This window comes from Plecotus auritus, assembly GCF_963455305.1.
Source record: "Plecotus auritus genome assembly, chromosome: 6".
Taxonomy (NCBI): domain Eukaryota; kingdom Metazoa; phylum Chordata; class Mammalia; order Chiroptera; family Vespertilionidae; genus Plecotus; species Plecotus auritus.
Genome location: NC_137773.1, coordinates 165358534 through 165646891, shown reverse-complemented (window position 1 = coordinate 165646891; position 288358 = coordinate 165358534). Strand labels below are relative to the sequence as shown.

General features: G+C 44.1%; 5 protein-coding genes and 2 pseudogenes across 11 annotated transcripts in view; 3 read left to right on the top strand and 4 right to left on the bottom strand.

Annotated features, from left to right (window-relative positions):
* CNOT10 (CCR4-NOT transcription complex subunit 10) overlaps window positions 1-85045 on the bottom strand; it is a 109506-nt gene extending 24461 nt beyond the window's left edge. The window contains exons 1-11 of one of the 4 annotated variants that reach the window (XM_080675696.1): window positions 84520-85045; window positions 25861-26310; window positions 14035-14129; window positions 12385-12546; window positions 11147-11297; window positions 8411-8553; window positions 7070-7156; window positions 6441-6524; window positions 4702-4819; window positions 2558-2707; window positions 1336-1538 (exon numbers count right to left, since the gene is read on the bottom strand). In XM_080675696.1, the coding sequence (XP_080531822.1) occupies window positions 1336-1538; window positions 2558-2707; window positions 4702-4819; window positions 6441-6524; window positions 7070-7156; window positions 8411-8553; window positions 11147-11297; window positions 12385-12546; window positions 14035-14129; window positions 25861-25882 (1215 nt within the window). In that variant the 5' untranslated portion in view covers window positions 25883-26310; window positions 84520-85045. Of the gene's footprint in view, window positions 1-1335; window positions 1539-2557; window positions 2708-4701; window positions 4820-6440; window positions 6525-7069; window positions 7157-8410; window positions 8554-11146; window positions 11298-12384; window positions 12547-14034; window positions 14130-20779; window positions 20928-25860; window positions 26311-84519 lie in introns of those variants that run through there. The other 3 variants (XM_080675697.1, XM_080675694.1, XM_080675695.1) reach the window with 3 other exon arrangements.
* Window positions 69515-69865, top strand: LOC308250634 (dynein light chain roadblock-type 1-like; annotated as a pseudogene). Its single transcript has one exon. The product of its transcript is annotated as a dynein light chain roadblock-type 1-like (transcript).
* On the top strand, window positions 85026-117513 carry DYNC1LI1 (dynein cytoplasmic 1 light intermediate chain 1). Its single transcript, XM_080675698.1, has 13 exons — window positions 85026-85417; window positions 85621-85694; window positions 97594-97710; window positions 98423-98653; window positions 102628-102797; window positions 105493-105586; window positions 109276-109411; window positions 109912-110023; window positions 111377-111436; window positions 111832-111876; window positions 113790-113910; window positions 114555-114710; window positions 116581-117513. The coding sequence occupies exons 1-13, from the start codon at window positions 85272-85274 to the stop codon at window positions 116691-116693; spliced, it is 1575 nt and encodes a 524-aa protein (XP_080531824.1). The 5' UTR covers window positions 85026-85271; the 3' UTR covers window positions 116694-117513.
* A 6845-nt stretch (window positions 117514-124358) lies between these two features.
* CMTM6 (CKLF like MARVEL transmembrane domain containing 6) lies at window positions 124359-165108 on the top strand. Its single transcript, XM_080672519.1, has 5 exons — window positions 124359-124562; window positions 135859-136035; window positions 140360-140458; window positions 143149-143245; window positions 164312-165108. The coding sequence occupies exons 1-5, from the start codon at window positions 124425-124427 to the stop codon at window positions 164449-164451; spliced, it is 651 nt and encodes a 216-aa protein (XP_080528645.1). The 5' UTR covers window positions 124359-124424; the 3' UTR covers window positions 164452-165108.
* LOC308251183 (large ribosomal subunit protein eL42-like) lies at window positions 135076-135401 on the bottom strand (annotated as a pseudogene). The gene has a single exon. The product of its transcript is annotated as a large ribosomal subunit protein eL42-like (transcript).
* CMTM7 (CKLF like MARVEL transmembrane domain containing 7) lies at window positions 161862-208812 on the bottom strand. Of its 2 annotated transcripts, XM_080672520.1 has the most exons (5): window positions 208610-208807; window positions 171281-171454; window positions 167243-167341; window positions 164523-164604; window positions 161862-162489 (listed from the first exon to the last, which is right to left on the bottom strand). In XM_080672520.1, exons 1-5 carry the CDS (start codon window positions 208766-208768, stop codon window positions 162476-162478), a joined length of 528 nt encoding a protein of 175 aa, XP_080528646.1. In that variant the 5' UTR covers window positions 208769-208807; the 3' UTR covers window positions 161862-162475. The 2 variants fall into 2 exon arrangements, with proteins under 2 accessions (XP_080528646.1, XP_080528647.1); XM_080672521.1 differs by lacking the exon at window positions 167243-167341 and having other exon boundaries at window positions 161864-162489; window positions 208610-208812.
* Window positions 208813-217335: 8523 nt separating this feature from the next.
* CMTM8 (CKLF like MARVEL transmembrane domain containing 8) lies at window positions 217336-284989 on the bottom strand. The gene is made up of 4 exons (XM_080673250.1): window positions 284551-284989; window positions 220185-220358; window positions 219538-219654; window positions 217336-217793 (listed from the first exon to the last, which is right to left on the bottom strand). The coding sequence occupies exons 1-4, from the start codon at window positions 284695-284697 to the stop codon at window positions 217710-217712; spliced, it is 522 nt and encodes a 173-aa protein (XP_080529376.1). The 5' UTR covers window positions 284698-284989; the 3' UTR covers window positions 217336-217709.
* Window positions 284990-288358: the final 3369 nt, after the last annotated feature.

The following is a 288358-nucleotide window of genomic DNA, read 5'->3' as shown; positions in this document are numbered from 1 at the left end:
CAATCCACAGAATGAAGACAATTCTAAAAATACTATTTCTAAAAATATGTAATTTGAAAAGAAAACATTAAACCTTAATATGTGTCTCTACTCCCAGGAAGATGTAATGCCCTGGCTTCCATTAACTGTACTACAAGAGAATGGCTTAAATTCATAAATGGACTCAACAAAACAGCAATTTCTAGAGAGCCTTTCATTTTAAAAAAGTATAAATTCTGCCTAGAATTGTCAGTTAATTTAACAATTATCCACTAAGAAAATTGTCATGTAAAGGGAAAAGTAAGATGGAATAAACCAATGATGCAAATTTGCAGATGTTTTTCAGGAAGCGTTGTTTCAGAGGAGGAAAGCCCAACTATCTTCCTTCAGCCATGGCAGGCATGCCAGGCAACATTTCATGCCACCCTCTCCAATCTCCACAGACCCAAGAGCACAGCAAGGGTGGGGGGTGGTTAGGAATGGGGTGATACAGACATCTGGTAATTCTGATACAACCTGCCTTCCCCCCTCCCACTGACCACTCCTCACTTGAGATACAAAGGCTTCACTCAGTGCCTTATGGAGATAATGTAGGCATGGACACCGATGTTAACGGGCCTATTTCTCTTAGACACTGTGGATAAATGTGTGTCAGAGGGAAGAGTCTGGTAATTGTGATCTCTGAACCAATTACTGAATCAAAATAAAGCCTCGGGCCCAGCCGGTGTGGTTCAGTGGTTGAGTGTCAACCTATGAACCAGGAGGTCACGGTTTGATTCTGGTAGGGGCACGTGCCCGGGTTGCAGGCTCGATCCCGAGTGTGGAGCCTGCAGAAGACAGCTGATCAATGATTCTCTCTCATCATGTATGTTTCTATCTCTCTCTCCCTCTCTGAAATCAATAAAAATATATTAAAAATAAATAAATACTAGTAAAAATAAAGCCCCGGGCAGTGTAATGCAGTCCTCTCCACACTCACTAGGTTATCAACAGGCCTTCTCTAATCGCCTGGCGCACACACCTGATGTGAGATGACATGGCCCCTGCCTAGCAGTTAGCTGACCACTGTTCCAACAGGTAGGACCTTGTTGGCTTCAACTCTTTAATGTGAATGCTGATACCTGTTGCCATACTTACCAAGAACCATGTTAACAAATGAATTTCTGAACCTAAAATTTTTTGTCCAGCTATTAAAGAAGAGAAGACTCTAAATTCCCTGAGAGTTAAAAAGGGGATGAAGTCTTGTAGGTTCCCAAGTATTTTTTGCTTTCCATGTAACAGTATATGGGGGAGAGGGGTGCGGGGGGGAGATGGGTGGAGAGTGAGGGTTCAAAAAGGTACCCAGGCAGCACTCACCCCCTTATTGGCAGCGATGCAGCATTCAGCCAGCCGTAGCCAGAGGCGGGGATTGGCATGATAGACCTGAACAGCTTCGATTAGGCACTCGAAGGCAGCAAGAGGCCTTCCGATGTGAAGAAGCTGAATTCCACAGTTATACAGCAACTCATACCTCTTGTTGGTCAGCAATGTACACATGGGTCTTCCTGAAAATTTTTTGCCTAATGATAAAAATTAGGTGGGAATCAATCATTAGACTTAAAAGAAGTTATTTAGTGGAAAACATTCATTCCACTAAGTACTTAAACACTACCTTGTTTAATACCACTGACCCCAATGTGAAGTTAATAGCATTCACCAATGATGATCTCCAGCCCCAACCCACAAGTACTGGCCAGAGTCATCTCCGTTGTCTGTGTTGCCAACAAATGAGAAGCAACCCAGGCCACACATGCTCCAGGAAGGCAAAGAAGAGAGAGGACCCACTCTCCTTTGAATCTTACACATTTTAGAGTCTGTAAAGATTCCACTCTTTTTACTTTAAGTTTGATTAATTAAATTATTGTCATGTACTTTTGATTAACCGGAAGTATTCAGCTAATGTTACAGTGTTACAGGATTTTACTGTGGCAATAAAAGTTAATGTGCTATACCTATGATAACTATCATTCACTCACTCATTCAGAGTTTCACAATCCATAATAAGACTATTAATGATTTTGGATACATTTTTCATCAATTAAATAGTTTTAAAAAATACAAAGCTAAATGATTGCTTGACTTTAAGCATTTAAAATCAATAATCTATATAATATGAATATTAAAGGAATAAATTTCAAGAATTGCTTAAAGATTGCCAGGTGCTGCCAACAGTACCACATGTGAAACGCTGAAAAGAAGCTATAACATTAGTTTGGCACAATCAAGAAATCTTCGAAAATTACTTTGTTTGTTAACATTACCCATATGGGATTACTGATTTTCAAATCTATGAAAAAAAAAAGGGAATTAAAAATACTGAGTTTTAAATCTATGAAAAAAGGGGAATTAAAATGTCTTTGATAATTACACTTAACTCCTTGCTATTCAAATATCTACTAAAAATCCCCACAGTCAAACTTGTTGGGCAGGATCAGTGATAACTGTAGATGCATACGGCATGCATTATGACCAGATGCTCTTTGAACTCAGGCTTTCCTCATGTAGTAAAATGTAAAATGTCCCCAAGCAAAGGGCATACCTGGATCAGTGCTGCCTGCACTGAGCTGTGCACAGACATTGTCATTCTCCTGTAGAGCTTTTTTAAAGTAGAAAATTCCCAAATTGTGCTTGCTCATGGCAAAATGGATGCAACCAAGGTTATTCCAGAACATACATCGCAAGCATTCACCTGAGAAAAACACAAATAAGTTTGTCCACAAATTTTACTGTAGATGTACATCATACAAGAATTTGGCTTATCTAACATGAGTTAATTCTATATGCAATTCCACATAGTCCCTATAGAACTGTTTATAAGGCATTTGAAATTTAGGAAAAATCTGAAAACTTCGTAAGCTCCCTTTCCTCTTTTTTTTTTTTAATCCTCACCTAAGGATATGTTTTTATTGATATGTAGAGAGAGAAGAAGAGGGAGAGAGAGAAACATCGATCAGTTGCCTCCCATACGCACCCTGACCTGGGATTGAAACTGCAACCTAGGTATATGCCCTGATCAGGAATCTTTTGGTGTACTGACGACACTCTAACCAACTGAGCCACCCAGTGAGGGCAAACTCCCTTATCTTTTTTTTTTCTTTTCCTAGTAAATGTTTATCTTTCTTTCTTTCTTTCTTTTTCTTTCTTTCTTTCTTTCTTTCTTTCTTTTTTTTAAACAATATACAAAATAAATCTATTACCAGATTCCCTGTCCTTTTATTTGTTTTTTTTAAATATATTTTAATTGATTTTTTTTTTACAGAGAGGAAGGGTGAGGGATAGAGAGTTAGAAAAATCGATGAGAGAGGAACATCGATCAGCTGCCTCCTGCACACTCCCCACCGGGGATGTGCCCGCAACCAAGGTACATGCCCTTGACCAGGATCAAACCTGGGACCCTTGAGTCTGCAGGCCGACGCTCTATCCACTGAGCCAAACTGGTCAGGGCTGTTTATGTTTTTATTCATAAAAAGTTTCATATTTTATGTGGTCAAATTTAGGAAGCTTTCCTAAGTGCTATGGTTCTTGGATTTTGCGTAATGTTTAATCAAGGCTCCCCCACCACAATATTAATATATTCCTCCAAGTTTCCTGTTGCTGCTTTTGTGATTTTACTTTCACATTTTAATCCTTCATCTCTCTGGACTGTATTTTGGTGTAATGGAAGCAATCCAAGCTTTAGTTTCCTTTTTCTAAATGGCTTCCCAAACATTCTAAAACGGTTTACTGGTAGTCCATCTTTTGCTCAATGACATAAAATGCCTGACTAGATCGACAAAATTAATAATCAGGATAGTCAATGCTTAATACTAAAAACTAAATGTTGGCTTTTGAATTATTTTAAAATTAAGCAATGACTGTATTTTAAAAAGAGGAAAACTATACTTAGGAAAAAATATAGTAGAAAATACACTAATATGTTTAAATGAGGTTGCTTCTAGGTAGTGGTATTGTGAACAATTTTTAAAATATATATATTTTATTGATTTTAGAGAGGAAGGAAGAGGGAGAGAGAGAGAGAGAAACATCAATGATGAGAGAGAACCATTGAGTGGCTGCCTCCTGCACACCTCCCACTGGGGATTGAGTCCGCAACCCAGGCATGTACCCTTGGCCAGAATCGAACCTGGGATCCTTCAGTCCGCAGGCCGACATTCTATCCATTGAGCCAAACTAGCTAGGGCATGAACAATTTTTTTAAAATTCTATTCCCAAATCTCCTCTAATAAGCATATTTTATCAGCAACAAATAAATAAAATTTATATATGGGAAGCAAATGAACAGTTTTAAAATTAATAGATATAAAAAATAAATATATAAAATATACAACTATTATATAAAATATTTCCTATTAAATGATGGTAACTGTTGACTAGTCAACAACATGCCCTGCTCCCGACTCCATTTTAGAGATTGCCAATATCAATTCTGAAATCTGTGCCAAGACAATCCTAAGCAAATTTTCTCAAAGCATATTATCTGCTTAGTCTGAGAGATCATTTCAGTGATTGGGTGTTAATGGGCCCCTGAGAGGAAGCCATGACAATAAAAACATCAAAAATTAAAATTTAGCAGAATTAGAAATGGGTACTGGGGCGGGGAGGGGGGTGTGGGGTGGTAGAGAGAAGAAACAAAGGGTAGAAGAGCCAGGAAGAAAATACAAAGATTTTACCATTTTCTTTTACCTGTTTTCAAGAATCCTGGATGTTCAGCAATGTTTGAACTATTTAATAGCTTCACAGCTTTTCGATAATTGCCTCTTAAGTACTCAAAATTGCTTTTAAGAAACAGAGAGGGTGCAGACTGTAAAGAAAACATCAGTTACTTATAATTTGGTTTTAGCTGCTCAATGAGATCATAATCACACTGTTGTGCTGGCCTGTGTGCAAGGGCATAAATGAATCAGTTAAGCCATGGTCACCAAAACAAGGCTCTCTCCTCAAGTGCTCCCTGACTCAGGGTAACTATTTCTTGCATTACAATGATTTATTTTTCTGTTTGCTTTTCCCTATGACTATGATATCTTTTAAGGCAGGGATCATGCTTTTATTTATTTTTTATTTATTTTATTTTTTTATATATATAGGGCGTAGTATCACAGGAAGGTCACAGTATCCTGCCACCCGTGAGGAGTAAGCCCAAGTTGCTGTTGGATGTGTTCATCACAAAGGAGCCATTCTTCAGGTGCTCTGCTCTCTCCACATCCATGCTTTTATTTTTTAATCTCAAAAAAAAGGTTTCAGAATGACTGGCTGGCTACATAGGCCTTACCCCTCCTCTTAGGTCTAGGCTACAGTTGTTCTCAAAAATCACTTGAGTACTGACCCAGTGGCTAACGTGAATCCTGCTTGGGATTTTCTAAGTTCAATTTTCCTGAACTATTCCTACTACAAACCATATCTTGTCATGATTTAATACTTTTTTAAAAAATTTATTTTTATTGATTTTGGAGAGGAAGGGAGAAGGAGGGAGACATAGAAACATCAGTGATGAGAGAGAATAATTGATCGGCTGCCTCCTGCATGTCCCCTGCTGGGGACTGAGCCTGTAACCCTGGCATGTGCCCTGACTGGGAATTGAACCATGACCTCCTGGTTCGTATGTCGATGCTCAACCACTGAGCGACTCTGGCCAGGCATGATTTTATACTTTTAATTAATATCCTAAAAGCCTCAAGATTTTTCACTTCTGTCCTTCCCACTACCATCTTAAAAATTATTTCTCAGTGTGGGGCTGGGGTAAAGGGGGTGGAAGGAAGGAGTAATTATATCTCAAATACTAGCACTAGTAAAACTGAAGGTATTGTCAGGCCAAAGATCATTTGGAAGGGGCAGGTTTGGGCTACAACTTGACTGTTAATCTTGAATTAAAGTTTTCAGTATAATCTAAAAAAATCCTAGTGTCTAATAACAATGCATGTTTATGTGAATTATGATAAACAACTCACAGAATACTGGTTAGCTATTTAAAATGGTGGTTTGGCCCTAGCCAGTTTGGCTCAATGGATATAGCGTCAGACTGGGGACTTGAAGGGTTCCAGGTTCGATTCCGGTCAAGGGCACATGCCTGGGTTGCGGGCTTGATCCCCAGTGTGGGACGTGTAGGAGGCAGCCAATCAATGATTCTCTCTCATCATTGATGTTTCCATCTCTCCCTCTCCTTCTCTGAAATCAATAAAAAAATATATATATATATAGAAAAATGGTGGTTTGAAGGCTACATACCAAGGAGAAATGCTTGTGATAATTTTAAGTCAGAAACATATTGCATTAAATTGTAGTAGACACAGTATGATCACTACTTCATAGTTCACTATCAGACTAAGATAAATTATTTAAAACTGACAAATAACAAATTGAACAAATAAGAAAATTTTAGGACATAAGAGATATGAATTGAAAAAAAAAGTCAAGAAGAAACTTACATTTCCAGCTGTGTTCATGACGGACTTGATCTCCCTTTTGCATGCTTTCAGAGACTTCATTTGGATATAAGCTCTTACTTTATACTGTCAGAGGGAAAATGCTAGCATGTAAGAACTATGGTATATTTACACATAGTGAAGCAGTTCTGCTTTCTCATTAAGGAAATGAAACCCAATCTGTTTACAACATGGGTATGCCAGCAAAAGCAAGTTAAAAATTATCATAAATAATCTATTTTTACTGTATTCATGGAATACACTCTAAAAAACTAGAAACACGGTAGAATAAAATTTATACTTAAGTTCCAAACAAAAATCCTGATTCTTATCTGTACGTGGCTAATTAACAATGAATTTTTAAATGAATGTGATCTCATCATCTAATACATTCCCAGACCATTTTTTTCTCTCAATTTTCTATAGAGTAAATAAAAGAAATGATATTGCATTATCATCTTAAGCAAAGTATACTTAGAAGGATTAAATGGCTTCTAAACTACAATACCTCGAAGATAAGTAAACATACATGTCTTAAATGATTTACTGCCTTCAATGATCCATCACATTCTTCATTATTCATAACCACAAGTAAATACACGTGATGTATAACCTCTCTTAAGTTACATTACCTGATGTATCTTTGATTTTGCAGCTTCTATTAGAGCTCCACTTTCGGCTTTATGGTTAGAACCGTCTTTGTTGGTGTTATTACCAGTCTAGAGGATGATGAACAAAGTTTATCAAAATGAAATATTTCTGCCCACTATTTAAATCACAGATTCCAAGGGAGCGAATCTCAATCACCTAGAGAATGTTTCAAATTTCAGAATCCTAGGTCCCAGTCCCACAGACTGAGGTTTACTAGTGTGAAGTGAGTGACAGGAAGCACCTATGAGAAGCTCACTGTGGAGCACAATGACAGACTAGGTTTAAAACGCACAGGTCCTACGTGGGCAAAACTCAGGTTAGCTTTCTACAACCCAGACACAATCACGTAATTCCCTTCTTAAAAACTTGCTCTGTCATAAACGCTGCCAACCTCATGCCTTCAATTCCTAGTAAAGTATTCAAAATCCTTCACAGTCTGACCCATATTCGAGTGGCCAATGTCCCCTGCTGCTGATCTCCATTACATTTCTCAGGCACTACTTCCCATTTCAGATGACTGGAACTCCCCCAACACACCTTCTCACACCTTTTGTGCTGTTTTTTTCTTTCTGCCAGGATGGTTTTCCTGCTTCATCCTTCCTTTTCTGATTTGCCAAACTATTACATCTTTCTTTTTTTTTTTTTAAATATATTTTATTGATTTTTTACAGAGAGGAAGGGAGAGGAATAGAGAATTAGAAACATCGATGAGAGAGAAACATCGATCAGCTGCCTCTTGCACACCCCCGCCTGGGGATGTGCCCGCAACCAAGGTACATGCCCTTGACCGGAATCGAACCCGGGACCTTTCAGTCCGCAGGCCGACGCTCTATCCACTGAGCCAAACCGGTTTCGGCAAACTATTACATCTTTCAAGGCCCACATCAAACACCCAAACTTCTCTGAAACACTCCCTAACCTCCATCCTCCCAGTCGCTGAGCAGATTTGCTCAGTATTTTCCTCCCACAGACTTGAGTTCCTTGAAAATCAAGAATTGCATTGGTTTTCATTGCTGTCACCTTAGTACCAAGCAGAGCACAGAAGCATCTGTTGAACTGAATTATTCTTCACCAACTATTACAAGTATTGCACATGGAAATAGTTTACTACCGTTTATGAATAATGCTAACATTATTTAACTGAACTCTTATACAGACATGTTTAAGACCTACTCTCTAAGCAACTTTCATATATGAAATACAGTGGTATTAACTAGTCATCATGCTGTACAGTGAAATAATATTTCAGTAAAGCTATTATAATAATAACTAAAATGTTCATTATTATTTAAATTTTAGTCTGATCACTTTAAGACACTCACCTCGTTCTTTCCATTTTTGTTATTGTTACCCTGTGAAATCATCTTTTCTAGGACAGCAAGAAGATGCAAAGCTTTCTCAGCTTGGTAAGTTAATATATACAGGTCTACAAGTAGAAAACACACTGCTTGGGCAAATTTTTCTTCTGGGGGGGGGCGGGAAAATAAAACAAAAAGGAAAATTACAATCGAAAGTGAAGCAAACATCTCAGACCTTCCCCCACCCCTCCAAGCTCTAAAGAGCAAAGCCTAAGTCCTTACTTAAATGAATTTCATCACCTAGAGCCATGGTGGAAACAACTTGCAATGCCAACAATGCTGTTCTATTAGGCATCTCATTTCATTCCAATTGGCATCTCCCCACCTCTCATTTCAGGAAGTCAGTCTAGTGCAGGGGTGGGCAAACTTTTTGATTCGAGGGCCACAATGGGTTCTTAAATTGGACCGGAGGGCCAGAACAAAAGCATGATGGAGTGTTTGTGTGAACTAATATAAATTCAAAGTAAAGGAGCGGAGGGGAGAGCAAGAGAACCGGATAGAACAGCCGGATCTGGCTCGCGGGCCGTAGTTTGCATACGGCTGGTCTAGTGACTGAACATCCTTTGGCAAAATATCTACCAAACACCAGCACATGAAATGAGGATTTTACTTTATGTGGAAGGGTATCTCAATTCCAGTTCCTGTCTGGCTACTTACTAGTTATGTGGCCTTTACACACCATTGAACTAATTTTTAGACTCAGCTGGCTGACCTGCAAAATGGGGAGAACACTTTACCTGCCTAAAGGCAGGGGGTGGACCAGGGGACCAGGTGATCTCCTGAAGTTCCTTCTAACTCTAAAAAGATCTTTGACTCTGGTAAATATATTTCCTTTCAAGGTACAGAGATGGGAAAAAGAAATAATTTGATTGCAGACACAAAAGAACCAAAGTGTGGATTGGAGTATATCAGAAAATTGCAACAGCCAAGAGGAAAATATAAAGACAAGAACATCAAAGGAAGAACCCAAGGAAGAAAGGAAGGGTGACCCAGCATGATATAACACTATTTCCTTTCCTGTCAAAGAGAAGATAAAAGGAAAAATAAGGATGAAAAGAAGGCTGCTATAATCAAGAACAGAAAATTTCAGAAGTCCTTAAAAGCCTCCTAGCAAGTCTTCCTGATTCCCTTCTTGCTCTTATATAGTAGCCAGAGTGGTTTCCATTTAAAACTAAAATCAGTGTAGTTAATATGCAAAGGTGGCATCTCCAAGGGCTTCCCTCCAACTTAAACAAAGTCCCGACCTAGGTTACAATAATTTACCTGTTCTGTCCCTGGCTACTTCTGAGTTCATTTCCTACCATTTTCCCCACCTAGCCCCAGTCACAGTGGCATTCCAGCTGTTCCTCTCGAAAAACAATATCCCCAGTCAAGCTCTAGTCTGTACCCAATTTTAGCTTTTCTTCATAGCATTTAGCTATCTCACAATATATTTCGTGTGCAGCGCTCTCTCCCATTAGAATGTAAGCTTAATAAGGGTAAAGACATTTTCTCTTTCATTCACTGCATCAATCTTTAGGTCCCAGTGTCTGGCCCATAGTATATGCTCAATAAATAGATGTTAAATGAGGAATCCAAGTAGTAAAATTAAAAAAATAATAATTTTCAAAGAAGAAGATAAATACATTTGAGTACTAATTGGTTGCTAGATTCTGCTCAACCCTAGCAGATTAACAGGATTTCAGGAACTGTTCTGGAAATTCTAAAAACCAGCTTTATTGGGGGGAAGGGGGGGGGGGCCAAAACCACATCCATGCCATCCTTGAAGTATAATTCTGACTTCTAGCTTTTCAGAAGAAAAGGACTGGTCACCCGTTACATAATGCTTCACCACTGAGGCCTCTCGGGGGCAGTCTGTCCAGCCACCACATCCGCAGGATTGGGGGGAAGATGAGAAGCGCCATGAAAATGCTCCCCTGGAGCCATAGTAAACAGCTGTTCAACCAGCTGTCAGCAAAAGGGGGCTCTGCAACTCTCCCCAAAGTATCATGGGGGAGCCATCACACTCCACCACAGGTCCTGAGGGGACCACATCAGCAATCAGGTGTTTATGAAGCAGGAATCTGCATTAGTGTTTTGAGTTTAAAAGAAAATAACCATGGAGCAAAAGACAAAAATGTGAATCACAACTGAATGTGCTTGTGGGTGGACACCAACAGCCCTCTCTAACAACCATTTCCTGGGTCCAGCTTTGCTGCTTTATTTGCGCCCTTTTTTTCCCTTTGCCCTTACCTTTGTTCCTACTCTTGAGGCTAGTAATTGTAAGCTAGTTAAGATAACAAAAAAGCTAACACAGTTCTCTACTATCTACTCTACTTCAGTTAGGCAGTAGACAAAATAAATTACTACAAAGTCCCCTAACATTACAAAACACGCCTTCCTTAATACACCACTTAGGTAAGAAAGGGTCAGGTCCACAACCAAAGAAAACCCCCTCAAATCAGCAATTCTTTCACATTAGAAACAGCAATGCTAACAGTTATCTTAAAGAATTGGGTTGGGAGAATGCTAAAAGAAAACCTGGATTCATATGAAAGTGACATAATTTTTATCTTTTCTAACCATTAAGAAAACCGGATACAGCTTTATTTCTTTCTTACTGACATGTAATTCTCCGATTTAGGTTATCTGGGTACAAACACCAGAGACCTTTGCAAGTATGAGAAGATATGGAAATTACTGACTTGAAAGATAACATACCAAAAGGTTCTATAAACTGATAAAGTTTTTCACCAACTGATATGGCTTCTGTATACTGCCGCAAATGATAAAGAATGACTGCTTGATTGTAATACAACATGCTGTTTTCAACATCATCTAATCCATCCATTTCTTCAACAGCTGAGTGGACCTATAAAACAATCCACAGGGTTTATGCTAAAACAACAGTAAGAAAATAAAGCACAAAAGTGAAAGAAATCTACATGAATAATCAAGAACACAGGCCAATGTTTATTTTGAATTTTTCCACATTTTCAACAGGCTCTCTAGATTTCAATTACTCTCACACTAAAAAGTATTTCATTCATAATAAAATTCTGTTTAGTAAACTGTTTTGATGGGACTTATTTAGTACCTAGCACAAGGCAAGGTTATTCTCCTCCTTGCCACTGTGAAGATATATCTTTAATGTTCAACTGCCAGCATGGTTTCTGGGTTGGATTTCCACCTTGTAGACTCATGGGAAGTGGGCCAACCTCAAAACGGCCTTTCCCATGAGCATGTTACGCAGTATGTACACAGAAACTTGGTTCCATTTTGTAAAAACAAAAGTAAAATTTAAACATGAACAAACAATAGCTAACTACTTAACTATGTGCCAGGCCTGCTACATTGAACCTTTTTACAGAGAACACCTCATTTAATCCTCACCATACCTCGAGAACATAGATAATATTGCCATTTCTATCTTATAAATAAGGAAACCAGCACAAAAAGCTTAATTATCTTGCCCAAGGCCATAAAGCTAGTATGTATACTTTCTGATTTTCCTATGATGTTCAGGTTTTGTTTCCTCAGTAAAAAGGATAGATTTTTTTGAAGTAATGAACAAAATGCACTTTGTCACACATGGTAGTGAAAACAGACTTCCAAGGGCTTTATTAGAACCCTAACGTCAACATCTGGTACCAAAAGAAAAAATTACACCACTTTGCATTTTCAAGATAGACCCTCTGTCTACCCAAAGCACATTCAAATTTGGTATATTAACCTATTTTATTCAAGTAAGAAAACCCAATAGAAAACAAAATCAGATTACGTAACTTTCATTTCTTGGAATAATAGTTTCATACAAGTAAAATTAATACCAATGAATGTTTCAGATATATTAGAAATTGTGTTATGAATATCAGACAATAAGTCACATTAATTTTCCTTAACTCTTTTTATCCTAAAATTTAGAGAGCATAATAGCTAAATTCATTTGTGTACATTACCTGATTCTTCAGCTGGTTAAGTGTTTGTCTCAAACTATCTGTTGTTGTTTGGTTACTTTTAAAAAACTCAGCTACCGCTGTATTTAAAATTATTTTATAATCATCTTTGTTTATATCTTGTAGGCAGGCAAGGTGTTGAAGACAGGCATCATAATTTCCAGCCTAAAACAAAAATGAAAACACACATTCACAAAATTACATACCAGCTTTAAGACCTATATGATCATTTCCAAATATATTCCACACATCTTTATTTTAAAACTCTTTAAAAAGATATAATTCCCCAAAATATACTAGTTAAAATCATTAGATAAAACGTTTATGTCAATTAAGAAACTGTGTGCCCTAGCTGGTTTGGATCAGTGGACAGAGCGTCAGCCTGCAGACCAAAGTGTCCCGGGTTTGATTCCAGTCAAGGGTAGGCTTGGATGCAGGCTCCTCCTCGGCCGGGCCCTGTCTGGGACTTGTGCAGGAGGCAACCAATCGATGTGTTTCTCTCACATTGATGTTTCTCTCTATCTTTCCCTCTCTCTTCCACTCTCCCTAAAAATCAATGGAAAAATAGTCTTGGGTGAGGGTTAATAAAAAAAACCCCACAAACTGTGATATGTCAATCACATCTCAGTAAAATTGAAAAAAAAAAAAGAAAAAGAAATGGTGGCTATATATTTCCTAAGAATCAAACTCTAACACTAGTAAGTGTGCATCATTTCTATAAGACATATACATATAAATATATATATAAACTATAGCTATATATGTAATAATCACATCTATATATATAAAAGCCTAAGTAACCGTCTGACCGGTAGCTATGACGTGCAATGACCACCAGGGGACAGATGCTCAATGCAGGAGCTGCCAAGCTGCGGTGACTTGGCAGCTGTGGTTCTCGGGTGACGCACCTGGAACCAGAGAGGAGGGAGCCTGATTCTGGGGTGTGTCACCTGAGAACCGCCCTCTCGCAATCCAGAACCCGTTGGGGGATGTCACAGAGCCGGTTTCAGCCCAATCCCTGCAGGCCAGGCTGAGGGACCCCACTGATGCATGACGGGCCTCTAGTATAACATATATATTAGTATATATTGGTACATATTGCTAGCAGGGTATAATAGCCAAAGCTAGCCAAGAGAAGTAATGTGATTACTCCACATTTTAATTCCTAGTTAATATACTCTGAATACTTATGTCTCAAGTTCTTCTGCTTACATGTATGCAACTTGATAATCAAATGTAAGATGTGTTTTTTTTTCATATTGTTTAAAAATGTCAGAATAGTTAGTGTTTTGACAAACTTTTGGGATTCCATTTTAAAGTACATTCAAGAAAAAAATTGAAGAGACTAGTGAAATGAAAAGGCTGACCCACATACTTACAAGTATAAATTTAAAAGACTTAAAAACAATAGTGTGAGAGTTAAAATGTATTTATGAAAGCACAAAGACTTGGGAATGGCTCAAATTACTCCTGATCCTTTTATCATAGTTAAACTCTAAAATGTCTTTATTTTAAAACTAAACCTACTCTCGAAACTTAACTCTTTAATTAGTACACACACACACACACAGTATAAATTTAAAAATCCAATGTGAAACGATTCATACTTGAGAGATCCTAAAAGTGGAGCCGATTAAGGGAAACATTTCTTACCGTGAAAGCTTGGAAAGCATTGGTGGACAGCTCCTTCTCTTGATCAGTGATCCCAGAGGACTGACCTGTCGCTTCATGCTTCTCGGCTCCCTGATCTGCAAATATACAGTTTTACACTTCTTTAGAAATAACAGTTGTGCAGTGATGTGTCCCTAGTTTTCTTAATAGTCTTCTTCCTAATGAAGTTGCCAAAGTTAGAGCTCTCTCAACTACAATGACTAATTAGTGTAGAGTAAGAAGCCACTCCTCTAAAAACTTAAGAAAAAGTTTCCTTTAGCCATGGCCAAATTCAATGAAAGCCCACCATGGTTTATATAAGGACTAGAGGCCTGGAGCTTGACATTCGTGCACTGGGGTTGGGGTCCCTCAGTCCGGCCTGTGCCCTCTCGCAGTCCAGGACTCCGTGGGGGATGTCTGACTGCCAGCTTAGGCCCACTCCCTTAGCACTGCTGTGGAGGCGGTAGAGGCTCCTGCCACTGCTGCTGCGCTCGCCAGCCGTGAGCCTGGCTTCTGGCTGAGCAGCGCTCCCCCTGTGGGAGCACACTGACCACCAGGAGGCAGCTTCTGCGTTGAGCGCCTGCCCTCTGGTGGTCAGTGCGCATCATAGCGACTGGTTGTTCTGCTATTCGGTCGATTTGCATATTAGGGTTTTGTTATATAGGATTACAGCTCTGCTCATCAGGACATTAGGGCTTAGAATGTTTGCTCTTTTATTTTATTTATTTTTAAAAAATATATTTTATTATTGATTTTTACAGAAAGGAAGGGAGAGGGATAGAGAATTAGAAACATCAATGAGAGAGAAACATCGATCAGCTGCCTCCTGCACAACCCCCACTGGGGATCAAGCCTGCAACCAAGGTACATACTCCTGACCAGAATTGAACCCAGGACCCTTCAGTCCATGGGCCAATGCTCTATCCACTGAGCCAAACCCGTCAGGGCTGTTGTGCTCTTTTAAAGATATTAGTTCTGTTCCTCTAGCAATATACCAAAAGCAGGCCCTAGAGACCCAAGGAGATTATAAATACACTAGAGGCCCAGTGCACAAAATTCGTGCACAGGTAGGATCCCTAGTGGCTGTTGGCTGTGGCCTTTCTTCCCCCGGCTGCCTGCCGCCGCTGTTGGGCCACCGCCGGCCGGGGCCTCCCTTCCCGTAGTTGGCTGGCTGGCCCCGCCCCCTGGTCAAACTCCTGGTCGAATGGACAATTTGCATATTAGGCTTTTATTATATAGGATGTACAATGCCTTTAAGAAATTCATAATGCAGTTGGAATACAGTAATAACCTTTAACAATGAGAAATCTACATTGATAACTCAGAGGTAATTTCCAGGCAAAGAATGCTTTCATAAACTTAGAAATCCCAAAGTCAAAATTAACACATTTAAAAAGCTTCCTTAACATGAGTTAAGTGCCCACATACATTCTAAGATTAATGATTCTTGCTCCACAATTTATTATTTTAAAAAACTGGCTGGGTAGCTCAGCTGGTTAGAGCATCGTCCTGATACGCCAAGGGTATGGGTTCGATCCCTGGTCAGGGCACATACAAGAATCAACCAATGAGTGCATAAATAAGTACCCAAATCAATGTTTCTCTCTTTCTCTTCCTCTCTCTTTCTCTAGTCAATAATTAAAAAAAGAAAGAAGTGATACTTCTGTTACTTAAAGTTAACAGATAAATTGGCATTTCATTTCACCATTAGCATACAAAGAAACAGAAAGAAAGTCAAAGGGGGATAAGTGGTGATGGAAGGAGACTTTATTTGGGTTGGTAAATGTACAATACAATACAATACACAGATGATGTATTGTAGAACTGTATACCTGAAACCTGTATAATTTTATTAACCAATGTCACTCCAATAAATTAAGAAATTAAATTAAATTTGTAAATAAGAACTGAGTCCTAATAGGGAGGAAGAAGAACTAGTAGTTTAATGGAGAAAGTTTACCAGTTTAGAATAAGGACAGTGTTAAAACAGCTTTTCCTTTAGAAAGCCAACATGCTTGACTGCAAGACTACTGTTTACACAGTACATCTGTTTTACAAAACTTTCAGGTGCACAGGAACAGTAAGAACCAATTACTTTAAAATGTGTAAAAATGGAACACAGAATTTCAGGACCCCAGAAAGCAAAGTATGAGTTTAGAGTGAAGCAGAACTCTCAACTTCATGTACATTTATTATCTATCTATCTAACAATCTATCTATCAAAAGGCTAAGTGTCCGTCCTTCCCTCTGACCAGTAGCTATGATGCGCACTGACCACCAGGGGGCAGACGCTCAATGCAGGAGCTGCCATGACACGCACTGGACATTTAAAAATAAACGGCACCACAGACCTGGCGCCCACAAACCAACACTCGGCTTCCCCCAAGTGGGACACAGGCCCTGCCACCACCCCGGAGTGACACCCCACCAAATTGCAGCCAACGCTGCCAAGACCCCATGGTGAAAAATGCGGCCCACAGCCCAGCCCAGCATGGAATCAGTCGCTGTGAGCACCGGGTAATGACATCATGTAGCAACGCCCAGCTTCCTCTCCCTAGCGACTAGCCTCCTTGGAGTTTCTTCAGCCCGAGAACCCAACTTGCTTTATAGCCAGGTGCAAACATTTTACAGTTCAACCAAATATCTGTGAAGCACTTTCCCGTGCCTCATCTTATTTGATCCTCACAGAAGTCCTGGAGTAGGTAGATAGGAGACTCAGTAGAATCCTATTTTCTTTTCATTAGCAAGACAACGAGATTTAGAAAATTTAGAAACTTGACCCGAATGAAAAGAAATGGTGGAACTTGAAAATTACTTCAGGTTTTCTCACTGCGCAGAATAGTCAAACACTGCTACAGTTAAATATTTTACCCTTTTTTCTCCCTGCATGATCTACAATAATAATCTGTTCTGTGTTGATATTTACTGCTGTGTTGCTGACAATTACCTGAAAGAGAAGTTGGGGTGCTTCACTGGGCTGGAAAAAGTTTAGCTAAATCAGAAAGCAGGTCTAATTAAGCAAGTTTATCTATCTATCTATCTATCTATATATATATAAAAGGCTAAGTTGACTCGCGCATGTGCAATACATATAAAGCTCTCGCTAGCACCAATCGCACACATGTGTTTCGATCTGTCATTGTTGATCGTGAATTTGGTTAACACTTCTGTTATAGAGAAAGGGTAAATAGTGATATTAAAATATTTCTTCTAATTAATTTCCTTTCAATGTGCACAAATCCGTGCACCGGGACACTAGTCAAATTATAACAATGAACACAAATACTTAAAAAAAAGTTTGGAAACCTAAACTGTTTTAAAAAATGTATCTTCCCTCATCATTAGAAAGTAAACTAAATTTAAGACAAATGACAAAAATTCTTGATCTGCCATCAAGTTATCTCCATAGCTTCTTCTAAAATACTTATATCCTCTCTGGACTAGATGACATTCTTTAATGGGACTTCTGGGCTCAACTGTCAAAGAGTGATGTGTAAATACAGGGCAGAGGGAAATACACACAACTCACCAAGGCGTTGAGGAATTTAAGCTTCTATCTACTTTCCCCCAAAGGCAGATTGGCTCAGGTGGCCACTGCTGCTATCATTATCCTCTAGGAGCTGTAAAAGTCTCCAAAAAATTTTCCAGGAAAGGAGAGAAGCCAACTTTAAGATAGATAAATAAATAAATAAGCTAGACTCGAAGGCTGACAAGAGACTCCGAAATTCTCATTTCTACAGACATTTCAAAGAACTGAGCTCAATAACAGCCTTTTATATGTTAACCAACCATCATTTTACCTACATTCTTTTACATTACGATATACGTCAACGGGATTACTATTTTTATTTTCCTTGTTATCTCTCTCTACTTTTCAAGTTTTCTGCAAGAAGTGGGTATTATTTGTATACCCTTTTTTAAAATGTTTTTAAAACATTCATTTTTTGTTAACTGATTTCTTACCCGTAAGAGTCTGCACGTAATCCCACAATGTGTCTTTATTTGTCCAAAAGTAGTCTCCATTGCCAATTGAAACGGTATATGACCGTTCATCCATAAGCTTGACTTTCCTTCTACTGTGGCCTAATGCACACGGCTGACCTTCCAGGCGTACAGAGCTCTTTGGCGCACAAACCTTGACATTCTTTAAGCCAAAGGGCTTCATTTTAAACCAAACAATTGCCTGTAGGTTTGAACTAAATACAAAAGAAACACACTGCTTTTTCAAAACTGAAAAAAGTCAGTTAACTGAAAGCATAGACACATTCCATTAAAAGAATGCTAATTCAAATATGATTGGAGGAAGATCTTCCATACAAGCTAGCTACACTTTTCAAATTTTAACTCCAATGACATTCAAGGAAAAAATTTTGTTCCAAAGAAAAAAAGGATTGCTGAGGCCTAAGGAAATCTGCAACACTCACAACAAGTGTTGCTGCCTCTGTGAAGGAAGATTTTAAATAAGACATTTTAAACAAAAATAATTCAAGTTCACCGAAGTCACCATCTAGCTAAGGCTCACACGCCTCGCGTGTGGTTTTCTATTACTTGAACTAGTACAGCTGACTTATAATGCTGATTTCTATACGACTCAGAGAAATAACATGTGACCAGTAGTGCTATAGACTTCAGCACCCTGCCCAGCACTGCAGAAATAAACAGAATATCAAGAATCAAGAATACAGCAGCATGCCTTGGGGAAGACAGGCAAAGCAGAACACTACCACTGCCAATGGGTATTTTTATTTTCATATCTGAGAGTAGTTTTATGCATAGAAGAAAGATTTCCTCTAGTTTTCAATCCCATGACCGATGCTCTAACCACTTAGCTACACCAGCCAGGGCTCTTTTTTAAAATATTGAGATATAATTGACATATTAACGTTATATTACTTTCAGATATATAACATGATGTTTTTGTGTATATCCCACAGATTTCTTCTAATTGCAAATGGAAGATGTTCCTATCACCATCTTAACAAATTGATCAAATTTAGCATCTAATAGTGAACAAACTGACAATATGTACTTTATAAAAAGTATATAGCTTCACCTACAGAGTATCTTACAAATATATTAACCCCAAATCTAATTAAGCCTGTTAAAATAACTTTTAGTTTACAGAAAATACACAATAAGGAACTAAAGGATGCCAGGAAGAAACAATCAGAAAAATCCAGAATGCAGGATGTTCTACAAGGCAACCAATTTAGTCTCTTAAAAAAAAAAATCAGTCATGAAAAAAAAAAAAAAGGAATTAAGAGACATACCATATATGAATCTTAACTGGTTCTTAATTTGAAAGCCACAGTTTAAAGTTTTATGGAACAGTTTTGGTTCAACTGGGAAAGTCTGACATATTCAAATATTAATTTTCTGAAGTATAATGGTATTATAGTTATGTAGGTAAATGTCCTTATTTTACGAAATGCCTGGTGAAATATTTAGAGATGAAGTGTCATGATGTCTGTAACTTCTTCAGAAATGACTCTGTAGCTAGAGATAAAGGAAATAAATACAGCAAAATGTAACAATTGATGAACTAGGTGGTGGTTATATGGGTATTCATTTTATTTTTTCAATATTCTGGATGTTTGTAATAAAAAGTTAAAAAAATACCAAATGAGCACTGATTTTTGTAAGTATGTATGGTGACACATGTTAATAGACATACTATGGTGATCATTTTGCAGTATATACAAATATCAAATCATTACGTTGTACACCTGAAACTAACCTATCAATTATATCAGTTAAAAACAAAACAAAACACCAACCTATACTGAATGCTTACTGCATTTTTCAAGGAAAAGAGAATATCTAACTGTAAAGTTGTGTGACTCTATCAGGGATTTTTTTTTCAAGTCAATGTGAACTTGGGTAGGCACAGAAAAAGTCTGGAAGAACACACAAACTCATATTGGTTATCTGGAGAGTGGGGAGACAGAGGACTTTATATATATTTTTATTGATTTCAGAGAGGAAGGGAGAGGGAGAAAGAGATAGGAACATCAATGATGAGAGAGAATCATTGATCAGCTGCCCCCCGCATGCCATCCTGGGGATCGAGCCCACAACTCAGGCATATGCTCTTGACTGGAATCGAACCCGGGACCCTTCAGTCCACAGGCTGACGCTCTATCCACTGAGCCAAACCGGCTAGGGCTGGACTTCATATTTTTTTTTACCTTATACACTTACTAATAAAAAGTTTTTGGTGTTTTAAATAAAATAAAAAATACCCTTGGCTTAAAGTTTTTCCATTTTTAGTCAGTCTGGCTCACAATTTCAAAAGCCCCCTTTAAGTATTCATCTCCTGGTTTCGTATTATTCACCTGGTCCTGTCTTTCCCTTGTTCATATCATCATCAACCTTTCCCCATTAAGCCTACTACTGCCATCCTCATAGTCCAAATTCTCAGATAAATTCAAATCTAGGATTTTGTTTTCTAACTCCAGCCACATTCTCCTTTCAAATAACTATCAAAAGTAAAGTAAAAATTGATATTGGTTTTAGCCTTTGCTGGTGTCGCTCAGTGGCTGAGCGTCGATCTGTGAACCAGGAGGTCATGGTTCTATTCCCCGTCATGGCACACGCCCATTGATCCCATTGAGGTTGCAAGCTCGATCCCCAGTAGGGGGTGTATAGGAGTCAATCCATAGCTGTTTCTCTCTATCTCTCAAATTAAAAAAAAAAAATTAAAAATGATATTAGTTTTATACCGCCTTTATATATTACATAGGGACACAAACCTTGTGAACCTTCCACTGCCCTTCAATCTCTGGCTTTGGTTGACGCCCCATCTATCCTCGGACACTCCTCCCTTTACAATTTGGTTGAAATATAACTCGGGGTGTGAGACTGCTGGCTGATCAGTCACTGAGAGGCCACTCAACCTAGAAAGACAGGTAAATTTGTTCCCAGGGGGTGAGTCTTGACCAACTGGAAACAAAAACAGAAGGAAGCTAGACAGATAAATTATCCCTTTTTTCTTTCTCATGTGCAGTTTCTCCTGGAAAACCTTTAAAAAAAAAACCCCACATGCAAGTGACCGACTAGGTCTCTTCCCAGCTCCAGGTGAAACAGCGGCCAGGGATGGAATGTACTACATCTCCCTCTGCCTTACTTCCTTCTCTCCATCCCTTTCACTACCCTGGACTTGCACTTTCCAAACAAAACGTTAGCTGCTTAATTGGGTTCTGCTTCCCAGAAGATGTGGGCTAAAATACACACCTTATCTTCCGTTGATCCTCACAAGCTACAACCCTGTGATGTAATTAAAAAGCTACTAGGAATAAATTAAGAACTATTAGCATCCCTATTTTATAAATGAAGAAACTGAGGCTCAACTAAGAACCTTTCCTGTAGAGCAAGGCTTTCTGCTTACGTACCATACCAATTAGTCACAAATTCTGCCAATTTTACTCCCTAATAAACACTTCCCATATCTGCCTCTCCTCACCATCCTACCACTAACCCAAATAGTAGTCAGCATTTTAAAAAACCAGGGTCTGAGATGATCTCACTTAAACCGTTACCAACTCTGTGCAGTAGATGTCATTTTTATTCTACACACAGGAAAACTGAGACATCAAAAAGGTTTCTTAAAATTTACCCAGGTCTCACAAATACCAAGTGGTACCACTCGAATGAACCCAGGCTGTCTGATTTCAAACCCTATGCTCCTGACTCGTCATCGATTGTCACCTGGCTTAGTTAAACCATAAATCAGATCACATCATGCCCTAGCTGAAATCTCCCAATGGTTTCCCATTAGTTAGAAGGAATTCAATTTTTTTTCAAGGCCTGACGTAAGCCATCCCCTGCCACACCTCTGACTTCATCTCTTGCCATGCTTCCTTTGCTCACTATGCTATAATCCGCATCGAGTGCCCCCCATCTGCCAGCCATTGCTTTCAGGCGTCCTCAAACTACGGCCCGCCGGGTGCCGCTGCCTGTCCTGCTTAGCAGCCGACTCGTCCCGGGCCCACAGTGCGCATAGGAATTTGTTCATAGTTTTTTTTTTTAAACTATAGTCCGGCCCTCCAACGGTCTGAGGGACAGTGAACTGGCCCCCTGTTTAAAAAGTTTGAGGACCCCTGCTTTAGGTGCTGGTGAACGAGCACAGCTAACACAGACAAAGCCTCTTTCCCCAAGAGGTCTTTGAACACAATTCCCCATTTGTTTCTCCCTCTACCTGGATCATCCTTTCCCCTTCTGGCTGGCTCTTTCTCTTTAGGGTCTCTGTTCAAAGGTGATCTCTAAGGGAGCCCTTCCTTCTCTAACCAATCTATTCAAAGTAGAGTCTTGCTCTCAGTTATCCTCCATCCTCTTACTCATTTTTCTTTTCTTCACAATATTTATCACAACTTAAAGTTATAATTATTTATTTTGTTTAAGTGAATATGTCTTTCTTACTACCTTATAAGCTCCACGAGAACAAAGACTTTGCAGTGCCTCCCAGAGCAGGCCATTGGTGAGAATTGAATAATATCATATTAACTGGTCTTAGATCGTCTCTAGCCAGTCTTGGAATCTACCCTATACCACAGCCAGTGTGATCTGGTCACTTACCTTCTTAAATCTCTCTAGATCCTATGGGCTTCTTTTCTTACCAGAGATGAAGAGCGTATCAACTAGATTTCTGAATGACGAGCGTGTTCACCAGACAGAGAAGAGAAAGCAGGGCGTTACCGCTCAGAAGCTCAAAAGAACACAATGCTTTCCAAGAGAGTAATTTCAGATGTGAAGAGCTAGATTTGCTGATATAAAAACATCCACTAAAAACAGTTTGTGAAGAGCCTTACAAATGACATCACTAGTGAGGTTTCGATGCACACAAAAAATGGTACTGTCTTAGCAAGTTTATAGGTAGAGGAGTGGTATGATCCAATTAGTGTTTTAGAAATAAAATGAAAAGGCAGCCCTGGCTGGTGTTGTTAAGTGGTTAGAGCATCGGCCCCAATATGGAAGGATCTTGGGTTTGATTCCCGGTCAAGGGCATGTAACTGGTTTTGGGTTCGCTCCTTGCTCCCAGACAGGGTGCATGCAGGAGGCAATGATGTGTCTCTCTCACATCGAAGTTTCTCTCTCTCTTTCCCCCTCCCTCCGATCCCTTCCACTCTCTCTGAAAAGAAATGTTGTTGAGGATTGACTACAACAACACAAAATTTTTAATGAAAAGATGGCAGTGAGAAGAACAGACTAGATAGGAAGAAACAAACATCAGTCAAGAGGTTTCTTAATGTGAAACAGATCACATAAAGAGATAAAGGCCAGAATCTCAGAAGCTGAAACGGGGGTGGAGAGGAGGAACAGAGATATTCAAGCGAGCCACACTAAACACTCATTTACTTAATATAAATCCAACCTCATTATCAAGGTAGGAAGTTTCCTACATCACGGCCTACAAACTTAAACCAATCAAAGCAACAACTCCCTAATCATTTAGAAACTTATCCCCTTTTTTTAAAATAATATATTTTTATTGGTTTCAGAGAGGAAGGGAGAGGGAGAGATAGAAACATCAATGAGAGTCCTTGATCAGCTGCCTCCAGCACACTCCCTACCAGGGACCTAGCCCACAACCCAGGCATGTGCCCTTGACCGGAATTGAACCTGGGACCCTTCAGTCCACAGGCTGACACTCTATCCACTGAGCCAAACCGGCTAGGACAGGAACTTATTCTTCAATTATACATATTATATATAAAAAGCCAAGGGCCATCATGACCGAAACAACCGGATGGACAACCGAACACAGGCTGCGTGGGGTGACAAGGCTGGCAGGGGGCTTAGTGAGGGACCACCAGACGACTGAACAGCAGGCTGTATGGGGAGACCAGGTCAGCAGGAGGGTTAGTGAAGGATGACCAAACAACTGAACAGCAGGCTCTATGGGGCAATCAGGCCAGTGGGGGGGGGGGGGGGGGAGGAGGGGTAGTTGGGGGCGACCAGGCCTGTGGCGGGGGGGGGGACGGACAGTTGGGGGCAACCAGGCCAGTGGGGGGGTGGCAGTTAGGGGCAACCATGCTGGCAGAGGGGGGTAGTTGGGGGCGACCAGGCCGGCAGGGGGGGAAGTAAGGGGTGACCAGGCCGGTGGGGGGGGGGCAGTAAGGGGCAACCAGGCCAGTGGGGGGGAGCAGTTGGGGGAGACCAGGCCGGCAGAGGGGGGCAGTTGGGGGTGACCAGACCAGCAGGGGGGGGCAGTTAGGGGTGATCAGGCAGGCAGGCGAGCAGTTAGGAGCCAGTGGTCCCAGATTGTGAGAGGGATCCTGGATTGGAGAGGGTACAGGCTGGGCTGAGGGGAGTCCCCCCCCCCCCCGCACGGATTTAGTGCACTGGGCCTCTAGTACATATTATATATCTCTTCACAGATGGAAGTGCCATTATAACTGGTCTATCTTTAGCAGACTAAATAATAGGTTCTCCTCAAAAGCAGGGACTATGCCATATCCATTTCTTCAATAGCTAAGGCAGCACCTGGCACTCATGAAAGAATGAATGAACAAGTAGAAGAATGCTTTATGACTGAGATTGGACTTGAAAAGTAGATGAGCTTTAGGCCTAAAATGGTCATTCCAGGAAGTGCTATGGTATGGGTTATTAGGTATGGTAAACCTGGGAAACAGAGACACTGTCCTAAATTAAGAAGACAGATGTTGGGCCCCTTGGTCCAGCCGTGGACAGGTTATGCTGTTCCCTGCCTGAAACATTCTCCCCATCCACACATCGCTATTTCCTATGGCTCACTCCTTCATTTCATTCAGCTGTCTGCTCAACTATCACCTCATCAGACGCTTTCCCTGAACCAGCCTACTTAAAATTCGATAGTACACTCTATTATCCTCACTTTCTAAACCTTTTCTCTGTTGTTATTTTAGTAGATTACCGAAGAGATCCTCTAACGGTTTTATTTACTTGTACCTGTCTGAGGATGGACTCACTTTATTTCAAATTAAGTATATCTGTCAATTATTAAGATCAGGACCTACTAAAACCTACAGCACATTGAGATTTTCTTTTCCTTTAAAAATTAATTTCACGGGGAAGTCTAAGTGCTGACCCACCTCTAACTCCTCTCACTTAAGTTCCTTCCAACAAAACCTGGATGCCACAGAGATCACTAAGTTCTTACTGGAATCATAGGTCGCCACACCGTCTCAGAGGTAGGCAGGGAAGAATTTTATATTCCTTAATGGAGAATATTCTAGGAATGGGGCAATATTTCAACAAAATCGAGATTAAAGTAAGCACAAGGAACTAAGGGAAAACAGGTTCTAAATGCAAGATGTTCGCACAGACCAGAGTGGCACACTATAATTTCAAGTGTACTTAAATTTAAGTGCCTTAAACACAGTTCATTACATAGGACGTCGCTGACCAGAGGCAGACTGATGCGGCCAAAAGAACGCCCAGGTGAGTCTTAGCTGAGCCAGGGGGTCATTGAGGCAGCTGTGTGTTCCGGGAAGAATTTCCCTGCTCTGCCTTCACACTGGGAAGTCGAAAAGTATATGAAACAGCTATATAAATTTAGGCTTTTTTAGCAGAGATATTCTGGAGGAGCGGGGGGCGGCGGGGGGGCGCAAAGGCAGTCAGTAGTGACTTCAAGCTGTACTTGGGTGAAAAAACTATTGGACCTGGAGCCCAAAGACTCACGTGAGCGAGGGCTGTGGGAAGGGAGGGGGGAGAGAAATGCACGCCCCAATTAAAGTCGCCCTTGAGTTCTAACCCACTATTCCCCACTGGGGGCCCCGCGGCCTCAGCGCGCAAGGTCTGCACCCCCCCGCGTGTCCCGCCGTCTCAGCGCGCAGGGCGCGGGCGCCTCACCTGCAGGCTTGTCTGCAGCCATCTTCCCGCCTCGGCTCGGGGTCTTCCCTGCAGGTGGCGTGGCCTCGACTCCAGCTGCCCGCCGGCCGCAATCCTGCAACTCTGAGGGTGACTCTGTGCCCACCTCGGCTCTGGGCGCCTGAGTTCCGGCCTGGACGGGAGGGTAGACCGCGGGCTGAGGAAGTGACGAAGGCTAGTTCGCGTCGTCTAGCAACAGCAGCGGCATCTCCGCCCTGGCGGCTACACTGCATCCTGCCATGTACAGCCTCCGCCCGGCGGAGTCCCGGCCACGCTACTTCCGGGGGCGTTGGCGGCGTGGGAACTGCGGTGGCCCCGCCCCGCGCTGGCGCCCCACCTCCTGCGGCGTCTGTGCGCGCGCGCGCGTGCCTCGGAGCGTGTGCTGGGGAGGCTGGACAGGGTCTGCGCGCGAGTGGCTTCCTTTTGCTCATCCTGGTTAAAATACGTAAGGGTCAGAGCTCTTGTCCTTCGTTTTACATAAAATCACTATAACCGTACCTGACTTTATGTGCTAAGCATTGAACCCTGCACTTGACCTTACTTGCTCATTGATTTCCCACGACTCTGTAAAGAAAGCACTATTGTGGTTTCCGTTTAAACAAAACATTTTATTTTAGAAAAGTTTTAGACTTACAGAAAAGTTGCAAAGATGGCACATAGAATTCCTGTATACACCTCACCTAGAGTGCCCTGTTGTGGACATCTTAATTATTAAGTTACTATGGTACATCCATCACACCCAAGAAAACACCTTGATTGGTACATTACTATTAACTAAATCCAACACTTTTTTTAGGTTTTGCCATTTTTCCTTTTCTGTTCCAGGAATGGGATACCTAGCACATTACATTTATTTGTCATGTCTTCTTAGGCTATTCTTTTTTAATACTTTGTCTCAACTTTTTAATTGAGGTGTAATTGACATACAACATTATATCAGTTCCAGGAGTACAACATAATGCTTTGATATTTATTGCAAAATGATCACCACAATAAGTCCAGTTAACATCTGTCACCATACATAGTTGTAAATAATTTTTTCTTGTAATGAGAAAAAAATTTTAATATATTTTTATTGATTTCAGAGAGGAAGGGAGAGGGAGAGAAACATCAATGATGAGAAAGAATCATTGATCAGCTGCCTCCTGCATGCCCCACACTGGGGATGGAGCTTGCAACCTGGGCATATGCCCTGACCAGGAATCCAACTGTGACTTTCTGGTTCATAGGTTGATGCTCAACCACTGAGCCATGCCAGCCAGGCTAGAAAACTTTTTAATGAGAACTTTTTCTGTTGTTGTTAATCCTCACAGGGATTTTTTTCCCATTGATTTTTAGAGAGAGTGGAAGGGAGGGGGAGAGACAGAGAGAGAAACATTGATTGGTTTCCTCCCACAGGCATGTGCCCTTGATCAGAAGTGAACCCGTGACCCTCCAGTGGGTAGGCCAGCACTCTATCCACTGAACCAAAATGGCTAGGGCTTATTATGAGAACTTTTAGCAACTTTTTCTCTTAGCAACTTTCAAATATGCAGTAGAGTATTATTAACTATAGTCACCATGCTGTACATTATCTCCCATGACTTATTTATTAACTGAAGGTTTATACCTTTTGATCTCCTTCACCCAAGTTTGCTCCTTCACCTCCCACCCCCACTTCTGGCAACCACTAACCTGTTCTCTGTTTTTATGAGCTCTTTTTTTAAAATTATTTTTTAAAGATTCCACATATAAGTGAGATCATATAGTATTTGTCTTTCTCTGCCTGACATACTTCACTTAGCATAATACTCTCAAGGTCTGTCCATGTTGTCGCAAAGACATCACCTTTGTCCCTCGTCCCCTTCCTGCTTTGGATATGGTCAGGCAAGGGCATGATGCTCAGAGCTTGGGCCCATCAAGGGAAGACAAAAAGAATTCCAGGGATGTCAAACTGCAACCTGACATTGTTAAGTCACTGATCCAACAATGGAACCCCCTGCCTGCAGATTTCTCATCAGTGAGATAATTAATGCCTATATTATTTGCGACTTCAGGACCTTTGGCAGTGCAGTATCTCTTCACATGGTGTGCCACTGTTGTCACAAGAAACCCATTCTGCAGGTTTTAATTCTGGCACTTTCTAGATCTTGCCAGAAGATGTCCCAAAGGCAGGTTTTTAGATGAAGTTCGCAAATACAGAGGGAATGACAAGTACACCACCACAACAATCATCTGACAGACAGTGATTGTGAAATGCTATGGGTTGTGAGAAGCCTTGCCAATTTCGGAGATGAAAGAAAGATTGTGTTTTAAAATCAGTGAAATGTGGTGAATCTTTCCTAGAAGCCTTTCACCAAAATTTCCCCTTAGTTCTCATTGTGGAATTAGTTGCCTGCCCACCACTGGGAAGTTACTGGCAAAAACAATGAAGTCATTTCCAATTTTCATTTTACAAACATGGCTGCAGAGCTCACTCTTGAACATGCGTACAGTTAAATGAGTTTCTTTAGAATAATGTTGTACCCATATTTTTGGGGGGTGAATTTAATTATGAAACTTTCCAAAATACTCAAAAGTAAAAAGCATAACAAACTCCATGTGTCCATCCCCTTGTTTCATTTTACCATATACTAGTACTTCTTTCATCTATCCTTTCCTCCTCGTTATGTTTTTTTTAAAAAATATATATATATATTTTATTGATGTTTTACAGAGAGGAAGGGAGAGGGAGAGAGAGTTAGAAACATCGACGAGAGAGAAACATCGATCAGCTGCCTCCTGCACACTCCCTACTGGGGATGTGCCCGCAACCAAGGTACATGCCCTTAACCGGAATCGAACCTGGGACCCTTCAGTCCGCAGGTCGACACTCTACCCACTGAGCCAAACCAGTTAGGGCTTCCTTGTTATGTTTTGCTATTGGAGTGTTTTAAAGCAAATCCCAGACATCATATAATTCACCTCTAAACACTTCAGTATGCAACTCAAGAAGAAAAATCCAAATATTTTCTTGCTTGACCACAATGCCATGCATGATCACATCTAACAAAATTAAAAATATTTCTTTAATATGCAATTACCAAGCCATACTCAAATTTCCTCTATTATATGATTTTTTGTAATTTCTGTTAAGATCATTTTGATTGTTATGTCTCGTGTATTTCTTATAAGCCTTTTAACTCTCACATTTCTCTTAATCTAAAACAGCCCCCTCCCCTTTTATTATTTCTTTCATTGACTTGATGAAATTAGGATCCAATATAAGATCCCTCCTTTGAGATCTGGTATGTTTCCTTGTGGATTGCATCCTTTATGCTCCCTATTTCCTGTGGACCACAGGTCAGCTCTAAAGGCTTGATTATGTTATGATTCAAACATTTTTTTCCCCTGAGAATCCTTCCTAGGAGGTGCTTTCTTCCTTGGTGTACTTTTTGCATCTGCATCAGAAGGTACATAGTGTTGGTTGTCTCACTTTTTGTGACATTAGGACTGATCCTTGCCTCCAGATAGTGACAGCCTGATTTTTATACATTTCCTATCAGCCTTTCTCCTAGTGGTTTTAGAAGCATTAATGACCACTGCCCGAATCACTAATAATTGAAATAATTTTCTAATTTGGACACTTTTGCATTTGTTAACTAGAATCAGGGCTGAGTGCCTTCTTACATTTTACACTTTAGGCACCCACTCACCTTTACCTTACTCCCGGCCCGAGGCAGAATTCTTCTGTACTGAAGATCTTTCCCTTTTCCATAGGGATATTTGGTTACACTGAAATTCAGTTTACTCCAGAAAGGCAGGATGAATGTTTAGTTCTTTCCCTATGATTACCAATTTTCAGAGGAATAAGTTTGATGTTCCAGAAACCTGCAGGATTATTTCCTTTCTGAAAAATTATCTGAATGCATGGCTTTTTATATATTCAACTAGAGGCCCGATGCACAAATTGGTGCACCAATAGGGTCCCTCGGCCTGGCCTGCGGGATCGGGCCTAAACCGGCTCTCGGATATCCTCCAAGGGGTCCTGGTTGCGAGAGGGTGCAGGCCAGGCCCAGGGACCCCACCGGTGCATGATCGGGGCGGGGAGGGATGCGGGAGGTTGACTAGCAGGGGAGGGAGCGCGGGGGTGGGGGGGTTCCAGGGCTTGTCTGACCTGTCTTGCTCAGTCCCGATCAGCAAGACCCCAGCAGCAAGCTAATCTACTGGTCAGTGCATCTGCCCCCTGGTGGTCAGTACACATCATAGCGACTGGTCAGCCAGTTAACTGTCTGCCCCCTGGTGGTCAGTGCACATCATAGCGAGCGTTTGAGTGGTCTTAGCATATCATTAGCATATTACGCTTTGATTGGTTGAACAGCCCACTGGTCAACCAGACACTTAGCATATTAGGCTTTTAATATATAGGATGTTTTAGCCAATTGCAGTTCTTCATCTTTTTGAAATTAAAATTATTCCATGTGTGTCTTTAGGAGCACACAATCCTAATGATTGTTATTATAATTTTACCATGCTGTTAATCCCTTAATTTAGCTGTTGTTGTTGTTGATGTGTTTGAGATATATTCTCATGTTCACCAGTTTCTTTGCTCATCCTCCCTTCTTTTTTAAAAAATAGCTATATTGAGACAGAATTAATGTACCATACAATTCACCCATTTAAAGTGTACAGTTTGGTGAGTTTTAGTATATTCACAAAGTTGTGCAACCATCACCACTAACTCCAGAACATTTTCATCACACCCAATAGAAACCCTGTACCCATTAGCAATCATTTCCCATTCCTCCTAACTCCCAGCCCCTGGCAATCACTAATCTGCTTTCTGTCTCAAAGTGACCATTTGAGGATCTGTTTATTCTGGATATCTTATATAAAGAGAATCATCATAAAATGTGTACCTTTTGTGATTGGCTTTTTTTCACTTAGCATAGCATCTTCAAGGTTCATCCATGTTGTAGCATGTCATAGATGTCTTTCAGATTGTTCATGGCAAACATATCTATAATAATAAAAGTGTAATATGCAAATCGACCAAATGGCTGAACAGTGGAATGACCGTCTTGACGTCCTTCCGGACCACCTTCGGGATGAAGCCGGAGCTGCAAGGGCTGAGGCAGCCGCCAGGGCTGCGAAAGCCTACTCTTGCACGCATTTTGTGCATAGGGCCTCTACTAGTAATATAATAGATTTTTAAAAATTTATCATTATTGTTGAAAGTATTACAGATGACCCCCTTTTTTCCCTCCATTGACCTGCTCCACCCCACACCTGTCCCCCACCTGGGGCCTTCACCATACTATTGTCTATGTCCATGGATTATGCATATATGCAAATAAATTCTTTAGTTAATCTCTCCCCATCCACTCACCCCCCCCCCCATTCCTGTAACCTCGATGAACTGGTTATTAGTTCTAATGTTTTTCCAGTTAATCCCTTAGGATTGTGGATACTCCAGGTAATTAAAAGGCGTTCTCTCTTATGGTGATTTTTCTTTCCAGAACCTGCTGTCTCTCATTCCAGTCCAGCCTTCTTTGGGAAATCCCAGTTTATTAGGCAGGTCTGTACCTGTAAATCCAACTGTGAATTGTTTCAAGTTCTTTTTGTGTTTAGGGCTTCTGGGCCATTGCAAATTAAGAGGTGAAGTTAAGCAACTGTTTTAAATGTCCCTGCATTATCAATGATAGTTAAGAAGTTCTTTGAACGTATTCCAACTGAGAGGAGGCTGGTCTGCCCAAGGCACATGGGAATTTTCTAGGAGCCTCATTTTCTCACCGACTGCATGTCAGCTGTATTGATGAATGTCTTAGTTGGCTCCAACTGAAGGAAAGCCAAGCCCAATTACCCCACTGGGTAAATCAAACAGGTGTTACATACCTAGGGGAACCAGAAGGAAATGAGCAGAGTCAGAAAACAGCATAATGATCAGCAGCATTTTTTTTGGATGGAGTAAAATGCTAGCTTCAGTACCGAAAAAATCTCACACAGGGTCGTGTGTGCTAGTGGTGGGGGTGAGTTGTAGATGGAAATATCTCCGTAAAATTGGGTCACATTGGGCCTTTAGGAAGCTCAACTCTTCCTCCTAGGCCCAGCCCTCTGTGTGTCTATGTCAGCCAGGACATAAGCTGGGCCAGTGATCCTCATCAAACCTGGGGTTAAACAATATGCAACAGTACTATCGGGCACCATTCAAGTACCCTCAGCATGAACAGTCTTCATTCATCACCCTCTCTGATGTCAGGTAAATCCAGCCTGGTCCAAAACATTCCTGAACTCAGAGCTGGGGACCGAGAACAAGGCTCAGTGCCCTGGAGCCTCTGGATCATCCAACAGATCCTTAGACCAGACGAACAGTTTAGCTGCATGTATCTAGTGTCAAAACATAGAATCATCTTTCACCATCCATATTTAGGAAATGCCTCTCACGACCTCTGCCGGTTTCCATTGCTACCACCTGTCCCAAGACCTCATCATACTAAGCTTCAAAAGTGGCCTCAGAAATGCCCTTCACGGTCCCTGGTTCTATACCATTCTCACACATGTGGCTTGCACTACCGATGTATTGGACAGCGTCAATTTAGACCTCTGTGACTTTGCTTGTATTACACCTCTAACTTGAAAACAGAAATTTACCATTGACCAGTAGGTGGCACCCTGTCACAAATTATACTATATTGAGGGTAGGCTCATTATGACAGCTTTCTTTGTTTGAGATTGCCCCATCCACACAGGAAAACGCCCATCTCATGTGTCTCCTCCTCAGGCCAGCCTGTCTAGTCGCAGAACTTTGCCAACAGGGAGTATGCCTTCCACCTTTGCCCTTCCATTTATCAATAAGACGGAAGGGAGAACAATGGGATCACAAATCCTTTTCCTTAAGTGGTCCAAGAAGGTCCAGGCCACACTATTTATAGCAGTAATGCAAATGGAAATAAACCGAGATACCTTCTCCTGTGGATTTGATTGTTCTGGCGCCTTGCTACTGTTGAACATCCTGTGGTGATTGCAGCCATCCTATATAATAAAAGGCTAATATGCAAATAGACCAAACGGCGGAACGACCAGTCGCTATGATGTGCACTGACCACCAGGGGGCAGACGCTCAGTGCAGGAGCTGCCCTCTGGTGGTCAGTGCATTCCCACAGCGGGGAGCGCCGCTCAGCCAGAAGCCAGACTCATGGCTGGTGAGGGCAGTGGCGGTGGTGGGATCCTCTCCTGCTTGCATGGCAGTGCTAAGGATGTCCGAGGGCTCCCGGACTGCAAGAGGGCACAGGCTGGGCTGAGGGACTGCCTGCCCGCCGAGTGCATGGATTTCGTGCACCGGGCCTCTAGTATTTCATAAAACTGGATGCAGGTGGACCTTGCTCTATTGCAGCAAACACTGGAAGGTCCTAGCCAACTCTCCCTTCATCTGGTCCCAGTGCACTTGCAAACTGACAAGGCTTGCTATCTGATTTCCTGTCATGGCATTTGGCTTATTTCATGTTCCTACTATTCTTTTTTTTTTTTTTTTTTAATATATTTTATTGATTTTTTTACAGAGAGGAAGGGAGAGGGATAGAGAGTTAGAAACATCGATGAGAGAGAAACATCGATCAGCTGCCTCCTGCACATGCCCCACTGGGGATATGCCCGCAACCAAGGTACATGCCCTTGACCGGAATCGAACCTGGGACCTTTCAGTCCGCAGGCTGATGCTCTATCCACTGAGCCAAACCAGTTAGGGCTCATGTTCCTACTATTCTTGATTCAAAGCATATTTTTTTCTTTATTGCAATATGTGTCAAAGCCTCTGTACTCTACGGGACACTCTGTGAAGGTTGTTGCCCCTGGCAGAATATTATAAGATGTAGAGGATTTTAAAGTAGGGAAAGGGGGATTGACAGTCAGGTTAGTTAGTAAGACACAGCAGCCCTGCTAACTCGTGAGGAAATCCCCTGCTGGTTTGCAGTCTGCTTAGTTCTTTTAAGGAAAAACAGAAAGTGAGAAACTGGCAAGGTGTGAAGAGAGACTTAGTGTTAACCTACTTTGGGCTTGTGGGATTAAAAATAAGGATTTCTTTCCCTTTGACTACCACATATTCTCCTAACAACAGATTGCAGTGGTCATGCTTATGGGATAGATTATAATTGCCATGATCTGAAAGGGAGGATTTATTTGTGTCCTCTACATATATGAAATGGTTGAACAAAAACAACAATAACAGCAACAAAACAATTCTTGCCAACAGGGAGTATGCCTTCCACCTTTGCCCTTTCATTTATCAATAAGACGGAAGGGAGAACAATAGGATCACAAACCTCAGGTTTATCTGTAGATAGCAATTTGTACACACAGTGCAGAAACAACGTAAGGATCTTGCTTTATTCAGAATTTGGCAAATAAAACGGCAGTGACTGAGGTTAACTATGTGAAGTCACTGGGCAAACTAGACTGTCACCTGGACCCAGCATAAGAAGGAAGCTAGCTGGTTGATGATATCAGGAAATGAAAAGCCACAGATCAGTGGGAGGAGGCACAGTCCATGTGGAATAAAGGAACAGAGTGATGAAAGGAGAACATGAGAAGCAAGTGTCCTGAGCCTCACACATGACTGTCCTTCTTAAAGACAAATATATTATGACTGCTATTTTCATCTAGGCCTTCTTTTCTTTATCTGTGAAATAAGAAGGTTCAACTACAGAATGTAGGGGAAAATATGCAAGACACTGAAATGGAGCAAAATGATAACTAGGTGCCTGCAATAGGAAAACAGGCAGAAATTCCAAACACTATCCAAACACTCCTGGGTTATCTGATTCTATGGAGTATCTGTGCCTTTCATTGTCTTGGAGCTCTTTTGTAAGTGTATAGATTGTAGACAACCGATAGCAAAACATTATTCTTGTCCAAAGACATGCAAATACATTTTGATATGTGGAAATGCAATTGAATTCCCTCTCTCCCTGTGTTCTTCTAAATTTGTCATGTGTCATCTGTGTCCGCTTGGGGCTGTCTGTTGACAGAGTAGCTATGATTACCACACTGGGGTAATCTCAACTAAGACCGCATTGCAAGAAATGATGGTGGAGAGAGATTTGGGGTGGGCAGCCTTGAGAGAAAATATACATATGGGAGAAGGAGTTCTGAAGGGGATCTTCACAAATCTGAAATAAATCTTATTCTTTTTTTTTTTTACTGTGATAACCTTAAAAATAAAAAGCCAAAGTGAAAGGCAACAGATCTTTATTTGCCATCAAAGAATAGCTATTTGGGAAGCACTGATTCAGGCAGAAACCCAAATAGAGTTCTAATGATTATGAGGTGCAGGCAAGGAGTATTTATGAAAAAGGGAAGGGAAATAATTCCAGGAGTAGAAGGAAGGAATTTCTATAGGTGCAAATGAGCTAAGTTGTTCTTTAGCTACACATGGCGATGCTAATGATAAAGAATGTCCCTAATTTTCAGTCCTCATCGCCAGGATGTTGGCTTTCTTGTTAGCTTTACAAATAGTTGTTTAGTTTTTTGCCCAGTTCAAACATTCCAATGGTTTGAGTGGTAAGATGTACAACGTAATTCCTCTGGGATGGCAGCTCTGACTCCATTTTGAAATGGCTCTGTTTATATCATTTTTCACAACTGTGTATCTTTGAGCTAATTCTATGAAGAATATTTGTAGAAACTGGGTATCTTAACCCAATTCCCCTGACATGAGAACTTACCATTAAAGCTTATGGGTAAGTCTTTTATTTGGGAATGTGACTCCAGGAGACATGAGTGAAAACAGGGATGGAGGAAAAGGATGCATCATCAAGTTGATATCACTAAGAGTGACTGGTTGTTCAGTCCTCTGAAAAGCCGTATGAAATTCATATCCAAATTGTCCAACCAGGGGGAGCATTTGAGATCTTGCTCCCTGGTTTATGTTGTCAGATTTTCCAACTTGGGAATGAAAGAGAAAAACATTTATCTCCCAGGTCCTGTTCCCTATTAATCAAAGGTTGCTCCCTGGGGCATTAGCTTCCCTCACTGTAAGTGCTGAACTGGTTCAGAGAAGCCAGGGCAGGACATAAAAAGCTTGGTGAGGTACTTGTTGAAGTCTGTGTGCAAGTGGTCACTACAGCAGGGCTTAAGAAAAAGGCAAGACCACGATAGTAGTGTGTGAATAAATGCTTAGCAACCAGCTTTTAAAGATAGGAAAGCAGCTCTGATTTGTAACATTGGCCAATATCCATGGTATAAATACTCCCACCAGGGCCAACTTCAAGCCTCCAATGTGATGTCATTGAAGACAGAGTTGGGAAGAGATGAGCACAATGAGCTGTTAGGAACCAGCTCCAGGACACCTCTGGAAAAGGATTTGAAGTAGTGCCCAAGCCTGGCATGATACCCTATTATTCAGATTCTTATAGTTGCAACTCAAATTAGCTTAAGATTTTAAAGCATTTTAAGCAAAGAGGAAATGTATTGGCTCACATGATTAAAAGAGGCAGAGGAGGAACTGACCAGATAGTTGCTCAAAAAATGTAGGTGAGCATCTGTTTTCATCATTCGCCTCTGTCTTCTTCCTACTGGCTTCATTCCCAGGCAGTCTCTTCCCCCATAGTAGCAAAATCAACTTCAAGTTTACATATCAACTATCTTTTCAAATCTCTAGTGCATTTTTGTATGGAGGTTCCCCCCTCCTTGTCTACGTATTTCATAGATCTGCCATTGAAAAGGTCTAGAAACAATGATAAAATAAACCCAGTAAAAATGAGCACCATTAGCATCCAGAGTATGGTTTTCAAAGTCCATTTCCCACTGGAAAAATAAAGGCTCTTTGGGGAAATGGTTGCTTCCAAATTTGGAATAAAAAAAAAGTGTACAAGATAAGCCCAGAACATCCTGTCATATGAACTAGCAAGGAAGCTATCCAAGAACCTGATGTCTAAAGTATTCAGAAACCAAGGTGAAGGGGTTGCACTGGTCAAATGTGAGACAATGTGAACATTAAAAAAATGCAATGGGCCTTGGCCAATTTTGCTCATTGGTAAGAGCGTCAGCCCGTGGACCGAAGCAGGCTTGCTCCCTGCCCCTGGTGGGGGCAAGTGAGGGAGACAGCCCATCAAATGTGTCTCTTTCACATTGATGTTTCTCTCTCTCTCTCTTTCCCCTCTTCCTTCCTTCCTTTCACTCTCTCTGAAAATTAATGGGAAAAAATCTCCTCAGGTGAGGATTAAAAAAAATTCAATGAATAAAAAAAATTTAAATCCATGAGTCTATAGTGGTGCTCAAAAAATTTTTAGTGACCATTTCAGGATGTGAGTGAACAAGCTCAGTTGGAAAGCTTAAAAATAAAGGTAAAGAATCAGCTATGTATGCTGCCTTCCTGGTCCCTCTACTTGGTGCTGTCCCTCTATGTAGCCAAATAGTACATGCAGAGAACTGTTCTTTATAGATGTACTAGAGGCCTGGTGCACAACATTTGTGCACCGGGGGAGGGTCCCTCAGTCTGGCCTGCGCCCTCTCGCAGTCTGGGACCCTTTGGGGGATGTCCGAATGCTGGCTTAGGTGTACTCCCCACAGGGTCCTTAGTACTGCTACAGAGGTGGGAGCGTCTCCCACCACCACTGCGCTCGCTAGCCGTGAGCCTGGCTTCTAGCTGAGTAGCGCTCACCCTGTGGGAGCGCACTGACCACCAGGGGGCAGCTCCTGCATTTAGTGTCTGCCCCCTGGTGGTCAGTGTGCGCCACAGTGACCGGTCATTTCGTGTTTAGTCGATTTGCATATTAGGTTTTTTTTTTTTTAATATATTTTATTGATATTTCACAGAAAGGAAGGGAGAGGGATAGAAAGCTAGAAACATCAATGAGAGAGAAACATCGATCAGCTGCCTCCTGCACACCTCCCACTGAGGATGTGCCCGCAGCCAAGGTACATGCCCTTGACCGGAATCGAACCCGGGACCTTTCAGTCCACAGGCCAACGCTCTATCCATTGAGCCAAACCGGTTTCGGCTAGGGTTTTATTATATAGGATTCCAGATAATACATGAAGAAATGACCAAGTTAGAATATCACTATATTGTAACTCCTAAGGATATATTATTGGTCAAAACTTGATCCTACGAGAGACAACCAGTCATTATGTGCCTACTAATGGGAAAACACAATATAATCCATGAGGTAGCCTTACCAAAAGAAAACCAAACCCAAAGCAGATTAAACCTCTAGATCTAACTACAGGAAATACAGAGGGCAGAGGAACATGTTAAATACACCATGAGGAATGCAGTCAGCAAAATGGAGCCAGCACTACTAGAACTTTATTATTTATTTATTTATTTTTTATTATTTTTTTAAAATAATTTTTTATTTTTTTTTAAATAAATCTTTATTCAGATTATTACAATTGTTTCTCCTTTTTCCCCCCATAGCTCCCCTCCACCCCTTTCCCACCCCACCTTCTGCCCTTACCTCCCCCCCACTGTCCTCATCTATAGGTGTATGATTTTTGTCCATTCTCTTCATGAACCCCCCATACCCCTTTCCCCCTGAGAATTATCAGTCCACTCCCTTTCTATGCCCCTGATTCTATTATATTCACCAGATTATTCTGCTCCTCAGGTTTTTAATTCACTTGATTTTTAGGTTCGCTTGTTGATAGATATGTATTTGTTGTTCATAATTTTTATCTTTACTTTTTTCTTCTTCCTCTTCTTTAAGAATACCTTTCAGCATTTCATATAATACTGGTTTGGTGGTGATGAACTCCTTCAGCTTTTTCTTATCTGTGAAGCTCTTTATCTGCCCTTCAATTCTGAATGATAGCTTTGCTGGGTAGAGTAATCTTGGTTGTAGGTTCTTGCTATTCATCACATTGAAAATTTCTTGCCACTCCCGTCTGGCCTGCATAGTTTCTGTTGAGAAGTCAGCTGACAGTCGTATGGGTGCTCCCTTGTAGGTAATTAACTGTTTTTCTCTTGCTGCTTTTAATATTCTCTCTTTGTCTTTTGCTCTTGGCATTTTAATTATGATGTGTCTTGGTGTGGTCCTCTTTGGATTCCTTTTGTTTGGGGTTCTGTGTGCTTCCTGGACTTGTAAGTCTCTTTCTTTCACCAGGTGGGGGAAGTTTTCGGTCATTATTTCTTCAAATAGGTTTTCAGTATCTTGCTCTCTCTCTTCTTCTGGCACCCCCATAATTCTGATGTTGGTACGCTTGAAGTTGTCCCAGAGTCTTCTTACATTATCTTCAACTTTTTGGATTTTTTTTTTTTTGCTTTTTGCTTTTTCGGTTGAGTGTTTTTTGCTTCTTTGTATTTCAATTCTTTGACTTGATTCTTGTGTTCCTCTATTCTGTTTCTGGGTCTCTGTATAATATTTTTTATTTCAGTCAGTGTATGTTTAATTTCTAGTTGGTCCTTTTTCATATCTTCGAGGGTCTCGTTATATTTATCGGCCTTTTCTAGGATATTATTAAAAAGTCTTATAACGGTGGTTTTGAATTCTATATCCAGTCATTTGTTTTCCTCCATTTCTTTCGTTTGTGATCTGATTCTTTGACCCCGCATTTTCACTGATTCCCTGAGTTGGTAAGGTAGATATTTGTGCTAGGTTTCCAATATGGCCCAGTGGGTCTGCTTCCCCAGTTAACCTGAGGTGGACACTCTTGGTGCACCCCTTTGTGGACTGTGTGTACAGCCTTGTTGTAATTAAGTCTTTATTGTTGTTGGTATCACTGGGAAGAATTGACCTCCGGGTCAGTTGGCTGTAAGGATCAGCTGTGTCTATGCTGGGAGAAGCCCGGTGCTGGAGACAGCCCTATAAGATTAGACTTGCCAAATTGCAATAGCCTCTGTGCTCAGCTTGGATGGGGTGGAGCCTCAGTCTTGGCTTCCTGTCAGCCCCGCCCCTGCGCGCACGTGCGCTTTCAGTCCTCTGCCTTCCCCAGCTCGAGTCTCCGCCTGAGAGTCCAGACTCCCCCCACAAGAGCGTGGGTCCCCAGGGGCTCGCCTGGAACTGGGGTTCACTGCAGTCAGAACTGGGGCTCAGTGCAGTCAGAATCCTCTGACTCCCCTCCACTAGGGAAAGCCTGTGGCAACCCCCGCAGCCTTTGTGCGCACCGGCGCGCGCGTGTGCACTTTCAGTCCTCCGCCTTCCCCGGCTCCCGAGTCTCCGCCCGAGAGTCCAGACTCCCCCCACAAGAGCGTGGGTCCCCAGGGGCTCGCCTGGAACCGGGGTTCACTGCAGTCAGAACTGGGGCTCAGTGAAGTCAGGATCCTCTGACTCCCTTCCACTAGGGAAAGCCTATGGCAACCTCCGCAGCCTTTGTGCGCACTGGCCCGCGTGCGCCTTCAGACTTCTGCCTTTCCCAGCTCGAGTCTCCGCCCGAGAGTCCAGACTCCCCCCGTAAGAGCGTGGGTCCCCAGGGGTTCGCCCGGAACTGGGGTTCAGTGCAGTCAGAACTGGGTTTCAGTGCGGTCGGAGGCTTCCTTCCCTCTTCCGCCAGAGGAAGTCAGCCAGGCTCTCAGCCGCCCTTCCTCTCTGCGCGCACAAAGCCCCTTTGCCGTACCTCCAATTCTCTGTGAGCTTTTCTCCTTCCTTCTAGTTGTAGAATTTTCACTCAGCCTGCTTTCCTGTGGTTCTGGATGGTGTCCGTTCTGTCTTTTAGTTGTAGTTTTGAAATTGTTGTGCGAGGCAGCAGTTTAGGTGTTTACCTATGCCGCCATCTTGGTTTCTCCCTTATTTATTTTTATTGATTTCAGAGAAGAAGGAACAGGGATCATTGATCGGCTGTCTCCTGCAAGCCCTCTACTGGGGGTCGAGCCCACAACCCTGGCATGTGCCCTGACCAGGTATCAAACCGTGCATGACCTCCTGGTTCATAGGTCAATGATCAACCGCTGAGCTGCACCTGACCATGCTGGAAATGTTTTTATTTTTTGTTAATCCTCACCCAAGGATATTTTTCCATTGATCTTTTAGAGAGAGTGGGAGAGAGAGGAAAAGATAGAGAGAAGCATCGATGTGAGAGAAACACATTGATTGGTTGCCTCCTGCATGCGCCTGACCAGGGCCCAGAAGGATCCTGAAACCAAGGTATGTGCCCTTGACTGGAATCTAACCCAGGATCCTTTGGTCCACAGGCTGATGCTCTATCCACTGAGCCAAACCGGCTAGGGCTAATAGAACTTTATGTAACACTGGAAATATACTATATTTACACTGTCCAGCTATTAGTCAATATGTTGTGCAGCCAGATTTGAACTTTTCTTTCTCTAAAGCTGTCATAAGAAGCTCTCCATGAGGCCATGGGTGTGGGTTGATGGAGGGACTGCAATGCAGCAGGATTGGGTGTCATAGGAGGAGTAGGTGCCGAACAGGTCTGAGCCATCTGCGTATACACCTTGTTTATGCCTTCTAGACCTGCTCCAATCTGATCTCTAACCTACCACTACCATTTGATGGCAGATTGCTGTTGCACATGCCTGACTTCATGGGTTGACCTGTCAGAGAGCACCCAGTTCTTTCAGTTACTTAAGTTTCCATAGTTAAGCATTCATCTCTATTGGGCCTTAGGAGCAAACCAGAAACTTTCTTGAAAGGAGAATGGTTAAACGCAGAAGAGGATATGGCTTTGCTCCCAAAACATACCTATTTATGCTATGATTTTCCTATTGGGGCTCATCAGAGTCTTTGTCTGGTACTTTTATTTACCAAAGAACACTCAAATTCTATGCTGAGTCAAAAGACCCACGTGGCCTGACTGCTGTAACTCAGTGGTTGAGTGTCCACCTATGAACCAGGATGTCATGGTTCAATTCCTGGCCAGGGCACATGCCTGGGTTGTGGGCTCGATCCCCAGTGTGGGGCATACAGAAGGCAGCCAATCAATGATTCTCTCTCATCACTGAAGTTTCTATCTCTCTCTCCCTCTCCCTTCCTCTCTGAAATTATATATATACCAGAGGCCCATTGCAGGAAGATTCCTGCAAGAATAGAGCTTCCTGCGGCCTTCTCCACCGCCCCGCCTGCTTCCCGCCCTTCTCCGCTGCCCCACCTGCTTCCCTCCTGTCTCAGCAGCCCCACTTGCTTCTCACAGCTTTACTCCCTTCTGCAGCGCTTGGCTTACTTCTATGCTGTCTTCAGTCTTCACTCTGCACCTGGACATGCAAATTAACCACCATCTCAGTTGGGTTAATTTGCATACTCGCTCCTGATTGGCTGGTGGGCGTGGCTTATGGGCGTAGTGGAGGTACAGTCAATTTGCATGTTTCTCTTTTATTAGATAGGCTATATATATATATATATATATATATATATCCCCAAGTGGCAGGGTGGCATGTACCTCAGCTTAGATTTGCTGCAGAGTGTTTTGTGTTCTTTTAAGTTAATTACAAATGTTTAGTCAATTACTACTGACATACAATATTATATTAGTTTTAGGTGTACAACATAGTAATCAGACATTTATATAACTTATGAAGTGCTCATCTCAATAAGTCTAATACCCATCTGACACCATAAGTAGTTATTATAATACTAGAGGCCCGATGCACGAAATTTTTGCAAGAGTAGGCCTTCCTTCCCCCAGCTGCCGGCACTGGCTTCCCTCTGGCTCACGAGACCTGGGCTTCCCTTGCAGCCCTGGCTTCGTCTGGAAGGTTGTCCGGAAGGACATCCGATCTAATTAGCCTATTACACTTTTATTATTATAGACTAGAAGCCCAGCGTGCAAAATTGCGCAGCCCCGCCCACCTGCGCCAGTCTTTGGTCGTTACAGCGTTAGGGTCACTGGGTTTTTATAATATAGATTATACTGCATTGTGTTTTATTATTCTGGGACCACACTCAACACTGGTTTCTTTACAGCAAGTGGGTTGGAGCTATGCACTCAATATGGTATAATTTTGCCTTCAAAATCCAAAGAAGCTAAAACTATAAAACTTGTAAGAAAATACAGGCATAAATCTTTATGAGCTTGAATTAGGCAATGATTTGGCACAGCAACCAAAGAAAAAACAGATAAGTTGGAAATCATCAAAACAAAGAACTTTTGTGTATCAAAAGACACTCAATAACAAAAGACAACCAAAAGATATCCAAATGGTCAATAAGCACATGAAAAAATACTCAACATCACTAATCATCAGAGAGATGAAAATCAAAACCATAATGAGATACCACTTCACACCCACTAGGATGTCAATAATAAAAAGGGATGGACAATAGCAAACATTGGTGAGGATGTGAAGAAATTAAAATATACATCGCTGGTAGAAATGTAAAGTGGTATAGCCACTTTCAAAAGCAGTTTGGCAGTTCCTCAAAAGCGTAAACATAGTTACCATATGAGCCAGCAGTTCCACTCCTAGAAATACACCCACGAGAACTGAAAACATATGTTACCCCAAATACTTATACATAAATGCTCACAGCAGCATTGTTCATAATACCCAAAAAATGTCAACAACCTAAATGTTTGTCAATTGATGAATGGATAAACAAAATGTGGTACAGTAGGTCCTTGGGTTACGTCGGAGATCCGTTCCTATGGCGCGATGTAACCCAATTTTCACCATAAGTCGGAACCCGCCTACATAAGCACCTATGTCACTCACATGGAGCACATGCACAGCGGTAATGAAGTGAAACAATAAAAAAAATTTAAAAGAAAGATAACAATTCCTGACCTTTACTTGTGGTAAATAAATAATAAAAAACATAAAGCACATATGTACATACATCGAAATGACAGAACTTTTTTTTATATAAATAAATGGGAGATGGTGACGTAACCACGAAATGACGTACGTCAAGTCTGACGTAACCCAAGGACTGCCTGTATATCCATATAGTGTAATGCCATTAGGCCATAAAAAAGAAGACAATATCAAGACTCACGAATAGGCAAATCCATTGATACAGAAAGTAGATTAGTTGTTGCCAGGGGCTGGGGGGAGTGGAAATGTCGAGTGACTGCTAACGGTATAGAGGTTTCTTTTAGGGGAGATGAAAATATCCTGGAGTCAGATAGTGGCGATGGTTGCACAACTGTGAATATACTAAAACCCACTCAATTGTACTTCACTCTTCTTCAATCTGAAAAGAGTTCTTCAGTCTTTCATGGCATTTTGACACCTTTGAAGAATATAGGTCAATTATGTTGTCAAGTGTCCTCTATTTGAGTTATTTGATGTTTTTTCTTGATCAGATTCAGATTAAGCATTTGGGGGCAGAAATGATACAGCTATCTCAATACATCATTTTAGGAAGCACCTGATGTCAGTTTTCCTAATGTCTGTTGGTCCCAATATTGGTGATGTTAACTGGGATCATTTAATAAAGTTGGTGTCTGCAGGTCTTGCCACTGTCAAGTGACTGTTCTCCCCTTTACAATAAATATGTAATTTGTGGGGACTGATACTATATAAATAACTTATTCCTCACTAATTTTCACTCACTAGTTTTAGCATCCTTTCATGATTTTCTCAATCCTCTATGGTTTAAAATAACTTGTTCCTACTCAGACTAGAAGCTGTTTAAATATATTATTGTCTTACTCCTAAGTTAATACCAATTTCTCTACAAAAAGTTTTTTTTTAAAAGTCCTGATACTCCCGTGGAAACCGGTTTGGCTCAGTGGATAGAGAGTCGGCCTGCGGACTGAAGGGTCCCAGGTTCGATTCCGGTCAAGGGCATGTACCTTGGTTGCGGGCACATCCCCAGTAGGGGGTGTGCAGGAGGCAGCTGATCGATGTTTCTCTCTCATCGATGTTTCTAGCTCTCTATCCCTCTCCCTTCCTCTCTGTAAAATATCAATAAAATATATTAAAAAAAAAAAAAGTCCTGATACTCTGAATATGTATCTTCTGATCACAAGAGAGGCATTTAGGCTGAGAAAGAGTTTGACACAAAGAATTAAAAAACAGCAGGGTGCATTCTCCTTTCTGTTCTCTTGTTTTCTTTTTTTTTTTTTTTAATATATTTTTATTGATTTCAGAGAGGAAGGGAAAGGGAGAGAGAAACATCAGTGATGAGAGAGAATCATGGATCAGCTGCCTCCTGCACGCCCCACACTAGGGATCAAGCCTGCAACCTGGACATGTGCCCTTGACCAGAATCGAACCCGGGATCCTTCAGTCCACAGGCCGACGCTCTATCCACTGAGCCAGACCAGCTAGGGCTGTTCTCTTGTTTTCAAATGCAAGCTCTGTGTCTAGACATAGAAATAAACACACAATTGTTCAGTGTAATTATATGTATTGTTTATGGGGCTGAATAAGTCTGGTGGGGGAGGATAGACTAATGAAGAGGTTAACGCTATTTCTTCCTCCCCACTCAGGCATAGATTGGAAGAAGTACAGCTTTGGAAACACAAAATAATGTTTATTAAGCCTATCATTTGATTTCCGTTTCTTGTCCTGGTGATGGTGGGTGCAGATCTGTGGTGAAGCTAGTGGCTCAGGAGACATCCTGGAAATAAAATGCTGCAGGAGCAAGCTATTGGGGCTCCATTGATTGAGGCTCTCTGCATCAGTTCTCCCTGGCTATTTATGCCCTTACCTTCAGCTTTTCAAGCCTGTTTCCTCATCTGAAAAAATGGGAAGGGGGTGATAATAATAATATCCAACTAATTGTTTAACAGATTAAATGAGTTAATACATGTGAAGCACTTGATATGGGCTTGGCACCTAGTAAGAACTCTGTAATGTTGGTTATTATCATTATTATCAGGCAGTTTTAACTGGGCTAAGGTATATGCAATGACAATTTTTTATTTATTTTTATTTTTAAAAATAATTTTTTCCAATTATCGTTGACATACAATATTATATTAGTTTCAGCTATACAACTCAGTGATTAGACATTAATATAACTTACAAAATAATCACCCTGATAAGTCTACTACCTATCTGACACCATACAGTTACTGCAATATTACTAACTATATCCCCTATGCTGTACTTTACATCCCCATGACTATTCTGTAACTACCAATCTGTACTTTCTAATCCCTTTACCTTTTTCACCCATCCCCCAACTCTCCTCCCATCTGGCAACCGTCAAAATGTTTTCTGTATCTGTGAGTCTGTTTCTATTCTGCTTATTTATTTAGTTTTTTAGATTCCACATATAAGTGAAATCATATGGCATTTGTCTTTCTCTGTCTGGTTTATTTCACTCAGCACAATACCCTCTAGGTCCATCCATGTTGTTGCAGATGGCAGGATTTCATTTTTTTTTAATGGCTGTGTCATTTCATTGTATACATCCATTCATCTATTGATGGTCACTTAGGTTGCTTTCATATCTTGACTACTGTGAATAATGCTGCAATGAACATAGGCATGTATATGACTTTTCAGTTTAATGTTTTGGGCTTCTTCAGAGAAATACCCAGCAATGGAATTGCTGGGCCCTTCTTTGTCTCTTGTTATAGCCTTTGTTTCATTTTTTTAAAAAATATTTTTATTGATTTCAGAGAGGGCCAAAACCGGTTTGGCTCAGTGGATAGAGCGTCAGCCTGCGGACTGAAAGGTCCCAGGTTCGATTCTGGTCAGGGGCACGTACCTTGGTTGCGGGCACATCCCCAGTGGGAGGTGTGCAGGAGGCAGCTGATCGATGTTTCTCTCTCATCGATGTTTCTAACTCTCTGTCCCTCTCCCTTCCTCTCTGTAAAAAATCAATAAAAAATATATTAAAAAAAAAAAAGATTTCAGAGAGGAAGGGAGAGGGGGAGAGAGAGATAGAAACATCAATGATGAGGATCATTGATCGGCTGCCTCCTGCATGCCCCACACTGGGGATCAAGCCCACAACCAGGCATGTGCCCTGACCAGGAATAGAACTGTGACCTCCTGGTCCATAGGTGGATGCTCAACCACTGAGCAACACCGGCCGGGCCCAAGCACTTGTTTAAATACAGCATGAACTCAGGACTCTTCACCAAAAGCCTATTATGTAGGTTGTATCAGGATCTCTGTTTTGCAGATGAGATATGTCTCAGGGACAAAGAGGTCACAACTAGTAAGGGTGGAACTGATTCAAACTCAGGCAAGTTCATGCTTTTCGTCTGCAGGCTGTTTTTTAATATCCAGAAATACAAGAAGGGTAGAACACAACATCACTAAAGACTTAGATCATCACAGACCGTCATCAGGCACTTAGGTCTTGGATTATGGAGAAAGGAACTCACTACAGGGGTTTGTCACCCTGGGAATTCACTCCTGCTTTGTGGAGCTTGTTTAAACTGGAGCCTCTGTGCAGGTATAACACATCATTGCTCTCTCTGTGAAGACTGTACCTATGGGGGTGGGGTGGGGAACAGGCTTCCGGGGCTTTCTAAAAAAAAAATAAAAGCTTTAAAAATCCATAGCTCTGAGTATATTCTCACAGATGGAAACAAGCTCACCTCAATTTGCTAAATCTGGCAGCCCTAGGCATTGGCCATTCAGCTCTTCTGCCCCATGTTTCCTTCTCTTGACCCAATTTTTCTTCCAGCAGTTGCTGCAAAACCCTGCCGTGAGCAAGTGTAATCTGACAATACCTATTCTGTTCAGATAGCCAGATTTTTTAATAAAAAAAGTAAAATCCTATAAAATTCTAACCATGAATTTTTGCTTTAAAATTGGGACCAGTTCTGCATTCTGCTGAGGATTTAAGGGAAGAGCCTAATTTAAATTTAGAGCCATTATTTTAAATGCATCCCTTCTTGATTAAGGCTGCCTGCTTTGGAATCACAGCTCCACCACTAATTAGCTGTGTTATTTTGTGCAAGTTACATGATCTCTCTGGGCTTCAATTCCCCCATCTAATAAAACCAGGGTAGTACCCATCTAATAAAATCAGAGTAGTAATACTACTTAATTCATGGGATCATAGTGAGGCTTAAATGAAATAATACTTTAAAACAGAACAGTGTCTGGAATGCGGTCAATAATAAATGTTCCTTACTTTTCCTAATCCTGTATTTCCAATTAGCTGTGCGTAAATCATGTTTTGGTGTATTTTAATTACACCCGAGAGGCCATACTAAATGATAAGGCCTTACTAAAAGATAAATTTTTTTTAATATATTTTATTGATATTTTACAGAGAGGAAGGGAGAGGGATAGAGAGCTAGAAACATCGATGAGAGAGAAACATCGATCAGCTGTCTCCTGCACACCTCCCACTGGGGATGTGCCCGCAACCAAGGTACATGCCCTTGACTGGAATCGAACCCGGGACCCTCCTGTCCGCAGGCCGACGCTCTATCCACTGAGCCAAACCGGTTTCGGCAAAGATAAATTTTTTTGGCATGCAAATAAATGACCCCTTACTCGATCTATTTAATTATAACAGCCTTTTTCCACAATGTTTTCAAGGGAAGTATGACAGCCCCCCTCACTAGGTGGCGCCAGAGTTGGCTTCCCTAGGGGGAAACTAGGGCCTTAGAGAGCATTCCAACCAGTCTGGCTCACCAGCTGCCAGATAGCTTCATAGGTGTGGTCAATTTGGCTTGCAAGGAATTCACAACATGTTTTAAAAAATTTTTTTGCCAACATTAAAAAATCAGAAGATTTCATATAAAAGTCAGATATCCAGCCAGTCAATAAGTCGGAAGATCTGTCAACCCCAGGCCTGCAGTGGTGCCTCTAGAATACTGGGCTGGTGTCCCAGAGTCTAACAATGCCTCCAACTGCCCCCCAGACAACCTGCCTCTCTCACTTGTTCCTCCCTGGCTCCTCTGGGCATTTGAGTTTATAACTCCCAATTCTTCCAATCCCTCCCTTTTCAGATGTGGAGGCTGAGGTCCTAAAGAGAAGTTGAGGGCTGGACCTACAATCTCAACACTCAGGCCAAGGTCCTTTTTACACCTATTGTTGTTTCTTTTACTTTGTGTGTTGGTTTTTTTTGTTGTTTTTTTTTTATAAATTTATTTTCTTATTCATTTAATTTGCTCTTCTTTTCACTTTTCACAATATTATACATTCAGACCCTCCAAATTACATATTTTGAGGAATTTTCAGTTTATAACTCCATTAATATTTTTGTATATATTTTATTGATTTTTTACAGAGAGGAAGGGAGAGGGATAGAGTTAGAAACATCAATGAGAGAGAAACATCAATCAGCTACCTCTTGCACACCTCCTACTGGGGATGTGCCCGCAACCAAGGTACATGCCCTTGACCGGAATCGAACCTGGGACCTTTCAGTCCGCAGGCTGACGCTCTATCCACTGAGCCAAACCGGTTTCGGCATTTCTTTTACTTTGGTTGTTTGCAGAGAAGGAATGAAGTGGAACAGCAAGAAAGAGACATAATGGGAGAACTGAAATTTGGGGGGATTTGAGGCACCATTTAGATGACTAAAATGAGATGTGGGGAAAAGTTGAGGTCAGAGGATTTTTTTTTCTTTTCTTTGTGGGAAATAACTTCTTTTTGGGGGGGCGGGAGAAGTGATAGAGGTTCAGTGCAAAAGATGCAAACAATATGGAAAATACAAAGAAGAAAAAAAAAAAAAGAAAATACAAAGAAGAGGGTAAGTGTGGTGATTGCAGAGGTGGGGATGGAGGTGGAAGAGAGTATAGGAGGGATAAATGGTGATGGGGGAAAAAAGAGGGTAAAGATTACCCAGAATTTCACTTTCATTTACAAGTTCCATTAATATTTTGGTGTCTATCCTTCCAGCCCTCTCTGTGTATTTATAGAAACACTTAATATAGGCACTGTATGGGCCAAGGAATACCTGAGAGTGTGGGGTTTTGGGATTCCACATAATTTTCATCAGCTCCTCTCCAACTAATTCTTTTTTTTCCCCCAAATCATTCTTTAATATGCCAATTGAGGGTTTTTCAATTATATTGAAGTGCTTAAGCAAATGCAATGGCAAGCCTTTTTGCTCACCCCACCTCCCTTCCAATCAGATTGTTATTTAGCCCACCTCTATAGAAATTCTGGAGCTGCCAGCGTGCATGTTTGAAAATTTCCTAATTGAGAACATACAAGTTGTTCTGTAAAATGACTTTTCTAGTAATAGTACTCCTGGGATATCTGTCCCTAGTTTATAAATACAGACTTAAAAAAAAAAATCTCACCTTCAAGAACATCTTTAGTATTCTCAAGACAAGCTAATAGGTCTCCTATTTTTTTTAATGTTTACTTATTAAATTGGGGTGACAGTGGTCAACATGAACATATAGGTTTCAGGGCTAGTAGGTCTATTACACAGACTTTGCTCCATCTGATTAATGACTGGAAAGATGGGGACCAACTAATTGGAACCCAGAGTGCACATTTCAAAGTCCGTGTGATTGCTCAGGGTAGGCATTACAGGAACAATTAGTTTCTTAATGATCGTATTAGTCAGCGTTTGCTGTAATAATGTTTCATAGCAAATAACCCCCAAATGTCAGTGATTTATAACAACAGACATCTATTTTCCTCTCACTGGTCTGTGCACTGCATGTAGGTTGGCCAGGCTTGCCTTGGCCTTAGATGTTGGTCTGCTCCTCTTGTTTCTCCTTCCAGGAGTCAGGCTAAGTGGGCATTCTCTCCTCATGGCAAGTGGCAGAAATGCAGGAGATCAAGACAAATTTCACAAATTCATGTAAAACCTGCAGTCAGACATGGCATATGTTATACCCACCTGCATTCTATACACTAAGGCCTACATGAATGAGGTGGGGAAGTGTGTACTCTATCCACAGCAAAGCATGTCAAGGGTAGGGAAGGAAGAAATAATTGTGAATAAAAAATACTGTCTACCACTGGGATCAAGCAGGATGAAGGATAAAATGAAACTGAGACTGAAACCTACTGTTGAGCCTTATAAATGCAATTTAAACCCACAGTGCTTAGGAACCACAGCAGCTTCGTCTAATGCAGTGGTGGGCAAACTCATTAGTCAACAGAGCCAAATATCAACAGTACAACGATTGAAATTTCTTTTGAGAGACAAATTTTTTAAACTTAAACTATATAGGTAGGTACATTATTATTAACTTAATTAGGGTACTCCTAAGCTGGCCTTTGCTAAAAACTCAAGGAGCCAAAGAGCCACATGTGGCTTGCGAGCCGCAGTTTGCCGACCACTGGTCTAATGGATCCCTTAATGAAAGACCTTTTGTCAACAAAGATCCTAATGAAGCTTCCTCTTTGATTGTACTCACTCTGCCTTTATATTTAATACTAGAGGCCCACCGTGCGAAATCGTGTGACACTCAGACTTGGCGCGCTGCGGGACCCAGCGTCAAGTACCTGCCCACCCGCACGCACCTTGCAGCACACGCAGCCCTGCCCACCTTGAAGACAGTTGTGGACGGAGATAAGAATAGTTTCCTGCCCTAATCTTTCCTTCTCAGGAGCACTTAAATTGACCTTCACTGGAAGATGAGAATTGAACAGAGCAACACTTACTTGTTCCCATGAAGAAAGTATATGACATTCAGCAGGTGCCTTTTGGCGTTTGGTCGTTACGGCGTGATGGTGTCATGGCCATGGAGTTTTTATAATAGAGATGCTTTGTGCATATATATATATATAGCGATACTACATTAGTATACTGCATATATACATATACATATATACTAGAGGCCCGGTGCATGAAATTCGTACACTGGGCGGGGGGGGGGGGGGAGTGTCCCTCAGCCCAGCCTGCACCCTTTCCAATCTGGGATTCTTGGGGGACATCCCTCTCACAATCCGAGACTGCTGGCTCCCAACTGCTCACCTGCCTGCCTGCCTGCCTGATTGCCCCTAACCGCTCCTGCCTGCCAGCCTGATCATCCCCTAATCACTCCCCTGCCAGCCTGATTGACACCTAACTGCTCCCCTGCCAGCCCAATTGCCCCCAACTGTCTTCCCCTGCCAGCCTGATCACCCCCAACTGCCCTCCACTGCTGGCCTGGTCCCCCACAACTGCCCTCCCCTGCAGGCCTGGTTGCCCCTAACTGCCCTTCCCCTGCCAGCCCAGTCGCCCCTAACTGCCCACCCCTGCAGGCCTGGTTCCCCCCAACTGCCCTCCCCTGCAGGCCCGGTTGCCCCTAACTGCCCTCCCCTGCTGGCCTGGTCACCCCCAACTGCCCTCCCCTGCTGGCCTGATCACCCACAACTGCCCTCCCCTGCCAGCCATCTTGTGGCGGCCACCTTGTGACCACATGGGGGCAGCCATCCTGTGTGAGTGTGTGATGGTCAATTTGCATATTACCTCTTTATTATATAGGCTATCCTATGTAATAAAAGCCTAATATGCTAAGTGTCCAGTTGTCCGGTTGTCTGTTCAACCAATCAAAGCATAATATGCTAATGATATGCTAAGACCACTCAACCTCTCGCTATGACGTGCACTGACCACCAGGGGGCAGTCGACTAGTTGACCAGTCGCTATGACGTGCACTAACCACCAGGGGGCAGATGCTTCAACCAGTAGGTTAGCTTGCTGCTGGGGTCCAGCCAATAGGAGATGGGCCCTACATGCCCTGGAGCCTTCCCATGGTCCCTCCCCGGCTGGCCAACCTCCCGCGTCCCTCCCCGGCTCGGCCTATGCCCTCTCGCAATCTGAGAACATATAAATATTATGTTTTCTATGCTCTTTAGGGTTATGGAGACCTCATTTGGGTATTTTAAAAAAAGATTAAACTGGCCTATCCATTTTTGAGTGTTGAGAAAACTCTTATTTTCTTTCCTTTCTCTGCCAAAGTCCCACCAATCAGCAAAAATAAATTTCCCTGTGAATAAAATAAAGGAGTACTGCTGCCAGGCAACTAAGAAAGTGCTATTTTTGTTTTTTGGAAGGTGTTGCATCTTGCTCCACTGTTTCCATGGAGAATCCCAATTGTCAAGATTAATCAAATGCTGGAAAATTGAAATTTATCCAAAGAGACTAGCTTAGTTAGCAATTATCTATGCTAAGTGACAACTAGAAGAAATATTTAGATGAAACCTCTTAGCACGAATCAAGCATTATCCTCTGGCATCAACTGACTCAAGTTAACACTTTCATGTGCGCCAACTTGCTTTTCTAAAGTTATTACAATGATATGTCATTAAAATCACAAATTACGTGTATGTCATTTCCAGTATAAATCAGCACTGAATGTTTAGAATGCATTTGAACTGCATCAGAATACTGTAAGCATTATGTAAGGAATGGTTGTAAACAAAGTTGTCTCTATTTTGTTAGCATCATAATGTGTCAATTTTTGAAGTTCTCCCCAATAAATTAATAAGAGAGACTATCCAAGACAATTCAGAAAAAGTAAAAAAAACTCCTACAACTCAACAGCATAAACAAACAACCAGATTAAAATATGGTCAAAGGACTCGGATAGACATTTCTATAAACAAGATATACAAATGGCCAATAAGCACATAAAAAGATGTTCGACATCACTAATCATTAGGGAAAGGCAAATCAAAACTACAATGACACACCACTTACACCCATGATGACGGCAATAAAACAATCAGTAAATAGTAAGTGGTGAGGAAGTGGAGAAACTGGAATCCTTATGCATTGTTGGTGAGAATGAAAAATGGTAAAGCTGTTGTGGAAAACAGTATGGTGGTTCCTCAAAAAAAAAAAATCAATCATAGAAATAGCACATGAACCAGAAATCCCACTTCTGTATATATCCAAAAGAATTGAAAACATGCATTTGAACAAATATTTGTACACCCATGCTCATAGCATGATTATTCACAATAGCCAAAAGGTGAAACAACCCAAATGTCCATCAATGGATGAATAAACAAAATATGTGATATAGAAACCAAGATGGCGGCATAGGTAAGCACCTAAACTGCTGCCTCGCACAACAATTTCAAAACTACAACTAAAAGACAGAACGGACACCATCCAGAACCACAGGAAAGCTGGCTGAGTGAAAATTCTACAACTAGAAGGAAAGACAAAAGCTCACAGAGAATTGGAGGTACGGCAAAGGGTCTTTGTGCGTGCAGAGAGGAAAGGCGGCTGAGAGCCTGGCTGACTTTCTCTGGCGGAAGGGGGAAGGAAGCCCCCGACCGCACTGAACCTCAGTTCTGACTGCACTGAACCCCAGTTCCGGGCGAGCCTCTGGGGACCCACGCTCTTACGGGGGGAGTCTGGACTCTCGGGCGGAGACTCGGGAGCCGGGGAAGGCAGAGGTCTGAAGGAGCACGCGTGCCAGTGCGTACAAAGGCTGCGGATGTTGCCACAGGCTTTCCCTAGTGGAAGGGAGTCAGAGGCTCCTGACTGCACTGGGCCCCAATTCTGACTGCACTGAACCCCGGTTCCAGGCGAGCCCCTGGAGACCCACGCTCTTGTGGGGGGAGTCTGGACTCTCGGGCGGAGACTCAGGAGCCGGGGAAGGCAGAGGTCTGAAGGTGTGCGTGTGCCAGTGCGCACAAAGGCAGCGGAGGTTGCCACAGGCTTTCCCTAGTGGAAGGGAGTCAGAGGCTCCTGACTGCACTGGGCCCCAATTCTGACTGCACTGAACCCCGGTTCCAGGCGAGCCCCTGGAGACCCACGCTCTTGTGGGGGGAGTCTGGACTCTCGGGCAGAGACTCAGGAGCCGGGGAAGGCAGAGGTCTGAAGGTGTGCGTGTGCCAGTGCGCACAAAGGCAGCGGAGGTTGCCACAGGCTTTCCCTAGTGGAAGGGAGTCAGAGGCTCCTGACTGCACTGGGCCCCAATTCTGACTGCACTGAACCCCGGTTCCAGGCGAGCCCCTGGAGACCCACGCTCTTGTGGGGGGAGTCTGGACTCTCGGGCGGAGACTCAGGAGCTGGGGAAGGCAGAGGTCTACGAGTGCGCGCAAGGGCAAGGCTGACGGGAAGCCAAGACTGTCTGCTCCGCCCTGAGACTCCACCCTATCCAAGCTGAGCACAGAGGCTATTGCAATTTGGCAAGCCTAATCCTATAAGGCTGTCTCCAGCACCGAACTTCTCCCAGCATAGACACAGCTGATCCTTACAGCCAACTGGCCTGGAGGTCAATTCCTCCCAGTGATACCAACAACAATCAAGATTTAACTACAACAAGGCTGTACACACAGTCCACAAAGGGGTGCACCAAGAGTGTCCACCTCAGGTTAACTGGGGAGGCCGACCCACTGGGCCATATAGGAAACCTAGCACACAAATTTACCCTACCAACTCAGGAAAGCAGTGAAAATGCAGCGTCAAAGAAACAGATCACAAACGAAAGAAATGGAGGAAAACAAATGACTGGATATAGAATTCAAAACCACGGTTATAAGGCTTTTCAAGAATATCCTAGAAAAGGCCAATAAATGTAACGAGACCCTCGAAGATATGAAAAAGGACCAACTAGAAATTAAACATACACTGACTGAAATAAAAAATATTATACAGAGACCCAAAAACAGACTAGAGGAACACAAGAATCAAGTCAAAGAATTGAAATACAAAGAAGCAAAAAGCACTCAACCGAAAAAGCAAAAAGCAAAAAAAAAAAATCCAAAAAGTTGAAGATAGTGTAAGAAGACTCTGGAACAAGTTCAAGCGTACCAACATCAGAATTATGGGGGTGCCAGAAGAAGAGAGAGAGCAAGATACTGAAAACCTATTTGAAGAAATAATGACTGAAAACTTCCCCCACCTGGTGAAAGAAATAGACTTACAAGTCCAGGAAGCACACAGAACCCCCAAACAAAAGGAATCCAAAGAGGACCACACCAAGACACATCATAATTAAAATGCCAAGAGCAAAAGACAAAGAGAGAATATTAAAAGCAGCAAGAGAAAAACAGTTAATTACCTACAAGGGAGCACCCATACGACTGTCAGCTGATTTCTCAACAGAAACTATGCAGGCCAGACGGGAGTGGCAAGAAATTTTCAATGTGATGAATAGCAAGAACCTACAACCAAGATTACTCTACGCAGCAAAGCTATCATTCAGAATTGAAGGACAGATAAAGAGCTTCACAGATAAGAAAAAGCTAAAGGAGTTCATCACCACCAAACCAGTATTATATGAAATGCTGAAAGGTATCCTTAAAGAAGAGGAAGAAGAAAAAGGTAAAGATAAAAATTATGAACAACAAATACATATCTATCAACAAGTGAACCTAAAAATCAAGTGAATTAAAAACCTGAGGAACAGAATAATCTGGTGAATATAATAGAATCAGGGGCATAGAAAGGGAGTGGACTGATAATTCTCAGGGGGAATGGGGTATAGGGGGGTTCAGGAAGAGACTGGACAAAAATCATACACCTATGGATGAGGACAGTGTGGGGGGAGGTAAGGGCAGAAGGTGGGATGGGAACTGGGTGGAGGGGAGCTATGGGGGGATAAAGGAGAAACAATTGTAATAATCTGAATAAAGATTTATTTAAAAAAATATGTGATATACATATCATGAAATAGTATTCAGCCTTAAACAGGAAGGAAATGCAGACACGTGGTACAGAAGGGATGGACCTTGAGGACATTATACTTAGTGAAATAAGCCAGACACAAAAGAACCTGAATATAATTTTAAAAATCCTAAATGCTGCTGCTGTGCTATTGTAATATTTATTACAATCATGGTGTTTGTTTTTGCTTTTTTCCCCTTCTTCAGGAAGGAAATGCTGCAGACTTTTCTCTCTTATTAAAGAAGTGATGTTTAGAAGGTGAGGTCTGATAATTATCTAAACTGTTTTAAAAATTGGGGAGAGTTATATTTACAGGGATACAAAATTTAATATACCTACTAGAAATACACAGGAAATGATTTTTTAAAAAAGGGAATCCAAGAAGTGTGTGTAAAGATTATTGTTTCTGAGACATGAAAAGGAGTAGTGGTCTAGCACCAGCCCAAGCAGCTGATTATGAACCATCTGTGCTTTAGGGAGGAAGTTGCAAGAATTGAACTTCCCACTGCAGGCAGCCCTCCTCACTGCTGGGGAGCCACAAGAAAGGGGAATCTACATCAATGTCAGGGTCCTTCTAATGGGAATCAGTGAGGGCCAATCACTGACAGCAGGCAACACAAAACATACTGACCATTCAGGAAGAACAAACCCATGGGGACAACACCCAGCACAATAGCCTAGAGCAGAAGGTGAAAAATTGTATGTTGAGAAGGATCTGGTAATGAGGAAAAAAGGAAAGACTCAGCACTTGACTAAGGTGAGACTAGAAGGGCCCAGCTATTGATCATTTTCTATAACACTTCTACTACGTGTGATAGACCAGGTTCTGCTCTAAAAAGACAAACCCAGAAAATTGAGACCGAGTCCTAGGTTGTCTCAAAATATATGCACTATCAAGTCATTGGAGCAATTTTATAGAAGACCCCATAGGGACTCAAATGTCTTTCCTAGACAATTATTCCACCTCTTGGACTAACAGTGTTTTGGTGGTAATAGTGACTTAGTTGTTGACACAACTTTCTGAGAATCAGTTTAACCAACTTGTGTTCCTAAGATCGAGTTGGGTTGAGTGAGGGGATGGGAGTTTTGAAGGGCAAAGAGGAGAAGGCAGAGCAAGAGGCGGCCAGGAAATGAGGAGGATGGAAAGTGCTGAGAGGGAGGTGTGAGAATAGGACCAGGAGGGAAGTTAGGAAGAAAAGGCCTATTTCGTAGCCATTTGGTTAGCCTTTTATCAGTGTTCCAAATCCTTCCAGTAATTTCCCTTTTGTGTAAGGTCTCTCACTCAGGTTCTCTTTGTTTAAAATATATTTTTATTGATTTCAGAGAGGAAGGGAGAGGGAGAGAGAGAAATAGAACCATCAATGATGAGAGAGAATCCTTGATCGGCTGCCTCCTGCATACCCACACTGGGGATTGAGCCCGCAAGCGAGCATGTGCCTGGACCGGGAATTGAACCGTGGCCCCTTGGTTCATAGGTCGACACTCAACCACTGCGCCATGCTTGCTGGGCATGGTTCTCTTGCTTATAACCTAAAGAATCACAGTAGTGCCGAAACCGGTTTGGCTCAGTGGATTGAGCGTCGGCCTGCGGACTGAAGGGTCCCGGGTTCGATTCCGGTCAAGGGCATGTACTTTGGTTGCGGGCACATCCCCAGTGGGAGGTGTGCAGGAGGCAGCTGATCAATGTTTCTCTCTCATCGATGTTTCTAGCTCTCTATCCCTCTCCCTTCCTCTCTGTAAAAAAATCAATAAAATATATTTAAAAAAAAAAAAGAATCACAGTAGTACAGTTACTTGGTTTTCTTTTGTCTACATGCAGAGTAAAAAAAAAAAAAAAGATCTGGGAACAGATCGCTAATTCAGAAGAGGGTAAATTCAGGGCTTCTGAGCTTGGTGAGAAAAAGCCTACCTGGACAGCTCTCTTTGCGTCAATGAAGAGGTAGGAGCTAACAAAGCATCTCTCAACTGGTTAATTTATACTTTCATCCTATGTCAGAGGCTGAATTAGTTTCTCCTCTTAGAAAGTTGGTGTCTGGCTTTCAGCCTCAAAACTATACACTTCAATCTGCAATCCCCCTCTCGGTTGGCATTTTTCCTTTTGTTATATGTAGATGCATTTTTCCACATTTTTTCCTATATGTTCATGCAACAATCCTGAAAATAGAGCAATTCAACGGCATAAAGACAGCTGTACTTCCTAATAAAAATATCCTCTGAAGGAAAAGAATCTTCCTTGTGAGTGAAATTTTTACTCCAAAATTGTTCAGTTTTTCAATTGTAGTGAAGGAAATGAGCTCAACAGAAAAACCAAAATAGACACACATGACTCCAGATGAATCTAAAGACAATCCTCTGATCTGAGTTACCAGGCAACTCTCTCTCCAAGGATGCTGCCATTTAAATTTTATAGAATAATCAGGCACGTGATTTTGTGACTCAAGAGTCTGTGGGATAATAATGAATTCATCTTTTAATATTTAAAAAAATTATAAGCAGAAACTTCTCTCTTGCTTGGTTCATGTTTGCTGTTTTTTTCTTTCACAGTTTCTTTGTTGTGTGCCTTCAAAGCAAATAGTTTTTCATGTGTTTGGGATTTTTTTTTTTTATCCTTCTGAAAGTGGGGATGGATGAAAAACCATGCAAGGTGCTGATTTTTAGCTGCTTCAGATTCTGACCCTCTGGTTATTAAGATATTTTATCCACAAGAAGCTCAAGAAAAAAAAAAAAAAACTCCACTTAAACATCATCTAAAATAGTAGTTATGGTAAATTCATCCTTATGCCTAGAAGCAAGGTCACTGTACATAGGTAGATAAATAATTACTGGATAAAGAGCTGGACAAAGAAACAGAGCACATACAAGACTGTTTTCATCAATATTTGAAAAAGAAAATCCCTACAGAAGCACAATTGTCTGTTTGGGTACTTGGGTATGAAATCACACACAAGAGTTTTAGAAAAAATGCATGCTAATTTTCCTTTTTTTTTTTTTCCTTTTTCTGGTCTGTACCATGATGTGTTACTCTTCATTCACTTGCTGATTGGTGAAAGCCTAATTTGTGCAAGGGTCTCTTCCACACATGAGTGGAAGAGTCCATAGTCCCATCCTTCAAGGCATTTACCCTCTTGAGATGGACAGAGACATGTCAACAACTCTTGACCAATGATATTGGAGTGAAAATAGTAGGATCTGCTGTCTGTGCCATTACAAGTGGCTCACTACTTAAGGCTTTTTGAAGTTGTTAAATGTTATATATAGTGTGAGCTTCTTGTATTTTTGTTGTTGTTAATCCTCACCCGAGGATATTTTTCCACTGATTTTTAGGGAGAGTGGAAGAGAGAGGGAAAGACAGAGAGAAACATCGATGTGAGAGAAACACATTGATTGGTTGCCTCCTGCACGTGCCCCAACCAGGCCCGGGCTGGGAAAGAGCCTGCAACCAAAGTACGTGCCCTTGACTGGAGTCGAACCCAGGACCCTTTGGTCCACAGGCTGACACTTTATCCACTGAGCCAAACCAGCTAGGGCTGAGCTTGTATTTTTTGTTTGTTTTTTAAATATATTTTTATTGATTTCAGAGACGAAAGGAGAGGGAGAGAGAGATAGCAACATCAATGATGAGAGAGAATCACTGATTGCTGCTTCCTGCATGCCCCCCACTGGGGTCCGAGCCCAAAACTCAGGCATGTGCCCTGAACGGGAATCAAACCATGTTTCATAGGTCAATGTTCAACCACTGAGCCACACTGGCTGGGCTCCCTTGCCTTTTGATGGGAGAAATATGCAGCATAGATTACACTCTAGAGCTGCTCTGTGGGACCAGGCTGAAGCTGCCCTCTGTGGGACTTTAATTTTAAGTACCAACTTGACTGAGACACAGGGTGCTCAGATATTTGGTGAGACATTATTCTGTGTATATCTGCAAGGGTATTTCCAGATGAGTTAGCACTTGAATAGGTAGACTGAGTAAAGCAGATGGTCCTCCCCATTGTGGGTGGGCATCATCCAATCTGTTGAGGGCTTCTTGTTCTTAGGCCTTTGGACGTTGACTAGAACTCATACTATCTGTTCTCCAGCTTCTCAGACTTGGACTAGAACTACATCATTGACTTTTCTGGGTCTTCAGCTTGTAGAAAGCAGATCATGGGACTTCTCAGCCTTTGTAATCATGTGAGCCAATTCCCTTAATATATTTCTTTATATATATTTATCTGCCTTTGGTTCTGTTTCTCTGGAGAACCCTCATATAGCATCCTTGCTTGGTTTCCTCTCCTTTCCTGTTCTGCTTCACCCACTTCTTTTTTTTTTAAATATATTTTTATTCATTTCAGAGAGGGAGAGGGAGCGAGAGATAGAAACATCAATGATGAGAGAGAATCATTGATCGGCTGCTTCCTGCACACCCCCAACTGGGGATCGAGCTCACAAACCAGGCATGTGCCCTTGACCAGAATCGAACCTGGGACCCTTCAGCCCAAAGTCCAATGCTCTATCCACTGAACAAAACCAGCCAGGAGTGCTTGGTCCACTTTCTACTTTCCTAGGAACATTTCCTTAATAAATCACTTCTGCATGAATATGCATCTCAGAATAGGCTTGTAGGGCACCTGACCCTCTAGGGAAATTCCCCAAAGCTTCACCTCTCCAAGGCCACCCTGGCCCCTCCCACAGGATGTCTCATATCTCCCTGTGAAATAATGCCTGGCCCAGCAGGGATCCTTAGAACCTGTTCCTGTGCTACAATCAACATTTGCTCTGAATGGTCAGCACCTGGGCCATGACAGTTGTTAAATATTTTGAATATCGTCCTAACCGGTTTGGCTCAGTGGATAGAGCATCGGCCTGCGGACTGAAGGGTCCCAGGTTCGATTCTGGTCAAGGGCATGTACCTTGGCTGCAAGCACACCCCCAGTAGGGGTTGTGCAGGAGGCAGCTGATCGGTGTTTCTCTCTCATCGATGTTTCTAACTCTCTATCCCTCTCCCTTTCTCTCTGTAAAAAATCAATAAAATATATTTTTAGCCGAAACCGGTTTGGCTCAGTGGATAGAGCGTCGGCCTGCAGACTGAAAGGTCCCAGGTTCGATTCCGGTCAAGGGCATGTACCTTGGTTGTGGGCATGTCCCCAGTAGGGGGTGTGCAAGAGGCAGCTGATCGATGTTTCTCTCTCATCGATGTTTCTAACTCTCTATCCCTCTCCCTTCCTCTCTGTAAAAAATCAATAAAATATATTAAAAAAAAAAAATTTAAAAATATATTTTTAAAAAAATATTTTGAATATCAACCCTGAACCTATTTAAGTGTGAGGGCTAATCTTAGCTAATAAAAGAGTAATATGCAAATTGACCATCACTCCAACACACAAGATGGCTGCCCCCATGTGGTCAAAGATCCTACCCCCATGTGAACACAAGATGGCTGCCACAAGATGGCCAGCAGGGGAGAGCAGTTGGGAAGGACCAGGCCTACAAGGGAGGGCAGTTGTGGGTGATCAGGCCAGCAGGGGAGGGCAGTTGGGAGGAACCAGGCCTGCAAGGGAGGGCAGTTGGGGGTGATCAAGCATGCAGGGAGGGCAGTTAGGGGTGACCAGGCTGGTAGAGGAGGGAAGTTGAGGGCGACCAGACCTGCAGGGAAGGGCAGTTGGGGGTGACCAAGCCTGCAGGGGAGGGCAGTTAGGGGCAAACAGGCTGGCAGGGGAGCAGTTAGGCATCAATCAGGCTGGCAGGGGAGTGGTTAGGGGGTGATCAGGCTGGCAGGCAGAAGCGGTTAGGGGCAATCAGGAAGGCAGGCAGGTGAGCAGTTGGGAGCTAGCAGTCCTGGATTGTGAGAGGGCAGTTGGACATCCCTCGAGGGGTCCCAGATTGGAGAGGGTGCAGGTTGGGCTGAGGGACACCCCCCTGTGCACGAATTTTGTGCACCAGGCCTCTAGTCCTATGCAATAAACGACTGGTTGCTATGACACACACTGACCACTAGGGGGCAGACGTCTCAACGCAGGAGCTGCCCCCTGGTGGTTAGTGTGCTCCCACAGGGGGGGCACCACTCAGCCAGAAGCCCTGAGCCTGGCTCACGGCTGGTGAGCACAGCGGTGGTGGAGGGAGCCTCTCCCGCCTCCAAGGCAGTCAGACATCCCCCGAGGGCTCCCGGACTGTGAGAGGGCGCAGGCTGGGCTGAGGGACCCCCCTCTAGTATAATATAAAAACTAACTAGAGTGTCTACCCCATTCACAAAATTTCCCAGTGTCTGGGAAGACTAAAATATATAGGGGCAGGTCCCTCTTAGTCATTTGTGAGTCACATGAACCTACCACTCTGGTCATGGTTGTTTGGACTAAGGATGGGCACCTCACCTAAGCTGGGCCAATCAGGTTCTCTCCCCAGAAATTTGAAACTTAAACAGAGAGACAGAGCGGTTGGGACTTGTTGGCTTGAGTCACACCATAATGGCATCATCATTGCCCTAAGGGGAAGGTCCATGAACACCTGGTCCTGCCCTATCCAGGGCTTGGATGTTTAACTCTTTCAATAGTTGCATTTCAATAAATTTCCATTTTTGCCTATATTTGCTAGAGCAGCTTTCTGTTTTGTTTTGTTTTTTTGTAACCAGAAGACTTAACTAATATCATATATTAACATCTGGAATAAGCATTACTTGTCTTTTTCACAAGCTTAGTACAGATTAGGCACTCAGTGAATGTTTGGTGCCTCAATAAATAGCTCTCTGCCAAAACCGGTTTGGCTCGGTGGATAGAGCGTCGGCCAGCGGACTGAAGGGTCCCGGGTTCGATTCCGGTCAAGGGCATGTACATTGGTTGCGGGCACATCCCCAGTGGGAGGTGTGCAGGAGGCAGCTGATCGATGTTTCTCTCTCACCGATGTTTCTAGCTCTCTATCCCTCTTCCTTCCTCTCTGTAAAATATCAATAAAATATATTTTAAAAAATAAATAAATAAATAAATAGCTCTCTGCAGGAAACAGAAAAGTACCTTGAATATATACATATATGATTTGGATACATATACAGGCTTGAAAATGGGGAGATGAAGGCAATAGAGTGATTGAATTAAAAGTGTCTGCCTTTTGAAAACCAAAAAAACAACTGGCCTGTGTTTCTCAAAAGTGTTATGTTCATGAAAGATTTTAAAAAGAAGAAAAGTTGAGTAATTGCTGCTGATTAAAAAAGGTAGAGTGTGTGATCATGGTTCATGAATGAGAAGAGGGGAAAGTTACTTGTAAAGGATATAATGGGGCAATTTGGGAGTCTAAATATGTGCTGTATATCAGATGACATAATTATTTCAATGCTATATTTCTGAAATGTTATTATTCTATTGTGGTTATTTAATATAATGTCCTTGTTCTTGGGAACTACACACTGAAGTATTTAGGGGTCAGCTGCATGATGTCAGCAACTTACTCTCAAATGATTTACCAAAACTACTACTGCCACCTGGCCGGCGTGGCTCAGTGATTGAGCATCGACCTATGAACCGGGAGGTCACAGTTTGATTCCCGGTTAGGGCTCGATCCCCAGTGTGGGGCGTGCAGGCAGCAGCCAATCAATGGTTCTCTCTCATCACTGATGTTTCCATCTCTCTTCTCCCCCCCTCTCCCTTCCTCTCTGAAATCAATAAAAATATATTAAGAAAAATATATATACCTTTTTACACTGCTTAAATGACTCAGGACTATGAGTAAGGAGAAATAAATCTAGGGATATAAGTTAATGAATTAAACCATACATGCTGTTGCTTCCCAAGCATCTTGAGTGACAGAGCCAGAAATTTTACCTTCAGAAATCAGGATGTTGCTGTCACCATAGAAAATCAGGTCAGCAGAAGGGTGTTCTCAGGTACAAAACACCTGCTTTTGCTGGTGGTGGCTTCTTAGACAACATGTGGGTGTTAACTGTAGCCATCAAAACAGGCAGAAACCCAGAGAAAAAAAGTTGGGTAGTTGTACCTCCTGCTTATCAGCAGACAGTCTATAGTTATTTTTGAAGTAATTTTGAAAGTTCAAGCAAACAGAATAAGCCCTTTGAAGGATTGTTAGGTACTGCAGCTTAATTAGGAAGCCTGGGTAAGCCAGAGGCATAGGAATGGGGCACAGGGACCCTGAGAAAATGCTTTTGTGTGTGTAGAAGAAAATGGACTTGAACCCGTAAGAACTGTGAAGTGTTTTCATTTTCTGCCATTTGAGAAGGATCTGTGACAAAGGTGTCACCTGAACTTAAGAATAGAAAACAGCCAAAACCGGTTTGGCTCAGTGGATAGAGCGTCGGCCTGCGGACTGAAAGGTCCCAGGTTCGATCCCGGTCAAGGGCATGTACCTTGGTTGCGGGCACATCCCCAGTAGGAGGTGTGCAAGAGGCAGCTGATCAATGTTTCTCTCTCATCGATGTTTCTGACTATCTATTCCTCTTCCTTCCTCTCTGTAAAAAATCAACAAAATATATTAAAAAAAAAAAAAAAAAAAAAAAAAAAAAAAGAATAGAAAACAGTCTATGAAAGACACCTTACTATCTAAGGGTGTGGCAGCTAATGAGAAAAAGGCTTTCTCTCTGAGACTCCAAAGCATTACCTCATTTTGCCCTAGGGTGGCTCAAATCAAAGCAGAGAAACCATCTGAACATAGGGAGCACACCCACTAACATGCTGTTTGTTAACTCTGGACCTGCTGAAGACGGTAGGCTCTTGCTTCCACTCTTTTTAAAAATATATATATTTTATTGATTTTTTACAGAGAGGAAGGGAGAGGGACAGAGAGTTAGAAACATCGATGAGAGAGAAACATTGATGAGAGAGAAACATCGATCAGCTGCCTCTTGCACACCCCGCACTGGGGATGTGCCCGCAACCAAGGTACATGCCCTTGACCGGAATCGAACCTGGGACCCTCCAGTCCATAGGCTGACGCTCTATCCACTGAGCCAAACCGGTTAGGCTTGCTTCCACTCTTTTTTTTTTTTTTTTTTTTTTTTTTTTTTAAAAATATATTTTATTGATTTTTTTACAGAGAGGAAGGGAGAGGGATAGAGAGCTAGAAACATCGATGAGAGAGCAACATCGACCAGCTGCCTCCTGCACACCTCCTACTGGGGATGTGCCCGCAACCAAGGTACATGCCCTTGACCGGAATCGAACCTGGGACCCCTCAGTCCGCAGGCCGACGCTCTATCCACTGAGCCAAACCAGTCAGGGCTTGCTTCCACTCTTAATTCCATCCTTGCAATAGGGAGACAGGGCACCATGTATTGAGGTGTTTTATTTATTAAATGTGCCAGGCACTCTGCTAGGCCATCATTCATACACAGTCACAAAATCTCCTGGACAATTCAATATGGCAGCTAGTATCCCCTCCCACTTTTTTACTAATGAGGAGACAGCCTCAGCGGGGTGAAATGACTTGTCCAAGACCACACAGTGGGGGAGAGTAAAGATTAGCACACAACTCCATCTGATCCCAAAGCTCAGGCTCTTGGCTGCAAGGAAATGCCCAGACAGACTGAAGTGTCCGCTGCCCTTCAGAGCAGCAGGAAGATGTCCACAGTCTGCCCCGTGCCTCCCTTGCTACTTAGCAACATTTCCTGGCTGAGTGTGATCCTCAAATCAGCATCTGCCAGCATCTCCTGGAAGCATCTTAGACTTGCAGAAACTCAGGCCCCACCCCAGACCTACTGAGCCAGAATCTGCCCTCTGGAGAGGAAGCCGAGAGGACAGAGGACGTGACCACCTTCCTCACGGAAACATCTATGACAGCCTTTAATGAAGTGCTAATTATCCTGTGGCAGAATGCAACTCTGAAAACCTATTTCTGTGCCCTTTGTCAATTCTTTGACTTTTAAAGGGTGTTCTACTTCAAAAGGGGTGTCACTTCTAACTGACCCCTTGAAAGAACAGAAATCTCCATCGATCCAGCAGGGGGAAGAAGGAAGGGAAGTATTAGAAAGGTTTTGCTGGTAAGCCTAGCCAGCTGCATTTACTGGCCCGTGGGTAGTAGAAGGTAATGCTAAATATTAACATCTAAGAAGATTAGCGGAGATTGTAGGAGGAAGATTTTCATTGCGTTAAAGGTCATTTATTCCCAAATCTCTTCATTTCAAGGGAGCCTCAAACAGTCCTTGAGGAGGGGCCTCATAGTGGAAGTGACAGTGTCTGCAATACACATCAGACCTGGAGTCTACGTCTCCATTCAACAAACAAGAAAGGTTCTAGCTGCCCTCACAAAAGTGCTTTGCCTTTCCCAGTGTAGTTTTCACTGAGTCAGTCTGACCCAATGGGCTGTGTTCCCTCTGGTTTATTTTTGTTCCTAGGCACCCCACGAAACCTCATGGTTCTTCCAAACGTAGGAAGATATATTTTATCTTATGTGTAGTCAGCTGATGTGGAAGGAGGCACCCATTCAGGTCCCCAGCATCAGAAGAACATAGCCTCCCTTCTGGTTGGGGAGCCAGTTGTCTGATCATTCCATCTTCTGTGTCGTGATGTAATTTAATTTCTAAAAACAACCCAAGTCTCGAGTCTGAGTCTGGCCCATGTGTGCTTCTTTCAGAGGCTTGTCAAGGGCTTGCTTACATGTGTGCCAGGAGAAGTGGTACATAATTGCTAAAAATTGCAAGTGGCTAAATCTCTTTGAGATGCAGTTTCCTTATCTGAAAAACAACAAAGAGGGTTTGGGAGGAAACCATCTCCGGGGTTCCTGCAAGTTCAAGGACTCTGATCCTGTATGTTGGCACACCTGGCCTGTCACTCAGCAGCCAACGAGTTATCTCCACCAGGGAGTGCCTGTAGAACGCAGCCCCTTAACTCTGTCCTCAGACTTTCGGTCTCATTCCCTTTTGACTCTGTAATTTCACACCCAAGGGTACATTTTGACAAAAATACCCAGAGGTCATGTGGTGTTCACCACAAAGGTGTTCACCACAAATTTACAAAGGTATTTAACACAAATTTACAGAAGAATGGCCAAGGAGTTCATGGCACATTCAGGTGATGGCATATGACTGAGATGACAGAAACATTTTCAAGAATTGTCAATGACATTCAGAATATGTTTGAGCCCCCTGTGAAGGGATTTCCATCTAAAATGGAACTAGAGGATATGAAATGGAGAATCTCAGGTTTCAGGAATACAATTACACATTACATCATCTAGGACAGTGGTCGGCAAACCGTAGCTCGCAAGCCACATGCGGCTCTTTGGCCCCTTAAGTGTGGCTCTTCCACAAAATACCATGTACAGTGCGATTGAAACTTTGTGGCCCATGCACAGAAGCCAGTTTTTGGTCTGGGCGAGTCTATTTTGAAGAAGTGGCGTTAGAACACTCAAGGGGCCAAAGAGCCACATTTGGCTCGCGAGCCGCGGTTTGCTGACCACTGATCTAGGAGAACAAACTTCGCTGAGAGACCAATTTCCCGTAAAATGCCTGATTTACAGAAGACCCAGACTTATCTCCTGGCCAATGAACATCTGCCAAAAACCCTTCTCCATCCTCAAGCCAATGAACTTACTGCTTGGACTCGGACTGGACTTCCCCTCTGTTCCCTTTGCCCATGAATACAGCCCTCTACCCCCACACTTAACCTCAACAGACTCACTGATAACTTGCTACAGCAGGTGTTTCCTGAATTGCAATTCCTCTGCTATTCCCAAATCAACTCAATTTCTGGTCACTTGAGTTTTCCTCAGTTTACTTTATTTAGGTTGACACATGGTGTGCTGAAGGAAGAAAAGATTAGAAAACCATACATGTAGAAGATCCCAATATGGAATTATTCTATAAAAATTCTGAATTTTATTTACATATTTTTAAATTTGTCTATTTTGTTTATATATTTATAAAAGATCAGAAAATGGACTTACAGGTGATTTTCCCCCTTCTTTACCATTTTCTGTATTTTCTTAGTTTTCTACAATTACCGGAAGTATGTATTGTTTTTATAAACCAAAAGAAAGCAAAGGTGTTCTTTGTTCTTAGGAGAAGAATTAAAATAGAACATGTGTGGACCTTCTTATTTGTCTGCAAGAGCGCTAATGTGGGTACCCAGCACTATGCTAGACATCTTGTACTCATCAGATTTAACTGTCACGGCCATCATAGGTAATCAACAGTGTCCTGCATCGTCTAGATATAGATGATGGAGTCTGAGCCCTGTTCTGCCTGGTTTCTTGCAAATACTGTTGTCTCAGTTTTCTGCTGAGTGTCAGTGGCATCATCTTCTGCCCACGCTTGTGCTGACTCTACAGGGAGAGGGTGACCTCATTTACTCTGAGTACAGTTGGAGAAGGGGGATGGAAATGACAAATGGTGAGGGCTTCAATTCTAATTGGCTTTTGCTCCACAGCCAGTAGCTACAGCTGGGTTTTCTGCTACCTTACTTAAAGGCAAACATACCTTGCAAGGCAAAAATGGTCTTTCAAAAAGACAGACTCTATATTTTAAATGAGGAACACAATGCTTGTTTATGAGTCTGTCTTTGACACTTGTAACAGATGCTGTTAGTGCCCCACCCATATGTCCTTTGCCTACCTGGAGGACTTCCTATGCCTCTCTGTTTGAGGACATTCTCTGACCTTGGAGGATGGGGCTGTTCAGGCCCCTTTAGGGGGCCAGAAGTGTCAGTTAATGTCCCAGGAGCAATCTTCAATCATTGAGGAGTGGGAGTTGGTGTATCAGTACCCCAACTCATCCCTCAGAGGGACCGTTTTGAGGCATGTACCTGCAGACTCTCAGAGAGTCCTCAGCAGGATTAAGCACCAATTGCCCACAACTGAAACTTGCTATTTAACATCTGCTTTACCGGCTCTCCACTCTCCCCTTCTCCCTTACCTTATGTGGTCCTGAATAAACTACTGGCACCAAAATCCTTGCCTCAGAGTCTGCTTCTGCATTTGAGGGAATCCAACTAAAAGAACCTCACTCCTTGTGAATCTGACAATGTTCTTGGGCCATTTGGAACAAAAGACATCACCTTTATCCCCCTGAACTAAGGTGGTATTAGGGATGTTGAGTTCATCCATGGTATAGGTCATAAAGCATGAAGGTGCCCTACATTCCAGTGGTTTGAAACTCTCCAAGTTGGATATGCTTAGCACCAGTTAAAACTCCTGGTGCCAGTAAGCAGTGAATTGTTTCCTGTTACTACAAAGAAGAACTCATTCTGGTCACTGGTTGCAAAAAAAGACAGAACCTACTTCATTTCCCTAAAGTTATGAAGACGTTGCCCCCTAGGCAAGTGAGCTTTTAAATTATTGTACCCTAAAAATAACATTCTCATTCCCAAATGGGTTATAGAAATTGAAATGGTGGGGGCTGTGCTGGCCATAGGGAGCTTGCCGATTGGTCTGCAATGGCAGAGGTGGAGGAGACACTGAAGTGACGTCAGAGCCAGAAGGGAATGCAGAGAATCATCATGATGAACACAGAAGTCATTCCGATTAAGAGCACCATGAACAATCCCACCACCACACAGTACGCCAACCTCACGCACAACTTCATCTTGAAGGCCCAGAGCACTGTGTGAGAAGTTGACCCTCAGAATAACCTCACCTTCCTTTGAATTTACTCCAAGAAAAATGAAATTATAGTTGCACCATATAAAGACTATTTCTTGATTGTGATTAAGAATCCAACTGAATATCAACCAAAGAACCTGCATGCATATATGCATGATCCATGGATACAGACAATAGAGTGGTGAAGACCTGGGGGGGGGGTGCTCAAAGAGCACTAGAAGAGGTCATTGGGGGAAAAGGGGGGACATATGTAATACTTTCAACAATAAAGATTTAAAAAAAGAAAAAAAGAAAAAAATCCAAATGAATAAGCCACTCTCTTGGCTTCACATGTCATTCCTTAATTTAATGTCCCCCAAGAATAACAGTGTTAATTATGTCAACCAACTGGCAGGTAGAAATCACCTTAGAGTCCATGCAAACCAATTCAGTGACCAAGGTGGGATGCAGCTCCACCCCATCCCACTAGTCACTCCTCTGCTGGCCAGTTGCCTCTGAGATCTTAGGAGGGCCTTCTTTCCTCAAGTCCAGGTTTTGGAGCAAGAGCTTGTGAGAAGCCTATACCCTGCTTCCTTCTGACCTTCAGTTCACTTTGTTGCCCTTGGAAAAGGCTGTTTTTCTTTAACTAAAAATAACTGAAACTTGAAGAAGAAAAAAAACTGAAATGGTGGGTTATTTTCATCCACCTCCAGAGCAGCTGCTCAGGAACTCTGAATGCTGGAGGGAATTATGCAATGACTTGGTGCTGTCTTCGACTTGGCAAAGCAAATCATTGTGCTGTGATGGGCTTTCAAGGTAATGCAATAGGACATTTGAGGTTCTATGCAGGAAGGGAAGAAAAAGGATGAAGACTAGGACAGATGAAGAGAGGACTACATGTCTGCATTACCTGCAGGGCCTATCTACCTTCCTGCTCACTTTCGCGAGCCTCCTGCCCTCCCTGCTGGCACCATGCTCAGGAAGGCCCTGATCCTCTCTGCCTTGTTCTCCCTGTCTGTGATTTCTCTATACTACCCCTAAAATTGATCACTGACCTAGAATTAACCACTGACTTCATACTGTCAACCACTCACCTAGGGTTGACCACTGACTGCGAGAATTCGCTGACAGGTATCTGGAAAATACACAGGCTTTTGAACTGTCTTCTGATGTGGAGTCAAGCACCCCAGCTTTGTAGAAGAAGTCACAGAGACCACAGCCGATTGCAATTCAATTCCCACAAACCAGCCCAGCACCTCCATGGGAAGCCACAAGTTCTCAATGCTTGTTTAAAATGAAACAAATTCTCCATTAGCTATGATCATTACTCTGCAGCCCACCACTTTCTAATATTCTGAGCTTCTGAACAAGCCTACCATTACAATATAGGAGATTGTGTAATTATAGAAAACATGGAATATACCTACCCAGTTGAGGAGAAAGTACAGAGTAATGGGAATTATACACAGACCGAGGAAAGGCATTTCTTAACTATTTCACATTTAATATGGGGTCAATAAACGTTCATTTGAACTGGAAAAAAAAAAAAAAAAAAAGACTGGATGGGCTTTGTGAGACCTAAGAGTATTTTCCAAACAACAGGAATGAATGATAATTAATATTTGTATTATGCTTTCTACCTTACAAAGCACTTCCATATACTTAGCCTTACTCAATCCTTAACAGCCCTGTGAGTAAGTATTTAACCCATTCATGTATAGATGAAGAAACTAAGGCTCAGAGAGGTCAAGTAATATGCTGCAGTAAACCCTGTCAATATAGCTGAATGTCAGTTGCCACATGACGTCACTCTTGGTAGTTTTCTTTCTTTTTTTTTTTTAAATATATTTTATTGATTTTTTACAGAGAGGAAGGGAGAGGGATAGAGAGCTAGAAACATCAATCAGCTGCCTCTTGTACACCTCCTACTGGAGGTACATGCCCTTGACCAGAATGGAACCTGGGACCCTTAGAGTCTGCAGGCCAACACTCTATCCACTGAGCCAAACCGGGTAGGGCTCTTTTTTTTTTTTTTTTTTTTTTTAATATATTTTATTGATTTTTACAGACAGGAAGGGAGAGGGATAGAAAGTTAGAAACATCGATCAGCTGCCTCCTGCACACTCCCTACTGGAATCGAACCTGGGACCCTTCAGTCCGCAGGCGGATGCTCTATCCACTGAGCCAAACCAGCTAGAGCGGTAGTTTTCTTATAATCAAGAGGGCAAAGAAATATCTCTGTATGCATACCCTAACAAAAAAATGGGAAAATTAAATACAGATCACAATGACTATGTATTTAAAGAAAATTATGAGAGCATAATTTTTTTTGTGGAAGAATATTTCTAAATGTTTAATGTGCACAGTATGTGTATATCAAAAGAAGAGAATGTAACATGCTGTTCTGAAGTGGCCCATAGGAAGAGTTACAATGGGTAGAGAGCAAAAAGGCCTGCTGAAAAACTTATTCCCTGAAAAAAATGGGGTTTAGCTCAGTTGGTTAGAGCATCGTCCCAATATGCCAACTTTGTGCATACAAGAATCAACCAATAAATGCATAAATAAGTGGAACAACAAATCAATGTTAAGTAGTGGTCCCAAATTACACAGATAGTAAGTGGGGGAGTGAGGATTCAACCCAGATAGTTGGACCCTAAATTCCAGACTATCCACCACTGCCTTCTCCTTGAGAGCGATAGGCTAAATGGATAAACTAATCTATACCAACATTAATTTGTTACCTAATATTAGTTTATTATTTCTTCAGAAAACATAAAACCATAATTCATTATATGTATAGAGGGCCCTAAAGAAATGAATCTAATGAAGGGATTTTGCCCTTATGACAAGCCACTGCAGATATAATTTGAAGGTGGTATTTTTTCTCATGCCCCTCAGATCACACTCTAACTTCAAGGAAGGCCAAAGGTTCAGCAAACAAAACTTTAAAGAGAAATTTGGGGAAAAAAATACTCTTTTGACCATGTGTACTCCACATAGGGAACACACATATCGGATGGAAATCAATGAAAACACAAATATCACTTCAGGACTGTCTTACCCTTAAAGGTTTAAGAAACTTGGCTTAAATTCTCCTTCCTGAGGCTGGGCAGCTCCAGTCCTGCCCAGGATTTTAGACTCCACTTCCTGGTGCTTGTTTATATTCTTGTTGTCTCCGTGTCATGTCTAGATACAAAACTCTACCTCCTTAGTGGTTCCTGCAAAAATATCAATGAGACCAAGCATGTGATCTTTCCTGTTTTTTACTAAAGATTTTAAGACACAGAGGAAAGGATCACATCACTGATAACACAGCCATCTTCCATCTCCTGAGGCCCCAATCGGTTCCTCAGGTCACACCTCTTTCAAAAATCCTTACACGCTCTACACATGGAGCATTGGGTGGGCAGTCCCCCAGCACTGGCTGCTTCTCTCAAGAGGAACAGTCCTACGAAGCCACCTGTTTCTCTGGCTTTCAGTCACCCTTTCCCCTAGAATTCTGATAAATACAAATTTTTAAATTTTGTTACAGTAAGAAATATTAAAGAAAATGATGAGTTAAGATAACCTGATTACCATTCCCTCACAAGAAAATCTACAGATTTTCTATAGATAAGCTATTGGAATAAATAAAATAGTTCAGCAAAATAGGATCATAGGATTGATATATAAACATTAATAGCATGCCAATATGCCAGGATTATTATATTAACAAACAATAATAAATTATAAATGAATCAATATACACTGAGTGGCCAGATTATTATGACCTCTGAACGCATAATAATCTGGCCACTCAGTGTGTGTGTGAGTGTGTGTGTGTGTGTGTGTGTGTGTGTATATATATATATATATATATATATATATATACACACACACACACACACATACACTAGAGGCCCGGTGCATGAATTTGTGCATGGGTGGGGTCCGGCCAGCCTGGCCAGGGGGAGGGGACATGGGTGGTTGGCCAGCCTGCCTGCTGGTTGAACTCATGGTCAAGGGGACAATTTGCATATTAGCCTTTTATTATATAGAATATACACTGAGTGGCCAGATTATTAGGCGTTCAGAGATCATAATAATCTGGCCACTCAGTGTATATTTTCAAAGATTCCATTTAGCCTATTTGCAAAAATTATAGGGTACCTAGTGATAAGTATAAAAGAAGTTGTCCAACAGAACAACCCAACTGTTCCTCTGAGGAAGAGTGAATTAAATAAACAGTGGTTAGCCCTAACCGGTTTGGCTCTGTGGATAGAGTGTCAGCCTACAGACTGAAAGGTCCCAGGTTCGATTCCGGTCAAGGGCATGTACCTTGGTTGCGGGCACATCCCCAGTAGGAGGTGTGCAGGAGGCAGCTGATCAATGTTTCTAACTCTCTCTCTCTCTCCCTTCCTCTCTGTAAAATATCAATAAAATATATTTTAAATAAACTGTGGTTAATTCATACAGTAGAATTCTATTCAGCAATTAAAATGATCTCTACCTATATATCTACATAGCTCAATCTTGAAAATATTGGGTAAAAAACAGCAATTTGCAAAATGTACACATCATATGTAATTCATATAAACATTTAAAACATGCAAAACAACCTGGCTGGCGTGGCTCATTTGAACCAGGAGGTTCAGGTTCGATTCCCGGTCAGGGCACATGCCCGGCTTTAGGCTCGATCCCCAGTGGGGGGTGTACAGGATCAGTGATTCTCTCTCATTATTGATATTTCTATCTCTCTGTCTCCTTTCCTCTCTGAAATGAATAAAAATATATATTTTTAAAAAGAGTATGAAAGGCTTTTATTTTTTTAAATATAATTTTATTGAAAGGTGAATTTCGTTCTTTGCAGATGTATGTTTATACATACAATTGTTTTGTATGTTTTATTTTAAAAAAATATATTTTATTGATTTTTTTTACAGAGAGGAAGGGAGACGGATAGTTAGAAACATCGATGAGAGAGAAACATCGATCAGCTGCCTCCCGCACACTCCCTACCGGTATGTGCCCGCAACCCATGGTACATGCCCTTGACTGGAATCGAACCTGGGACCCTTCAATCCGCAGGCCGACGCTCTATCCACTGAGCCAAACCGGTTAGGGCTGTATGTTTTATTTTTTAAAACATATTTTTATTGATGTCAGAGAGGAAGGGAGAGGGAGAGAGAGATAGAAACATCAATGATGAGAGAGAATCATTGATCGGCTGCCTCCTGCATGCCCCACACTGGGGATCGAGCCCACAACCCGGGCATTTGCCCTGACTGGGAATCAAACCACAACCCCTGGTTCATCGGTCCAAGCTCAAACTCCGAACCATGCCCGCGGGGCACCTTTCATATTCTTTAATAACTTTCTTTGTGTGTGCTCTAAACATGTTTATTTTACAATGTCCAAATCACACACAAAAAATACTTTAACCCTTAGTAGGTAGTCAGAGAGACTAACCAAATATAGTAAAATAAGAGACACAACTCCTTGATTGAAATTTAATGATGGTAGAAAGGTCAGATTAGATGTGAAATACTTTGTTCTTATTTTGAGAGGTTTTTAGGTAATCATGAGACAGGACAAATCATTTTACATTCCTGCCTTTGTGTTCATATGTAGGGGCTCAACTATGAAGTTCCTTCCAACTCTAATGTTTTACGAGATCCTGGAACTCTAAGCTCTTTGTGAGAGTTTAGAACTCTGATCAGCTTGCCAGGAGAGACCTGCTCCTGGCAAAAGTTAAAAGCAGTCTCCTTCTATCAGCTGGAGAGAATTAAGCAGGGAATGCTCAGGATACTGAGGACAATGTGGAAAGGAAATTGACACCTAGACTTGGCAGGCAATTAGGAACCAGTAGGAGCAGTGAGAGGAGGGATGCTGAGAATGTTAGTCCTGCAGATGAGATAATTGTTCTGCTTTGTTGGATAACAGCAATGTTTAGGGAACAAGTATATCTACTTTGTTCTTAAGTATTGGGATATTTTGAATTCTATGTTATATGTATATCTCTTTACCTGTAGTAAAAGTTGATGGTAATTAAAATATATACTATCAATTCAACAGTTGCATATTTGTTTGAAATGATGAGTATAAAGGAATTATAGTTATGTTTTTAAAGAAAAAGTCTTTATTTTTTAAATACATGCATTGAAATATTTATTGATGAAATGATACCATGTCTTGAACTTGCTTTAAGATAATTCAGAGATGGCCGAAACCGGTTTGGCTCAGTGGATAGAGCGTAGGCCTGTGGACTGGAGGGTCCCGGGTTCGATTCCGGTCAAGGGCATGTACCTTGGTTGCGGGCACATCCCCAATGGGAGGTGTGCAGGAGGCAGCTGATCGATGTTTCTCTCTCATCGATGTTTCTAGCTCTCTATCCCTTTCCCTTCCTCTCTGTAAAATATCAATAAAATATATTAAAAAAAAAAGATAATTCAGAGATGGAGGGTGATAGCAGAAATCAAACTAAAATAAGATCGGCCATGTGCTGTTAACTACTGAAGCTGAGTGATGGGTACGTGGGGTTCATTATACCATCTCTCTATTGTACTGCATGTTTGAAATTTTCCATACTAAAAAAAGGCAAAAATAATAGTAGTGAAATAAAATGCTTCGTGGGTTAATTTCTTTTCTCAATTATCTATACTTGCAGAAATTCTACCCCCTTTGACTTAGGCCTACCACTTGCCTGGGGCATCTCCCCAATGTGAGCCCACAACATTTGGTGTGAATTTATTTGCTTGCCATGCTATAATAAAATTTTAAGTCAATGTTGAAGTTGATTTCATAATGACAGAATTGTAAAAACTTTTCAAAGAAAATTAGAATTTTCATCTTTTTCAGGAAGGGATACTATCAGAGTCTCCCATATTGGATGGACCAGTGAATCATTTCTTTTAGAAAAACGGAACTTAGATTTGTAAAGCACCAACAATATGTCAGGTACTGTTTGAGCACACTATTTTTTATTTAACAAAAACTGATTTAATTAGAAATACATCATATTATGTCCATCTTAGAGATGAGGAAGCTTGACCTTGCTGAAGTCACATTGCTAACATATTTGGGGCCAGAATTCTAGTCGATGGGTGGACAAATCCAAAGCCTGTGCTCTTTCTACTGCATAACCTTGGTTTGTAGCTCAGCAGTATGAAAACCCACCTGGAAGCTTTCAGAGATGCAGACTCTCAAGCCCCACCCGCAGTCCTACTAAATTAGAATCAGCATTTTAACAAATGCTGGAATTCATATGTACATTTAAACCATTTAAACATTAAGAAACCCTTCTCTACAAAACACCTTATAAGATTATCTCAAATAATAATAGACATTTCTGCTAACATTTATATGGTCCTTACTATAAGTAAGATTTTGTTTAGTCCTCACAACTCTAGTAGAGTTGAAAGATAGTCAGCCTACAGAATTTAAATAACTCCAAGGTCACAAAGTTACTAAGTGGCAGAATTTAGATTTAAACCCCATGTACCTCACTTCAAACATTGAATCCAAACATTTTATTTACTCTAAATGATGAAAATTAGCTGTCTATATCACTCAATTTTTCATTAGTATTGTTTAATCTAATACTTAGGTCTGATAGTGTGGACAAAGTCTCAAATGTCAGACTCAATATAATAGTGCTGCTATTTAAAACACATTTCAAAACCATGAGATCATATAGCCAATATACTTCTTAGACCGGAGCCAGTGTATCCAAATATATCATGGTGAAAATTCTAGTATGTTTTCTGGCTATTCCGCATTTACCAAAGGGTGAAGTGAAATATAAGATGAGCTTGACTCCTCAAAACAACCCTGGGGATTTACTAAGGAAGGATTAGAAAGGATGCTCTGCTTTTCTATTTATTTTATTTATTTTATTTTATTTTATTTATTTTATTTATTTTATTTATTTTATTTATTTTATTTTATTATTTTATTTTATTTTATTTTATTGATTTTCACAGAGAGGAAGGGAGAGGGACAGAGAGCCAGAAACATCGATGAGAGAGAAACATCGACCAGCTGCCTCCTGCACACCTCCCACTGGGGATGTGCCCGCAACCAAGGTACATGCCCCTGACCGGAATCGAACCCGGGACCTTTCAGTCCGCAGGCCGACGCTCTATCCACTGAGCCAAACCGGTTTCGGCTCTGCTTTTCTATTTCATTTTTATATTCCAAGGCAACTCTAACTTTATGTTTCCTAGTAGTAAAATGCTTAAGATCATTAGAATCTACTCAAACACCTTCAAATAAACAACTCTTTTACTTTATATGGTGTAAAATAACTGATTCATTTTGCTTATAAGAAATTTCCTACTGGGCAACTCTTTTGTACTCTTTCCCATGTGAAGAAAAAAAAAACCCACAAAGTTTTTGTTGGTGCAGAATATCCTATCTAGTAAGAGTAATATGCAAATCAACCATCACTCCGTTACACCAACAAACCACGCTCACAAGCCACACCCACCAGCCAATCAGGAGCAAGTATGCAAATTAACCCAACCAAGATGGCTGGGTTTCCCCGGCGATGGAGAAAGCCAAGCTTTCCGCACATCCTGGCCAGCCCAGGCCTCCACTCCAGCCTACAAAGTTTCAATTACAGAAGATAAATAAATCCCAACAAAAATGGCGGCAGCCATGGAGCTGGAGAGACCAGGAGGCTAGGGTTGCCCCCAACGATGGAGGAAGCCAAGCTTTCCACACACCCTGGCCGGCCCAGGCCTCCACTCCAAGCTACAAAGTTTCAATTATAGAAGATAAATAAATCCCAACAAAAATGGCTGCAGTCACAGAGCGAGCAGGAGGCTTGGCTCCGCTCAAGGCTACAAAATTTCAATTATAGAAGATAAATAAACCCCAGATACCAGGGCCTCCGCTTGGGTCGCTGGGGGGCATGGCCGGCCTGCAAACCACCACAGGCCCCTCGCCCAGGCTGCCCCACGCCCCAAGGGAACCCCCACCCTGATCCGGGACACCCTTCAGGGAAAACCAGCTGGCCGCCACCTGTGCACCAGGCCTCTATCCTATCTAATAAAAGAGTAATATGCAGATTGACCATCACTCCAACACACAAGATGGCTGCCCCCATGTGGTCAAAGATCCTGCCATGTGGACAAAAGATGGCCACCACAAGATGGCCAGCAGGGGAGGGCAGTTGGGAGGGACCAGGCCTGCAAGGGAGGGCAGTTGGGGGTGATCAAGCCTGCAGGGGAGGGCAGTTAGGGGTGACCAGGCTGGCAGAGGAGGGAAGTTGGGGGTGACCGGGCCTGCAGGGAAGGGCAGTTCGGGGGGACCCAGGCCTGCAGGGGAGAGCAGTTGCGGGGGACCAGGCCTGCAGGGGAGGGCAGTTAGGGGTGACCCTGCCTGCAGGGGAGGGAAGTTAGGGGCAAACAGGCTGGCAGGGGAGCAGTTAGGCATCAATCAGGCTGTCAGGGGAGTGGTTAGGGGGTGACAGGCAGAAGTGGTTAGGGGCAATCAGGAAGGCAGGCAGGCGAGCAGTTGGGAGCCAGCAGTCCTGGGTTGTGAGAGGGATGTCCGACTGCCCGTTTAGGCCCAATCCCAGGATCGGGCCTAAATGGGCAGTTGGACATCCCTCAAGGGGTCCCAGATTGGAGAGGGTGCAGGCTGGGCTGAGGGAGACCCCCCCGGCCCTCCCCCTCCCCCTGCCCCCCCCCCCCCCCCCCCCCGTGCACGGGAGGGCAGTTAGGGGCAAATAGGCTGGCAGGGGAGCAGTTAGGCACCGGGCCTCTAGTAGTAGTTCATAATGCCCTGCAGTTCATAATTCTAGGCTTACTTTTAGTAAAAGCAGTAAGAAACTATAATTAACTCTAGACTAACAGTAGATTGAATTATTATAAATATGAAATCACCTGCAGCTACAAAAGAAAGCACATTTCTAAAAATACCAGGGAATTTCATATTTTTTCTACTTTGCCTCATATAGGGCTGCCAAAGCAGAAAAACTGGATGACTTTTATGACGGAGTGTTGGCATATCTCAATCTATAAAATCAATTATTAGATATCTTTTCCTTTAGGAAGGAGGTTGGCAGAGTATAACACTGGAAATCTAAGAAGTAAGCTGCATTAAAGTCACAGGTTTTTTTTAAAAGGTAATGGATTTGAACTTCAGAGTATTTGATTACAAGGAAATGAGATCCTCCAAAAATACACCCCAGCTAATAGTATACTAATCAGCGAACCTTTATCTTTCTTCTTTTCAGTGGTAAAGAACAGATTAAAACAATGACACTAAGTATTCTAAAAATCCTATCTATTCTGTATTTTAAAATGTATAAGTAGATAATTAAAATACAATGATGAAGAATAAATATTTTTCTAGCCTATAAGATAGTCTCTTTGTTTTTCCTGTGCATTTTACTGGTTGTCTATTCAAGCTACTGTGAATGTAAATTGATTTATAGGTTGTTACCCTTCCAATCATCACATATTTCCTAGGAATGAATTATTTATAGTATGGTGGTAGGTTCAGCCTGAAATAAAAAGACAATTCAAAATATTACCTTATCTAGGAATTTAAAAATATTCAGGGTGTATTTTTCAAAGAAATAAAATTTTTTTCTTTGTAAAATTTAATCCTAAAGTATGCTTGCACACAAACACACACATATGCATATACAGGCATTGATTTTTTAAGAAGGAGGGGGTGAAATTCATCTTAGACCTACAAATAGAGGAGATTTTCTTTCTAGTGTTTTCTATGAAGGGAAAACACTCCTTGTTTATTTCCTTTTCTTTTGGTTTTTGGCTTTTCAGCTGGCATTTATATCCACTGTGATTGCCAGCATTTGGCACAGTGGGTGAAGTAAGTCTTATCTGAAAATCTGCTGGAGGCAGTCTGTGGGAGCTGGTACAACAGGAAGCAGCTCAAGGGGTGGCTGCCTTGTCCTAGTTCTCAAACACAGAAGGAAATATCCCCAATAGAAAGAGGAAGTGGTCTCTACCCCCCATTTCAGCCAGTTTTCTACAGAGCTCTGTGCCTGTCAAATGACGACTTTTCTTGAGATAAAGAAATGGCTAAGTGTGGCCTTCAGGAAGCTGATGAGTAAGCAGGGGATGATGGTCGAGAGAGAGAGAGAGAGAGAGAGAGAGAGAGAGAGAGAGAGAGAGAGAGAGAGAGAGAGAGAGAGGTGTAACTCCCAACAGATAGAAAGCTGGGGAGAGGAAGAGCTGTCTATTTTCTGGCTAGCATTCCATTTCCCACTTCCAGGCCCTGAGGCTCAGCTAAATCAGAAACAAAACTGAAAAAGACATCTGAGGTACACCCCTGGGCATCCCAGCAGTATCTAAGCACTTCCTTATGAAAGCAAGTTACTATTATTAAAAAACCTAAGAAAACCCAGAGCCTCCAATAAAAAAATCTGTGTTCATATTACCTGTTAACTTAGCAAGAGAATGTGTAATATATTTTAGAAGGATTTATATTTAAAAATGGTTAAAATATTGTAAATGAGAGCTTTCAGTTGTTGGAGTGAAGAATTTTTTTATACCCACTTCTTTTAAAACACACACAATAATAAGTAAATTTTATACTAATGTTAGAAGGCAATAAATGTTATAGGAAACAAAAAGGCAAGCAAGATATGAAGAATCTGGAATTCCAGGGATAAAGGTTCAAGTTGCAGTGTTAAATGGAGTGGTCAGGGTAGACCTCATCAAGAAGCTGAGAACTGAGCAAAAACATTGCAGGAGGAGAGCAAGTTAGCTAAACAGATTTTCAGATAAGACTTGCTTCACCAAATGCTGGCGATCACAGTTTATATAAATGCCAGCTGAAAAGCCAAAACCAAAAGAAAAGGAAATATGCACGGAAATAAGCTAGTGTTTCCCTTCATAGAAAACACTAGAAAGAAAATCTCTATTTAATTGTTTAAAGAACAAGAGCGGGGCCAGTATGGCTGGATAGGAGAAATCGAGGGAGAAAGTGGAGCAGAAAAATTCAGAGAGCCAATGGGTCCAAATCCTGTACAGCCTATGGGTCACTTTAGCTTTTACTCTGATTAAAATGAGGAGCCATTGTAGGTTCTGGATAGAGGAGTTACATGATCTGGATTATATTTTTTAAAGATTCCTCTAGCTGCCATGTTGAAGAGTCTTTTACAGTAATAAAGGCAAGAAATGATGGCTCAGACCAGGGTGGTTATCAGTGGATAAATGATAAAAAATTGGATGGTGGGTATATTTTGAAGGTAGAGACTATAGGATTCCAAATGGATTCTATGTGGGAGGTAAGAGAAATACTCAAGCAACAAAGAGTTGCTACCTAGTGGGAAAGGCAGTGGGTAAAGGAGCTTTTGCGGGGATAAGAAGTTCAGTTCGGAGCATGCTGAGTTTGAGACACTATTAGACATCCAAGTGGAGGTGTGGAATAAGCAGTTGGATATATTAATCTGGAGTTGCAGATGGAGCTCTGGGCTGGAGAGATAAATTTGGGAGTTTTGACAGAGACGTGGCTTGGGGTGGTGAAAACACAATACAGTGTACAGGTGATGTGTTGTAGAACTGTGCACCTGAAACCTTATAATTTTGTTAACTAGTATGTCACCCCAATAAATTCAATAAAGAAGAAAAAAATAAATTAGGGAGTTTTATCACAGAGATGAAATTTAAAGGTAATAAGACTAGATGAGGTCACCAAAGGAGTAAGTGTAGACACAGAAGAGGAACAAAGGCTGAGTGAGCCCAGGAGTCCTTTAACTTTAATTGGTCAGGAAAATGAGGAAATGGTGGAGGATACTGGGAAGGAGCAGCTAGTGAGGCAGGAAGAGAACTTCAAGAGAATATGGTGACCTGAAAGCCAAGGGAAGAAGGATACTCAGAAGGGGTGATCAGCAGTATCTTGTGCTGCTGATCGGTCAAGAAAGACAAGGATGGAGAATTTACCATTAGATTTAGCAACAAGGAGGTCACTGACAACAGGAATAAGGGCAGTTTCTGTGGCGTCATAGGGTAAAAGTCCGATTGAAGTGGTTTAGGGCAAGGGAGAGGAAATTGAAGATAGTCAATAAAGACAACTATTTTAAAGAGTTTTGCTTTTCAAGGGAGGGGAAAAATGTAGCAGTAACCAGTTAAGGAGTAGGATTAAGTGAAAAAAAATGTTTAAGATGGGAGAATTAATAGCGTATTTGTATGCTAATGGAAATGGTCCAGTGGAGATCAATAAATGATTATATAGAGAAAGAAGGGGAAGAATTATTGGAGCAACATCCTTCAGTTGAGGAGAGGAGATGGAATTTAGTGCAAAAATGGAGAGATTGCTTTCAGTGTAATCCCTTTGAGTATGGATTATTCTTTTATTTATTATCATTTTTTATTTTTTTAAAAAATATTTTTATTGATTTCAGAGAGGAAGAAAGAGGGAGAGATAGAAACATCAATGATGAGAGAGAATCATTGATTGGCTGCCTCCTGCACACCCCCTACTGGGGATTAAGCCTGCAACCAAGGAACATGCCCTTGCGGGGAATCGAACCTGGGACCCTTCAGTCCACAGGCTGATGCTCTATCCACTGAGCTAAACCAGGTAGGGCTATTATTGTTTTTTAAAATGTATTTTTACTGATTTCAGAGAGGAAGGGAGAGGGAGAGACAGAAACATCAATGATGAGAATAAATCATTGATTAGCTGCCTCCTGCACGCCCCACACTGGGGATCAAGCCCATAACCCCGGGCATGTACCCTGACTGGGAACTGAACTGTGACCTCCTGGTTCATAGGTTGATGCTCAACCACTGAGCCACGCTAGCTGGGCTCTTGTCAGCTATCTTAACGGAATAATGCTGGATAGGGATATTATAAAACCACAAGGAATACAACTTTGACCTCACTATAAGTAGGTAGCTGGGCATCTAGAAGTCATGGGGCATTAGCAGCCTGACACTGTTATAAAATCAATACTTCCCAGAATAAGTAAATATGATATGCAAATGACAACTCTGAGGGGGAAATGCTGAGGAAAAAAGATGACTGAGGGAATAAAGTACTGACAGTGCATTGACTCTGAGGGGCCAAGTGCAGTATACAGTTCTTTACAACAATGACTTAAAGTCCCAGCTTCCCCCTGGGAGTCCCCATCCTGCTTGTCACCACAGAAAGCCTGGGATTCCAAGACAGGGTTCTGGTTCCTTTCCTAACCATACAAACAAAAAAATGAAGTTTTACCTGCAGGAGTTCATTAGGCCCATCAGTTCTGGGGGTTTGGTCAGATATCAATGGTTTGAAAGGTAAACATCAGTTATTAATCATAAACATGTATTGAGCACTTAAAATGTGTCAGTCACTGGTCTAAGCCATTTTACCTGAAGCATCTTAATCTTCATAACAATTCTAGGTCCTTTTACACCCATGGTACAGCTAAAGAAACTGAGACTCAGCGAGGTTAAGGCAATTGTCTAAGGTTACATTGCCAGTAACTGATTGAGCCAAGGCTGAACTCTGATTTGCCAGTTTCCAAAGCCTTTCAGGCTAACTGCAATGTTAATGCATAGCAAGCAGTCTTTAGCTGTGGATTTTCTCACTAGCCTTACAGAACTGATGAGGTCATATATTATCAAGTGATCTTCAAATACAAGTTGACAGTGAAAATGTACAAAGGCCAGATTATTTTAAGCAACTGCTCTTATAAGGTGTACTAGAATAGAGCCTTAAACCGACAACTCTTTCTGGACATGCGGCTCGTCATTCAAATATTTTTAACCAGTAAAGTTTCGGTAGAAAAGGGGGTTATTTTACAGCTATTTTAGGTTACTTCTTTTCCATCTGTGTATTCCCAGTACCAACTGCGCCTCCCATGTTAAGTGTTGAATAAAACGTCTGTTGACTGGATGGATGAATAACTCACCTAGTGGATCTTTTCGAATCTCATCAGGAGCACCTCCTACAAAATCCTGGCCATTAAAACAAGTCTCGCCAACACACTTTTTTGTCATGCAGCTGCTTAGGAGCTGGGGGAATCTGCTCCTGATGGGGGACAAAGGTTTGAGGAATACGTTGCCACCCGAGAAGGCAGAGAGCCCAGAAGTCGGGGACCAGAACAACACTGCAGACCCCGGGCTACACAACGGCGGCCTCTTTCGCCGCGGAGCGGCCCATTTCCCTGTAGGCGCCGGTGAAGCCCAGGTGTAGGCTGGGAACCAGGCGCTGAGCCTGAACGGTGGAACGGCAATGGCAGCGCAGGAATTCCACAGCGGCTGCGGGGTTTGTGGACCCAACTGAAGAATGGGAGGGAGCACTGTTCACCTGACACACCCCATTCCGCCCTGATGCAGCCAGGGCGTCGAGCAGGGAGGCGCGAAGCAGTTCGACGTGCTGAGCTCAGCGGAGCCGGGGTTGCAGCACACATCGGGCTCCTTGGCCGTACGCGGCGCACGCGCAGGCGCACGCACACCCCTCTGCGCCCGCCAGCCTGTAGCGCACGCGCAGTCCGTGCTCGCACCCTCCCTCAGTCCCTGCGGGGCCCGGACTCCGCCCCCACAGACCACGCCCCGCTCCCGTGCGCCGAACGCTCCATATCCGGGTTCCCGCCGCCGCTGCCGCTACCGCGGCTGCCTCGCTCATTCAGCTTTGCCGGGAGTGGTGTGATTCCCGACCAAAATGGCGGCTGTGGGGCGAGTCAGCTCCTTCGGCTCTTCTCCGCCGGGATTAGCCTCGACTTACACGGGCGGCTCCTTGGCCAACGAGCTAACCTCGGGCAACGGCGGCGCTGCAGCAGGCGACGACGAGGACGGGCAGAACCTTTGGTAACGACCCCACCCCTCCCTGGGTCCCCGCTAGCACTCCCGGCCCTGCGGGCGCCTTGGGATCCGTGCCCGCCCGAGCTCGGCGTCGGGCCCAGGCCACCGCGTCCTCCGCAGCCCCCGCCCAGGCGCGCCGAGGCCGTGTCCATCCCTCCCGCGCTGTGGCCTCAGCTCCCGGCCTCAGCGTGCGCCTTGCTCCCCGTTAGGTCCTGCATCCTCAGCGAGGTCTCCACCCGCTCGCGATCCAAGCTCCCCGCGGGGAAGAACGTCCTGCTGCTGGGTAAGTGTCCCCTCTGCACCCGCTCGCCTCGCTCCGCCCCGCCCCGCCGGCCCCCATCCCGCCGGGGTCCGATCTGCCCGCCGCCCGCCGGCTCGCTTTGTGCGGACTGTGGACCCTGGCCCCGCCCCGCCCCGCCGCCGACCTGTGGCTGACAGCTGGGGGAGCAGGAGAACCCGGACCCCTGCCCTGGGACCTGCTGGGACCCGCCCTTTCCCCGGCTCTTCTATCTCCTCCTGATGTGAGGAGGCCCTGACAACCACCTCTGGCAAGGACAGAATACGATAGCCTATCGGAGCGATTCTAGTGGCTTGGGGTTTATCTAGAAAATAAGGACGTTTTTCCTTTCATAACAAAAATCGGTAGCAGGAGGCTCTTCCTTAAGAGCTCCAGTGCAAATGTCATGCCATTAATATTTAATAGCCGACTCTTTGTATAATTGACAGAGAAGCTAGAAATGGGACCTGGTGCTCGGGAGAAATGTTCTTCCTCAGCTTTTTCACGTACAATGGGCTCATGTTGCAGCTGCCTTTTTAACTGTCACAATTGTGAAATTTATAAATGGCAGTAGAACACCTTTATAGTTCAGTCTCTCGGGCCAAATGGATGTACTGAGGAGAATGGTCTAATCTGTCTCCATTCTCCTGCTTGTTCTGTATATCTTCTATTCTCTGGAAGTTATGTATTTTGTTTCTTTATTGATTCTGGGGGTGGGGTAGAGGACAGCGAGGGACAACAATTCACAGGTTCATATTTTTACAGGCGTGGCTCCTGAGTCATTTAAATGAGGTATTTCTTCTCTATTTTATATTGGCTTATATGATGATGGTTAAATTTTAAAAGTTTGCTGGTGATGTCTCAAGACATTTTTGCTATGTACATCTAAAAATAGGAAACAAGTCAAATCTATTTGACAGGGTCTGCTTTTAATAGGTGTGTTTAGATAGAAGCAAATTACTTCTTTTGCATGAACTGCTGCCAAGTTAGAATGTGATTATTGAAGTTCTGTTCTTTAAGGGTTACACGTAGCTAGTTGAAAAATTAGTTTTTACCTTACTAGCTGATTGATCTTAAGCAAGTTTTTACACATATAAGCCTCAGTTTCTTCATCTTTAAAATGGATGTTGTAGAAATAATAATGCCTACCTCCTAGGGTCAGGTCAAGCAATAACAGCACAGTGACTTTTTCTGGTGGATTTGTTTTAACTGGATTAGAAAATATTTTATCAGAACTCTTTTTTAAAAAAATTGAATTAGTGCCTGCATCAGTGATATTTATATGGCTAGGATAGATTAGGATCCAAAATAAATAAAAAATCCAGGAAATACTTTAAAATTTACTAATTTAAACAAATTACTATTGATTAGTATATTACAGTGGACTTAATGACTTCATTGAAGTGAACGATATTTAATTACTTTAAATAAGACTTCTTTTCAAATATTGCCATTGTAAAGATAAGATTCCTGAATTTTGTTTTCATTTTATAAGTTCCTCCCAGTTATTCCTGTGCATTAGATATTACTTGGATGGTTCTGTTTGTCATGAAACAAAAGTGACAGTTTTGTTCATTTCTTGATGTTTCTGATTTGCACTGAAGTTGCACCATGTTTGTTTTTTTTTAGCATGCTTTAAAAAAAAAAAACACCTGCTTTTGACTCTGGGTCAGTGCATGGGACTGAGTGTATTTAGAGGCTCCAGACTCTTCCGTTCCTCCATACTTAGGATAGATTAAATTTCCTTTTTTTGTGAGCTTAATAGTTTAAAGCTCCATTTAGTATCAAGTTATACGAGCTTGAAATGCAAAATTTTTATTTGAGTACTATTGGGATTTTCATCAAAGTCTTTTTAGCTTTGGAAGAAGCTAATAGGTTTGTATACTGATTGTAGAAATATGATTAATTTCCTAAAATACCACTAAAGATTTCTTAAAGACCTTTTACTATCACATATTATGGTAGCATTCAGTCTGTGCTGGTTGAGGGAATAAATATATAAATAGGGATTGTGGTTTTCTTTGTTATGAGTTTGAAGCTGTTAGGCAGGAGGATGATTGACCCTAAAATGGCTTTCATGAATTATGGGGATCTCTGGAGTCCCATATTTAAAAAACCAAATCTGAGACTACAAGATTTTACATTTCCATAAACAACCTAGAATAGGAATGATGATCAAAGCTTAATGTATCCCAGACACAAATGGCAGTTTAACCTTAGCTTGCTACTTGTCCTCCTCTCCCATTGCCTATGGGAGAAAAGGGTCAGGATTGGCAATGTGTGAGCTATTCTTGAAGCATTTTCATATATATCTTAGTTTACCTCCTCATTCTCCTTGTTCTCCCCGCCTCCCAAAAGAAATCTGGGAGATAGATGTTAGCACCAGTTTTTGGATGAGGTAATGATTTTAGAGACCTTTTAAGTGAGTGTTCCAAGGTCACATAGCTATAGAAGATCCTGTGTTCTGTGACTCTGGCATGACTTTCCAACTTGATAGAAGTTCCTGCAAGGGAGTGTGCTATGTACTCTTCCTACTGGATAACTTTAAAAGGCTGTCTTTGGCCCTGGCCAGTTTGCTCAGTGGTGAGAGCATTGGCCCTTGAACCAAAAAGTGTCAGGTTCGATTCTGGTCAAGGGCAGTACCTGGGTTACAGGTTCGATCCCAGGCCCCCAGTCAGGGTGTGTACGGGAGACAACCAACCGATGTGTCTCTCTAGCATTGATAGTTCTCTCCCCGCGCTTTCTCCCTCCTTTCCACTTTCTCTAAACATCAGTGGAAAAAATATCCTCAGGTGAGGATTTTAAAAAAAGGTTATCTTCGAGTGAAATTGAAATCCAAATATTTGTGGAATTCTAGGATGTAGCTTATTAAAGGACACCACTCTGGCTGTGTCACTTGTGTTTAAGCAGTCATTTAACTACCTAGGCCTGACCCCTATCAAAACCCGCAAACACTGTGACATTAGTGTTTAACCATTGAGAAAGAGCTTCAACAAAGTTTGTTTTTGAACATTAAAGGCAAAAACGTCTTCTGCATGTTTTGTGTGTGTTTGTGCTTGCTTATTAAGTAGGATTTGACTCAAACTGTCCTTTTAGGGACTTTTTTCAACTTTACCCTTCATGTTTAATCAATTTTTTACTATAGTGATTGTAATTACATTTTAACACAGTGATTTTAATTAACATTTTAATGTTTTTAAGAGTACTTTCTTCATATCTTGGTTACTTTCCCATGTTTTGATAAGAAAACTCCCTATGGGAAATAATCCTAGCTAATAAAAGTAATATGCAAATTGACCATCACTCCAACACACAAGATGGCCACCCCCATGTAGACACAAGATGGCCACCACAAGATGGCCGGCAGGGGAGGGCAGTTGTGGGCAATCAGGCCTGCAGAGGAGGGCAGTTGGGGGGGACCCAGGCATGCAGGGGAGGGCACTTGGGGGTGACCAGGCTGGCAGGGGAGGGCAGTTAGAGGTGACCGGGCTGGCAGGGGAGGGCAGTTTGGTGGGACCGGGCTGGCAGGGGAGGGCAGTTAGAGGTGACCAGGCCTGCAGGGGAGGGCAGCTGGGGGTGACCAGGCCTGTAGGGGAGGACAGTTAGGGGTGACCGGGCCGGCAGGGGAGGGCAGTTAGGGGGGACCAGGCCGGCAGGGGAGGGCAGTTGGGGGTGACCAGGCCTGCAGGGGAGGACAGTTAGGGGTGACCGGGCCGGCAGGGGAGGGCAGTTAGGGGGGACCAGGCTGGCAGGGGAGGGCAGTTGGGGGGAACCAGGCCTGCAGGGGAGAGCAGTTGGGGGCAACCAGACCTGCAGGGGAGAGCAGTTGGGGGCGACCAGGCTGGCAGGGGAGGGCAGTTAGGGGCAATAGGGCCATCAGGGGAGCAGTTAGGTGTCGATCAGGCTGGCAGTGGAGTGGTTAGGGGGTGATCAGGCTGGCAGGCAGAAGCAGTTAGGGGCAATCAGGCAGGCAGGCAAGCAGTTGGGAGCCAGCAGTCCTGGGTTGTGAGAGGGATGTCGACTGCCCGTTTAGGCCCACTCCCGGGATCGGACCTAAATGGGCAGTCGGACATCCCTCAAGGGGTCCCAGATTGGAGAGGGTGCAGGCTGGGCTGAGGGACACACCTCCCCCCACCATCCCCTGCATGAATTTCGTGTACTGGGCCTCTAGTAATTATAATTATAATAATAATGACTAATACTTATAGGATACTTACATGTACTAGCCATGTATGATTGTTTACATACTCTGATTGTTCCTTTAAACATCAGGAAGTAGACACAGAGCTGTTAAGTAAATTGCCATAGGTTACACAGCCAGAAAGAGGCAACGTAAGAATTCTAAATTGTACAGCCTGGACCCAGGGTCAGCATTCTTAACCTATACGCTGGACTATCTCCCTAGAGCAGTGGTTCTCAACCTTTCTATTTTATTTTATTTTTTTTATTATTATTTTTTTTAAATATATTTTATTGATATTTCACAGAGAGGAAGGGAGAGGGATAGAGAGCTAGAAACATCGATGAGAGAGAAACATCGATCAGCTGCCTCCTGCACACCTCCCACTGAGGATGTGCCCGCAACCAAGGTACATGCCCTTGACCGGAATCGAACCCGGGACCTTTTAGTCCGCAGGCCGGCGCTCTATTCACTGAGCCAAACCGGTTTCGGCGGTTCTCAACCTTTCTAATGCCGCGACCCTTTAATACAGTTCCTCATGTTGTGGTGACCCCCAACCATAAAATTATTTTCGTTGCTACTTCATAACTGTAATTTTGCTACTGTTATGAATCGTAATGTAAATATCTGTGTTTTCCGATGGTCTTAGGCGACCCTGCTAGCGGTTCTCAACCTGTGGATTGCGACCCACAGGTTGAGAACCGCGCTGTAGAGCCCAAGACCATCGGAAAACACAGATATTTACATTACGAAAATAATTTTATGGTTGGGGGTCACCACAACATGAGGAACTGTATTAAAGGGTCGCAGCATTAGAAAGGTTGAGAACCACTGCCCTAGAGGAAAGAGAGCTTTCTTTGTAGGAAACGTAAGAAGGTGTTTAGCGGTTATTAAGGAATTTAATCTGATTCTTCTGTTGTATCAGTTTCATTGCAAAAAATCTCATTGCTTTAGATTAATTGAATTCATTGTCTACTAAAATAATTTATGGAGACCTAGACCCCTGGCTTATAGATAGGATATCAATATCACTTTCTGATTTGAGGTATCATGAATTAATGAAAACTAGCTGGCCCTTTGGTAAATCATGTAAGTTTTAGCATCTGTAAATTAAGATATTTGGATTTAAATCTGTAAAACTTTCAACAATAAAGATTTTTAAAAGATATTTGGATTTAGTGATCTCTAACATCTTGTCTGATCTGACAGTCTATAATATTTTTAAATTCTAAAGCTTTTGAGTTATTAAATATATTTAAAGGGATATTTTGAAGAATTAATATATTAATTAATAAAGTATTTCCTTGTAGCTGTGGGCTGTTTGATTCCACCCAGGGAAGAAATCTAGAGTCTCTAGATTTTTCCCTGAAGGCACTAGTTCAGGGTAGTGTGCAGCCAAAAAATCCCACATAATGCTGAACAGCATCAGGAAGTAGGTTTGAAACAATATTCTTTCTTATTCACGAATAAAACTAGCTTCTATTATGCTTGAAGTGTTACAAGTAGGAAACCTCAACATATACATACATGGTGGAACTAGAGATCTGTTTAGAGAAGTAACTTGTCAAGAAGTGGATGGTTTTCTTTCTTTTTTTTTTTTTTTTAAATATATTTTATTGCTTTTTTACAGAGAGGAAGGGAGAGGGATAGAGAGTTAGAAACATCGATGAGAGAGAAACATTGATCAGCTGCCTCCTGCACACCTCCTACTGGGGATGTGCCCGCAACCAAGGTACATGCCCTTGACCGGAATCGAACCTGGGACCTTTCAGTCCACAAGCCGACGCTCTATCCACTGAGCCAAACCGGTTAGGGCTCTTTTTTTAAAATATATATTTTTTATTGATGTCAGAGAGGAAGGGAGAGGGAGAGATAGAAACTGATGAGAGAGAATCATTGATTGGCTGCCTCCTGCACGCCCCCTACTGGGGACAAAGCCCACAACCCAGGCATATGCCCTTGACCAGAATTGAACCCAGGACCCTTCAGTCCCCAGGCCCACACTCTATCCACTGAGCCAAACCAGTTAGGGAGAGAAGTGGATGGTTTTCTATGTGAGGCCTGATTCTGAAGATAATGAGATTATTCAATCTGAAACTGTTAATCTTGTGAGAAGCTGGGATTAAAGACCATCAAGGTAGGTAGAGTGGTAATTCAGCTGGTGTGAAATCCACATGAGGGAATGTCAGCAAAAGAACTTTGAAAATGCAAAACTGAGAAGAGCTTCAGCATGGGACTCTATCTTCTATTAATTAGTGAGTGACCATGAACTAACCTTTTTGGGCTTTATTTTATTTGTAAAACCAGAGCAGTGGCTGTTAGAAAGACCTCACAGGTTACCTCTTTATTCATTTATTCATCAAACATTCATTAGAACGTGCTGTGCATAAAATACTTTGCTGAGTCATGTGGGGAAAACAGGGCTAGGACTTGGTCCCTACCCTACAGGAACTTATAAACTCCTTGGGAAAAGATTCAAAGTAGTAAAAATCAAATATGTCAGCATAAAATAATTGGTAAAAGGGTCACATATTATTTTGATGAAATGGTGGTATCTGAATAAAATTTTGCTAAGTAGAATGGGGAGGAGAAAACACTGGTAGCTGTGGACAAGGGAACGTGATGCAGTAACAACTTGGTGAAAAGGACCATGGCAGCTCAGGTTTGGTGGAGTCCCTACCTAGACTTACCGGGTCTGGTAGTCAGCCTTCCTGCCATTTGAAGGTGGGGGATTGGGGGCAAATAACAACCTCTTGACTTGCTCATTGAGATTCTTTCATACTTCATGGAATTAAAAGCATTAAAAAGAAAGTATGTCTAAAACATCTTCATCTCAAAATTAGGACTCATTATTTTAAATTATAAAAGTGTTACATATTTTTTGCTACAGAGAAAAATTGGACAAAGAAATCAAAATAATGTATGATCCTATCATCTAGAGATAATCACTTCATTTTTCTATGTGTGTATTTATTTAAATAAAATAGTCTTATTCATACCTTATATACTGTTTTTGAAATCAGAATTTTAAAATTTATGAATCAGGGTTTTTTATAATGGCAGTAGATATGGATTTCTCCCTTCCAGTGACTGAATAACAACATCTATGGCTATACCATAATAATGATTGATTGGTAGATTATTATTGTTATACTTTATTTTCTATTTGCTCAGTATTCTTTGGGATAAATTCCTGTAAGTTGAATTGTTAGGTCGAAAGTATATATCTTTTAAGCTGTTATATATATTACCAAACAGTCCTCTGGGGACGTTGTACCATTTACATTCCCACCATCAGTAATTGAGAGTATTTGTTTGTCTAGCATAATTGCCAATGCTGAGCATTATTCATTTTAATCTTTGCCTGTCTGGTAGGTAGGTTAAAAATTGCCAACTTAATTTAAAGGCAATTTAATTGTAGAATACATATCAAACCTGTTGATTAAGCATTATTGCTTTAGTGTGACTTTGACCTTCGGGAGCATAGGAACTGTTAATAACCGTTGGGATTAGCATTAATTGGCCTTCGTACATGTTTGTTGAATTAAACAATAGTTTCCAGTTCATGTCTAGCCAGTCTGTGAGAGTGAGGGAAATGATAAAGTACAAGTTCTTATTTTTTTAATGTAATGTGGATTGCTGAATGATGGTATTCAAAGGTAGGGCCTTGGCCAGCCAATGGGATGGAAACATGTATTATTTCTGTTACAGGGTGTTCTGATAAGTGTTTTATTATATAGCATGTTCACTGTTTTACTGAAGAGGATTTTGAGCCCCAGCTGAGCTAGGATTCAAAATTGGGTTTGCCTAACTTTCCATTATACAGGCACTCCTTAACATACTGGAAGGATGTAGTCTTGAACAGCCATGCATAAATGTTTATCTGCAACCACTGGGTGCAGATGCTGCAGCTAGTTAACAACAGCCTCTCCCAGTCTTGCTGACTGACACAAAGGGAGGTGACACTCTTTGTGAAATGGGGAGCAGACCAAAGCCCCCCTTTGCCTGGGTCATCCGATAACCTATGGGAGGCCGTGCAGAAGGTCTGAGCTCAAAAGTAGTTCCAGTGAAGACCTCTCATAGCTTTTGTCCTCAGGGTTTTCAGATAAAAGAGGATGATTTACTTTACGTCATGCAAGGCCAAATCAAAAATGTCAACTTTACAATGTTGATATCTCACTTGGATAAAGAAGGAATATGGCAGGCTAGAATTCTCTCTGTTCTGATTATGATTATCATGATGCTATGAATCATAATGTAGCCAACAGAGGTATGGAAATGTGGATCAAAGCTCTGTGTAGAATGCAGGCATCAGGCACACAAACCTGTGTGGAGCAAGAAGAGTATAGTACTTTAGCCTTCAGGACAACAGGGTAGAAAAGGAAGGCAGAGTACTGTTTAATTTTACCTTTGTCATCCCTGCTAATCTTGAGCTGGTCAAGACTAGAAGCTGCTCCAGGAACAATGGTAGTGTCATAGGGTTTAGGAGCATTTGCTGGGTTCAGATCATAACCTTTCTTTAGCAAGTTGCTTAATCTTTCAGACTATAATATTTACCTTTTAGGATTATCGTGAGGATTATATGAGATGTTTGTAAAACACTTCAAACAGTGGCATACATTGAAGTGTTCAAGATAACTATTATTAATGTATTGTATACTTAAGTGTTTTGCTTTGACTGCTCATTTTCACATGGTTAATGTTTTTATGTCTTTTTAAAACACTGTTTACTTGTAAAGGAATTTTATTTCTAATGTATCATTGATCAAGAAGTAATGAATAGTAATAGTTATAGAACTTTAAGTCCATCACCATAGAGGTTGTCTGGTTTTACCACCTCTATTTAGAGGCGGGGGGAACAAACAGAAATACCTGACTTGTCCAGGTTCATTCAAATAATGGTACAATGTTGCAGTTAGAAATTATATCTTCTTAATCTTCTTGTTTTTAATCTGTTTGATAATTATCATTGTAAAGTTATGGACATTACATCCTGTTGTTGAATTAGAGATGTGTTGGGGAGATAAAACAGTATTATGAGCACACCTTTACTCCTACACTGTTTTGGTGACTGTTTAAGGAGATTTTCTTTTGTAATCAATTTGGCTTTCAAATTTGAGCGAAGAAGTGAGAATTGATGCCTGTTATTGCTTTATGGTAAAACTGAAGTACTTGGATCTTATACTTGGCTCACAGAGAGTGACTAATTTGGACTGGGGTTAGACAAATTTGGAATACAGGTTTATTTGCAATGGAGGATTTCACTGTAATCTGATTAACAAGCCTTTCCTCCTTTGCTCTATCTACTGGGACAGGCTTTGGCCTGTATGCTGTTTTTATGTGGCCAGCAAGCTAAGAATGGGGTTTGTTTATTCACATTTTTAAGAGTTGGGGGAAAACACAAAGATGAATATATGACAGAGACCTTATGTAACCTGCAAAGCCTAAAATATTTGCTACCTGGTCCTTTATAGGAAAAATTTCCCAACACCGGGATGAGGGCGTGAAAATGGCTTTATTAGTATAGAATTTGATCTAATGAAATGTTTTGATTTGTTTTAAACATATCCTTTTTTTTAAAAAAATAGATTTTATTGATTTTTTACTGAGAGGAAGGGAGAGGGAGAGTTAGAAACATCGATCAGCTGCCTCCTGCACGCCCCCTACTGGGGATGTGCCCGCAACCAAGGTACATGCCCTTGATCGGAATCGAACCTGGGACCCTTCAGTCTGCAGGCCGACGCTCTATCCACCGAGCCAAACCCGTCAGGGCCATAAGAAAAATCTTGATTCTTTTCTTTTCTAGAACAGGCTCAGGTACTTTTTTAAGTTAATAAACTTTATTTTTTAGAGCAGGTTTAGGTTCACAGGAAAATTGAGTGGGAAGCACAGGAGTTTCTGAATATTCCCTGTTCCCACATTTGCAAAACTTCCCCTATTATCGACATCCCACACAGTGTCGCATTTATTACATTTATCATAATCAATGAACTGACATTGACACGTTATTGTTAGATAGACCCTATCCACTTTAACTTTTCAGTTATCACCTGCAGTCCATAGTTTACAAGAGGGTTCTCTTATGGTGTTGTACATTAAATAGGTTTTCACAAATGTATAATGACATTATAGTCCATACAGAATAGTGAAACTATTAGAGGCCATAAGGAGCCTCTACTCTGCCTAGTTAGACTCTCTTTAAAAAGTTTTCATAGACCTCCTTACCCAGTGATTTAAATTATTTTTATGTCTAATTTTTCACCTCTATTGAGGTGAATAGATATAAATACTTTAAATTCTTTTTGTTTATAGTTCTTGAACAATTACAAAACTAAAACGAATTATAAATTAAATGCCATTAAAACTATAGAGCTGCCCTGGCCGGTGTGCTCAGTGGTTAGAGCGTCAGCCTGCACACTGGATGGTCTTAGGTTTGATTCTCAGTCAAGGACATGTACCTGGGTTACAGGTTCTATCCCTGGCCCTAGTCGGTAGGCAACTGATCCCACATCAATGTTTCTCTCTTCCCCTCAGTGTTCTCTTCCACTCTCTCTAAAAATGGACGGAAATAATAATCCCCACTCCTTGGGTGAGGATTAAAAATAATAATAATATATATATGTATAAAACAAAAAAGTATTTTACTTTTCCCTGATTTACTTTATTATTTCCATTTTTAAGCATTATGGATCATCATAGGAATCATTGTCATTATCATGCATATTAATGTTTTCAACCCAATCTATTATTTTGATGGGCCATTCTAATAGTACACTGCAATAATAGTGCTAAAAATAAGTACTCATTTACCGAAAAGTTCTTTATTGTCTATTTAAAGCTATTTATTGCTATGAAGTGTTGGAAAGTGGTTCATAAAAAGAACCAGTCTGGCCAGTACAACTGAATATAGAACTGACAGCTCCATGACACTTTTTTTTAGTTTGGCATACTTGTTCTGTCTGAGCTTGGCACAGTAGGGTTATAAATACCAGTGCAGAGGTGGGTACTGCAGTCTTCTTGCAGCATTTAGATTTAAAGATGGTCACTCAGAAGATCTATGATATATATAATTTTAAAAAAACTTAACATAAAAATGAAAACAATTTTTAAATTCTCAGAGAACTCATGAATCTCCAGGAATAAGTCCTTAGATCCAAGAAACTACTATTAACATAATATTGCTAATAACTAAATAAATTTATGAAACAGTATCATGTAGTATTTAAATAAATTCACAATTTAAAAAAAATCCTTACCAAAATATTGGATAGCTAGCCTAATTTTAAACTTTTAAAACTTGTGCCAAGTTTAAATCATATGAGTGTTTTGTTATTAATATTTTTAAGAGTGTTTACTCGAGATTCTTCAAACTGAAAGCTGAAAGAGAGTATTTTGTTCCTTGTAGATTAAACTGTGATGACATAAGAGTTGAGCTTCCTGAAAAATACCCACAGAGGAAGCCATTTGTAATAGGATAGAACTAGAGACTTAACAAGAGGAACAGAGACACTGGGAGAGAAAATCCTGGAGGCAACGTCTGCCTCTTCAACTCTGTAGTTTCCTGATTATTTTCCATCAAATTACCTTTCTGGTTGAAGCTAGTTCCAATTAGGTTTTTCACTTAGCACTAGAAAGCATCTGTGTGTGTGTGTGTGTGTGTGTGTGTGTGTGTGTGTGTGTGTATGTTCCATATTATAATTGAAAAGATTTGTTCTTTTTTTACAGGTGAAGATGGAGCTGGGAAAACAAGCTTAATAAGAAAAATTCAGGGAATAGAGGAGTACAAGAAAGGAAGAGGATTGGAATACTTGTACTTAAATGTTCATGATGAAGACAGGGATGGTGAATATCATCTATTTGTAACCTAAGTTTTCTGAAGTCTTTCCAAGGTGCACTGCTGCTCATATTAGTCTGGAGTGTGCCATTTTTCACTAAGAGCCCTACTATGTGATGCCTATCAGTAAATAGTTATGTTTAGGCATACGTTTATTGGTTTGGGATTGGGATTCATAGAGTCATACTTTTAAACATCTTAATGTATTCTGGTGTGCAGACCAGCTTTCTTGCTATCATTGAAGAATATCAATTTTCAGTTCATTTTCCCTCAGATGATTAATAGTATCCCATGATTGTTTGCTGACTCCCCTTTATCTCCTTTTCATTTTTTGACATAAAAATGTCATCTCCCCAGCTTTTCTTATCTGATCAACCATTTTTTTCTTCTATAGATCACTTGCCTTCTCATTTTTATATATAATATCTTGAATATGCATGGCTCTATCTGCTGATGGTAAGAATAGCAACATGTTATTCAGTCTGTGGTTTGGGATTAAGAAATATGAAGTAGAGGATGCTGATGTTCCATGTTGGCAGTTAAATCATTTCCCTGAATATTTGATAGGCCTTTACTAAATTGGTAGATGTAACCTAAGTAGTTGAACTTTGTCAAAAGAGGCATCTCCTGTGGAGATGATCTAAAATACCAAGTATTGTTAGTTGGATGATGAAATAACTTAATCCTGTTGCCTTGGTAACTTTCCTTTGTCTGTTGTAGATCAAACAAGATGTAATGTGTGGATCTTAGATGGAGATCTGTATCACAAGGGCCTCCTTAAATTTTCACTGGATGCCATTTCTCTGAAGGACACTCTAATTATGCTGGTTGTTGATATGTCAAAGCCTTGGACTGCTTTGGATTCTTTACAGAAATGGGCAAGTGTTGTTAGAGAACATATTGACAAATTGAAAATTCCTCCTGAAGAAATGAAAGAAATGGAACAAAAGTGTGAGTAGTCTAGAAATACTAATATAGATTTCAAAAACAAATTTCCTAACTGGCAATCATAATTGTTGGGAATTTTTTACTTTGAATAAAGTTAAATGAAATAAATACAATGTGAGTTCTCTTTTTGAAATTCAGCTTAAATGCTATGCTAGATTTTAATATAGTTTTAAATTGGAAATGTCTACATAATGGCAGACTCTTTCGTAGAGGTGCCTTAGCTCCTTTGCCAAAAGGCCATATGTGTTCATTTTGAAAAGTTGTTTTCAAGATTTAAAAAATTTGAATCTTTCTTCAGCTGCTCATTTTCAGCCGTTAACTTCTTGATAAGCAAAACAATCTTATCAACCTTGTCAAAATGAAATATGTCCAAAAAGATGTTAACAACCTAAATATAGGGTGTCCCAAAAAAAGTATACACACAATATCTGTAGATTCTATTACATCTTGAAAATGTATTTTTTCACATTGAAATTTATTTTTTTATTTTTTAAATAAATCTTTATTGTTCAGATTATTGTTCCTCTTTTTTCCCCCCATAGCTCCCTTCCACCCGGTTCCCACCCCACCCTCTGCCCTTACCCCACCCCCCACTGTCCTCATCCATAGGTGTACGATTTTTGTCCAGTCTCTTCCCACACCCCTTTCCCCCTGAGAATTGTCAGTCCACTCCCTTTCTATGCCCCTGATTCTATTATATTCACCAATTTATTCTGTTCATCAGATTTTTTTATTCACTTGATTTTTAGATTCACTTGTTGATAGATATGTATTTGTTGTTCATAATTTTTATCTTTACGTTTTTCTTCTTCTTCCTCTTCTTAAAGAATACCTTTCAGCATTTCATATAATACTGGTTTGGCGTTGATGAACTCCTTTAGCTTTTTCTTATCTGTGAAGCTCTTTATCTGCCCTTCAATTCTGAATGATAGCTTTGCTAGGTAGAGTAATCTTGGTTGTAGGTTCTTGCTATTCATCACTTTGAATATTTCTTGCCACTCCTGTCTGGCCTGCATAGTTTCTGTTGAGAAATCAACTGACAGTCGTATGGGTGCTCTCTTGTAGGTAATTAACTGTTTTTCTCTTGCTGCTTTTAATATTCTCTCTTTGTCTTTTGCTCTTGGCATTTTAATTATGATGTGTCTTGGTGTGGTCCTCTTTGGATTCCTTTTGTTTGGGGTTCTCTGTGCTTCCTGGACTTGTAAGTCTATTTCTTTGACCAAGTGGGGGAAGTTTTCTGTCATTATTTCTTCAAATATGTTTTCAGTATCTTGCTCTCTCTCTTCTTCTGGCACCCCTATAATTCTGATGTTGGTACGCTTGAAGTTGTCCTAGTGGCTCCTTACACTATCTTCATATTTTTGGATTCTTTTTTCTTTTCCGGTTGGGTGCTTTTTGCTTCTTTGTATTTCAATTCTTTTACTTGATTCTTGTGTTCCTCTAGTCTGCTGTTGGATCTCTGTATATTATTTTTTATTTCAATCAGTGTATGTTTAATTTCTAGTTGGTCCTTTTTCATATCCTCGAGGGTCTCACTAAATTTATCGGCGGTTTCTAGGAAATTCTTGAAAAACCTTATAACCATGGTTTTGAACTCTATGTCCAATCGTTTGCTTTCCTCCATTTCTTTCATTTGTGACCTGTTTCTTTGTCTCCGCATTTTGGCTGCTTCCCTGAGTTGATAGAGTGGCTTTGTGTGCCAGGTGTCCGATAGGGCCCAGTGGCTCAGCCTCCCCAGTTACCTGAGGTGGACACTCTTGGTGCACCGCTTTGTGGGCTGTGTGCACAGTCTTGTTGTAGTTAAGCGATGATTGTTGTTGGTATCACTGGGAGGAATTGACCTCCAGGCCAATTGGCTGTGAGGATCAGCTGTGTCTACACTGGGAGAACTTCTATGCTGGAGACACCTTTATGAGACAAGACTTGCAAAAGCCTCTGTGCTCAGCTTGGATGGGGCGGAGTCTCAGGGCGGAGCATACAGCAATGGCTTCCTGTCAGCCCTGCCCTAAGAGGCCCCTGAGTCTCAGTGTCCCGTGGTAATCGCTGCAAGCACTTCTGAGAGAAAGCCGCCCTCGAGTTTCACCCGCTGCCAGGCAGTCCAGTTTCTCCCCGAATGAGTCTGGGTCCCCAGAGTCTCACCCGGAACTGGAGTTCAGAGCAGTCAGGAGCTTTTGTCTCCCTCCCGATTGAGAAAGCCAGCTGTGTACTCAGTTGCCAGCCCTCTCCGCGTGTGCGCCTTCGTACCTCTGCTTTCCGCAGCTCCTGTGAGTCTCAGTGTGCTTTTCTCTTTTCTTCTAGTTGTAGAATTTCCACTTAGCCAGCCTTCCTGTGGTTCTGGATGGTGTCCGTTTTGTCTTTTAGTTGTAGTTTTGAAATTGTTGTGCGAGGCAGCAGTTTAGGTGTTTACCTATGCCGCCATCTTGGTTTCCAAAAATGAAATGTATTTTAATAAACATTGCCTTTACAATTATTCAAAGTGAATATACAATTTTTTTGGGGGGGGATACCCTGTATAAAGATGTTAAGCTGGTTTTATTCAGATAAGTACATAATATATTTTGTACATGCTCATGTAAATTGGAAGTTTTCATGGATATTATGGAAATGATGTGGGTCATTTCTAACTGTAAACCAGTTGCCACAGTTCGGAATTTCACCAAGAGCACTTCATTTGTCAGTGTTGTGCTTTGCTTAAAAAAAATATACAGATGGAATACTGCTTTTCTTTGTTATTGTTAGTTCATAATAACTTTTTGGGGAGAATTGACACTGTAATTTATATGCAAGTAAACAAAAAACTTGAGAGAATATATATCCTAAATCATTAAAAAAGATGTCTAGCTGTTCTTAATCTATACCTTTCTTTCCTGTTGGCCATTGCCTTGGGTTTTCGTCCCCCCTCTCTAAATTTATACTCTAGCAGTGGTCCCAGGACTACCAGCATCAGTATCAGCACAGCTGGGAGCTAGTCAGAAAATACACATTCTTAGTCCCCACCACAGACTACTAAATCAGAAACTCAAGTGCATGCTAAAAACTTGAGAAGCACTGTTAGATTTCAGCCTTTGGTTTAAAGGGTAGTAGCTACCAGAGCTGCTAAGGGTAAATCCTTTGTTCTTAGAGGAACCGCACTCAAGTGTTCAGGATTCCCTCTTCCTTGACGCCATGTAAGTTTAAGATACTTTCTTCCTTTATATCTCTGTATAATATTCCCTCACATACTGTTTTAATCCTATGCTGTGGATAATTTGTTTTGCTTTTAAACATGAGAAGCAGTCTTATATGGGAATCCCAGTCTTATATAGGAGTCACTGGTTGTTTCTTTGAGAATTCCTCAAAGAATAATAACTGAGTCAAAGTATATATTGTTTAGGCTCTTGATACATTTACCTTGTTTTAAGTGAAGATTTTGACAACCTTGCAGAGGAGTTGTAAAAATTTATCAGTGTTGGTAATACCTCATTAATTCTCACCAGGGTTAAAGAATGAATGTGGCCCAAGATAGCTCCTATGTAAAAAGAAGATCTGAATAAAGGGTTTAGGGAAGGAAGCTAATATTTATAAAATCATCTAGGATTGTCATTTAAATTGTGGAATTCTCCCTGCCCTCTTCCTTCCCCTCCTCACACATACATTTTTCTTTTATCCTTTCTCAGTACTCATTGTGAATTAGAGAAGATAGAGAGACAAAGCTAGATTGTGACTTGCCTAAAGTAATTTGCGCAAACTAAACTGTGCCTACGTTGAATCCCACTCTTTAGAGCCGTTCAGTGTTGTACTCTGCCTCCTAATAATTAATTTGGGATCAGTGTTTCTGTACTGTCCTTGAAATAGTTTTCACAAACCCTTTTTGTTCTTTTACACAAGACAAAGTATAAACTCTAGTAACATATATATTTAGATTATGGTAGAAAAGCTACCTGCTGAAATAAAGCAATTTCTAAACTATGTATTAAATTATTTACTTTGATTTTCAGTGATTAGAGACTTTCAAGAATATGTAGAGCCAGGAGAAGATTTCCCAGCCTCTCCTCAGAGAAGAAATACCATGTCACAGGAAGACAAAGACGACAGTGTGGTTTTACCCCTGGGTGCGGATACACTTACACACAACTTGGGCATTCCAGTACTAGTAGTTTGCACAAAGGTTAGTTTGCTTCCTAGAGATTCTGTTACTGATATTAACCAAGGATGAACAACTGTTTTGTTTCCCGGACCCTTTTGGAGTTGACACATTATTTTTTCCTAGATAATTTTTCTTAAATATAAATAATAGTTTGAAATAATTGAGTGATATTTACATGTTGGTTTTATGATCTTGAACGTAGTTTCTTTGAAAGAAAACTTTACTTTGGATATTCTCTTTGTAATTGAATATAATTTTCCAAATTCCAGTTAGACTTCATTATACAGTCAGTTTAAAGAAATAAACACAGGTAAGATGATAAGTTAATTATTAATTTTTATAAATTTTCCACATTAAATGTTGGAATACTAATATCCTAATATTAGAAGATTATATACTTTAAAAAAAATAGACTCTTAAACATCTACTTTTAACACCTAAAATAAAATAGGCTTTTAAGCACTTATTATGTGAAGTTAATATGCAGTTATCAGGGACTTTTTACTTATTTAATAAAGAGGTTCTGAGAGGATTGCTAAAATCAAAATTCTGTTCATTTAATCTGTCACTATATACACTTTATAATAAAGTCAAATTTCCTTTAAAAATGATTTATCTATCAAGTTTATCTTCTCTGTAAGTCATGGAATAGTTAAGAAAATGACAGAACAAATAAACCCTTTCGAGATCTAAAATTATTAATATTTTTTGTAATACATAAAATTTGCATATATATAATTGAAGGAGTGTATGGAATTTATTCATCTTGGGGGTAAAAATGATAAAAAAAATTTAATCTAGCTTAAATTTTACTTTAAACACTACAAAATTTATCAATAACAGTTGTGGAAGGGTAGCATTTAAATCAAGTGTGTTATCTGCTTTTCAGATGATGATCCTGCTTTAGTTAATTTGTTACTTATACCTTTTCTTTAAGACTATTTTTAAACTCTCACACTAGAATCCTCTTGTGTGTGGTTTGTTTTTGTTTTGCTTGGCAAAGAGTTGTTTATTAGCAGATATTTTCCTGCCAATTACACAACAACTTGCTTCATAAATTTCCAAAGGAGAAAACTGTTAAGCTTAAAGAAACCTGAATCATTAAATAATGTCATAGATGCATAAAACTTTCAAGCCAGAAGAGATCATCTACTATATTTCACAGAATCTGAAGCACCATCAGGTGTTCTTCAGTTTAAGAGCTTTTAAAATGTGTAGGGGGATGGGAGAATGTGTATGCTGGGGTGGATGAAGAATGGTAGTTCCACAGGGCTTAAAAACTAGACATTGAGATTCAGAGAGACTAAGCTTCTTGCCTTAGATCCAGATCCTCTTCATATAAAGATTTCTTTACATATCAAATTTGACCCCAAACTTATCTATCTATCTATCTATCTATCTATCTATCTAAAATAGAGGAATATGCAAATTAACCAGGACGCCATAATGTCACAACCGAACAGCAGGGAACTGGGGCTGCATGGCGCCTGGCCAGGGTGAGGGATCTCAGGCCGCGCCCCCCCACCTGGAAGGGGTCTGGGTCTCACCCAATGGGGGTGGGGCCAGCTGGGTCTGGGTCTCCTGCGTTTTCGAAGTACATATGGATGGTGTGCAGGGACTTGACTCTAGGTCCTGCGGCAAGCCCCAGACTCTGACAGGAAGGAGATTTTCATATTCATTTTACTAATTTTCTCCAACACTTCTATTATAGAGAAAGGGCAAATAACAATATTAAAATATTTCCTCTAATTAATTCCCTTTTAATGTGCACGAATTTTGTGCACCGGGCCACTAGTATTAGGTATAATGAACATTATTGTTTATTTTTAGATTTTATACCTTCAATTCAGAAAGGTTTTGGTGAAATATTTGAACATGCCTTTTTTTTTCTGTAACATTTTTCTGTAGCAAGTAGAATTTAGAATTTGTTTCATTGATTGTATAGGTGACATTTAAAAAATAGCCTGTAATCCCCCCCGTTTTTTTGCTATTGGTGAAATTGTAGTGAGAGGGAAAAGGCACCAGAAGAGAAATGAAGGTCAACAGAGTTATCAGATAAACAGAGGAACAAAGAGGAAATAGTGAGAGATGCAGACTCCCTGGGAACATAGTGTTTTATAGAACTAGAATAGATTTTAGATCTTAAAAACTTTGTTCTAGGACAGTGGTCGGCAAACTGCGGCTCGCGAACCACATGCAGCTCGCGAGCTGCGGTTAGCCGCTCTGTTGACTAATGAGTTTGCCGACCACTGGGATAGGGGCTTAATCACAAGGAACAACAACAGCCTGTAATTTATTGGAATCGAGAGTCTAGGTCAGTGGTCGGCAAACTCATTAGTCAACAGAGCAGCAAACTGCGGCTCACGAGCCGCATGTGGCTCGCGAGCCGCAGTTTGCCGACCACTGTTCTAGGACATAGTTGAATTAGCAAGTATTATAAGCTTGTCTTGTTCTGTACTAAAACTTTCTCTTTAGTGTTTTCGCCACATTCAGTATAACTTTGAATTCAATGCCTTTTAAAGAAATAAAATTATTTATTAGTCTTAAGATTCCAATTAAATGTCTCTAGACAAATAGGAGTAATTGATATTCTAGGTCCTTCTGTTCAAAGTGGTAGTTTTGTGATATTCCCCCACCCAAAATTGAACTGTTTAAATCATTATATTTAAACTTGATTATTTAATGTATTGTTTTTTAAATTATTTTAACCCAACAGTGTGATGCCATTAGTGTATTGGAGAAAGAACATGACTATAAAGATGAACATTTTGATTTTATTCAGTCACATATCCGGAAGTTTTGTTTACAGTGTATCCTTTTAATACATTGATTAGTGCAATGTACCTTACCTGTTTGTTTGTTTGTTTGTTTTTAAGGAAAGGAATTAAATTGATGGGACTTGAGAAATTCCATAAGCTTTGTTCCTTCTCCCTCTGGCTGGAAATATAATTTTAGTTCTCAAATCATTTATATCTGGGTATTTTGAGATATAAAAGCAAATATTGAAGTATATAAACTTGATTTGCTGTGTTTAAAGTACTAAAGAAAATAAATATTAGTCTTATTTGGGAAAGTTTTAATGAGTATGCATTGTAATCATTCTGATTAAAAAGTTGTATTCATACCACCAATGTGTTTATATCCTAAAATGCTGAGATGAAACTGTTATGAAACCTAGTGTGTATTATCTTTTTTTAAAGTTCAATTCCCAGTTATAAATAGAATAATTCAATACTATTAGTATAATTAATAATCTTTTAGCTGGGCATTACACTATTGACATTCTGTTTTAGAGTCTGAATAAATGAAACCAGTCGCCCTTCTCCCCCCCGCAAAGTGGTATTCATTTATTGGGTGGGTGGTGGGGCAAGATCAACATTTAGGTTCGTGTGTTCTCATCCTATATAATAAAACCCTAATATGCAAATTGACCAAAAGGCAAACAACTGGTCGCTATGACATGCACTGACCACCAGGGGGCAGACGCTCAACGCAGGAGCTGCCCCCTGGTGGTCAGTGCACTCCCACAGGGGGAGCACGGCTCAGCCAGAAGTCGGGCTCAGGGCTGGGGAGCGCAGCGGTGCTGGCAGGAGCCTCTTCCACCTCTGCAGCAGCACTAAGGACCCCTCGGGGGTCCTGGACTGCTATAAGCCTCAGGCCAGGCTGAGGGACTCCCCCCAGTCCATGAATGTCATGCACCAGGCCTCTAGTTTTTAATATGTTTGGTATGTTATCTCCACATATAATCTAAAGTAGTGGTTTCAAAATCTGGCTGTGCCATCTAAGACTTACTAAATGGGAACATTACAAGGTCAGCTAGAGGATTTTGAAAAGCTTTCTGGGTGATTTTGATGATCACAGGGTTAGAAAACATATCATAAGGAATCTTGTCTAGTCTGGGTTACAAGAATTAGATGAGCCAATTAATAACATGTACAACTAAAAGGAGGATAAAGTGAGGGTTAGGAGTGAATGCTTTTAAGAGAATTTACTGTCAAAAACTTCACCACAGTTTGAGTGCACCAAAGGGAGAGAGTTGTGCACCAGATAGTTTGTGGTTTCATTCCACAACCAAAGCTTTTGGGTCTGAAAAGTAAAGAAATGATATTAGGAGTAGGTAGGAATGATAAATAATATACACGTATTTATAGTATCAATAGTTTTTCACTTTCATTAATGGACATTTAATTTAAGGACCACTTAATAGAAAGCCCAGCTGAATAATGAATAAGATCACTCTGCACTGGTAGTTTCCCTTTCCTTTTTCCTTCAGTACTTTGTTCTCTCCATGGCCCTTTCTCATGTCACATAATGGCTGAGTCAGGTTGAATTAAAGGGCATTAGTCTATATAAAGAGTCTTTAAAAAGAGAACAAAAAGTGAAAGTAATTGAAGTAGGTATATAAAGCCCTTTTTATCTTTGAAGATTACAAAATTTGAGAACAGCCTCTTTTAAGACGTATTAATGCTCTACTTGAAAATGTAAATACAGAAATGTAATCAGGAAGTAAACTGTCCACTGAGATAATTACAGACCTTTTAGTAGAGCTAGTTGACTTTAAAGGATACAGAATGTGACAAGTCACTTCAAGATAGTGAGGTGTGCCCTAACCGGTTTGGCTCAGTGGATAGAGCGTCGGCCTGCAGACTGAAGGGCCCAGGTTCGATTCCAGTCAAGGGCATGTACCTTGGTTGCGGGCACATCCCCAGTAGGAGGTGTGCAGGAGGCAGCTGATCCATGTTTCTCTCTCATCGATGTTTCTAACTCTCTATCCCTCCCCCTTCCTCTCTGTAAAAAATCAATAAAATATATTAAAAAAAAAAAAGATAGTGAGGGGTGTGTGTGTCGGTGAGTGAGGGCAACAGTTCAAAATCACCTTTATTTTTAAATTTTTAATTGCAATGCAAATTTTTTAGCTGTAGACATCTTTCAAATTATAAATTGGTTCACATGAGAAAGATCATTGATGAAAAATTTACACAATTAAGCTTTTACTTAAGACTATGATATTTATTTCTACCAAGATTTATGCTAAGTAGTATTTAGCAATACCACTTTTAGGTTCATGTCCTAGCAAATATGCATTTCTCAGATTAGAAGTCAGCCCATTCCCAGCATTTCCTTTGGCATAATTTACCTTCTCGTTCAGGACACCATGGCCAGTGTCAGAATTTCTGATAGCCTCTCTGACCACATTGTCAGTAGTCACACTGACCCTTTTTTCACAGGCCTCTTTTGATTTATCATGTTGTTTGGGTAAAAGTTAGGATCAGTTTTAATTAATATATCATGTGATATTGTCTTAGCTCAAGTTTTGGCCATGAAATTTACTTTACCTTGGATCATTTCTGAAAGCTTCCTAGTTATACTTATTGGTTCATCTTCTCTTCTTTTGTGGGTCTCTGGAGCTTTGTCCCCAAAGTCCTCATTCCTGGAACTAGTAAAAATCATAAGAGGTACTTGGGCAAACCATTTTTGTTGAAAAGGCAAACAAAACAGTTGTTGATAAATAATACCCCTCCATGAAGTTTAACAAAGCAATTGCCTCTTCATGTGCTTTAACTAAAGGTAGTAGTAGTGCCAGTATTACTAAATTAACCTTTTCTTTTTTGGCTTAATGAGACTTTTGGTTTTATTTTATTACTAGAGGCCCGATGCACAAAATTCGTGCATGGGTAAGGTCCCTAGGTCTGGGCGGCGTCAGGGCCAATCTGTGGGGTGATTGGGGGGGGCCCCCTGCTGGCACCCGCCTTGGCCAGCCTGGCGCTGCCTGCTACCCGGCCCCGCTCCCTGCCACCGCAGCCAATCGCCTCCCTCTGCAGAGGCGACCAGCAGGGTGATGGAGGGGCAGTCCCCTGATCGCCCCACTGCCACAGGTCACCTCCCTCTGCAGGGCAACCAGGGGGGCAATCGGGGAGCCCCTGCTGGCACCTGCCTTGGCTGGCCTGGGGCCTGCGGGCTTGAGGCAGCTCCTGCGTTGAGCACCTGCCCCCTGGTGGTCAGTGCATGTCATTCCACTGGTAATTCTGCCATTCGGTCGATTTGCATATTAGGCTTTTATTATATAGGATAGTGGTCGGCAAACTCATTAGTCAACAGAGCCAAATATCAACAGTACAATGATTGAAATTTCTTTTGAGAGCCAAATTTTTTAAACTTAAACTTCTTCTAATGCCACTTCTTCAAAATAGACTTGCCCAGGCCATGGTATTTGTGGAAGAGCCACACTCAAGGGGCCAAAGAGCCGCATGTGGCTCCCGAGCCGCAATTTGCCGACCACTGATACAGGATAGCTTATTATAAAATGTCTTATTTGCCTTTTAGCCTGCATTTAAATATTTTATACTTTTGAAATATTCAATGACTATAATATAATATACCTTTAGACATTATTTTTGAAATGAATAAATTATGTAGCTGTGAATGTTAGGCTGAGAACAAGAACTTTGTGACCTGTTTGTGGAATTTGTCCAGAAATTTCTTTAATGGTTCTATTCAGATGGTGCAGCACTTATTTACACGTCAGTAAAAGAAAACAAAAATATAGATTTAGTATATAAATACATCGTTCAGAAACTATATGGATTTCCGTATAAGATTCCTGCTGTTGTGGTGGAAAAAGATGCAGTATTCATGTAAGTATGCTCTTAAATATATTACTTTATCACGTATTGTTGCTACAGTTGGATGGTGAGTCATCATTTTCAGTTTTGAGGTGAGACCAGTAGAGACCTTTCCATGATGAGTAGGTGAGAATCTGTCCCTAGACTGTTTTATTTATAACCTGCCCTTTCCTATTTATCATTGTCTTTTAGGTTTACTTCTGGCCTGAGCCCTCTTCGAAAGGCCATGTTATTGCTATCTATCAATATATCTACTTACTCTTTAAATGGTTATGATATAAATAAAGCACCCAATGTATAATTTAGACATGATTTTAAAAAGTTACCTGAATAAAATTGGGAGGTGATTTAGTAAACCATAACTTGAGCCCTATAATTTAAAAAGCTGATTAGTTTTCCATAATTGGTCAAATTTTTTTTCATAAAAATGTTCCTTTTAAGCTGATCATGGCTTAAATGAAAAGAATGACTACATAAATGCTTGAAAATTTCTCATGTGTGTTTCTTTCCAGTCCAGCGGGGTGGGATAATGATAAGAAAATAGGAATATTACACGAAAATTTTCAAACATTAAAAGCAGAAGATAATTTTGAAGACATTATAACTAAACCACCTGTTCGAAAGGTAACAGTTTTAGTATATACACATATAGTCTCAATACTTATGCCTTTAAACTGAGGGGGAAGTCCATAATTTTAAGATTGTAAGGTAGAAAGATAAAAGTGTTTTATCCTTTCAAAGGGGTTTCTAGGTGTAATTTGGGGTTGGTAATGTATCATTCAAAATAAAGATCTGTTTTATCAGAACATAAAGCAGCTATTCAGTTACTGAATCATGCCTTAGCCTTTGGCATTTTTGTATTAGAAAATATTAGTTCAGGGTTCATGTTTTAATTGAAATCACAGATTAGTATGAGTGAGTATATGGATCTTGAACAGTTTGAATAGGTAGAAGCTGTGAACTTTCTAACCTAGAGCTCAGATTTAGTCTTGACTATTACATGTCACTCTTATGACTGTTAAATTGGGTTTCAGAAGGTACTTTTTCTTCATATATCTTAATTTCATGTTAAGCAGTTCATGGTGTTCTATAATTAGGTATTACAGACATTTCTGAAAAGTTGTATATAGTACTTCTCACTAACTTTGAATTTGTATGTTTGAAGAAAAAGTAATTTTGATCTAACATACATTAAGAGTCTTACTTAAGAATCCATTTCATTCAGCAGCTGTCTTCTGTTTGTGGGTAATCAGAAAAAAGAAAAGTAATGTCAAATGAAAAATCAGTTGATGTGGTATTTGGTTTCGATGTCTATTAAAGAAATGCACACATCAAAAAGCAATGGTTTCCCCCAGTTTTTCTTTTACCAACAAGTTGGGCTTTGTTTTAGTTGTCTTGATCGAGCCATGTTTAGGCACTAGGTGCTAACTAGGAGGGTGTGATGTAACAGTAAATCAATACATGGGCCATCTCTCGAGTGGTCAGAAGGGCTATGCAAGTGAAGCAGAGGGGAGAAACAAGACTGGGACCAGAGGCATACTGTTGTTGAAATGGTTAGAGAATGTCCCTGGTAAGAGGGGAGAGAGGTGAAGGTAGAGGGAACCGGAAGTGCACGTGCCCAGAGGCAGGAATGCCCAAGGGGTTAGGAGATGAAAAGCAGAGTTAAGGTCTTTTGGGGCCTCACTGGGGCTGCAGAAAGGACTTTGGATTTCATTCTTAGAGGGATGGAAAGTGCTTGGAGGGGGCGTTTGAGTAGAGGAGTGATGTAATCTGATCTAACCTTTTAAAAGGATCACTCTGGCAACTGGTGGAAATAAACCATGTGTGCATGAAAAGCCACTTGCTCCTGGTTTCCCTGAAATAAGAATGTGATGGCTCTTCTGTCTGCTGTATAATTAGGAAAAATGAGTTGCAAATGTCCCCGCTTCTACTGCTTCTAGACTTGCTCATTTATGCATTGCTCATTGCTCATTTCAGTTTGTGCATGAGAAGGAAATTATGGCAGAAGATGACCAAGTATTTCTTATGAAGCTACAGGTATGAAATTACATCATAAACAGACTTAGTGTGGTTAATGGGTAAACTGTTATTGTATATAGTTTCTTTAAAAATACAATACAGCCCTAGCCAGTTTGGCTTAGTGGATAAGCGTTGGCCTGCCGACCGAAGGGTCCCGGGTTCGATTCTGGTCAAGGGCACATATCTGGGTTGCAGGCTCCTCCCTGGCCCGGGCCCTGGTCAGGACGCGTGGAGGAGGCAACCAATAGATGTACTTCTCTCACATCGATGCTTCTCTCTGTCTTTCCTTCTCTCTTCTACTCTCTCTAAAATCACTGAAAAAATATCCTCGTGTGAGGATTAAAAAAAAGAAGAAGAAAATACAATACATGTTATATGAGTATCTAACCTAGAATTCTGTTGTGTTTTTTCAGACCCTTTTAGCAAAGCAACCACCAACTGCAGCTGGGCGGCCTGTGGTCAGTATTACAGATTTTGACAAAATTATTAAAATGCAGTGCATACTGCTTGAGTTCTTTATTTCTTAAAGCATATACATGTCTCATATGGGTGTGCTTTAATATAAATGTGAATTAAGAATTCTTCTGGAATGTGTGAGATTTTTTAAAGATAAATTTTACTCCCTTTTAGATGACTTAAATGGTAAAGATCTATTTTGCAGTGTTTGTCATGCATCAGTTTTGAACCCTTTATATATGTTATTTTATAAATCCTCACAATAGCCCTATGAGGCAGGAACTATTATTAGCCCCATTTTGTACTGGGGGAAATGGAAGCTTTGAAGGACATTGGCTTCCCTAAGATTATGCAGTTGGTAGGGTGTAAGTCCACATTGGAACCCAGATCTGACTCTCAAACTTACACCAGTAACCACCCTTCATTACTCAATATGTTTTCTTTTTCCATTGAAGGGAAAATTAGTATTCTAAAATGTGAAGGGTCTCTGGTATTTTCTAATAATGAAGATGTTAGGGTTTGGCAGTGAATGAATTTACAACCAAGAGAAGAAATGCAGAGAGAAAGTTTATTTTACTTTCCCAGAAGGGAAAGGCCTGGTACATTGCTAATCAATACAGGGCAAGAAATAAGCACCTTCCCCTTTTAAAGAGTAATGGCTGCTGTTGCTAGGTGACAAGAAAGGGAGGAGGATTTGGGGTTGAAGTTGAGCAGACATCAAGGAGGTTGTCTTGAAAATATAGTTTGTTTTTCAGGAGATGGGGACAGATGTCCTAGGGAGGTGTCTTATTAGTATTTTTCCTAAGCCTATAAAATGGTGGTTCTCAACCTTTTTTTTGGCCATGCCCCACCTAGGCATCTCTAAACTCCTGATGCCCGCCCTGTGACATATAATTCTTATTATTCAAAAAGTGAATTCATGCTCACATGGAGGAAGCCTAAAAGGCCATTAACTTGGTCTAAGCAAGCTTCCAAAGAACATGGCACCAGTGAAAGAGAAAAATAAAAGAATGAAAGGACAGTTGAAGTACTGAGGAAGAAATCACTAAGAAATTGTTAAAAAAAATAATAATAATATGAAGTGACATGAAAAAATAGCAAATAAAATTTCAAAACATAGATAACTGAAATTCATAAATATGTCACTATATATTTATACACTGTATATGAGGCCCCTAGAACCATAAGAAATGTAAAAAATTCACTGTTAATAATTCATTCTCAAATTGCCCTCTTAACAATCAAATTGTCCCCCTGTAGAGCGTGTGCCCCACATTGGGAGCTACTGCTGTAAAGCATGCTTAGAGGAAAAGTTATGAAGAGTTCAGAAGAGGCTTGTTTGAAGGGGAAGAGGCGAGGGAACAACTGTCTACGAACTAGAAACTCCTTGGTGTGAATTATCCCTGAGTTGTAAAAACAGCAGGGAGGAGGGGGAATGCAAGAATGTAGCCTTGAGAGTAGCTTATCTTGTCTTGCAGTTTGAACAGAGGGGCTGTTTGAATCAGAGGAGCTAAAAATACTGGGATTTAATTAGCAGATGCTTTTCATAAATTGTGGAAGGCCACAGCAAAGAAAAAGGCCTTTTTTTTTTTTTCTGTCCTTAACAGAGGACATGATTGCTAAACAGTTTTGTCAGTGGTTTGCAGTGTAAAAGAACAGATGGGGTACAGTTGCAAAGTAATTTCTTCTATAATAATAAAAGCATAATATGCTAATTATACCAGACGTCCTTCTGGATGTCCTTCCTTCCAGACAAAGCTGTAGCGGGCGGGGCAGAGGCAGCAGCAGTGGTGGGTGGGGGCCAGGGCTAAGGTCCTTACACGAATTTGGTGCATCGGGCCTCTAGTTTATAATAAGAACTTTTGTGAAGTTTCTAGTTTCTAGTTTTTATAATTATGGCTTTCCTATTACATAGGATGCTTCACCAAGAGTCCCAGGAGGCTCCCCTCGAACACCAAACAGATCAGTGTCATCCAATGTTGCCAGCGTGTCACCCATCCCTGCTGGGTCAAAAAAAATTGATCCAAACATGAAAGGTACATTTCTTCTTTTTATTGGAGAAAACAACACAATACGTTTTCAGTAGAAAGAAATCTACACAGAATCACCTTTTACCATAGCAGTTTTTGTGCAATAGCTTCTAGTCTTTGTCTCTATAGATATAATCTCATAGTTAATCAGACTGAAAACTATTTTACAGTATAGTCTTAATATATTATTTTTATGATGGAAGCTTTATGATAGCTTTGTGTTTATTTAATCATTCTCCTATGGTAGGTCATTGAAGAAATTCATATTTTTATAATAATAGGTTACCTGCAATTAACATGAAAAGCTATATGCATAATCATATAGGAGTATTAGGTAATTTTTTATAATACTTGAGGCAGATATTTTTCAACGTTATATTTTTTCAGAACCCCTTTCAAAGCAGAGATATATAGCAACTAATATCTGTTAATATGCCTTTGGCCTTTTTAAAAGAACATTCTAATATTTTGTTCTGTATGAGTAGATTAGAGAAGTTACCCAGCCTCTAAGATCAAAGTAGACTTGAATTTGGAACATATAGCTCTTAAATTTCAAGTCTATTATTCATTTTCTGTGTGTGATTACTAAAATAATAATTTGTAGAGAAACCTGCTGTTTTGATTGAAAGTTTCTGTTTTTTGTTCTATAGCTGGAGCTACAAGTGAAGGTGTCCTGGCAAATTTCTTCAATAGTTTGCTGAGTAAAAAGACTGGTTCTCCGGGAGGCCCCAGTGTTGGTGGTGGCAGCCCTGGAGCTGGGGCTGGAGGTGGAAGCAGTGGTTTACCACCATCTGCCAAAAAGTCAGGTATAGTTACCGGAGCTCTTTTTTTTTTTTTTTTTAAATAAAACAGCTTTATGGAGGTATAATTTACATACTGTGAAGTGAAGTTCACTCATTTAAAGTATACAGTTCAATAGTGTTAGTATAGTTACAGAGTTATGCAAACCATCACTATAATCTAATTTTAGAATATTTTCATATCCCCAGAAAGAAACCTCCAACCTATAAGCAGTTACTCCTTCCCTCCTCTGGAGCCCCTAGTCCTAGGTAACACTAATCTGATTTCTGTTTCTGTGGACTTGCTGATCAGGAGATTTCATATGAATATGGCTTCTTTAACAATGTTTTCAAGGTCCTTTTATGTTTCAATATTTCAATATTTTATTTCTTTTTTACTGCTGAATAAAATTCCATTGTATGGATATGCCACACTTTATCCATTCATCAGTTAATGGACATTTATATTGTTTCCACTTTGGGTCTATTATGAATAATACTGCTATGAATGTACATTCCCCAAAGCAAGGTATGAGGGTCCCAATTTCTCCACATTCTCTTCAACATTTGTTATTGTCCATCTTTTTTATTAGAACAGTCCCAGTGTTTGTGAAGATGCCAGTGTGTATGAAGTCCCGTCTCACTGTGGTTTTGATTTGCATTTCCCTGATGGCTAATGATGTTGAGAATCTTTTCATGTGTTTCCGACCATTTGTGTACCTTCTTTGGAGAAATTTCTGTTTAAATCCTTTGCCCATTTTTAAATGGGGTTATATGTCATTTTACTGTTGAAGTTTAAGTGTTCTTTAAATATCTGTGTACTAGACCCTTATCAGGTAAGGGATGTGCAAATGTTTCCTCTCACTGAATTGGTTGTCCTTTTACTTTCTTGATAGTGTCCTTTGTAGCACAAAAGTTTTTGATTTTGATGAAGTTAAGTTTCTTTTTATTTTGTTGCTCTAACAGACTTTTTAACCCATTCTCCTTTTTTAATCCCACCTCCTTCCCTGCCTTGTCACAAATGCCTGCAACTACCATGTTTTCGAACCTTTTACAGGTTTTTGGGTATAAATTGAATTACTCTTTGGCTTTTCTTATGGACAGTGTAGAAGATTAAGTTTCTTAGTATTGCTAATTTAGTTACCACTAACCCATCTTCTTTCTGGATTTCAAAATTTTATCTTCTATTTTACTGTTCTTTTTGTCCTATGCCTTTTTTGAAAATATCTTTATGAGATTAACTGATAGGTGCTAGTTTTTACTTCCATTCAGACTCCACAATTTAAAATGAGGGAATTTATTTTTAAATTAGTATGTTTATGCCACTTAATGTTAACCTAAAAATAAAAGACCAAATGAGAGACAATAGCATTTATTTGAGATCCAAAAGAATAGCTAGTCAGGAAGCACTGATTCAGTCAGAAACCTAAATAATTTTAGGAGACAAAGGCCAGGGGGATCAGGAATATTTATGAGAAAGGGAAGGGGAACAATTCCATCAACTACTCAATTATGTCAGCTTCTAGAAGAAGGCAATTCTATAAATACAGATAAGCTAACATAGTGATGCTAATTCTAAAGAATGTTTTTAATTTTCAGTCTTGTAGCTATAACAGTCTAATTTCTTGTTGTCTTTGCACACAGTTGTTTGGGATACAGTGCTGCTTTAGGCCCAGTCAAAGATTATTTTGCCCTATTTTAGCATTCCAAAGGTTGGAGATATCCTCTGGGACCGCAGCTCTGACTCCATTTTAAAGTGGTTTTGTTTATATATGTTTTTACTTTAGTATGCTACATAACATTAATGAAACCATTGGCAGTTTCTTTAATGAGGAGACATTGCTATAAAAGATACTATTAGTTATATCTAAATCTCATTTCTTTTTCTTCAATGTAGGCCAGAAGCCTGTCCTATCAGATGTTCATGCGGAACTGGACAGAATTACACGAAAACCAGTCACAGTTTCTCCTACATCACCAACATCTCCTACGGAAGGAGAAGCTTCTTGAAGATACCAAATAAAGCCATTTATTCAGTTTTCTGGGATAATGTAAACTTGCCTCTGCCTTTTCCTTCAAGAGTGGAATTAGGGAGCTGCAGTGTTTTGTCAGATGGACTAAACTTACATTTTTTTTTTTTTTTTGTGGTTGCCCATTTTTATAAAAGGAAGCTATACAGAAGAAAAATTATTCTTCACTGTAGGATTGCTATTTGCATTGCCACTTTGCATAAGGAAGTAAGTTTGGATTTTGAAAACCTCAAAATTTATAGATCTGAAATTCAACCATGTGATCATATTCTAAAGGCTACTTAAAACATACAGGAAGGTTTAGGGAAGGGCAGAAAACAATATGCTTTGGGCATTTGACTGACTTGGAAGTCCAAGCTTATTTTAGTTAAGACTATTGAAAATCATTTTTTAAAATTATGTGTTAGCTTTACTGGAAAAAAGATGATTATCAAATTTTCCACACCAACATAAATATACCACCACAAATGGAATATGCTGAGAAAACTATCAGATAGCATTTGATACACTAGTCATTGTCTAAATCAATGATCCTGTAAGTTGTTATCAAAATACAATTTAAAATATTGGTCAAGATTCGTTTCTTTGAGAAGAATAGAAAGCACACTGCCTAAATGTGTAAAAGAAAAATGCAGAGGTTATTAATGTAAAGCGGTAACAGTCTTTGGATTTGTCTATATATATGTCATATATATGTATGTCATATATATATGTATATATATATGGCTCTGCCTTAATACACCCCTTTTTTGTTTGTGACTTTCAATTGTAATCAGTTAATAAAGTATTTATTCTCTGCATTCAGGTTCAAATAACTTGTTGCATTCTCTTCTATTTAAATTTGTTTTTTAAAGTGTTTGACTAATTAGGATTATTAAGCATTCTGATTTTTCTACCTGTTTCTAAGAGACTGAGTACATGAGATTCAGTATCTTAGTAAGTTTGCTTAAATTGGGAGTTTACCTTGATCAACAAATCTTCCCCACGTGACTTGAACTGCAGAATCCTGTGTCAGCATTCCTAGTAGATAAAAATACAGCCTTTTATCATTAATTAATGCACAGAAGCTGTTTTTAAAAGCTTGTCAAATGCACTGACACATAGCTACTCTGGTAGAGGTGAGAACACCTGTTAGTAGTTCTACTTTTCAATATTTAGTTTTCAGTGCTTGTTTTAGAACCTTCATACGAACAATTTCATCTTATTGAAGTTCACCTAAAGGACACTTATACATTTGACCTTTGAGTCATTTCAGATAATTGGAAAATGTGGTTACTATACTTTAAATTGGGCTTTGTTAGTACTTAAAAATACGTATTTCAAAGATTTTTTTTCCAGCAAAATGTTGAAGGATACCAGTTCACATAATACTTTCATTAGAACCTTAAAGTCTGTTTAGTTTTATAATAGTATTTGGCTCCTAATAGTTGAGTATAAATGCTAAAAATATATGAGGGTAATAATTTGTTTCAATGTGGAAAAATTTAGTTTGTTCAGGGCATGGAAAAACATATCCTTGATAAACATCAGATGAAAAATGCCATTGATAAAATTTTTAGTCCAGAAAGTGTTGTATAATCATGGTGTTGTAAAGACCAATTTTTCTAAACTAGTACTTGATAAAGTAAGAGAAACTGATGAAGGAAAGAAAATTGTAGACTGTATATTGAGCTCTGCTTTGCTATGGCTGCTGTGTTTGCTTGTTTAGACCAACTCATTTTTTTCTGTATGACATTGGACTTGTATTAGAAAATCCTTGAAATTAATAATTGAGTTGTTACTTGAAATAACTGTAATTGTTCCCTTTATATGAGATTCCGTTTTAACTAATCTAAAACCTTGTGTTTACCATATTTAAGCCTAAAACCTATGTCCCAATTTTGCAAGGAAATTTGTTTTTAAGCACTTTTTATTGAAGTATACATTACAGAGAAGTAGAAGTTACAGGAGTATAGCGTGAAATACCATACAGTGATCACATATAACCAACACCATGATCAAGAAAAACAACATTACGGGCACCCCAGTTGTTCCCTGTGTGCCTCGTGAGAACACTCACCCACCAACCAACCAACCACTGTCCAAAGCCGTAGTAGGTAAGTTAAGTTTTTTGTCTGTGTACCTCTTTGTATGTTTTTTCACTTCTGGAACCTTTATCAATGTTTCACATTTCAAAAAATTAATCAACTGAGGAAAAATTGAAGACTGTTTTCTATATATAGAAATGACAAAGCTCTGTGTTAGGGTTGCCTCATGACAGGATTCCCTGTCATCCAGATACCAAACTCGGTCCCACCCTCACTTCCCCAAGAAATCAGAAGATCCCACCTTTCTTTATTTCATCGCTCACACATTATGAGACTGTTTGGACTAAAGGACAACTAACATTATAGAAGCAAGGAGACTAAGTGACCCACAGTCTTTCCCTACTCCCAAATACCACTTAGGAATAAACGTGAGTCGAGTGCAGAAACCCTAGGACAAAAGGCATTATGAACATCCCCTTGCCATTGTGGCCCTCTGGTGGTGTAAATGAAATGAGACAGATGATTTTGTTTGCTTATCCTCAAGGCTAATTTAGTTAGGAGAGGAGCTTTGGTAAACTAACGCCTGGAAAAAATCTGATCCAAACTTCTCTTTGTTTCCCTGGCACCCTTGTCCATTCTGAGTTGTTTAGAAATGTTGACAAAGAAAACAAGACTTCTTTTTTTGGCCTTACATCACACATCCTGTGTTCTCCTCCAGCTCTGTGAAGTTGTAAGTGAGCATAAATGAGATGGAGGATGTGGGGTGCTCTCTAAACTGTAAAGTGTTACAAAGATGTGTTTATAGCCACCAGGGAAGGAATTTTAATTTACATACAGGTAATTTTAATACCAGTATTTAAATACTAGTCCCATGAGTAAATAATTGAGGCAGGCATACTGTCGATGTAAAAAAGGTCCAAACCTGCCCTGGCTGGTGTGGCTCAGTTGGTTGTCAGTTGGTTTGGTGTAGTCCCATGCACTTGAAAGATTGCTGGTTCGATTCCTGGTCAGGGCACATGCACAGGTTTTGGGCTTAATTCCCCCCTACCACCATAAGGGGTCCTGTAAGAGGTAGCCCATAGATGTTTCTCTCCCTCTTCCTCTCTCTCAAAAATCAATAAAAAAATCTTTAAAAAACCAACAAACAAAAAACAACATTCAAACCAGTGTAGAGAAAATGAGTTTATTTGGGCCAGATAGGTGGGGAGCAAGATCTCAAATGCTCTGGAGAATAACAGTTTTGCAGCTTCTGTTATGCATTTGAAATTGAGGGGACAACGAAGATTACATGAGAGTGGGAGAAAGTAAGGTGGGGATTGGATTACAGGTTAGTTAAGATGATATGCTCTCTTGAGGGTGGTTATTTCAAAGATGTGTTAACCCAGGTGCACAAAAACCATGGGGCATGGTTTACTAAAAATGACTACCCACCATGACCTGTCCAGTTAGGAATTCATGATCAGATCGATCTGTGAGATTGCATGGAACACCCCCCCCCCTCTGCCGCCGCCAATACTCAGCTATCTACCCTAAATCTGTGAGTGCAGTTAGACTACTGAAAAGCCTAGTACCTTGGGTGCTGCTTCTCCAGCCCTCTAAACACTCCTATTTCTCTGTCCCCTCTTCACCACCTCTCCCACACCCACAAAGTTCTAGCCTAAATCCTCTTCTTTCTGAAGGTCATCCCTTTCACGTTTGTATGGCCCACATGCTTCATCTCCAATGCTCCGGGTGCATATTTGAAATTATTTACCAAGGACTCCTCTTGAAGCCCTCTGGCACTGCAACCTCAGTAAGTCCTAATCTTAGTTCTCCATCTTCTCTTTATTAAGACAAATGATTCAAACCTGGGGTTAAGGTGAGGGATTACTGAGTGCTATTTCTATGTCCTATGTCATACCAGAGCAGCGGTTCTCAAAATGTGGTCCTAAACCCAGCAGCATTGGGAACTTGTTAGAAATGCAATTGTTCAGGTTCCATCAGAGATCTATTGAGTCAGAAACTCGGTGGGTGAGGTCCAGAAATCTATGGTTTCACAGGCCTACCATGTGATTCAGATGATCAAACAAACTAGTCCAATCTCACTGATTTTATCACCCACAGCTTTTCTTGGAACCATCCCCTCTGTTTCCATGACTAAAGCCTAAATTTAAACCCCTATGCCCTCTTCCCTGAAATTTTTTTTTAAAATATATTTTATTGATTTTTTACAGAGAGGAAGGGGGAGGGATAGAGAGTTAGAAACATCGATGAGAGAGAAACATCGATCAGCCGCCTCCTGCACAACCCCTACTGGGGATGTGCCCGCAACCAAGGTACATGCCCTTGACCGGAATCGAACCTGGGACCCTTCAGTCCGCAGGCCGACGCTCTATCCACTGAGCCAAACCGGTTTTGGCTCCCTGAAATTTTTACAACCCTACCTGGCTCTTTGAAATCAATCCAGTCTACACAAGTCTGCTGGAAAATATCCCCAAGGAAGATCTCGGGCCATTTCCCTTTCCTACACAAAACCCTCCCTGTTCCAACCGCAAAGGAAAGCCTTCCAAAGTTTGACCCTAAGCGTATCTTCCCTTCTTGTCCTTAATAATAATCTCCATAATCTGTGCCTATATGCACTTTCATTACCTTCCTTCATGTTGCCCCTCTGCCTGTAATACCCCTTCCTGTTTCTGCATGTCCAAACCATTCCTTAACTCCCAGTTTGAAGCTCTCCCCCCCTCATGCTGATCCTCTTATCCTAAGTCATTTCTTTCTGCTGTGAATTCCCAACACATTTAGTTTGTATCTCTCTTACATCACTTTCTATTTTGAGACATAGTCCTTTAGGGGCGTTTCTATGGTCTCATTGTAGGACAGTCTTTAGGACCCAACTTTGTATCCACATTGTTACCTAGCTGTGCTAATATTGCTAAGAGCCAGTGAAATTTTTGAGTAGGAGCCATTGAAAAATTAAAATCTCAACTGAAAAAGTAGTACCAAATTATTTTTTGAATGTATAAAATCTCATCATAATATATTTTCCTAAGCTTTTTGTGACTTTTCTTTCTCACATTTAACAATATTATTTAATATTAAAAGAGAAAAATGAATGTTCTTCAAAACTTAAGTGAATCTTTCTTCTATTTGATGTATCTTTTCTCCATAAACAAGGTTTCCCATTTCACTGTGGCAAGTCTCAGCGTTTAATCATTCAGTGTTGTTTATTCATTAGTGAAGATGACAGTTTTCTGTGTGGACACATCCATCAAAAGGGCTCCTTGATACAAGTGTTTTGTTCATGAAGCCCTACAGTCTTTATTTGGCCTTTTATTTCATTAAAAAAATAAGTGATGCATACTTTTTTTTTTAACTGGGAGGGATATTAGTGTCTAAATTTGGGGTACCCCAAATCAATCAAGGCAAAGGAAGTTATGGCACATCTGCTGTCTCCTACCTACTGGCTTTCATTCTGATCACATTAAAATATAGTATTCCTTCATATGAATGGATTTCTCACGAATATCATCTGGACAGCTTGTTACAAAAGAGTTTCAAGCCCTACCCAAATTCAGACCCTTTGGAATTGGGTTTCTTTCTGTCTTTTTTAAAATATATTTTTATCGATTTCAGAGAGGAAGGGAGAGAGAGAGAGAGAGAGAAACATCAATGATGAGAGAGTAAGGGATTGGCTGCTTCCTCTGCACCTCACACTGGGGAATGAGTCTGCAACCTGGGCATGTGCCCTGACCAGGAATCCAACCGTGACCTCCTGGTTCATAGGTCAACGCTCAACCACTGAGCCACAATGGCCAGGCTGGAGCTGGATTTCTAAGAATTTTTTTTAGTTAAACTCCCAGATGATTCTTATACACCCTGAAGTTTGTAAATTTTTTTCCTCTTCTAAATTCAAACAAAAGCAGAGACCCCTATAAGAATTGCCCAAGTGTACCTTAAACCAAGAGGGTTGAGAGACTTTGCTTATCTTCTCTCCTGACTCAAAGTGTCCTTTTTCTATATAACTTTCACTCGATGTTTTATTTTGACAATGTTCTAACTTTCACTCGATGTTTTATTTTGACAATGTTCAAACACTCAGAAAAGCTATTGCTTTACCACAAGTCTTTCCTTTTATCTATCTCTCTATTCATCAACCCATCTGATTTTTTTTTTTTTTTGGTAAATTTTCAGATGTCAGTAGTGTCTCATTTGGGATGGTGGTGACTTGAAGAACAGGACAGTGAATCCTTGTAGCCTTGGTGAAAACACAGTGGCCTCATTTTATTGGACAGAATCAGTGACTGCTTGGCCTCACAGCACATTTACAATGCATTTAATCAAAGACAGAAGGATAGTTTCGGTTGGCTGTAGACAACCCCTGCAAAGTAATGTCTACTTGTCTCTATTCATTTGAATGAGAGCTTTTGTTTTGTTTCTGGAAGAAAAAAGGGAGGTTTGGGAGAGAAGATAAATGTGGAGGCAGGTGGCAGCAGTTACCCCTCCCCTCTAACATGGATTTTGAGTCCCTAATGGAAGGATGGGTTAGAAGTTGAGGTTTGCTAGCTTAATAGTCAACCGCAAGATTCCAAGTACCTAGGCCAGTGGTCGGCAAACTGCGGCTCACGAGCCACGGTTTGCCGCTCTGTTGACTAATGAGTTTGCCGACCACTGGGATAGGGGCTTAATCACAAGGAACAACGACAGCCTGTAATTATTGGAATTGAGAGTCTAGGTCAGTGGTCGGCAAACTCATTAGTCCACAGAGCCGCAGTTTGCTGACCACTGACCTAGGCTTTCATTCCCACTGCCCCTGTATGTTTGATCTGGGATATGATCCTCAGACTTTTGGCCTCACTTATTTCATCTGTAAAATGGAAGCAATGATAGTACCTACATTATATTGGCATGGAGAAAATATGTGTGCCTCTCATGTAATTTAATCAGTTTCAGGTGCTAAAACATAATTACATTCCTTGATGAGTTTCCATAAATTCACAGAAAATTAACGTGATTGCAGCAGCTGAACAAGAAAAACTAAACTAAATGATGTTGATGAATAAACCTAAAAGAAATTAAGAGATGCAGAAGGTAACATGCCTCAAAGGCCTTCCAGACAACCCATTTCACTTAAAATCAAATTCAATTTCTTCACTTGCCCTTTAGGGTACCCTATAGGCCCCTACATTATCTGGCCTTTGCCCACATCTCCAATTTATCTCCTCTCCTTCTCCCTGGCTTAGTCTTTGGTTTCAGAATGAGCCAAGCTCATTTGGTTCTTAGGACCTGTGTACCTGCTATTCCTGTGAAAGCCTCCCCCGATCTTTTGTCTATTTGTATTTTTTAATTGAGTTTTGAGAGAGTGAGAGAGAGAAACATTGATTTGTTGTTCCATTTATTTATGCATTCATTGTTTGATTCTTGTACATGCCCGGCTGAGGATCAAACCCACAACCTTGGCCTGTGGATCCGATGCTCTCAGCTGAGCAGCCCAGCCGGGGATCCCCAGGTCTTTACGAGGCGCGTGATGAGGTGGGAAAGGCCTATGGGCGACAGGGGGCGGGGCCAGGGAAAGGGGCCAGGCCGGGGCGGAGCCCGCCGGATGTCCAGGCGGAGGCCCAGGAAGTGACGGCTCCGCCCGGGGACGCCTGAAGTCGGTGAAGTCCGCACCACCACCGCCGTGGTCGCTGTGTTCCCCGGCCTGGGCGATGGAGAACGGAGCCGTGTACCGCCCCACCACCGAGGAGGATCCGGGCCCGGCCAGGGGCGCCCGGAGCGGCTTCGCCGCCTACTGCAACCTGGGCCGGCTCCCTCTGCCCCGGCGCGTGCTCAAGGGCTTGCAGCTGGTAAGTCCCGGCCGAGGTGAGCGAACCGGGCGGGGAGGGGCTCAGTCCTCGGCTCCGGTCCTGGGCCCTCGGCCTGTGGGCTGGGGAGGCCGCCCAGCCGCCTCTCCGCAACCTGGTGGTTCAGGAAGCGGCCGTTTCCACACCCCGGTTCCTTCGGCCGCCACCCCTCCCGCTGGGCGGCCCCTGGTCCCCAGGTGGGTCCCCGACGGCGATGGAGGGCCGCTGAACGAGTTAGGTGGGTCCAGGAAAGAATTAATATTAATCGGAAGCACTCTTACTGCTTAAAAGACGTCATCGATATTCATCTGTTGCCCATTAAATCTATTTTCAGTTGTCTTTATTTTTGTTCTTCCTAATCAGAAATAGCAAAGCTCAAGTAAAGTTTTTCATTACCTTGTTTATAGTTTAACAAACTGTAGTTGTGTATGTTCAGAATAGAATACAGCTAGAAAATTTGGTGATCGATTCAACTTGGACTTCTCATTTACTCTGTAGCCACCTTCGTTTCTCCTCCCCGCTGTTCCTCTGCATTATCTCCCAAAGGACCTGCATTTAGACTGCCAAGTGCTTTTTATCTTTCCCTGGTTCTTGCGGTTTTCCTGGTGCGAGCCCATGGGGTCATCTGATGGACACGCACTGGCATTGAGATGTGTGTGTTCAATAAATTGCCTCCCAGAAGTTTTCTATTGATGGGAAAAGAACTACTTCTGCATGGGCAACATGTGTGAACGAAGGACAAAGTCAAAAGGACAGCTTTTTGTGTTTGAGGGCAGGTAGCAGAAGTAGGGCACGGTGTCTTCAATTTCATGGAATTTTAGTTTACTGTAGGCAGTGAAGGTACCTTAAACCTATTAGTGAAAATATCAAAACACCTTTGCGATTTAAATTTTAATTCTGTTTACATACATTGAGCTCCTGTGTTTTGTTTTAACCAACGGTGAGCAACATTTTCTGCAAGACAGAAAAATCAGGCTGCTTAGAATGTGTACAGGGTGGTTTGTGTGTTTTTTTATAAAACCATCCCAAGTAAAAATAGCCATTAGTTTCTTTGGGAGGGACTTAAATTCTTAGAACTCGGATAACCAGAGCTTATGTTCTTAGAAGTCAGGTGACCTGCTTTTATTGAATAGAATAGCAGGAAACGGGCACTACAGTAATTGGGAAATCACTTAGGCAAGTGGTAGTTTGGCCTGTGGATCCCTAGGTTCTGGCTCTGTCCCTCCAGCCTCCCGAGTAGGTAGGCCTTTTAGGTTCTTCAAGCCGCAGGGCTCCCTATTTCTTGCATCACCTATTCAGTCCTTCTATCCAGAAGTGCTTCCTTCTGCTCTTCCTCTTGCCAGCTCTCACATGACTTTCAGATTTCAGCTGTCTCTGCAGTAGAGCTACTTGAGAGGAACTCTTTAGAGCAGAAAAGAATGAATATTAATCTGAAGCATTCTTACTGCTTAAAAGACACCATCGATATTCATCTGTTGCCCATTATTAAATCTATTTTCAGTTGCCTTTATTTTTTTCTTCCTAATCAGAAAGATTTTTTATGACCATATTTATAGTGTAACAAACTATAGTTGTGTATCTTCAGAATAGAATGCAGCTAGAAATTTTGGTGATAGACTTAACCTGGACTTACAGAAGAGGGGAAGATGAATTTGCCTTGCCAGGTTGTTAGACTATTCCTGCTTGTTCTCCATCATCCACAAGGAGAAAGAGGATAATAAAAACTAATGTCTCTTTTGAACTCTATTAGTTTGTTTTTGGGGAACTTGTAATATTGTAAGAATGCTTTCTATAATATACATTTTAAACAATATTTCTTAATTTCATTTTAATGGTTGTCTTTTTGTTCCTGCTTTTGTTTGTTTTAATAATGTCTTATCTCTTCCCAACAGTATATTACAGGAGTCACACAGAAAGTCCTAAGTAAATTAAAACTGTCATCCAGCCTGGGGCAGCAGGCAAAGTCTTGTTTGCCTTAACTCAAATTCTTTGTTTAGGTTGTTTTATTTTAGTCTAGAGGCCTGGTGCACAAAATACGTGCACGGAGGGTCCCTAGGCCTGGCTGGTGATCAAGGTTGATCTATGGGGTGACTGGTGGGGTGATTGGGAGGGCGATTGGGGCCAGCGCTGCGCTGACACCTGCCATGTTCTGTGCCACCCCCTGGTGGTCTAACTCCCGGTCGGTGGAACTCCTGCCATGGGGACAATTTGCATATTAGCCTTTTATTATATAGGATGATTTATTTTTTAAAATTAAATAGAATTTCATGCCCTAGCCGGTTTGGATTAGTGGGTAGAGCATCGGTCTACGGACCCAAGGGTCCTGGCCGATTCCAGTCAAGGGCAGGATTCCGGTCAAGGGCTTGTACCTCGGTTGCAGGCTCTTCCCCGCCCGGGGGTGGAGGAGGTCGCGTGCAGGAGGCAACCAATCGATGTGTTTCTCTCACATTGATGTTTCTCTCTGTCTCTCCCTCTCTCTTCCACTCTCTCTAAAAATCAATGGAAAAATATCCTCGGGTGAGGATTAAAAAAATAATAATAATTTCAGAGTTCCAATAACCAAACACTGTAATGGAGAAATTCATAATCAGAAGAGGAGATACTTTAACAAGGGACCTGCATGCCCTGTGACATTTTAGTCAAAATGTAGTGCATTTTTGTATTTGTGTATGTGATTCTGAACTCATACATCTTATCAGATTCTCAAAGACCTCAACGAGAAAGAAACCTTGCTTAAAACTTAAAAAGCCAGAGACTGTTCACTTAGGAATCCTTAGATTAGAGTCCTAGGAGATTGAAATGGATTTCCTTTGAGATTCTTTCCACTCCTTAAGATAGTTTTTACAAATTTCTGAGGCTCTGTGGGGCATGCTGGTACAGAACTGAACACCAAAGGGGTAGAGAGTGGAGCCTGCAAACGTAGAAAGGGAGTTTAGAGACAGAAGAGTGTGACTTAGCTCCCGAGTTATATGGATGTAACTCCTGAGTTGGAGTTGTACAGCTTTGTCTATCATTCATGTATGACCTTAATTTTGTCAGAGGCTAGTTCAAAACATAAGCATCCTCCAGAGCTGAAGAAGAATAAAGGTTCAGCTAGGAATTCACTATAAGGAGTCATTGCAGACGTAAATTTTATGCATTCAGTTTATTACCAGTTTATTCTATCTTTAGATTGGTCCTTATACCCATGTATTTTATTTTGTGAGGTTTTTGGTTGTTATTGTTACTTTTGATAGAGTTTGTTTTTGTTTTAAGGGGTGAATTGCCTTTGACAACCTAATTCCTGTCTAGTAAGCTGGTGCAGTGATCTGAATATGTGTAATATTCTCTCTGCAACAGGCTGATATTGTGTTTATGGTACCAGTTGAATGTCCTAAGGGCTGCACAGTACTGTGATTATAATGAAGCAGGCAGTTTCATTCACCAGTGATTTAAATTTATTAAATTATAAATAATGTTACTCTATAAGCGCCGAGACAAATCACTTAGAAGCAATTTATATTATACTGGTCCTCTTTTCATTATTTAAATGTGAAAATGGTATGTACTCAATTTTAAATGCTCCATTTTTACCTGAGGAAGATCCATAATGTCAACAAATTTTATCTTTGAACCTTTGTGAGAGTAAATGTTTGCATAAGGCAGGGGTGGGAACCTCTTTTCTGCCAAGGGCCATTTGGATATTTCTAACATCATTCACTTAATATAATTCACGTAATACAAATTTATGCTGCTATGCATAAAACTCCTAGGTTTATCGAATTTTGAGTCCCACTGGTGGTTGCCTTGGCAGGGCCAGACCAATGATTTCGAGAGCCTTATATAGCCCCCGGTTTGGTTGTTCCCCACCTGGCCTAAGGCAAGGGAAGCCTAGCTTAACTTCAGGCTGACAGATTTGTTTACTTGAACCTTGCATATGACTATAAGTTCATTAATTCACAAATTACCATAATTTTGTAGATGGAGTTTTATAATTAGTGGAAAACATTAAAAAGCTCTTTTTATAAGAAATTTTCTCATAATCCACTTTAAATAAATGATGGAGAATTAATTCTTAATGCAATGACTGTTAATTTTAAGGAAGACGAAGTTTCAGAAAAGGTAGTGAAATTGAAATGGAGAGAGGCACAGGATAGTAATTATCTGAATGTTTAAATCACTAGAACTGTAAGACCATATTTTAGTCACGAAGACTTCCCAGATGTGCTGACCCTGGGAAATTAGTTTTAATGTGTGATTTAACAGCAAAAGGGGAAATGCACAACACTATGGTTGTAACCTCAAAAACCCAACCTTACAGGGAAAACCTACACAAACATACTTAGTCATTAAATGAACTTAATAAATAGTGTTTTATGGGAGAAACAAGTACAGAGTAAGAGTCAGGAGAGCCGAAACCGGTTTGGCTCAGTGGATAGAGCATCGGCCTGTGGACTGAAAGGTCCCAGGTTCGATTCCGGTCAAGGGCATGTACCTTGGTTGCCGGCACATCCCCAGTAGGAGGTGTGCAGGAGGCAGCTGATTGATGTTTCTCTCTCATCGATGTTTCTAACTCTCTATCCCTCTCCCTTCCTCTCTGTAAAATATCAATAAAATATATTAAAAAAAAAAAAAAAAAAAGAGTCAGGAGACCTGGGTTCTTGTCTGTGCCTGGCTAACTTGGGACTTAACCTGTCAGAGATTAATTCCATCATTTGTAAACTTGCGGGTGGGAGACTACATGCTTTCCAAAGGCCCTCCTAACTCCCAAAGCTTGATAATTCCCTTAAATATATTTGGGTAAAATTTTATGGCATTAGAAGGAGCAGCATTAGTGTCCTGTCGTTAGGGGGTTAGCTTCACATTTAGTAAGCAATGCTTTGTATGATGTCTTCGTGCTTAGAAATTGTCTGCTTAGAAAAAACACCAACTAAAAATATGACTAAAATAAAACAAGCCACACTACACCCCTCACACTCTCACAGTACCCAGCATCACTGCTTTTCAAAGGAGTTTTCCTAAGAAGTGCAAAACGTCCTATGACTTGCTTGTCTGGTGTTCCTTGCTTTCCCTCAGACTCTGGAACTATGCTGTTCCTTCAGGCCCCACCCAGTCTCTGTTCCTTTTGTTTTCTATCCAGCTAAACCAGGCAGGCAGCCCCTGTTGTCTTTATCTAGAAGTCCATGCTCCCTGGTATGATTTTCACATAACCACACCCAACACCTTAACCTTTTTTCTCAACACTCCCCATCCAGTTAGGTCAGTTGCCTTATTATCCTTTGAGGATTACCATGCTAATTCTTTTTTTTTTAAATATATTTTTATTGATTTCAGAGAAGGGGGAGAGACACAGAAACATCAATGATGAGAGAGAATCATTGATCGGCTGGCTGCCTCCTGCACTCCCCCTACTGGGGATCGAGCCCACAACCCAGGCATGTGCCCTGACTGGGAATCAACCGTGAGCTCCTGGTTCCTAGGTCAGTGCTCAAGCACTGAGCCATACCGGCTGGGCAAATTCTTGCTTTCCTGAATCTGTTCTTGTTTATCCCCCTCCTGGACCCTGTGTGTCTCTTGGCTCTGGTCTGAGTCTTGCTTTTCTACCCATCCTTCTTGAGCTACTCTTAGTCCAGGTGAACATTTTCCTGATATTTCCTGAACTTAGATTAATGAACACTCAGTTGTGAGATACAAAATATATCGTGTTCTTATTGTCTTGAACATTGGTCTTATTGCTCTGTCATCACATGTTCCTATGCATATTTTAATGCTGCATACATAATACTCAAATACACTTTATTTTTTATATTTTTATTGAGCTATAATTGAAATGTAACATTATATTTGCTTCAGGTGTCCAACATAATGATTCATTATTTGTACATACCGTGAAATGAACATTTTATTTTGTACTACAGACTGTATAGTGCTGTGGGGGCTATCAAGGAAGCTTAATAGCATTAGAGATGGGGAGTCAGGAGTAAATTTCAAACTGAATATAGCTCATAGTGCTAATTCCTTGGCCTTTACATGGGAACCGGCATTAGGAAACGCCCAAACTTGATATTGTACCCCTTCAGTCTCTTAGGACACCCATGCAGAACCCGCCTCTTAATACTGCTCCGAGGCTTATGGTTAGTAAGAAAGACTTCTGATAATAAGTTTGGAACAGGACTTGTAATTACTTGGCACTGATTGCTTCTGGCCAAGCTGGAACCTGTCCTTTTCTTCCTAAGACTTAGATAAGCAGTCTGTATTGACACTACAGAAAAGATTTCTTTTTTGGTCAGCCTACACAGATGAGTGTTCCTGATAATCTAGTTATTGTAATAAACCTGCTTCAGCTATTCTAAAACCTCAATTAGAGTTTTAGGCTATCTTATAATTAATTGGCTTTTATACAACTGAGGTGTATTTTGCAAATTCCTCATAGAGAAACTCCTAAGATAGAGGCAAGAGTAGGGCATATGGAATATTAGACAGTATTTTATTATACTCTAGACCTGTAAAAGACTCATCCCGTAACTATAATTACGGGAGCCTAAGGAAGTACCTTTACACAATGACCTTCTGGGGTTTGTCTTGGTGTGGCCTTTATATCCTGTGGTTTAGTGATTGGAAATACCTCACCTAATGTCTGTGTGAAGGAAGTTGTTGGGGATATACTGGATGGTTTTATGCTTCACTAAACAGGAAATATAGCAGTAGGCTCTATTTTTGTCTTTCTATAGATTCTTTGAAGTTGTGGGGATATCTGAATTTTGTATTGCTCAGTAGAAGGGGGGAAATCCCTTAGACGCTTAGATACCAATTTAGATTTGACCTTTTTTTAAAAAAAAACCTTTTATTTTGAAGTAACTATAGATTCACAGCAACTTGCAAAAAACGTACAGGGAGGTCCTGTATGTGTGCATGGGTGTATGGGTGCGCACATTACTCTTACGCAATTTTATCACGTGTGTAGCTTCCTGTAAGCACTGCTGCAATCAAGATCTAGAACTGTCCATCACCACGGGGTCCCACATGCTTCCGTTTTAGCCACACCACTCCTCTCTCCCCTGGGCACCACTAATTTCTTCTTCATCTCTATAGTCTTTGTTTTTTGAGGAATGCTATATAAACAGAATCATGCAGTCTATAACCTTTAGAAATTAAATTTTTTTCACTTTGCATAATTCTCTGGAGATTCACCTAGGTTGTGGCATATGTCAAACTTGTTCCTTTTTGTTGCTAAGTAGTATTCTGTAGTATGGCTGTACCTACCACAGTTTGCTTAACCATTGAAGGACATCTGGAATGTTTCCAGTTTGGGGCTATTGTGAATAAAATTGTTATGAACCTTCATGTATCAATTTTGCACTAACATAAGTTTTCATTTCTCTTGGTTGGATGCAAGGTGCAGAAATACAATTGTTGGGTTCATGGCAGTTGCATGCTTAGTTTTTTAAAGAAACTGCTAATCGCTTCTCGGCCTTTTGGCTAAGATCAAGTGTAAAGAAACTGCTAAACTGTTTTCCAACTGTACCATTGACTTCTTTTGTATGGAAATGTTTTATAGGTTAAAATTTTTATTATACACTATGAAATGTATCTGTTGACTTTGGTAGCAGTTTTGTTGCCCTTAATATATCTGGTTGCTTCTATTGGCCTGACTTGGGTGAGATGGCATTTCCTGATAGGTATCTACTTGGGTCATCAGTTATTTTGATAGTTTTAACGCTCAGGAGGAAACTCCCTCAGCATCCTCAAAACCCACACAAACAGCCCAAGTAAAACTCCCTTCACTTTCTTCCCTCTTATTTCTGGAGAGAACTTAGTCCCACACCTGAGCTCTGAATCCTACCTTTGAAGAGCCTCTTTTCTTCCTGTCTTTAGACACACCCATCTTACTGATTTCTGCTGAAGAGGCATTTAAACACACCCAGTTCTCTCCCATCTCGTAACTCCCTTCCCTTTGACCTCATCTACTACTACCCTGTCTGGCCACTCTTGAAACCACACATCTCGCCTGTGCTGTCTGTACTCCACTGCCTTGTCTTCCCCTTACTTCCCATTGTGCACTACTGCGGGCTAAGCTTCCCGGTATGCCTACCCTGAAGTTGTCTTGCTGATGTCACCAGCAACCTTCTTGCAGCTCAGTCTAATGTATTTCAGTTTTGTTCTTACCCGACCCCTAAGGAGCATTCAGCACTCTGGATCCCTTTCTCTTCATAGAAATACTTTTTTCTTGGTCTGCTACCTCTTGGACTACTACTCCTAATGGTCCTTTGTTGGTGTCTCCCCTCTGCATATCCCTTAAATCTGTGGGTTCTTCAGAGTTCTCCTAATTCTAGGAGATCTCACTGGCTGACTCCCACATCTCTTTTTTTTTGAGAGAGAGAAAGAGATACCAATTTGTCATTTCCCTTATTTAGGTATTCTTGGTTGCTTGTGTGTGCCCTGACGAGGGATGGAGCCCTCAACATTGGCGTATTGGGATGATACTCTAACCAACTCAGCTACCTGGCCAAGGTCCCACATCTTTATCTCCACCTCACACCTCTCCTCTGAGCTATATATCCTAACTCTTCTATAGAGCCCTCATACATAGTATAATTAAAACTGAATTTATTCTCTTCCCAACAGCCTTGCCTCTTAAAAAGTAAAACAAAACTCTTCTTTCTGCAGTGAAGCATCAGTATATTAATACCACATGTATGTACAACAGTGGGAACACTGTTAAAACCCACCTCCATTTAATTGAGTTGCCAAATCAACCGGAGTTAACCATTCTTCATTCAGTGCAAAAAGTCACTCTGACTCATTCCCGTCTATCCTGGACAGCCATGGGGCTTACTGGCCCCTCTGGATCACTCTTCACTCTGTTTTCTTTAATTGTTATTTAAAAAATTTTTTTGTTTAGGGAGAGGAAGAGAGAGGGAGAGAGAAACATTGATCAGCCGCCTTCTGTATGCGCCCCAACTGAGTATGGAGCCCGAAATGCCGGCATGCGCCCTGACTGGGAATCAAACTGGCAACCTTTCAGTGCACAGGACGATGCCCAACCAACTGAGCCACACTGGCCAGGCCACTCTTTACTCTTAACCTCTGCCATCAGTTGACTTACGATATTCCCATAATGGTTTGTACTACTTATAATTTTTATGGTCAGACTGAAGGGTCCTGGGTTCAATTCTGGTCAGGGGCACATGCCCAGGTTGCGGGCTCGATCCCCAGTAGGAGGCAGCCGGTCAATGATTCTCTCTCATCATTGGTGTTTCTATCTCTTTCTCTCTCCCTTTCTCTCTGAAATCAATAAAAGTATATTTTAAAATATGCTTTGGAAAGACGGAAAAATAAATTACTAAAATATTTGCTATGGAATTAAGAGCAAGACAACTGTGAAAGGCTGGTCCAACTCTGGAAAGGTTCTGTACCCTGATTATCAGTGTCCAAGAGCTTGCTCCCCTTCCAATACTCTCAGTCTGGGAGTGGTTATCATAAACGATGAGAGGGATTAATACAAAAAACACAATGTGGAATTCCAATTTTGTAGGCTCATACTCTGAGACAAGGCCCACTTCAAATGATTGGTGAATCAATGTTTTGTGTTAAGTTCAAGTGTTTCAGTACATATGTTTCAGTATTATCTTGTTTCCTACTCTGTTGTTATTCATCCTGTTTAATAAGGGCTCCTACTGCACTTCTCAGTGATTACCATTCTTCTCATCCATTATTACTGCTAGCTGCCCTGGGCGCTCTCTTTTCCGGGACGTCATACGTCAGTTTCCCGACTAGATGTCTGCCCAAGTTTGGTCCTTCCTCCAGTCCCATCTCCATATTGTAGCTCGTGAGAACTACTAAAAGCAAGAACCTGATCTTGTTACCCTTTGCTTTAAATCCCTTAGAATCCAGAGTCCTTAAACTAAAGAGGACATTTAGATCTGGCTTCTGCTTACCTCCTGTCTCATTTAAACATTTTTGTGCTGCTATCTTCTTCCTTCAAACTGGACACTTTAGTCATGGTGACTCAACTCGCTTTCACAGTTGAGTTGTGGTTGGTGGGATATATGTGTGTGCACTGGGGAAGGAGGGTGCCATGCTCTCTCACCTCTTTTTTTTTTTTTTTTAAATATATTTTATTGATTTTTTACAGAGAGGAATGGAGAGAGATAGAGAGCCAGAAACATCGATGAGAGAGAAACATCGATCAGCTGCCTCCTGCACACCTCCCACCGGGGATGTGCCCGCAACCAAGGTACATGCCCCTGACCGGAATCGAACCCGGGACCCTTCAGTCCACAGGCCGACGCTCCATCCACTGAGCCAAACCGGCCAGGGCTCTCTCACCTCTTAAGTCTTTGTATGTCTTGCTTCTCTGCCTGGAACTTCTCTGCTGTCTTTAACCCCCCAAATGGACTCTACTGCCCTTCAGGTCTCAGCTTTTCTTCAGGAAGCCTTTCCTGGCCTCCCAAGTTTAATGGCTCTTCTGTGTGTTTTAATTTTTTTTTAACATATCAAGATTTTATTGTCATATAATAAAGCAAAATATGACGCTCTAGAACTGGATCACTTGACCCTTTCTCTTCTTATCTCCTCCCAGTTCAAAATGCTTGCATCTCTTAATAGCCAGCATTCTCTTAGATCTGCAGTTAGGCTCAATGCATTCAAGCCTCAGCACAATCTTTGTAGTTTTAGCCTTTTTTTTTTCTCTTCCGGAAAATAGGCTTAATCTGCCCACCATAGCCACTTTGCTTCCTGTCGTAATGCCGCTTTCCCTGCGCATAGAGAATCCTTGCCCTTCTTGTACTGTGTTACTTTGTGGGGTTGATGCTTGCCACACTTCTTACAGAAAGTTCGGCGGGTTTTAGGAATGTTCACCATGTTTGCGAGCGCTATCAGCAGTGAAAGCTAATTTTTTTTTTTTTAAATCCTCACTGGAGGACATGCTTAGAAAGAGGAAGGGAGAGAGAAACATCCATGTGAGAAAGAAACATCGATCCATTGTCTTCCGTAGGTGCCCCAACCAGGGATCAAACCCACAACCCAGGTATGTGCCCTGACTGGGAATTGAACCAGCAACCTTTTGGTGCACAGGGTGACTCTCAGCCACCTGGGCTGGACTTCTGTTATTCTGTAGCACGTGATAATTGATTAATCTTTTGTGTACCTATCTTCCCTTCAAAGCAACCACACTGTAAGTTCTGTGTAGGTCAGCCATTCGGTAAGCTTGTTTGCTATGGTCTCCACTTTATAAATATTTGAGGGAACAGATGGTGTTTTCTGAACACGGGAGGTTTCTCTGAAAACACCGAAGTGGAATGCTGTGTTTCTTTTGCAGTTGCTGTCTTTGCTGGCCTTCATCTGTGAAGAAGTCGTATCTCAGTGCACTTTGTGTGGAGGACTTTACTTCTTTGAATTTGTGAGCAGCAGTGCCTTTCTCCTTTGCCTCCTCATGCTGATAGTGTACTGCACTCCAGTCTACGACAGAGTCGATGCTGGAAAAGTCAAGTCCTCGGTGAGCATGAAAAATGCAATCTCTATACTAACAACATAGCTACTTTGGAATCTTTGTAGAGTTTTATTTTACGAAGTAGTAATGCTTTCAAAACTCAGTAACATGAGAACTCAGTTTTCCCTGCCAAATGGGATGATAGGAAGGGAAAGTGGAATTAGAATGAAAGTGACAAACACTACCCATAGTTTACAATGACTGGTGGTTTAACCTAATATATATATATATATATATATATATATATATATATATATATACACACACACACACACACACACACACACACACACACATATTATTGATTTCAGGGAGGAAGAGAGAGGGAGAAATAGCAATGATGAAAGAGAATTGGAGAATTGATCAGCTGCCTCTTGCACGCTCCCTACTGGGGATCAAGCCCACCACCCAGGCATGTGCCTTGACTGAGAATCAAACTGTAACCTAGTTCATGGATCAATGCTCAACCACTGAGCCACACTTGCCAGGCTGTTTTGATTTTATTATGGGGAAAAAAGTTGTAAGTGAATTAAGAAGGTTTTTATTAGAGATGCAGAACTTTCTAAAGACAGTCTGCTGACCCTGTGTTTTTATTTGGGTATAATATAAGGATTTGTGAGATGACAGATAAGCTAATTCTCATAGGTACTGCATTAAAGAAAGAAAGAATTGAGTAATTTACTTCTGCAATAGCATTTGAATCATCAGTAGTCGTTCGTTATGAATTCTTTCATATGTACAATTCTTATCTCTGAGAGAAATGATAAAAATTAGGATAAATTTGTAACTATTAAGGATAAGAGATAATAGAATAAATACAAAGCAGTATGATTATGTTTTTGTTTAAATTAATGAGAAGCAAGCATTAGGTCATATGTTATTATACACCTAAGATATTTAGTTTTTTTTCTATATACCTTTTTGTACCTCAAATTTTGTGCTGTAGGAGTCTATTACCTTCTTTTCAAATAATTATTTTAGATTTAAATTTTTTTAAAAAGTTGTACCAGTTAAAAATAACTTTGAAAAACTACAGGTAGAGTCTGAGTCAAATCCAGCAAGTCTCTGATGAGCTCCTACACACAGTTCTTGGTATGGCCAGTGTATGACTGTTGTCATCTTACCTGATAGTAGCTGCTGCTGTCAGTGCAGACTATGTGCCAGGCACTTTCTATGCAACGTGGTTTAGAGTCCTCAGACCTTAATGCTCCATTTTGCTGTTGAGGAAACTTACTAGTAGGTGCTGGTGGTTTAGTAACTTGACCAAAATTACATAGCTACAGTAGAAATAAACTGAGATTTGACCCCAGTAAAGCTCTCACACTGCATTCTATTATTTGGCCTAAGCAGAACCTTATTACAACCAAGGCCCTACTTAGCATAGCAACTTTTTTTAAAAAAACGAGAGTTTTCTTTTGACTTTTTTTTAGAGAGAGAGAGAGAGAAAGGTTTATTTGTTGCTCCACTTATTTATGAATTCATTGGTTAATTCTTGTGTGTGCCCTGACTAGGGATAGAACCCACACCTTGGTGTATCGAGACAATGCTCTAACCAACTGAACTATCCGGCCAGGGTGGCCCTAGGAACTTGAGATGCTGTCAGGGAAGTATCACCACAGGAGTTTCTATATAACAATGACATCGGCACCATTCATTTTATGAAATACATATTAAAAAGAGAATGCAGAGAATACCTTAGAATTTTTGTTTATGATATGTTTATTACAGATATGATGAGAGTTGGACAAGAGAAAAGTTCACTAATATCTGAACTTGTTGATTCATTGTTTGTATAAATCTATATTTTAAACATTAAAGATTAAAAACATCGCCTGACCAGTGTAGCCCAGTGGGTGAGTGTCAACCTATGAATCAGGAGGTCACTGTTCAATTCCCAGTCAAGTGCCCTAACTGGTTGCAAGCTCGATCCCCAGTAGGGGGCGTACAGGAGGCAGCTGATCAATGATTCTCTCTCATCATTGATGTTTCTCTCTCTCCCTTCCTCTCTGAAATCAATAAAAACATAAAAAACAAACCCCACATCATTTTCATTTCTTATCTCTCAACAGCAAAACAGTATCACTATAAGAATCTTTTTAGAAATGTTAGTTTTTACTTTAGTGCTGTATCAGTAGTATTTAAGAACATTAATCTTTTTGACAAGAAACAATAGTATAATGTTTTCCATTTAGTGTAATGATCTAACTAAACTAAATGTAAAACATTTATTACATCAAACTTGATTTTAAAAGTTATTTTCTAGTAAATACTTAAAAAATACTAGGGAATAAAAAATAATTCAATTATTTTATCTTAAAACAGCTTTTGTAAATATTTTACTATCTTTTGGGTCTTTTGCTTCCTTTAATAGGTGATTTTTAAAATTTAAAATGTTATTACAGAAAGTTTAAGTGGCTAATAAACGTACTATTGACATGATTTTATTTAGTAAATGATGGGTAGTTCTTTTGATTCTCTCTTTTCCAAAATTTAATAGGTAATCATTGAGTTATATACATTCTGCTTTTTTCCTAACTACGTAAGGATTTTATGTTTGCTTCAATGGTTTAAAAATCACTTTTACTGTGTGCATATTAATGTACTTAAATTTTAAATATATTTTTATGTAAGGGAGGTTTTCTGTTCTAGAGAAAACGTTTTGAGTGGGTGGTGGTGGTGTCTAGGGTAGAAGGGTAATCTTTTACAAGAAAGAATCTTTTGTATCCCATGCTATTGTGGGTCAGATTCTATGGAGAATAACAGTAGCCAGCTTCTATGGGACATTTACTATGTGCCTGGCACTGATCTAAGCACTTCCAATGGATTAACACTAATCTTTAGAATCATCTGCTGAAGAAGATACTGTTATTTCCTCCATTTGCAGATGAAGAGACAAAGGCACACAGATGTTAAATAACTAATTCAAAGCCATATAGCTGGGAAGCAGTGTAACTGGGGTTTGAACTCAGATAGTCTGGCTCTAGAACCCATGCTTATTTAGTACATTATTCTGTCTCAAAATGACTGTCTTGTTTGAATACCTCCCTGAATGTAATCCAAATATTAGTGAATAGGGTTTTATATATGTTTGTAGATTTGAAATAATATTCACAAATGTTCAGTGAACAAATTGACAGTGGTATAGGAATCCTCTGTGGATAGTTTTATCGATACTAGGTTTAGTGGAGATTGCATTTCCGAAAACTCAAAGTATCAGACTTAAGCACTTTGGAGTGGTTATCATTTACATTTCCCCTCTGAATCAAGTATGTATGTCGAGCAGTTTTCAGCTGGCATATGAGAGAGAGAGAGAGAGCCTTAGGAGGTGATGCTGAGAGAGTACTTGGAAATCCATGAAGAACCTCATTGTTGTAAACTTCATTGTGATGAGATGTGGAAGCTTTTATGGTAGTGGATAGTCCATCATACACGCTCATTTTGGATTACCCACCCACTTGGAATAATTGAAAACAGTATGTTATTACAGAAAGTTTAAGTGGCTAAAAAACCTATTGACATGATTTTAGTTAACGATGGGTAGTTCTTTTGATTCTCTTTTCCAAAGTGCTTTCAAAGCACCACAGTCCTCTCAGGCTGTCCTAGCATAGAATACATTGAAAGAAAAATGCTTTCTTTTGTTGGAAGTAAGATATAGAATTTAATAAATCCTTTGGCTTTGATAAATTTTTAAAATTGATTTTAGAGAGAGAGGAAGGGAAGGAATAGAGAGAGAGAACCATCCATTGGCTGCCTCCTGCACAATCCCTATGGGGGTCAAGCATAAAACTCAGGGGCACACACACACACACACACACACACACACACACACCCCACCACCCCCCCCCCCGCCTTTGGGGAACTGGTTCATAAAAAGATTATTTTGTAACGTATTCTCTGAATATGCCTTGTCCAAAGCATAGATGATGTTCCTTTACAGGGTGTTTATTGAATGTCAGGCTTATTGAAAAGTTAGAAGTCTCACCCTAGCCGGTTTGGCTCAGTGGATAGAGCGTCGGCCTGTGGACTGAAGGGTCCCAGGTTCGATTCCAGTCAAGGGCACATGCTTGGGCTGTGGGCTCGATCCCCAGTGGTGGGGGCATGCAGGAGGCAGCCAATCAATGATTCTCTCTCATCATTGATGTTTCTATCTTTCTCTCTCCTCTCTGAAATCAATAAAAATATATTAAAAAAAAAAGTAAAAGTCTCAAAGTATGTAAATTTGCATTATGTGAAGGAAAATCACTAAATTTATTTAAGAGTAAAAAACTAAAATATTTGTTTCTATCAACCTAACCTTACTGTATTCTTTATGTGTTTTATATATGTATAGGATTTTTACATTACTTTGGGGATAGGATGTGTGTTTTTGTTGGCGTCCATCATTTTCGTTTCCACGCATGACCATACCTCAGCTGAAATGGCTGCAACTGTAAGTACCTAGTATTTTTATCTTTATTTTCATTTCATTAGAAATATGGAATCTGGAAGGTACTTGACAAGTTATACAATATGGGAGAGTAGTTTGTCTTTTAACTTATTTTTTGTTGTAATTTTGAATAGGAAATGTAAAAGTAAGTGATGATAGCTTTAAACAGGATAGCCCGAAAAGCCCAGAACCTGTCTTTAGAACTTGAGTTTTGTTAACACAAAGGCCATTTACTCCACACGTGACTATGTGATTGTTAGTGCAAGTGGTAAAACCGACTTTATTGTCTTACTCTCTGTTTTTTGGTTCAACAAAAACACATCTGCATGCCAGGTGTAGAGACTACACAGGAGAAATTATCTCCATGTTCTAGGTGTAGAGACTGCACAGGAGCAATGATCCAAAAGTTGAGCCTAATAAAAGGTAAGATTTTTATATGAAATCCTTGGCAGGGGGAAGCAGATTTTTTTTAGAATCCAGAATATTTTAGATTTTAGAAAGGTGTTGCTGTACATAAACTTTATTTCACAATACCTTCAGAGGGCCCGAGTCATATCCTGTAATCCAGCATATTAGTATTTCTGAAGCATGTGAATATCCACAGTAAAAGGAATAGGTAAAGATCGTAAATAGTTCTACCCCGTGTTGAGCCAAGCAAATCATGAAAACACTGAGCTTTTTTTTGAATTTCAGAATTGCAGCTCAAGGACCATGGACCTGAATTGGTACCAGTGCTCTGAATGTGAACAGTTTCCAGTTAATACTTAGTTCATGACAAAACTGAAATTATAATTGAGTAGTCAGCTAATAGATAATCAAAACTACTTTTTTTGATAGAACAACTTAAAAGGAGTTCAAGAATTGCATGGCTCTATCTGCCTGTTCACGGTTTCTTAGCACTTATATGGGTAAAAACAAAATAAAATTAATGCAGCACTGTGACTCATTCTAGGAGTAGTAATATTTATCCATGAAGACATGAACCAATTAAAGAGAAAACCAAACGTTTTAATGGAGCCTTATGGCCAATTTCAGTTTATATACATACTTTTGTAGCGGAGGACGATGATAGGATGGTCAGGAAAATATTTTCAAGTATAGAAATATGTTACTATAAATCCTGTGGAGGAAGTGAAATGGAAGTTGAGGAAAAGTTGAGTTTAGCCCTAACCGGTTTGGCTCAGTGGCTAGAGCGTCCGCCTTTGGACTCAAGGGTCTCAGGTTTGATTCCAGTCACGGGCATGTACCTTGGTTGCAGGCACATACCCAATAGGGAGTGTTCAGGAGGCAGCTGATTGACGTTTCTCTCTCATTGATGTTTCTAACTCTTGATCCCTTTCCCTTCCTCTCGGTAAAAAATCAATAAAATATTTTTTTAAAAAGTTGAGTTTAAGGGGGAAAAGCATGGCATAAAATTTCCAGCTATTAAAAATGAGCTTATTTATTTAAATTAGATATGTCTGATTGTTACAGTATTTAGATTTCATTTGGATTAACAATGACTGGCAGTTTAAAAACTCTATTTATAATGTGCTGAAAGTTACCTTTTGCACTTTAAATTATGAAACATTTTGTAGAATTAAATGAGTGAGGGAATCCATTAAAAATGTTTTTGTGTGTGAATTAAGTCAGCAAAAAAGCTGGAAGGTCACCTACCTGGATGCTACGGCATAGAGGGCTCTGCATGGACTTGGGGGCTCCGGGATCAGCGATGGCCTCTCAGACAAAGTGACATCTGTCTGTCTACCTTTAGTCCTGAATTGGCCAGTCCAGTGAGGGGGCAGGTGCCACCATGGAGATGGGGCCCTAGAGTTGGAAGGGACGTTAGCCATTACCTATACCAGTTCTCTCTTTAGCAGTGGTCGGCGAACGTCGGCTCGCGAGCCACATGCGGCTCTTTGGCCCCTTGAGTGTGGCTCTTCCACAAAATACCATGGCCTGGGCAAGTCTATTTTGAAGAAGTGGCGTTAGAAGAAGTTTAAGTTTAAAAAATTTGGCTCTCAAAAGAAATTTCAATCGTTGTACTGTTGCTAATTGGCTCTGTTGGCTAATGAGTTTGCCAACCACTGTAGAGCACTTTGGCTCCCATTTCCCTCGTGGGTTTTTTAGTGAAGAGCTGGCCGATTCAGGCTAAATTTGAACCAGGTCTTCTGTCTCTTGACGGAATTCTCGGAATGTCGATCTGAGAAGTGCAATAATGAGGAAGTGGTTTAAGGAAGAGGAAGTAAATAGTGGCGTCATGTTGCTGTGTCATTAGAGAGTGACAATTAACTGGAAAGTACATTTTTTAGATCATTCTATTCAAAATAGAATTTGTTTTTCTGACATTAATAACTTTTTCCATTTTTACCTAGGCTCAGCTGCCTACTCACATATGTTCCTTATCTCATCTGTGGGTCCATTTAACCATTGCTGATAATCCTGTGTTTGTATTATTTTATAGGATTTTGTTTTTCATCTATTAACCCTAGTTTCATAGATTGGCACCCCACAAGTGAACATGTACTTTATAAGACAGGGCATTTGTGAGGTTTTGACTAATAGCTATGACCTTAAACATTTCTTTACCACTGAAGTTAAGATAAAATTGATGAATCATCTTGCTCGTATGAAACACTCTCAAAGCCAAGTAGGAAATGTGAGATTATATTATAAAATTCCTCATGTAACTTTTGCCACTTTTTCCTCCTCAGGTGTTTGGATTTCTAGCAAGTCTTATGTTCCTGGGTGACTTTGCCATTATGATGCGTGAAAAACGACAGGAGTCCCAGATTAGAAAACCTGACCCTGGTAGGACAGAGCCCCTCACCGAACCACTTAATGCTTGAAGGCTCTAGGGAGCAGGTGTCACGCAAGGAGGCGCTGCGTGGTGCCTGAGCCCAGCAGAAGCACTCGTACTGTCTGCGGAATGGCTAAGCCACTTCTGAAGAGCAAGGGCAAGGGCAAGGGCCAGAAGGCAGTTTTATCAATATTGGACAGTGAGTCAGGGAAGTTAGGCCGGAGGGGTTTTTTATGTCACATTTGAAACTTGTATCAATGAAGTTTATTTTTTTGGGGGGGAGGCAGTTTCTTTAAATCACAGCTCACTGATGATAAATTACTCTGTCATTGTTACTAGGCTTAGCTATATAAACAGCATGATTAAGTTAATCCATTTAGATATTGTTTCATTTTTAAGGTAATTTGCTTAGCTATGAGCTTGTTTTTTGATGATTAGATAAAATTTAATGTATATTTAAATTTTTAAATTTAAAATTTTAAATGTCTAGGTTTTTTCCTTAAAATATAATTACTTAGGCTTTGCTGTATCTCCCTTGGCCTTAAAATTATATTGTAACATTTTAAGATAATTGTTATAAGCTCTTTTGTTGCCTCATAGAAAATGTATGGGAGAGGTTGGTATTTTATATGTATAAAAGCAACATCAGCAACCCACTATTTATACTGCACTTTGGTGGTTGTTGATATCAAGTGAAAAAAAAAAAAAGGTTTTTATGTAACACATAGAAAAATGGAAGAAACTGATCTCACACCTAAGGACCAAAGATAATAAAGGCATACTTTTTGTGCAATACAGTGAAATTATAAGAGCAGGCTTCAGCCACGTACCAAGTGTCTGAAGAGGTGGGTAGTTCATACTGTGAGTGAGAGAGGGTTCGTTCTCCTGTTGGCACATGATTATTTCTACTGCAGTTGAAGCGGCTCTGCAGGCCCTCCTCGGTGTGTTCTGTGGAGCCAGTCTCCTTTTTAAAACCCCAGCCTGTGATTTTTCACCTGTTTGAGATGCTCGCGTTTCTGTCTCCGGACCGGAATGGTCCGCACACTGCTTCCCCGTCAAGCAGAGGTGGGCCTCTGGCTCTTTCTTGTTGGCAGTGCCTTTCGGTGGCCCAGGATCTTGGGCTCTTTTATTGCCTCGAGTGTTAGCATGACCCTTAGGGTTTTGTTCCCACAGAGGCACTGCTCTAGTTTCTCTTTGGAGGAGACCTTAAAGTGATTATCTAGAGAATCTTGCCCAGGTTAATACTGTTGATGGTGTAGGGAGTAGTCACACTATTCTCAAGAGACACTTCATAACCAGTTCTGATAATCGGGAAGAATTGTCTGCTGTTGGGTCCCAGACTAGATCTTTCTTGCCCTCCTCCTGGATTTTTGACTCAAGACTTTGGTGTTAAGGTGCTGAGCCTTTGGGTCAGGTCCTGAAGGACTTCGGCGGAGGTCTCCCCGGCTAGGCATCCTAGGTTTTCTATCTGAAAAAGTGGAATCGTGTTTCCAATGAGGCAGTTTAATGATCCCATCCTTTCTTAACTTCTCATCTGCCTTTTGTAGATAGGTCTTAGCTGCATAAATGTGGCTGATGTGGTTCTCAAAAATTAGTCCTGACGGCCAGGCACAGCTTCTGCTCTGGCTTAGTGACTCAGGGCTTACCTATTCAATCAGAGTTGGATGCTAGTGCTAGTGGTGATGTCACCAGTACCTGCTTGGGAGATCATGAAACCAGTCATGGATGCTGATGTCACTGGGCATGCCAGCTAAGGGAGGAGAAATAACCTGGGTCTTGGGCTCAAGAATAAAGACTGGTTCAAATATAACCAGCTTATGGTAGGCAAGTTCTGGAATTCCACATCAAACTACTGTACCATTGCCATTGTAAATATCACCTCGATCCAGCTAGGGGTGACAGCAAACCACCTGGACTACCTCAGGGTCCCCACCCATGCATTGGGTTTGGTGGCCTTGTCCTCAGCTGGCTTCACACACACAACTGGCATGAGCTTAAGCCCCGGATGTTCTGACGGTTCATTTCTCTTTGTTTTCTTGGCATGGGGCCACTTAATCTTTGCCTTTTTCAGAAGGATAATATATTCACGGGCATTTTTGGTCTCTCTGGAACCTTTCTTCACATTGATTTTTATGGGACTTAAGACTGATTATCCTCCCTCTTCTATTGTAGAAGAAATTAGGAGTAAAAAGACCATTGTAAATAAAGTTCAAGGAGAACTTGCGACCAAAACCACTGTTACGTACAGGAAAAGGCAGACTCAGTAAACTCAAGGTTAAAATAATCATTAACACCTATGATAAATTTAATTTGTTATATTTTATACAAATAAACTGTTTAGAATGGTTTTAAAAAATCATAAGGGAAATGCACTTACAACATAAAAATTTTATAATTGCTGTACTTAAATTATATTCTGTTTTGGGACTGGGAAATGTATTTTTACATTGTTTATAGCCAATCATTTTTGTATTTATCAATTGAAATTCTGTGGGTCTTTATATCTCTCTTCATGTCAAATTTTGTAGTCTTTTTAAATAAATCCATCTTTATTATCCCTACCTTTGTACTTGTTTAATTATTACAGAAGGGTGGCATTTAGAAGAAAGCTTTCTCCAGAGCTGTAAGAGTTGGCACCTATACCCTCACTGTGGTACAAGTGAGTGGGTCTACACAGGGGTGGGCACAAGTAGAAAAGAAACACCCCAGTTCCTACCCATGGGCTTTGCCTCTTGTTGGAAAGTTGGAAAACACATTCAAAGAAGAGTTTTAGGGAGCTCAGGGTGAAGAGTTACAAAGGAATGTTATAGCCTTTAAATCCCACCGAAGAAGCAAATACGGACTCATCACATTTCTCAACATGGCTATCAATGAAAAAGCAAAATCGGCACATTCTCTCTTGGACTGTTTGACGATTAGGAAAGTGTGAAGCAGAACTAGGGTGCGTCTGTACAGCTGCAACTATTTGTGTAGTTTGCAAAATCTCTGCCTCCAGCTCGTATGAGAATAACAAGGTCTTTATAGCCATCAAGAACTCACTGGAATTTGTGCATTCGTCAGAGTTTTGTGTTTTGTTTTGTTAAAGAGCAATTAAATGGGTCTTAAAACAGTAAGAAAAATAGGTTTCATGAGAAGTCTGGGCAGGACAATTCCGAGACTGGTGAATTCGGCCACTCAGTGATGTGCGCAGGGACCAAGGGTCATTCTTTCCATGTTTTTCTGCCCACCCATCTGCTGCTGCTGCTGCTGCTTCCTTGGGATGGGCCTTTTTTTTTTAATTTAAATTTTTTATTGTTTAAAGTATGACATATGTTTCCTCCTTGCTTCCCACCCACCCCATTGACCCCTCCCCGGCCATTACCACCACCATCACCACCCCTACCCCCCCAAGGATGGACCCTTTTTGGTGTAGCAAGGCTGTGGCAACATCTCCAGGCATCTCCACTTGCACAACATGTCCAGAGACCAGAAGAGGAGAGATTGTGTATTACTCTGTGTCTCTCTAAGAGGTTCCTTTTCCACAGAGGCGCCTTGGTGGACTTCACCTACTTGCTCACTACAAGACATTAAATGCCCATTTCTAAATCACTTCTTGACACAGAGAATGGAATTCGGACCCTGGCTGTTGAGGTTTGGTTGAGGGTTGTTCCATGCACCAAGAGAATGGAATTACTGTAATTGCCTTAAAAGAATCAAGATTCCTCCCCTTAGGTTGTGGAAACCCTTTGAACCTGGACAGAATTGGTTCTGGAGGCAAGAGAAAGGGCCATTGGGTTGGGGATGTCATAGGGTATGTGATGAATGTGCCCCAGCTAGGAGAAATAAAATTTCCAATTTAAGTCATTTTTTGTGGGCCTGACTACCCCAAAACAATTTAAAATAGAAAAACTAAGTTTTATTTTTTAAATATGTTTTTATTGATTTCAGAGAGAGAGAGAGAGAGAGAAACATCAATGATGAGAGAGAATCATTGATTGGCTGCCTCCTGCACACCCCACACTGGGGATTGAGCCCACAACCCAGGCATGTGCCCTGACTGGGAATCGAACCATGACCTCCTGGTTCATAGGCTGACACTCAACCACTGAGCCACCCTGGCTGGGCCTAAGTTTTATTTTGTACTGAATTATAATTCTACAAGTAATGTGTGTCATAAAAAACTGGTTTACTAAAAGGTGGGAAGCATTGTTCTCCCCCGATATCTTTGCATTTGGCTACCTTTATTTTTAATTTTTAAAATAGGTCAGGCATTGCCCTGGCTGGTGGGCTCAGTGGTTAGAGCGTTGGTCCACACACCAAAGGGTCTTGGGTTTGATTCCTGGACAAGGTCATGTACCTGGGTTACAGGTGTGATCCCTGGCCCAGATGGGGGCATGTGCAGAAGGTAACTAATTGATGTGTCTCTTTCACATCAACGTTTCTCTCCTTCCACACTCCTCCCTCCCTTCCACTCTCTAAAAAGCAATGAAAGAAATACCCTCTGGTGAGGATTAACAAAAAAACAACAAAAAATAGGTCAGGCACTGAAAGTACCTCAGAGGATAATTTCTGTTGTAAAGACACCCAACTTCACTTTTTTAATTTAAAAAATATATATATTTTTATTGATTTCAGAGAGGAAGGGAGAGGAGAGAAACATCAATGAGAATCATTGATCAGCTGCTGCCTGTACGCCCCCTACTGGGGATCGAGCCCACAACCTGGGTATGTGCCCTGAATGGGAATTGAACCATGACTGGACCACTGAGCCACGCCAGCTGGGCAACACCACCAGCTTTAGTAGATCATAACATTTGCTATATTTGCTTTAAGGTTCATATACAGGTGTATCTATAAACAAATTACATGGTAGTTGTGCTGTATGTATCCTTTTATAGCTTGCTTTTCCCTTAGTATTTTGAAATGTATCTGATGCATGTAAATCTAATTCATTCCTTTTAAGTGCCGTTTGGTATTCCATTGTATGAATATGCCACAATTTACTTCTAGTTGCCCTGTTGATAGGAAAATTTCAATGTGGTTTTCTTTTTTACCATTTCAACCAATGTTACAGTGAACAAACATATTTCTTTTTTTTTTTTTTTTAATATATTTTTATTGATTTTTTACAGAGAGGAAGGGAGAGGGATAGAGAGTTAGAAACATCGATAAGAGAGAAACATCGATCAGCTGCTTCCTGCACACCCCCCACTGGGGACGTGCCCGCAACTATGGTACATGCCCTTGACCGGAATCGAACCTGGGACCTTTCAGTCCGCAGGCTGACGCTCTATCCACTGAGCCAAACCGGTTTCGGCAACAAACATATTTCAACATCTCATGCTCATGTGCAAGAGTTTATGTGCTGAGTGTGTACTCAGAAATAAAATCAGTGGGTCAGAGGGTATGTGCAATTTCAGCGTACCTAAATACTTCCAAATGGGTCTCCAAAGTGGTAGAACCAGTTCATCTTCTCATCAGCAGTGCAGCAGAGTGCCTATTCCCCCACATTTCTCTTGTACTTAATATTAGTTCAACTTTTGCCAATGTGAATTGAAGTGGTCTTTCATTGTATTTTATACTAGAGGCCTGTTGCACGAAGAGATTCGTGCAATAGGCCTTCCTTCCTTTGGCTTCCAGCACCGGTTTTCCTCCGGCACCTGGGACCCAGGCCTTCACTCTGGCCGGAGTCTGCTGCCTTCGTCTTTGCTGTGGCTGGAGTGCTGCTCCTATAGATCCCTTCGTGCGCCGTCACCCCTCCCCCCCCCCCCATAGCAGGTGTCCTGCCCCGCCCGGCCACTCCTGGGCTGGAGCAGCTGGGCAGCCGCCATATTTCTCCTTCTAATTTGCATATTGCCTCCTGATTGGCTGGTGGGTGTAGCGGAGTGATGGTTAATTTGCATGTTTCTCTTATTAGTGTAGATTTCCAGTGAGCCTGATCACCTTTTCTTTTTTTTTTTTTTTTTAATATATTTTATTGTTTTTTTACAGAGAGGAAGGGAGAGGGATAGAGAGCCAGAAACATCGATGAGAGAGAAACATCAATCAGCTGCCTCCTGCACACCCCCCACGGGGGATGTGCCCGCAACCAAGTACATGCCCTTGACTGGAATCGAACCCGGGACCCCTGAGTCCGCAGGCCGACGCTCTATCCACTGAGCCAAACCAGCCAGGGCGAGCCTGATCACCTTTTCATTTGTATGTTGACCTTTTAGGCTTCCATACATCTGTGAATTATTTGTTTATATCCTTTGTCTTTTTTTTTTTTTGTATTGAGGTCTTCTGCATTTGAGAGTTCTCAACATATTATGGATATATATATTTTTAAATATATTTTTATTGACTTTTTACAGAGAGGAAGGGAGAGGGATAGAAAGTTAGAAACATCCATCAGCTGCCTCCTGCACGCCCCCCCACTGGGGATGGAGCCCGCAACCAAGATACATGCTCTTGACCAGAATCGAACCCGGGACCTTTCAGTCCATGGCCCAACGCTCTATCCACTGAGCCAAACCGCTCAGGGCTATCCTTGATTAGTAATATGCCTTGGAAATACTTTCTCGCAGTCTGTGATTTATATTTTAACTTTGTTTCACTGGCTACCTCAAGGTCAAAGATATTCTCTGTTTTCTGAAATGTTGAAAGATTTGCATTTTATATCTAGTACTTGATTCTACCTTAAATTTTTATGGGTAAGTTCCTCATACCACCTGATTTCTTGCTTCAGCAAGTGACTCTTTGCTCTTCTGATAGACAGGGTTGCCTCTATCCTTTACCAAGTTTTTGTATGTGCACGGGTCTGGTGCTGGCTTTCTTGGGCTATTTTTCTATATTTGATTTAAAAAAAATCTATCTGCTAGGGCAAGTGCAAAATTGCTTGTTCTATTCCTGGAACTTAATTTTTTTTTTTTTAACTTTAAAGACTGTTTTTAGGGCAGTTTTACAGTTACAATGAAATCAAGAGGAAGCTATACATTTTTAAGATGGGGTTGGCGAGTTCCATAAAATGCCCTTACTGATTTTTTTTTTTCTTCGAGTTGCATTGAATTTATAGATGGAGAAAATGTGACTTATGACTGAACTTTACAGTCATTAACATAGGAGCTCCACTGATTTAAGTCTTTATTGTTTTTTCGGTAAAGTTTTATGGCTTTCTTTATAAAAGTCCTGCACATCTTTTTGTCAGATACTTTATTTTTATAGCCACCCAGAATGGGATCCTTATTAAACATTTTCATCGTCTGATCAGAACAGTCCAATGTGATTGATTTTTACTGATCTTGGATTCAGTAATGTTGCTGGCATCGTTTGGTCACTGCTAATAGTTTGTCTATGGATTCCTGTAAGCCATCTCACGGGGTTTAGCTGTTGTGTCCTCGTGTTATTTAACTTGTTCCTCTGGTCCCATTATTCTCTCTAAACGGAAAGAAAGCTCTAAAAGGCTTGATTAAATTCAGGTCCGGCCCTGACCGGTTTGGCTCAGTGAATAGAGTGTCAGCCTGCAGACTCAAGGGTCCCAGGTTTAATTGCGGTCAAGGGCATGTACCTTGGTTGCGGGCACATACCCAGGAGGGAGTGTGCAGGAGGTGGCTGATTGATGTTTCTCTCTCATCGATGTTTCTAACTCTCTATTCCTCTCCCTTACTCTCTGTAAAAAATCAATAAAATATATTTTTTAAAAATTCAGGTTAGTCTCTCCCTCCCCTCCCCCCCACCAGGGTTTTCTTGCGGGGATGCTGTGTACTTTGTCTGGCCAGGCATCCTCTCAAGAAGGACCACACTTCATGCACACTTGGTCAGTGGGTTCAGGTCTTGCAGCCTGATCCCTCCTGCTGTAAAGTTTCCCATCAATGATTTAACTAAAAGGTCCCACTCATTGATTTTTGTCTAAATCTGTTATTTGATCAGAGGTCACAAAATGGTGACTTTATAATTCTGTAATTCCTGACACCTTTATTAGCTAAAATTCTTCAGTGATACTTGTTACATTTTTAGCATGCATATTTGACTTTATAAAAACTTAAAAAGTTCTAAGATTTGGAAACAGCCCAGGTGCCCATCAGAAGATGAATGGATAAAAAAGCTGTGGGGCATTTACACTGTGGAATACTATGCAACTGCAAAAAAGAGGGATCGCCTAGCCTTTGGGGCAACATGGATGGCTCTGGAGAATAGTATGCTCAGTGAAATAAGCCAAACTGAGAAGGACAAATATCACATGATCTCAACTATTTGTGGAATCTAATAACACAATGAATTGACCAACAAAATAAGACCCGAAGCATGGAGGCATGGAACAGACTGACATACCTCGATGTGGGTTTGGTGAGATGAGAAGAGATAAACCGAAGAACTTGTATACTTATATGCATAGCCCATGGATATGGGTAGTGAAGATCTAGGGAAGAAGGTATAGGCTGGGAGGAGGGGAGGAAAGGGGGCGGGGGACTGGGAGAGATAGCTGTAATACTATCAACAATAAAAAATATTTTAAAAATAGAAAAATAAAGTTAATCAGTACTCCTAACCCTCTACTGTGTTGTTATTACCTAGTAGTTTAAATTTATCTTGTGTTAACACCTCCCTGAAGTTAGCTATTATTGTTTGTGCAGTCATTGCTTTTTTAGATTTACCAATGTATTTTTTCTTTGCCCATCATTGCTTCCTTGCATTCTACTTATTTTTGCACTCCATTGTCTTCTGACTCAAGTGTTAGTTGCCATTAGCCAGATGTAGAATTCTAGATCGGCAGTTATTTTTCTCTGTTACTTCAATGATATTATTCCATTGTCATCTGGCCTCTGCCATTACAAAAAAAAATCTCCATAGTACATCATTTTTGGTTCTTTTAAGATTTTATTTTTGTACTTAATATTGAGTTTTACTGGAAGATGTGTAGGTGGATTTCTATTCATTTAATTTGCTATGGAGGAAAGACTGACCCATAATAATATAACTATTGAGTCTATAATTAAATAGTTCCAGGTTTCCATGAGAGATGTACCCAATACTAGTATCTGGTGGGTCTTTACTGGTCCAGTCCTGGGTGGCCCAAAGACCTGACCATACAGATAGGCCATTAGTGGCAGATGTGAGCCTCTGTACAGATACTGTCCAGTAAATCTCAGGGTGGTGCACTCTGGCTAGGAGCCCCACGTGTTCAGCCCCACCTGGGCTGCAAACCAGGTATCATGCATGGAGTGACCACTGCTGTGGGCCGGCGGCCGTTTGCCCTCGCTGGATGGCGGTAGCTTGCAGGGGACCTGCTCACCTTGGAGGTGGGTAGTTCTCTTTCATCAGTGATTCTTGTCAGCTGGTCTCTTGCAGGTGAGACCGTCATTAGACCAGCAGTTCATTAGGGAAGACACGCTTTTTCTGTCTAATGAGTGGGCAACCCGCTGTTGGGGAAGGTGATTAAAGGCTGGTGTTGGTCCTTTATTTGAAGATTCATCTTCTCATGGTCGGAGCGTGTCCCACCTGTGGCATTTTGTTCTGGTTCGCCCAGTGAGAATGTCAACTTGGAGACAGTTTCGAGTAGAGCTCTAGCTGCCTCTCATAGCCCGAGGAAGTCCTCAAACTAAAACACGCCGTGTCCCAGAAGTGGTGGAGGAGTTTTTGTTGGGAAAGGCCCCAGTCAATTGTGTCACCGGTCATGGTCGCTTGCAGTTCCAGGAAATCTGCAGGAGACAAGCTGCAGGGTCAGGCCTCTCCTACTGCCTGAACCGCTTCCGAGGTGGTCACTGGGGCGCTCCCTCAAACGTGGCCACGGGTCTGGGGTGGAGGCTGCAGGAATATTCCCAGGCTTGGGATGTACTGCCTCCAATAGCCAGGATATAAAGGAGCCGGTTTTGGCGTGGGGCCACTTTTTGCAGTTGGTGCCGACTACAAAGTTTGTCCTGAACTGATTGTGAAATATGTCTCTGAGCTGTGACACAGTTCCCAAGGTGGTTCCTGGGGAGGCAAGTCACTTGGATTTTGTCCTCATTCAGGGCCCATCTGTCCCTCCTCAGCGATGCCTGGGTGGCATGTCATGGGGCCGCTGTGGAAATACCTGCACGTCCACGAACCGCTCACCTTCTACCAGGTGTGACTAAACCACGGATGCTCTATCACTAGAGAATTCAGGGCCGTGAATGTGTACGCTACCCTGTGTCAGGTGAAGGCCAGCTGATCCCCCCCACCCCAGAGGTCTCAAAAATAGTGTTAGTTGCCCTAACTGGTTTGGCTCAGTGGATAGAGCATCGGCCTGCGGACTGAAGGGTCCCGGGTTCGATTCCGGTCAAGGGCATGTACCTTGGTTGTGGGCACATCCCCAGTGGGAGGTGTGCAGGAGGCAGCTGATTGATGTTTCTCTCTCATCGATGTTTCTAACTCTCTCTCCCTCTCCCTTCCTCTCTGTAAAAAAATCGATAAAATATATATATATATTTTTTAAAAAAAATAGTGTTAGCAATCCCCTACCGAGGCTGCAAACCAGGAACCAGGTATAATGGTGGCTTGTTTAAGCTTCCATCATCCACAGCAAAGCCCCCAGCTTCCACTGGCCCAGCAGCAGTGTTCACGTGCAGGAGGATTTGGAGCTTTGCCTAGCACACCCCGCGGCCTGGCTGCAGGAAACACTGTGTGAGGAGACCATGGACTTCTTCTTCTTCTCCCAGGAAGAGGAATTGTTTCCGTTGTTACGCTTGGCAAGCTTTATGGGCAAATGCCCGTTCTTGTTTCTGCCTGTGACTGACCCTTCACGTGAGCCACCAATGCATGTGCCCCGTGAGTAGGTTCTTGAAAAAGCAGTAAACACAGTCCAGGCCAAAAAATCCCCAAACAATCAAAAACAGCGCCCCCCCTCTCCGCCCCCCGAAACCACAGCTAGTATCTAGTAAGTGTAGGAATATTTGGGGCTTTCTGGGGGAGCAGGGGGTCAATCTGCAGACCCAGTCCCATACCTGATGCTTGTCCCTGCTGGTCCCATTGCTGTAATTTGTCCAGCTGAGTGGTATCATCTCGGACTTAGGTCTTTGCTTCACAGGAGCGGTGAGATGTACTCCAGATTTCTGCATCTGCTGTTCTGTGCCCCCTCAGCCCCCAGCCAGTCCTTGAATTCTATCAGTCCCCTGGCTTTCAGACATAAATATCTGCGTATGTGCAGGGCTTTTTTCTGGGGTACCTTTATTTATTTATTTTAAATATGTTTTTATTGATTTCAGAGAGGAAGGGAGAGGGAAGAGAGATTAAAAACATCAATGATGAGAGAGGATCATTGATCCGCCCGCCTCCTGCACGCCCCACACTGGGGATCAAGTCTGCATGTGCCCTTGATCGGAATCAAACCTAGGACCCCTCAGTCTTCATGCTGTTGCTCTAGCCACTGAGCAAAACCATCCAAGGCATGGGATACCTTTTATTTTAAAAATATATATATATATATTTATTGATTTCAGAGAGGAAGGGAAAGGGAGAGAGAGATAGAAATATCAATGATGAGAGAGAATCATTGATTGGCTGCCTCCTGCATACCCCACACTGGGGATTGAGCCTGCAACCTGGGCACGTTCCCTGACCAGGAATCAAACCATGGCCTCCTGGTTCATAGGTCAACACTCAACCATCAACCACTGGGCCACACCGGCCAGGCCTGGGGTACCTTTTTACCAGCATCCAGTGGCCTCATTACCCAGGATTTTTATTTTGTAGGAATCACACTTCCTTTTCAAGTCACTTGCTCATTCGAGGACTTCAGTGGCTTTCTGCCCCAGCGACCCCAGGGACCTACAGGTCTTCCTCTTTCCAGCCCCTGTCCATGCACCAGTCCCCCAAGGCTGTGCTTTGCCCATTGGGGACATTTTCCTTCATTGCAGTCTTCTGAGGTCACCCAAGTGAGTGAGGCCGTTCAGGCAGCTGCACATGTTTTTGGCATGTCCCTACAGCTACAGCTGGGAAGGAGAGAGAGCAGGGACGCAAGGATGACTCACTGAGAGATCATTTGCCTGGTCCCATGAGGCTGTCCTTGGGGAACTGTATGAAATCGGCCTTGGGACAGTCCCGGGAGTGAAGGAGTACAAGTGAATCCACTGATTGCTGTGTCCTCTTGGCCAATATTACCCTGCAGGTGGCACATGTGTGGGTGCTGAGTGGGTTCCCTGGCAGTGTCTACAGGAAAGCTCCAGCATCAAGAGATAGGCCAAGGGCAAGAGGATGTAAAGTGTTGCATAAAGGGAGTGGGGGGGTGTCTGTTAGAGCAGCGATTTTCAATAGCTGTGCTGCAATAAATTTTTAAGACACACAATACCTGACACAGGGCCCTCAGTGGTCCCACAGTGGCTTTTCCATAGGAATGGCCTGTCCTGGCTCAGGCTTCAGACATTGCTAAAATCTCTCAAACAAGCAGCAGCTGGTGTCAACATGTCCCAAATCTATCAGTAAAAGGCCCAAGACCTGGCACTAGCACCAGCCTGCCTTGCTTCACAGCTGGGCCTCATCTGAACACTTCCAAGCCCAATACAAGTAGCAGCTGCAGACCTCTCTGAAGCTCCTGTGGAGTGGCCCCAGGCAGTGGCTGACTCTGCACCTCCCAGGAGGCCCCAGAGTCAGTGCACCCCGTGGACAGCTTCAGACCACACCAGATTACAACCCTACACATCCACAGTGACACACTCATTGAGCACCAAAGCCCCACGGAAGCGAGGCCTGCTCCACAGGGGTGTCTCCTGCACAGCAGCTCTCCCACTGTAGTTGCAGCTGGTCCTCACAGCCAACTGGCCTGGAGGTCAACTCCTCCCAGTGAGGCCAACAACAATCAAGGCTCAACTACAAAAAGCCTGTGCTCTCAGCCCACACAGGGGTGCAACTGGAGTGCCCAGCTCAGGTGACTGGGGAGGCTGAGCTACTAGCACCCAAAGGGCCAACAAGAGGAACCCAAAGAGGCCCACACCAAGACACATCATAATTAAAATGCCAAGGGTTAAAGACAGAGTATCTTAAACAGCAGCAAGAGAAAAGCAGTTAGTTACCTACAAGGGAGCGTCCATTTGACTGTCAGCTGATTTCTCATCAGCAATTTTGCAGGCCAGAAGGGAGTGGCAAGAAATATTCAAAGTGATGAATCGTAAGGACCAAGATTACTCTACCCAGCAAAGCTATCATTTAAATTGAAGGTCAGATAAAGAGCTTCACAGACAAGAAAAAGCTCGAGTTCATCACCACCAAACCAGCGTTACATGAAATGTTGAAGGGTATTCTTTAAAAAGAGGAGGAAGAAGAAGAGATAAAATATCTGAACAATAAAATGTCAACAAATACCTATCAACAATTGAATCTAAAAATCAAAATAAGTGAACAAGAAATTTAATGAACAAAATAAACTGCTGAATAAAATACAATCAGAGGCATGGAAGCATGGAGCAGATTGACGAATCTCAGAGGGAATCCAGCCGTGGGCAAACTGCGGCCCGCGGGCCGGATCTGGCTGTTCTATCTGGTTCTCTCGCTCTCCCCTCCGCTCCTTTACTTTGAATTTATATTAGTTTACACAAACACTCCATCCATGCTTTTGTTCCGGCCCTCCGGTCCAGTTTAAGAACCCATTGTGGCCCTCGAGTCAAAAAGTTTGCCCACCCCTGGGTTAACCAAAGACCTTACCTGTGGACACAGACAATAGGGTGGTGAAGCCTGGGGTGGGGCGGGAACCAGGTGGAGGGGGGCAATGGGAGAAAAAAAGGGGGATATCTGTAATACTCAACAATAAAGATTTAAAAAAGAAAAAAACACACACAAAACAGTGTTTGGATAGAACAGACCTAGGGACACCCCTTCGTCCAGCCTCTGACCACTCTCCAGCATCTTAGCCAGTCACCACCTTCAGAACCACCCCCGAGACCCACCAACACACCGTGTTTTTCTATCTTAACTCCTTATTGCCGAACAACCGCGAGCTCCCAAATTCGTCAGAATTTACTCCACCGAGGTAGAAGCTGCCGTCAACCACCTGGCCAGCCTGCCCTGCGGGCCCCCACACCTACCTCTCTCTGGGCTCCTAGTTCCACCGCTAGGATGTGCCTCTGGAGGGCGTGGGTCACCTCTTCCATGAGTTGGGGCGCTGAGTGTCTCTTAAAGTTGCAAAACCAGCGCGGTGGCCGCATTCTCTTCCAGGACGTGCTAAAGCCTCCCAGGAAGAGTGGGCAAAACCCAGGACGCCCTGGAAGCCGCCCTGGCCTGGAGGGGAACCGAACCAGGACCTTGTGGAGCTGCAGGCCCTTGTGGAGCTGCAGGCCCTTGTGGAGCTGCAGGCCCTTGTGGAGCTGCAGGCCCTTGTGGAGCTGCAGGCCCTGGGTTCTACCCGCATAGACCCTCATCTCTGTGACTTCCTGGAGAACCACTTCCGGGATGAGGAGGTGAAACTCATCAAGAAGATGGACTACACCTGACTCACCTCCGCAGGCTGGCTGGCCGCCACGCTGGGCCCCAGGCTGGGCTGGGCAGGAATCTCTTCGAAAGGCTCACCCTCAAGCACGACTAGGAGCCTTTGGAGCCCAGAGGCCTTTGAGGGGCCCCTCTGCTTCCCCCTGGTGTCTGGCTTTTGCCTGAGCCGGAAACACTAGCCATTCTTTTAGCCACCCTGAAGCCCTCTTCCAAGTATTGGGACCAAATGGAAACAATAAAGCTTTTTGCACCAAAGCAGCCAACGATAGCCCTCTGGTGTGAATGAATCAAAATTACACCTATTTTTTGTTGTCAAGCCGGCAAAAAAAATAATATTTTTTTTTGTGTGTGTGTGTGTGTGTGCCACAGAATTTTAGTCATTAGTGTATGTGTGCCGTGAGATGAAAAATGTTGGAAATTGCTGTGTTACAGCAATATAATGCTAAGCGAACCAAGTCCCGAAAGATGGCCTACAGGCGTGGCATCCTTTTCAATTAACTATAAACAATTATCATCTGCACTTTTTAGGCAGCACATGTTCTACCATAGAACTATATAAAAAGAGGCAAAGAGGTGGTGAAGGGGAGATTCTGGAGGTTACTTCTGGAGAGGAGAAATGGGCAGAGGAGATGGGGAAGCTTGTGGTTACAGTTAAATGGAGGTTACATCATGATACGCTTCACGGTGGCTGCCTTATTAAAAACAGGAAGGGAGGAAGGAGGCCTCGCGTGGACCAACGATCGCAGTGCGAGAGCGTCACGAACCGAGGATGATGACTCATCTGTGCACTTCAGGTCAAAGAGAATGTACAAGTGGTGTATCAATTTTGAACCCTGGTTTTGGACAGACACTTTTCCAAAGCCTGCTCCTGCGCCGGGACCAAGGGCGGCGCTGCTCCCCGCTGGCCACAAGAGGGCGCGCGCCGCTAGGGGAGGGCGCGGACGCCGGCACCGGCCGCCACCTGCGCCTTGGGGTTTTGTTTTTGCAAAAGGAAAGCTGAGCCCAGCTGGGAGCCGTGGCAGCGCCCAAACAGGCGTGGCTGCTGGCAGGAGATCCCGGGGGCTCCCCAGGGAGGGCCCCCGGCCCTCGTGCCGCCCTGGGGTTTCGGGAGGAAGCAGCTGCCCGCCCGGCGAAGCCTCTGTGCGCTCCTGGCCTTGGCCCCGATTTCCTGCTGCGCGCCCCCACCTCCCCCGAGGCCGGCAGAGTTGCAAACGGAGGGCCCGCTGGCTGCATCTACTCCCCGCACAGGCTTGGTCTGGCCTGGCGGGAGTGTGCCGGCGTGGCTCAGTGGTTGAGCGTGGACTATGAACCAGGAGGTCACGGTTCGTGTGCCCGAGTTGCAGGCTCAGTCCCCAGGGTGGGGCATGCAGGAGGCAGCCAATGATTCTCTGTCATCATTGATGTTTCTCTCTCTCTCTGAAATAAATTTTAAAAATATATATTTTAAAAAAGTTTATTTGGCAACACTTAAAAATCAGGAAATGTTTAGCCTAAAAATCCTGATTTCCCCTTCTCTCGGCAACAGTGCGCTGCCGTCCCCTCCCGGCCCTTATTCTGGCTGTCATCGAGGCCCAGAAGTGAGCCACATGGCACACTTCATACCACAACACTCCCTTTTCTGCACAGCTCTACGTGGGGTTCATCAGGGTCTTTTAAAAAATGTGCATAATTTTCTATGTACACTGAAAATTGTAGTAAAACCCAAACGATACAAGGGGCTTCAACCTCCTTGCAAGGTGCCGAGGCGCCAGGTATGCTCAGGCCGGTGGTCCTGGGATGCCCCTCCATCCGGCCTGCTCTGACCTGGGCGGTGCCCTGCCCAGCAGCCGGCCCGGCAGCTCCTTCCATCAAGTTAGGGGCTTCCTAGTGTGTGCCTTTTCCAAGCAGTCAGTCTAAATCATATGTGAAACTCCATGATACCAAACAGGAAATAGGATATCAACACAAAGCATCAATGTGCAACGTTTACTTATTATAAACCCAGTTCCTAAGGACGGTGGGTTAGCTGGAAAAGCCCAGTTTGGAGTAAGGAGCTAGTGGGGCTGTAGCCTCTTCGGCTTCATCCCACTGCTTTTTCTTTCTTTTTTTTTAAAAAAAATATATTATACTGATTTTTTACAGAGAGGAAGGGGGAGGGATAGAGAGCTAGAAACATCGATGAGAGAGAAACATCCATCAGCCGCCTCCTGCACACTCCTTACTGGGGATGTGCTCGCCACCAAGGTACATGCCCTTGACCGGAATCGAACCTGGGACCTTCCAGTCCGCAGGCTGATGCTCTATCCACTGAGCCAAACCGGTCAGGGCCCCGCTGCTTTTTCTTAATTGTGCAGGACAGAGAGGTCCCTGCTCGCCTGGGAGGGGGTGGGAGGCGTTTTAGCAGCTGCAGGCCACAGCAGGGTTCCCGGAGGTGAGGCGTGCCTGTGCGGTTCCCAGTGTCAGCGTTTGCTGCTGAAGACAGCAGTGTGTGCGTTTTAGGTGTTGCCGGATGTTGTGCACATAAAACCAGGTATCCGTGAGCCCCCAGAAGCACCGAGTTCACAGGATGCAGGTCAGAAACCGCCACACGGGGAAGTGGCGGTTGCTGAGGGCCCCAAACCAGCTGTTTCCCTGGCGACACGAATTTGCTTTTCATGCTGGGAAAAGGCTGGGCGGCTGCGCCCAGGGGATGGGCCACTGGGTCACCCAGCATCCCGGCTGGAGGCCCAGGGCCGGAGTGCGTCAGGCCAGGGCCAACTGCCCAGGGAGGAAGCCAGGCAGCGCCAGCCCTGCCCTAACATCCCAGTGGCCCCAGGTGGGGTGGGCACAGGAGACACCAGACCTGGACTCACATCCCAGCTCTGTCACTTACCTCACGTCCCCTCGGCTTTCTCCTCGAGTCTCCAACTCCACTGCCAGGTCGCTCAGGGTGCAGGTGCTTCCCTCAGGCCCTCAGAGACAGGGGCAGGCAGCTCAGTGGTTAGAGCGTCAGCCCGTGCGGAAGGGTAGCGGGTTCAATTCCTGGTCAAGGGCATGTATCTGGGTTGCAGGTTGAATCCCACCCCAGTCGGGGTGCATGGGGGAGGCAACCAATCGATGGTCTCTCTCACATGGGTGTTTCTGTCTACCTTCCACTCTAAAAATCAATGGAGCCCCACAGCATGGCTCAGTGGGTGAGCATCGACCTATGAACCAGGAGGTCACGGTTTGATTCCTGGTCAGGGCACATGCCCGGGCTGTGGGCTCCATCCCCAGTGTGGGGCATGCTGGAGGGAGCCAATTAATAATTCTCTCTCATCATTGATGTTTCTCTCTCTCCCAGTCCCATCCTCTCTGAAATCAATAAAAATATACACTGAGTAGCCAGATTATTATGATCTCTGAATGCATAATAATCTGGCCACTCAGTGTATATCCTATATAATAAAAGGCTAATATGCAAATTGTCCCCTCGACCAGGAGTTCCGACCAGCAGGCAGGCCGGCCAACCACCCATGTCCCCTCCCCCTGGCCAGGCTGGCTGGACCCCACCCATGCATGAATTCATGCACTAGGCCTCTAATATATACACACTGAGTGGCCAGATTATTATGCATTCCGAGATCATAATAATCTGGCCACTCAGTGTATATACACAACAGATTTACCATTTTAACATTTTTTAGGTATACAGTGCAGTGGCATTAATGACATTTACATTATGGTGCCCCATCACCACTGTCCATCTTCCCGAGTGGAAACGGTACCCCTTAAACACGAAGTCCCTATTCCCCTCGCCCCAGACCTGGCAACCACCATCCTACTTTCTGTCTCTGAATCTTGACTACTCCAGGTCCCTCAAGGGAGGGAACCAGACAGCATTTGCTGCTTTGTGCCTGGGCTATTTCACTTAACAGAGTGTCTTTCAGGGTCACCCACGGGGTAGCATGTGTCAGAATGTCCTTGTGTTAAGGCTGCCCGTGTTGCTTTGAGTCCTGCTTTATGTCTCTCGTGAACAGTACTGACTTCCACCCTTGAAATCAATTTACGTTGAAAATATGCATATCTCGAGAGGCCACTGTGCTCTGCATCCTTTACTGGTCTCACCCCCGTGCGTGGTCTCCCGGTAGCATCTCCCCCTGAGCCTCGCGGGCCCCTTCACGTCATGCCTGGTTTTACAACCTTTCACATCAACGGGATCCTGCGCTGTGTGGTCTTTTGAGACTGGTGCCCATCCTGCCAGCTTATCCTTCTGGTTTAATAAGAAATCCTTCTGCAACTGGCCAAGTCAATATTTTATTTAAAAAAACAACCCCCCCCTCGCCCCCGCACACACACACACGCACACACACACGCACACGCACACACATGCACACACTGCTCACGGAGGCAGAGCCGGGAAAGGAGACTGAGATCTCGTCTTTGGGGTCAGGCTTCTCTCCCACAGGCCTGCCTCACGTGAAGAAAGGGCAGATGGCCAAGCTCGATAAATTAGGAGAGGGCTTGGTTTTGACGGGAGACGTAAGGCAGCGTCACTCCCGCGAGGAGTGGGATTTGTGCAGGAGTCTCCAGAAACCTCTCGGTTGTGTGGGGTGCGGTCACCAGTCAGTTTGAAAAGCAGGAGGCAGGGGCCACCGATCTCCCTGGAGGCTGCTTTTCTTTCCCGGACGAGGAGAATCTTCTCCGAGGAAGCCCGGGGAGAGAGGTCCGGAGCAGCTCGGAGCCCAGGAGGGAGGAGAAGGCCCTCCTGTGCCCACCAGCTGGGCAGGGCTTTGGCACAGGAACACAGGTTTGCAAGTCTCTCCTGAGGTCACGGGCCCGCGGGTCCTGCTGCCTGCGGGGCCACACGTCCTGCAGGGCCTCCTGCGGGCCCGGAGGCCGCGGTGTCCTCAGACGGCTGCATCTTGGGAAGGAAAAGGCAATGTGAGGACGGCCGGCCAGGGCAGGGCCCACCCAGAAGTCACACACCATCCGGGTGACCCACGTTCCGCTCGGTGCACTGCCTTCCTCCACCCAGCACTAACTATCATTGCGATTATTTTATTGTTTAAATGCATCTCTAAAAAAAAAAAAAAAATTAGCCCTAACCGGTTTGGCTCAGTGGATAGAGCGTCGGCCTGCGGACTGAAGGGTCCCAGGTTCGATTCCGGTCAAGGGCATGTACCTTGGTTGCGGGCACATCCCCAGTGGGAGGTGTGCAGGAGGCAGCTGATCGATGTTTCTCTCTCATCGATGTTTCTAGCTCTCTATCCCTCTCCCTTCCTCTCTGTAAAAAATCAATAAAATATATATATTTTTTAAAAAATAAGAAAAATTAAATAGCGCAGAGGGGATTCCCATCCCTCTTCCTCCCCACCCCAGGCCGCAACATTTTTTACATTGTGTTCGTCGTTCATTTTTGCCCTTACACAGCTTTCCTGAGATATCATCCGTATCCCATAGAATTCACCCATGGTTTGCACTGTATTCACAGAATTGCACGACAATTTTAGAACATTTTCATCACTTCAACAAGAAACCCCATGCCTATTAGCAGGCAGCCCTGTGTCCCACCTCCCGTGAGCCGTAAGCAACCACGAAGCTACTTTCTGTCTCTGGATTTGTCTATTCTGGCTGTGTCACCTCAATGGGATCCTAACTGTGTGGTCTTTGGAGACTGGCACCCTTTCTGTTAGCTTTTTGCCAGTGATCCTGGGGCGGGGGAAAGGGAAGCTCTTTCTGCAGGAAATGTAATGTAAATGCTGCCACGTTTTTCATGCATTTTTTTTTTTTTTTAAAGAAAAAGAACAAAGAAAGGAAGTGCTAGATCAAAGAAAGAAGAGGATTAATTAAATTAGTGGGTTCAAGCTTTCAGCAATTCTTAGGATAAAAAATATTAGGTATAGGTATGGGGATATATTTATAAGGATGTTCATTACAGTGTTTTTTAGCAGCAAAGAATTACGTAACAACAAAAATCAATGCCCCTCATAGGAGACAACGGTAGCACAGACATGCGACAGGGTCAGTGTGAGCCCATGGAGCCATTAAGAATGACAGAAGCCCTGGTTAGAGTGTTGGCCCACTCACCAAAGGTCCAGGGTTCGGTTCCCATTCAAGGGCATGTCCCTGGGTTGTAGGTTTGATCCCCAGACCCAGTTGGGGCACGTGCAGGAGGCAACCAATTGATGAGTCTCTCTCACATCGATGTTTCTCTCCTTGTCCTCCCCCTCCTCCTCCTCTCCCTCCCCTTCCTCCTCCTCCCTCCCTCCCTTCCACTCTAAAAATCAATGGAAAAAATATCCTCAGATGAGGATTAACAACAAATAAAAAATAAAAAGAATTAAAAAAAGGATGACAAAAAAGAGCACATACCAACATGGGGAAAGTATTTGATAGATGGTCAAGTAGGAGAAAAAGATCAGGTTACAAAATAACCCTTAACGTTCTGATCCTTTTAATCAAAGCGACATGCATACATACATATGTATCTCCAGCTCTCTCCCTCCCTCTCCCTCCCTCTCTCTCCCTCCCTCTCTCTCTCTCCCTCCCTCTCCCTCTCTCTCTCTCTCATCTCCAGCTCCATCTCTATCTCTGTATATTACTCAGAGAGAGAGGGAATACTGGAAGGAAAGACACCCAGCATGTGCTATTTTGGGATAGTGCAAGGACAGATGGTTTTTATTAAAAACATTTTGTTCTTATTTGCATTTTCTAAATGTCCCATATTTTCTCTCTGCCATTAGGAAACAAGGTAAAGAAAACGCTTCTCCATCAGAGGCTGGCATGTTGGGGCATTCCTGGGCGCGGCGGGCACGGGCCGAGCAGAGGTCCCGGGCGCCTGTGCCTCGCGGCCTCCACCACAGCAGCCTGTGATCTGTTGTGAAGGCCGGAACAGGCTGTGTGCCGGTCCCTGAGCTCATGGCGATCACCTGTGTTCGGACAACCAGCACTCACCTGTGGACTGGGTCACACAAGAGACCTTGTACGACAGCCACACGCTCGCCAGGCAGAGGAAGGTGGCCACGAAGCCGAAGATCTGCACGGGAGAGAGGGGAAAGGAAGCTCCTGGGTCAGGGGCCAGCCACTCAGCAGTCTTTCTGCTTCCCGTCCCCGTGCCTGTCCCTGCACTGACTGTGGCGGGGAGGGAGCGCGGGGAATCCTGACCCACACGCTGCGTCCTGGCTCGGGTGCAGACACGAGGCCCTATGCCCAGGGCTCCCGGCTGGGACCCAGGTCTCCGCCCCTCCGCCCTCCTCACTCTGGGCAACTTCCGCGCCCATGTTCAGGTTTGTTTCAAGCGAGCTGGGCCGAGCCACCGTACTTTAGTTATCCTGGGCTAACGAGAAAGAAAAAGGTGGGATCGTGCATTTTAATTTGGGTTTTAAAATGTGTGATGTTCAAATGGATTCTATTGGTGTGATAGCACCGTGTGCATTTCATTCATGACCGTTTCTGCCTGGCTTCAGAGCTGGGTGAGAGCCGGGAGCTGAGGCATTGCCAGCTAGCCTTATGTTGGCACATATTTAAATAATACTGGACTAAAACACATTCAGGCAGCGAGCGCTCCTTTCCTTTCTGAGGGCCCACCCAGTGCTCATCCGTGGGGACCTTACCCCGTCCACCCTCCTCCTCTGCGGATGGGGGACGGGGCACCCAGACAGGAAGAGGGCCTCGCCTGGGGCTCATCCAACGGGCAAGCGAGAAGCAGGCGCACATTCTGGTGTCTGGTCTGGAACCGCGAAGCCTGAAGCCATTTTCCTTACGTGTGAACAAATCTGGCCGCTGCGGCTAGTTTATGGGTCACGTACTCTGTGCCCACCAGTCTTCTAACTCTGCCAGGAGGGTCCTGGGGTGACCCTCTCAGCCCCTCACTTTGCAGCTGAAGAAATGGAGGGACGGGGCTGGCGGTGGGGGGACAACGATTTGTCCAGGGCCACGGAGACAGCAAGGGCCAGACCTGGGGCTGGAGCCCAGGGAGTCTGGCTCCAGGGTCCACATGCTGCTCTGCCTGCGGCCCAGCTGGCCTCAGGCTTGCAAAGCGCCCCAGGTCACTATGTGGCCGCCAAGTGCCCTGGGAAACCACTGCTGCCGTCCAGGAGGAGGGGCCCGGGGCGAAGGGCAGATCTTCAAGGCTGGGCTTTCTCTTCAAGCCTGGCTGCTGGTTTGCACCCCACAGGCCTACGCACCCTCTCCCCTTCCCCCAGCTCCGTCCCCTTGGCTCCGTTGGTACCGATTGTCTGCACAATCATCAGCCGGTTGGAGCCTGTTCCGGCCTCTCATTGTCTGTTCTGCACCATGAGCACATTGTCTGCCATCCTGGTCTCCCACTGTCTGCACTGCATGACTGAACAGCTTCTTCGATGGCCACAGAATGCCCTTCTGGATGGCAGTGCCTCGTCTGCGAATTGTTCCTGGACGCGCCTTGGCCCGGACGCCTGAGCTGCATCACCACTCTCTCTCTCATAAGCAAGGACCCTACCTTTTTATTTCTTCCGGCTCCTCCACGGAGCCAGGCCTGGTCCCAGGCACAGAGACGGTGTGTGACAAACGGGGTGGATTGGGAGGCCAGGGCTAACACCATTCTGTGCAACCTGAAGCATACAACTCATGGGCATCTCCCCATGTGGCCTGACGCACAGTGGGCACAACTTTGCTTTGTGCCTCCTCCACCGGCCTGTCTGCAGGTGGAGCCCTGTGGGTGGCAACCACACCTCTCCTTGGAGACTGCAGGAGGGGGTCCTGAGGGGTACAAGGTGGTGGAGGGGAGGGAGGGCTGTGGGTGGCACTTAAGGGGCATGAGTGTTTGGAGGAGTGACCTTCTGCCCCAAGCCGACCTTTAGAGGGCAGACTCTGCCCCTCAGTGGGATTCCGGGAGCGAACCCACTCTTGGCCCAAAGCCTGGGGAATTTCGGTAAAGTTTGCAAATGAAAGAGTGGCTGTCACGCAGACAGCTTTTCCTAAAACTCCTTTTAAAAGTCTTGCTCCTTAGTGAGGCAAATCGGTACTGGCCCACAGGCCGCCAAACGGAAAAGAATTCGCTAAATCAGAAATCATATGACGGGAGTCTATAAATCTTTACAATAACGGCATACCCGTACGTATACTAGCATGTGCGTGTGTATTTGTGTGGCAGGTATAGATGGGTCCCACAGCACTGCAGTTCTGTACATTTCCATGCTACCTCTATTTAGGCTATCAGATGGGTCCATGTCCCCTCGGAAAGGAATAGGAGGATTCCTTCCCGGCCTGAATGTGGCTAAAAGTTAGGACTGATAAAGCTAGGACTGACAGCCGACATCACCAGCAGATCACAGTGCTGTTCCCTTGGGCCCAAGAGGCTCCAGAATATTTCCCTGCACGGGGCCGAGGCGGCCACGAGTAAATGACCACCACGGACACGTGATTCCAAGTCCACGTGCCACCCGGTTTGAGTGGCGGCTGCAAGAGAGAGGCCCGGGCCGCCGGGGCGATCTGTGTGCCGACAGCCCTGAGGATTCACCTCCTGGGACCCTCTGTGTGAGCCTCTTTGGAGACCGGGGCTGGCTGGATCAAGGTGGGTACCGATTCTGAGAAAGGAAGGCCCCAGAAAACAACCCCTCCGCTGTCCCCGTCAAGAAGGAGACGAGCACGGAAAAGCATGGATTCGCTGCGAAGGCGCCCGAGGAGATCCTCACCGAGGCGGCCACCAGCTCGCTCTGGTTGTAGCTCTTGGAGGCGGCCACGATGGAGGCGATGAGGAGGAGCAGGGTGCCAATTAAATAGTGCAGGAGTTCCTGGGGGCAAAAACAAAGCAGAGCCGTGGGTCGGAGGGCCACTCCCGGTGCCGAGGCAACCGGGCGTCGGAGGAGATGGACAGAAGGGGAGGGAGTGTAACACCCCGGCAGGAGCAGCGCAGATCCCAGCCAACGGATGCGTCAGGTGGCCAGGAGGACGCGTGAGGCTGGCCAGGATGCGGCCGAGCAGGAGAGAAAAGATGCCAGGCAGGCAGGGAGGAAGGGGACAGAGAGGAAGGACGCTTCCTGTGTGAGGACGGAAATCCACTAAAGGCTGCTCCACTCCGGAGACCAACCTGTAGACAGTACCTTGACCTCCGGCCAAAGCTACTACAAAGCACCTGAACTTCTCCCAGCACCCAGGCTGGAGAGTTTAAGCAAAGCTCCAGCCCCCGAGAAGCGAGGCCCCTTAAAGAGATGGGTGCCTCTCGCTTCTGCCTCAGAGAATATTTTGGGCTCACAATGTGCTGGCTCTGGTGGCTGCCTGTCCTGTGAACTGTTTTTTTTAAAAAAAACATATTTTATTGATTTTTTTACAGAGAGGCAGGGAGAGGGATAGAGAGGTAGAAACATCGATGAGAGAGAAACATCGATCAGCTGCCTCCTGCACACTCACTACTGGGGATGTGCCTGCAACCAAGGTACATGCCCTTGACCGGAATCGAACCTGGGACCCTTCAGTCCGCAGGCCGACGCTCTATCCACTGAGCCAAGCCGGTTAGGGCGTGTGAACCGTTTTTCAGTTGTGGACTTGACAGGTGCGTGGCCCCCTCAGACCCGGTGTCAGAGCCTGGAGTGTGGTCCCCGGCCCTTCTGTGAAGTGCTGGGGTGTGGGGTGGGCTCCGGCACTCTCGCTCCTAAGCTCCCCTGGTTTTGTCTGCTTTTTGTCTTCCCTCTTCTCTTCTCTCCAGAAGCGCACCTGAGGCCCAGCTCTGCGGGTACGTCTCCTGGGGGGACTGACTCCACCTTTGCTCCGCCCCCTGGCCCACAGGGCTGTCCACTGCCGCCCCACTCACTCTCCAGGATTAGGATGTCACTCAGCAGCATGGAAGCACTTGCACCGCTTCCTCCTTCCTCCCCAGTAAATACCAAGTCAGAGCAGAACTGGGGTTCGAGGCCATTCGTAATGCTCACTCTGAATCCAGAGCGTGCGTGTGCATTTGCCGTCTCCAGCGAGAGTTCAGAGATGATTCCTTCGTGAAGTTCTGCCCATCAGGGCGGGCGGCTGTTCAATGTTGGGCGAGCATCCCACTTTCAGGCTGCAGCTCCTGTCAAAGCCGTGCCAAACCAAAGACCCCGGCTTCTCCCCGAGCGACGAGAAAGGAGTATGGCAAGGTGGACCACGGAGACTCGGACCAAGAGCAGATGAGTAACTGGAGGTTCCCTACTCCAAGATTCTCTGGGGAAAATGACTGGAGAGGGAGTCCTAAAGGGAGGGTGCCAACTTGTACTGGGCTAAAAAAAATGCGTGGCTGATGTACCCTTCCAACATTCACTCCCCTTTCAGCCACCCTCCTCCTCCTCCCCAGCTTTATTCTCTCCTGTGCTTGCTCCTTGTGAGTATCGGGAAGCCCAGAGCAGCTTGCTCTCAAAAGCAGCAAAAAGGTGCCATCCCTTTGAAAGGGGCCTTACAACGTAGGGACATAAAAGGAATTTCTCTTAAAAATGTGAATGATTAAACAATTCAACCAAGAAGCAGAGGTTGTCAGACGAGATTAAAAAAAAAAAAATCCAACTACATGCTTTCTATAGGAGACACACTTTATATTCAAAGATACAAATGGGCAAATAGGTTGAAAGTAGAAGGATGGAAAAGGTGTGATTCCAATAGCAACCAAAAGAAAGCTAGCGCGGCTATCGTTGTATCAGACAAAGTAGATTTTAAAACAAAAAATGTTACCAGAGATTAAAAGGGACATTTTATAACGATGGAAATGTCAACTCGTCAGGAAAACGTAACAATGATAAACATGCACGCACCTAATAACAGAGCAACAAAACACATGAAACAAAAACTCAAATAAATGGATAATTCAAAAATAATAAAGTTGGAGGCTCCAATACCACATAATGTTTAGAACAAGTAGGGAGAAAATCAACCAGGACATAGAAGGCTCAGACAATACTACAGAACCACTAGACGTAACAGGCATCTATGAAACATTCTATCCAACTACAGTAGAATATACATTCTTCTCAAACGCACATAAAACAACCCCAATAGCTGTAAAAGGACCGAAGTCATGTGAGGTGCCTTCTCCAACTACGACGGAATGAAATTAGAAATCAATAGCAGATAGAAATTTGGGAAACTCACCAATTTGTAGAAATTAAACAATGCCTTCCCTAACCAATTCATGGGTCAAAGAGGAAATCACAACGGAAATTAGAAAAATACTTGGAGAGGAATGAAAATGAACACCCAATCCACCCAAATTATGGGAAGCAGTGCTCCGGGAGACGTCTATAGCTGTAAATGCAAAAAGAAGGAAGGTTTCCTATTCATAACCTAACCTTCACCCTAAGACACTGGAAAAGATGAGCGCAATAACCCTAACGCAAGAAGGAAGCCGGAAAATAACAAGTGCTGACAAGGACGTGGAAAAAACTGGAACCCGAATACACTGCTGATGGGAATGTAAACGGATGTGCCACTTTGGAAACCAGTCTGGCAGGTCCTCAGACAATTAAACATAGTGACCCTGTGACCCAGCAATTCCACTCGGAGTTATATTCCCAAGTGAGTGACAGCATGTCCATACAAAAAACTTGCACATGAATGTCCATGGCAGCGTTGTTTATAATAGCCAAAAGGTGGCAACAACCCAAATGTCCATCAGTGATGAACAGATGGGGTATATCTGTTCACTGGAATATTACTTGGCTATTATGAAAAGGGAAAAAAAAAAAAAAAAGTACTGACACACGATACAACTTAGATAAACCATGAAAACACTCTGCTACGTGAAAGAAGCCAGTCACAGAAGACCATATAGAAGATTCCATTTACAGGAAATATCCGGAATAGGAAAATTTATAGAGACAGGAAGTACACTGTGGTTGGTCAGGGCTGGAGGGGCGAGGGGTTGAAGGTGACAGTGAAAGGGCATGGAGTTTCTTTTCGAGCTGAGGAAATGTTCTAAAGTTGATTGTGGTGATGGTTGCACAGCTCTGGGAATATACTAAAACCCACTGAATTATACACTTTAAATGGGTACCCGTATGGCATGTGAACTACCTATCAATAAAGCTGTTTTAAAAAACAATCTATATATATAAAAGGCTAATATGCAAAGGGTCCCCTCGGGTGTCCGACTGGGAGACCAGGAGTTCGATCGCTCGCTATGATGTGCACTGACTACCAGTGGGCGGCGCAGAACGAAGGCAGGCCCCGGAAGCCGACAGCCAGGGAGGGAAAGCCCTGGCTGGCAGCCAGAAGGCCCCGGTTGGCCCTGATCACTGGCCAGGCCTAGGGACCCTACCCGTGCATGAATTTCATGCACTGGGCCTCTAGTATAGTGGGAAGAGAAAACCCTGGCAACTTTGAAATCTTTCCTCAGACTCTGCCGGTCCATTTTAGCGGACAAATGTTATCATTCAATACTCACAACGGTACAAATACCCATCACCTTGGTCAGCTTCTTCCTTCCATGTTCCTCCTCCCAACCCCCACACACAGCCCATTATCTGTCACTTGAGGGGAGGATAAACACCGGGGTGAGAGGCAGAGTTTTCCCGTAGCTGGAAGGTGAGCGTTAGAAAGCAGTGGGACATCAGACAAGCAGAGATGTCCACCAAACAGTGGGAAATTCAGGACTGAAGCAGCGAAGGATGGTGCAAGAGGTGGGGGGTGGGCAGACGAGAGGGCTCCAGGGGGTCTCAGTGCCCAGCTAATAATCTGACTTTTGCGCCGAGGGCAGGGCCAGGCCACTCCCTTACCGACAGGGGCCAGCTGATGCAGGTGAGCACGCGGTAGAGGCGGAAGAGGTGGACCAGGTAGAAGGCGAGGATCATGATCAAGTTGCAGATGGTGACCACTTCGAAGTATCTGTAAGCGCTCTGGCTGATCCACGGGGAGCTCCTCACGCAGATGAAGGCGATCAGCAGGCTGACCTGAGACATAAGCACAGACACCTCAGAGAAATGCCACCAGGACAGGCGCCCGGGAACGAACAGCAACAGCTTAACAGAAACACGAACAACAACCGAAAACTGAGGGACTGCTGTTTTCCTACAAATAGGCTGGACGGGTACAGTTTCAGGGTGTTTTCCTACAAATAGGCTGGACGGGTACAATTTCCTGCAGTACAAGCTTTTAAACTCTCTTTTTGTTGTTGTTAATCCTCACCAGAGAATATTTTTCCATTGTTTTTTGTGTGTGTTTTTTTCAGGGAGTGGGAGGGAGAGAGAAACATCGATGTGAGACACATCGATTGGTTGCCTCCCACATGTGCCCCAACCAGGACCGGGGATTGAGCCTGCAACAGAGGTACATGCCCTTGACCGGAATCAAACCTGGGACCCTTCAGTCCACAGGCAAGTCGACGCTCTATCCACTGAGCCAAACCAGTGAGGGCTAAACTCTTTTTTTTAAAAAAGATTTTATCGTTTTTTAAAATATATTTTTTATTTATTTCAGAGAGGAAGGGAGAGGGGGAGAGAGAGAAAGAAACATAAATGATGAGTGAGAATCATTGATCGGCTGCCTCTTGCACGCCCCACACTGGGGATCGAGCCCGCAACCCGGGCATGTGCCTTGGACCGGAATCAAACCCCGGACCCTTCAGTTCGCAGGCTCCATCCACTGAGCCAAACTGGCTAGGGCAGGATCTGTTTTAAAAAGGACAACTTTTTAGGACAAAATTTATTTTATGTTGCCCCTTCCCTACAGAACGGTGATTCTCAAAGGGTGTGTGCGTTGTGGGGAGTGGGTTGTGACCTTTGGCAATGCCTGGAGACATTTTTGGCTGTCACACCTGTGGTGGGGGGTGCTATTGGCATTGCATGGTACAGGTATGGGTGCTGCTAATGAGGCCACAATGCACAGGATGGTCCCCGGTCTCCTGTGTAGCCCAGACTGTTGTGCTGCTGTGGAGGGACCTGCTGTAGGAAATGGGAGTCTGTGGAGAGAATTAAACCACAAAAACGGATCCAACGCTGGTAAAGCGGTCAAGGCTAAAAACGCTTGCTTTCTGAAGCCCCTCATTTCTAGCACACTCCCCAGGCCCTCCGGAACAGGCACAGCAGCCAGGGGTGCCCATGAAAAGGCTCTGCTCCACAGATCAAAGCAGAAGAGCGTGACCCACGAGAAGGGACCCTCCATACTGGCCTAGTTCCCTTTGCTAATGAGCAACGTATTTTCATGTTCTCGGTTCCTCTCCAGCCAGCCAGCCAGCCGTGGTAATAGAATGATTCACACCTTGAGGTTGTTTCAAGGCCGAGGGGAGGCTTGCCTGCTTCAGGAGCGTGCATGCTGGCCAGTGCTTGGCTGTGTCGGTCCCCACGCCAGATCTCCTCGACCTCTCAGTCCTACACCGACCCCCTCGGGGCTGGGGCGGTTTTATTCAAGGCCCGCCTTAAACAATGCACACAACCCAGGGGCAGGCGGTGCATTCCGGTGAGGAAGCAGTTCTGCACCGAATTTAATGCAGAGATTAGAATAATTCTCACCACCTTTCATCTGTGACAGTAGCTCTTTCTTGTGGTAACACAGAGATGTGTGGGGTTTCCCAGTGACCAAAAGGGGCCCGGGCAGGTCTCCCCCGAGCTCCCAGGCTGAGAGCACATCGCTGCTCCACCGCAGCCCCTCAACCCTCCCTGGGCAACTCGCTGTGAAACGAGACTTCCTGAACTCTGTCCACCGGCCGAGTCCGCCTACCATGCCCTCTGCTTTAGGCAAGCCCAATTCTGGGAAGTCTCATTTAGACAGCAGAGGGTGTGCCCGTAGGCAAGCTGCTGAGAGCTTCCCTTTTGCCCAAGGCTTCTCCCACCCCTAGTTTAGGGAGCCAGCATCTCAGCTAGTGCACTTGACCAAAAAAAAAAAAAAAAAAAAAAAAAGTTGATTGATACCAATCTTCTCAGGAATTCTCCTAAGGCCTGTCGGTGGCCTCTGCAGAGGCTGGAGACCCGGGAATCAGTCAGATCCATGCCGAGGCGGGCGCCAGGAAGGAGAAGCATAAGAAGGGACAAAGCAATGGTGGAGAAAAAGGCCCTGGGGTGTTGGTCCCCCACCCCCGGCTGACCCGCTCAGGACCTCTTCTTGTTCCCTGTTAGAAAAGCAAATCCAGTCCTAACCGGTTTGGCTCAGTGGATAGAGCGCCAGCCTGCGGATTCAAGGGTCCCAGGTTCAATTCTGGTCAGGGGCATGTACCTTGGTTGCAGGCATGTACCCAGTGAGAGGTGTGCAGGAGGCAGCTGATCGATGTTTCTAGCTCTCTGACCTTTTCTTATAAGGCCACTAATCCTATTCAGGAGGATTCCACCCTCAGGACCTAACCTACCTCCAAATACCCTCCTGGTGGGAATAATTTCAACAAGAGAATAAGTGTAGCCGAAACCGGTTTGGCTCAGTGGATAGAGCGTCGGCCTGCGGACTGAAAGGTCCCAGGTTCGATTCCGGTCAAGGGCATGTACCTTGGTTGCGGGCATGTCCCCAGTAGGGGGTGTGCAGGAGGCAGCTGATCGATGTTTCTCTCTCATCGATGTTTCCGGCTCTCTATCCCTCTCCCTTCCTCTCTGTAAAAAAATCCAATAAAATATATTAAAAAAAAGAAAAAAAGAAAAGCAAATCCACAAACACGTCTGAATTCAGGGATGAGTAGGAGTTCTGACCTCGGGATGGAGTGAAGGAGTGCCCCCTGGCTCCTTTCATCAAGGTGTTTTTAAAATATATTTTATTGATTTTTTACAGAGAGGAAGGGAGAGGGATAGAGAGTTAGAAACATCGATGAGAGAGAAACATCGATCAGCTGCCTCCTGCACACCTCCTACTGGGGATGTGCCTGCAACCAAGGTACATGCCCTTGACTGGAATTGAACCTGGGACCTTTCAGTCCGCAGGCTGATGCTCTATCCACTGAGCCAAACCAGTTAGGGCTCATCAAGGTTTTGTGGATAATCCTCACCCGAGTATTTTTCCCATTGATTTTTTTAAGAGAGAGTGGAAGGGAGGGGAGAGGTGAGAGAAAACACCGAGGTGAGAGACACACACAGACTGGTTGCCTCCCATACACGCCTGGCCGGGCCGGGAACGAACCTGCCACCCAGGTACAAGCCCTTGACTGGGTATTGAACCCCGGACCCTTCGGTGCTTGGGCCGACACTCTAACCACTGAGCCACACAAGCCAGGGCTCATCAAGGTTTGTTCTTCTATACTGAACTGTGATGAGCACTGGAAATAAAATATCTAACATAATATGTCCATTAAAAGCAACGTTGCAAGGACCCTCAGCTTAGGGCCTCACAAACCAGCCCCATCATCTCAGATTAGAAACCAGCCCCTTTGCTCCAAACTGTGTCCCTTCTGACTCCACACGGTGAGAAGAGAGACGCTTTTTGTGAAAGGAGCGGTGGGTTTCAATTTCACAGGAGACGAAGCAGGCAGACATCCCCCGAGAGACACACTTGTCCCCTGAGAACTCGGGAACGCAGACAAGCTGGTCCTAACTCCGCAGCCAGGCGCCAGACAGCCTGGCCAGGTTCTCAGCCGGTGGTGTCCCCCAAACTCCCCGCAACGCCATGGTGAAGACCTGGAATGAAGGTGACTTGACAAGCAGCCGGTGCCAGAGGGCACCTCGGCCCTCCCTTGTCTCCCCTGGGTCAGGTGCCTCCTGCTCCAGCAGGGCCGAGACAGACCACCGTGGGACTGGAGCGGGGAGAACCTGAGCCAAAGGCTCACACAAACACTTCAGTATAAAAGGTTCCATCACTGAGCCTCATTTTAGGATCCGCGTATCCTACTGTGATGCTCTCGTGTGCACGTTCTAAACTGGTGTTTCTCCTGTTGGTCTAATCTCGTGTCCATGTTACTATTTTATGACTGGCCCATCCATAAGATCGAAATAAGGGTAGAGGGGGTTCTCCCCGTCCCTGACTCCCCGGAGGAAGAAATGGAATTTTGAAGGCTAGCTGGACAACGTTTGGAGAAGACTCAAGAGGTATGTTCTGGAGATGCTTCCCTCTGAGCTGGACAGCAGAGGCGTGGGGTGGGCTCATGGGCCCTGCCACCTGCCGCCTGTGCCCTCAGCAGGCCTGACCCCTCCATGCCCCTGCCCAGTCTGGTCCACTGAGCATGCCTGTGTCTGGCTGAAGCTGGCACCAGACACGTTTTGTTTTAAGAGCCCTGGGCTGGATTCTGGCAGGTCACCTGACCCCATTGTCTCCCAGAGTTTTTTATTCTGACCTTGGAATACTGTGTCAGTGAGAGAGGCAGGCAGGAGGAGGGGAAGTAACGAATGAAAGGCAACATCAAAACGTCTCAGGCCTGCCCTGGCCGGTGGGACTCCGTGGTCACACCAAAGGGTCTCGGGTTCGATTCCCAGCCCAGGGACGTACCTGGGTTGCAGGTTCAATCCCTGGCCCTGTCAGGTGCGTGTGGGAGGCAACCAATCGATGTGTCTCTCTCACATCAATGTTTCTCTCTCTCTCTCTCTCTCTCCCACTCTCAGTGGAAAAAATATCCTCGGGTGAGGATTAACAAACAAACAAAAAAGCCTCAGGCCCAACTCCAAGAGGCTTTTCTGCAAAAGCCCGGGAGATGAAAGCCAGGCGTGTTCAAACGTCAGACACGCGAATGCTGAGACTCAGGGTAGAAACGGCATGGAGATGTAAGCAGGCCCATATGTGACTTTGTCTGACAGTGGGCAGACAGGAAGAGGAATGCACACTGTTCCCATCTTTGGCTGAATTCTGCCCTGGGGTGTAGGCAAATTTACCCCTGCCTTCCTGGTAAAGCCCCCACTAGTCATCACCAGAAAACAGCCCTGGTGCCATCTCACCAACACCCACGGGGAGAGAACCTCACCCTGGCTTACTTCCTCTGGGCCCCCGTCTCACTCACCAACATCAGACTTCTGCTTCATAGGCTTCTTCCCACCTCTCACACCCAGCTCACAGTTCTGTTCTGTAGTCAAATATAAAAATGCCATAGAAAACCCAAGGGAGGCCCTAGCTGGCATGGCTCAGTGGATAGAGCATCGGCCTGTGGACTGAAGGGGCCCGGGTTTGATTCCAGTCAGGGCACGTGCCCGGGTTGCAGGCTCGATCCCCAGTGAGGGCCCAGTGAGGGGCATGCAGGAGGCAACTGATCCACAATTCCCTCTCATCATTGATGTTTCTATCTCTCTCCCCCTCTCCCTTCTTCTCTGAAAGCATAAAAAAAAATATATTAAAAAGAAAGAAAACCCAAGGGAGGGGGAATAACCTAGGGAACATTCTGTCAGGGGTCCTCGGGTCCAGGCCTCAAGCAGCCGCGTAATGTACTGGTTTCTGAATAGAACCAAAGTCACCTGCAGTAAACGAAAAAACCAGAGCCTGTGTGTGTCCGTGCTGGGAATATTTCTGGAAGGCCACGGAAGGAGCTGCGAACAGTGGTTGCTTCTGGGGAGGAGAATGAATTATTTAGTGGTTTAGAAAATGCGTTTGTTGTGTTCTCTTGTGTTCTAAAGATCACAGATTAAGTTGTAAAATAGAATGTTTTAAGGACCTGTCTCGGGGATCTTTCATGGCACATATGTACAGACCTACCCATTTCTCTTAATTGGCTGCAGCTTTATTTGACCCAGGGTTTCTGAGCATTAGCACTGGTGACATTTGGGGCCATCTTATAGAACTTTTAACAGCCAGTAGCGACAACCGAAAATGTCTCCGGACATTTTCAAAGGTCCTCTGGGCGAGAACCATTGCTTTAGACAGCCTTTTATTAACGGGCGTTTATCCCATCCCCAGTTTCTGACGAATACAGACAATTTTGCTAATGTATTCTTGAACATACTTCTTTGTATGTATGAACACTTCTAGAAGATTCCTGGAAGTGAAATTACTGGGTGAAAGCATTTTTACACTTAAGATTTTGATGTTGCTCTGGCCAGTTTGGCTCAGTGGATAAAGCGTCGGCCTGGGAACTGAAAGGTCCCAGGTTCGATTCCGGTCAAGGGAACATGCCCAGGTTGTGGGTTGATCCTCAGTGGGGGACTTGCAGGAGGCAGCCAATCCACCATGATTCTCTCTCATCATGGATGTTTCTATATCTCTCTCCCCCTCTTCCTTCCTCTTTGAAATCAATAAAAAATATATTAAAAAACAACAACACAAATGTATTATTAAAAAAAAAAAAAAAGATTTTGATGTTTGCTGCCAAAGGCTATCCAAAGAAGATATGAGTTGCCCTGGCTGGTTTGGCTCAGTCAATAGAGCGCCAGCCTGTGGACTGAGGGGCCCCAGGTTTGATGTTTGATTCCAGTCAAGGGCACATGCCTGGGTTGTGGGCTCGATCCCCAGCAGGGGGCGTGCAGGAGGCAGCCAATCGGTGATTCTCTCTCATCATTGATGTTTCTTTCTCTCTCCCTTCCTCTCTGAAATCAATAAAAAATATATTAAAAAAAAACAACTTATCATTAAAAAAAGAAAAAAAAAAGAAGGTATGCGTTTCTCCGCATAGGAAATCTTGACAACACAGATTATCGTCAGCGTCACAGAGCTGTGGCAAAGGATGGCATGATTCATTCACCCGATGTTGAACTGAGTACCTACTATGTGCAGGGCATGCTGCGGGGAGCAGAGTAAGAGTGAAACCCATGGGGTCCCTGACCTCGCCGAGCCTGCATTCGAGTTGGGGAGAAGGGTAGTGAGCAAGTTAACCAACAAACACGTCGCGAGGCACCGATTGCCAAGGCAGGGTTTTTTGCAGATGTTCACTGGCCGGGAGCTAAGTCTGGGTCTTCTGTGAATTAGGCATTTTATGGGAAATCAGTCTCTCAGCGGTTTGTTCTCCTAGATGATGTATTGTAGAACTGTATTCCTGAAACAGATGTCATTTTATTAACCAATGTCACACCAACACATTCAATTTTTTTAAAAGTTTGTTTTTCTGAGGGCATGTGCCTGAGATTCTCCATTTCATACCCTCTAAAATATCCATTTTATTTGTTTGCTTGCTTGCTTATTTATTTTAATCCTCACCATCAATGGAGGATATTTTTCCATTGATGTTTTAGAGAGAGTGGAAGGGAGGGGGAGAGACAGAGAGAGAAACATCGATGTGAACACATGGATTGGCTGCCTCCTGCATATGCCCCGATCAGGACTAGGAGTCGTGCCTGCAACCGAGGCACGCACCCTTGACCGAAATCAAACCTGGGACCCTTCAGTCTGCAGGCTGATGTTCTATCCACGGAGCCAAACCGGCTAGGGCCGTTGTGGTTACTATCGGTAACCATAGTGTCTGGAGCAGATACCGGAACAAAAACAAAAAAAGGTCCCACTTGCTCTGTTTTGAAAGTAGCACATGAATTGTTCTGAGTTTCATGTTTTCATTCTTTGTACAGAAAGGGTGAGTTCTGTCCAGAGGGCGGTGATGAGCCCAGGTGAGAGAGAGACCACATCTGGGACTGCACCTGGGACTCTGTCTTAGAAACGTCCCCTCAGCAGAGATGCGCTGGGGGCAGGCTCAGCGGAAAGGCAGCTGTCGCCTCTGGGAACGCTGTTACTGACTATTCTGCAGCGAAACCCGCTGTGGTGGAGATGACCTGAGAATCCCCGCCTCCATCCTGTATCACCGAGTGGATGCTCATCCGGACTCCCTGGCAGACAGGAGGCACTGGCTGATGGGGCTGAACCTGCTGCTTTAGGTAGCGGGGTACGGAAGGCAAGAACTGCTGCCTCGGCATTCTCTCAGCCCCACACCCGAGCGCTCCGCTTGGGAGGGTCCTTTCTTGATGCTCCCTGGTAAGATTTCATTTGAAAGGAAGATCCTACTACCAACTATCTCTACATATCGGTTTTCTTTAAATTGAACGCGGCAACTCTCTCCACAGTGCTGCAGCCACAGGTAGGCTCGTTCGAGTTTGGTGAGCTCTTCCCGCCAAATGTGGCCAGGAGCCTCCTGGTCCCAACAGGATGAAAGACACATGGCCCGTGCTGAGTCACACTAGCTACCTCAGCTGACTCCTGCCCAGCTCAGAAGACAGACGCCAACCCCCACACATGGAAGCCAGCCTAGGTCACGATTACCAGAGCCTACCCCAGATGACTTCAGTCATGTAACTAATACACCCTTATTGTTGTATGCCACCGTGATTTGGTGACTATCTGTCATGCAGCAAAGGCTAACCGATACATCCGCTTTCCGAATTTTCTTGGTTTCCCAGTCAGGCAGCCCTAGTTTTTAAAGTGGGAAGAAGAGCCTGGCCGGCATGGCTCAGGGGCTGAGCATTGACCTATGAACCAGGAGGTCAACAGTTAGGTTCCCGGTCAGGGCACATGCCTAGGTTGCAGGCTTGGTCCCCAGTGGGGGGCATGTAAGAGGCAGCCAATCAATGATTCTCTCTCATCATTGATGTTTCTATCTCTCTCTCCCTTTCCCTTCCTCTCTGAAATAAATAAAAAAAATATATTAAAAAAATAAAGTGGAACGAAGGATAAAGTTATTTATTTAATGATTATTTATTGAGTACCAACCATGTTCTCAGTCCTGTGCTGAAAACTAGCGATAGAAGGCGACGTTGGTTTCCATTTTACCAGAGACAACCCTAAGGAAACCTTGATGCGTGCCAAGTAGTGATGCTGCTCAGGACTTTGGCCACTGTCCTGGGGAAATCAATATAAGGAGAAGCTGTACGGCCAGTCTCAGCAGGAGGCCTGGCATCCAGCCCTGGGCACTTGCCAGAAGTCATCGCCTGTGGAGTGTGAGAATGTGGGTGTGGGATGCCTTGATTAAAAACCCAGGCAGCATAATGCCAAAGCAGTGCCAGGCTGGGTAAGAAGACATTAGTCAGGGATAAAAAATGACAAAGCAAGTACACGTGAACCATTAAGGGTTTGTAAGCATGTGTCACTAGTGAAAAACCACAGTGGTGAAGGATGCGTGCTTGCCATATGGCACCCAGTGAGGCGTCAAGAAGGAAGTCTGATTGCTGGCCAAAGGTTGGCCTCCAATCAGAATAAGTGAGGATGAATGGGCGCATAAGGCATGGCTGGCAACCCCCGTCGGTCCAATAGTCATTTCACAAACACAACTACTTAGTGGGCCAGTTCGCCTCCCTGGGCCTCAGTTTCCTCACCTTTAAAATGGGGATAATAACAGACCTACCACAGAGTGGATATGAAGATTAAAGGGGCCTTCATCTGGGTGCAATATTTAGAACAGCAGAGGGAACACTGCGAAGGAAGGCACAGGGGTGGAAAAACACAGGGCACATGTGGGAACTGGGGAGCTGTCCTTTTTGGGCAAACCCTACACGTGTGTGAAGGGGAGCAATGGGATCGAAGATGGCAGGGAGCAGCGGGGCACCAGATTCCAGGCTGAGAAAGTAGGCATTATTGGGGGGCAATGGGGAGTCAGTGAAGGTTCCTGAGCAGAAAAGAGCCTGAGGCAGAGTTGCACTTTCAGAAAATCAATGACCCAGTGGACTGGAGATGGGGAGGAGGCTCAGAGGTCAGTTAGGGGGAGGCAGTGTCAGTTCCAGCGAAGTAACGAGGATAAGAAGGAAGCACCAGCCGGAGGGGTGGGCGAGGAGAGGAGTGGGCAGAGGACAGCAGGTGGCATGGATGTCCCAGGGCAGCCTCCGGGGATCCAGGCTGCATGGCGATGTGGGGAATAGACCCCCCGACACACACACACACACACACACACACACACACACACACACGTGCGCGCGCACACACACACACACACACACACACACACACACACGGTCTCTGCAGCTGGTGGGGCCGACAGGAAACTCCCCTCACAGCTGCCTCAGATTCCCCAGACTGCCGACAGCTTGCTCAGGATGAGCTGGCAATTCCATGTGTCCAACATTTCCACATACGAAAACCACTGACGGAAGGAAAACACACCGCGCCTCACCCCTGCTGCAGGCCACTGGGTCCGGCTCTAGGACCCGGTTCTGGAGCACAGATCCCAGAGAGGACCTATCCCACTGCCCTCCGGCTGCCTGAGCCTCGGGGAGCAGAAAGCCAGCGTGGTGAACTGCCCCCCTCAGACAGACAGGACCTGGGGGCTGTGGGGTGGACGTCTCGCCCCATTCTTCCTCCCTCCTCCAGCTACCCTGTCTTCAGTTCACAGACACCATCACGCTCAACTATTCATTTTACAAAAGTCCAGATGATCAAAATTTCAACCCATTACACAGGTAAATCATGAATTGGGTACCCTTTAATATAATTACTTAATTGAAGGATTGCAAACTCACCTGGACTGAGTGGATAAAATAAATAAATGAACTGAAATCTTTGGAATAAACACAAATTGTGAAGAGAGATGAAACTATTGTTACTTAATGCCTCCTAATCATTACTATCAGAGTAGGTGAGTCTGGTATTAACAAGTCTTACGATATTTTTCCAAATAAATTTGCATTTATTTTGGCAAAAGCAAAACAAAGGCAAGATCACTGTGACCTGACCTGTGACCCCGACCTGTGACCCCAGGCTCGGGGAAGTCATTTCAGGAGGTGGCACGGAGCAGGCCCTTCTCGGATGCCGCACTCGCCTTTGCTCTCTCACCTGCGAGTCACCTGAGTGCCGGTAAACACCAAGACCTTCCTTCAGAAAGTTCCCCGCCCCCTTGGCCTTCACTTGTTAAAAATAACCTGGTAAGGCTGGACCCGGTGCTCCCTGCATTTCCCCTCACCCGGCCTGCAACAGCCCCTGGTGGTAAGACACAGAGGGCCTTTCAGTCCCCAAGAAGCAGCCCTGGTCTGGGCACCTTTGGGAGAGGCAGGGAAGACATGAACAAAAGGTTCGCCCTCAATGCCTCTCCTCATGCACCTGCTCGTGGGAGACTAACTGGACCACTCAGGTAAATCCAACCCAAATGCACTGCCCTCCAGGGACAGCACTTAGCAGGACCCCAGAAAGGTAAGACAGATCAGCTACCGGACTCAAATGCTTCTTCTTTAATCTTGTTTCTGAAATGAGTTTCATAACGTCATGCTTTTCTAACATGTGAGCAGAAGTGAGAAACTGGTAAAGCCCAAATGAACAGCCACCACAGGAAGAGGAAAGAGAGAGGAGAGAGGGGGATTCAGAATGACCCACATTAGACGCTTAGTATGTGACTGTCTCGAGGGGAAGGACTGGAAGTGGGCTGGGTCCTTCGCGAGCTTATGGATAAACAAAATATCAGCACATTGAATCCAACAATATATAAAAAATGCAAATGCACAAGTAACTAAATTTTATCCCAGGAACACACTTCAACATCAATGAATGCACCATATTAACACACCGAAGGAGAAAAGTCAAATATTCAATCGATGCAGAAAAAGTGTTTGACAAAATTCAACACCCGTTCAGGATAAAAACTTTCAGCACACTAGGATAGCAGGGGACGTCCTTAACCTGATAAAGGGCACCTTCAAAACAAATCTCCAGCGAGCATCGCATTTGTAGTGAGTCTGCAAGCTTTCCTCCGGGACAGGAAACAAAGAAAGGATCTCCTCTCTTATTCAACATATTCTCAGAAGTTGCAATAAGGTAAGAAAAAGAAATAAAAGGCGTATAGATTGAAAAGGAAGAAACAAGACATTTTTATTTGTAGACGACACGATGACCTATAAAGAAAATCCCCAAGAGTCTACAGAAATAGATGCGAGGACTAATAAATGAGTTCAATAACTGCAAGGTCAGCCCTAACTGGTTTGGCTCAGTGGATAGAGCATCAGCCTGCGGACTGAAAGGTCCTAGGTTCGATTCCGGTCAAGGGCATGTACCTTGGTTGCTGGCACATCCCCAGTGAGGGGTGTGCAGGAGGCAGCTGACTGATGTTTCTCTCTCATCGATGTTTCTGACTCTATCCCTCTCCCTTCCTCTGTTAAAAATCAATAAAATATATTTTTAAAAAAATAACTGCAAGATCAATGTACCAAAATCAACTGCATGTCCATATGTTAGCAATACACCGAAATTAAATATTGGAAATAGATAGGACTATTTACAGTAACAGCCATAAAACAGGGAACTATTTTTTTAGGTTTAAATCTAACCATTTATTAGTTTTAAATGCTGAAAACTAACTACAAGATACTGGTGAAAGAAATCGAAGAAGAGCTAAATAAAAGGAGAGGTATAACATGTTCATGGATTGAAAGATGCCATATTGTCCCCTTGTCAATTCTCCTCAAATTGATATACAGATTCAACATAATCCCATTCAAACCCCAGCAGGCTTTTTGGGTAGATAAACTGATCCTAAAATTTATATGGGAAGGCAAAGGGGCTACGAGGTGAGGACAGGGGTTGACTACAGAGTGAGAGCACAGGGGGCTTTGGGGATGAGAGGCTGTGCTGTTTGACACTGTGCTGATGGATACATGATTCTATGCATTTGCCACAACGTACAGAACTGTCATCAACCAGTCGATGACACCAGCTGTGACACTGATTGTGGTGATGGTGGCGCATATTCTGTGAATATGTTCAAAAGCACTGAACTGTATACTTTAAAGGGATGCACTGTATGGTATGTGACTTATATCACAACAAAGCTGTTACACAGAAACACCTTTTTTAAAACTCCCGAAAAACTTTAAAAAAAAAAAAAAAGACATCTGCAGAGAGATGATCTGATGACACTGTCAAACCGCAGAGGGCGAGGTCATGGAGATAAGATGAAGAGTGGTCCTCAGAACACGACGTAAAAACCTCACTGTGGCGTTTCCACAGGGTTTTGTCCGAGCTCAGACTTTCTCTGCCCCGAAATTTCTCGATACCAAACGGAAAACCTTTCAGAAAAGCCCCTGATGTAGGCATGGCACAGTCCCCACAACTCACAGTTCATCTCCATTAACGCCCAGGAACTTGCCAAGCAATTCCTATTCTGATCCTGTACATTTGAGCGTATATAGGGTGGGGTGAAGGTAGGTTCACAGTTTTGAGTACGTGAAACACAAGAGTTTATTTTTGTATCACTACTTATTAATTATTATATTATTTTTCCATACCAATAACTGTAAACCTACTTTTGCCCCACCCTGTGTATATAACGACTAGAATAGTGATCTTGGAAAATTTCCCTCCTACGTTACTGGAGATAAATTTGAGACCAAGAAAAGGGACATGATTTATCCAGGGTGACTCAGCTGATGGGTAGCAGAGGCAAGAGACAACTCCACTCCTCGATACCTCTCTGCTTGGTCAAAAATATGAGCCTGGCACGTACTAGGTGCTCTACACTTGATAGCGGAATGGAAAATAAAATGTCTGCAATCCCCTGAATGAAGGTGGGTTCCCTCCTCATTCAGACACTGACCTGTGCCAAGCTAACATTCCAATCAAAAGAACCAGCGCAGACTCATAAAAATAAGATGGGGACGTGCGAAGGGGGAAAGAGGATGAAGACCTTGGAGGCAATACAACTACCATAAATATTAAGAAGTTCAGTTGATGCCCTGACTGGTTTGGCTCAGTGGATAGAGCGTCGGCCTGCGGACTCAAGGGTCCCGGGTTTGATTCCAGTCAAGGGCATGTACCTTGGTTGCGGGCACATCAGGGAATGTGCAGTAGGCAGCTGATCGATGTTTCTCTCTCATCGATGTTTCTAACTATCCCTCTCCCTTCCTCTCTATAAAAAATCAATAAAATCTTGGGGAAAAAAAAGGAGTTCAGTTGACTTCTGAGGAAAATATTAAAGACTAGAGGACCGTTGCACGAAGATTCGTGCAATAGGCCTTCCTTCCCCTGGCTGCCGGCATCTGTTTACCTCCAGCACCAGGGAGCCAGGCCTTCACTCCGGCCGCAGCGGAGAAGCCAAGCCTCTTCAGTCTTCTTCAGTCTTCAGTCTTAGCTCCACACCTGTGTATGCAAATTAACCTTCCATATTTGTTGGGTTAATTTGCATACTTGCCCCTGATTGGTGTACATCATGGAAGTATGGTCAATTTGCATATTTCTCTTTTATTAGTGTAGATGAGAGCTCTCACTAGGACACTGAAAGGAGGTAACAGAGTAATAATGAATGTTTACTCAGAGCTCAAACACTTCTCATAGGATCTGCCTGGTTCCCCTCGGGACCAGTGATAGCATCATCCTCATTTCACAGATGAGGAAACTGAGGCACACAGAGGTTAGGTGACTTCCCCTAAATCTCACTCAAGCAGTGGGAACCCTACCGCCTCTTACTAGCTACATGACCTGGAAAAGCTACAGAACCTCCCAGAGCCTCAGCTTACCCATCTAGAAAGTGGGGATGACAAATAGTACCCTACTTAGAGTACTATCTCTTCTGAGGTAATACCTGCAAAGCACTGAGCACAGCACCTGGCACATATCACACACTCTACATGTATAAAATGCAAAATAAAACCCTCATCGGTACTTGGAACAATTTTATTATGGTAAATAATCTGCAGGCCCCGTAAAATAACATTCTTGGGTTACCATTTCCTCTTCCTTAACTGAACTTTCTGGAAGGAGTCTTTCTGCATTGAATTAGAAACCAAACAGAAGCCACCGCTCCGTCAGCCTTCCTTTTCCTCCAGGTGGAGAGGGCCCCCCTTGCAGTGCTTGGCCTTTATTTTTCTTCACGTTCTCCCTTGGCCCCGAAGAATGGAGACTGCTATTGACTTAAAGTGGACGTCTGTTCAGGGGCAGATGGTCAGGGCAATTTGAATATTTACTATTTTAGTAATTTGTATTTTACCTCTTCCTAAAGTAAGAAGCAATAAAAGGAGCCTTAATAAGAAATGTCGCCCTAACCTGGCTCAGTGGATAGAGCATCGGCCTGCAAACTGAAAGGTCCCAGGTTCGATTCCGGTCAAGGGCATGTACCTTGGTTGCGGACACATCCCCAGTAGGAGGCAGCTCATCGATGTTTCTCTCTCATCGATGTTTCTAACTCTCTATCCCTCTCCCTTCCTCTCTGTAAAAAAAAATCAATAAAATATGTTTAAAAAAAAAAAAAAAAAAGAAATGTCAAAGATGAAGGGAAGAACAGATTTGCACCCTAGCTCGTTTGGCTCAGTGGATAGAGTGTAAGCCTGCAGACTGAAGGGTCCCAGGCTTGATTCTGGTCAAGGGTACAAACCTCGGGCTCGATCCTGGCCCTGGTCAGGAAGCGTGCAGGGAGCAACCCATCGATGTGTCTCACATCAATGTTTCTCTCTCTCTCTGTCTCTCCCCAACCCTTTCACTCTCTCTAAAAATCAATGGCAAATATCCTTGGGTGAATGCAGTGTTGAAATATCATTAGGAAGAGCCACAAAGAAGGTGCCAACTTTCAAAGTTAATGCAAACTGAAGAATGAAAATTGAACCAAAGCTTAGGTTGGTCACTAGGAAGGGAGGGGGAGCCCCTAGAAATAGATCCTGAAACATGTTCCCAGCCCCCATGACAGTTAGGGGGCAGACATTAAGGGAGGAAAGAAGCAAATAAATAATTATGAAGTAGGGAACCCCATGCTATGGCTTCGAATATATATTGTTAAATGAAAATGGCAATGTGAAAACCATGAAGAAGAAGAAAAAAAAGCAAGGTGCCCACTTTATAATGGAGGGATTAGAATGAGGACACCTGAGCCACTGATCAATCTTAACACCATGAAAATAAAGATAAGCAGACATCAGGCATCACCCGCTGGAAATGGTCTTGCAACAAATAACCAAACAAATCCGAACGTGATGAGCCTCTAGATCTAATTGCCAACCTGTAGGAAACACAGGGGACTGAAGAGCCAGCTGAGGACACCACAGGGATGCACTCACACATCTACTCAGTGGGAAGGAACCATAGGGACAAATTATCAAATTTATTCAAGAAATAAATTGTAAAGAAAAAGAAGGAGGGAGAGGAACCCGAAGATTAAAAGAGACTTGAGAATTCAGAATTTAATGTATGAATGAAATTCAATTAAAAACTGAGAATTGCTCTGAATGAAAAGAACTGGCACTACAACGGGAGTTATAAGGGAACTGTAACGTTGAACACAACCAAAATTGCTTATAATAGTTTCTTCTTCTTTTATCTAATAAAAGCATAATATGCAAATTAACCACCACTCCGCTACACTCACAAGCCATGCCCACCAGCCAATCAGGAGCGAGTATGCAAATTAACCCAATCAAGATGGCTGTGAACGGGAGGCTTGGGTTGCCCCTGGTGATGGAGGAAGCCAAGCTTTCCTTACACCCTGGCCAGCCCAGGCCTCTACTCAAGACTACAAAGTTTCAATTATAGAATATAAATAAATCCCAACAAAAATGGCTGCGGCCACGGAGCAAGCAGGAGTCTTGGCTCCGCTCAAGGCCACAAAGTTTCAATTACAGAAGATAAATAAATCCCAGATACTAGGGCCTCCGGCTCAGGAAGGCAGGCAGGCGAGCCATTGGGAGCCAGCAGTCCTGGATTGTGAGAGGGATGTCCGACTGCCCGTTTAGGCCCGATCCTACCTGGATCGGGCCTAAACGGGCAGTCGGACATCCCTGAAGGGGTCCCAGATTGGAGAGGGTGCAGGCTGGGCTGAGGGACACACACCCCCGTGCATGAATTTCGTGCACCGGGCCTCTAGTACTCGTATAATGGTCAATGAATTGGTTCACACATTTGTTCTCATGATGTCACTGTCTATATGGACCATATTCAAGCTGTAAATTAGAAATTATTTTGAAACCCACATTTATTTCCTATAAGTGAATAATCCCACCCCTCAGAATTTCTGTTAAGGAAAATAACTCTACTCAGAAGAAAACTACTATGCACTCTAAACTAAGGTTGGTGATTTTTTTCGTGGCAAAGAACCAGAGAGTACATATTTTAGGGTTTGAGGGACATATAATCACTATTTACAATTACTCCACTCTGCCATGTAGTGCAAAAGTAGCCATCTTTGATACACAAACAAATGGGTTTGGCTGTGTACCAATAAAGTTTTATTTAAAAAACAAAAACAGGTGGCAGGCCAAATTTGGATAGCAGGCTATAGGTTGCCGACCCTAGCAAATGTTCAGTGTTATATCATTTATAGTAGCTACTAGTAAAAAGCTCAAGAACAACTCTCATGTTCAAAAGGGAATGGTAATATTATTAAAGAACATCCACTTAGATGATTGCACATATTATGAACAATTATGAAGATTTTATAGCAACAGAGACATGCTACTAACAATTTTATAATAAAACAGTATTCTATACACTTACACAAGGACCCAGCTAGAACATTTGTGGAATGTACGCAATGGTGGGCCTTGGGTGAATTTTGCTTTTTAATACTTCTTTAGATCTAATTATGTTAATGTTGCTCTAATCACATTTGTGTAATAATGTAAAGTCTCAGGAATAAAATGCTAAGCCTATAGGTCGCCTTCAGTGGAAAACCCAGATGAAACAGGTAAACTAACGAGCTCACTACATCACTCTTTCCTCCGGCAGTTCCCGAGACACTTGACAATGACGGAGAAGCTGTCAAAGCCTAATGGAACCGCTAACTTACTTGTATGGCTAACAGCTCTCCCACACTCCACCACTACTAAAAAGCCCACTTTGGGAACTCACCAAGAAATTTTCAAGCTCCCTTCCTTCCCCTCTAGCTCTGGGCCTTTGCACAGGCTGTTCCCTCTTCCAGAACACTCTTCCAACCTTTTCCTCCTGCCCTGCCCCTTCCCATGCTCAGGTCTCAGCCTGAAGGTTCCTTCCCAGAAAGGTCTGGCCACGGCCTGGGAGGACTTTCGTTATCTGTGCTCACAGCATCCTCTGCTTCCTCCTCCTTGATGCTCAGCCCTGCCACACTGACCACACTTCACTGATTTAAAGATGCTCGTTCTTGCATTTTTTAAAAATATATTTTATTGATTTTTCACAGAGAGGAAGGGAGAGGGATAGAGAGTTAGAAACATCGATGAGAGAGAAACATCGATCAGCTGCCTCCTGCATACCTCCTACTGGGGATGTGCCCGCAACCAAGGTACATGCCCTTGACCGGAATCGAACCTGGGACCCTTGAGTCTGCAGGCCGACACTCTATCCACTGAGCCAAACCGGCCAGGGCTTGCATATGTTTTTTAAAAATACATTTTTACTGATTTCAGAGGGGAAGGGAGAGGGAGAGAGAGATAGAAACATCAATGATGAGAGAGAATCATTGATCGGCTGCCTCCTGCATGCCCCACACTGGGGACCAAGCCTGCAACCCAAGCATGTGCTCTTGACCAGAATTGAACCTGGGACCCTTCAGTCCGCAGGCCGATGCTCTATCCACTGAGCCAAACCAGCTAGGGCTCATTCTTGCATATTTTTACTTCCCTCAATGCAGGGGTGGTTGCTGGTGAGACTGGACAGCAGTGATGGACTTAGTTGCCACTGCCTGCCATGCGCCAATGCTCAGTGTGCCAGCATCAAAACCTGCAGAGTGGGTGTCAGTAGCAGGGCAAGAATCCCGGAGCCAGCGTGGAGCACCCTGCGTGCAAAACCCTGGGAACCAGAGGTGTGTGGGGCTGAGACGGCGGGATGGTGAACCAGGTGTGTTTAGCATCATTCCCCAAACAGAGGTCCAAAGGCATTGCTCACACTCTTGATGGCACTGAGAGGACACTGTGTAAAAATATATTAAAAAAGAAAAAGGAATTTAGGAGGGCTCTGACTATAAAAAGTTGTAAGAATATCTTTTTTTTTTTTATTTTTTATTTTTTTATTTTTTATTTTTTATTTTTTTTTTTAAATAAATCTTTATTCAGATTATTACAATTATTTCTCCTTTTTTCCCCCATAGTTCCCCTCCAGCCATTTCCCACCCCACCTTCTGCCCTTACCTACCCCCCACTGTCCTCATCCATAGGTGTATGATTTTTGTCCAGTCTCTTTATGAACCCCCCCATACCCCTTTCCCCCTGAGAATTATCAGTCCACTCCCTTTCTATGCCCCTGATTCTATTGTATTCACCAGATTATTCTGTTCCTCAGGTTTTTAATTCACTTGATTTTTAGGTTCACTTGTTGATAGATATGTATTTGTTGTTCATAATTTTTATCTTTCCTTTTTTCTTCTTCCTCTTCTTTAAGAATACCTTTCAGCATTTCATATAATACTGGTTTGGTGGTGATGAACTCCTTTAGCTTTTTCTTGTCTGTGAAACTCTTTATCTGCCCTTCAATTCTGAATGATAGCTTTGCTGGGTAGAGTAATCTTGGTTGTAGGTTCTTGCTATTCATCACATTGAAAATTTCTTGCCACTCCCGTCTGGCCTGCATAGTTTCCGTTGAAAAGTCAGCTGACAATCGTATGGGTGCTCCCCTGTAGGTAACTAACTGTTTTTCTCTTGCTGCTTTTAATATTCTCTCTTTGTCTTTTGCTCTTGGCATTTTAATTATGATGTGTCTTGGTGTAGTCCTCTTTGGATTCCTTTTGTTTGGGGTTCTGTGGGCTTCCTGGACTTGTAAGTCTATTTCTTTCACCAGGTGGGGGAAGTTTTCGGTCATTATTTCTTCAAATAGGTTTTCAGTATTTTGCTCTCTCTCTTCTTCTGGCACCCCCATAATTCTGATGTTGGTACGCTTGAAGTTGTCCCAGAGTCTTCTTACATTATCTTCAACTTTTTGGATTTTTTTTTTTGCTTTTTGCTTTTTCGGTTGAGTGTTTTTTGCTTCTTTGTATTTCAATTCTTTGACTTGATTTTTGTGTTCCTCTTGTCTGTTTTTGGGTCTCTGTATAATATTTTTTATTTCAGTCAGTGTATGTTTAATTTCTAGTTGGTCCTTTTTCATCTCTTCGAGGGTCTCGTTATATTTATCGGCCTTTTCTAGGATATTCTTAAAAAGCCTTATAACCGTGGTTTTGAATTCTATATCCAGTCGTTTGTTTTCCTCCATTTCTTTCGTTTGTGATCTGATTCTTAGACGCCGCATTTTCACTGCTTCCCTGAGTTGGTAGATTTGTGTGCTAGGTTTCCAATTTGGCCCAGTGGGTCTGCCTCCCCAGTTAACCTGGGGTGGACACTCTTGGTGCACCCCTTTGTGGACTGTGTGTACAGCCTTGTTGTAATTAAGTCTTTATTGTTGTTGGTATCACTGGGAAGAATTGACCTCCAGGCCAGTTGGCTGTAAGGATCAGCTGTGTCTATGCTGGGAGAAGTCCGGTGCTGGAGACAGCCTTATAGGATTAGACTTGCCAAATTGCAATAGCCTCTGTGCTCTGCTTGGATGGGGTGGAGTCTCAGTCTTGGCTTCCCATCAGCCTTGCCCTTGCTAGCACGTGTGTGCCTTCAGTCCTCTGCCTTCCCGGCTCCCGATTCTCTGCCCGAGAGTCCAGACTCCCCCCACAAGAGCGTGGGTCTCCGGGGGCTCGCCTGGAACTGGGGTTCACTGCAGTCAGAACTGGGGCTCACTTCAGTCAGAACTGGTGTTCGGTGCCGTCAGGAGCCTCTCACTCCCTTCCGCTAGGGAAAGCCTGTGGCAGCCTCCCGCAGCCTTTGTGCGCACTGGCGCGAGCGGACTTTCAGTCTTCCGCCTTCCCCGGCTCCCGAGTCTCCGCCCGAGAGTCCAGACTCCCCCCACAAGAGCGTGGGTCCCCGGGGGTTCGCCTGGAACCGGGGTTCACTGCAGTCAGAACTGGGGCTCACTTCAGTCAGAACTGGGGTTTTGTGCCGTCAGGAGCCTCTCACTCCCTTCCGCTAGGGAAAGCCTGTGGCAGCCTCCCGCAGCCTTTGTGCGCACTGGCGCGAGCGGACTTTCAGTCTTCCGCCTTCCCCGGCTCCCGAGTCTCCGCCCGAGAGTCCAGACTCCCCCCACAAGAGCGTGGGTCCCCGGGGGCTCGCCTGGAACTGGGGTTCGCTGCAGTCAGAACTGGGGCTCACTTCAGTCAGAACTGGGGTTTTGTGCCGTCAGGAGCCTCTCACTCCCTTCCGCTAGGGAAAGCCTGTGGCAGCCTCCCGCAGCCTTTGTGTGCACTGGCGCGAGCGGACTTTCAGTCTTCCGCCTTCCCCGGCTCCCGAGTCTCCGCCCGAGAGTCCAGACTCCCCCCACAAGAGCGTGGGTCCCCAGGGGCTCGCCCGGAATAGGTGTTCAGTGCAGTCAGAACTGGGGTTCAATGCGGTCGGGGGCTCCCTTCCCCCTTCCGCCAGAGAAAGCCAGCCAGGCACTCCGCCGCCCTTCCTCTCTGCGCGCACAAAGACCCTTTGCCGTACCTCCAATTCTCTGTGAGCTTTTCTCCTTCCTTCTAGTTGTAGAATTTTCACTCAGTCAGCTTTCCTGCGGTTCTGGATGGTGTCCGTTCTGTCTTCTAGTTGTAGTTTTGAAATTGTTGTGCGAGGCAGCAGTTTAGGTGTTTACCTATGCCGCCATCTTGGTTTCTCCCCTGTAAGAATATCTTAACAAATTTATTTTCCTTCACCAATTTTCCTTTATATAGATTCACAAGAGTGTGTGTGTGTGTGTGTGTGTGTGTGTGTGTGTGTGTATATATATATATATATACACACACACACACACACACACACACACACACACACACACACACTAGTGGCCCGGTGCACAAAATTTGTGCAGGGGGCGGGGGGGAGTGTTCCTCAGCCCGACCTGCACCCTCTCCAATCTGGGATCCCTCGAAGGATGTCCTACTGCCAGTTTACAGGGATCAGGCCTAAACCGGCAGTCGGACATCCCTCTCGCAATCCGGGACTGCTGGCTCCTAACCGCTCACCTGTCTGCTGGCCTGCTCACCCCCAACTGCGCCCCCCTGTTGGCCTGCTTGCCCCCAAATGCCCCCCTGCCAGCCTGATCACCCCCAACTGCCCCCCGTGCCAGTGTGCTTGCCCCCAACCGCCTCCCTGCCAGCCTGCTCACCCCCAACTGCCCCCCCCCGTTTGCCTGCTCGCCCCCAACTGGCCCCCTGCTGGTCTGCTTACCCCCAACAGCCCCATCCCCTACCAGCCTGATGTCCCACAACTGCCATCCTATCCTGGCCTGATCACCCACAAATGCCCTCCTCTCTTGGCCTCAAACCGCCTCTACCTCGGCCCCGCCACCATGGCTTTGTCCAGAAGAATGTCCGGAAGGTCTCCCAGTCTAATTAGCATATTACCCTTTTATTAGTATAGAGGCCTGGTGCACGGGTGGGGGCCAGCTGGTTTGCCCTAAAGCGTGTCCCGGATCAGGGTGGGGGTTCCCTTGGGGCATGGGGCGGCCTGGGCGAGGGGCCTGTGGTGGTTTGAAGGCCGGCCATGCCCCCATGGGGTGAGGGTCCCTGCTGGGGGGGGGCATGGCCAGCCTGGGTGAGGAGCTGAGGGCTGTTTTCAAGCTGGCCACACCCTCTTCAGGGTGGGGGTCCCTGCTGGGGTGCCTGCCCAGCCTGGGTGAGGGGCTGATGGCTGTTTGCAGGCTGGCCAAGCCCCCAGCGGGGACCCTCACCCCATGGGGGTGTGGCCAGCCTGGGTGAGGGGCTGATGGCTGTTTGCAGGCTGGCCATGCCCCCTGGTGACCCAAGCTCCCAGCCTCTCCTTTTTTTCTTTTCTTTTTTTCAGCGCCTCCTTGAGTGGAGGCCAGGGCCGGCTGGAAGGAGGTATCTGGGATTTACTTATCTTCTATCATTGAAACTTTGTAGCCTTGAGTGGAGGCCAGGGCCAGCCAGGGCAGGCGGGAAGCTTGGCTTCCTCCATTGCTGGGGGCAACCCAAGCCTCCTGCTCACTCCAGCTCCGTGGCCGCCGCCATCTTAGTTGGGTTAATTTGCATACTCGCTCTGATTGGCTGGTGGGCGTAGCGGAGGTACGGTCAATTTGCATGTTTTTTATTAGATAGGATATATATATATATCCTATATATAGTCTGAACAACCTCTTCAATAATCATAAAATAAAAATGCTAAATGGCAAAAGATTTGTGATCATATTAAAAGCATTTCCTTCCTTCCCTCTTTCCTTCTTTCCCTTAGCAGTGCCTTAAACAATGGTGCTTTAGAGGTGATGAAACACATCTGTTTAGTGTCCAGATTTTCAGCCCACAGGGAGTGTCCGGACCTGCCTTGCTCACCACTGTACCCCCAGCAGCTGGCACAGGGCTGGGACAGAGTAGGCACTAAATAAATAGCTGGCAAAGTGACTTAAAAGCCTTGGCCAGGCAAAGAGACATGACTAAGACCCAACCAAAGGGTTAGTTCCTGAGCCAGAAATAGAAATCCGAAAGTGAGCTGGCCCCATCTGGCACTGGATTCTTTTAGCCTTTAATCCAATACAGTGACGCCACTGTTCTCTGTTGTTGTTTGAAATGAGGAACCCTGTCCTGACAGCTTGACACCCTGACAGACACTTCTCTCATCCCTCGACCTGCCTGTTTACCTTGGTGTAGGAACCCATGTTTTGACGGTGTGAGTCAGTGGAAACCTGTTAGCTCAACCGGACAAAAGGGGAAGGAGCTCAGGCCTGCAGCCAGTGCAGAAACCGCATCTTTGTCAGAACTCCGGTTGGGCATCCCACCTTCTCCTTGCTGGGGGGCCCACCTGCCCTGATACTCGCCGCTTCCCAGCCCACAGGCCTGAAGTGATACGCCTCAGGGCCCGTAGCACATTCTGGGCCTGGCAAGAGGGGCCCTTCTGCCACTGGGCCCACACAGCACCCCCAGCAGGCACCTCCAACACAGTCTCCTGAGGAAGATCCAAGCTGGCCAAGCACTTCACCCAGATTGACCTTTTTGAAAGGAGTGCTGTTACCAGAGGCTTTGGCAAAGAAAATATGCTTTCATTCATTCATAAAAAAAGATTATGAGTGCCTTTTAAAAAATGCTTTTATTGATTTTATTTATTTATTTTTAAAGAATATTTTTATTGCTTTCAGAGAGGAAGGGAGAGAGAGATAGAAACATCAATGATGAGAATCATTGATTGGCTGCCCCCTGCATGCCCCCCCACCAAGGATCGAGCCCAAAACCCGGGCATGTGCCCTTGACTGGAATCAAACCTGGGACCGTTCAGTCCACAGGCCGAAGCTCTATCTGCTGAGCCAAACCAGCTAGGGCTGTTTTTATTGACTTTAAAGAGGACAGGAGAGGGAAAGAAACATCAATGGGCTGCCTCCTGCACGCCCCCTACTGGGGATCGAGACTACAACCTGGGCACGTGCTCTGACCAGGAATCGAACCAGTGACCTTTCGGTTCATGGGCCAACAACCAACTGAGCCACTCCAGCTGGGCTAGGAGTGCCTTCAGTGTCCCAGGTACCCCCTTAGGAACCAGGCACCCTGTGGCGACCAAGACAGAGGAAGGTCGCTGCCCTACTGCAATCCCGGTCCTGGTGGTGAAGACCACCACAAATGAGTAACAAAGCAGTGAACAAGGGGGCTTCTGCTAGAGAAGGGCTGTGAAGAAATCAGAGCGGGCCAACGGGATGGGGTGTGGGGTGGTGTCAGGGTGGAGTTAGGAGGAGGGGTGTCGGGGAAGGCTCTCAGACCTGGGTTTGTTTCTGTTTCCTGATCTTTAAATATAAAAAATAAGGCCTTCGAGTCCTCTGCCTACAGCGGACAGAAGAAGAGTAGAGAATCCTGCCTCTTAGAAGCCTCAGACAGGAAGTGGCAATATCACTTCCACAATCATTCCACTGGCGAGAGCTAGTCAGTCGCACGGCCTCACTTAAATACTAAGGCTGCAGGAAATGTCTGTCTGCACCTGGGTCACCAGAAACAAACCCACATTGTGAAAGAGGGAGCATGAGTTTTGGGGTAACAGCTAAATATCTCTGCCATCAAGTTGACCCCATACAGCAACATCTGGCTACATAATTATCGTGAATTCTAAGGCTTGACAAAAAAGATGAAAAAGAATAGTCCCTAAATGATAGGGGCAGCTTGCTGTGAGGATTCCATGAGGTAATTCATGTCAAGCTCATAGACGAGGACTTGGTAGGTGAAAAGGCCTCCATAATTTTTAGCCATTGTCCCAAGACATGCTGTTACGCTCAACTTGAACTATTAACTAACTTCAGATAGGAAGTTAGCAAAAGGGACTTTTGTGAACACAAAAGCACTAACATTGAGATAAGGTGTGCCATGATCCAAACACCAGTTGGATCCACTGTAGCTACAATAGGCTGAGAATCAGAAGGGTCCTCTAACTAACTTTAATGTCCAATATGGGGCTGCTCTGGCCTGGACTCTTCTCAAATGTCAAGGTCATGAAGGACAAGAGAGACTCAGAAGCTGTTCCAGATTGAAAGAGATTAAAGAGACAGGATAATTGAACATGTGGCCTAATGCAATCCTAGACCAGAGAAAGGACATTAGTGGGTCAACCGGTGAAATCTGAATAAGGCTGGTAGGTTAGATAACAGCACCGGTGTCACTAATTTCCTGACTTAGCGACCTGTACGGTGGGTGCGTCCGAGAAGGTCCCTCTTAGGAAAGCACACTGAAGTGGTTCAGAGAGAAAAAGAATGCGCATATAAGTGGAAAAGGAGTCAACAAATGTTAACAATTGAAGAACCTGGGGGAAGGGCATAAGGGGAGTTCTTTGTACGGTTCCCGCAATCAAACCTGAAATGATTTATAAATGAAACGTCACACAAGTGTCTGTGTCTGTGTATACATACACACACATATAATTTAGAGACATCAGGCACTTCTACAAACATTTGAAAAATAGCAACTGTATTTAATAAGCAGATTAAGCAGGGCTTCTTTGCAGAGCACTTTCATCTTTTGCTTTTAACCTGCTGTCTGAGAATGCCTCTGATGTTCTCATGTTTTTACGTTTCTGTCTTTACATTTCTGCTTTTTTCAGCAGAAATTCAACATTGCCTCTCTCTTTGAATAAGCTATTAAAGCAAGAGATGTACTTAAATAAGAAAGACTGAGATGTAATTGCCACCCACAGTGGCAGAGGGTGGCCGTCACCTCTCTGAAACTTCTTTCCTGGAAATGAACAAGCCTTTCTAAAAAAAAAAAGAAAACATTCATCATCTATCGTCTACGCTGCTGGAGATTTTGAGAATCTGACCACAATGGAAAGTCCTTAATTGGCTGTATTAGTTTCCTCTAGCTGCTGTGACAAATGATCACCAACGGGGTGGCTTAGAATAAGGAAGCATTCATTCTTTCACAGTGATGGAGGCCAGAAGTTAAAAATCAGTATCCCTGGGCTAAAGTCAAGGCATCCGCAGGATGGCACTTTCTCTGGAGATTCTGGGGAGAATCCAGTCGCTCTTTCTTCCAGCTTCCGATGGTGGCTGCCCTGGCATCCTGGGCTCATGGTACAGACTCTGTCACATTCTGCACATCACCATCGCCTTCTCCTCATCTGTGTGTCACTTACAAAAACACCTGTCATTGGATTTGGGGCTCATCCAGATAATCCAGACAACTAGGTGTTGAAGTAACGACCACATGTATAACCACAGGATTGATGTCACCATGAACTGTGACAGTAGACTTAACTGTCAGCAAGAGACGCCCATCAGGCCCAGGGGAGGTCTGTGACGCTGCCGAGTTTTTCTTTTTCTTTTCTTTTTTTAAAAATATATTTTATTGATATTTTTACAGAGAGGAAGGGAGAGGGATAGAGAGCTAGAAACATCGATGAGAGAGAAACATCGATCAGCTGCCTCCTGCACACCTCCCACTGGGGATGTGCCTGCAACCAAGGTACATGCCCTTGACCGGAATCGAACCCGGGACCCCTCAGTCCGCAGGCCGACGCTCTATCCACTGAGCCAAACCGGTTTTGGCTGCAGAGTTTTTCTTCTGCCCAAAGTGACAGCTAGCAAACAGGACACACCGCTCAATCACGGTGACACGCAGGGAACCCTTGGAAAATCAATGTCACGTTATAAACACAAGGGTCAGAGGTGTCTCTTTTTTCCCCCTCCACGTGAAATTCACAACACTATGTGTCAATGAGGCCACTATCTCTGAAGTCACATGCCTGTTCTCCAGGAAACGTTACCCCTGGTTACGGTGTTAGGTTCTTCCAAGGAGTTAAAGCAAATATGGTCAAACTTAGCCTGCCATGACAAGGCTTGTAATTCTCCCATGAAAGGTTACAGAAGTAATTTTTCTTCCTCTTGCTTTTAGTTTGCATTCGGTAAACACTGATTTGCTTTCTTCTCGCCTCATTTCAAATAGGAGTTGAAAAAAAAAACACACAAAAAAAAATGACTGTTGAAGTAAACAGCAAAAAGTAACATTAAAAGCCAGTGCGGTCTGCCAGGCGGCTGCCTGCCATTGTAGGCCCACAAGGCGCTGGACAAACATTCGGATAAACCGGTCCTGCAGGTGGAAGGAGGCCGTAGTCAGGTACGTCCCCAGAGCGCATCAGCTTAGAGCCCCGGCAGAGACCAGGCAGATGGGAAGCAATTCCGATGGCTCCCGAGGAACACGAGCAGGCACTCCATCCGGTGATGCAGCCACAAGGGTGCAGATCTGATGCGGGGCACAGGGCTTCTATGGGTCTATGAAGTATCTGCTGCTAAGTTGCTTAAAACAGCATACATTTATCATCTCACAGTTTCCACTGGTTAGGAGCCTGGGCAGGAGAGAGTCCTCTGCTCAGGGTCTCACAAGGTCGCAGTCAAGATGTTGGCCAGGCTGGGGTTTGGAATGAGGCTGGGGCCCTCCTCCAAGCTCACAGGGTTGTTGGTGGAATTTAGTTCCTTGCAGCTGTAAGACTGAGGTTCCCATTTTCTTACTGGCTGTCAGCTGAGGGCTGCTCTTTAATAATTAATAATAATAATGGCATCTATGATTCATTAAGTTAGGTGACAGCCACTGGGCTAGGTGTGTCACCTCATTTGATGAGCCTCTAGACATCACCCTTAGATGCTTAGCATGTAGTTCTCTCCCAATAAGGCAGTTTACTTCTTCAGGCTCAGGAAGAGAACCTATCCCTCTGGGAAGGACCCAGTACCTTTTCTAAGGACTTTCACCTAAATCAGGCCCACCTGGAGATACTCTCCTTTTGATAAACTCAAAACCAACACATTTGGGATCTTAAGTACATCTGAAACATCCCCTCACCTTGGCACAGAACTCACATAACCATGGGAATGACATCCCATCACCGTCGCCATATTTTGTTGGTCAGAAGCCAAGTCACAGGTCCTACCTACACGCAAGAGGATGGAATTACACGAGGTTGTGACTCGGTGGGAGTCACCCTAGGCTGTGTCTGCCACAGTGGGCTAGCCCGGGAACCTGCCCACCACACACAGAGAGATGGCACACCACGGTGGGAACCGCTAGGCCTTGGCCACACCGAGGTTCAAATGCTGGCTCCAGAATTTAATGGATGTTTTGAAACGTGGGCAAGTTGCAAAACCTCTCAGCTTCCGTTCAACCATAAGAAGGGGGAAACAAAGAACACAGAGTCTCTAGAAGCGTTCAACAAAGGGAAATGGCATCTAAAATCGCCCGACAGTAGAGCAGACGCTCAAACCTTAGTTCTATCTGGAGGAACTCATGACTTACCATCGAGGATGGTACAGGGATGGGCAGAAGTAGTTTACCGTTGTGAGTATGGGAAACATAGTTTATTCTTGTGTTATTACTGATGAACTATTATATTATCTTCCATACGAACAACTGTCATCCTGCCTTTGCCCAGCCTTGTATCCCTGGTTTCTCCTTAAGCCTTCCGCAGCCCTGTGGATAACACGTGAAAATGCTGTAGAAAACATGATGACACACTGTCCGTTCAATACCCAGTGAGGGGTTTTCCCCACTCCAGCTGACTTCATCTCTGGGGGAAACTGTGACCAGCACCCGAAACTGTCACATCTCATAGCACCTCCTTTTAGATCTGCTACCACGTGCCCACCAAGGAGCCAAATGGATAAATTGTGGTACAGCCAAGTAACGGACTCGTGTGGAGTTATCACAACACCATTTTCAAACAAGATTTCAGGACATGGGAAAATACCCATGGCATATTGATCATGAGAAAGAAATGACCCCAAATTGTCCTCTGAGCTCAAGACCTGGACTCAAACTTCCTGGTCCAAAACCCAGCTTCACTATTTCCTTTGTCTTTGGACAAATTACCTAACCTCTCTGCACCTCAGTAAAATGCAGGTGATGGCAGGGCCTACCTATCATGGGGATCAAATGAGGTGACACACCTAGCCCAGGGACTGTCACCTAACTCAACAAATCATAGATGTTATTATTATTAAAGTACTACTTTTATAATTTGAGAGGAAAAGTGAAAAACAAAAAAAGACTTCTTCATAAACAGTATTAGCATTGCTGCTGCCTTCTTAGGGAGATAAAGAAAACCTAAGAGGCCCTGACCGGTTTGGCTCAGTGGATAGAGCGTCGGCCTGCGGATTGAAAGGTCCCAGGTTCGATTCCGGTCAAGGGCATGTACCTTGGTTGCGGGCACATCCCCAGTGGGAGGTGTGCAGGAGGCAGCTGATCGATGTTTCTCTCTCATCGATGTTTCGAACTCTCTATCCCTCTCTCTTCCTCTCTGTAAAAAATCAATAAAATATATTAAAAAAAAAAAAAAAAAAGAAAACCTAAGAGGAAGAAGCGAGTAAAACTACATCGAAGTCATACTGTATTTAGCAATTCTCTCTGCTTCCAGAAGCTTCCAATTTACTTTGTACCCGAAAGCACTGAATTAAATTTCTCTTTGCCATTCCTTCCGAAGGAACGTCGTTTTCTCCATCTTCAAAAATGATGACACTCTCAAGTTTCCCAGCAATGCTTTCTGTGGGTAAGCTATATAAACCACTCCACATATGACTTCGCTCTTTCTCTATCTAAAATTAAAAAGAAAGAGAGAGAGAGAGAGAGAGAGAGAGAGAGAGGGGGAGGGAGGGAGGGAGGGAGGGAGGGAGGGAGGGAGGGAGGGAGGGAGGGAGGGAGGGAGGGAGGAAGAAAAGAAGGAAAGAAGGAAGGGAGGAAAGAAGGAAGGGAGGAAGGGAGGGAAGGAGGAAGGGATAGAGGGAGGGAGGGAGGGAGGGAGGGAGGAAGGAAGGAAGGAAGGAAGGAAGGAAAGAAGGAAAGAAGGAAGGGAGGAAAGAAGGAAGGGAGGAAGGGAGGGAGGGAGGAAGGGATAGAGGGAGGGAGGGAGGGAGGGAGGGAGGGAGGGAGGGAGGAAGGAAGGGAGGAAGGAAGGAAGGAAGGAAGGAAGGAAGGAAGGAAGGAAGGAAGAAAAAAGAGTGTGGCTGCCCCAGGGAAAGGAAGAACTATGTCACTGCCACTTCTGTTTAAACACAAACCAGGGGAACTGCTTCCTCTGCGGGAGGCTGAGAGCTTGTCTGTTAATGGTTTCCGCCAGCGAGAGTGGGATGGGCCCGGTGGGGAGAGATCCCATCCCATCCTCCCTTCCCCTCCACCCTCCCTTCCCCTCCATCCTCCCTTCCCCTCCATCCTCCTTTCCCCTCAGGAAGACCCAAGGCCTGGGAGACCAGCCAGCGCTAGGCTCTGAGCCAGGCTGCTGATGCCAGGGGTTGCTAAGGACCCCGGTGAGGAATGCCAGCGAGTGAGCAGCGGGCGAGGGAACCACTGAGCCAAACTGGTGACAAAGAAAGCGAGCATGTGGCAGGCGGCAGGTCAGAGGGAGGCTGTCCGGCAGGCGGCATGCCTGGGCCAGCCCAGCCAGGCAGATGGCAGGGGGAGGAAACAGATGGCTGTCCAGTGGCGCTGAACAGGAAGTGCCAGCACTGACAGCCAGAGACCAGGGCTGGGAGGAAGAGAGCAGGGAGGCCTTCCCTGACACAGGAATTTACATAAACACACTGACCCCCACAGGGAGTGCCCCGCAGTGAGATCTAGGATGGCCCTGGAGGGTCTCCAGGACGCATGGTAATGCCAGGAAACCTGTGGGACTCTCTCCAGACTTATGTGGGACCACACATACACCTACACCCCACCCTGGCCCCACAGCCTAGTGGCCCCTTCAGCTGGTGTTTATTTCTCAGTACCATCTCCGCTGGGCAGTGGTTCCCAATCTGGGGGCAGGTGGTTATTTGGGGGGCTCTGGAGGGGAATTCTTGCCAGTGGTTAAGAAATCCACAGGCTGCCCCTAGCTGGTTTGGCTCAGCAGATAGAGTGTCAGCCTGCAGACCAAAGGGTCCCGGGTTCGATTCCTGTCAAGGGCAAGTACCTTGGATGCAGGCTCCTCTCCAGCCCCGGGCATGCAGGAGGCAACCAATCAATGTGTTTCTCTGACATCAATGTTTCTCTTTGTCTTTCCCTCTCTCTGCCACTCTCCCTGACGATCAATGGAAAAATATCCTCAGATGAGGATTAACAACAATAACAAAATAAATCCACAGGCTCTGCAGCCCAAATAAATAAGGCCTCGCAGCTGTGTGCTACTCCCATCCTTCCAATGCATGCACAAGCTGTTGCCACCACTTAAAACCAAGCGCATTTAACAGCACCGTGGAATCTTCTAGCCCATCAATGTCATTGTTCCTTTTCCAAGTCATCAGACACCAAACAGACTATTGCGACTTAAAATATGATTACTATCCCATTTGGCTCCTTGAAATGTCTGGATGATAAAAGGACACGCATTAATTTCTAGATGTTAAAGAGTCGAGACAATTGTTTAATGCCACCCTGCTCGGAAGGGCGAGAAGCCCTTCATTTCTCCCTCTGTGAAAGGTCACTGCCATTTACTCTGAGGAAGTACTTATGGATTTGTGCACAAGGACTTCTCTGCCAGGAAGTTCATCACAGCCTTGTTTGTACGTGGACAGAATTGGAAGCTCCTTGAGCCACAAAAGCGGGGAGGAGACTGGTCACGCAGACCATGGTACATGCATGACTGGCTACAGTAGCGTAGTTAAAAAACAAATTGCAGCCCTGCCTCGGTGGCTCAGTGGTTGAGTATCAACCTGTGAATCAGGAGGTCACAGTTCGATTCCCGGTCAGGGCACATGCCTGGGTTGTGGGTTCAATCCTCAGTGGGAAGCATGGAGGAGGTAGCCGACCAATGATTCTCTCTCATCACTGTTGTTTCTATCTCTCTCCCTCTCCCTTCCTCTCTGAAATCAATAAAAAAAACCACATATATAAAAAACAAATTGCAGACAAACATTAAGTGACATAAGAAAACATCTCTCTATATAAAAGCCTAAGCAACCAGATGACAGGATGGTAGCTATTACACACACTGACCACCAGGGGGCAGACGCTCAATGCAGGAGCTGCCCACTGGTGGTCAGTGCGCTCCCACAGCAGGAGCGCTGCTCAGCTGACCACTGGGTGCCAGATGACGGGCTCATGGCTGGCGAGCGCAGCTGTGGCAGCGCGAGCCTCTCCTGCCTCCACGGCAGCGCTACCAAGCCACCTGCCGCTTCATACACTCCTACATCCCCCAAGGAGTCCCAGATTGTGAGAGGGCGCAGGCCAGGCTGAGGGACCCCACCAGTGCATGAATCCATGCACCAGGCCTCTAGTTCATTATATAGTAAGCAAAAAAAAGCATTTTACAAAATATTAGTATCTTAATTTTATAATAAAAAACCCAAAACACTCAAATTATATATGTCTACTATGAAATAGTAGGCGGCAGGTCAGAGGGAGGCTGACCTGCCGCCTACTATTTAAATTTTACTTTAAAATATTAATCTAAGTGGAGAGTGAGTAGGAAAGTATTTTCTTTGTGGGTCTCAAAGTTTCTACAATGAGCAGATATTGCTTTTGTTATTAGGAATAAAGCCTATGACTTATTTTGTTTCAGTGTTTTTATTATTATTTGTTTGACCATTAATGGAAAGTATTTTCTTGTTCATAGATCAAGACAGTGTTGGATTGCCCTAGCCAGTTTGGCTCAGTGGATAGAGCATCGGCCTGTGGACCGAAAGTTCCTGGGCTTGATTCTGGTCAAGGGCAGGTACCTCGGTTGCAGGCTCCTCCTCGGCCCGGACCCTGGATGGGGTTTGTGCAGGAGGCAACCAATCGCTGTGTTTCTCTCACATCGATGTTTCTCTCTGTCTTTCCCTCTCTCTTCCACTCTCTCTAAAATCAATGGAAAAATATACTCAGGTGAGGATAAAAAAAAAAAAAAAAAAAGACTGGGTTGGAGTAAACAAATGTTGGCAGTGAGGTTCTTTGCTGCCCTTAACTCTCCAGCTTCCAGGAAATAGGACTGGGGTGTGCAGATTGCACTTGGGAACCAAACTGGGGCTCCCCTGCTACACAGATCTCAAACTGACTTGGACGAGTGGACCGTTCTGTGTTATGCCGGGTCATTCTCCACTCACAGGTCTACTCACAGCTATACCAGAGGCTGACATCACCCACTGACTAGTTCCATCCGGGAATTGGGCTGTAAATGCCAAAATGTAGCCCATGATTACCCTGGCCTTCTCCCCAGACTCACACACCCACTCAGGTCCCGCCCAGCCCAGCTAGACTCCTTCAATCTCCTTTCAGACAAAACACCTCTGTAGGATATTAAGTATTTGCAATGCCCTCACTACTACCCTGAAATGAATAAAATTTACATTTCATATGCTCCTGATCCCTGTGACAACCAAAAGAGAGTTTCAACGAAGTTCAAAAATGGCCCTTAGGGGAGCAGTGAACCCCCAGTGGTGGGTTGAGATTGACATCATGCTTCCCCAGTGTGATCTGTTATATCCTCACCATTATCTGGCAGGCCTTGAATGGTCTGGTCCCTGTATATTTCTCCAGTTTCACTCAGCCTCTCCTACTCTTGTTCCCTCCACTCCAATCACAGTAATACTTCTTCCTCCAGACTCAGAGCCATTGTCTGCGGGACAACTAGGCTTGTCTGTTAATGGCTTCTGCCAGGAGAGTGGCTGGGCCGGTTGGGGAGAAATTCCATCCCATCCTCTTTTTCCTCAAATCAACCTGCAGCCACAGGGAGTTCCCTAGGATGAGGGGTGGGGGAGGGGGGCGTCGGGAGGGGGTCTGACCTGTGGGGGGGGGGATAAAGAAGGGCTTCTTCGAGGAAGAGATATCTGAAGGATGAGGGAACAGCATTACCAGAAGGTTCACTCATGTTGTAGCATGTGTCAGTACTTCATTCCATTTTCTGCTGAATAACATTCCATTGTATGAACATACCACATTTAACTTAACCATTCATCAGGTTTTAGACATTTGAGTTGTTTGGCTATTATGAATAATGCTGCAATGAACCTTCCTGTACACATTTTTGTGTGGACATGCTTTCCTTTCTCCTAGGAGTGAAATTATTGGATCATATGGCAACTCTCTGTTTCATAGTCTGAGGACCTAATTGCCAAGACGGTTTGCCACGGTGGCTGTATCCACTGGACAGTCCCACCGGCAGTGTAGGGTTCTGATTTCTTCCCATCCTCCGCATTCCTGTTGCTTGGTATTATGTCTTTTTTGCTGTCACCACCCTATTCAGTGTGAAGTGAGTGGCACCTCACTGTGGTTCTGATTTCCCTAGATACGTTAATAAGCAATAACGCTGCAGTCTTCTGGGGATATGAGCTAGTCAAGCTTGGGTTGTCCCCACCTCTGCTGCCAACAGCTGTGTGACTGCAGTACCTCAAACTTTCGGCCAGTTTCCTCATTTGTCAAACACGTTACTTCACTGGATTCTCAAAAACATCTAATAACACACACGGTATACAGTATGTAATTCCTAGCACATTATCGAGAATAGTAGGATCAAAAAATATAGCTAACAACAAAGCAGTCCCTTAGAGCCAACAATCGTGACTGCATCGCTAGTCTAAGGAGGAAAACCACAAAACACTAGACCATCACGGGCACAGGATTATAAGGATTCACTGAAATGACATGTCAAGTGTCAACATTCACACAGAAACTCCCTATTTTTTCTCACTTTCTCATTTTCTGATAGTGGTGACCCAGGAGAGCCCCAACACAAAGAAAGAAAGCTGTTCTCCAAAGAGCCTTCCTCAATGATTTTTAAGAATATATATTTTTTATTGATTTCAGCGAGGAAGGGAGAGGGAGAGAGACAGAAACATCAATGTTGAGAATCATTGATTGGCTGCCTCCTGCATGCCCCACACTGGGAGACCAAGCCCGCAACCTGGGCAGGTGCCCTGACCGGGAATGGAACTGTGACCTCCTGGTTCCTAGGTCAACGCTCAACCACTGAGCCACGCCAGCCGGGTGTCAATGATTTCTTAGGGTAACATGTTGACAGACCGTGATGAAGACCCTTTAGAGTAAGTTTAGGACAGAAGGCTCAGCCTCTTCAGGATACAAGTGAGACATCAATGGTCAAAATGAGAGACCCATAGCATGCCCAAAGGGCGGAGCATTTTAGCTGCTTCTGCTCTTCCCCCAATGTTAAACCGTGGTTATGCATTTTCCATCCAAGAAGACAAGGGAACATCAAACACCTAAGCAGGTACCCCAGAAAAATAGGAGGAGGAGGAGAATGGGGAGGAGTTAGGCAAGAGGCCCAAGTAGACAGTCCTAAATAGTCTCTCTGTTGTAATATGACCACCCTGCAAGGGCCAATGCAGTCCCAGGGGATCTGCTCAAACCAACCCGCAGCCTCAGGGAGTTCCCCAGGGAAGGAAGAAGGCGTGGCAATCCCCGGGGCATGCTTTTGTGAGGGGCACACAGAGAAGCAATTCTCCATGTCTTTGTTCTCTTCTTTGGAACAGGCCCCATCAGTGTCACCTGCAACCTGGCACAAGGGCCACAGGCGGGAGCTACTGAGGAGCTTATTAAAAAAGAAAAGAAAAAAAGAAATGAAATGGATGTGTCTCTTCTCCCGTTTTTGTCCACCAGATTCATATCAACCAGAGCCTCTCCTCCCCATCACCTTTGTTCATCAAACTCATAGACCAAGAGACCACGGAGGCCTCTGATCCCAACCTTTGTCCATCATTCGACTCATGCATGTCTTCCAGGGCTCAGGTGAGCCTGTCCTCCCCACCCACCCACCCACCTCATCTTTTAAGGATGGGAGGTAAACTGGTCCCTTTAATTGGCTGATCAGATCTTTCTTAATCTGAACAACAAAAGCCATGCTCAAAATCAACACTACTCAGTACATTTTTTTTTTGTTTTGGTTTTTGTTAGTAGTGGCTAACATGCCTCTACTTCCTAATTTTTGGCCCATCAAGACACCCTTCTTAGAGAAAACGGAACTCGGTCCCCTTCCCTTCAGAGAAGGCCCAAGCAGGAAATGAGAGATCCCAGAGTAAGTGCTATGAATGCAGGGCAGCTCTCACCCGTGTCCGGCTCCCTGGGGCTGGTCCACCTGAGCAGGCCCAGCTTCTTTCCCGAAGCTCCTCTGCAAAACCACCAGTCCCCCCTTCACCGTTCTTGCTGCAAACATTGCAATGACTGGAGTCACAAACAGCCCAACCCAGTTTCAAAACACAGCAAACGGGAAAGGGGTTTAAGACGAAACTTTTTTAAAGAAGAAAAACATGGAAGCGAGAAAAGAGTGGGGAACAAGAGGGCAGGCCGGGCAGTATCTGCCCCGGTGGAAGGCCCCTGCGCTGGCCACACTCCCAGCGACCTTGGTCCTGCGTGGCTCCACAGGTGGCCCCCATTCAGGCGACGCCGCTCCCCCAAAATAAGTACGGACTCCTCAAAAACAGTCCTTCCTTGTGGAAACTGCCTTCCACGGCCCCCTGAGATCTGGTCCCTCCCTCTGAACGCGAGTGGGCAGGGGACCAGGGTCCCAGCCCTTTCCCCACCCTGCCCGGGCGGAGTGCGCACAGCGTGGGGAGCCCTGCGCGCGGGGTGGCAGGAAGGCGGAGGCCGTGGCGGTGGAGGTCGGGTTTCGCAGCCTCAGCGCCGCGGCCTGGGCGACTCTTCCGCCCCCGCGACTTGGGTTCGACGCGGCGGCCGGAGGAGAGGAAGACGCCAAGAACTCCTGCCCGCAGTTTCCATCAGGAGGCGGGGGAGGCCGCGCACAGGGGCGGCGGGAAGAACTTGGGACCTGGAAGTAGGTCCCGGGAAGCAAGGGCCTGGGGTGGCGCTGAGTTCCAGGGCGGGGGCTGCACAGCCAACTTTCCGGGAGGAAGGCTCCCTCCATCCTGACCGTGGCGCCCTCGCCCGCGGGCGCGATGCTCCGGCGGGTCCCGCCTGGCTCCAGGCTCCAGCCACCCGCCGCGCCCCCTCCCGGGACCCGGAGCCCTCCCTCCCGGGGCCACTCCGGTGACCGCGGCCCCGCGGCCCCGCCTCTTACCATCTGCGCCACTTTCAGCAGGGCCCCGTGGGTGCGGGGGTAGACCGGGTCCACCAGCCCCTCCGAGGTGCTCGCGCCCTGCGGCCCCGCGCCGGCCCTGGGTCCCACCGCGCTGCCGCTGCTGCACGTGGTGCGGACAAGCCCGGCTCCGTGCGACATCGCGCGGCCCCTGCCCGCCGGCCGCCTCCCCGGGCCGCGGCCGAGGGGCCAGATAAGGCGGGACGGGGGCGGGGCGGGGCGGGGCCGGGGCGGGGTGTGCGGTCCCGGGCCGTGGGAGGGCGAGGCGCACGCATCCCCCTCCCGCACGGGAAGGGCTCGTCCAGCTGTGGCCGACTAAGCCGGGGAGGGGCTGGCCGGCGCTTTCCCGAAAGGCCTTGTAGTCTTTCCTAAGTGGGCAAGGCCGGGCCGCAGCTGGGTCTGAGCTTCCTGGGATGGTGTGGGGGTGCAGATGTGTGCTAAGAGCACCTACTTTATTTAAGTATCACTTGCCAAACCTTTCGTGTGCAGCTCCGTTAACTTTTCTGTGTCTACCCCTCTGTAACTACCACCCAGATCAACAAATAGAACGTGCCGATACCCCAAAAAGTACCCCGGTGCTCCTTCTCAGTCTGCCTTCCTTCACTGCACCCCCTTTTCTGCCAAGCCTCAGGTAACCAAGATCTTTTGCTTTTTTGCACTATAGTTTTGCCAATTCAATGCCAACAGGAATCCCCAATTTGGGGTTCCGTGAAAAAGGAAACTTTAATGGATGCAAGCAGCTGAATTGTGATACAGCTGGGTTGTGAGAACAGAACGGCTGTGGAACAGCTCAGTGGTGTCACAGCTCAATTATGAAGCAGCAAGGCTGTGAACAGCAAGGTTGTCAACACATGGCTGTTTGGATGCCCCGAGGGGTGCTCTTGTCCTCCCCCCACCCCCCAAGGTGTTTCATCTTCAGTTTCAGCTCCAGCCAAGCAAACACCATCTTCAGTGGAAAGGGAAAGTGCCCTCTCAGAGCCAGAAGGGAGCTGATTTATATGGACCCAAGTCCCGGACCATGCTCATGCAAATGAGGATTTCAAATTCTCACAGTTTGGTCCAAAAGGCACTCACTGTCCTCACTGGTCAGAATGGAGCCTCTCTGATTGGTTGGTGAAGATGCTGATGGGGAAAACCTCAGACCTATTGGTTGAAAAAACAATTCCAGGAACTCTTTTTTCCTTTAAAAAACATTTTTTATTGATTGATAGAGAGAGAGGAAGGGCGCGGAACACACAAAGAGAGAAGCTGCCTCCTGCATGCCAAGTGACCTGGGCATATGCTCTGATCGGGAATCAAACCAGCAACCTTCAAGTGCATTGGATGATGCTCAACCAACTGAGCCACACGGGCCAGGGTGCCAGGAACTCCTTTATAAGGGCTGGCACAGGTGGCGAGCACACAGTGCAGGTGTAGGAAGGCAGCAGTGCAGGAGGCAGGCAGCTAAGAGTAGGCTTCTCCCTGAGGTACGGTTTGCATGAGAGGCCCCTGTGTAGTTGGTAAGCTCTGTGTTTTTGTTTTTTAAATTTGAGTCCAGTTAGCTCCCAAGAACCCTTTCTCAGGGTCCACAATCCTACATAATAAAGAAGTAATATGCAAATTGACCCTCACTCTGTCATGCCATCACAAGATGGCTGCTCCCACAGCGGAGGCGGGGTTCTATAACAAGCCATAAGGAGTGATCAGCAGGGACCTGAGGCTGCAAGGTGCCAGGCCGGGGTGGGAGACCTCAGGCCGTGCCCACCGCCCCAGGCTGGGGGACCTCAGGCTGCGCACCCCCCCACCCGGTGGGGCTTGATGGGGGTGGGGCTGGCCGGGTCTGGGTCTTGCAAGATTTCGAGGTGCACACGGGTGGGCGGGGACTTGACTCTGGGTCCCGCTTCGTGCCCCAGACTCTGACAGAAGGAAGATTTTCATATACATTTTACTAATTTTCTTTCATCTCTGACACTTCTATTATAGAGAAAGCGCAAATAGCAATATTAAAATACTTCCTCTAATTAATTCCCTTTTAATGTGCACAAATCAATTATGTATAATTGATTTCAGAGAGGAAGGGAGAGGGAGAGAGAAATAGAAACATCCATGATGAGAATCACTGATTAGCTGCCTCCTGCATGCCCCACACTGGGGATCGAACCCGCCACCCCGAGCATGTGCCCTGAGCAGGTATAGAACCATGACCTTCTGGTTCCTTGGTTGATGTTCAACCACTGAGTCATGCCAGTTGGGCAATATACTTGAAATAATACACAATAATCTCATTTGTGCCTGGCTTCTTTCACTCAACACACTGCATTTGGGATACATCCTGTTGTACCCAATAAAGTTGTGATGAACCTTCTGGTGAGATTTCTCGGTGGACATAAACTCTCCTTTCTTTGGGGTAAACACTGATGAGTAAATTTGCTGGGTCACACGTTGAGCATATGTTTACCTCCATTGGAAGCTATCAAACAGTTATCCCAGGAGCATATTATGTTGCACTCCTTCTGGGTTATTTCTTAATAATCACACAAGATACGTTATCAGTGTTCTTTGTGAGCAGAGTGTCCCTGTGGCCAAACTTATAACTTTATTTGGAGATAACATTAAAAAAAATCTCCCTTATGAGATCACTGGATGCCAGAGCTATGCTGTCATCAGAGGACTGTCGTCAGTGGGGCCCTCTTGGTAGTTCTAGAATGTGGAGCTACTCATGCAACCTCTGTTTTGACAAGTCTCCCAAAGGATTCTGGTGAGTGCTCCAGTTTGAGAACCAGTCATGACAAAGTTTGAGACATTGTTAATTTTCATGACACACACAAAAAAAGGTCTTTGATATCTGTCTTTTCTTTAGACAGCAGTCACGGTGCCTGGTACAATCATTTCTTTCTCTGTAAAACAATGATAAGTGCACCAAGGGGCTGCTGGGGCAATGGAATAGACATGCAGGCATTCTGTAACATTCCCAGCCCTGTGCCCCCCAGGCATGACGTTGGCATTGTGGATCATTTTTCATGTAGATTTACATTTTCATCGAGTATTTGTCTCAGGCCTCAAAACCCCACAATGGAGATGACAGGGAGTCTTTGTTGCAGTGAAGGCTTCAGGGAAGTGGAAAAACCAAGCACTGGATCATTTCTACTCCGCCCAGTGGTCTTCATCCAATTCTCCAGTAATCTTCTAAATCACTGATTTTCAATGTATGCCCCCCAGAACAGAAGCACCTGGGAACTTGCGGTTAATGCAAATCCTTGGGTCCCACCCAGACCCGCTGAATCAGAAACTCTGGGCGTTAGGCTCAGCAGAGTGTTCTGATAATCTGTCCCCCCACCTCCCCGTGATTCAGATGCATGCTGGAATCTGAGAACCACTGTCATTTCCTGAGCCCACTGGAGTTGACTTTGCTGGGTTTCTCTGACTGCTGTTGGCCAATGTGCCGCCAGCCTAGATAGGAAATGATCACCGGTGATGGCCACTTGGTGTTAATCACTTAAAAGCTTGAGCAAGATGCTTGGCAGTACAAGGGCCATGTACGAAGGCTCCACGGATCAGACAGCAAACACAGTCCCACCAGCAATGCAGGGGAATGCCAGGTGGCCCACAACCTGGCCAACACTTGGGTATTGCAGTCTTTTCCATGTTGGCCATTCTAGAGGGTGTGGCATAGCATCTCATTATAGTTTTTTTTTTTTTTTTTTTTAAATATATTTTATTGGTATTTCACAGAGAGGAAGGGAGAGGGATAGAGAGCTAGAAACATCGATGAGAGAGAAACATCGATCAGCTGCCTCCTGCACACCTCCCACTGAGGATGTGCCCGCAACCAAGGTACATGCCCTTGACCGGAATCGAACCCGGGACCTTTCAGTCCGCAGGCCGACGCTCTATCCACTGAGCCAAACCGGTTTCGGCTATAGTTTTAATTTGGGAAAAAAAAAAAAAAAAGCAGCGCCTTTGAGTTATTTCTTAAGCCCTTTATTCTGTTCGGAGTTTAGGTTTGATCCTCACTCTGATAGTCAATGTTCTTTGGCCAACTCACTTCCAGAGAGGGAAGCCACTTCTCAAGAGTGACAACTTGCCCTAACCGGTTTGGCTCAGTGGATAGAGCGGCGGCCTGCGGACTCAAGGGTCCCAGGTTCGATTCCGGTCAAGGGCATGTACCTTGCTCGCGGGCACATCCCCAGTGGGAGGTGTGCAAGAGGCAGCTGATTGATGTTTCTAGCTCTCTATCCCTCTCCCTTCCTCTCTGTAAAAAAATCAACAAAATATATTAAAAAAAAAGTGACAACTTGTCTTTGAGACACAAGGCGGAGTTCTTACTAAGTTCAAATCCTTACAGGCCAGATTGTTTCACGTCCCTTCTTCACACTCAGGTCATGAAAACTCCTTTGAGAACTCATCCTTCCAGCTGCTTCCCTTTCTGGGGCCTTCCCGGGCTATCACCACCCTTAAACAACAGCCTCAGGAAGGCCTGAGTCACCCTCTCAAGTGGCCTCTCAGACTTTCCCTTTTCTATCCTTCTACTGACAATGAGCCTGGTGCTACGGTCCATTTGTCCTGTCATTACTGCCATCTGCCTAAGGCCCTTTGGTGGCTTACTATGGGAAAGAAAACCAGAACCAAGATCTTATGCCTTGGCGTGAAAGCCATTTGCCAGAATGCCCTGGGTATTGGTTAGGATACATACTGTTGCAAGTACCAGAAATGCGTTTAACCGAAGTGCATATAATTAATTGCTCCTGTAATTGCAAAGTCCAGAGTGTGCCTGCATTCAGGGCTGAATTCATTCAGTGGCTCAGCGACATAATCACGGTGAAGTTTCATCTCTTTTCCTTTCCGTCACCTTCATCCTATGACTGGCTCCCCCTTGTGGTTGCAATATAGTTTTTGCCAACAACTTCCTGCCTACATCCCAGTTACCGCCCACAGAACTTCTTTTCCAGAACTCCAGAGCAAGTCTTGGGTCACATCCCATCCTTGAACCAATCGGTATGGCCAGGGGGTGGGATTACTTAGGCAGAGCCCCATGCTCCATTCCTAGAGTCACAGTGGAGTTAGCTTCCCCACGTAGCTGGGGCTTACGTGAGTGGTGTGGATCCCCAATAAAAAGAGGGCAGTTAGATAACAAGAGGAGGGAGAAGAGATGTGGGAGAGAGAGTGATAAAGTCTGCTCCGTTCTGGATGTTGTTATTCTGAGTATTCTATTTTAAAAATCTGCTTGTGACATGGATGGTTACTCAAAACATACCTTCTAAATGAAATGTCTCCTCTCTTGCTTGCCACTCGCTATGCCTAAGTGTCTGAAAAGTCATCACCTCTGTGTTGCCAAGCACATTCCCCCAAACCCTATCTTCTTTTCAATAGACACCAAACACCTACATTTACAACAATATGTAGTCGAATCTTCGCTATTGTCCTAAGTCATCAACACTGGAACATTTATCTGACCTTCCTTACAGCTGTCGGCTTGCAATTCACCTTGGGCAGAACTTTGCCCGGAGAACTTACGTGAAACCAAGTTCACAAATGTTTCTCAGGTTGCCACCTTTCAGTGTCTGTGTGGGAAAGGAGCCTTCCATGCCCAGGTTATTTATTTTTTTTCTGTGAAAAATCATCTTTCAACTAAACTAATAATTGTCTAGGGGACAGAAATATAAACTCTGAATGGATTTTTTCCTACCCAGGGCCGCATCTTCAGTTAGTGTTTTTAATTGTCTGTGTTCTTCGCAGAGACTTTATGTATTTCAAATCTTTAGTGTGCTGATACCCTGAAGGGATTTCCCTAGGAAGGAAGCAATTAAAAAAAAATTAGACAAAAAATAATTGAGGTTGAACATTTTTGTCTCTGGCTTCCCTTGTAGTTTTCAAATATTGTCTAAATACTTATCTTTGGGGGCTATGAGTTGGAAATAGCAATGGAGAGGGATAAAGTGCCTAAAGCATTTCATCGATGGGCCATGAGTGGGTTAAGCACATTAAATGAAAAACGCACCCAACTCCATCAGAGAAAAAGTGCTGGTTTGGAAGGGCTGATTGGTGCACGCGGACAGCTATCTAGTACTTACTACCCCTGTTATCACGTTCTTTTAAAACCCCAGAGACCGATTCCTCTCGTTATGTTGGCCGTGCTACATGTGGCTTGGTTTTTGTTTTTTCTTCTTTCTTAAGAGAAAAAGGAATGCAAACCCAGTTAGAAACTGACAGCTTGGTCTGAACTAGAGCGACTCAGTTTGTTGTCCAAAAAGCCACACTTAAAAATTATTCTTTGAACCAAGTCAGTATTCAAAAGAGGAAATAATAATTTCCTTTCAGTTAAAAATAAATGCTGCTGTTTTGTTGTTTTGTGTTTTGGTGAACTTTCGGACAACACAAAGGCCCATGCTCCTTAAAAACCACCAAAAGGACAAGGCAGCAAGGGACCCTGCCGGAACACAGGCCAGTCATTGTGCTCCTGAAACAGGTGTGTCTGGTGCTACCGGTTCAAGAAAGACCGACTGTTGTAGTCCATTTGGAAGATATTTCAAAGTGGTTTATGGAAATTTTTACCCCAGAAGTTGCAGGCATGATCATAGAAATCACACACACTGGGGAGAAGGGGAGAGGGGGGAGAGAGAGAGAGAGAGAGAGAGAGAGAGAGAGAGAGAGAGAGAGAGACATAAAAGCAGGCTTCTTTCTTTATGACTGTTTTCCAGAAACAGATCTTTGTAGGTTACTTTTTCTGCCTTTTATGGAGACTTGATTGCAATGGTCCTATATACAGATTTTGTAAATTAGTAATCCACACATGAAACCTGTATGTTCATGTTGACTAATGTCACCCCAATACATTTCTTTTTTAAATTAAGTACTTAAAAAGCCCAGGGAAGATGGATATGCCTCTCTGAGTGTGAGAGACGAACAGAGCAGAGCACACATACTCTGCTGAGTTATTTCTGCTTTTCTTGCAAAATGAATGAAGCAGAGGCTGTGCCGGGGATGACTGGGGATACAGCTCCAAAATGATCTCAGCCCCGGTCCCCTGTGGGTCTGGGTCGCTAAAGCTCAACCTTCACGGCTTGCTCGATGTTGCTCTCAGAGTGGCCTCCTGTGCCCCCAACACCCACCCACTCCCACACATCCATACCCTACCCCACCGCTCATGTGTGGTGCCCCTGTCCACTACCTCTTTGGACCCACAACTCAAGAACATTTTTCACCGCTTCCTCCAAAAGCCCGGGGTGGGTGTTATTAGACACCGAAGAAATCCCACCTCTCCAGACTCTGTAGGGGTAAGCGGAACCTGGATACGGAATTAGAATCAGGTTCAGTAGGAAGACCAACACCAACACAAACAACAGAAAGCAGCCCGGCTGGTACAGCTCAGCGGTTGAGCATCGTCCCAGGAACCAAGAGGTCACCGCTTCAATTCCCCGTCAGGGCACATGCCTGGGTTGAGGGCTTGATCCTCAGTGTGGGGTGTGCAGGAGGCAGTCGATTAATGATTCTCTCTCATCATTGATGTTTCCATCTCCCTCTCCCTTCCTCTCTGAAATCAATTTAAAAAAATATATAAAAATAACACAAACAGAAAGCAACAGCTCTCTTAACCGAGAGCAGAAGAGCAGAGGTCACAGGGTCACATCCGCAGAGCGGGAACGTGGCTGAAACTCTCTCCACTGCCATCAACTTGACTAACGTTTCTGTGGTTTTTTGTTTTTCACAAGCAGCTCATGTTGAAAAATCACCCGAGATACACCGCAGCAGCAAGAACCCTCCTGCCGAAAAGCACTTCCTCTAAGTGCACATCTGCCTTGCCGGCGGATAATATCAAATATCCACATGTCAAAGCAGGCATGCTGGAGCCCTAGCCGGTTTGGCTCAGTGGATAGAGTGTCAGTCAGCCTGTGGACTGAAGGGTCCCAGGTTCGATTCCGGTCACGGGCACATGCCTGAGTTGCAGGCTTGATCCCATTGTGGGGTGTGCAGGAGGCAGCCGATCAAGGATTCTCTCTCATCATTGATGTTTTTTTTAAAATATATTTCATTGATTTTTTACAGAGAGGAAGGGAGAGGGATAGAGAGTTAGAAACATCGATGAGAGAGAAACATCGACCAGCTGCCTCCTGCACACCTCATACTGGGGATAATGCCTGCAACCAAGGTACATGCCCTTGACCGGAATCAAACCTGGGACCCTTCAGTCCGCAGGCCGACGCTCTATCCACTGAGCCAAACCAGACAGGGCTCATCATTGATGTTTCTCTCTCTCTCTCCCTCTCCCTTCCTCTCTGACATCAATAAAAATACATATTAAAAAAGAAAAGAGCAGGAGTGCTGGAGATTGGAGACGAGAACTTCCAGTCTGCTATTTCCCACAAACGATGGTCCATGGGTCACTGTGGTCAGCAAGAGGACCTAAAGATACATGTGAGTATTTATCCTTTTAATGGCTATGTACTGATTTTAATAGGTATCAGGAGCAAGAGTACCACTCATACCTCACTCACTGGACTCAGCAGCACGCCTAGGCCAGTGTCTCATTGGCTGCTCTCTGGGCCAGTGATGAGCACGTGAGAAGCATGGACACCGAGGATCCCCAGAACTGGGGACATGGTGCTCTCCTGCCACCCCAGCCTGGTGGCCATGGACAAGCGTCTCGTAGCAATATCGTACCTGGACAGCCCTGAGAGGATGAAGGAGAGCACTCCACCTTGGTCTCCTTCCGCAAATCAATACAACATTATCCAAGATTTTGAAACATTTAATCGAAAAAAAAATCTGGCATTTTAAAAGTTAAATTTTACAAACTTGACACATTCTTCATATTAGCATGTTATCCATGTATACATCATCTAAGAAAATAATAATAATAATAATAATAATAATGTCTACGAAGACATCTGACAAGATCTTAAAGAGGTCATTACAATCTATATAGCTCTTTGCAAATAAGGGTCCAGTTTCATTGTAACAAACTACTGTGAGCAAAATTTAACGAAGTATATAAAAACATTAGTTAAATACAATTCTCTGGATATACAGTATACCTACAGCTGTTTTTACAGTGAGAGGCTTCCTCCCCCTTCACCCCCCCCCTCATAATTCTCAAAATGGCTAATCACTGGACGGTCCTGGATCTCCACGCTATAAAACTGAAATACGTGTTTCCAGCGTAGCAGATGGTGACCAGGAAGGCGAAGAACTGGAGAAGACAAAGCAGAATAGAAACGGTGTTTAGGGCACATTGTAATTAGCAAACGCTATCATTTCACCTCCACTGAATCATGCACCCACAGCATTCCCTGACTCCAGGCTTTCTTGGTTCAATTACCTTCCTTCGGAAATGATTTCTGTCTATCTTTTATTTTTTTGGAGCATATAATGGAAAGTTTACAGTTTTGCTCAAATAACCCTGGGGTATGATTCACTTAGGGGCGAATATGGTGGTGTGCATCTGAGAAAAGCACCTTGGTATTTCCAATTTAGTACAGCAGTTCCCCCTTATCTGCAGGGGATACATTCCAAGACCCCCAGGGGATGCCAGACACCGTGGATGGCACCAAACCCTATATAGACTATATTTTTCCCTACACATATACACCTATAATAGAGTTTAATTTGTAAATTAGGCCCAGTAAGAGGTTAATAACTGATCATAAAATAGAACAATTACAACAGCATTCTGTAATAAAAGTTACGCAAATGTGATCTCTCTCTCTCTCTCTCTTTCTCATAACCTGAAAACCAAGAAGGCTGCTAAGGGGCAGGGAGCTTATAGGAGGGACAAAGGGATGATTCACATCCCATCCTGGGCAGGAGAGAGTGAGACGGTGTAATATTTCATCATGATCCTCAGAATGGTGTGCAATTTAAAACATATGAATTGTTTACTTCTGGAATTCTCTACTTAAGGTTTTTTTTGGACCGTGGTTGACTGTGGGTATAACACACTGCAGGAAGCAAAGCCACGTACCATGGGGACTAGTGTACAGGCGATGTTAGAGCAGGGCTTACCCTCAGATTCCCACGGGTTCAGTTACCATAAATGAGCCGGGCAGCAGGAGGAAGTGATGAGCCCCGTGAGGCATGTGGTGTGAACGGGGAGTTGGAAAACGCAGGCCCCTCTTACGAGCAACCTCCACCCAGTGCAGCGGACTCAGGCCATGAGCCCAGGGCCGCCACGGCTTGATGTTTACTCTCGTGGGCCCCCGTGCCTTCTCCCTTCACACAGCCATCTTGGAATATGGGTCAGGAATATAATGAACACCCAGGTATCACCAACCAGCTTTCACATGACCACTCTGGCCTTCCCCTGCTCCCCCTGCCAACACTGCTTTTGCGGATGGGATGTTTTAAGGTCAACATTAGACAAACTTTCAAAAGGAAGTTTTTAAATTAGAAAAGCAATACACACTTAATGTTTCAAAGCTGCACACTGTACAGAAGCGCACTAATTAAAAGGTAGATTACAAACTCACATGCCTACGAAGACCAGGACGGTAAAACAAATGCCACACTTATCACCCAGGTGATGATACCAGGTGCTTTTCTCAGATGCACACCACCATATTCGCCCCTCATGCCGCACTCATCACCCAGTCACAGTCCCCGAAAGGAACCTCTTTGTTGGTGTAGATTTATTTTTCTAAGCATCCTCAAGGCACCCACAGACGTTTCTACTTAAAAACCAAACAAAGAGAACCACAGCGTGCTCATTTTCTGAAGTCGGTAGAATGATCCTTGGAATGCCTCAAATACTGTTTTTCTCCCTCAACTACTTACTTGGTTCCAGCCATTTGGCTTTCACGCACGCACAGCCTCACCGATTTATGACGCCTGCAAACCCATCAGCTCATTGCCAGTGTGTCCTACTGTAGGCGGTGCTTTTTCCGGCCGACAACTCTGTCCTCCTCCCGATCCCCAGAGGGATGAGGGGGCTCACTCACCGAGGAGGCCGCCCAGCTGTTGAAGTTGTGGCTGTCCCTCTCCGGGGCGACGGACGACGCATCCACAATAGCAGCCGAGAGGTACAGGACGAAGGCACTGCCATTAAAACACAGGCCCTGGGGAGACAGACGCTGGAGCGTTTAGGGAGCGTGGGGAGGTCTGGGCACCTCCGAACCTCAGAACTGGGCGGAACTGCACCCTGGCTGTGGTAAGGGGCTCCTCTGGACACGTGGGGACGAGGGCTCAGAGCAGGCAGCTCCCCCGTGTTTTGGGGAGGGGAAGGTTTTATACCATCTCCTTCACAGCACACCCAGACACCCCTCCTTTTCCCCCAACACACCCAGGCTCCTTCAATTTGCTCCTGATCCTCATTTCATCCAATTCAGCCACGGCGACGTATTGGCTAGGAAGGTGCCACCAGTGAGGAGGGCCTCAGCCCGCGGCGCCCAGCGGGAGCCCCACCCTGTAGCACCTGCCCTGGGAGAGCACTGCCCCAAAGCAGGCCCCTTGCTCTAGGCAGGGAGGGGCCTTTAGGTCAGTTCCGCAAGCCACTGCAAGTTCTTAAAAATGCGAAATCGACCAGAGGAGGACTAAATCCCATCCTACCTAGTGGGCAATGGGCCCGAAGCACGCCCGGCTTCCTTACCACGGTTGTCCAGGGCACCTGGGGGATCCTGGTGTAGGTCATCGTTATGTAGACGATGAGGAAGAAGACGGTGAGGACCCAGTAAAACACAGCTACAAACATGACCCAGCCAAAGGCAGGGACCCGGAAGTACTCCGTTCCGGCGATAAGTGTCCATACCAGTAGTCCCAGAATCTGTGAAATGATGGAGGCGGTGGGGAAGGGAGGAGGAAGGAGAAAGTAAAGAAAAAGAAGTCGTCAGAGAAAAAAATCATTACAGAGTGTCCGTTACACCTTTCGCCCACATACACACATATACATGACTTTTGGGATTACAAACTCACATGCCTACAGAGACCAGGAAGGTAAAACAAATGAACACAGTAGGCTGGGCAGAGACCATGGCAACCAAGAAAAACCATGTCTTGTTTTAAGGAGCAGTTTCTTCTCAGCTCCAGCCAAAGGTTGTGAGCTGGTTTTGCTCCCCACCCTGCCCCCAGGGGAAAAAAACCAGAAACTCAAGTTTCTACATGATCATCTTGACTTTTATTTTTATTTATTTTTTAAAGTATATTTTTATTGATTTCAGAGAGGAAGGGAGGGGGGAGAGAGAGAGAAACATCACTGAGGAGAGAGAATCATTGACTGGCTGCCTCCCGCACGCCCCACACTGGGGATCGAGCCCACAACCTGGGCACGTGCCCTGACTGAGAATCGAATTGTGACCTCCTGGTTCATAGGTCGACACTCAACCATTGAACCATGCTGGTAGGGGGATCATCTTGATTTTTAAATATTGGCACTAACAAGAGTTTTAAAACATCATGAGGGCCCTAGCTGGTTTAGCTCAGTGGATAGAGCGTCAGCCTGCGGACTCAAGGGTCCCAGGTTTGATTCCGGTCAAGGGCATGTACCTTGGTTGCGGGCACATCCCCAGTAGGAGGTGTGCAGGAGGCAGCTGATCGATGTTTCTAACTCTCTATCCCTCTCCCTTCCTCTATGTAAAAAATCAGTAAAATATATTTTTTAAAAAATCATGAGGGGCAAAACAACCACCATCTGTGGCTAGCATTTGCTCACAGGCTGATACCCGTCCAGGGAACAAGACTGCAGGCCCACATGAGGTGGGCCCTGGACGGATCGGCTCTCAGGGGATGAACCACTGAGGATTCGGCACCTGCTACGGCCGCCCCCCTCACAGGCGGCCCGAGAGCCTTCAGGAGGGAGGCTAACGAGGCCGGGCACGGCACTCAGCGTTTTAACACAAGCCACAGGTCTATCCGGCGACAGTCGTCCACGCTTCGCCACTGCTGAGGGGCAAGACCCAACCCAAAGCCAAATCCATGTCACCGCTGACGACGGCGGGGCCTCATCGAGGGGAAGAAACTGACCTAAATCCCAGGCACCTTTAGTCCTGAACTCAGGAAGGCCAGAGCGAGGGACGCCTCCCACATCCCAGCGCCTTCCAAGGACCAGGAGCACTTTATTCCTAAGCCATGAAAAAGTTAGCATCCAACAAAATAAAGAGACAAAACAAAAACAGCAAAATAACAAGAAAAAGGAAAAGGGAAACGTTAGTATCTAAACCCTACCCCCAGGAGACAGCCTCAGGGGCCCAGGACGGGTTCTGGCTGCAAGTGCCAGCTTGCTGAGAGACGCGGGACAAACGACTGCATTTCTGTTTTATAGGGAACAGAATACTAGAGTGCTTTCAATCACAACGCGAGGGGCGGAGCTTTCACTCATCTGTTTAGCCACTGAGAGCACCTAACAGGTGCCTGGCTTCCTGCTCTCAGGCCCCAGGGACGGAACGGGGCACAGACTCTAGGTAAAGTCGGTGGGGAGAAGTATTTGGATTAATACAGATATGAAAGAAATGCCTTAAAGGCAGACAGAGGGTGATGAGGGCCTGTAACAGGGAGGCCGGGCCTTGGAGCAGGAAGTCTCAGGGAAGTCAGGGAAGGCATGCTGCAGAGTGACCTGAAGCTGGAGGGAAGGCAACATCCTAGGCCAGTGGTCGGCAAACTCATGAGTCAACAGAGCCAAATATCAACAGTACAACGAATGGAATTTCTTTTGAGAGCCAAGTTTTTTAAACTTAAACTTCTTCTAATGCCACTTCTTCAAAATAGACTCGCCCAGGCCGTGGTATTTTGTGGAAGAGCCACACTCAAGGGGCCAAAGAGCCGCATGTGGCTCACGAGCCGCGGTTTGCCGACCACTGTCCTAGGCAGACAGCACAGCACAGGCAAAGGTCTGGGGAGGGCGGGCTTCTGCCTTCTAGAATATGTAAGAAAGTGCAGTCAGGAAGGACATCCATGCGAAACGCTAGGAAGGTTGGGGGAGGGTCAGATGATGTGGGTCCCGGACACCTAAGGATTCTGTATTTTATCTAAGGCAGAGGGAAGGTTTTGAGCAAAACAATGATGGTAAGATCAGGTTATGTTTTCATAAGGCCACTCTTATGAAATGACACATGGAGGAGAAAGGTGTGAGGAGACAAGTTCAGAGACTGTCACGATAATCCGAGGGGCAGGAGATGATACACCGTCGGCCATCTGTGTCCGAGGTTCCACACCCGTGGATTCAACCAAAGGTTACGCGGCTGCTGACATATGCTATGTAGTTAGGCCTAGGATGGTTGCATCTATACTGAACACTTATAGACTCTTTTCCTTGTCGTTATTCCCTAAACAATACAGTATAATAATTATTTACATACCATTTACATTGTATTAGACATGAGAAGTCATCTAGAGATGATTTAAAGTGTACAGGATATGTACTACTATTTACAAATACTTCAAACAATAAAATAAAATAATAAAAAATAAAGTGTACAGGAGGATGTGCATGGGTTTATGCAAATACTGCACGACTTTCTGTAAGGGACCTGAGCATCCTTGGATTCTGGTATCCTCAGGGGTCCTGGGACCAATCCCCTGCAGGTATCCAATGACGACTGTATCCAAGATCAACACCTGGGCAGTGAATATTGGGAAGGGAGTGAATTCAAGACAAGTTTCAGAAGCAGATAGGACTTTAATAGATTAGATACAGGGGTCCTCAAACTTTTTAAACAGGGGGCCAGTTCATTGTCCCTCAGACCGTTGGAGGGCCGGGCTATAGTTTAAAAAAAAACTATGAACAAATTCCTATGTGCACTGCGGGCCCGGGACGAGTCGGCTGCTAAGCAGGACAGGCAGCGGCACCCGGCGGGCTGGAGAAATGTCCTCGGCGGGCCGCATGTGGCCCACGGGCCGTAGTGTGAGGATGCCTGGATTAGGATAAAGTGGAATGGCCCCCAGGTCTCTAGATAAAGATTTAGAAAGTGGATTCGCACGCACGTCATCTCCTCAACGGGAAGAACAGCTTTGTGCTCTTAAAACAAAGTCAGACAACCAAGGTCACCAGATCTGTGATGAGGGCAGAGCCTGTACAACAGGGCGGAAAACAGAGACCAAGACACAAACCAGAAGAAAGTCACTTTGAAGAGGGAGGCAAAAAAAGGTTTACAAATTCCGTGTCCACAGGGAGAAAAGACATTACGACAGTGAAGCACCAAAAGGAGGTTCCCAGGAGGACACAACCAGTCCTTCAAAAACAAAATCCGCTTTTGAAATTACAACAGGATGGCAGATATTAAAAACCCAATAGAAGTGTTACATGGTAAGACTGAGAAAACCTTCTAGAAGAGACAGCAAAAAGATGAAAAACAACAACAACAACGGGAGAGGTAAGGATAGAAGTTAAAGAGTACAGGCTCAGGAGGTCTAACATCTGATTAGTAAGTTTCAAGAAGAGAGACTGGAGTCTGCCTCCCTGCCTCCCTGCCTCCCTCCCTCCCTCCCTTCCCACAAACACACAGCATGCACCAAGGAAAAGCCATGAGCACACAGCAAGAAGGCAGCTACCTGCAGCCCAAGACAAAGGCCTCACCAGAAACCAACCCTGATGGTACCTTGATGTTGGACTCCAGCCTCCAGAACTGTGAGAAATAAATGCCTATTACTTAAGCCACCCAATCCACAGTATCTTGCCATGGCAACCCAAGCTAAGACAGACGGTCACAGGAAGTTACTAGTTAGCACGTAAAATCGAATCGGATGGCGGCAGCACACCTATTATTCATTACTACGAATGGGAGTACAGCCAGAGGTGTCTCGGGTGGCTGCCTCTGGGGAGGGAGACCTCTGGAGTAAGGAGGCCGGGGCGTGAGAACTGCTGTTGCTATAAGCCTTTGGCGTTCTGCAGGTAAATGACCACCCTACTGATCTCAGTTGATTCCCTAGCATTATCTGGCTACGGTACCTGTGATAATGAATGGTACTTTGGACGCTTTCCAGTATTTATTCCTCCTGTTTCTTTTCGTGTATGATTGCAATAACCAGAATCAACAGAACCGTCTTCCAGAGCACAAGTGACACCCAGCACCCTTATTTTATTCCATGTCATTGTTCGCTTGGATGTTTTCCGTTCGTATGACGTCTGTTATGAGTAGGTGGTGAATACCCTTTATCAAGCTAAAGATTTCTATTGTTTAGTGCACTCCAACCTCCGTCCTGAACAATAGGGTAACGAGCTCCGCTGAATGCGTTTTCTGTGTCTCCCTTTTACAATTAAGTACAGTGTTCCTAACACGGCTAACTCTTTTGACGGCCCAGGGTCATCACAAACAGATTATTTCCATTACTGCCTTGTGCTATGCAATGAGATTGCTTGTGCCTGAACGGTACCAAATATCTGCTTTTCTAAGAAACATTTTTTTAAAAAATATTTTTTTATTGATTTCAGAGAGGAAGGGAGAGGGAGAAATAGAAACATCAATGATGACAGAGAATCATCGATCAGCTGCCTCCCACACGGGACTGAGCCCGCAACCTGGGCGTGTGCCCTGACCGGGAATCGAACCGTGACCTCTTGGTTCATAGGTTGACATTCATTCAACTGAGCCACACTGGCTGAACATAAGAAGAAACATTTTTAAAGTGATAAGCTTTTTTTGGAATTATTTTATTGATTTTCTACAGAGAGGAAGGGAGAGGGATAGAGAGTTAGAAACATCGATGAGAGAGAAACATCGATCAGCTGCCTCCTGCACACCTCCCACTGGGGATGTGCCCGCAACCAAGGTACATGCCCTTGGCCGGAATCGAACCTGGGACCTTTCAGTCCGCAGGCTGACGCTCTATCCACTGAGCCAAACCGGTTAGGGCAAGAAGAAACATTTTTAATTGAAAATCATCAATGGTCCCCTCTGGAGACTCAGTGAGCTGATTCCGACACTCTCCTCTGCCCTTTGCGTGCACAGGGCCATGAACATCCTAGGGACTAAAACACAGATGTCTTAGGTTTTTAACAGTCAAACAGGAGACACAATAAGTCTCTCTGTGAAAATGCCTGTAAAGCCAGTCTGTGCCAGTCTGAGCTGCGTGACAGCCATTCTGCTGCCAAGAGGACCCGCCTGATGGTGGTGCTGAAGGGTCTCATTTGTTCAAGTATCTTCTGAGCGTTTACCACGAGCCCGGGGTTTCTCTAGGCACTGCTGGTGGGGCAGGAAACGCAGCACTGCTGTAGCACACGGCTGGCCAGCTTACCTGGCGTTAGCCTGGACTGGCACGAGCCCCAGACTGCATCTGTATTTCAGTCTTGGAAACAGACAGGCAACTCCTGACGATCAACCAGGCTGCCCCAGGAGCACCGCTCCAGCTGTTCCCAGCTGGCGTTGCCCAGGGCAGCTGCGCTGTACCAGGTGTGAGCTCGGCACACCCCGGAAATTCCTCACTGGGCTTTCGATCATTTGCCGCGTTAATTCCGTGCAATGAAGTGGCACTGGAAATCAGCTATTGTAGATTTACTCTTATGTGCCCTGCGGCGAGGGAACCCAACCGCATGACCACGCCTGCCTGCTGTTCTCCTGACAGGTGTTTCATATAGCACACCTGGGCAACATTCATTCATTCATTCATTCAAAAACCTCACAGGTAGACAAGCATGAGGGGAAATAGACATGGTCTCTGCCCCTGGAGAAGGTACATCAATGGGTATCTAACCACACACTGTGATAAGTCCTATGAAAGGAAATGGGGCTGATATGAGAATGTAAAGCATAAGGGCCCATCCAATCTGTGTGGTCAGAGGAAGTTGGAGATTTAAACGAGTGACTGCGAGTTAGCAAAATGTGTGTGGTGCAGGCAAGGCTAAGACTCTGAGACAGAGACCCCATTGGGTAATGTGAGTCTCCCATGGTTAAATGGCTTGGGAGAAATATTCAAGCTCTAAATTCCTTTTAAAAAATATATATAAATATTTATTTCAGAGAGGAAGGGAAAAGGGAGAGAGAGTTAGAAACATCAATGATGAGAGAGAATCATTGATTGGCTGACTCCTGCATGCCCCCTACTGGGGATAGAGCCAGCAACCCGGCATGTGCCCTCGACTGGAATCAAATCCGGAACCCTTCAGTCCGCAAGCCGATGCTCTATCCACTGAGCCAAACCAGCTAGGGCTCAAGCTCTGAATTCTTACCAGCTGTGTGGCTGGGCAAATAACTTTCATTTATTTAACCAATATTTATTGAGTACCTACTATGTGCTTAAGTCCCAGGGAACAGTCATAGCATAATATCTATTACAGAGTACAGAGTGCTTTACATGCAGGCCTCACCTCACTTAACCTCACAGCTGCCCTCTGAAATGACTTTTATCATGATCATTTTGCAGGGAAACTGAGGCACCATGAGTTAAATAAACTTAGTTCAAGCTTTTAACGACTGTGCTACACAATATCACAGCATGCCCCAAATCAGCGAACATTTCTGTGATTCAGTTTCTTTAGGACAGAATAATGTGCATTTTCTAAAATTGACATGATGAGAAATATGCTCTATACATGACAGTTCCTATTTAAAAAATACATTTTTAATTGATTTTAGAGAGAAAGGAAGAAGGAGAGAGAGAGAGATAGAAACATCAATGATGAGAATCATTGATCGGCTGCCTCCTGCATGCTCCCTACTGCGAATCGAGCCCACAACCTGGGCATGTGCCCTGACCAGGAATCGAACAGTGACCTCTTAACCACTAAGCCATGCCAGCCGGGCTAAACCAGACTGTTAATACATCGAGCCAGTGAAGATGACAGGACAAAAGCGTGTCTCCCTTCCCTGCACCATCAGGGAGCCACAGCATGCTCAAGCAGACGGCTCCCCACACCTGCCAGGCATTTCCCTCCTGGAGGCAAGGGGAATCTTCCAGCCAGGCATCTCCACCCCAATTCTGCTCAGCAAGCATGGCGACCTTCTCTATGTATCCACTAGAGGGTGGCCAAACTCTGCTTATGAAGGATTAAGGCGCTCCAGTCCCTGTTCAATGGAGATCAGAATTTACCCTCTGCCTGGATGTGTTCCTACATTCAGAGCACATTCCACAGAGGTGGCAGGATGTGGAAGGATAAACTCGGCCTGGTACTCTCACCCGTTAGGACTAGACGTTGCCTGGAGACAGATCTGACAAGAAACGCTATCGGCTGGCTGAGATAAGGATTCGTTAACAGAAAGACTTGGAAGGGCAAATTTCACCCACAAGTTCATGGCCTCCCGGTGCCCCTGCAAAGTGTCTACTGAAGCGTGTTTGACCCTCTACAGGAGGGACTGTGGGGAGGATCAACCGGGGTGGCCGAGGAGGCTCGGGCTCTGCGGCTTTCTCTAATAAGGAGCTTAGCCTCTTTAGGCCTCGTACCGACCTGGGAAATGGCAGAGGATGGTGTTAGATAAGCAGCTCTCTAATAGGAGCGGGGGCCAGCATCTGGGAGGAGCATCCCTGAGCCACCAGGGGGATTTCAAACCACTTGGTCTTCTTCCCACTTTCATACAGGCCCTGAGGCAGGTGCCCCCTCTGGCCCTCCCTGACTCCTCAAGTGCCCTTGGGTGCTTCAGAGCAGAACGAAGCTTGAGGGGTGGGTCATGCTAGTAATTTCTGACTCAACCTTGCTCTTGCTTAGAACTCACTTTCTATGACCAACCAGGGACAATACATCAGGACCCCAATATTCCCAGCAAGCCATGGGATAGAAATCTGCATACTGGGCTGGTGTTAAAATACGGCTACAATTCTTTGACACACCACTCGGAATACAGGCCTCTCTTGCGTATGGGGACTTGGTTTTGATGAACAGAGTTGGCAGAAATGACGCATGTGACTTGGGAGGCTAGGTCATAAAAAGGATACAGTTTCCCCCTAGCTATCTCGATCTCAGATCACATGCTCTGGGGAAGTTGCAAGCAGTCTTGTGGGGAGGCCCACATGGCAAGGAACTGAGGGCTCCCCCCCACCGACAGCCAGCACCGACTTGCGAGCCAGGTGGGTGATCTCCTTGGAAGTGGATCCTCCAGTCCCAGCCAAGCCTTAAATGACTGCAGCCCCAGAGGATAGCTGACTGATGGTCAGGAAAACACCTGAGCCAGAACTGCCCAGCCAGGTTGGCTCTGAATTCCTGGCTCACAGACATTGTGAGTGATAATACATATTTACTGCTGTTTGAAGTTTGGGCATATTTATTACACGGCAATAGGTGACTAATACACCAAGTTCCATTTGGTCTTGTATACAAAGGGCACTGTGATACATAGAAAGGACAGAAGACCTAGGTTTGTCAAGAACTTGCTTTTGGAGCACAGGTTAGGTCATTTTCCTTCTGGGCCTCCGTTTGTACCTCCCTAAGATAGGTACAACACCATCCAGGTTGCTGCAGGGTCTAAAACAGGGGTCCTCAAACTATGGCCCACAGGCCACATGTGGCCCGCCGAGGACATTTATCCGGCCCGCCGGGTGCTGCTGCCTGTCCTGCTTAGCAGCCGACTCGTCCTGGGCCCGCAGTGCGCATAGGAATTTGTTCATAGTTGTTTTTTTTAAACTATAGTCTGGCCCTCCAACGGTCTGAGGGACAGTGAACTGGCCCCCTGTTTAAAAAGTTTGAGGACCCCTGGAAAAGGTAATTTGTGACCTGCAAAGAGTGACTTCAAGTCTCATGCTTTTTTTTTTTTCTTCTTCCAGGAAACATGATTTAGTGGGCGGGCATCTTGGCAGTGAGGGTCCTAGAGTACTTAGCCAGTGAAAGCAAGGGGGAGTCTGTGCCCATAATTAGAACCACTGGGCTCAGGGGACTGAGGAATCATCAGAGTTGGCATGCTTTATGAAGGGACAACCTGTCAATGCTTTCAGCTTTGAGGGCCATATGGCATGTGTCACAACTACTCAGTTCTGCCATTGCAGTCCGAAAGCAGACAGAGACAATATGCAAATGGACAGGAGTAGCTGCTTCACTGAAAAGCTGTATTTACAAAAACAGGTGGCAGGCTGCATTGCCGGTGGGCTGTCATTTGCCAACCTCTGCCCTCGAGCCTCGCTTCTCGAAGGGTGTGGTCCCCAGGGCAGTAGGGTCAGCATCCACAGGTGCCTGTTGGAAATGCAGACTCTCAGGCCCACCAGCTCTGCTGGACCCGCCTCCCTGGGAAGGGGCCCAGCTCCGAGCTTTCCTAAGCCCCCCTGCAGCTGGAGTTCGAGAAACCCACCTCCAGGGACTTAAGAGGGATCTTGGATGACAATGACATGAACAAAGATCTTCTCAGGCCTCACAAAGAACACACATTATCTCAATATTCTCCATGAATCGGTGAAACACCGAGAAGCAAAGCAGCAGCCAGTCCTAACCAAGTCGATTAGCCTCTTCAAGAAAATAGAACAAACTGTGTGGCAATAGCACGCCTGGAGTGAAGAGCTGGATCCAGTGGCAGCCCGAGGCCTCGGTATGGAGCCCTTTGAGGTCAGAGGCCAGTCTGGCTCCCAGCCCTCCTTGCTTCTTTAAGCAAATTTATTTGAATGTTGGTTCCCTTCGGTTTTGGTGAGGGGTGGGGGTGTAAAAGGCAAGGATGGGAAGGAAAAAGGATATCTCTGAAGGAACGAAAGAGGGATGAAAGGCGTCTGGGAAAGAAGCAATAGGAAGGATGAGAAAGGAATGAGGGGGAGGCGAGAGTCACTATACAAGTGTCTTCTACTGCTACCTGGGACAGAGACACATGATCCCATAATGACAATAACTGTCTTGCCTGTAAGTACCACCATTCGTGTTTGTCTAAGGTATGACCAGTCACATCACTCTCCTCTCATGTGGCCACACGACAGCTGAATGATGTAGACATCCTAGTCTCCATTTAGACAGGCAGATTGTGGCTCAGAGCAGTGAAAGGCCGTGTCCAAAGCCATGGTCCATGAGGAGGATGGAGCCACAGCTCACAGCAGATAGAGGTCTCCTATCTGCTACAGCACCTCCCAGCACTGCCCACAGGTCCACAGCTCCATCTGAAGTCAAGGAAAAAAATCTTACATGCACAAGCCTTGGTGTGTGCCAACTCCACTCTATCACAGGTGGCCTGCGGGGACTGCTCCCAGGTGAATCTGCTTCTTTCTACCTGGGACAGGTCCACCTTTCTCTTCCTACCTTGAGGCATCAGGGAGGGAGGAGATCAGACCAAAAGGTCTGTGATAAACAATGTAATACCAGCCCGACCGGCATGGCTCAGTGGTTGAGCGTCGACCTATGAACCAGGAGGTCACAGTTCGATTCCGGTCAAGGGCACATGCCCAAGTTGCAGGCTCGATCCCCAGTGCAGGGTGTGCAGAAGGCAGCCAATCAATGATTCTTTCTCATCATTGATGTTTCTATCTCTATCCCCCTCTCCCTTCCTCTCTGAAATAAAAAAATATATATTCTAAAAAATAATAAAGAATGCAATATCCAAAGTCACAAACTACTGTTTATTGTCAATCTCAAAAGAACCAAAGTAAAAATCAAACAAGGAGGATTATGAAATGCTTCCCTCCGACAAAGATGCTGAGCACCTGCCCCACACCTGTCAGGTGTGAAAAGCCAAACCTTCAGGTGGAGAATCATTTATCTCCAAGTGGGAGGCTCACTAGCTCTCCGTCTGGGCTGCTGTTTTCTGGCCTCTGTCCTTCTCTTGGTATTTAACTGCCTCGGGTGTAGGAAATACGACTGTGATTCATTGTCAAGTGAGAGTTTTGAGCTCACAGTTTGCAGGTCTCCTCGCTTCCACAGAACTGAAAGGGCCCTGGCAGACAGGCTTGCCTCTTAGGAATCTACGCTCCTTTGTTGCATCCGTTCTTAATTCTGTTTCCTGGGTTATCAGGTCTTTTGTTGGAAACAGAAGGGAATTTAGGAAGAGGGCATCAATCATGACAGCCAATCCAGGAAACACCTGGGAAATGGCAACCTTCAACACATCTGTTCCACCCCATTAGCCTTTGCTCTGGTGGCACCAGCTGGACCAGGCTCAGTGGGGTCCAATGGCCATGGTCAGTGAAGTCACAGCTGCAGATATGGAGAAAGGTAACCATCTGGCCCCTAGAAACAAGCTCATGAGTCTCAAGCCTTAGAGTAAGGGGAGCCTGACCTCTACATTTTCAAGGAGACTTTCCCTTGGGCAAGCTGTCTGCTTCCGAAGGGAGATGTACACATCACCAAAGAATCCTACCACTCGTCAGCCAGTATACCTGACCCCAACAAAACAGACTGGTCCTGAGGATTAGCGATGTTGAGCATCTTTTCATATGCTTTCTGGCCATCTATATATATAAAAGCCAAGTGACAGGAAGGCTGGAATGACCGGAATGACTGGTCGCTATGATGCGCACTGCAGCTGGCCAACTGGCCCGATCGGGTGGGGGGGCGACCCCTCCCCCTGGCCAGCCCAATCGCCACCCTCCCCCCCCCTGATTGGGGGCAGGACCGGCCAGCCAACCTTCCCTGTCCCCTCTCCCACCCCACCGGCCCAGCTTGATCGGCCTCCATCTGGGAGGCCGGCCAGACCCAACCCGTGCACGAATTCGTGCCCCGGGCCTCTAGTAAGTATATATTTTTTTGAAAAAAAATTTTTTTAAATATATTTTATTCATTGATTTCAGAGAGGAAGGGAAAGAGATGGAGCGATGAGAGAGAATGATTGATCAGCTGCCTCCTGCACACCCCCTACTGGGAGGGGGGAGGGAATCAAGCCCACAACCTGGGCATGTGCCCTTGGCCAGAATTGAACCTGGGACCCTTTAGTCTGCAGGCTGATGCTCTATCCATTGAGCCAAACCAGCTAGGGCGAAAAAAAAAATTTTTTTAATAGAATTTATTGGAGTGACATTGGTTAATAAAATATGTTTCAGGTGTACAATTCTATAATACATCGCCTGTATATTGTATTTTGTGTTCACCAGCCCAAGTCAAGTCTCCTTCCATCGCCATCATAAGTATATCTTCTTTGGAGAAATGTCTATTCAAGTCCTCTGGCCATGTTTAAACTGGATTTTGTTGTTGTTGAGTTTTAAGAGTTCATGATAGAGTCTGGGTACTGACCCCTTTTCAGATATTTGATTTGTAAATACTTTCTCCCATTCTATAAGCTGCCTTTTCACTCTGCTGATTGTCTCCTCTGCTGTGAAGAAGTTTTAGAGTTTGATGTAGTCCCATTTGTCTATTTTTGGCCTTTGTGGCCTTTGCTTTGGGTATCATATCCAAGACATCATCAGTGAATACAATACATGATCGACTGTATTCGGTGGAGAATAGTGTGATGCTTGACTGAGGCACGCCAACCCCAGATGGAAGCTGAGATTTGCTGGCGCTTGAACCCATATAGCCCTTTCCATGCGCTCCATATTCCAACCAGCATTCAGAAGTTCGACAAGCCTTGCCTCTGCCAAGAGGAGCCAACAGAGCCGCCATCATGGACATGAAGGCTCCTACGGCATCTGTGACAGTGGAGTCTTTTGAAACATGGTCCCGGAGACACACTGGCCCGGCTTTTATCGGCTTGGACTTGCCTCAAAGTGAGCCCCAATGATTTCGTCAGAGTTTTCAGGGTAGCAATTTGTCAGATTCAGAGTGTGCATTCTAGCCATTTATACAAGTTTGCTAATGTTGGTTTTAATTGTAAAAGCAGCATATTTGTGACAGAAAACCAGAAAATCCAGAAAAGCATTAAGAAAACAAATCATTCATGCTCTTTTATCATTCAGAGAATACGACTGCGAGCTAACACTTTGGTGAAAGTGCTTCAAATGGTTCCCTCTCGGAAATAAAAAATATATATATTTTAAAAAGATGTTTAAAAAAAATATACAGCATCTTTTTATGTCCTTATTGGCCATTTGTGCATCTTTGGAGAAATGTCAATTCAGACCCTTTGTCCATTTTTTAAATTGGGTAGTCTTTTTATTATTGAGTTTTATTTTAAAATGTGACAGTCATCAATATTTTCCTTCTAATATAATTTTTTAAAATGCATCGACAGCTACATTTTCAAATACAAGTGAGCCCCAACGTTTTAAGAGATTTTTTTCTAAAAGATGTTATTAAGTTGCTATAAATAAAAATTTATTTTAAAAGCCTCAGAAAAACAAACCACAACAAAAAACTCTTTTTGGGAGAATAATCACTTTCTAGTTGAGTTTCCATGTAAACTCGTTTTCCTGGAATGCATTTATTATAGCACATCTGTGTAAAGCTCCATTTTCTCATTCTTCCATCAGCCAAACGAGGCCCACTAAGGTCCCCCGACACCAGGACAACCAGACGGATGAGCATGGCACAAGGCCGATGCATACAAGGAAGATGACACAGCGCTTCCCCTTGAAGGATGCTCAGTGTGGCCAGGGAGCTAAACCAACAGAAAGGAACACTGGAGTACGGCCGGTGTGAGGGCCAAGAATGTGCAATCATTTCAAGAAACGCCGAGGCTCATTCAGGAGAAGGAGTAAGTGACCCTGGGGGCTCAGAGAGGGCTCATGTCCTCAGGGAGACCAGGGCCTCAATGTGAGCAGCCCCACTCCAGGCAGAGGTGACACTGCGACCCGCCACCTTCCTGCTTTAAGGATGTGGGCAAAAGGCCAGGAGGTTGGCAACACGGGATGGCAGTGACATTGGGGGTGGGGGTGGACAAGGGTAGTTGGACCTACATTGTGGGGCACTTGGAATGGCAAGTGAAAGAGTTCAGATAGGGTTTTATTCACTGGGCAGGTGAGATAGAAGCAGAGGCATTTTTTGAAACAGGTATTTCTAGCATCAGTGTTCAGAGTTGGCGCATCTTTAAAATCTGCTTTGGCAATGGCGGCCTGGAAGGAACCAGGCATCAGGAAGACCCGTTTCAATGTAATGTTGCCTCGGAGGCCAGCGGACGGGCAGAGTGGAGGTGGGGGGCCCTGCCGGGCGGGCCTTTACACCTCTCCTGGCTGCCTTTGCATCGTGGGGGCACACCCACCTTCCTGAGAGAAGGTTCTAAGCCACCTGTCCCCAGCCGGCTTATTTCTCGGGTCCTGCGAAGCCTCCATCCTGATTGATGCCATTAACCACCACTGCTCCTGGGAGAGTAACATCCCTCTGCTTGAGTGGGTTGGAATGCTCGATCCAGAATAGCCTGCCACTTGGTCCATGGAACTTCCTTTGTGACTATCGGCCGATGAGAACGAGTCCTGTATAGTGTAGGACTAGTCTTGGGGAGGACCCAGAAGTGTGCCAGGGTAAGGGAAGCCACATTATCTTAGCATCAATTTTACTAAAAGATTTGGGGGCGAGAGAGGGAAGAAGCAGTATTGCAGATAAAGTGCCTGCTATAGACTGAATGTTCATGTCCCTCCAAAATTCACATGTTGAAACCTAATCCCCAATGTGATAGTATTTGGAGGAGGGTCTTTGGGAGGTGAGCAGGTCATGAGGGTGGAACCATCATGGATGGGATTAGTGCTCTTCTATAAAAGAGACCACAGGAAGCTCGCTCTCCCCTCCTGCCATGTGAAGGACATGGGGACAGGCGACTGTCTGTGAACCAGAAAGCAGGCTCTCACTAGAATCTGCTGGCACCTTGACCTTGGAAATCCCAGCTTCAGAACTGTGAGAAATGAGTATCTGTGAGGAAGCCACCCAGTAGATGGTATTCTAAGCAGCCGGAGCAGACTAAGACAATATCTTTCCATTGAAAGTCAAAACCAGAAATATTGCAGAGGAGAAGACAGCTTATAGGAATTTAAAAAATAAGACATAAAATGCCTCCTACCCCCACCCCCCTCCGAAATATCACCTGGGCAGGTTCAGGATTCACCCTCAGATCCCTAAGTAAGTTAACTTTCAGAAGTTTGGGATATTTGGGTTGAAAAAGTGGATAAGCCCAGGCGTAAAGAAACAAGACTCATTAATTTAGACACCTACTGTGATATTTCCCTCCCGCTGAGTGTTAAGAAAAGAGGAGTCCCCTCCCTTGTCCTAGGAGCAGTCATAACCACGGTGGCTCAGCGTGGCCTTTTCTCTGAAGAACGGGCCCTCTGGAGGCTCTTTGAAGCCTGCCAACAGCAACGCATCTCTATTCTTGGAACTCTCCCCCGCTGTAACTCAGTTACACCAAAGCACCCCTGGGTCTGTTTCACAATGTAAATAGGCATCGTAATGATCTACTGGGGACAGTCATAACTCAACACTCCCCAAAAAACTGGAATAAGACGCTGCTGCCCACTGAGCTGAGATTTTGAACAGTTCACCAAGTTCCTTCTTGGGCAAGATGACCCCAGGAGACCCCCCAGAGTCCTTTTTCCTTAAATGAGTTTAACAGTAGAAGAATCCCCTCAATGAGGAAGATGAGACTGTCTGCTACTTTCTTCGCCCCTCTCAGAGAGGCACGACAGGGTTTCACGTAAGAGGACATCCCACAACAAGCCTCCAAACCTGAGATGATTACAGTAGTCCTCCCTTATCTGAGGGCCACATGTTCCAAGACCTGAAGTGGATGCCTGAAACCACGAACAGTCCCGAACCCTATGTACACTATGTTTTCTCCTAAACAGACATACCTATGAGACAATTTAATTTATAAATTAGGCCCAGTAAGAGATGAACAACAATAACTAGTAATAATGAAATAGAACAACTATAACCATAGACTGTAATAAAAGTTATATGAATGAGTTTGGGGCCATTATGAAGTAAACTAAGGGTTACTTGAACACAGCCTTGTGGTACCACAACAGTTGATTTGACAACCAACACAGCTGCTAAGTGACTCACAGGCTGGACTAAGGATGATTCACAACCCAGGTAGAACAGAGCCGGGTGACACGAGACTTCATCATGCTACGCGGATGGTGCACCATTTAAAACCTATGAATTGTTTATTTCTGGGCTTTTCCATGTAATCATTGCAGACCCCAGCTGACCACGGGTAACTGAAATGGCAGAAAGCAAAACCGCAGATAAGGTGGGGGTGGCCTATGGTAACTGGTGGCTTGCCCACTGGAGGCAGAAATTTTTAGCAGAGAGGTACGTACATAAACTACTTATAACACGTCCATATTCTCTTTTGGAAGGAGGGACCCAGAGAACGTTTGGCAGGGGATAACTTGAAAACACTTGCGGATGAAAGTAGGTTTTTAGAACTCACCAGAAAGGATTCCCAGAGTAGAAAAACGTTTTCACATTATAAGCAAATGGCTTCACAACCAGACGCCCGACACCAGACTTTATTGTTCTTAGGTAAATGGTGCAACAGGTCACGCTGCAAACTACTGGTGAAATTGAAAGTCTGATCACTGTGAACAACATAAATATGAAGGCAACGCTTCCCAACGGAAGGTTAAGATACGCCAACTCAACTGGCTGCAGGAACACCGGCTGGCGTAGCCACGTCAGTTTACCAGAAATCCCCCAAAGTCACTTCAGCAGTTTCAAAACCATTCACTGCAGCTCCCACCCGAATTTTTGCAGGGTTGTTAGCAACTAGCAGAACCCATCCGTCTTGGCCTTGGCCTGCATCCTTTTACAAGGGAGAAAAAAGAAACTGCTAGCATTCCTGGAGCCCTAGCACCCCTTGAAGGCTCCCTAAGTATCACCACCAATCTCTGCGAAAACTTGATAATGTTGGTAATTTTGTCCACATTTTAAAAATGGAAAACCAGCCCAGCTGGTGTGGCTCAGTGGTTGAGCATCGACCTATGAACCAGGAGGTCGGGGTTCGATTCCCAGTCAGGGCACATGCCCGGGTTGCGGGCTCGATCTCCAGTAGGGGGCATGCAGGAGGCAGCCAATCCATGGTTCTCTCTTATCATTGATGTTTCTATCTCTCTCTCCCTCTCCCTTCCTCTCTGACGTCAATAAAATATATATAAAAATAAAATAAAAATAAAAATGGAAAACCAGAGGCAAAGTTGGCAATTTGCCTGAAGCCAGCAACAAGTGGAGGCGGGATCTGCACCTGGTTTTCTGACCTCTAGAGGCTCAGTGCCAAGATCTCTGGTCACCTCTTCTGAGTGATGCTTAGAGAGCCAGAGAGGGATGTCGCACTGCAGACTCTGGGTAACAGGCACCGCTCTGGGAGAGCTCGAGCAGGGTGCTTGCTTCATCACAAAGCCTCGGGAGTCCTCCGAGGAAAGGCTTACTATGACCTGGTCCCTTGTTCAGGAATAACAAGCAACGTTTCTGTGGAATACTGATTAGGAGTAGAAGCCACAGAGCTACATTTTAGGTAAAAATTACCAAGTTTGAAGTCCCGGTCTGCTGTGCTGTCTATAACTTAAAAAATATATATATTTTTTTGCCCTGACCGGTTTGGCTCAGTGGATAGACTGTTGGCCTGTGGACTGAAGGGTCCCAGGTTCGATTCCGGTCAAGGGCATGTGCCTTGGTTGCGGGCACATCCCCAGTAGGGAGTGTGTAGGAGGCAGCTGAATTGATGTTTTTCTCTCTCATCGATGTTTCTAACGCTCTATCCCTCTCCCTCTGCCTTCCTCTCTGTAAAAAAGTCAATAAAATATATTTTAAAAAATATTTTTTATACACAGAGACAGTAAAACAAGCAGCCATTAAGTTCACAAATGGGCATGGCTGTGTTTGAACAAGAATTCCCGATGAAAACAGGCAGCGTGCAGGATCTGGCCCCAGGCAGGAGTTTGCCAACTCCTGATGGAGCAGATTACAGCCATGATTTCCCTTCCTAAGGATGGGGCTAGGGATGATGGAGTGGGGGCACCTTCCTCCTCACCACGTTTCACGGACCAAGTCAGGACTCGCCGCTCCCTCTTCCTCCCCAGGTTCCACAGAGGGACCAGAGAAGTCAGTCCTCACACGCACACACGCACACTGCAGGTGTGTTTTGCCAGCTCTGTGTTCTTCCTTCTCTCCCCGCTACGGCTTTCCCATTTTCAGCAGCTTTTTGGGTGAATGCGCTGGCCTATGACCCAAGCCTGGAGCAGGTCCCTGGTGCTGTTTCAATGGTGCCACGTGTCCCTGGGAAACAATGCTGGTATGGCTCTTGCACTAGCAGGAAAAGACACCTCTGCCGTGGGCGTTGTGTCGAAACCCTGTCTTTTTGTGGAGTCATATAAATAGAAGGGTCTGTCTTTAGCCGAAGCCAGCACTGTTGTTTTTTTGAAGATCAAAGCAATTTCTGACACGGGAGAACTCACTGATGGTCGTCCGAGAAGAGAAAGATGCTTTACCTTAAGTTTGGGGGATGAGCAGAGAAGGAAGGAAGCTATTATCTGCTAAAGGGATGACTCTCATGCCCCAAGTGAAGAGCGGAAGTAAAATAAGATCCCAGGGTCAAATACAGTGGCTACTGTTTTCCATGTGATGGGGGACGGGAGGGAGGAGGGAGGGAGAGAAACTAAGTTTTCATAAAGTTTCAAAGGAGAAAGGAAACCACATCTCCTTCCCCACTTACCTACCACCTGGGCTGCACTGCACCCCAACTCCAGGGAAAAGAAAGGCCAAGGAACAAATGCTTGCTGTTCTGACTTCACACATTTTGGGGATCTTTTCTAAGTCCTTAGGGAGCATCCTTATTTCTTGTTAAACTACCACTGTTCCTGAGTGGGCACTGTTTCTGCTAGTTCCCAACTGGTAGACATTTTTGCTTGTTTCTGGTCTCCTGCTATTGTAAACAAGAATCACCTGGTACAAACAGCACTTTGTATGTGCTTGGATTCGCCGCAGGGCACCTTTATACAGAAGTGTAACCACTGGGTTCAGGAATATCTGCTTTAGTCATTAGGATGGCTATTGCTAAACTGCCCTTCATAAAAGGTCAGACCTCTATTTACTTTCATTTACTTCCCCACCAACAGTATGTGAATTCAAAAATAAAACCCGGACAAAGTTATGACCATGCCTTACCTCCTTCCCTTCAGCAGTACGTCTTTCATCCACCACTGACGTTTATTTTCCTACTAAATGTCATTTTGAGTAAGACGGACTAAGTCAGACATGAAGAATGTACTTTAGAAAAGTAATCACCATTACTGCTTAATCTGTATTTTAAGTGTTTACGTAAAAAGTAAACTAACATTTACTGAGCCGCCCCTAAGGGCTAAGCCGCACTCTGAGGCCTCTCTGTGTATCAACACGCTTACTCCTTGCACAGCCTCGGGGTCAATTCTATTAGCAACATCAATGCAGACGAGAAAAGAAGCCCAGAGGCCGGTCACTATCACAGGTCCCACAGCTTGTGAGCGACAAGCATCTAGATATCAGATGCACTCCACCCTGTCCCTCTACTGCTGTCTGTATACAACCCCCTGGAGGGTTAGAAAAGGTACCCGTTTAGAACCCAAGCCCCTTCCTAGGGGTCTCTTATAGTAATATGCAAGCCAGGTATTCAATTTTCACACACTGGCATGTCCTGCATTTTTACTTGTTTTGTGTGTGTGTTTTTAATCCTCACCCGAGGGTATTTTTCCATTGATTTTTAGAGAGAGAGGAAAAGACAGAGAGAAATATCGATGTGAGTGAAATACATCGATTGGTTGCCTCCTGCACATGCCTTGACCAGGGCCCAGGCTGGGGAGGAGCCTGCAACCGAGGTACATGCCCTTGACTGGAATTGAACCTGAGACCCTTCGGTCCACAGGCTGACACTCTATCCACTGAGCCAAACCGGTTAGGGCTATCCTGCATTTTTAGAAATAAGTTATATACACAAGCCTTCTCCTATCACAGGAAAATATCTACCATATTGGTAAACAGATTTTCAAACCTGGGCTCACGATTAGTCGGGGATTTGACCTGAATGTTGAGCTTTGAAATATTTATAAATGGAAAATGTTTCGCATTAAAAGAAGAAAAAATAACAGTTTATATATTCTATGACTGAGAAGAAAAAGCATTGAAACTTAGCCCCGAGGAGTTCTCTTGCCATATAACCCAATGGTTTCTAAAATCTTTACTGAAAATTTTACCTTTCAAATCAAGTCATTCAACTCACCTTCCCACCTCACCCCAAGCATCATTCCCCTTGAATATACACTTTCAATCTCAATGGAAACTGCTGCTGTCTTAGAAAACAACAACTCCTGAACAGGCAGGCAGGCACTTTTAAATACAGCTTTGATTTCATATTCAGGGAGCGTAGAGCTCAACAAATGATCTGACATCTCCATAAGGCCCTCCATACGGCCCTCCAGGTTTAGTCACAAACCTTCTAATAATGAAGGCCGCATTCTTGTCATGCCTTCTGTCAACCATCGTCTAAGCTGCTCTAAAAAAGTCGTCCATCTGTTGAGGTTCAAGACCCAACATGTAAACACTGGGCATCTGGAAAAGTCTCAGTTAATCTCACAGGAATTTAAAAAAAAAAAAAAAAGGACAATGGTCAAAACTTCATGAAATCTGCTTACCCTGTGAATGGATGAGCAAGTGAAAAAGTAAAGTCAAACCAAGTACTGAGTAAAATTTTGGATCTTGATGATTTCTTTTTGTAACTTACTGGAGGACATCTAGTTATTTCAAGGAATGCCAAGAGTTTATCAACACAGAACTATGTTTTTAATTCATTAAAAAAAAGAGAGAGAGAGAGGCAATTGGCTTTCTTAAAAGGAATAAAGTATAGGTTGTCAACTCCAGATAATTTAGGAATTAATTTCTAAGACCACAACCCATCAAAAAATATGGCACCTGCTCCATAAGTCATATTTTAAAAAAATATTTTTATTGGCCCTAACCAGTTTGGCTCAGTGGATAGAGCGTCGGCCTGAGGACTCAAGGGTCCCAGGTTCGATTCCGGTCAAGAGCATGTACCTTGGTTGCAGGCACATACACAGTAGGCTGTGTGCAGGAGGCAGCTGATCGATGTTTCTCTCTCATCGATGTTTCTAGCTCTCTATCCCTCTCCCTTCCTCTCTGTAAAAAATCAATAAAATGTATTTAAAAAAATATTTTTATTGATTTCAGAGAGGAAGGGAGAGGGAGAGAGAGATAGAAACATCCATGATGAGAGAGAATCATTGATCGGCTGCCTTCTGCACGTCCCCCACTGGGGATCAAGCCTGGAACCCCAGCATGTGCCCTTACCAGGAATCAAACCGTGACCTCCTGGTTCATAGATCAATGCTCAACCACTGAGCTATGCCTGTTGGGCAAGTCATATTTCTTAAAACTTATTTTTTAGTTATAGTTGACCAGAAGTCATGTTTTTCAAAATATGTTCTCAGAGGTACTCCATGAATATAGGATTACTGGTCATATTGGTCTGGGAAAGGCTGGACTCTAGCCATCTCATGACATGAATTACATTAAAGCCTCTGAAGGCCTCACAGTAATAAAAATACTTGTCTAACCCGGCCTTTTCCAAACTTACTTAGCCATGGAACCCTCTTCACTTTACATACAGTTCCCAGGGGTCCCCTCTGGGAGTCCTCTCAGAGCACCTGGCCAGATACCTCTGTTCTAGCACTTTCTTCACCTTGCCTTGTGCTTCATGGTCAGCGTCCGCATCTCTTCTTCCCTGGACTGTGAAGTTCAGAGAACAGGAGCTGTGGTTTAATTACATTTGTTTCCCACATAGCACTTAGCTCACCTACTGAGCAAATGACCAAAAGCTTGCCGTGACCCTCAAAAGCCAGGAAATTTGAACAGAGAAACCAGAGAGCTGTGGTGGGAATTTCTGACACTTAGCTAAAGTGTTAAGCCACGTTCACTAGAACCCATAATTCAAGATCTGCGTAAAAGGCTGTCAGTATCTCCATCAGTGAGTGGATAAAAAAGTTGAGGCATAGCCCAGCCAGCGTGGCTCAGTGGCTGTGTGTCGATGTATGAACCAGGAGGTCACGGTTCAATCCCGGTCAGGGCACATGCCTGGGCTGTGGGCTCGATCCCCAGTAGGGGAAGTGCAGGAGGTAGCAATCAATGATTCTCTCTCATCATTGATGTTTTTCTCTCTCTCTCCCTCTCCCTTCCTCTGTGAAATCAATTAAATCCATATAACTGTATATATAACTATATAAAGTTAAGTCATTGTTAGTTTGTGGGTCACACAAAAACAGGCAGTGGGCCCGGTTTGGGCTGCAGACTGTGGTTAGCTGACCCCTGACACAGTATATACTGTTTTGTGTCTGGCTTCTCTTATTCAACATAATGTCTGTCATTCACCTGAATTGTTGCATGTATCATACGTGTATCACTATTACTGTGCAGCACCCCACTGTATGGCTACGGCACCACTGTTTATTTGTTCAGTTATTGATAGACAGGCACACCTGTTTACATTTCTCTATCGTGATCTTTATGGATTGTTAAAGCATCACGCCCATGCTCTACAAAATGTCCATTGTGAAAAGCAGCAATCATAGTTCTACTAGCACAGATGTTTAAACATTTAAAAATTTTGTTCTGCATTTCCAAATTTCTACATGTTTTTTTTCCTAAAATTTTGTAATTCTTTGTATTTGTATGTAAAACAATGCTACACAGTAGGTCAGAGTATTTCCTAAACAGTTTGTTTCGCAGTTCAGAGGCACGCCGGGAACCTGGCCCCCTCCGCAGCCTGTGCCCACCGCTGGCGATGAAGGATGGCCAACAGATGACCCTGGCGGTGGAATTCCTGGGTCCCTACGAGGAAATGCACTCACAATTGCAGTGCTGCCCCTAACAGGAGGATTCCTTCCCCGTGCTGCAGGAAAATAACCCCAGAAAAAAACGGTGAAGGGCTGCTTTTAAGTCCAGCCTGCTTCCACTGGACTCATTTCTTCCTTTGGCAGCCCTCGCAGGCAAGGACAAGGCCTCCTATTAAGATGTTATTTACCGGGTGGGAGATTTCTAAAGCGCCTGCAGACAGCGCATCCACAAGTTCAGGTATATTTTTTCCTGGAGGAAAAACACGGCTGGACTGTAAATGCAAACTACAGCCTAACAGTGCCAGCAACTCCCCTCGGCTGGCCACCACCACGGCAGGATTCAGGGCCTTCCTTCCAATGAAGCCATCTCCCAAACCTTCCCCTGCAGATGAGTACAGATGTGGCTTCTTCAAAGCCACATATTAGCTCTGAAATATTTGAGCTATTGAGAACACCCCCCCAAATATTTTTAAGATATATTTTTATTGATTTCAGAGAGGAAGGGAGAAGGAGAGAGAGAGAGAGAGAAAAAAAAAGAGAAACATCTATGATGAGAGAGAATTAATTGGCTGCCTCCTGCACGCCCCACACTGGGGATAGAGCTCACAACCCAGGCACGTGCCCTGACCAGGAATTGAACCGTGACCTCCTGGTTCATAGGTCGACGCTCAAGCCACTGAGCCACGCTGGCTGGGCACCCCACATAAAATGTAAAAAACCATTTATATCTCCATCACTCCTTTGTAACATGTAACTGAAATGGTAAGAATTAGAGTGGATGAATGTTCTCCTCTGTTTTCCCTTAGTCCTATTTCGAAATGCCCTTTGCTTGCTTCCTTTTTCTCTCCTAAAGACTGAGCTAGGGCCCCGCCGGCATGGCTCAGTGGTTGAGCATCAACCTATGAACCAAGATGTCAGGGTTCAATTCCTGGTCAAGGCACATGCCTGAGTTGCGCGATCAATTTCCCAGTGTGGGGCATGCAGGAGGCAGTCGATCAATGATTCTCTCTCATCATTGATGTTTCTCTCTCTCTCTCTCTCTCTCCCTTTCTCTCCAAAATCAATAAAAATATATTAAAAAAAAAAAAAAAAAAGACTGAGCTAGGAAAAGAAAGACTGGCTGTGAGAATCTCAGATGATCCTGCAGAAAGCAGGGCTGACCAAGCACGGTCAAGGGTGACTGACTAACCACAGTCCTTAGATGCCCAGCAGAGCGAACAAACTCTCCCATCCTAAACTCAAAGAGGCCCTCTGGGGTTATTTTCCTGCAACACGAGGCCCCCTAGAAAGCTCCTGTTCCCTGTTGGGACTTGAGAAATTACAAAGCCTGGGGAACAGAGACAAGGCCAGGGCAGAATTTGAACACCACCTCTGGCCTTCCCGATGGACCAAAGGCGTGGGTAGACTAGCTGCATTAATGAACACACAGCTGGGCTTTCCCTGGGCTGGCCTTGGAGACAAAATGAGACACCAAGATGCTCTAAGTTTGGAACACTTCGTGGGCAGATGAGTCAGCCTGGGGGCAAAAGAAAAAACTGGTTTTCAGCTCAGGCATGCGCGAGCCCTTCCAAGTTTAAACTCAAAGCAACAGGCGATGCTTGGCATCCCTCGACATTTCTGGGAGCCAGTATTGGGTTAACGATGTTTGTCTGGATTTAAGCAACTCAGTGCACATGACCAAGACATAAGGACTCCCCAGGACACCCAGCTATCTCTGCTTCTACCCATGAAACATGCAAACCTACTAATCCTCCCAGCCCCCTAATGCCATCACCCACAGGCAGGGGCTGCCCCCAGATGGTGCCATTCGCATCCAGTCATTGTTGATTAAAGACTTAGGATGACAACTTCCTAGCAGACAGCATATGGAGCAAGGAGCATCTCTAATTGGTAGGACTGCTGTGACCCAAACTGTGAAACAGCTAAAGAAGCTACCACCATATTTTCATAAAAGGGTTACACCATAGGTTTTAACATAATATATCACAATTCACTAAGCTCCACTTTCTCTATCTACCCATCTATAATAATAAAAGTGTAATATGCTAATTAGACCGGACAGCCGGACGACCTTCCGGATGAAGTCGGGGCTGCAAGGGCCGAGGCAAGTCACCCCAGCTACAAGGGTCAAGCCCCTTGTACAAATTTTGTGCATCGGGTGTCTAGCATTAAAATATAATCACAGCCCTGGCAGGGGTGGCTCAGTTGGCTGGGTGTTGTACCGGGCACCAAAGGTCGCCAGTTCAATTCCTGGTCAGGGCACATACCCGGATTGCGGGCTTCATCCCCAGTGTGGGGCACGCAGGAGGCAGGGGATCAATGATCCTCGCTTATCATTGATGTTTCTCTCTCTCCCTCTCTGAAATCAATAAAAAAACATTTTTTTAAAAAAAGAAAAATCAAAGATTTACATTTACCCATCAATGTGGTTGCTAATGATGCAGAGGGAAAGGAGGGGTAAGTGGGGAAACAAGAAGAGGCCTCGGATGGGCCAATGACAATGCTGTGTGAACTGAGGCGTGTGATTTCTCAGTCTCCACACTTAGTAACGCCCACTGGTCCTGTAAGCTCCAGCCCAAACGGAGCTTGTGTACAGCCTCCTGCACCCCCTTCTCTCACACAGGTAAGGTGGCAAACAGGTCTGCTTTCCTAAGAAGGTGATGCGCTGAGTGCAGTCTTATTTTCTTGAAGCACCCAGTGCCTCCTCTACTGCAAACACAATGTCGATAAAAGAACTCTTACCATCTGTAAAAAAAGAGCTTTTCAACGTTGGCACCGTTGACATTTTGGACTGGGTATTTCTTTGTTATTGGCAGTGGTGTGGGGGGAAGGTGGGATGCTCAGGAGACACTGTAGGATGTTTAGCAGCATCCCTGGCTTCTGCTTAGTAGATGCCAATACCACCCTTACCGCTGTGACAATCAAACATGTTAACATGTTTTCTGTGGGTCAAAATCACTCCCTGGTTGAGAACTGTTGCCATAAAGCAGCCGTCGCCAACGGGTGGTCGGCGGACCACAGGTGGTCCGTGAAGTCCGAAAGGTTGGCGACCGCTGCCATAAAGCATTGGGCTACACAACGCTACAATGCTAAAATGGCGCTGTAGAAACACATAACATGTTTGAAACAAATAATGTCTGAGGTTACTAAATGACATTATGCTCTATATAATATTTCTCAAGGAGGATTCAATTGCCAACATTTTTCCTTCTTAGATGGTTCTCACCCACTGGCCCAAAACGAATGTTTTAGTCCAGTACCCTATGGGGAAAAATGAAATACAGAATTCACTTGAGTTTTCCCATCCATGCAGAAATATTTCTCCGCCTAAGTTTGTGTCAAGCCTTTTATTTACCAAGTTTAAATCTGTCTCTTTAAGTCCACGGTACACGCCGCTGCCTTTTCTCTCTGACACCGCAGAGGCTGTTTATCTAGCGGGGGCTGCTGAGGCAGGCGTTTGTCCCCGCTCTGTACCATTAACTAAAACATGAACCATCAGCGCGTAACCAGGCTGAAAGAATTCCGCCTCATTTGTCTTGTGGGGGCCACCAGGGCAAACGTCAGGCGTCTTAATAACCTCACCGAGACCTTCGGTAATCATTGTCGGCTACTGACCCCAGACAAATATTTGCCTTGAAGGTCTCTCTGTGGAGAGGCAGAGGCAAACGGAGCCTCTTTTGTTCGTACAGACTGAGTGTACCAGCCGCTCACATCCTTCATTTCTTGCAATTATACAAATAAAGGAGCCATGGGGATGGTTCTACACAGACCTCACTGGATACCCTTCCTTTATACGTATGCTTTCCTCTGTGCCACCTCCAACAACAAATCAAAATGAAGCTAAAAAAGAACATGAATAGATGCTAAAAACATTTTTTGGGGAAAGTACATTCGCATGGTCTCAAAATAGGCCTCTGTAGACCTATTACAAAGGAAAGGTGTTTCTTTTCATAAGATCTGGCAGATATCAAGTGCCCCAACTTAGCAACCTGATGTGGGAACCACCCGTTTTTCAAATGCCTCCTGATGTGATAGGAGCAGACTCTACAGCGCCTCCTAGGCGTTTTCCTGCAGAGTTGTTTAACGGGAAGCTCATCATGAGGAAACAGAGACATCAGGCTGATGGCCTGGACTCCTAAGATGTCAATGTCACAAGACAAGAAAAGGCTGGGGAATTTCTAGATTAAAGGTGACTAAAGAGATATGGCAACCGAATGCTGTTTCTTGATCCTGATTGGATCCTTGAACCAAAGGTGGAGGTAAAGGACATGGAGACATTTGGGGAAATGTGACTAGGCACTGCATATTCACACAGTGTTGAAACGATGCTAACTTCCTTCAGTGTGATGAAGGTATTGCAACTACATAAGAGAGTGTCTTTGTTCTTGGGAGATACATACTGACTTATAAGGGAGTAAGTGACATGTCTGCAACTTCACAGTGATGAGCAACAACAGAAAAGTTAAAATAACACACACACACACACACACACACACACACGGAAATAAAGCAAATATGGCAAAATGTTAACTAGCAAGTTTCAATGAAGGGGGTCTAAAAATGCAAGTGAATAAGTCAGAATAGTTCAGTTTTCTTACAGATTCAAAAATTTTCAAAAATAAAATTGGGAGGGCCCTAGCGGCTTGGTTCAGTGGCTAGAGCGTCGACCCACGGACTGAAAGGTCCTGGGTTCGATGCCTGTCAAGGGCACATACATTGGTTGCAGGCTCAATCCATGGCCCTGGTCAGGGTGCATGCAGAAGGCAACCAATGGATGTGTCTCTCTCACATTGATGATTCACTCAGTCTCTCCCTCGCCCTCCCACTCTCTCTAAAAATCAAAGGAAAGATATCCTCAGGTAAAGATGAACAACAAAATAAAAAAATAAAAATGAAGTTGGGGGAAAGAGAATGCTGGGTGCAAGTCTGTTGCTATCACTATGTAAATCAAGCCAGAATGCTTCATAAATGCATCACACAGGGGGAAAAAGTATTAAGAACCAAATATTATTTTTTGCCTCAAATTTGAAGATAAGTAACCTTAGTTTATGTGTTTGGAAGCATAAGATTAAAATTTTTTTTAAAAAAAATCCCTGAATCCAATCAAACATGTTTTGACTCTGTCACCAATTAAGAATAAGCTGAAATCAGTAGTTTTTGATGCATCAGAACTCTCAAATTCTAAAAATTTCTCATAGATATGATAATGAGCATGAAGATTTATGCACACAATAAATGAATTCCAAGCAAAGATTATAGTAATCTCTGTAACTTGTTAACACAAGTGCTCTTAAAAGAATTTGAAGAAGTCTTGTCAGAAAAGGCTTCCATTTCCCAGCCACTGGTGACTATCGGCAACATAGAATAAGAAGGCAAATATTTGGTTTAGAAAAACTTTACTTGTTAGTAACCTACATTTGTTTATTTTGGAATTTGAACTTGTGCAATTTGGACATTCCGTTTAAAGTTCATGTAACAGAGATCAAGAACTATTTGCTAGAAAGAGGAGAAAGCTGCACAATTAGGCATGTGGTCGTTTGTAAGGGTTGGAGGTTAGAGAGACAAAATTAGTTGAGTAGTTCAATAGGGCTACTTGGGTATTAAAACTGAAGACTAGGTCCTTCTTCAAAGACAAGATTCTACACCAAATGCCCTGGTTTCTTTGTTGAAACTCAGCGAGTCAATCTCTTAGTGATCTGGGGGTCTCAAAAGATTCTAAAATTACAGGCAAAACGTGGTGTGTGTGTGTGTGTGTGTGTGTGTGTGTGTGTGTGTAGAGAGACCTTCGCTTTCCTCAGTTCTCAACAGATTCCTGACCTGCTACAGAAGGTTAAGGGCCGATGCCTTTTGAGATTTGTTATAATCTCCTCTCTGGGCTTGAAAGGCCCAAGGGATTTCAAGCACCCACAAGTGTACTTTTACATTCAAAAGGGCTTCTGGTTCCTTATCTTATTTCCACCTCTCACCAACGCTATGGCTTGTCAGGGTGCCAGCCTGCTTTTCTGGGGCTTTGTTTCATCTTATCCTCCTTTGACCAGGGAAATCTTTGCTCTCAGACTTAAAGCTAACTTTGAACAGAGAAGTGACGCTAAGGCAGCCGTGGGCAAACTACGGCCCGTTCGGCTGTTCTATCTGGCCCGCGGAGCCGAAAGAGTGGAGGGTTCTCTTGCTCTCCCCTCCGCTCCTTTACTTTGAATTTATATTAGTTCGCACAAACACTCCATCCATGCTTTTGTTCCGGCCCTCCGGTCCAGTTTAAGAACCCATTGTGGCCCTCGAGTCAAAAAGTTTGCCCACCCCTGCGCTAAGGTATAGGGAACAGAAGCATCCTGCTAGAGCCACTTGGCACCACAAACTAAACAGCAAACAAAGGCAGACAACTCCATTTTGTACTTTTCCACCACTATTTTTTTCCAAGTAGAAAATTAACTTCAAAGTGTTATTTTTATCTTTAAAATATGATTATATTTTATCTTTTACATAAGAAGTCAAACCTGGAAATCTAGACTCTGAAAACACTATGCTCCGCTTATTTAGGGGAAAAAATAGGAATGAGTGACCACTCCATTCCACCAAAAGGAATTTGAGTCTATTTTTTATTACAAAATGTTCAGCCTCAGAAGGAATATTAATGACTATAGTGTGCAAGCCTTTCATTGTACACTAGAGGCCTGATGCACGAAGATTCATGCAAGAATGGGCCTTCCTTCCCCTGGCTGCTGGCACCACCTTCACTCCGGAGCCACCTTTCCATGCTGCCCAGAGGCCCAGAGCTGCTGGGGCGGTGCAGAACGCCATGGCAATGATGCAAGTGTCCTGCCCCGCCCCCTGGCCGCTCGGTGCCTGTGTATGCAAATTAACCTGCCATCTTTGGTTAATTTGCATACTCACTCCTGATTGGCTGGTGGGGATCGCTAAGGTATGATCAAGTTGCATCTTTCTCTTTTATTAGTGTAGATATACGAAAACAGTAGTGCTATGATACCCACTGTCACACAGTTGGTCACAGTCTCAAAACTAGGAACTTCTTGACATTCAGTCCAGTGTTCTCTGGGACACCACCTGGCTTCTTCACATTAACGCCTTCTGAAAAGAAATTTTCTTTTCTTTTCTTCTTCTTTATAAAAATACTAGAGGCCTGGCGCATAAAATTCATGCGTGGGTATGGTCCCTAGGCTTGCCCTGCGATTAGGGCCATCTTCCCCGGTTGCCCGCTACCCCCCCTCCCCCCGTCACCACCCACCCCTGGGTCCCCGTTCGCCATTGGGCGATCGGAGCCTGCCAGCCAGGGGGAGGGACTGAGAGGTCGGCCGTTTCCGCCTGCTTTCTGGCCCCGCCTCCGCCGCGGGTTGTCCTCTGTGTGTGGGGCGACCAGTGGGGCGAGGGCCTTGGCCTGGCGCTACCCGCATCCCCCGCCCCCCACCCCTGGTTCCCCGTTCGCCATCGGGCTATGGGAGCCTGCCGGCCGGGGAAAGGGACCGAGAGGTGGTCAGTGTGCCTTATAGTGACTGGTCGAGTGGTAGTTCTGGTCATTCCGCCGTTAGGAACAATTTGCATATTACCTTTTTATTATATAGGATTATCAATGATATGCCCTGGCTGGCGTGGCTCCATTGGTTGGGTGTCATCCCAGACACTGAAAGGTTGCTGGTTCAATTTGCAGTCAGGGCTCATGCTCAGGTTGTGGGCTCAATCCCCAGTAGGGGACATGCAGGGGGGCAGCCAATCGATGATTCTCATCATTGATGTTTCTCTCTCTCCCTCTCCCTTCCTCTCTGAAATCAATAAAAATATATTTTTAAAAACAACAATAAAGAAATAAAACTACCTTTCTACCAGTTTATGATGTTTTACCCATTGAGTCAATGACTCCTGTAGAAGGGAAATCTCCCTCCATTGCTGGGATAGCTGAGCTAGATAGGATCCTGGCTAGGTTAAACCAAAGTCCTCCAACATGTTTACAAAATACAGGGTAACCTAAGCCAGTGGTCGGTAAACTGTGGCTCGCGAACCACATGCGGCTCTTCGGCCCCTTGAGTATGGCTCTTCCACAAAATACCACGGCCTAGGCGAGTCTATTTTGAAGAAGTGGCGTTAGAAGAAGTTTAAGTTTAAAAAATTTGGCTCTCAAAAGAAATTTCAAACGTTGTACTATTGATATTTGGCTCTGTTGACTAATGAGTTTGCTGACCACTGACCTAAGACAATATTTTCATCGATTCAAACCAACATCCCTTCTGACCTCTCCTCCAAAAGGAGGGGTGGAAGGAAGGAACAATTACGCTTGGAAATGGTGCCTCCACATTCTATCACCTCCCACTATATGTCTGGTCCATGAACTGTTCGCAATGCAAATATATCAGGATCCTTTGAGGTGTGAACCCAAGACGAATTTAAACTCCTCCTTTCCACTTTCCTCCCTCCCTCCCTCCCTCCCTCTCTATCTCCCTCCTTCCCTTCCTCTCTCCCTGCTTCTCTGCCTCCTTTCCTTCCACACTCTCTAAAAATTAATGGGGGAAAATATCCTCAGGTGAGGATTAAAAAAAAAGTAGAGGGCATTTTCCTAAAACCATCTTTTTACACTAACACACAATAGGGGAAAGTATTCTCTCTGTGCAATGACCAGACCACAAATCTTCCAGGGAAACAACCATGTTTTGGGAGCAAACACATGGGGTGAGAGTGAAAAGGTATCCTCTTGATCAGCAGTTGCCACTGGTGGTCTGTGAGGTCCGAAAGATTGGCGACCGCTGCTCTTGATGGTTTATTAAAATAATTAAAACGTGGACAATACAGAGGGCTGCTCTGCTGCCCTCTCCTGGCTAGGGCCAACGATTCACTAAAGCACCCATAAGGTGCACACGCCCTCCTGTGCCTCTGTGGTTGAATTAGGCACCCTTCTTACCGAGAAAAACCCGGGTGCGTAAGGCGGAGGGCCTGACAATGGATCCTCAAATCTGGAGCAACACAGCACATTATGCAACCCTATGGGTTGTGCTCTCATGGGATACAATGTCAACAGAGCCCTCAGTTAAGCAACCCCGCAGCTCCACTAGGTCATTTAATTAATGCTCCAGAAGAGTAAGTGATCTCTCCAGGGCCACCTGGCCAGTCATGGGGCCAGGAGCAGGGAGGGGCAAAGAAATCCAGAGCTCTCCACAGGGAAACAGGTTCCAACTGGGCTGGCTTGAATAAAGACAAATCAGAACAAGTGATATGGCCTATCGTATGTTTCCATTATCCATCTGTCCATCCGCCCCTCACTGTATCAGGCACTCATCACTATACCTGATGAGAGATAAACCCCCTTCTCCCGGCAGGGGGCAGGTGTGTGCTAAACAATTAGGGAGATTCAGGCAAGTAAACCAGCCATTGCAATGTAAGGCTGTGGAAGTCTGAAGAGAGGGAAGTCCTGATTGTTACTCACGACCCAGACCAGAGGGTGGGACATCAAGCATGGCTTCCTGAAGGAAGTGACTAGATCTAGCAGAGACCAAAAGGATACTGGCTAGGTGGGGTAGGCAAGGAAACGATTCCAGGCAAAAGGGACAGCATGTGTGAAAAAGCAGCGATGAGACAGCAAGCGTTCTAGAACTTGGGAGGTCCAGTGGAGCTGGGGTGATGTAGGATTCAGGGGCAGGCAAGCCACCAGACAACAGATGAGGCTGGAAAGGAAGACAGTCCCCAAGTCACAAAGGGCCTGTGAGGCCACGGAAGAAGTCTGGAACGCACCCTGAAGGCCATGAGGATCTGTAGAGGGAGTTAAGCAGTGGGTGGACATTGATAAATGTGGGTGTGGGCTTCCTCCATCATCCTAGGCCCCAAGGAAGTTCCTTAAAGAGCAGTCAGCATTCCTGACCCCAATGAACCTGCAGTGCAAACGCCTGTCTGCCGTCCCACACTTTGTCCAGGGTCTCTCGTTACTCTTCTCTATAGTTTTGTGAGGGAAGCGTTGTTCCCGTGTCACAGGCGAGAAAACTGAGGCGCAGAGAAGCTAAGAAGTTTGGCCAAAGACCCGCAGATGGTTAATGGCAAAGCTGGAATTCAAAACCAGACCTGTCTGACTCCGGACTCCCACGTGACCCTGGGCAACCTGACGACGTGACTGGTGCCATCACAGAGCGGCTGTAGTAAGGCGCGTATGCGGCGAAGGAAGGGACTGGACAGTGGGGGTGGAAAGCAGAATCAGGAAGTTTCTCAGAGGAGATGGCATTTGGAAGCTTCAAAGGGCCGTGCAAATTCTGAAAGTGAGGAGGAAGCGCATCCCTGGCGGAAGGCGCAGCCAGAGCCAAGGCCGGGAAGCAGCCGCGTCCAGCCCAGGACACTTGCACTCAGGAGAAAGCAGGCAAGGCCAAGTCTCACTGAGCTCCTTGTTCAAGATGAATAAGACTATTAAAATAAGTGCGATGCTATCTGTCAGGAAAATGAGGCATTTCTCACCTACGGACCTGGCAAGAGCCCAGAGGTTTCGTAACACGGTTGGTGAGGCCGTGGAAAAACAGGCCTCTCTGTCACTGCTGATGAGCATGCCAAAGGGCATAGCCCGCGTGAGGGGGAATCTGGCAGCCACCACCAAAACGAGATGTATTTACCCTTGACCCAGCCACTCCGTGTCTGGGGGTCTGTGCCACAGGGAGAAGGATCCAGAATTATGCTTACTGGCTGAGCACAGGGTAGCAGACTGAAAATAAGGGGACTGGCTGAACCAACGATGGTGCCTCCACACCAGGGGATGCTATGCAGCCGCCAAGGGGAAGACCACCTCTGTGCATGGATCCAGGGATCTCTATCCATGTAAAAGTATAAAACATACACAGCGTGGGGCAAACATAGCTTTACAGTTGTGAGTATGTGAAACACAAAGTTTAATGTTCATATTTTTATGTATCTATTATTGTATTATTTATTTGTATTGCAGCTGTAAACCTACTTTTGCTCTACCCTGTATATCTACTGAGTGGCCAGATTATTATGATCTCTGAACGCATAATAATCTGGCCACTCAGTGTATATCCTATATAATAAAAGGCTAATATGCAAATTGTCCCCTTGACCAGGAGTTCGACCAGCAGGCAGGCTGGCCAACCGCCCATGTCCCCTCCCCCTGGCCAGGCTGGCTGGACCCCACCCATGCATAAATTCATATATATACTGAGTGATTATTTATATATAATCAGGAAGAGGAGCTATGTGTATAGATTGCTACTTTTAAGTTAAAAAATAGATAGGTGGGAAGTAAAGCTATCTAGTCACAGTTGCTTCTATTTGCCTAAAGCAGTGGTTCTCACCCAAGGACAATTTTGCCCCCCAGGAGACACTTCTGATGGTCATGGCTGTGTGTGTGTGTGTGGGGGGGGGGGGTGCTGCTGGTATCTGGTGCGCAGAAGTCAGGAATGCTGATAAGGGCCCATCACATTCAGGACAGTCTCCACAACAAAGCATTACCCAGCCCCCAATGTCAACAGTGCTGAGGTGGAGAAAGCCTGGCCGGAGAAACAACAGAATGGTCAACAAGAAACCTTGTGGGAGATAATGGCTGGGGCAAGACAAGGAGAGGCGAAGTAGCAAGATTTCTGTGCACTGCTTTTTATAATTTTGCCTTTTGACCACGCAGACATAGTAACTAGCACATGCCCGTTTGGTAATTAAGTTTAATTAAGATGAAGGCCTGGGGCGGGCTAGAAGGGGCCAATGGGGGGAAAAGGGAGACATATAATACTTTCAATAATTAAGATAAAAAATAGAATACAAATAAAAATTAAAAAAAAAAAAAGAGACAAATACCAGGTTGCAATGTGTGGGCAACAGGAGGGGCTCTAGACTGGGACTCAGGAGCCTGGGTTTTGGACTCAACTCTCAAAAACTCACAGTGTGTCCCGTCTCCAGGCCCCAAGGCCCAGGCCTTCTTATCTGTCAAAAGGCATCTCTGTAAGAGGAGCTCAAGGCCTCTTGGAAATCTCCAATTTCAAACTGTCCCGCACCAGGACGGGGCCACTATCCAAGGTGACATGGGTTGAATGAGAGAGACAGGTCTTTCTGCCACACACAAACCCAACTTCAGGAACGCTCATGTGTTTCTGAATACGGTCTCCCATAATCACCTGAAAGACATAGTTTACACTGCTGAAAAAAACAGATCCAGAGACACAGAAGCATGGAACAGACTGTCGAATCTCAGAGGGAAGGCGGGGGTGGGTAGGAAGAGATCAACCAAAGAAGCTGTATGCATACAGCATACATGCACAACCCATGGACACAGACAATAGGGTGGTGAAGGCCTGGGGTGGGGGACGGGGGTGGGCTAGAAAGGATCAATGGGGAGAAAAAGGGAACACATGTAATACTTTCAACAACAAGGATTTTTTAAAAAGACAGTTTACAACCTATGTTCAATCACCAAGTAATTTAAAACAATAATAATACAAGCTGCGAAACTAACTCCCACTAGCCATCCACAGAGTAGCAGCAAAGGTCCCCTCCTCCTGTAAAAAATAAATTCACATGCGAGGAACTGGGTTTAAGAAGGAAAGGTTTGGGGCCCAGGCCTTATAGTGCCCAGGTCACTGCCTTAACTCACCATTCACCAGGCAGGTGCTGTGTACCTCAGACCTTCAGGAAAAGGAAAATTCAAAAAATAAGGCTTCCAGATTCATTCCTTTCTCTGGATCCAGTTGTGCCCATCCCCATGAGGCAACCATTCATCCCTTTATTGTAGTTTCATAGAAAGGGATGCAGTCTGAACTGTCCCTGCTTTTTTAAAAACAACAACAACAACAAAACAACCAACTTTTTATTTGGAATTAATTACAGACTGTAAGAAGTTGCAAAAAATAGTACAGAGAGGTTTTCTGTACCCATCCCCCATCTTCTCTCAATAGTGACATCTATGTATATAAAAGCCTAAGCGACCGAACAACTGAACGACCGGTTGACTGGTTGCTATGACATACACTGACCACCAAGGGACAGACACTCAATGCACAGGATTGGGTTCCCTCCTATCTGGATTGAGCCTGCGGGGATCAGGCTGAAACCAGCTATTCGACATCCCCTGAGGGGTCCCGGATTGCGAGAAGGAGCAGGCCAGGCCGAGGGACCCTAGTCTTATATAACTAGAGTACTTGATTAAAACCTGGACATTGATACAGGCACAACACATGTAACTAGTCTACAGAGCTCACATGGACTTTGCCCATTTAAAAAATGTTTCGCCCTTTTTAAAAATCTTCACCTGAGAATATGTTTTGATCTTTAGAGTGAGAGGAAGCGGGGAAAAGAGAAGTATCAATGTGCAAGAAAAACACCAATCAGCTGTCTCTTGTATGCACTCTGACAGGGGGATTGAACCCACAACCCTGAGCAGGAATCAAACCAATCTTCTGGTGTACAGATGATGCTCCAACCAATGGAGCCACTCAGCCAGGGCGTCTTCACCCATTTCTGAAGGTATATAAAATATATGTAATTCTATGCAAGGTCTCTACTTTTTACTTCTATGTTACATAGCTTCCAACTGAACCACCTCCAGCATGTACCCACTGCTGCCCAGGAAACTGGAATGTCTCAGAGATGGTCCCCATCCTCCCTAGGATTTGAAGCTTCATTCTTGGACCAGATCAGCTGATTAGAAGGTACGTACCTAGACTGTGTTACCTGGGGCCTCTAAGACTCTCCTCCATTAATGCCCTACAATGTCAGGCCTTCAATTTCCCCTCAACAAGAAAGGGCCACATGAATCCTGTAAAATCAGTTATTTAGATGTTTCAATAAGCCCACCCGGAGTCCCTCAGTAGTTGAGTGTCAGCCCATGAACCAAGAGATCACTGGTCAGGGCACATGCCTGGGTTGTGAGCTCCATCCCCTACGCCGATCATGGCTCAGTCCGAAAAGAAGAAATTCAAGTGGTCTTTCCCCACTTAGAGACAATTAGCAAAGTTTTGCTGTATGACATGCAGATGTCACAGATAAGACAACACTGACTGTCCCCTGATGGGAAAAGAGAAAAGAAAAATACAGGAACAAGAGTCAGAGAAAAAAAAAAAAAGTCAGAGGAGGCCCTAAAGGTCCATGTGCTGCCCCACAGCTTGGGCCAAGGCCTTATTTCTCAACCTTTTTTCATTATTGCCTCCCACATCCAAGGACCTTTGTAAATGTTTTTCTCCTAATGCCACCTCCCATCCCACTCTTCCTCCCATGAAAAAAAATTTTTTTTCTTTTAACAAACATGTATTTCGTGCCCATTATGTACAAGAAGCTATTTTAGTCCTGGGGATATAATATGAACAATACAGTCTCTACTCTCACATAGCACACATTATAGTGCGAGTTATCAGACCAAAAAAAAGAATACATTTGTCGGACTATCAGATGGAGATCAATGTTGTGGAGAAAAATAAGGCAGGTCTGAGGAAGTCAGAGTGGCTGGAGTGGCTGACCCAGGAGGGGAGCAGGACATGGGGTTATGTAGACCGAACAGACGTTGGCTCTGACTCCGAATGAGATGGGAAGAGGCATATGTAACATCTGAGCAGGCTCTCTGGCTGCCCTGTGGAGAACAGACTGGGGGCTGGGGGAATGGGAGGAGAAACAGGGAGATCGGTTGAGAGGATGTTAGTTTGGCTGAGAGGATAATACTGGAGGTGGTGAGAATTAATAACGTTGTGGGTAGAATGTTTTTTAAAAATATATTTTTATTGATTTCATAGAGGAAGGGAGAGGGGGAGAGAGAGATAGAAACATCAATGGTGAGAGAGAATCACTGATCGGCTGCGTCCTGCATGTCCCCCATTGGGGATTGAGCCCGCAATGGGAATCGACCATGACCTCCAGGTTCAAAGGTTGATGTTCAACCACTGAGCCATGCCAGCTAGGTCTGGATAGAATGTTTTTGAACTTTTTTTTTCTACTATAACCAAATCACCATTATCACAGCTAAAATAGCTATTTAATATCAATACTTAGTCAATATTCAAATACCTCTGCTGAAACCGGTTTGGCTCAGTGGATAGAGCGTCGGCCTGCGGACTGAGGGGTCCCGGGTTCGATCCCGGTCAAGGGCATGTACCTTGGTTGCGGGCACATCCCCAGTGGGGGGTGTGCAGGAGGCAGCTAATCGATGTTTCTCTCTCATCAATGTTTCTAACTCTCTATCCCTCTCCCTTCCTCTCTGTAAAAAATCAATAAAATATATTTTAAAAAAAAAACAAACAAAAAAAAACCAAATACCTCTGATTGCCTTATAATTTTTTTCAACATTAGAGTCTGCATCCAAATAAGACCCATATACAGGGTGGGGCAAAATGTAGTTTACAGTTGTGAGTACGAGAATCACAAACTGACAGGCTGGCTGGCGTCGGTTCAAAAATGAATAGGATGAGAGGTATTAGTCAGGAAATAATGACAAGTCTTTCAAGAAGTTTTGCTGCAAAGGGGAACAGCAAGTAGAGGTGAGAGTGAATGGCAATGACTCTTGGCCTCAGTCGTGAGAAGATGAGAGAATCCAGGACTGCAGCAAACAGGGGAGTGCAAGGCCATTCACAGTATAGAATACTAGTTGTTTATACTACCCACTGTCACCTTCTCCCTTTAGTAAGAACTGGATGTTAGCTATTCACATGGCCATAGAGATGGAGACCATGCATCCCCAGCCTCATCTGCAGCCAAATGTGGTCACACCAGTACATTCTGGCCAATAGAATGTGAGGCAAAATGATACATGCAACTTCCAGGCTGGGTCCTGAATTGGTGCGCCCTCCACTTCCCCTTCGTATTATAGACTGGAGCAGAAATGATGGTTGGAAACAAAGCAGCATCTGGGACAAGGTGGAACCGGTGTAGAGGTCAGACGGAACAAGACAGCAGCAGCTGCCAAAACCGGTTTGGCTCAGTGGATAGAGCGTCAGCCTGCGGACTGAAAGGTCCCAGGTTCGATTCCGGTCAAGGGCATGTAACTTGGTTGCGGGCACATCCCCAGTAGGAGGTGTGCAAGAGGCAACTGATCAATGTTTCTCTCTCATCGATGTTTCTGACTATCTATCCCTCTTCCTTCCTCTCTGTAAAAAATCAATAAAATATATTTAAAAAAAAAAAAAAAAAGACAGCAGCAGCTAAACCTTCGGCACTAGAGCCGTCATGTCTGTGCTGGGCAACTGCTTCTTTGACTGTCAAATGAGAGAAAAATAAGTTTCTCTTGTTTAAAGCCACTTATTTTGGTCTTTGTCACAAGAGTCTAACATGCATCTTAACCAACACTCTCACACGCTTATGGCAGCTATTTCTTGGCTCCCGTAAATTATTGCCATGAGGGACTGTGGGCCCAATGTTGTGCATTTGTCCAGTTTTACAAGAGAACATGGAAACCTAGATTCCCTTCTAATATCTGACTTTTACATATTGACAACTAATTCTGATTTTCAGCACTACACAGGCCAACAAAACTGGTCTGGGGACCAGTCTCATTTCTGTTTCACAGGCTTCTCTGGAACAAAGACTTTTCACTAACATAATTTAGGATAATAGTGACTAGATAGTCAAAGTCCTACAAGTTTGGGCAACACAAAACAGTCCCCAAAACTCTCATCTCCCTCAAACACAGTGTCCAGGCAGCTCCACTCCCCTTGAGAACTTTCTGTCCAAGCTCCTAAGTCATCAGCAGCGACAACCCTGGGGTCTCACCTCACCTGGGGTCTTAGTATGTGAGCCTCCCTAGATACCAATGGCCTTTACCACTGCAAACACTGTCTCTTTCTTTCTTCCCTTCCCCCTTCTGTTTAAGATCAGATACTTTCTCATGAGACAGGGACGGACAACAGTATCGTGGAAGTGTCACTCATTTATGCAAAACACTGAAGGTGAAAAAGACATCCCTCAGTTTCATATGGAAGGTCTGGTAGCCTCATCAAACAAGTTCACCCAGACAAACCGCTCCTTGGAGAAGAGTGGGAGGTGGCATAAGACACAGAAGATGCAATATCCAATGCTCATTTCATGGGACCCACCAAAGAGACACGTTACAAAAACACAACCTATGTGGTATCGGCTGATACTCACATCTAAAAAACAAGAACCTGTGTGATTCAACTTCAGCTAAGCCCATTTTTCTCCCCTGGAATTTAGGTGAAAGGTCTGTATAAAAGCCCGTGGTTAGCCAAAAGCAATACTCTATGAGCAGGGCAGTAACTCGGTCAAGGTGTTGCTCATACAGGTTCAAATTACGTGCTATCCTCACGAGATGATACAAAGATAAGAGAAATACCACGGCATCACTGTTGCACAATAGCACAATGAGCAGAATCAAAGCAATCGTTCTAGAAAAAGAAGTTTCTACTTATCATATCAGACCATTTGCCCTCTAAGGAGTTGGTCCTTGGTTCAGCATGGACCTTGGTGCTGTAGGACCCTCGCTGGGTTAAGATATCCAAGTTTGAAGATGGACGCTGGAGGAAGTTTCCCTGCATCGTAGAGGGAGAAGGATTTGGAGGTGAGGAGGATGAGTAATCCAAGAAGGAAGGTGAGAAAACAAAACAAGACGGGAAGGAGAATGGTGTGGGAGGTCTGTGCACCTGCCAAGAACTTCTATCCCCATCATTGGTCAACACCTAAAACTAACCCAACACTCAAGCAAGTGGACTTGTTGTCGACACTGGGGATGGGCAATAGCAAAGGGTAGAGGAGGTGGGTGAGAAGACAGAGAAGACCAAGAGAACACTCGCTCTTTGCAAATTAGTGGAAATATATGGGAGGCCTTTAGGCTCCTCATACAGAGCTACTGAGGTTCTGAGCAATATCACTAATACCCTCAAGAGACAGGGAAGTCCCTATGACACTTGGGTAAGATCACCTCCCCCTAAAACAAGAGTTATGAGTTCTGCCCTAGCCGGTTTGGCTCAGTGGATAGAGCATCAGTCTGCGGACGGAAGGGTCCCAGGTTCCATTCCAGTCAAGGGCACATGCCTGGGCTGCAGGCTCGGTGCAACGTACAGGAGGCAGCCAATCAATAATTCCCTCTCATCGTTGATGTTTCTACTTTTCTCTTCCTCTCCCTTCCTCTCTGAAGTCAATAAAAACATATTTTTTAAAAAAGTTATGAGTTCTTACTGTGCCACTGTGCTGAACAATTTACAGGAATTTGTATTTTTCAATAAACTCAAGATGTAGGTATTATTAGATATATTTTACAGACAGCTTTAAAATGTTAACTATTTTGTTTACAATCAGAAAGCTAGTAGTAGCCAGAGCAGGGTGGAGAGCCAGATCTGTGTGATTATAAAGTCTGTCATTTCTGCTCAGAAATATGCCCGTGTTTAGCTTTCAGAAAAGGGGTTTGGGTTAGATTCACAAATCACAAGACACGCCACCATCCGTGCCTCCTGGTATGCCACACTAAGAAGAACACCATATCAGCAGTATTCCTGACAACACCATAAGCTGAATCTACTCACGAGGGAACATCAGGCAAGTCCAACCTGAGGAGCATTCCACAAAATACCTCCCCTGGATTCCTCAAAATTGTCAAGATCTTGAAGGACAAACAGGAACCGTTCCAGGTTAAAGGACACTAAAAAGACATAACAACTAAATGCAACACGTGACCCTGGACTACATCTTGGACAGGAAAAAGTGAATAGAAAAGATGTTATTGGGACTACTGGTAAAATCTAAGTATGAACTGTATTAGTATAAAGGATAAGTTTGCTGAACTTGATGGTTATACTGTGGTCATACAGAAGAATATTCTTGTCCTTGGAAGATGTATGCTAAAATACCTGGGGTGTTTGGGGTCATGGTGTTTGGCTCCACAAAAATATCAAGTAGACAGATTGGGAGAGCAGAAGGATGAAGCAGGATATTTACATTTGAGAAATCACAGTGAATGAAGAGGAAGTTCATGATACCATTCTTTCCATTTTCCTTTGCAACTTTAACATTTTTAAATTTAAAAACTTGAAAGGATTCTGCGGTCAATTTCTGGCGATGTGACAGGCTGGGTATTCTCCCAAATGAAACAAGTATGGATAAAATATAAAACATTTTAAAGCAGTGTGCTGAGCTGGCATGAAAGGAAGGAATCCTAAGAGGCTAAAAATGAAATCAAATAGGAATCCTGGGGAGTAGCTGAACACCAAAGCCAGTTTTCAAGCTGAGAGTTTGTTAAATCTCTTGAGGATATAGAGCCCCCATCATTTTTTAAAAAAGCTTTTTTGAGATCTAAGTCATATGCCATAAACTTCACCCTTTTAAAGTGCACAATTCAGTGATTTTCAGTATATTCACAGAGCTATGCAATCATGACCACCATCTAATTTCAGAACATTTCATCGCTTCCAAAAGAAACCCCTCTGCCCATTAGCAGCCACTCCCTATTCCTCCCTCTCCCCCCAGGCCATGGCAAGCATTAATCTACTTTCTGTTTCTAGGGAGTTGCCTATTCTAGACACTTCATATAAATGGAATCCTATAACATGTGGCTTCTTTCACTTAGCATAATGCTTTCAACTGTCATCCATGCTACAGGACACATCAGTACTTTATTCCTTTTTATTGCCAAATAACAATTTATTGCATGGGTATACCATGTTTTGTCTACCCATTCATCAATTGATGGGTATTTGAGTTGTTTCCACCTTTTGGCTATTATGAATAATGCTGCTATAAACATTCATGTACAGTTTGTGCGTGCGTGCGTGTGTGCGTGCGTGCGTGTATGTGTGTGTGTACCATTTGTTTTATTAAATTTGGGGGGCGGGTATATACCTAGGAATGAAATTGGTGGGTCATATGCTAACTTTGTTTTTCCTTTTGAGGAACTGCCAACTTGTTTTTCCAAAGTGGCTGCACCATTTTACAATCCTAACAGCAATACATGAGGGTGCCAATTTCTACATCCTCACCGAGACTTGTTATTGTCCATCCTTTTAATTATAGCCATCCTACTGGGTGTGAAATGGTATCTCATTGTGCTTTTGACTTGCATTTCCTAAAAGACAATGATATAGAGCATCTCTATGAAGTCCTTATTGGCTCTTCATACATTTTCTTTGAGAAATTGCTATTCCTATTCCTTGCCAAGCTTCCATTAATGTGCTGGATGGTGGGAGATAATTAAAACCAGGTGCTCATCCAAGGTGAAAAGTCTAATAGGAACCTCCTTCCCTCCCCCATATAAAACTGGGATCTTCAAGGCCAGCCCTTCAAAGTGAGGGCAGATAAGAAATTAACTCCCTGCCGAAACCGGTTTGGCTCAGTGGATAGAGCGTCGGCCTGCAGACTGAAGGGTCCCCGGTTCGATTCCGGTCAAGGGCATGTACCTTGGTTGCGGGCACATCCCCAGTGGGAGGTGTGCAGGAGGCAACTGATCGATGTTTCTCTCTCATCGATGTTTCTAGCTCTCTATCCCTCTCCCTTCCTCTCTGTGAAATATCAATAAAATATATTAAAAAAAAAAAAAAAAGAAATTAACTCCCTGTCCAGAGGGAACAATAAGAGAACAACTATCTCAATTTAGCGCCACACTCAGTCTCTCATTTGGTTGGGCCTGAGTCTATGTAGGCTGAGAAGAGCACATTAGATCAGAAAAAGTTAAAGAATTTCTAGAAGTGTAAGAGAACTGAAATTAAAAATTGAAGGTATGGTTTAAACAGCTAATGAGATAATTATTAAAATGAAAAAAATATAGTAGCAATAAATAAATAAATAATTTATTATAACTATCAATTTAAAAGACATGGACAATATGTTTTTAGCCTAAAGACCTAATATAGAACTAATTAGAGTTTCAGAACAAGATGAAATACAATGAGAAAGACAATATTTACAACATTTCCAAAGAGAATGTCTGAGAATTTTCCAATATTGTTGAAAGATCAATAACTGAGTCCAAGAATCCCAACTAAACCCAAGGATAAATAAAAAGAAATCCTCCAACATATCATCATGAGACTGCTGTCTACAAAGAAAAGACCTTTTCAACAGCAAAAGCAGCTAAATTAAAAAGGAATGACAAATTGCAATTTGACTGCCAACTTCCCACTGCAACCATAGAAACCAGTAAGACAAAAGAATGACACCTTCAATGAATGGGGACAAAAATAGCTGTCAACTCAGAATTCTACAGCCTGTGTAATTACCTTTCAAGCACGAGGAAGAAAAAGATCTTCAAAACACAAAAACAGATGGTGGGCCCGAGATACAAGAAGGAACAATGAGCAAACTATGTGGGCTGCAGACCAAACGAAATTGTTGATGTGTACAACAATTATAATGCGTGGTTTGTAGGAGGGTGGAAAAGAGGACGGAACTAAACAACTAGAAAATATTATAAATAGTGAGGGATGTCATCCAAGTCAGAGTTCTTTTGTTTTTGTTCCAGAGCAGGGTAAAAAATACTGATTAATTTTAACTTGTATCAACCGATTAAGTATGCATGTTAAATTAAGATAGCCAGAGAATCCACTAAAAGAATAGACAGAGCATAACTTCTAAATGAATAAGAGAAAGCAAGAAGGATGAGAAATACAAAAAAGAAAACTTGATCATTCTAAAACATGGCAAAACGGGGCCATCAACATAGAAGGGACAAATTATGGCACATTCATATAACAGAATACAATACAACTTTAAAAGTTAATGAGCGCCAAAACCGGTTTGGCTCAGTGGATAGAGCATCGGCCTGCGGACTGAAAGGTCCCGGGTTCGATTCCGGTCAAGGGCACGTAACTTGGTTGCGGGCACATCCCCAGTAGGAGGTGTGCAGGAGGCAGCTGATCGATGTTTCCTCTCATCGATGTTTCTAACTCTCTATCCCTCTCCTTTCCTCTCTGTAAAAAATCAATAATAAAATATATTTAAAAAAAAAAAAAAGTTAATGAGCCCTGGCCAAGTGTGGCTCAGTTGGTTGGAGCATGGTCCAGTACACCAGAAGGTTGTGGGTTCGATTCCCAGTCAGGCACATAACTAAGTTGTGGGTTCAATCCCTGGGTGGGGTGGGGTGCATATGGGAGGAAACTGATTGATGTCTATCTCTCTCTTTCTCTCCCTCTCTCTCTCTCTCTCTCTCTCTCTCTCTCTCTTCCTCTCTCTAAAATATATCCTTGGGTGATGACTTAAAAAAATTTAAAAGAATATTTAAAAGTTAATGAACAACTAGTACTTAGCAACATGGAAAACACTCCATGATGAATGAAAGTAGCAAGTCGTAGATGAAAATATGTGATTCTGTGAAGTTCAAAATGAGTCAAGGCTAAACAATGGCCAGAAAATACTGAACTTTACCGAATACAAAGCCAGGTCAGTGGTTACCTCTGGGAAAGCAGGCAGGACATGCAAGGGGACTTGGAGATAGGGTAGAGTTCTAGCCCCTCAACGGCGTGCTGGGCATATGGCGACCTGTTTTATTATTCTTTCACTTGTATGTAGGTCTTAGTGCTGTAAGATATCACACACACGAGAAAGCGTGAAGGAATCTTAGTTCTAGGGGCGCGGCCCAAGTCTGCAGAAGGCACCTCCCTACTCCTTAGTTCTGCAGGTCAGCAACTCAATGGCTGTGGCTCAACCTTTTCAAGTATCTCGAGAGAGGATACGCAAGTGCCAACTCTCAGCTGAGCTCCCTTTCTGCAGGCGAGTAGCTAAGCCAGCCTGGTATTAACCAGTGACCTAGTTAACTGAGCTTCGGTCTCTCACTAAATCAACCCACCCGCAGAAAGGAAGTTTAAAAATCCTACATTAGCTTCCCAGGGCAGTGAACGTAAGCTCGGGATTTGAAATGTGAACGAAGAGGAAAACCACTCAAGATTCTTGTCACAGTTAAAGGAACCACAGACACGATTTCTGAAGTATGAGCTGGTAGAATATTAAATATAGCTATTATAGATCTCCTCAAATATCTCCAATTCTAAGGAAATTTCTGGGCCTGTGAAACCAGAAGAAGGTCAGAGCCTCAAAGCGCACAGACGTTTCCTAAGTAAACCTATAAAGCTGAAGGGAGATGAACACAAGTCCCACTATTTTCTCCTCTTGGCTGCCGTGCGCGGGGTCAGGCAACCCAGCCGGCTTCCTGTCTCTAAAGAATCTTAGTCAAGATGATCCTTCAAGTCTGCTCGTGGTTTAGGGTTTCAGATCGAGTTTTGCTTTTCTAAAGTAATCTTTGATGCCTGTCAATCCTTGATGAATATAGCTTTCTTTAAAACCTCAATTTAAAGATTTCTGTCCTGCCTCAAGTCCTTGCTGGAAACAAGACAGGTGATACGTCAACAATAAAGATATCTTTCACCTCTGAATTATTTTCCCTCTGGAAAGTGCCACCTCCTATAATTAGATTTTGGATAGATGAAGGCAAGGGAAGGCAAGATGAGAAGCAAGGTCAGAACTTTGTATGTTTTCCAAAACAGACCATTAAACTCAAACCTCTGGAAAACTGACCCACCCCCTGGCTTTGTAGACCTTCTTTGGATAAAGTCTCCACAGGAACATAAATCCGATGAAATCTTTCCACTGTACCTGCAAAGCTGGCATCATTGGTAAGTGTGGTAGAATCAGTCCACTAATCTTCCACAGTCTAAATGAATTAATCATGTTAAAAGTTAAAATAAGCAGGTCTTTGTAGTTCTCAATGTAGCCTTTAAACTTTCTTTAGTTGTAAGTATGGTCCTAACCCTAACCCCAGTACATATAACAGAGGCTAAATTCTACTCATGCTCATTGCTGGATGCCTAAAAACTTACCAGAGCTAAGATATGGCCATTCATTCTAAATGCAATGGGATTAACCTACAAAGTCTGCACCTACCGAGAGAAGAAGGGAAGAATAAATCTACATTCACCCAAGAAATAAACTAATATTTACCCCCGGGACAGGGTTTACATGTATTTTAGCTCATTTTATCGTCAGCTAACCTGTGAAGTCGTCATCACCCTCCTCATTATTACAGATGGGAGTTCAGGAAGCAGGACGTCAGCTGTGCAAAGCCACATAGCTAGAAATCAAATGCATGTCTTGACTGGAAAAGGGCCAGTCCTTAGAATGTCATAGAAGCACGACACATCACAGGAGGTCTTCTACCTTCAACACAGTGAATCTAGGAGAACCTGATGAAAGTGACAGTGGTAAGTGCTACATGTGGATCCCCCCAACTCCGCTCTGTTCTCCTGGCAGGATGCCTTACTGCACACTAGAGGCTGGAAGTCAGACTTACAGCTCAGGTTCCACATATGATGTAGTGCTGGCCGACACACCCATCCAAGACTTAGAAGGCACAACACAACATCATGGGGCTAGAAGATATGCGTAAGCTGCCCCACACAGGCTCAGCCCAAAAGTCAGTCAGTGTGTGTGTGTGTGTGTGTGTGTGTGTGTGTGTGTGAGAGAGAGAGAGAGAGAGAGAGAGAGAGAGAGAGAGAGAGAGAGAGGAAAGAGCTATAATTGAAATCCCACTGTCCCATCCTAGCTTCATAGTGTTGAGAGACAAGGCAGGGGGCAGCTGTTTGGAGCCATGTGTCACACAATGGAGGCAATGGAGATCCAGGACCCAGCAGTCATGAGAATAAATCTGTGTCCTTGCTTTCTTGCCTGTGACAGGCCAGTTCCACGGTGTGATTCTGGGAGATTTTGCAAGAAGCTCACCCTGGAGCCTGCTCCTCCAGCCTGACCAACATTTTTGGAAGCCATCCTATGATGTACAATAAGTCTCTTGCTGATTAAACTAGCTGGAGTGTATGCTGCATTTGCAACTGAACCTTGACTAAGACAATGGATATCCTGCTTTCCCACAGAAGGGAGATTCTACTGGGCTGGTTACCATGAATCTCGTGCGTGGGCATGGAAGAGGGAGAAGCAATCAGACGGGATTTGTTTCACCTTGCACTCCACAAGGGTGTGGTTGACCCATTCATATATAATTTAGAAACTGTATCCTCAAATCACAGCTCAATTGGAAATGGAAATGAAAGGGATTCCCTCAAACCTGAGTATCAAGTGAAATAATAAATTAAAATTCATTTAGTTTTATTAATTTTTTTTAAATGTATTTTATTGATTTTTTACAGAGAGGAAGGAAGAAGGATAGATAGTCAGAAACATCGATGAGAGAGAAACATCGATCAGCTGCCTCTTGCACACCTCCCACTGGGGACGTGCCCGCAACCAAGTTACATGCCCTTGACCGGAATCGAACCCGGGACCTTTCAGTCCGCAGGCCGACGCTCTATCCACTGAGCCAAACCGGTTTCGGCAAAATTCATTTAGTTTTAAATGGAAATTAATGGTAACACACTCATCTAAGGAAAAGTACTGCCACCTTCCTGGGAATAGCTGTAGTCATAAATCTTAGCAAAAAGGAGGAAGAAGAGGAGGAGAAGAAGGAGGAAGGAGAGGGGGGAGGAGACATCATCAAGTGGATTTTTAAAAATACTGATAAGTGAATGACAAAACAGCTAATCATCTATTTCAAGGTAGCTGATGAGACCTATATGTTCATGTCCTCATACTCCCTAATTCTCACTCCAAAACACCCACAAATAATTAAAAAATATATAGAATCTGGCCCAGCCGGTGTGGTTCAGTGGTTGAGTGTCGACCTATGAACCAGGAGGTCACAGTTCAATTCCCAGTCAGGGCACATGCCCGGATTGCAGGCTCGATCCCTAGTGTGGGGCATGCAGGAGGCAGCCTATCAATGATTCTCTCTCATCATTGATGTTTCTCTCTCTCTCCCTTCCTCTCTGAAATCAATAAAAACACATATTAAAAATAGACACACACACACACACACACACACACACACACACACACACACACACTCTGGAAAGAGCAGCAGCAGCAGCCCAGAGCAGTGAGGGATTCCTGGGAGGTATGCAAGAACAAACTAATGATTAAATAAGCATTGGAATTTCCAGTCTTCAGGAAAACAGCAGATCTATCAAAAAGGTGCATTTCCAAGCAGACCCTTAGAAAACGCCACAGATTAGAGATAACGACAGAAGTGAGAGAAGGAATGGGCCAAGGGTCATCTGCTAAGGAACAAATTGAAAGGCTTAGAAGCTGTCCAGTTAATCATTCTCTCCCCATTCCTCCAGCAGTTAGTTTTGGAAATAGGCCCCTATTATTCAAGACTGCCAGGAGTTTCAACGAGCTGTGTGCACACCTCAGAGGAAAGTCCATGCAGCTACACTACCCCCAATGTCTCCCCGCAAAAGATAAACCACACATTAATATTTCCCGTCCTCAGAAAAAAAAAAAAAAAAACAACCACTAGATGCACCTGGTTCAGTGGTTAAGCATTAACCTATGAACCTGGAGGTCACAGTTCAATTCCTGGTCAGGGCACATGCCCAGGTTGCGGGCTCAGTCCCCAGTGTGGGGCGTGCAGGAGGCAGCCGATCAATGATTCTCTCTCATCATTGATGTTTCTATCTCCCTCTCCCGCTCCCTTCCTCTCTGAAGTAAAAAGTGTATTTTAAAAATATAAGGCGAAATCCTAACAACAAATATGAGCACCACCCCTCACCATCTCTGGCCCCTGACCCTGACCCACCCCAACCCAGCATGAAGCCTGACCCCAAGGGTGGCCCAGGCACAACATGGCCTCTCTTCCCGGGGCAGGGCCAGATCCTACCGCTCCCTTATGGTGGCATGTGTCTTCCTGGCTCCTTCTCCGTCTCACCCAAACCCAAGAACTGACCTCCCCCTTGAGACCCAGGTAAGGCTTCCAGAGTGAGGCCAGAAAGGTACACCTTCTGCTCACAGGTGTCTTCACACCTCACACAGCCAGCAAATGCCTGAGGATGCCTCCGGGGGGGGGGGTGGGCACAAATGTCTGGGCAAAACCCCCTGGCAGAGTCCTGGGGAAACAGCGACCCAGATGGGGGGATTCAGTAAACACAGGTGTGGCCATGTGAGGGAGTGGTCACGTGAACAAGGGGTGGGACCATGTGAACAAGGGGGTGGGGCCACATGAACTCAGGAGAGCAGGCACATGAACAGGTGGGAGTGGTCACGTGAACAAGGGTGTGGGGCCAGAAAGAAAAATCCAACAGTTTATTAGAAAAATATATTTTAACTAAGTAGAGATTATCCCAAGAGTACATGTATGATTCAACATAATATTTCCTAATATAATTTACACTGTTAACAAATTGAGGGGGACAAAAACTCATATGATCATTTCAATAAATACCAGCCCCCCAACACACCAAATCCTATCTCCTAAATTCAACACTTATTACTGACTTAAATGAGTACAAATTGAAATTTTCCTTTCTTAATTCAATAAAGAACATCTATCAGAACCTACAGGTAAACTTGTACTGTCATTAAAACATTGAAAACATCCCAATTAAACTTATGAGCCAGCCAAATGTAACTCCAATAATTCAACATTATACTGAAAGTCCTAATCTATGAAATAATGAAAAAAAGTATAAATATAAAAAGAAAAGGAAAATACTTATTCAAAGATATTACTATAATTCATTTATAAAATAAAACTATTAGAATAACTCAAAAAGATGGTTGCACTTAAGAAAATTAAGAGCTTCCTTATAAACCACAAATAATAAGAAATTGATAAAGCAATTCATTTTTGATAAATCTCATTTACCAAAAACTGAGAATACTTAAATCTAGTAAGAAATACATAAAACTCATCTGGAAAAACTCATTAGGACTTCAAGAGGATGTAATGACCTAAATAGAAAGGTAAAATACTGTATTCCTAGATGGTAAGATTCCATATCATAAGATATCTCCTCAAATTAATTTATAAATTTAATGCAATCTCAATCAAAGTTGCAATGGAGTTTAAAGAACCATGATTCTGAAAATCACCTGTTTATTTTTATTTTTTTTAATAAATCTTTATTGTTCAGATTATTACAAGTGTTCCTCTTTTTTCCCCCCATAGCTCCCCTCCACCTGATTCCCCACCCCGCCCCATGCCCTTAGCCCCTGCCACTGTCTTCATCCATAGGTGTAAGCTTTTTGTCCAATCTCTTCCCGCACTCCTCAGAGAATTGTCAGTCCACTCCCTTTCTATGTCCCTGATTCTATTATATTCACCAGTCCATTCTGTTCTTCAGATTTTTTTATTCACTTGATTTTTAGATTCACTTGTTGGTAGGTATGTATTTGATGTCATTTTGTTGTTCATAATTTTTATCTTTACCTTTTTCTTCTTCCTCTTCTTAAAGAACACCCTTCAGCATTTCATGTAATCCTGGTTTGGTGGTGATGAACTCCTTCAGCTTTTTCTTGTCTGTGAAGCTCTTTATCTGACCTTCAACTCTGAATGATAGCTTTGCTGGGTAGAGTAATCTTGGTTGTAGGTTCTTGCTGTTCATCACTTTGAATATTTCTTGCCACTCCCTTCTGGCCTGCATAGTTTCTGCTGAGAAATCAGCTGACTGTCATATGGGTGCTCCTTTGTAGGTAACTAACCGTTTTTCTCTTGCTGCTTTCAAGATTCTCTCTTTGTCTTTTGCCCTTGGCATTTTAATTATGATGTGTCTTGGTGTGGTCCTCTTTGGATTCCTCTTGTATGGGGTTCTGTGTGCTTCCTGAACTTGTAAGTCTATTTCTTTCACCAGGTAGGGAAAGTTTTCTGTCATTATTTCTTCTAATAGGTTTTCAATATTTTGCTCTCTCTCTTCTTCTGGCACCCCAAAAATTCGGATATTGGTACGCTTAAAGTTGTCCCAGAGGCTCCTTACACTATCTTCATATTTTTGGATTCTTTTTTCTTTTTGTTTTTCTGGTTGGGTGTTTTTTGTTTCCTCATGTTTCAAATCTTTGGTTTGATTCTTGGGGTCCTTTGATCTATAGTTGAGTTTCTGTATATTCTTTATTTCAGACAGTGTATGCTTAATTTCTGACTGGTCCTTTTCCATTTTTTTGGCATTCTCATTAAGATCCTTAAAGGTCTCACTAAGTTCCTCAGCAGTTTTTAGAAGATTCTTGAGTAACCTTATAAATGTGGTTCTGAACTCTATGTCGTCCAGTAGTTTGCTTTCCTCCATTTCTCTCATTCGTGACATGTTTCTTTGTCTCCGCATTTTGCTGCTTCCTTGTGTTGATGGAGTGGCTTTGTGTGGTAGGTGACCTACAGGGGCCAGTAGCTCAGCCTCCCCAATCACCTGAGGTGGACGCCTTTGGTACACCCCTTTGTGGGCTGAGTGCAAAGTCTTGGTGTAGTTAAGCCTTGATTGCTGTTGGTACACTGGGAGGAATTGACCTCCAGGCCAATTGGCTGTGAGGACCCGCTGTGTCTATAATGGAAGAGCTACTGTGCTGGAGACACGCTTATGGCGCAGGACTTGTTTCAGTGGGGCTTTGGTGCTCACTGAGTCTGCCTCTTGAATGTGTCACTTATGGATGTGAGGAGTTGAAATCTGGTGTCTCACACTGACCACTAGGTACACTGGCTTCTGGATCTCCAATGGGGTGCAGGTTAGCTACTGTCTGAGGCCACCCAGCAGGAGCTACAGCGAGAACTACAGTTTTCTCCTCTTTGCTTGGGGTTTGGAGGTTTTGGAGCTGTCTGACCCGGCTGCAAGTTTGCTAGGTTAAGCTGCGATAGGGCAGGCCATTCATATGCTAAAGCCGCTGCTTGGAGCTTGGGTGGGTTCGTAGATTGTGCAGGGCGGGGTCTCAGGGCGTGACCAGGCTAGGGTGTGGCAAACAGCAATGGCTGCCAGTAAGCTGGCTCTGCGTCTCCGACCGTGTCCCCGCATCCCGCGCCCCAGCACAATAAACAATTATTCCTGCACGCAACCCTGCAAGCAAGCCTCCCTCACTTTCCGACCCTATGGCAGACAGTCCAGCTTCTCCCCGTAGGAGTTTGGGTCCCCTGCGTCTCCCCAGAAACTGGAGTTTGGAGTAATCGGGAGCTTATCTCCCTTCGGGTTGAAAACAGCAGCGCTCCCAAATGCCCGTCGCCAGCCCGATTCGCGCGTCTCCGTACCTCAGCTTTTCAGCGCTTGTGCACCCCTCAATGCTGTTTGCTCTTTCCTTCTAGTTGTAGAACTTCCACTCAGCCAGCATTCCCGTGGTTCTGGGTGATAGACGTTTTGTCTTTTAGTTGTAGTTTTGAAATTGTTGTGCGAGGCAGCAGTTTAGGTGTTTACCTACGCCGCCATCTTGGATCCTAAACTGAAAATCACCTGTTTAATGTAGGTATACAAGAATAGCAAAGAAACAGAAAAAGTTGGTATGACTTACCCTGTTGAATATTAAAATACATGATAAAGCTGTAGTATTTAAAAGGCTTTGGAATTGACTCAGGAATAGAATGGAATAGGGTCAAGACATAGCTGCACATATATGCAAATATGACATGATTAATGGTGAGACTACTATATATTCATCTGGGGAAAAAGTGAAATTATATTGTTACTTATATATATAAAAAATTTTATGAAGGTAAATATTCTTGACTTTAAAAAAATAACCACTTGCTCTAACTGGTTTGGCTCAGTGAATAGAGCATTGGCCTGCAGACTGAAGGGTCCCGGTTCGATTCTGGTCGAGGGTGCATGCCCAGGTTTCAGGAGGCCACCGATCAATGATTCTCTGATTATTGATGTTTCTAGCTCGCTCTCCCTTTCCCTTCCTCTTTGAAATCAATAAATATATATATATTTTTAAATTCTCCTTTATTTTCTTCAAATATTTGTATAATCCTGGGGGTAAGAAAGCCATGTTTAAGGGAAGCAAACCCCAAAAGGCTAACATACAAATTAGAAATTTATTTTAATGAAAAAAGAAATGGCATGAATGATGCTAATAACAAGTGTCAGATGAGAAAATTAATACCCATAACACATATATCAACAACAAATGTGAAAATATATCAAGTTATTGTTAAATTTAAAAGTTGCAGAATATATATAATATGCTCATTTATGAATGTGTGTGTCTTATACTATGTATATGTTTGCACACATACAGAAAAAAGTCTGGGAGAAATGTGAATGGTAAGTACATCAGGGCAGGTGGGTGGGTAGATAGGGAATGGAGTAAAGGGTATAGATTAGCAGAGACTTTCAGTTTTCACTGTATTTGAACTTTATTTTTACAATGAACACATTAATGCATAAATATATTCTCATTAGAAAAAAATTTAAACCATCTTATCTAATAAAAGAGTGATATGCAAATTGCCGTACCTCCGCTACACCCACAAGCCACACCCACCAGCCAATCAGGAGTGAGTATGCAAATTAACCCAACAAAGATGGCTCTAGCCACAGAGCAAGCAGGAGGCGTGGGTTTCCCCGGCAATGGAAGAAGCCAAGCTTCCCGCACACCATGGCCGGCCCTGGACTCCACTCAAGGCTACAAACTTTCAATTATAGAAGATAAATAAATCCCAACAAAAATGGCAGCAGCCATGGAGCTGGAGAGAGCAGGAGGCTTGGGTTGCCCCTGGTGATGGAGGAAGCCAAGCTTCCTGGCCTGCCTTGGCCTCCGCTCAAGGCTACAAAGTTTCAATTATAGAAGATAAATAAATCCCAGATACCAGGGCCTCCACTTGGGTTGCTAGGGGGCATGGCTGGCCTGCAAACCACCACAGGCCCCTCACCCATGCCACCCCACGCCCCAAGGGAACCCCCACCTTGATCCGGGACACCCTTCAGGGCAAACCAGCCGGCCCCCACCCGTGCACCAGGCCTCTATCCTATCTAATAAAAGAGTAATATGCAAATTGACTGTCACTCCAACACACAAGATGGCTGCCCCCATGTGGACACAAGATGGCCACCACAAGATGGCCAGCAGGGGAGGGACCAGGCCTGCAATGGAGGACAGTTGTGGGCGATCCGGTCAGCAGGGGAGGGCAGTTGGGAGGGACCAGGCCTGCAAGGGAGGGCAGTTGGGGGCAATCAAGCCTGCAGGGGAGGGCAGTTAGGGGTGACAGGCCGGCAGAGGAGTGAAGTTGAGGGTGACCGGGCCTGCAGGGACGGGCAGTTGGGGAGGACCCAGGCCTGCAGGGGAGGGCAGTTGGGGGGGACAAGGCCTGCAGGGGAGGGCAGTTAGGGGTGACCAGGCCTGCAGGGGAGGGCAGTTAGGGGTGACCAGGCCTGCAGGGAAGGGAAGTTAGGGGCAATCAAGCTGGCAGGTGAGCAGTTAGGCATCAATCAGTCTGGCAGGGGAGTGGTTAGGGGGTGATCAGGCTGGCAGGCAGAGGCAGTTAGGGGCAATCAGGAAGGCAGGCAGGCGAGCAGTTGGGAGCCAGCAGTCCAGGATTGTGAGAGGGATGTCCGACATCCCTCAAGGGGTCCCAGATTGGAGAGGGTGCAGGCTGGGCTGAGGGACAGCCCCCCCCCCCACAGTGCACGAATTTCGTGCACCGGGCCGCTAGTATAAAAATATAAGGAGTTAAAACAGGAACATCCCTATTCAAACACATTCCCAAAACCAATCTTATTTCCCTCCTGTGAGGTAATTTTCATTAAAGTTTTCTCTTCCTTTATATCTTTAAAAATTTTCAAATGAGTAGATGAAAAAAAAATAGGCAGTTCTCCCAAAAGAACTAAACGGCTAATAAACGTATTTAAAATATTCAACTTTTATAATCACAGGACTGCAAATAAAAACAATTTGCTCTTTTCCACATGTCCAGGGCTCCCCTGAATATTACTGATGCCTTTCTTACTATTGAGGTGCTTATGCCAAGCTGGTTTTTAACATTTTGAATATTCTCCCACTGCAATAAGATTGGCACATATTAAAAGAAAGTTTGACTATTTGCAGAAACAAACCCAGTTACACACTGAAACACCACTAGAGGGAATGCAAATTGGTATAACTTTCTGTGTAACTTGGCAGTAATATAAAAAGCCTTGAAACCACATATGCCAATCCCCCCACCATACACACACACAAATAACCATGTAAGAACTAAAAAACTGAGGTCAGCAAAGTCACAGCAATAAACAATCCAAAAAAGAAATTAAGAAAATAATTATATTTGCAATAGCATAAAAAAGAATAAGCTATTTAGGAATAAAATTAACAAAACAAATGTAAGACACATGCTATAAAACTACAAAACATTGTTGAAAGAAATTAGGGAACACCTAAATAAATGGAAAGACTGTTTGAAATTTACTTTTACAATGAACACATTAATGCATAAATATATTCTCATTAGAAAAAAATTTTGACCATATAAAAGTAAAAGGAGTTAAAACAGAAACATCCCTCTTCAAACACATTCCCAAAACCAATCCTATTCCCTCCTGGTTATTAACTGGGAGATTTAATTTTGTTAAGATGGCAATCCCCAAATTGATCTATAGATTCCACACAATCCATATTGAAATCCTAGCTGCCCTTTTTGGCAAAAATTGACAGACTGATAGTAAAATTCAGATGGAAATGCAAGGGACTCCAAATAGCCAAAATAATTTTTTTTAAATGAAAAAATTTGGCAAACTCACACTTCTGATTTCAAAACTTTCTATAAAGCTACACTAATCAATACAGTCCAGACATATAGATCAATGGAGTAGAACTGAGAATCCAGAAGTAAAACATTACATTTCAGGTTATTTGATTTTTGACAAGGGGGCAAAGACAACTCAATAAGACAAGTTGTCTTTTCATTAAATAGTGTTGGGACAATTAGATATCCATATGGGAAAGAATGATTTAGACCCTTACCTCACACTATATACAAACATGAACTCAAAATAAATCATAACTTTATATGTAAGACATAAAACTAAACAACTTTTAGGGGAAAACATAGGAGTAAGTCTTTATGACCTTGGAATATATATATATATATATATATATATATATATATATATATATAAATATATAAAACAACAAGCAACAATAGAAAAAATATACAAATTGGATTTTTTTTCAAAACATAGGAGTAAGTCTTTATGACCTTGGAATATATATATATATATATAAAACAACAAGCAACAATAGAAAAAATATACAAATTGGATTTTTTTTTCAAATTAAGAGCCTTTGCTCCTCAAGGGACACGGAATAGAAGAAAAATTTTTGCAAATCATTTACCTGAAAAGGGAACTGTATCCGGACTATATGAAGAATTCTTTTTGTAAAAAAAAAATGTATTTTATTTATTTTTTTACAGAGAGGAAGGGAGAGGGATAGAGAATTAGAGACATCGATGAGAGAGAAACATCCATCAGCTGCCTCCTGCACACTCCCCACTGGGTATGTGCCCGCAACCAAGGTACATGCCCTTGACCGGAATCAAACCTGGGACCTTGAGTCCGCAGGCCCACGCTCTATCCACTGAACCAAACTGGTTATTATAACAACTCAATACCAAAAGAAATGAATGTAATTTTTTAAATGGCAAAGGATTTGAATAGGCATTTCTCCAAAGAAGATATACACATGACCAAAAGCACACACAGAGTTGCTGACCATCATTAGTCGTCATAAAGCCACCAGGAGAAACCACTTCACACCCTGTAGGATGGCCAGGATCAAAGGGACAGAAAAGGACAAATCTCAGCGACGACGTGGGAAAACTGGAACCTCATGTTGCTGGTGGGACTGTACTGCTGTAAGGCCACTCTGGAAACAGTCTAGCAGTGCCTCAAAAATATTAAAACCAAGACTGACCATATGACCCTGCCACCCATTCCTAGGTAAATGCCCGAGAACTGAAAACATACGTCCACATAAGAATTTGTACGTGAAGGCTCACGGCAGCATTGTTTTATTTTTTATTATTAATACTCACCAGAGGACATTTTTTCCATTGATATTTTTTTTAGAGAGAGTGAAAGGGAGGGAGGGAGGAAGGGGAGAGAGAAAGAGAGAGAAACATCAATGTGAGAGACACATCCCTTGGTTGCCTCCCACACATGCCCCAACCACAGGAGTTGATACTCTAACCACTGAGGATACTGACCAGGGCAGCAGCATTATTCCTAATAGTGATAATGTAGAAACAACCCACGTGTCCAACAGCTGATTAATGGATAAACAAAATGTTATGTCTATCACACAATGGGGTATTTGTTAATAGAATGAATGAAATACTAATACATACTACAGCATGGATGACTCTTGAAATCATTATGCTAAATGAAAGATGCCAGACAGAGAGGGCCACATATATAAGGTAGAATTCCATTTATGTGAAACTAGAGGCCCAGTGCACGGGTAGGATCCCTAGGCCTGGCCAGAGATCAGGGCCGATCTGTGGGGCGACCAGCAGGGTAATTGGGGGCCCCCCCGCTCACACCCGCCTTGGCCAGCCTGTCTCTGCCCGCTCGCTGACCCCACACCCTGCCACTGCCGCTGGTCGCCTCCCTCTGTGGAGCAACTGGCGGGGTGATGGGGGGGGGGGACCCCCCGCTGGCACCCGCCTTGGCCAGCCTGGGGCCTGTGGGCTGGGGGCAGCTCCTGGGTTGAGCGTCTGCCCCTGGTGGTCAGTGCATGTCATAGTGACCAGTCATTTGGCCATTTAGTCGATTTGCATATTAGGCTTTTATGATATAGGATGTCCAGAATAAACAAATGCATAGAGACAGAAAGTAGATTAGTAGTTACCAAAGGGCTGAGGGTAGGGAAGAATGGGGAGGGACTACTAAGAGATACAGTTTTTCTTTTTGAGGTGATAAAAATGTTTTAAACTTAGTGGTGACAGTTGTACAACTCTGTGAATATTCTAAAAAATCCCTGGATAGCAGACTTTTAAAAAGATCAACTTTATTACACGAATGATATCTCAACAAAGCTGCTTTTTAAAAATGCATATGCCAAAGCTCACAGAACTTTATACTGAAAAGAGTGAATTTTACGAGTACACATATACCTGTTATTCGATTCTAAGTACTCATCTTTAGAAAAAAAAAACACATTAAAGAACACCCAGGCCCAGCTGGCATGGCTCAGTGGTTGAGCATCGACCTGTAAACCAGGAGGTCACAGTTTGATTGCCGGTCAGGGCACCTGCCTGGGTTCTGGGCTGGATCCCCAGTGTGGGGCGTGCAGGAGGGAGCCAATCAATGATTCCCTTTCATCATAGATGTTTCTCTCTCTCTCTCTCTCTCCCGCTTCCTCTCTGAAATCAATAAAAAAATAAAAGAACACCCAGAAAGATTTCGTTTAAAGGATGTTTATTACAACATCGTTAAAGGAAAGAAAGAAACTCAAAGGGAACAGTAGGAGCCTGGCTAGTTATGGAATACTATGTGGCTATTAAGTATATTCTAAGAAATTAATCACTGATGAGGAAAGGCAATTTATCAGGTTGCAACAGGAAACTGGGCACGTTCAGACTGGGTAATCTGAGTGGAGTTTAATAAAGGCGTTCCTTATAAAGCAGGATGCTAGCAAACCACAAGTGACAGTGCAGGACCTAAGCACCTGGGAATGTAGTTATCAGAGGGCTGCCAGACAGCCCGCCTTCCACGGAGGGTCACAGCCAGCCTGCTGACACCCAGCAGGGGGGGACTCTGGGAAGGAATACCCAGGACCTGCTCTCCCCTCACCCTACAGCCTCCTTCAGGTGGGACATCAGAGGAAAGCTCTTGGGACAGCACATGCATGTGTGCCTTTGGGGTGGAGAGCAAGGTGCAGAGTGGACAGAGGGACAAATGGAAGGCATCTATCACAGATGGCTACAGCAGTAAACAAAAAGTCGCTTACAAGTGACTGCATTTAAAAAATTACAGATAAAGCCTGAGTGGCTGGCTCAGGGGTTGAGCGTCGACCTATGAACCAGGAGGTCATGGTTTGATTCCTCGTCGAGGCACATGCTCGGGTTGCGGGCTCAATCCCCAGTGTGGGGCATGCAGGAGGCAGCCGATCCATGATTCTTTCTCATCATTGATGTTTCTCTCTTTCCCTCTCCTTTCCTCTCTGAAATCAATAAAAATTTATTTTTTAAAAAATTACAGATAAATAACATATAACCACTTGAGGAATTCTGGAATGGTTTACTTCAAGAGGTAAACAGTGGTTCACTCAAGAGTTCCTTAACTATGGTGCTGTTGTCAACTGGTGAAGCAATTCTTCATTGTTGGGGACGGTCCCAGGTACTTCCGGACAGGTAGCATACCTGGCCCCCAGGGCACTAAACTCCTAACAACGGCATTACAATAACCATTCAATAAACAAACAAAAAAAACCCACCCGCTCCCAGACAAAGGGTTGTACCCCGCCCAAGAGGAACCACTAGGAAGGCTAGAATTACGTCTTTTTATTCTTACCTGCATTTTTCTAATTTTTCTGCAAAGACTAGGTATTGTTTTTGTGAAATGGAAACTATGTCCCTCCCCCTTTTTTTTAAAGGAACTCAACAGAATAGAGTACTTCAGATTCCAGCTGTCAGAAAGCCCTATTCTGTCTTCCCCAGCTAAGTTTGCTCATGACAATAATGAAAGGTGACCTTACATTATTACGCAGATGCTATAGTTCATTTTAAAGTCATCAATAACAAAAAGGGTGCAACTAACTCAGCTCCTGACAAATCACTTTCAGTCTCAGGTTCTGCAGATCGTTAGGAGATCACGGCATCCTACAAATCCCAGGTCAAGGACTGGATTGCTTTTAGTTTGTTATAAAATTTTAAAAAGGAAACAAGTACAATTTGGTTTCAACACGATGTTATATTGGCACAGCCTGGAGTGTTGTAGTAGGTTAGCAGCTACCCCTCACCCCTGTGAGAAAGCCAGGGCAAGCGATTTTGACAACAAATTTGGGGAAACATTGTGTTTTGTTCTCTATTATTTCATTTCCCCTGGGTTGGGCTGGGGGAAGTCAGGTTCTTAGTAGTTCTTTGTCTCAGTAATTTTTTTTTTTCAAGGCAGAAAAGTTAACATTCTTCTGGGTTTATCTTAATCTCCGGGCTGGGACAGCAATAGTGTGAAACCCGCCCCCCATTGGACAAATGTAAAGAGAGGGACAAATAGGGAAGATTTCTACAGCACTGGCTATCCTAGTAAAACGTAGAAACATGCCAGTTTCACAATGAAAAACTGAGGAAACCAGAACAGTACTTCCTTATGACAGGAAACTATAATAGTGGGAGAGATCTCAGACCCTGAGAAACGCTCATGGTATATGGTAAGGGAACACAGCAGGTCTTTAATCCATTAAAAAATTATAAAAAGATTACATATATAGAAAAAAAGTATGAAGGGGGTTTCAGAAAAAAACACACTGAAAAAAATGCAAAGATAAAAATTAAAATTTTAAGGGAAGGCAGGGGAGGATGGGGGCAGATGTTGAGGGAGTTAAGAGATCAACCAAAAAACTTGTATGTATATAAGCAAAACCAATGGATACAGACAATTAGACAATGGGGCGGGGGAGGGAGATGAAGGACGGCCTGCAGGGGGCGGGGGCAGGTTAGGAGAGGACAAGGTGGAGAAACGGGGACATATGTAATACTTTCAACAATAAAGAATTAAAAATAAAATAGAGCTGCTATATAACCCAGCCAAAAAGAAAAAAATTTAAATGTTAAAGTTCTGCCCTAACCAGTTTGGCTCAGTGGATAGAGCATCAGCCTGTGGACTGAAAGGTCCCAGGTTCGATTCCGGTCAAGGGCACATACCTTGGTTGCAGGCACATCCCCAGTAGGAGGTGTGCAGGAGGCAGCTGATCGATGTTTCTCTCTCATCGATGTTTCTAACACTCTATCCCTCTCCCTTCCTCTCTGTAAAATATCAATAAAATATATTTTTTAAAAATATTAAAAATAATAATAATAAAATAAAAAAAAATAAATGTTAAAGTTCTCTTTAAAGATACCTAAGTTTTCCTGATTGAGAGAACACACCAGCTCCCCAGTATAATAGAAGAAAACGTTGCTACTTCATAACTGTAATTTTGCTACTGTTATGAATCGTAATGTAAATATCTGTGTTTTCCAATGGTCTTAGGCGACCCTGCTAGCGGTTCTCAACCTGTGGGTCGCAACAGGAAACTATAATAGTGGGAGAGATCTCACTGAGAAATGCTAAGACCCTGTAGAGCCTAAGACCATCAGAAAACACAGATATTTACATTACGATTCATAACAGCAGCAAAATTAGTTATGAAGTAGCAACGAAAATAATTTTATGGTTGGGGGTCACCACAACATGAGGAACTGTATTAAAGGGTCGGGGCATTAGGAAGGTTGAGAACCACTGTACTAGAGGCTGTGTGCCCCCTCCAAAAAGGAAGGAAGGCAGGGAGGACACTGCTCCTGGGAAGCAGGGGATCCAGCCAAGGGTGGTGCAGGAGACCCCAGCCATCAGCTGTGCCCGCGTGAGCTGGGAGCAGCTCAGAGGCTCCCTCCATTGTGAGGGTGACCCTGGTAGGACACCTCTCAGTTCCGTCTCAGAATGTGTCTCAGTTTTTCTAAGAGGAGATTTAGACAACTAAGGCACAATTAGTGACTAAAGATCCAGCGACCTAGTAAGAAGGAAAGAAAGAATGACTAACTCCAGGGAAAACAAGAAATTGGGCAGGCAGGGAAAAGTGCTCAGAGACTCCTCAGTGGCTCAGTGTCCTAAGGTCAACACTTGTTATTGATCTAACCCAAAAAATAGTGCGAGAGCGGAGGGTATATGTATAATGGGGTGGTAAAGAGGTGGCTGTATAAGGCCCGAGAAATCATTGGGTCTGGCCCCGACAAGGCATTAGCGGTGAGTTAATGAAATGTCTGACCAAACATAGCAGGCTAATTTTTAAGTTGGTACTTTTGTACAGCCCTCGAATGATATTATAAATATCCAAATAGCCCTTGGCAGAAAAAAGGTTCCCCACCGCTGATTTAGAGCTCTAAGCAATTTAAATGTTCGTACATCTAAGTATGGAGACGGGTGGGGAAACATGTCTCCTATAGGACTATTTGATTCTATAAACGTGTGCATATATAGTTCTGGCAAGAATTCAAACTCAACTGTAGCAGTCCTAAGAGTCATTTTTCTTACATGGTTTTCGACTTTTTCAAAAAATGTATTGAAATCAAAAAGGATACATGCCAATGTATCAATGGTGATTACTACTAGGGATGGGATAGTGGGCCATTTACATGTTTTCCTTCACTTTTCTACTTTCTGAAGAAGTGGGGAGGGAACATAGCGCTTATTGATCACTAATCAGAAAACAAGGAGCATTTTACTTTATGCCGGGTCGAAATGCACCCCAGGGTAGAAGCCCCAACCCTGTCATTTTAGCTTCTGTTTGCTTTGAAAGAGCAGGGGAGCCTGCCAACTCCTTCATTCGCACAGCAAATATTTGTTGAATTTCTATAAGCCAGGCCCTCCTACAAGGCGATTCCAATCCCTTAGCTTTTTATTGGGTCTTCCCAAGTCCTTCCACACCAGCTGGGGGGCGGGGGGTTCAGTAGACCCGGGGAGGGGTCTGAGACAATGGAGGAACAAGTAAGCTATTTGATGTACACAACTTCGGCGGAAGGTTTCTCAGAGTCTTCAGTCACTTGTGCACCATCCTGGCTCCCATTCCCCACCCCCACGTAGGCTAGATTTTCATTCCACGAGCGTTCACAGGAGAGGATGGGATACGTGGCGGAAGGGGCACTGGTTAGACAGCTGGATGGGATGCCCATTACCAGTGAAGAGCAGGCCCGTGGCAAGATAGGCCCGGGTTTGAATTCCAGCTCCTCCACCTGGGGGGGGGGGGTGCCTTACTTGCCCTCTCTATGCCTCAGTTTCTTCACATGTAAAATGGGATAACAACTGGAGCCACCTTCACAGGGTAGGGCTGTTGTGTGGATTACATAAGGGCAGAAGGCACCTAAAGAGCTTGAGGAGACCCTGGCACACGGCGAAGACTCACTCAATAGAAAGACAGTGGCTACCAGTCCTTTCTCAGCCGTGAAGGGCTGGCTGGGACTTCGCAGGAAGTCCCTTAACCTCTCAGCCTCCATGTCCTCCTGGGAAGAGGAGAATGCACATGCCCGGCCTCCTCCCCAGGGATGGTCTCCGCCCAAACCAGGATGTGCCACAGCACCAAGCGGGAGACCCTTCGGTCCTCAGAGGTTGAGGCCCTCCGATTGTATTGTCAACATTTCCTGACTCACCTCAACTTTATTACCAGGGAGATAATTAGGGAAAGGGATGAATGCTCTCCTCTCCCCCATCTTTGGAAAGCTTTGCTTTAGGGAGGAGGCCACCCACGTGGAGAGCAGGTAAGGGCGGCACCAGGTGTCTGTGACTCTCATTAACATAAACTCCTGGCTCACCAACCATGCAGCTCCCAGGATGAGCCTCCATCACCCACAGGGCCGCGCAAGTTGGGTTTCTCCCCCGACGGACATCCTGAGGGTCACAAGCCTCTTCCCCAAGATGACTGCACCTCGCTCAGAGAGGCGGTCTCTGAGTTTTACACTTTGGGAAGAAAGCGAGACTGAGCGTAAAGGCCCGTCCGCGGACCTGCGCTGGCTCCCGGCCGAGGCGCGCGCGCCGGTCCCTCTGCGCCCCCGCCCCCGGCCCCGGCCCCGCACTCACGATCTCCGCCACGATGAGGAGCCCGGGTGCGGTGCGGAGGAATTCCCGGTCGTAAGCGAAGCTGCTGCTGCTGGTGGAGAAGTTCTCGGCGAAGGAGCTGGCGGTGGTGGTGACGGTGTGCGGGCGGGTGCGCGGCGGCTCCTCCATCGTCGCGCCTCGGCCGGGCTGGCCCTTCCGCGGGGACCCCCAGCGCGTCGGGGGCAGGACGCGCGGCCCGGAGCCCGGGGGACCCGGGCGAGGGGGAGGGGAGCGCGGCTGGCACGGGGAAGGGGGCGCGCAGGGGGCGCCAACCGGGGCCGGTCCCGCGGCGGCGCGTGTCCAGCGAGTGCGCGGCGCCCCCCGCTCCTCGGCGTGCGGGCTCTCGGGCGGCGAGGGGGCGCGAGAGGAGAAGGACGGGACGGAGCTGGGGGAGGCCGCCGGGCGGCCGAGGCTGGCGGCGGAGGCCGGGAGGAGGGGAGGGGGCGTGGAGAGGGGCGGGCGCCAGGCGCGCGGGGAGGGGCCGCCCCGCCGGGGCGCCGCGGGCCGGGGCCTCTTCACCTGTTGCCCGGGACCGTGCGGCTTAGAGGGCGCTGAGTCGTGCCCAGGGTCGCGGGGCGTGCCGCGCGGAGGACGGGGTGCGGGGTCCCGGCCCCCCGCTGCCCCCTGCCCGGCGCAGGCCTCCGACAGGCTCCGCCCCCCTGGGGCGGGCAGCCACCGCTGACCTGTCTCCTTCCACCTGACGGCGGCGGCCTGGGCTGCGGGAGCCCCGCGGGGACACCGAGGCCGCCAGCCTGAGCCCTCCGAGCAGGGGGTGGGGTGTGACTCGCACGCAGACCGAGCGGCGGGAACTCTGCCCCGGCCGGACCTTAGACCCGGATCGATGCGAGGCCAACAGGACTGCCCAGGCGACGGCGGGGGCTCTCCCCCGCCCGCCGCGGTCGCCGCCACCATCACCGGAGGTATTTCCTGCCCCTCCTGTCGGGAACAATGTGAGGAACCAACCTAATCGCTGGGCTTGGAGGGCGAGACACCACCGGGCGCACGCAGTGGCCCCGTCGCGGGGATCCGTGGAGCCGAGGGCACGGCTCCTGGCCCGGAGATGGGGGAGGAGGGGTACTTGGGTCTCCCGTCACTCTCGGAAGGAAATGTTTGGAAAAAATGCTCAAACATTGTGGGGGTGCAAAGTGAATGTTATGACACACGGACTCTGCTTTTCGTACTCAGTATTAGAACATGCGCCTCTGCACGCCAAGATGCAAAGGGCCCCCAAGCCATTTCTTTCTTTTTTTAAAAAAAAATATTTTTTTATTGACTTAAGAGAGGAAGGGAGAGAGAAACATCAGTGATGAGAGAGAATCAATGCATGCTCACAAGGAGAGCAGCCCGCAACCCGGGCATGTGCCCTGACCAGGAATCCAACCGTGACCTCTTGGTTCAAAGGTCAATGCTCAACCACTGAGCCAGGCGGGCTGGGCTGCCAAACCATTTCATTCAAGAATCAAGCAGGGTCTTTCCTCCTCAAGGAGCTGCTGTGGGGTAAATGCATTACAGAGTCAGGGTTTCAGAAAGCACTTAGTGGCTGTGTCGGGGGACCTGTGGAGCCCAGGCGAGGGAGATACCAGGGTCCTATTTAGTGAGCACCTTGTTATAGGGTCAAATTGGACCGGAGCTCCAGCACTGAGGCACTGGCATTCCTCAGCTGTACCACCATGAGCAAGTGGCTACACCTCTGTGGGCCTCAATGGTACCATCTGTAAAATGGGGCTTTGACAGACGGACTTCTCATCAAAAAGACCGTGTTCTGGTGGCCCCTCCTTCTGTTTCGTGAAAGGATGACAAGACACAAATGTTAGTTGGAAACCACGGAAAGGAAAGGACATAATCCTTGGTCACAAATAGAGAATAGCTTTGGGTTCACAGCGAAGGGAAGGCATTCGCTCTGATCTGTTCCAACACAGGCTAAAAAAAAGAGGTCAGAAGTAACATTTTATCCACAATGTCCTATCAGCTGAACCAAGAAGAGCAAAAACTACCATCTGAGAAAACAAGGAATTCATTTCTTTTCAGTCTAGGGCCAACGTGGAGGACCTTGGGAATGAAAGTTAAGGCTTCAAACACAGTGCAAAGAGAAAGGTTTGGGAAAATTCTGTCCATGAGCATTTGGTAAGCACCTTGCACTGGTGGGCAAATGCAACAAAAATTAAAACATGGCACTCTCCCCAGGAGGAGTGGTTCTCCAAGTATGGTCCCTGGACCAGCGGCATCAGCATCACCTAGGAAACGGTCAGAAATGCAAGTTCTCAAGTCCCACTTCAGACCCATTGAGTCAGAAACTGGGGGGTCGAGGGGGGTGGGGGGGAGAAGGGTGGGTGCAGAGCCCAGGAAGCTGTGTTTGAACCAGTCCTCCAAGTGACTGTGATACACGCTGAAGTGTGAGAGTTACTGATTCCGAGAAAGCGATAATGTCACTGGGGAAATAGAGATACACATGTGAAATGCCTGGAGGAGTCTATGGCATCCTTCGTGACATTTTGGGAATGCAGGAAGACAGGAAGGAACTCTAGACAACTCTATTTCTGTAATACAAAGGACAACTTCTCAAAAAACCCTTGCAGCCAGATGGATTTCAAAATTCAGATTTTTTTTTTTTCCAGAAAGGTAAAATGTACATACACCATGTACTCCCTAACACCCTCGGTAAGGGCTGGCGTGGCCTTCTCATCAAATACACTGATTTTCTGCGATGAAAATATAGGGATGACGTTAAGCGTGTGTTTGTTGCAAGTTCATAGACACTCCTCAAACATTAGCGGTGTAAAATGACAGTGGTGTCGTATCTGTTCATGAGTCTGTGGCTCAGGAATTTGGGCAGAGTTTGGCTGGCGGCTCTTCTGGTCCAAGTGGTGCTGATTGGAGTCGTTCACACAGCTGCTTCCAAGTGGGCAGGACTAGAAAACTCCAAAAGGCTTCACTCATTCTGTTCACTCGCGTGCCGGCACTTCAGCACTCCTCCACCTGGTCTCTCTCTCTCTCTCTCTCTCTCTCTCTCTCTCTCTCTCTCTCTCTCTCTCTCTCTCTCTCCATGAAGCTTAGGCTTCCTGCCAGCATGGTGGGCTCAGGGTACTTCCACATGGTACCTTCCAAGAGGGAACTTTCCAAGAGGGGCAAAAGCAGAAGCTCTCCCAAGGCCCAGTCTTGAAAGCTATACAGCCTCGTTTCTGCCACATTCCGTTGGGGAAAGCCAGGGACAAGGGCAGCCTAGAGTCAGACGGGGGACTAGAAACCGCCTCTGATAGGAGCAGAATTGTGGCCACCTTTTAATTCAGGAAGAGGGGTAAATCAAGACAACGAATAGCTTCACATCTGTTTAAGTCAGGGTTTCCTACCAAATACACTGTCTGCAAACTTAAGAGGAAATTCTTGGTTTTCAACGTTGTATTTTTTTTAAAATACATTTTTATTGATTTCAGAGAGGAAGGGAGAGGGAGAGAGAGAAACAGCAGTGATGAGAGAGAATCATTGGTCCGTTGCCTCCTGCAGGCCCCCTGCTGGGGATGGAGCCCGCAACCAGGACATGTGCCCTGACCGGGAACTGAACGTGACCTCCTGGTTCATAGGTCGATGCTCAACCACGGAGCTACGCCAGCCGGGTGGTTTTCAACTTTTTAGATTTCAGAATTACAAAGAAGCAGTGGAACACTGGCTGTTGAGCAGTTGGCTGCTCCTTTCTCACAGCTACCTAAATTCAGGTGTTCATAGTCTGTCCAGAACACTCCTGATTGGCGTCCGTTCCCCCAATGACATATTCATCCAATCCACCCTCCCCGCC

What these genes read in the sequence shown, in the direction of transcription:
- DYNC1LI1 (XM_080675698.1), top strand. Translation starts at nt 85,272, where the DNA reads ATGGCGGCTGTGGGGCGAGTCAGCTCCTTCGGCTCTTCTCCGCCGGGA. An exon ending in TATTTCTTATGAAGCTACAG is followed by an intron (nt 111,437 to 111,831) that starts GTATGAAATTAC and finishes GTGTTTTTTCAG; the next exon opens with ACCCTTTTAGCAAAGCAACC. An exon ending in CTGCAGCTGGGCGGCCTGTG is followed by an intron (nt 111,877 to 113,789) that starts GTCAGTATTACA and finishes CCTATTACATAG; the next exon opens with GATGCTTCACCAAGAGTCCC.
- CMTM6 (XM_080672519.1), top strand. Translation starts at nt 124,425, where the DNA reads ATGGAGAACGGAGCCGTGTACCGCCCCACCACCGAGGAGGATCCGGGC. An exon ending in CTGGAAAAGTCAAGTCCTCG is followed by an intron (nt 136,036 to 140,359) that starts GTGAGCATGAAA and finishes ATATATGTATAG; the next exon opens with GATTTTTACATTACTTTGGG. An exon ending in CAGCTGAAATGGCTGCAACT is followed by an intron (nt 140,459 to 143,148) that starts GTAAGTACCTAG and finishes TTTCCTCCTCAG; the next exon opens with GTGTTTGGATTTCTAGCAAG.
- CMTM7 (XM_080672520.1), bottom strand. Translation starts at nt 208,768, where the DNA reads ATGTCGCACGGAGCCGGGCTTGTCCGCACCACGTGCAGCAGCGGCAGC. An exon ending in TGCTGAAAGTGGCGCAGATG is followed by an intron (nt 171,455 to 208,609) that starts GTAAGAGGCGGG and finishes CTTATGTCTCAG; the next exon opens with GTCAGCCTGCTGATCGCCTT. An exon ending in GCGAGCTGGTGGCCGCCTCG is followed by an intron (nt 164,605 to 167,242) that starts GTGAGGATCTCC and finishes TCTCCCGTGCAG; the next exon opens with ATCTTCGGCTTCGTGGCCAC.
- CMTM8 (XM_080673250.1), bottom strand. Translation starts at nt 284,697, where the DNA reads ATGGAGGAGCCGCCGCGCACCCGCCCGCACACCGTCACCACCACCGCC. An exon ending in AGGTGCCCTGGACAACCGTG is followed by an intron (nt 219,655 to 220,184) that starts GTAAGGAAGCCG and finishes CTGTCTCCCCAG; the next exon opens with GGCCTGTGTTTTAATGGCAG. An exon ending in ACAGCTGGGCGGCCTCCTCG is followed by an intron (nt 217,794 to 219,537) that starts GTGAGTGAGCCC and finishes TGTCTTCTCCAG; the next exon opens with TTCTTCGCCTTCCTGGTCAC.